Source organism: Lipophrys pholis (assembly GCF_963383615.2).
Source record: "Lipophrys pholis genome assembly, chromosome: 12".
NCBI lineage: Eukaryota > Metazoa > Chordata > Actinopteri > Blenniiformes > Blenniidae > Lipophrys > Lipophrys pholis.
This window is the reverse complement of record NC_137641.1, coordinates 18,502,974-18,791,331: the sequence shown is the minus strand read 5'-3', so window position 1 is coordinate 18,791,331 and position 288,358 is coordinate 18,502,974. Positions and strand designations below refer to the sequence as shown.

Here is a 288,358-nt window from a genome sequence, read left to right as displayed (position 1 = left end):
AACACTGCGCATATTATGTTTCTCCAAAGTGAAATCAAATTGATTTTTTTTAAAGATGTGTTGAAAGAACAAACATTTCTGAAGCAGTAGTTTATCAGCCAGCGCGCACACGCACGCACATGTACACACAGTTATTTTTGTATTGTTGTTTTTCACAGTGTTCAAAGACAACACAAGACAACATCTTGCTGTGTGAGTCTCAACAGCTCTGTAAGCTGCACTATGACTGTGTAGAAAACTGCTGACACACTAACCTGATGTTAACTCTGAGTTTGTTACTCATGATTATGATTATAGAAGAAAATGAAAAAATAAAATAAAATACAGATCCACAAATATCATGCTTGGGTCTGGTTAATAGTTATAATTGCAATCACCAAAGGTAAATGTGCTCAAATTTTACTTATTTACAATATTATATTTTAATTGCTGGGAATTGTACATATAAGCAAATACTCCCCTCATCAGGTCATTTCAAGAACAATTTTAAATTTGTTCTTGTTTGGTCTCGTCATAGTGTCTGTTAAAATCATTAGTTTTTTAACGGTTGAATGCGTCATGCCGTTATACCGCAGGGTTTCAGCATCTATGCGGTTCATCCATTCTGTCTGATGTGTGCTCTATGTTGTGGTCATCTCTTTATCTCTTTATCAAGTTTCACACTTGTTTATATCTTATTGAATATTAACATTTGATTCCGTTCATGTTAGTCTGATTCCTGCCCTGGAATAATTTTATTCTTCCCTGTCTGTTCATGTTGTGTCTCTTTTTATCAGGTGTTGCCTGTCGAGTCGAGTTCATGTTTCATGTTCTGACTTCTTGCGTTCTGTTTGCTAATTCTGGTGTCAGTCAAGGTCTTGCCCCGCCGTCTGTTCATCCGCCGTTCCTGACTCCCTGATTCTCATCATCTCCATGTCCTACGCCATATTCCTTCTGCGTGAATATGCAGTACGTTAGTTGTGTTCAGTGCTTGCCACGCCAGCTCATTTCTTTGTCGTGCATTCTGGCCCTTTCCTTGTACTATTGTTCACCTGTGTAGTGAACTTAGCTTTCTCACTAAGAATAAACTCTGTGAACTCAGAACTGCCTCAGAGTAATGTATGTGAGTGTGATGTCGCAGTGAATGAACAACTTTTCAAAAAAAATTAAAAGAAAACCTGTTTGAACCTCTTATAAACATTAGCTCACCAACACTGACTTGAATCAGTCCCCGTGCTTTTGGCTGAGATGTTGCACGGACAGGTTGGCAGCCTGCATGCTATTTAAAGCTTCCCAAAATTCTGATGAATTATTAGCTCACCGGGCTCTGGCGCCAGGGTTGTGGCACCAGGGCGAGCACACAAACTCTCACTGAAACTGTTACGCAACAGCTTATGCAAATGCATCACCTGCTATGGCTTACATGATGACAAATCCTCGAATGGCAGGAGAAAAAATGCAGCAAACAACAGTGGGGTTAGTTACACACGTGTAAACAAACCTCTGCTGTGGACAGAGTTTGAGCTTCAAGCCATGAAGGTACTAACTTTTATGAAATTACAATTAAAAAGTGGCAAAAGCAATACACCATTTCCATTACAAGCCGTTCATGTCCAATAAATAAGGAAAATTAATTTCCTGTAGAAATTCACAGTGTCTTTATCAAACTTTATGAAATAATTTGTCAACATTAGACAGTGAAGAACCATTAATGACACTGATTGTCAACCAGGTTTTTTTGTGTGTGTGGAGTTTGCATGTTCTCCCTTCTCTACAACAATCCAACACCTGGAAGGTGCAGCCTTTAGACCTGTGATGGGTCCTTCCCACCACTCTGGTCTGTATTAAAGGGTTGCAGAAAAGTTTCCAAAGTCTGGAAGGATGAGTCTTCCTTATATAGCTCATTTTTATTGTTTGTAAAAGCATATTCTGGTGCTCATTATTTGATGCTTTCAATGTAAAATATATGGATGGTATTTTTAAATCGTCAGCAAATGTCAAAACTGTTACTTTTATTATTTATCTAAGCATTTTAATCAATCTCCATTACACTTGAATTAACTATGCCCTCATTATGTTGTTGTTTTTTCCCCCCACCATCATTTCTGCTCAAAAATTCAATTCAAAACATCTTTGTGGAACAATGCCTCCTGTAGACCTCCAAACCTCTCATCCTGCTAAGTGCCCATTTAAGCTCTTTGCTGCCCCGCCCTACACTTTGATAACCAACATTGTTAAAAATGGATGGACTGATTTGACTAATTACCCATTAAAAATAAATGCTTGCTTTGCCTCGTGTGTTTGTCATCCGTTTAACACTCTGGTTCTCTTTCACCAAAATCCTGTTTACTGGAAGATGAAAGATGTAAAGCTTGAAGAAGAGGTGATACCCACTAATGCAATGGTGTCACTTAAAATGAAATAAAATGCAATTTGATACCTCAACTGACTGAAAATAGAGCAAATCATTCCACATTAGACTGACCCACACTGATCTTCAGATTTGAAAATGCCTTTAAACCAAAGTTACTTGATTGAACATAGAACCAATTAGTGCCAAATTGCAGTAACCAGTAAAATAAATACATTTCATTCAAACTAAAAAGAACTAATCTATAATTGCTAACTTTCAAAATTTGACACAACGGCAGTTGTTTATACAGTCACAAAGGTTTAAATAGAAAAATGTGACATTGAATGGCCTTTTTCTGTCTGACCTGAGTGGGTTGTTGATGGCTATGTAGCGATCCACAGCGATAGCCAGCAGACTGAAGATGGAGCTCTGAGTTAGTACAAGGACGAAGCAAGCGATGAACAAGCAGCCGTAGAAGTTTGCACAAAACCCAAAGCTGAAAAACAAAACCACCAAAGATTAAACAAAGCAGATGAAAGCTTAGCAAATCAACATTATTCTGTGTCATATATTGTCTATTTGGTTATATATAAAAAAGGTCATAGATAACAAAATGGAAGAAGTAATTATCATAATGAATACTTTTACTACTTTTTTGTCTATGGATCACAAATGCTGTAAACAATGGAGTCTTTTAAAATATATTAGAAAGTACAACATTCAAACTAAGAATTATTACGTAGATATTGCATTGTTGAACATTTGGGGACCCGCTAATTCAACTTTCATCAAACTCAGTCCAGATACGTTCTCATAGCAAATAGCAAAACAAACAGATACCTAATAGTGATAGCAAAGGGAATTGCCAGCAGCCCGACAGCAATATCAGCGACAGCCAGTGACACCACGAAGAAGTTGGTGATGTTCTGCAGGTTGGAATTGACACTGACAGACCAGCAGACCAGGATGTTTCCAGCCACGGCCAGGCAAGCAATCACCACCTCCAGGACAACGTAGACCAGCTGGTAAACCTCCAGCATGGTTGTTTTTTCCTCTTTGGGGCTTTCTTTGTGTTTTCATCCCACACACTCAGCTGCTTGACATGTTTTCAGGCAAAGTACTTGCCTGCCAAACTGCATGGTGCGACCTAAAAAAAAAAAAAAAATACAAATGTGATCGCTTCACAGGAGGACAGCCAAGACAGGAAGTTCCCACCACAAGAGTGATGTCTGACTACACTTGTACCTGTTACTGTCATCGCCACTATGTCAGTGTTTCACTTCCTCTTTGCCTGTTTTGTGTTCAGTTCAGTAAACTTTGTCGCGGACGGCGGTAGAATATTGAGGATGGAGCATCTGGGACGTTTGCCCGATGGCTGCCAAACTCAGTGGTCTGGAGAGAGAGAGAGAAAACAGAGTCTCAGTGGTTTTAGCCTGTATAAACAGATTGCAGGTGACCACTTGCATATACAACCAGGTCAGGAAAGCCATCTATCTCTGGAAGACAAGGGGCAGTTTGTTTACCTTGCAGGGCCAGCGCAGACAGTCCAACAATGGTTCTTTTATTTCAGGAAAAGTTTCCCAAAAGCCCTGCACACTAATCATTCCCGTCAGTGACGTGCTTTCCGACAAAATCAATGATAATTGCACAAAGTAAACCCTCCATAAATTTGACCACAATGGTACTATCGCTGGAACACTTAGTCTAATTTATCTCTGTTGTGGTCTTACAGGATATTTTTCTGAATTCCTCTGTAATGTAAGTGGATGAGGAGATCATATATCACCTTAAATAACCCTCAGAAATCAAGTTTCTGAAACGTAGGCCAGGTTACTGATTTTAGTCAGGTAAAATACCTCAGGGGAGTGGCACAGAGCAAACAGGCAGCAAGATACTCCAGTCTGAATGGTACATGATGTTTATTTTTACTCCAGCCGAATTGTTGAACTAGAACAAACGTGAAGTTGTTGTGGACATATACGTACAAGTTGATATCAGCGGAAGCAACGACGAGTGAATATGACCTCAATCCTGCCACGGTCTTTAAACCATGTACGACTTTAGGTTAAGTTAAACAAGATTTGATGCATTACGCACAAATCAATGAGTAATAAAGGGATATTTATTGACTTTTGTGTGTGTGCTTTACATCAGTGTAAAAGAGCTGATGGGAAATCTCCAATCCAATCATTTAAAGTGGTACAAATGCTCATCACTGACCCAGTTTTCATATATAAACCTTTGTTTTAAAAGCAGACTTGTCCAAGAAATTGAATTTTAGATATACAATACTCATTAAAAATGATTAAACTTGCTCCATGTGGCTTGTGCCCCAACAAGTTGATGACATACTACATAATTAAGCTAGGAGTCATATCTAACTATGGATTTCTCATTAAATTCATTGTTTAGACTGTAGTTAAATGTTTTAATGTATTTGGGTTATCAAATTTGATTAGGACAGAGCTTTATTTTTTTTTTTCTTCATTCCTTCTCTCTCAATGCATTTATTCCTCCGTCCATCTTCTTTGACACTTAAAGATTGCAAGGCACTTAAGTAGATCCCAGCTTGCAATGTGCAGGGAATTCCCTGGAAAAGTCACTCGTCCATCACAGGACAAACACAATAACACTGTCAGATAGAAACACTCACATTCACAGCCAGAGGTAAATTACAGGCAGCAATTGCTCTGACACTGGCCTCTGATCCTAATGAAGGAAGTAGTATAAAAGATGGATGGATGGATGTCCATGCCATGGCTTTGAAGTAATCAGTGCTATACAAATACAACTGAATTGAACTGAACGGATTAATGTCAGGAAAAAATATTGTAAGAAATTAGCAGTTTGTTAAAATACTTTTGTGTGAATGTGTAAAGAAATTCAGCTAAATAGGAAGTTACTTAGATTTCAGCCTTCCACATATTTCATAAAATGTTAGTAATTTTTCTGTTAGCCAAGCATGCTGGCAATAATCCCTATTGGCAGTACAATGGACCAAAGTCCTCCAGTACTGTGTCATTTAAACTTTCTCAAAGGGATTTGAAAACACTACTTATCTGGTAAGTTTGTAAAACTCCGGCTGGAGAACAGCTTGTGTAGGACTTGGAATGAAAAAAACGTCTTCAAATTGAACTTCTTTATTACATGATGAGGTTTCCTAACCCTCGTCATATTACCATGCCTATGCCCGTATACCACATGGCTATAGCAGCCCTGAAGGAAGTGATAAGGAGAGGCACATCCTGCTGGAGAGGATCTGTCACTGCCCTGTCAATCAATGTCCAGGATCGGCTCCAATAAAGTCAAAGAAAAACAACAAAAAGAAAGAGAGCTCAGTGAATGAAAAGCTTTCTATTGCTTTTGGCACGGGCACTGTGTGTCTAACTAATGAGGCCGGTCCCGTCATTAAATTGGGAACTCCTGATAGTTTGAACAAAGACAATCACATCTTAACATGTGTTTAATGGAAACTGACTTGAGCTCTGAACCAGTGCTTATTATTTACCACACCAACACACACACTTCTATAACTATAAGCTCCTGAAAGCTTATTTGTGAAACATTACTTTTTAATTGTTTTGGGAAAAGTCAACCTAAGCTACAAGACAACCAAGAGCATGTTTGCGTCATCCAGTGATACACAAAATCGGCATTCCTATAAAACTCGAAGTAGTGAAATAGCCCCAAATTACATAATTTTGATGAAATATGTTTAATTTCACTAAGAAACCAATGTCTTTAAAACAGATCCACAGTGACAAAAACTAAATGATTCAGTGTATTCTTACCTTATTCACGTAAGAGTAAAAACGTTCTTCCCATATAGTCCATGTGCTTCCATTATCACTCTGAAATAAAAGCGAATAAAACAAAACCACAGGAAGCGAGGATTCGATTAAAAAAGTAATATCAAAGCAAACGAGGTGTAAAGCTTCCTGAGTGTGGAGCGCTACTCGTGGTTGTCGGCTCCTCGGCAGCAGTTTGGATGTGCGCGCAGCGCTCAGCGCACAGCGCTCAGCGCAGCAGGAAGCGGCGCGGCCGCAGAGTAGAGGAGGGTCCCCACTCTATGTGTGTGTGTGTGTGTGTGTGTGTGTGTGTGTGTGTGTGTGTGTGTGTGTGTGTGTGTGTGTGTGTGTGTGTGTGTGTGTGTGTGTGTGTGTGTGTGTGTCTTTCCGTGTGTTACTCATGGTGCTTGTTTTATACGTCTGTTAATACCGTCACTTTGTGGGACCATTAACCTCAGGGTGTTAACATGGTATATATTTGGTTTGGATTATTTCCAGGGCTGTGCATAGGCATGGTGAAAGTCAAGTGATCAGGTCTTTACACCAGAACGAACAAACATAAAGGAGATGTTCAAAATGTCACAGAAAATTAACTAAAAAGTTTAATTTCAACATGTCACTCTCCCCAAATGGAAAAACAATTTAAAAAAACACGATTGCACATGTAAACATTAACTAAACAAATAAGGCGCAGTTTGCATGCTCTCCTAATGTAAGTGTGGCTTTCTGCTGGGTACTCATGGTTTCCTCCCAGAGCTAAAAAAAAAATAAAAACATGCATGTGAGGTTGGTTGGTGACCTTAAATTGGCCCGAGGTGTGCCTGTGAGTGTGTGGCTGTCTGTCTCTGTGCCATTGCCCTGTGGTGGTGCAGATGTGGGCTCCAGTGGTTAGCACTCTCGCCTCACAGCAAGAAGGTCGTGGGCTCAAGTTTCTCTGTGAGGAGTTTACATGTTCTCCGGGTACTCCGGCTTCCTCCCACAGTCCAAAAAAAAAGACAATTGGTGATGTTAAATTACCCCGAGGTGAGAATTGTTTGTCTGTTTATATGTGTTTGCCCTGTGACAGAATGGCGACCTTCCCAGGGTGTACCTGGAGTAGCCTGGAATCGGCTCCAGCTCGTCGAGACCCTGAACTGGATAAGCAGGATAGAATATGGATGGGGTACCCTGTCCTCACAAATGGGGCTTGATGCTCCAGTGCCATGCAGTCCTGCAATGGACAAAGAAGATGGATGGACAAAAAAGACAAAAAAGGGGCAGTGGAGAGATCAGGGAAGCAACACTCCATTATGAACACTTCATAATAGAACCCCGAACAAACAGAGTACTGATATACATATATATTGACCAGCAATGACAGACACACCAAAGCAGCTTGCAGCTGCATTAGCTTTCGTTTTATGCTGGGTACGTGGAACTCATGAACTGGCATCTCTTTATTAGAATTTTCTCTCAAACTGCTTTCAGATATCCATGATGATACAATTTATCCTCAATAACTTACACTGATGTTTGAATGAGTAAGGTTTATTTTTCAGAAGTGTATTTATATCCCACCCACAAGCAGCACACTCTTTACAGTTTCCCTTTATTTGGTTCACTGTGTCCTCGTGCATTTGTTTAATGCAAAGTTTTCGGCACAAAATTCAACCCACCGACAGTTTCTTCTACATTTACCAGCCATAATTAATGTAAATTTATCTGGCCACCTTAAAGATTGTTATCTAATAATGACATTTGGTGATATTTGTATTGCAAATTACCTGCACAAGTTTGGATTCTCCTTATCTATTTGGCGTCATTTGCGTGAAAACATGTAATTATTATTATACATTGTACATCCCTGTATTTGTTTTAAAGCCAAAGCACCTCGGGCTGGTGCCACTTTATCATTTTATTATAGCTATTTGTGACCACAACACAGATATCTTAGCGCTAATAAACAGTGCTTTAAAAACAAGCTTGCTTGATATTCTCTAATTTTCCATGTTCTGCTTCTTCATTCTCCTCAGTTGGATTGTTTTAGTAATCTATAAAGAAAAGGCCAAAGCAACACATCCAATGCGATTGACGCCTTTTCAGTGAGTCTCTAATGACATGTAAAAGAGGCGATTCATGAAAAGGAAAATGTAATTTTAGAGGAATAGGTATATTTTACAATTTACAGCTGCATATGTATGGAGATGGACAGGACACCTGAGCGAGACAAAACTGAAGTGGAGATGTTCTGGTGAAGAAAAGGTGTCCAGCGCTACACCACGATGTGGCTCCATATGTAAAGAAGCAAACTTGTTTGCGAGTTGAAGCTAAAACACAACGGATAGATTCTGCTCCAGTTTTTTTCCCGCTCATGTGGAGGATTTTGATCAACAATATGAATAACTACTGTGCTCTCAGTCATTAGGTCATGGCAGCTGAAGCTATATCACACATGTAATGCAAATCTGTTGTCAAAAACATGTAATGGTGGGACAAGTTACAGCTATAGCTGATGATGTACGGAGGATTAGTCAACCTTCTGTGTGCCAAATGAAACATCTTATAAACACCTAAAATGTACTGCATTAACAAAAAAAAAAAATGCATAAAAATGGCAGATTTTCTTAATTGACAAGAATTTCCCAAATTCCATACAAGGTCCACTTACCTTGCTTAAGATTGCTTCTTTGGGGAAAAAAACGTTTCCCATCTGATTTGTTTAATTCAGCTTTGTTTTAGTTTAAGTTTAAAACACTGGCGGATACTTGTCATTAGGTAATGTTGACGTCTACTTGCGTAGGGACCTCAGGACTTTGAGGCTGTTCAGACAGAAAGTTTTTACCTGCAGGATATTGGGACATTTCAAGATTTTATGTTGATTTAAATACTGGATCTTAGCACAATTTTTCAAATACATTTTTATACTCTTTATATATTCTTTTTGCTTAAGTGATACAAGAACATAGAAAGCAGCTCAAACAACACCCCCCCCCCCCCCCCCCCAAAAAAAAAGAAACAAAATTAAGCCAAACAAACAAACAAACAAACAACAACAGAAAGCACTCCGAACAAAGAAAAGGGGGGATAAATAATTATTTCTCAGTGTTTTTGGTCTGATCCCTTATCTGCTGAATTCAGTCCATCTTTTGACATGTGAGTTTTGTATGGATCCCAGCTTTAGTCCTCAGAGAACGAGTCAGTTTTTCCATGGAGTGGATCTCTTGTACAATGGCCTGCCATTGATCTGGATTCGGGGGAGCACTTTTCAACCAGTTCCTGGTAATTGCCTTTTTGCAGGCAAGTGTCATAATTTTGAGGAAATATATGTCTTTTGTTTGAATGCTGTTACCGGGTATCAAGCCCAGACGCACGATTTTGGGGTCCTTGGGGATCGTTTATCCGAATTCTGTCCCAAAATAGTTGCAGCTTTGTGCATGACCAGAATATATGGGAATGATTGCCATTAATGATTCCACATTGTCTCCAACACTGCTGATGTATTGCTGATTTATGTGAAGTGTGATAAAAAAACGAATTAAGTTCTTCACTTCTTCTCTACAAGTGTACAAATAACCGTCATTCCTTTATCCTCCATCTTGCAAATGTACCATCTGACTGTCCGGGTTTAAACCTGGGTGTTTGAGTGGAACACATCAAAAGTTTGTTAGAAGTTAATATATACGGAAAATGATGCACTACACTTCAACTTTTAAACCTCAAGTGGTGAGGATGAAATGTTTGTGTTCTTCCCACTAATTAATGTCGGCCGACATTATGACTTCTCCTCTCTAGATGCAGAACACGCCCTGCTGAGAGGTTCATTTTATCAGCAAATCTACATTACAGAGCCTCCTGTATGTCCTGAATGGTCGCCTGCAAAATACACACAAGAAAGTGAGGCGACATAAAGAGTGTTTGAATCTGGAGCGAGTCAGAGGGAAAGACACAAAATCCGAGGAAACAGAAGGAGGCCTTGTAATTTGCCTTTGCTTCGGTCTCAGTTTGGCTACAGGTCGTCCTGTTCTGATCTCAAAGGAGGCGACACCAGTGCATGTAGATACAGGAGATTTTATTTAACAGTTTTGTGTACAAACATCGGCTGCAAATGCCTTCCAAACATGTTTGCCCTCAGAATACAGTTTTCCTTTTTACAGTTCTACAAGCAGAACATTGAATATTCAACAGGAACAAGGGTCAAAAATCGAGGAATAAAAAGACGGAGTGTTTGTAAGTTGGTCAGCAAGTTTCATCCCCAGCTATACATTTTGTTATCTGCTGATCAGAACAAAACCGGAACATTTCCCAAAAAAGCGCAACTAAATGGGAACAAGGTGTCAGAGAAGAGGAAGCAGAGGGTCAATTGTAAAGTTTTGTATTGAAATGTGGTGATAAATACCAGAATCAAGTACAGTTGAATGCAAGAACTCTGCAACTGGTGACCATATTTTCAATCTACTCCAGAGAAGAATGACACTTTTTTTTCTTCTTGTCGGAGGGGCTGGGATTGATATTATGAAGGGAAATGTATTATGCAGGGTACATGCAGTTACAGTGACAATCAACGAGACCAAAACAATGCAGATTTAGAGTAATATAAGACTTATTTCTCCTCTACCACATACTGACAGCTCAGATTTCCAAAGAGACAAGAGGTGTACCAGCTTAATCCTTAACGATCATACGTCAGTGGATGCCACAATAAATAATGCAAGGGAAACCAAATTATGTATTCTCTAGTATAATACATATTATACAACCTTTGTGGAAAAGTTTGTGTTGTGCAAACTCACTGAATCTACCATTTAAATTGACATGAACCTGCACCGGCTATTCAGTTATCGAGATCAGATAAGCAATCACAGTGGCCAGTCTGTTGAACGACATAAACAGCTAGAGACGAGCCGAAGATGCAGGAATCAAGGATTTAAATTGTGTTTACAGCTCTACATAGTGGTTGTGTTTCCAGGACAAAATTGAGACGACTTGTTGCAACTTGAATAGGATTAAAAAAAAAAAAAAGGATAAACAAACCACAATGTAAGATTTTTCCAAATAAAGCACACAATATAAAGACCCTTTTCTCACACGAATTTAGCTTGTGATGACATATTATCATAAATAAATAAATCCAGCAGACCACCTTATACCAAACTCAGAAAGAGAATAAATTATTAAAAATAAAAGGCCTTAGAGGGGAAGGAACTTTAAGAGCTGAAACAAAGAAATGGCCAATAGTAAAGCAGATGGCAACGGACAGGCATGTACAGTATGAGCTAAGACCATGCTTAAGTTTAAGGTCCTGTCTTAGTCTAGAAGAGATAAAAAGGTGTGTGGCTGTCCTCAGCAAAGGCAACAGGAGAACCAAAAAAGTCTCCACAGTACCAACAGGCGCTAAAAAAAAAAAAGCTTAAGTGTCGAGGCACAACAGGATAGATCAGTGTAGGCAAACGGGACTTGTAATCAAGATGTATCAGTAAACAAATGAATTCTTCATCTGTTCAACAAATTCAGATTCAGAGGATGAAACAATGTGAACATGCTCGACCAAAATAGAAAAATGAAAACTACTGTTTGGAGAAAATAATCATGAGGCTATAACATCAATATTGTGTTTGATTTCAGACAATTGAGAAAACAAAAACTTATTTGAAGCATGGCAAGGACAAAGTCTATGTAAATATCGCAGTTAGATTGCTGATATGCATTCAAAAGTAAACTCATTTTGAAACGCTTTTTTGTAATTAACTACCTTCATGTACGCCTTTAAACACGATAGTAACGATAAACACAAACACACACGAGCCCTTTAAAGGTCAGATAAAGTGATGCCATGCTTTAATATGATGCCAATCTTGTAATGTGAACTGGATTGTGATATTCTGAATATAAACCCAATGTGACCCACAAGTTGTTTGGTGTATCGGCCTCATTGGCCAACATGGCCGCCATTCAGAGGATGCTGCTTCACTTTCAAAGGCGCTGCCCTCACATTCAACCAAAGATTAAGGAATGTGTAAATAGCATGACATTTTACTGTTCAAGTGATTAATATTGCAAACTAAGTAATATTGTGAAATATTTCATGGTCATAATCAGTGTCTCCTGACTTTTCACCTAAAGGGACTTTAGTCTCACACACTTTATTCTGGAGTGGGTGAGAGAAATCAACATGTGGACATAATGTCACTTCATATAAGAAGGAAGGTTTTTCTTGTTCCTACATGCAACGCTCCCTAACATGTTTCACAACTTGCTTTTAATAGGAAAGTTTAAAGTGTTTTGATATCCTAACGTGACAATTTGAAGGGATTTGGTTCATTTCGTGAACAACTTTCTGCAGAAGTGTAACACACATCAAGTAATTCACCTCTGATTTTACTTGTATATGCGCCAACTATGTCATCGCAAACTGCTTTTATATTGCAACATATTCAAATTTTAATAGATACCGCACCAGACTGCACAAAGATGCATTGTTCAGAAACATAAAATGAAAGAACAAGCTGCATCCTCAGGCTCCCAGCTTTCACCTCATGTAGGATATTTCAATGTGGCATCTATTGCTGACATTGTAGCACCATCTAAAGAGCTCCTGTTCCTCCCGTAGTAGACAGCGTGGATCCCCGGTGGGCCAAAAGAGATTCTTAAGAACTATCAAAATCCCGAAATCCAGAGCTGTGATCACACATTTGTGAACAAGACAGCAATGAGTTGATAAGAGGGAAAACAATACAACATGCCTGCATGTTAAATCAATGATACAGAAATTAAAATGAGAAATATGTCATTTGAGTATCAAGACAATATATTAAAAGCTTGTCTTAAACTTGGAAATTAAACTTCAGACGAAGCATATTGGGGCATTTTGTTGAAGTAAACTAATTAAAACCAACAGAGACTTTTTCACTGGACGTAGACGCTGCGTGCACAGGTCACTTCAACCTGTGCACAGTAGTTCTGACATTGCTTGAGTGCACTTTTGCAGCCACAGATTAAACAGTACAAAAAGAAGACAATATCAGATGGGTGCATGTTTTTTGTGTGTGTGTGTGTGTGTGTGTGTGTGTGTGTGTGTGTGTGTGTGTGTGTGTGTGTGTGTGTGTGTGTGTGTGTGTGTGTGTGTGTGTGTGTGTGTGTGTGCATGCTGTATCATGACATTGCATAATGTCTACACTAGACAGGAGATGGTCTCTGGGTGTGAGACGTTAAAGAGCTTGTGCCTTTTCCACAGCAGCAAATGGTATGATGTGTGTGGGTGTGAGGGTGTGTGTGTGTGTGTGTGTGTGTGTGTGCCTGTTATCTTCATAATAATATTAATATTGAAATTAATAATTGATGAGCTGGACAGAACAGCTGAGTAGCTTCTATTAGAACAAGGCTAAATCCTGCTTATTTCGAGCAAGACTTTAGGTCAAGGCTACAACCTACCACTTTCTTAAACAGAAAAAAAAAAAAAAGAGTTCACATCAGAAAAAACTAACTTTTTTCCCACCAGAGCCTCTCAAAATAAATTACAATAACAGCAACAATCATTATATTGTTAACCAAAAAGAAAAAAAATAGAACATTAAAATTATGTACATGTACAGTATAAGTAAATACAACCGCTTCCGTTTTTCCTAAACAAACAAACAAACAAACAAAATTTGGCAAGGTGTTACAATAAGGACATTTTGTCAGCAAAGATATGAACACAGACAACTCCTATGTTAGAAAATATATTGCTTCCTGGGTATTTAAGCTGAAGACTACCTTAAGACACAAACAACAAATAGAGAAATTGGACTTTTATGGTCACAAAAACCTGCAGGCAGCCGGACTGCAGCGTATTACTAAAACCACTGGCTTTTCCCTTCATCACTCTTCTTCAGTCTTCTTCAGTTCAGTTTGATTCTAACTGGGTTTGTTTACCTTGTAAACACTATAACATACAGGTGATGGCTTTCTGTGCTGTCTGTGACATAGAAAAAAACAAAAAACATAAGCCAAACACCAACAATGTCTGCTTATTGTCTGAAAGAATGCACCAAGATGACGTAAGACACGGTTGATGCGGAGCAATGTTTGAAATGCAAAGCACAGATTTTTGAAGCAGTTTCGATGTGATGATTGTCCTAAATAAACATGAATAGAGAGAAAAATTCTGATGTGTTGGCAAAGTCCAGGAATCAAGTGTTTTGTTCTTTGAGGTTTTGACTTTGGATCCATTTAACTTCTTGATTTCAAAATTAAGACCAACAAACAGCAAGGTGGGAATCTGTAGACAGCAGACGTCCACATAAAATCATGGGATGTATGAGCAATAGTGGGAACTATCAGGGAATAAGGGATATGAATGGCATGGATCTAGCATCCTCAGAGCTTCAGAGAGCAAGTGGCGCCCTCTTGTGTTCAAGCACAGCAGGCATTGCAAGAGACAATCCTGCCCAGCTGCAGGAGCTGAACTGGATCCAGTCAATTGGAAAATGTCCTACAACAGGCTCACTCTGAGCCAATGTCTGTCTGTTCTACCACACCTTCATGGTCAAAGCCTCAGGCAGCGAGCGAGTGAGAGAGTCAGTGTTAACTTTATACTTCAGTGGAGAAGAGGATGCTCTGTCGTTTACTATCTGGGGTGGGGATCGTCTCCAGCTGCAGGAAATAAAGCAACACCTGGACCTGGAAGAACGTAGAGAAAAGAACAGAGAAATTAAAAAAAAGAAAGAAAAAAAAAGAAAAGTGAATTCTTTACTATTACACCTGGTTCAATGACTTGCCAGATGGTCCAGACAGAGCGAGGCTCACCTGTGCCATGACTTCCAGGGACCAGCTGTCCCCCATGCTGATGGGCTGCGTGGGGTTCGCAGGAATCTTGCTGTCCTTTTCAGCAGGCCTGAGCAAAGTCGGGCCAAACACTGTTGCCAGATTATGCAGAGACATCTTGTTGATGCATTCCTTTTCTGCCACCCTAGGGAGAGCGAAGCAGACATAAGCATTAGCAGGACATGCAACGGGTATGTGATCTCCGTGTTCTTTGTGCAAATATTAAGAGGTGTGTTAGGAATCTTGATTAATAAACCTAAACATTGTTGCACAAAATAAAATCAGCCCGACTGATCTAAACCCTGCCTTGTTTGTTATCTACATAATATACAGGAAAAAGAATATAAACATTTTTTTTGGGGGGGGGGGGGGGGGCCTACAGTATGTCACTGCTGGCTGCACATCAAGTTGCTCTTCGAAGGAAAATAAAATTCACCTTGAATCTTGAACCAAATTTTTTTGGGTGTTATTAGTATGGTAATATTATTATTTTAACACAACTTTAACAATGTAATTCACAGGCCGCGTCTCATTTGGTTTTACTCGTGAAGCTTTGCATGTATTTACAGTTTTTCCCTTCTGTTTCTGAATTATCATCAGCTCCCGTCTCTGAATATGCAGTTATTGCTTTATATCATCCACAAAAAGGTGCCAAGTTCAAACCTGGACATGTTTTGAATGATTGGACGATGATATGTTCTTTTGAAAATGCTTTTAATAATAAAAATGTAATCCCAGAACCATGTTGCACAAGCTCATCTGCTGCTTTTTAAATAGATGCATTTGCATTGTTAGCTTGCTTACATAATGTAAAATCGCCATGGCAACAAAAAAGCCATTTGGCTTCAGCAGCTGAATGACAGCCCGCTGCACGAGTGCCTGATAATATAACAGAAGAAAACAAAACCCTCCATGTGAATGCTGGAATAGTAATGTGCCTGACGCACTGAAGTGACAGAGTCTTGTGTCTGTTAGTGTGCACCACAAAGCCACATTCTAATCTAAAATCAAATGGTTTAGTTCTTCACTTGCATGTGTGTGAGAGAGCACACCTGCGTGTGTCTCCAAGAACGGACATGCTTTATGTGATTTTACCTCTTCAAGTGATCCAAAAGGAAAAGGAATGTGACCAGGTTGGGTTCAGGCAGTGACAGCAGCAGGTTCAGCATGCAGCTCTCTTTGGCCACACTGTCAGAAAGAGCTTATAAAGAAGCAGAAGAAGACATCAATCACAAATCGTTCTCTTCACAGTTCATCTGAGCCACTTTAAGGCAGAGAAAGACAAAAACAAATTAACAAAAAAGCTCAGTGTTGAGACTTAAAGGTTAGTATCAATGCTATTTGATGGATCTAGAAGTGGATTTTGTGTTACTTTGTTCACCTTTCTTTTAGTGTCTTCATCTCAATTTATACATTTCTGTCTGCTGTCTGTATACAATACAATGTAGTACAATAAAATGTATTTCCTGCATTTAACTCAACCCGAAAGACCAATGAACAGCGCCTGAGATGCAGTCCAGGTTTAAGTGCCTTGTTTAGATAAGAGATAAGATAAGATCGGACCTTATTAATCCCACGAGGGGAACTTTAGTCATCACAGCAGCTCAACCTTGTACAGAGGTGTTCTATCAACAGTACGATTCAAATCCAGGTCTCTATCCAGTACACCTATTTGCCACCAGGACACTACGAACATTACAACTATGGTGACTGACATCTCAATTTCTTCGAAGCTCCAAGCCCTGCGTGGGGTAATATCAAGCGTCTTACTGATGCCTCCTGCGAAATTAGGGTAGAGCTCGTCGGTGAACAGCGGCTCCGGCAGCTCCCTGAAGTACAACTTCAAGGTCCCGGCGATGGCGTTGACGTCCATCTCGCTCATCATCACTGACACATCTTTGTTATCTGCAGGAGAGAGAGACGTGAACAGCGTGAAGGAGAGCGGTCTGCAGTCACAGAGAGAGAGACGGCGAGATGGGGAAATACCTGCAGCTGTCAGTAAGAACTGACAGAACTGTCAGTTTCTCATGAGAAATAAAACACATGCACATTTCACACACGATCAGACATTCATTATTGGCAATCACACGATATAACATGGCAATTAGAGGCAATGAATTTGTTGGGTAGTCTGGTTAATCTTTTCACAGGAGGGAGATCTTCATCACAAACTCAGTTACAGCGCAGAACGGTGTGAGCTTACAGAGCAAAAAGGAATTCCTGGTGGTGATAAACAATAAAGTGTCTTGCTTGGTTTTTTTTTAAAAGATGAATGACAGTTTTATCAAAATAACATTCAAAGAAAAATCTTAATACACATTGCGAATATTGTACAAATGCAAAAGAGTCATATCGAGTTATCACCATATTTTGTCTACGAAGGCTTGAGTCACTTTTAATATAAATTTAAACTTAAATTACAATCCTGCATGGCATATTTTCTCATAAATATAACTTCGGAACTACTTGTGATATCATGAAAATAAAGAGAAATAAATAAAAAACTGCCAGAAAACAGAGAAGTAAGAGTTGTGTGGACATAAGCTTGGTGGCTTTCACAGTAAAAGCGTCCAATAAGAGACTGTATTAAAAAAAAACTAATTTGGAAAAAGGAGCAAAAGACTCACTATAAGTCCCAGAAATCTTGTGACTCAAAGGTTGCAACTTTAAATCCTTACTTTAAAAACATAACTCATGACCTCATCGAAGCACATATCACACTCACTTGTGTCAAAGGCCGTCTTCAGGGCCTGAATGTCAGTGGCCACTCCTGATACTCGGTAGATGCCCACCTCCTCCATACCCCTCCTCTCAATCTCCTCCAGGCACTGCCGGACAATGTAGGGCACCTTGGAGCGCTCTCGTCTGGAAGAAGGCAAAATGCCTCAATGAGGACAAACGCTCTCATACCAAGGGAAAATGCGTTAAAGGCAAAACTGCAAAATAAAATGATGAGATTGAAATTTCTTTCTTCACGGCGATTAAAAACATGAAATAAGCAGCAACTGCATGGGCTGAAAATCCCCTGTGCCCCATTTAAACATTTGATCCACAATGCAAACTCATTTTTTCTGGTAAGTCGAGTAAACCCATTTGTTTTCTCGAATTCTCATCAACGTGTCCCACAATCGCCACACACGTCTGAAAGTTTATTCTCTCTCGGTCGCCTCTGAGGAATTAAAATAACTAAGTTCTCACAATAAATAAATACATAAGCATGAAGCCCTGTGGCCCAGTTTAAATGGTGTTCTACCAATTAAATGACTCTAGATGGCAATGTAATCCAACGACTTCGCTCCAGGGAACCATCTATATTACTGCCTGAAATACTGGTCAGGACTTGATACGCAGTTCTGTGCTTGACATGAGCATACAGAAGTACAGCAGAAGTACTCCACATACAGAGATTGACACAAAGACCGAAGCACATGGCAGTTTATTGGAAAACACCCCAGCACATGTAAATAGTTGTGCTAAAGGCTAATTCGTAGTTCAAATAAGTTTTCTAGGCAACTACGGTGAGTTTTTCCCCCTTATATTTCCGTGAGTCACAGGAAAGTGAAATGCAGGAATAACTTTATACACATAATATGGAAAGTGAGTAAATAAGCCAAAAACCTCAACCATGCCTGAAAAAAAAGAAGGCTAAAAAGCACTGAGGAATGTCACAGAACTAGAAAGGAACCAGAATCACTTGAATTTTCCGAGTCGGGGTGGGTTTTAGTTATTTACAAACGCTTTTCACTCGAGCGTCCACTCACTTTGTGACTGTGGAGATCTTTACTCCAAATACTCCCATGGGTTTCCGCGAGGGCATCCGTTTCAGGCTGAACTCTCTGCTGGTGAACTTCATGGACAGTTTGACCTCGATCTGACAGGAAAGAAGAGCTTCTAGTTCAATTCAGGTTTACACAGCGAGAAGACACTTCGCAAGCCCGAAATCCATCTGTGATATGTTTCCATGATCCTGAGGAAATCCTGTCACGTTTAAACCAGATGTAGCTCTGACAAGATCCAGGGAAAAATGTTCAGAATATCCCTCAACGTGCGTTACAGCATAAATGTTAATGAGTTAGAACAAGTCAGATGCCAGTATTGGGACACAAGGAGATGTTTGATAGATCAGTGTGGAACAAGAAATGTTGACGAAACAAATCCAGAAGTATGATATAGAATGTTTAGTGAGACTGAAGCAATGCACTCACCCCGTTCATGGGAATGACTGTTCTCTGCCAGTCTTTGCCTTGGAGACTCTGAGGGTCAAGCTGAGTGGAGAAACGGGAAAAAAAAAATAGATATAGATATATTGAAAAAAACATAGCAATGATACTTCTGTTATACTGAGAAAAATATTTAGATGAAAATCCTCCTCTGTACCAGCTGGAAAACAAAAAACTGTGATGAAACTAAGCTCATCTAATCCTTATTATTGTATTTCCGCTTTTTAAAATCGACTAAACAACACAAGGGGAAACATAGTTAATGTTATTTTACCACAAAGTTGCTGTCTTATTCAAACAAAACATATTTCTGAGGTTAAAGCTAATGGTTTCCACCTTTTCCGGCTTGTGACACTCACACTTGTTGTGATTCAGTAAATATTCGTTTGTCAACAAAAAACAGACAAAAATGTCTAACAGCACATTTGTGCAAGAGAACGATGAAGTGTATTCATTTCCATGTACAAATAATATTAATTTTAATTCCCTTCAAATTTGTCATCTCATCCTTGAGGAGCCCAAGTCAGTTCAGTTCTGACTACTTTATTAACATCTTTTCACCCGTTTCTTTGTTGCTTTCCTGTCAGACACACAATCATTTTAACAAATTACCAATTACTGTAGTTAGAATGATAAAAAGTTAATTATGAGCAAATTATCACGAGACATCAGCATTTGATCAGATCGCTCATGATCAATAGTTTACATGATTAGAATTGTGTAAAATCAAATTGTGAGTAAATAAAAGGCCAAGTTTATATGACCTTTTAAGCAATTTTCGCAGTAGTATCGTCCAAAAACACCATGACTACTTCATAATATTCTATTGTGTATTTGTTTTGTACGCACCGTCATCCCACTTCTGTGCTTTTCAGTAAAGTTAAAACGGCAGCGCGTCGAGTTGCGATCAACTGTGCAAATCGCCACTCAGCCGGAGCAGAACGCTTTCAAAGGTGTTGCTGATATGCTGCATCTTTTAAAGGTATTTTTAGAAACACGGCAAACAAATATAATTTATTTAGAGACTGAATTCACACCTAAATACACTCAGATCTCAAGAGTCACGCCATCTGGGGCAATAAAAGCTGAGTACACACACGCATATACACAGGCAACGTGACGAAACAAATATACACAGTATACTCTGTGTTGTATGTTTACCTAGTCTGAGCCCCATCTGGTAGCTTACATAGCTGGATCATGTTCCTCATAACTGAATCTCTCACTGCTGAGAGCGCTCTTTGGCTTGAGCCATTTATCCACCAAGAAATTACTTTCCACTAAAGGCAGCACAGCTATAAGAGCCTCTCCTGCTTCCTGTCAAAACTATTAAGTTTTTAAGCCAACAGATACTTTATATCCTCTGCCCTTTGGCTACTGAGGATTTAGCGGCAAATTCATGTATATTAAGATCCATTTATCTATCGTATATACCACTTTATTCAATTCGGGCACGCAGTGTGCTGGAGCCAGCAGAGTGAAGGCAGGGCGCACACTGGACAGGGGGTTAGTCCGTCACAGGGCAAACTCATATCCAGACTTATGGTCAATTTAGAGTCACCAAGTAGCCTCACGGGTTTAGACTGTGGGAGGAAGAGAGAAAACGCACGAATGCACAGGTACAACATGCAACCCCTTCACAAAAAAAAAAAAGGCTCCCAGTTGGACTGAAACTGTGGATGAAGTTAGAGAATAAACCTTCAACATGGAGCCCCTACATATTCCCAATATAGTATATAAAATATCTGTCCAACTTGTTAGAAATGCTTGTGTTGTTTAATATGGGCTTTGGAGTTCTTCTGTGCAGAGTTTGCATGTACTCACACCCCCCTGTTAAATACAGAGAAGAATGAGCTTTTTTCTGTCCTAAAGACGAAGCTGACAGTTAAAACATTCTAACAGGATTTAAAGCCAAGGGAGCAATCAGCCAAAGTGTTGAAGATAGGAGTGGCAGTTTCTTATCTCCGTTTTCGTGAAAATCCGGCTGAGCAACTTTCTCACCACCCTGTTTGTTTTCAATGACATCATCCTGCCAAAAAGCACTGGTGTTGTCTCAGGATTATCAGGGGAGCCACTAGGTGGAGCGTCTGACTGCAGCTCAGTTTGGCAAGACAAAAAGAAACAAGGAAAACTGATATTGTGTACTCCTCTGCTGCTACTTTCAGTTCAGAATAAACACGGCTACAATGGATTTAGTGTTTAGAGCATGGCACAACATGTGGAAAATGTTGCACCAGTGTTTTATTCAGCTGCAACAGGAATCTAATATTTATAGTCAATTTTATTTTTTTGCATGAATTTCAGAGAAATCTGGCCATTATATGAGCTTCTGACACAAAAGAGGAGGTTGGGGTCCTTTAACATGGATATGAAGTATAACAGTAACATGAGAGTCGAACACACATGCTCTCCTGCAAGTACACGGAAAAGATAAATAGTTTTATTTTTGAGAGTTGAGATAAAATGCTGATCCCTTCGTGTGATTTTCTGTATCTTTTTTTCTTTCTCTTCGCTGATCTCCTGAGTGACACTTGGCATTATCCTGCATCCCGCTGTTGTCTTGGCAACGTAATCACAGGCCATCTAAATCAGCCATCAACCAACAATCAGCCCGTCTCATGGCCCAGATCACTCAGAACGGTGGCCATGTTTTTAGCATTGTTATGGACCGAGCACTTCACAGTATTGATGTCAGTCCCACCTGTGCAGGCTTCTGATGAACGTTTTAAAGAGTTGAACCTGCCAGAACAATGATAGATCAATGGCGGCTAAATTACAGGTTTGTGTCATTCTATGAAGAAATACCGGGCTGTCTCACTTCAGCGTAGGACAAACACATCACCGTTAACTGATATGAGATCTGATCAGGCTTAACAACCTCAATTTCTATGCATTTAACCATCGGGGGAAAAAATTAAATTCATCACATATTCAGCTAATTGATCTAATCGGTACATCAAGCATAATCTCAGTCATCCCAATGAGCAATAAAATGGATTTCATGCTTTGTGGCAGTGATGGTGACATAACCGTCTATCAGTAATGAGTCATGATGGGACTGCTGAAAGGAAAAAGAAGGGGGTAGGGGGGTGTTCAAGTGACGTCATGTCATACCGGGATCTGTCCTTTCCCCATGATGCGGTCTGCGCTCTCTCCATCCTCTTTGTTCTGCTTGCTCTTATTGTAGCACTTCTCATAGCAGAGAAGCCTCAGGGTCTGAGAGCCCTCCAGCTCGATCTCAAACTCCTTCAGGACACACACACACACACACACACACACACACACACACACACACACACACACACACACACACACACACACACACACACACACACACACACACACACACACACACACACACACACACACACACACACACACACACACACACACACACACACACACACACACACACAACCTTAAAGATCTCAGCTTGAATAAAAAGGAAAAAACAAAAACAACCTCCTATAGAAGAAAAATGACAAATGATGAAATGATAATAATAATGAAATGTAGAGAATATACCTCCTAAACATTATCCTTCCATTATTATTCTAATTCATGTGTCATACCGTAATGCACAGCTGACCAACATTCCGTTGTTATGCAAGAGGACTCTGCATATGGTTTGCACATCGTTTTGAGGCCCATACTGTGTTGGTTCACTTAACTTCTGGACAGATGTGAGTCATCACCAGCAGATCCTCATTAGTTAACATTATTTCCACTTAGCTGACCAAATTCCTCAAAGAGTCTTTGGGTCTACTGTGGAAAACTGCTGGACCGCAGATGATCCCACACTCTGATTGGGTCTCAACTCTTCTTCCCTCGTCCAGCTGTGTCATTAATGTATTTGTGCTCGTGTATAGACAGTTATAGGCATGGGTCTGCTCGCATGCATGTGTGCGTTCACTATATGTTTGCAGGGGCTGCAGATGTTTACCAAAGGTTTCTGAAGACATCTTTTCATGTTTTGGAGTCGGACAGTTGAGTTGACAATTAAAACACCATATGTCCGAGACATGACAGACAGCACAGGAAGAAAATATGTGCTCTGGTTGAAGTTTTTTTGAAATGTGAAGGCCGAATAAATATAAGAATATACCGTTCAAGTCTCGTCTATTTTTGACCAAACGGTACCAACGATAAATCTGTGCAGTTTATGATGCCAGGAGCAGGATCAGTTGAGACACCAAAGTGCCAAAAAATACTGACATTTCTCATGGAAACACAAGGAACTGGTACTCTGTGTATTTTGCACAAATTCTGCACGAAGGCTGCAAGAAGTTCACATGCATGTTGCACAGCACTCGCTCTACATTTACACAATAATTACTCAAGATTCACATGACGTTCGCCTAATTAAATTGACAAATCTTTGGCGCTTGTGAATGACTTTCATCACATTTGTTGATTTTGTGAATCAGTTCTCGGATGCTTTGCTAAACAATTGCACACTCTTAACCATATCATTTTGAGTGTCATCAAACATGACAGTTAAGAGAAGTGCTGAAGGGTTCTTTTTTTTTTGCACTCTCTAATTTGCTAAACTGAGACGGAATTGAGACAACCTCCATCTATCCACAACGGCTGTGAGACCATTTTGTGGAAGAAACACCAAAAAATGGATGTGAATATGTTCAAAATTCAAGTCATGTGTTCACAATATTTTGGAAACTCCTTTGTGAATTCTGTGCGATAAGGGATTTATTTTTTATTTTTACCTCGTTCCATTTGGGCTCGGAGGTGTATCGATACACTCTCGTCTTGGCCTTATTTGAAAAGAAGCCGAAGGAGTCCACCTCCATTGTGCAGTAGAGATCTGGCAAGAGAGGAGAAAATTGAAAAGAAATTGGATTTACAAAGCCACATAAGGACTTGATTTCATTTTATTGAATTAACAAGAAGAACAGGCTGCATGGTTGTTGTCATCGTCACAAAACAGATGTAATCCAATTGACATAACTGGTGATATGTTAAATGGTATTAAGCAGTTAAAGTTATTACCACTGTGAAACATGAAAGTTTTAACCTGAAATAACACTGTAGCATTAAAGTCGAGCTTCCTAGTTGCTCACTCCGCCTGATTATGTGAATTTTCAGCGGGTTGAAGTTGTAGGTGAGTGACTCACTCAAGCTCTGTTTGAGGCCGGAGGCAGAGTGGACGATTACATTCAGGAACCCGTAGAGACCGGGGGATTCATCCTCTGGAAAAACAGTCAGTGAGAAGAGAGGGAGCGAGGGATTAGAAAAGCATGCAGATCTGTGTTTGCTTTGGAGCACAATCAGACATGGAAGGAAGAGATAAAACAGCACTGTACTGTGTGAGACATGTGGCTGAAATCCCAGGTCTACGCTTCCTCTCCCATTCAGCCCACAATTATCAATCATTATTACTCTATCCGAGGGCAGTTTCCTTCATGACATGTTATGGTTCGCGTGCAAGATAAAGACATCGACAAAGGCTAAAAATATAACTGCACTTCTATGCATAAAACCTCAAACGCCTTGTAAAGTTACGCCGCGGAATTTCTCCTACATCATTTAAAAACAATTTGAACGGTGACTTCAGAAAACATTGAATAATAGAACTTTATGAAGAAATACAAACAAAGAGGAGAAAACTGCTCTTACAGGCAAAAAGAAGTATCTTACCTTCTTTATTGATACTAAGTGGAATGTGGTGGACAGTTTGTAATTTGACACAAGAGCTGGTCAACGTTTGCAGCTCCATGGACGTCAGCGAGGACGTTTTCAAACCTTCAGGGAAGACAGTATAAATAGGCTGTAAATGATCTCGTACACCAAACGTTGTGGGTTGTCACCGCGATTTCAGGGGGAACAAAATGTGGCTTTCTTCTCTCAAGGTTAATGGGACTAGTGGTAGAAAATGCATGCAGGGCAAAGAATGCTATATGGAAAAAAAGTGGAAGCTCAGTCGGTGCAGGGCTCATCTGGGAGACTTACATTTCTTCTGCTGCTCCTTAATGATCTCCCTCCACTCTGCACGCTCATAGTCAGACGAAATCAGAAAACCATAACTCTGGAACACAAACACAGAGAAAGTGAGAAAGAAAGAAGCAGATTGAACATTTTGAAGGACAAATTCACACACTACATTTACTAGATTGTGGCTGTTTTACAGCTTTAACGAATCTGGGATATACAGCCGTAGTGATATAGAAAAGAATGAAGTCTGCTACAGTCTATGTGATTTTAACAAGTTAATTAAATGCCACAGTGTGACATGGATTTCACAGAGTTGGGTACGACAGTGAGTTTGTGCTTAAGATATTACTTTCTCTACTGAATCGGCGGTACCAACTGCTACAATAGAAAACAACGTCATCCATGTTCCAACAGCGCATTCAGGAGATGAATAAGCTCAGCTCACAAAGGATCCAGCTATTGTTCTTCTGTCATTCATGTACAGGGTATACAATCATGTAGAGAAGTAGAGCTAGTCTGTGGATGCAGTGAATTATATTACAATCTGCAAACTACTGTTTAGGTGCACCGTATGTGTATATTGCAGTGCCAGTGTTGCAGCAGCAGTCACATTGTGCAGTGTAGCGAGAGCAAATCACACCGCTTTATTCATATAAATAGATGAAATTAATAATTAACTAGTGTAACTAACTTAGAAAGCATATCTGCCATTGTTAAAAGATGATCAAAGGATATATTTCTTTAAACTATGAGGACCACGGCCATCTGAAAATCCTTCTCACTATGCGGCGTAGGACAACGTTTCCAGACAACGTTTAGAGAAACTGAAGCAGCAGATGTAGCCACCTTGCCGTTCTTGTTGTAGAGTCTGATGGGCATGCTCGGAGATGTTAACAGGAGCAGGGACTCCTGTTCAGACAACTTCTTCCGGAGACGGTCAATGACTTTTGAGCCCTTGTTGGCTCTCTGAAATCACAGAGGAGAAACAGTAAGTCGGAGTGGGTGCGCGGAGACCCGGAAATCTCAAACAAAGCGTTTTACAGCTTATTCTATGCAATTTAATCATTTCGGATGCAAAAAGTCACTTCAAGCTCTCACAATGTAAGAGGACAGCTGCAAAAACAAATGTGGCATTCTCGACTCCTTCAATCTGAAAGCCAAATCAAAGGTTTCCGTACACACATTAGGGAAACGAGGTATTCGACTGGAAGAAACATCTGCCCCTGAACATCTGTACGTGCGCTACCTTCTCTCTCTGGATCTCACTGCGGAGGTGTGAGATTTTGACCTTCATGGCATCCAGCTCTTCATCTGGAACTTGGGGGATGGTGAGAGGCTCAGCCTCTTCAGGCCCTTGGAAGGTCAGCTCCGTCAGGGGGATGTACCACTTACTGTCATACTGCTGGCTTTTCCTACAGCGGGGGGGGGGGGGTGATGGGAGCATTAGATAGGAGCAGAGGGTTAAAGCAAAGATAAAGAAGGTATGAAATAGAGTGATAAAAAGGATTGATGGAGAAGAAAGGGGGAGAGTGAAATAGAAAAAAAACTAATTAGAAGACCCCAGGAAAACAACAAAGGAAGACAATTCTTGGCTGTCAACTGATGACACTGAAAAGTGGGTCAACAATGTTTTTTAATGATGAACTCACATTAGAGACCTTCACAAGGAATTTACTTTAAATCATAATGACTTTTAACGAAATCATGTCTTCTGTAGATGTCGGATCAGTGGCGATGACTCATCCCAGCACCATCGAGACAGAGAGCTACAGAATATTTTTAGCAAGAATCAAAGTTGGTATAGAAAGACTATTGCTGCAGGATAAAACCTACTGACAAAGTCATTATGGGAGAGAAAAGTCACTTCGCTGCCTTAACTTAAAAGGGAAGAAATGTTAAATAACAAGAAATAGCTTTGTTGATGCAAAGTGCTGATAAAAGGGATTTTGTTCTATCGCGTGGCTTTATTGGTTATACATTATCTTTAAATGATGTACTATAAAGTCTGCTCGGACCGAGATATCTCACACAGAAGAGGGTCTCACGCGTGTGAGAATAAACTTTTATGGTTTTTTTCACAGATATCAATTAAACGGTATGACATATCAGTGTTTTAATGGCCTCAGTTCAGTTTGATTTGGCAGCGATGCCCTCCAAACAACCATAATCATATTGTTTTATGCGTCTGAACTGAATTTGGTTGATTGGTACTTGGCAGCAAACGTCTTCTCGGTGTCATCTACTAAGTGGGCCATCAATGACTTTCCGGATGACGACCCAGCCAATTTCAATTATCAAACGACTCCCGAGCATTGCTGGGCATCAGAATGGCAGCCTGGCCTCTTTGACCTGTCTCCAATTTCACCCACGAATGGTGCCTGCACAGTGTTGTAGTGCTGTCAGATGATTCTTACCCTCCGATCTGTTTCTTCAGCTTAGCGCACAGCAGCAGGTCAGTGAAGAGAAAGACGTGCCGCAGCTTCCTCGCTCCCTCAACCAGCTCCACCATGAAGCTATCCCTCAGCAGCTGCCGGTTCTGCGGCAAAAAAAACCAAAAAACGACAACATTCATGGGTCAGCAGCACAAAATGCTGGATGTCAGTAATTAAAGATAGCACTTAAAAACGTGCTCACAGTCTTATTTAATTTGCAGGAATGTGCATTCCGAAATGAATCAATGAAACGTAAACAAATTTACTAAATGTTAGCAAACAATCCTTTGTGGAGGGGTCATAGATAGTATGGTGATCCTCCAAAAGCATTTTCTTTCTGTGGTTTATCCCAAAATCCCACTTCTCTATGACCAATGTGGAACTTCAATATATAGCACATTTCTACTCTTCTTCAGCAGTCTCAAAGTGTTTTACAGTCACATTCATTCATACACGTATACACACAAATATTAAGAGCTGCCATGCAAGATGCTTGACATTGGGAACAATTTGGGGGTCAGCCTCTGGCCCAAGGACACTGTGACATATGGACAGAGCGAGATGGGGGATCAAACCCAGAAGATTGAGAATGCAATACTAAATAAGTTAAAGTAATATCTTAATCACTATGCTGCATCACACACGACCACACTAGAAATCAGTGAAGAATGTGGCAGCAGAGAGGCAGAAAGAGCTACACACTGAGGTTTGGACTCACTGATGTCAGACTATGTAATGAGGAGTGTAATGCTGCCATTTGACAAAAGGGGGCAGTCATGTCATTTTCTAAAGAAAGAAAGACATTACAGTACATTGATATAAAACAAAAGTGGAAGCAGACAAATGTCAAACCACAACTCAGCAGTAAAAGACTCACTTTTAAATACTTAAAACATTGGTTTGACTTGTGGTGTGAGGTATGAAAGCACATTGGCAGGAAAGCTTTACTGCAGAAATGAAAGACTGCAGAGAGAAGTGTAATTATTTCGTTCACACTCGCCTCACGAGTTGTGTTTTTAAATGTCTATTAATTTTATGGTTCCTCCCTTCACCCAGGATAGTCAGGTTAAATTAGATTAGATAGGAACATATTCAGGTTTTACAAAAATTGACGAGAACTTTTGAATCATCTTTATTTTTCACAATTATTTTCACGTATTTTATAAACCAGCTCAACAAAGATTTTTGGCTTCATGTTTAAAGGGGCTGTAAAAGTGTAGATGACACTTTTGTAGGTTGATGTATCATCCAGTCTGTCCTCAGTCCCGCTCTTTCTTTAAAAATCTTTTGTTCATTGTGGCTGAATTTCAGTTATTTATGTGTCAGTGTCAATCAGAGGACAGACTACTTGCTAATAGGACTCCCTGCAGCACAATACACAAGATATCCTAATATACCAGCACACCATCTCCAATCTCTTACAACTCCTCCTCAGCAGCAGAAACATGACATCACACTTGCCTGCACCAACCGCATCCCTGTCATTATCTTTGCCCCCCACCCCCCATCTTGAGCACAGAGCTGCTGTCACAGCCAGAAAATACTGAAGTGGAGCAGATGCGAATAAAAGAGAAGTTTACGTGCTTGCAAAAACAAAACAAAACAAAAAAAAAACCTCGACCATACGTCTGTTAGTGGAGTAGTAGAGGAGACTGGACCTGCGCTAGTCAGTCTTTATGCTTCTGGATGAGGGAGCAAGAGAAGGCAGCATGACAGAGATACAGAAAGATGGGAGTATGATGGAGGGAGAGGTGGAAGAAAGCATGAGAAGGAAAGCAGCAGTAATGTCTGAGAGAGCATAAATAAGAAAGATAGATGTCTGGGAGGGTAATAGAAAAGGAAAGGAGAAAGAGAGAGGGAGAGGAGCTCTTGATTTAACAGATGTCATACTGCAGGTTTTTTTTGAACACACAGAGAACAAACCATGTGACACATCACCAAAGCAGCTCCACTGCAGTGATCCGTTTCTTGTCAGGCATCTTTTTATTCGCTTCACTCATCGAGATCCCTCAGCACATAATGGCTTGATCTCTGAAACAAGGATCTAATAAAAATCTAATTTCCCACTGCTGAATGTAATTATTTATTACAGGCAACACAATGAGGACTGCGATGATGACGGCCTGTGATGAATAACTTCCGGATGACTTGCTTTCTGTCTGTCTGGGCTTGTTTCTCGCGGTGACTGTCACCTGCGACCGTCAATAGGTGTGTGAATAGATTTTCCCGATCAGACTTGTGTCGTAACACACGCTGAGTCTCTTGTAGGTAATTACTGCACATGCACGTCTCTCGGTTTCCTCGGTTTTGTTTGTTTTGTAAGGACTTTGATGTCATGGGAAAGGCACCTCACACATAATAAAATCCCCTGTGGATATTTTCCCACTAGAAGGCGAAACAAAGCTCTCTCTCGCCTTACTTCTGTCAATCTGCATGCTGTCAAGCCTGTCTATATTTAGTATTCTCATAGTATACTGCAGCTTGAACGAAACACAATTCACTGTCATGAAAGATGCTCAAACTTTATTGATAATACTACCAATGACTCACTTCAGATGGGCTTTCAGTTCAGACCTGAAACCCTAAATAAGACAAAGCAATATATAAGACAAATTGATGGATATATCCAACTCAGGTGAATGACATAGCAATTCCTCCACCTTTTTCATAAATGAAAGTATTTGGCCAATCGGCTGCTGATAAGTGTTTTTCCCCTCAATATTCTATTAACTAGGAGCAGATAAATGGTGAATGGACTTCACGTGCATAGCACATTCTGTGCTGGACACTGTGAGTCACATTTACACACATACGCACACCAACGGCGCCAGCTGCTGTGCAAGGTGCTCAACCTCCATCGGGAGCAATTTATGTCTTGCTCAAGGATTATTGACATATGAACTGGGTGCAAAGGGAGATCAACCAACCAACCACAGCCGTCCATCCAATGGAAGAGGTTTGGGGTTAATTTCAAGTGTGGCACAAATCTAAATCTGAATCTCAAAGAGCTGTCACTGTCAATAAACCCTCATTGGTCAGACAAATCCTAACTAGCCAACTGGACAGAGGGCAGGAACATCAAGTGTGACCAAAGTACCTGTTTGGCACATTCCTCAAAATTCTGCAATGCTGATCATGTAATTTAACCAATGACTTTGGATAAAAAAATGTGGTGAGCTGCTCTGACACTTACTTTTCAGTTTGTCTGAAGAAATACGTTGTAAATATCATGTGATGAGAGGTCATGCAAATGTTATGCATCTGTGCACTATAAGTACACATGAAAATCAAGTTTGATCGGCCAATTGTGAAAATAACTGAAGAGCAAATGTAACACAGTAAACATGTTTGCAACAAGCGACTGTAATGTGAGAAGATAATCCCAGCTGTAACATATTACAATACAAAATCGCAGAGAAATGTACGCACTTTCTTTACCAACTGTTATTTAACTAGTCAAGCAGACATTTGTAACTTCTCTGATAGCAAACAAGATTTCTTTAGTTTTGGGCTTTGCTTGATGATCTGTGGATATGAGACTACAGCAACGAGCAAATCATATATTATATATAAATAATAATTTCTGTTGTCACTGATAGGATCTAGCATATATAGTTATAGCTCTCAGACTGCTTATGGCAAATTTATTAGTCAACAGTAAACGTACACTGGATTTAAGTGGTACAACCTTGCCGCACGTTAGTAACATGAGCTTCTCAATACTGTGAAAAACAAGAAAGGTACAAGCACTCATTTATTGTACATTTGCAGCAATAAAATGAACAATAAATCCAGTCAATCTGATATTATAAGGGATTACATATCGTACGTTGTTGCTCTTGTGAAGCTGATGTAACTCAACAATAGTTCGTTGTTGATTGTTAGAAATTGGCAGCAAATGCTTAAAGTGAACTAGATTCCTGATTTGATTGCAAAAGAGTATATACTGAGGATTATTCTGAATTACTTCACTCCTGAACAACTTTTACTGACAAGTAAAAACACAGGAAAGCATTGTTTGTTTCACAAGGGACTCATTAGATTTCTGTGATGTAGGGGTAGTTAAACTGCACTTGAGATGACCGACAGTGTGATTACTTGGTTGTGGATTGTTGCTGTCCTGCAGGCTTTCCTGCTCCAAAACACATGGTTGAAATGAGTTTCTGACTCTCATCAGACTCTGCAAACCAAGTAAAAGATTAAACAGTATTGGCCCTGTGACCTTACTTGATGATGTAATACATCTACTGTACGTTTTTATATTCGATCAAATTGAAGTTAACCGTTTTATCATTGAACGCAAATAAAGTACAGTTACGACTCGGACGTGAATCTAATCTCATTTCAGACTTTCTATATGTTGGCACTTCCACCCTGTATAAAAGAAAGAATTTTACAAAATGGAAAATAACTGTTGTCAATCAGATGACATTCCATCACATCACACAGTTAAATGAATCTTATCTTTCTTTAAATCTCACAATAGCTGACCAGCACACAGGCATAATCGATGTGGAAGGAGAGCGGCACGAAGCAGAGCACACTGACTGCACTGAATGCAGATTAAATATTGACCACTGCTGAGAGCAAGTGTGCAGGTAATGGCATGAGGTTACAAAGAGCTTGTGGTTATTTTTAGAACACATGCTTTAAACCTCTGCAGATGTTTTTTTTTTTTTTTCAAATTCCTGCACATGTGGAAAGATCTCTGAGGCTCACAATATGAAGATGAATGTGTCCGCTGCTCCTCGCCACACTCACATCGGGAGCATATTTCTCCCAAAGGCAAACAAAGCAGAGCCGGAGCATGAGCGCCCTCATTTGCATTTTAATTAAGCAGTTTCTGTTTGTCCCCCTCCCCTCCTCTGACTGGAGACGGGGGCCTCTGGGGGCCACCTGTGCTGCTCTCTTCCTGCATGCCTTCACCGACCAAACAACAGGTTATTCAATAGCGTGTTCACGCGGAGGGTAACAATGACACTCCCCCAGTTGTTTCGATTTCAGGTAAAAGAAGATAAATCATCACTTTGGCCTCTTTTTGTCTGAGCAGTTCTATAGATTGTATTTACTTTTCTCATCCACAACTCAGTAATGGAAAAAGATGAGGTGATTTAAAAAAAATCTGCAGTGCAATGTTGCAAATGTGCTATTTATACTCATTATTAGTGTTTGGAACAACATTGTGACTGTTTATAGTATTGCCGGTATTTTGTAATTTTTCACTGTTTGAACAACTGCCATTGATCCTGCGTGCTGCCAAATGAGTATTCACTTCCCCCCAAAAAAAGAGTGCACAGCTAATATATTTTTGTACTAAATGTATAAACCTATCCTATACCACTTCATCTAACTCAGAATCGGTCAGAGGTCAGAGAGCCCCAGTCACATTTGAGCCAAAGGGACATTTTAAGACAAAAACCAAAGTATCGTCACAAATGTCATGCAGGCACATGAAGTTCACACAGAATGGCTCCTAAGAGTCTGACCTGATCTTAAACTGAGGATATTAATGCTATGATTTCATTTGAGAGTGAAAAAGTGAAAAAGGCCAGTGAATAGTGAGATGAGCTGCATGTCTGAGGTGAAATCTCAGACCGGGTGCTGGGGTAGATCTGTTCCAAATGAAGCACTTGGCTCCAGGCATTGCAGTACCTTTTACAATGCTGAGGCTAGTGTCAAATTACAAGCATTTAATGTTGCAAAATTCAGTAGTGATGAAAGAAGAGATGGAGAAAGAGGGCTTTTACACAGTGGGGCTTTAAGTGAAATGTTTCATATTTTGTAATAAAAAAAAAAGAAAATGACAGAGCTAAGAAAAGAAAAGAGTTATGACGTAATCTCTGGGCTGCCTCAGTCCAACAAGAAAACTGGTGGATTGAATAACAGAAGCTGACCTACTACTACATATAACCAACTAAAAACAAACCTCCAAAACTCTTACAGAGATTTAAAAAGGCTGAACCACAGTCACTGCCACATAATGCAAAAAGTGACCTTACTAAAAATGGACCTACTGCATCTTTAAAAAGGACAAAGGCTAGTTTATGACACAAGCTGGACTGAACTGTTGCATTAGAGCCAGCAAAATACTTTTAACTGCCAAAATGTAAATTCGGTCCACTTTCAGCTCTTTCATTCACCCAAAATGTAAAACATCAGCTTCCCAGCTTTTCCACATGATGAACGAGTGTTTTGATGGCAAAAACTTCTTACATGTTGGAGCTCCCGCTGTGAAATACAGACTAAAAGCACTCAGGTCTTCTCTGTCTGCGGCGAGGTACAATATAATGAGCCCTATTGATTTCCATGTGCTGCTTTCATGTAACCATGATAAATATTTGATGAGTGGTGTGGAGGTCTGGACAGACTGAGATGGAAACTGAGGCCTGCGGGGACAGTAAAAATATGTGTGTGTGTGTGTGTGTACAGAGAGGGCGCGGTAGTAATGACCCCCCCAGTGAGTAAGGGGAGGAGTCTGATCTACTTGCTCCCTCCCACCCTCTGTTTATGAATAATTAACTTGCGAGCTGCCTGTCAGTGCGGCCTGTTGGCTCATTACAAAGCATTATGTATGGCAGTGTCACGCGAGCTATCAATCAGGAGGCATCCGTTCATGTGCATCAACTCATCTCCAGAGATGGGAGCGACTGTGGGGGGACGGGCTGTGTGTGTGTCATTGCTGGAGAAGGGGGGGGGGGGGGGGGGCAATATTCACCCTCACCCAGGCAACCCGTGTGTGACCATATAAGGACATGCACTCTGCTTTAGGCTGCAGATTGGTGGCCCCTGTACACTCATTTGGCAGAGGCCTCAAGATCATTTGGAGGGCGGGGTCATGGCATCATCAAGGATAATAGCACAGTGAAAGTACTGTATGAAGAGCCCACATCCATTTAAATCAATAAAAAGTACCTTTTATATCTTTCAGGGGAGTATCTTTGTCACTGCTGGGCTTTAATTGAGCACGATATGAAATTTTATTCTATTATGATTAAGAGCCTAAATATGTACAGTTTGGGTGATTTAAAGCAAAATGCAACATGCAGCTGTGTTAACTTTTAACAATTGTTTTTACTATTCTATATTTTAGCATTCAGCTTGAAAGTTGCTGGGGCTGTTAGTAAGACCCTCAACCTCCAATCAATCTAGAAAATAAGTTCCCCAATGGGAGCAATAAGAAAGTCATTGAAATATATCATTTCTGCAACAACAAGGCCTCATTAAAAGATATGGGCATCAACATAACCTAAACCTCTAGACATCTATATATCTATTGATAAATTTGGGAGGTGGGTTGAAGAAACAGACAATAATTGGGTTTAGTTTGATGTGTGGCATCACTAACTTTTTACATGAAAGTAATGCGAACCCTTGTTTTTGAAGGGTTAACTAATAAACTGTGTTGAAATGTTGACACTGGTTTATTACCACCTTTAAAAATGGGTAATGGACTTTTAGAATACACAAATAGATTTTCAAAGGACAGTGGCACAGATTGACATTTCATAGTTAATAGCCTTGAGTTAGTCTATCTAGTTCAAATCAAACTTCTTTCACATTAAGAGCTGCACAGCTTTATCACGTCTTGTCACTCGCCAATACACTTTTTCTGGACTTCTCTGAGTTTGCACTAGTATCATATTTAAAGTTTGTAATGCCAGTATGATGACAGCCTGGTGCTACACCTTTAATTTCAGCTACATCACGCTGCCTCTCAGCTATTTGAGGAAAAGACCTCCCAAAAGATTCTGGAAGTGGAACACAGTGTTGCACATTCCTCCCATCAGCATGTTTTGGACAGTTTCTGCACACTCACCTCTCCCTTTTTGACAGTCATAGACTGTCTCCGGGGCGTCGACTCCTCGTTGATGCTGGACAGAAAGTTCTGGGAGATCCGCAGCGCGTCCTGCAGCAGCGGGTGGTCCGGGTGGCTGGTTGGGGTATGTTTGAGCAAATCCTGGCACAATACAAAGAAATATGTTGTAAAAACTCAAATGTAAAGATAAAAAAGCAAAACGAAGACACACAAAATGAGGAAATTTGTGTTTTGGCAATTAAGTTTTCTTTATTGTAACTGACAGTGACTGTTATACCATAACCAAAGCTTTTTACATTTACACCTGAAGTGACCAAGCATTTGTGGGATGAGTGAGTGGACTGACACCAAATATTTACTGCTAGTTCAGCTACAATCAAAAACAATGTTGTTTTTTGACAAACAGTTTTTTTTAATAATAGCCTGATTCCCAAAAGTAAATATTCTGTGTCTGAAGCATTTTAAAAAAACAACAACATTTCAATCCATTTTAAAGCTGCTCTATGTGATTATTCTTCAGTTTAAACCCAAAACAGAAGCTAAAAATCTTAAAGTGATTCTATCTATGTCAATGTGTTGTGCTCCAGGGACATTGACCAAAGTGAGCAATTTCATCCAGCATGTAATTCATCAATCAGAAAAATCACCAGAGGATGGATATCTTGGTAATTACTAACTAGAAAAAACAATCTGAACTAAAACTAAAACTACAGTGCCCCGGAGTGGCCATATAAAAAAAAAAAAAACAAACAAAACGCATGGGAACGAAAAAACAAGTAGTTCCCTCAAGTTAATAATGTGAGGGAACAAGATAATTTAATGACTTATTATCTCGTTCCCTTGCATTATATTTTTTCCGCCAATATCGCCTCCATCCCCGTCATATTTGCCGTTTTGGACGCTTTGAGATCGAATGATGCAGACCACATTAGATATTGGTATTTTCTAACTAAACCATGTATATTACAGACATGTAAAACTCATCTTGGTCAGAGGATCTAATTCTCAACAGCTCTGATTCCCCTCTTTACCACAAATGAATGAGCTTGGGGGCATTTTTTTCAACATTTCGGCATTACATTGTGAATTTCTGCTCCTTTCACTTTATTTCTGGATGTGTCTGAATCAAAAGCTTCACCATCGGGGAGGAATGGAGGTGTACAATGGTAGAACGCAGCTCTACAGCCGTTTCCAATGGCAACCTACATAAACACACGCCGATCGACAACAACAAAAGTTCTCTTTCACATGAAGCGCCATTAAAAGGCTCATTTTGTGGCTAAAAAAATCCAAGCTTTCATTTACAGTAGTATGGAGTTTGTTTTGTAGTTGCTGATGAACCAAAAGTATTGCTTTATCATAAAGAAGTTCAGTGGGTAGAAAAAATGCTTGTATCTAAATTTAAAAACTAAAACGTTTGCACAGAGTAGTGTACATACATTTTAAACAGACAAAAGTCCTGTTGCCTGCTTAATGTATAATTTGATAAACATCAGATTTCTAACTGTAAAGTGAACCTGTATGTTTCTTATGGCAATAACAATTAGTTGTATAATGGGAAATAAGGCAAACACAGTCCAGGTCATGTTTGGATCACCCATGCCATGTTGTTGGGTTAACAGCACCAATTTACACACAGAAAAATGCAATTGTGACAATATTGTGGAGCAAATCAGAGCTTTCGCTCCCACTTACGTGAAGGACCAAAGTGCTGCGTGTCACTCGGTCCACTGGCTTGTATAGTAAAGCTGTGAATGAAAAAAGATCACACTGAATTTTTTATACAACTGAATTAATATTGTATGCAATATGTAAATATTCCAATTTCTGATATGTTTTATTAGACCCAGTCTGAGATAACTGACCCTCTAGAGAGTTCTTGGCTGTCTCCTTACAGTCCTTCGGGCTCCTCACCTTCAGGTTCTGTTTGGATGCAAAAAAAAAACACATTCAGAAAAACGTATTTAAAATCACATTAAAGCAAGTTCAGGAGCACACGCCATCAAAACATGAAGGGGTTATAAGGTTTGCTGTGGCTGTGAGGTCATCCACTTCCAAATTAATTATGCCATCCTCAGCAGCTTTTTCTCCCCCACCATCTTGCTCAGAGTCATGCATCATTACTTAGACCATTAACAACCCTCAATGATGAATTCCCCATCCTGCATGTAGATACCCGCCTTAGCACTGACTGGTAGCCCTCATAAAACACAGACAAAGACTGATGGTGGATGAAAAACTGCAACATGCTTGAATAAAAGAGGAAAAAAACAGTAGAAGAGTTTCATGGCCAAATTGCTAAACATGTTTTATTTAGTGAGTTTATTAATTTTGATGTGTACCTTTGCTCTTTTTGATGTACTTACAACAGTTTAACTATGTTGCCCACATTTGGTCTTCAAAAAAAAAAAAAAGCTGAATCTGAGCCCACTACTGTGCTGCACAATCAGAAAAATGTATGTGGGAAGCTGTAATGCAATTCGAGTGCTCACAGTTCCTGTCCGTGTTAGATTGCCTGAATATAACGCCGCTGGGAATGTAGATTAGTTTAGACCTGGGTCAGCGTTGTTATATCTCCAAAACTAGATTCCAGGCGCGAGTATAAATGTCTAGTTTGTCCAAGATAAAAATATAACGTTCTGAGCCCATGAAGCAGTTGGAAACCTGCGTTCAGGCAGAAGATAAACGTTCAGATTAATTACGATGTCTTGGCTCTGTGTAGGTGAGCTCATACGTTGCCGGTTAGATTTAAGGATGAAACTGAGTAGAGGCCTCGAGTGACAACTATAGACTGTACCATCCACCGCCCTCTGCTTGTATCATGTAGATTATGTAAACACAACAATGAACCACGCACGGGCAAAATAAATTTACCCCCAGCGCATTTGTATAGAAATATTCAGCAGAACATTCAAATCTGAATGCAGAGAAATGATAAAAGCTGTGTGGGTGAATAATGGGAGTTTGTTTAGAGTGCGAAGTGCATCAGGGACAAAACATTCCTCCTAAACTGTTTCTCTTTTTACTAATAAAACATGATGTAACACTGCTGCAAATTAGTTATCCTCTTTGTCGTTCAGGCTCTGGGAGAAAGTTGTTCTCCATTAAAGTGTCCCACTGCAGCAGAGGAACCAAGGTGGAGATGTGTTTTATTAATGATGAGGTACAGAGCCACACACAGCCAGATCTGTTATAACAATATAACCCAGAAAAAAACAGTGTGGCATGTGCAATCCATGTACAAGATAATTTGTTGGAATAAATGCTCTTACCTCAGAGATTTCTGAAAACTGTGTGTTGGCCTGGCAGCACTTCTCCGCCGTCTCCACTGCCAGCTCGTAGTTGTCCACAAACGCCCGATAAACTCCAAGCTGGCTGGCCTGAAGGAGAGTAACGAGAAACGGGAGGCTTGTGAAGTTCGGCATTTAATCAACAGACGAGACATCAAAATGTCTGCTCAGACCTGCGCTGGGCAATTTGCTAAAAAATTACGACTTGAACGCGGCTCCTGGTCGCTGCTTTACAAAGCAGCGGCTTTATTATAGTAGATGTAAAAGTAACTTGTCTCTTCGAAAACTTTCTTTACTTTTAACTGTCTCTCTAAATTCAGGTCTTCATAGTGTATGCTGAGATGTGGGTCAGTTTGATGGCCGATTCACTGAAGTTACATAAGGTTGTAATTTGCAAATGCTGTTACAAACATGTTAGTTTGCATCAGTCTTGACAAAGGTTTGACCAAAATAAACTGCACACGAGGGAGATACAACAATAACTCAGCATGGCACCTGTGCTTTAAAGAAACAGATTAATAACAGTAGCATGTGACTTTATCATGCATCATTTCCAACACAGATTTTTAATACACTGATATTAAACTTTTCCAATGCTCACTGACTTCTCTGCAAGGAAAAAAAAAGTTACCTGGAATACTCACAGTAACTCATTTAAAACAGAGGGGAAACTGTTAAATGTGACTTTCAGCTAGAAGTTCTGGCGTATAAAGACAAACCATGTCCGAAACCCACCCCTGCACATCTTCTGAGATTTGATAAAATCACAAATATAATACTAGATATCCGCCAATCTGTAAAACAAACAATATAAAGTTCAGGCTTCAAAATACAAGACTGCATCATCTTTAACAGAAGCAGTTTGACTGTATCTGAGCGACACCACAAGCAGACAATCGAACTGAAACAACCAGCAAAGAGAAGAGACGGATCAGCGCGTAACCATGGTGGTCCTCATAGCTGGTTGTCACGGCAACCAACGGGACCTGCTCTGCACTGGGGTAAGTAATTAATGATTAGTGTAACAGAGGCTATGAAAGCACGTTTAGGAAGCTGGATGGCGGAATAAAACTCCAGCAAACGCTGCCTGCCAGCACTGCGATCCATCTCAGCGGAGAACAAAAGGACAATCAATTCCCAGGAACAAAAGCTGATGGAGGAGAGAGAGTACAGTGGAGATGGGCTTTGTGTTCATTGCCGAGAGCCGCACGTACACACTAACACGCCTACAACTCTTACGTATCGAATGCTGCACCGGAGTACCTCTCACCTGAGTGCTCTGAACACAAAATATCACCTTAAAAGCTCTTTTCTCCTGCCGTGTTGATATATTTCAGCCATTCTAGCCTCGCATGAGCTTAAATGGGGCAGATGTCCTTTTAGGAGTCTGGACTGAATTAGTTTAATAGTTCTGGTCATTGTATCAGTTATGATCACACTGCATTCATTTGTGAGCGCAGAATGAGTAATCAGATGATTAGACAAGCTGAAAACAAAGAACACAGTTTAGTCCATACTTCAACAACTTTATCTGAGGCGAAGACAAAAGTGAGTCATTCCAATTCCTTACCAACAGAAATACTGTGCACATATCATTAATAAGACCGAAAGTCAAATTTGAGTCAGGAAGCTGATAAACAATAATGATTCTAAAAAATATCTAAGAAATATTTGCCATTGTTAGCAGACCCCACGGTGGAGCAGTGGTTAGCCCTCTCACCTCATAGAAAGGAGTTTGAGTCCAGGTTAAACTCGGGGGTCTTTCTACCTGGTTCTCCCATTTTAGAAATGAACTAGTCACTCTAAATTTCCTGAGGTGTGAATGTGTGTGTGCGCATGTGCGTGTGTGTGTGTGTGTGATATTTTCCATCTCTCTGCGTTCGCTCTGTTATAAACGGGTAACTTGTCCTGCGTGGGAACCTGTTGGATTCAAACCAGCGTCCTTTGACTATAGTAGCAGGTTAGATCTCCACCACCACCATCATCTGTTCCCCATTTGGTTCAGAAGGTGAACCAAAACATATAATCAATAAGAGTTGTGAAACTTAACAGCTTATTTGACTATGTTAGAGTTATTCTGTTTGATTACAGATCAGTCAATAACAGCAAATGGCTAAAAATGAACAGCAGGCCTGAAGGCTCAAAACTGAACAGCACCACCCACAAAGTAAGTCAAATTTCACATCATAGACTTTAAAGTGGTGATAACGATGTTGCCATTACTGGTATAAATTTCAGAAAAAAATAAACCACAAACAAAACGGAACAATCATGTGAAATGAGGTCAAACTTGCCTTAAAATTAAAGCTCCCTGGTTTGAGCTGTGTATATCATTATTTCTCAAATCATTAATTTTGTGCCTGATGCAAAGCATGATAACTTCGTTTTCAACGTCAGATTTCTAACTTTAATCTGTAAGTGAGCGCATTCATCCTCCCAAATCCTGATTCCGCGGATCCTCGACTTGTGTCACCATGCACGTTCCAAACTGACCCCGTGATCTCCGTCACAGGTTGCGGGCGAATTGATTCGAGCAGGAATGCATCGCCACAAGTTGTCTAAACATTGTCGGCACTTAAGCTTGTTATCCCTGGCAGCTCCGATGTGTTGCCGTGCGACACGTCTCTCTTTGTGTTCACAGCTCTGCTTGTCATGTGCCTGAACATTTCCAGCCAACACGAGACTGAAATTAGAATTAGTGTTAAGAAACACGTGCTCTTCCTGTTTGGCGCTTGCTGAGGTTGCCGATGACTTGCCGTTGCAAAGCTGCGTCAAAAGCACATTTTGCACTTTCATATTGGACGCTAGAAAGAAGCAACGAGGAGGAAGGTGAGGAGAAAAAGAGTAGTTTTCTCAGTCCTACAATCCTGTGTCCTGCCTTGGGCCACACAATCTGCACCGCAGCGGAGACCATTCAGAGCGTGACAGTTTGACTGCGGCGAGAACAGAGAGCCCGAATGTCTGCCAGCCACACACAACGCCACCAAGGCTTACCCAGCGTGCGGACGCAGCTACAGTATCATGGCAGAAAATGGCTTTGGGTGATGAAAGAACTGCTTGGGTGTTTGGATTTCTCAGTTCAGGATTTGTCCTGTGTGAGAGTATGTGTGTAATCCACAGTGGAAAACAACATTAGCAAAACAGCCTCATGACAGACCATGGCCATTATATGGGAAGGCTGGATTTAGCTTTGGTTTGCAAGGCGTCTTCACACGCTCCGACTTTTCCTCACAAAGAGAAAACGCAGTGTTTAGTCTACGGTGATGTAATGACGCGAACAGACGTGATTAAAAAGCTCTCATTTAATTTACTGCTAAATGACAGAGTGTGGAGTCATGCTACAAGCTCCGAGTGGTCATATAGAGATGCTTTGAGCGCAGCGCCAAGAGAGGCGAACTAACAAGCTCACAAGGACAGCACTGATGTGTTACAGATAACAGTTTACCATGTTTACTTTTTCATATCGGACATATATTTCCATCCCATCGGTGCTGACGGCATTTGGCATGCACACTACTCCTAACCGTAACTTTTAGACCATTAACGTTATCTAGAAAATTGTCAGAAAATGAAGAAGTAGAGCCTTGTATCTATATATAGGTTATCGTGGTGGCCTCCAGGAATCCCACAGTACATCCATCCAATCAGAAATAAGATGTGTAACATATTTGTAACATCATGCAGACATAAGTCTGTTTATATGCTGCTGACTGAACAGTCGTGGCCACTAAAAGGCCAAGAATTCTGATTTTCAGGCACTGAACTCTTTAAAATTTGCATTCAAAGACCAGCTGTGTAGCAGTATGATTCGATCCCCCATCACACCCTGTCCATATGCCAAAGCGTCCATGTACCCAACAGTGCACGGCACATGTTACTGTTGGACTGTAATTGTGTGAGTGATTATTGACTGATTTTAAAGTCACTTTTTACAGCTAGCGGAGGCACTTGAAGGATACAACCCATGATTTGAGCTTATCCGTGTTAAAATCTGAAAAAGAAAAAAAGACTTGATGCGTGACTCGAAGCCACGCAATCCACAATGTGTCTTCTGATCTGCTTCATCCACTCATCCACAGCAATCACCAATAGATGCAATGTAAGGAAAAGGTGACTTGTTTTAATCTGATGCTGACATCTAACAAATGACGGTATAATGATCATGATAGTTTGTACTAAATTACTCAGCCTATAGTTTGAGCCTCAGCCCTGGGTAAACAGGATAATGTCTTATCAGGCTTTCTTAAAGATGAACATGTGAAAAACATTTTATCAGTTTGCCTATTTTCATCCTGTAAAGCCTTTCCTCTGCTCGTGTGTGAAGTCAGTGTTTTGTCGGAGCAGAAGAAAGAATGTGATTTTTGCCCTATTTACAGCCTTCAAACACTTCTCTCTGACACTCATGCTCATAACCCGTCAGTGACACTTTGCCTCTTCCTCTTTTCTCTCTTGTCTCTCGCCTTCCTTGTTCTGATGTCTCATGATTCCTAAGCCCGTCTCTCTGCACAGATTTCAGACTCATGGTGAGACAGCTCTATCACGAGCTGCAGCAGCCCAAATCTCACTTGCCTAGTCGACTCCTATCTTCTCTCGGCTCTCCCTCCTCACCCCCCTCAAGTCCTCGTCTATATCACCTCCTCTTACTCCCATCTAATCTCTCCCTCCCTCCGCCTCCTCCCCACGGAACGGCTGTCATGTAGCATTTTCTCTCTTTTTTTTGTTTTGCTTTCTGTAGGCTCAACGTCTTCTCGCCCTGACTTTTATTAACTACTGTCTGGTGAGCGGGAGGAAAGAAAGAGGGTGAGAATATGTTTGTACACCCCAGTGCCCAGTGAACAATATAAATCTGTGTATGTGGCAAAGAAAGCTGCTGTGGCTCTTTGATAGTAGAAAAGTGGAGAAAAAAAAAACCCTGTCGCTGCATGGATGACGTGATGTTCAGCCAGACAAAAGAAAATACCTGCTGGACATCTAAACACATTTTTCTTGAACTAAAGGCGTGCTTGTTCAGATTTCATCCATCTCTATACAATGCAGACCAGCATAACGGTCATCACACAACTGGTGTACGATTGCTTTTTAATACAATGTCCCACTACCAGACAAAGTATCCAGCGCTGCATTCATTAGCTGCCTTGCCTGCAACACAATGACGTCAATGTTTTTCAGAGCTGCTTGTAGAGCAAAAGACAAACAGTTTGGCAATTATTAACATTTGATGGAGAAAAAGGGATTTTACATGTGACTCTTTGACAGGAAATGATGCAAATTAAATCCCAATTTCTTAGCTGAGCCCCAAGGGGACCCTCCTGAGATTAGTTAATAAGTGTGTGTGTGTGTGTGTGTGTGTGTGTGTGTGTGTGTGTGTGTGTGTGTGTGTGTGTGTGTGTGCATGAGAGAGGGGGAGAGAGAGGGCGGGGGGGGGGGGGGGGGGGGGTCCTATTTATAGCAGCTTCTTCAAGACACAAAGCACACAGAGCTGTGATGGCCTCAGCTGCCTCAAGCAGAAAGGCGGCATTGTGAAACATGCCTGTACCTCCCTCTGAGAGAGTGTGTGTGTGTGTGTGTGTGTGTGTGTGTGTGTGTGTGTGTGTGTGTGTGTGTGTGTGTGTGTGTGTGTGTGTGTGTGTGTGTGTGTGTGTGTGTGTGTGTGTGTGTGTGTGTGTGTGTGTGTGTGTGTGTTTCGGCATAAGTGAGTTTGAGGGGGAGAGAGAGACAGAGCGAGAGCGAGAGCGAGAGAGAGAAAGAGAGCTCAAGTTAGGTAGACACCAGTGGGAGAGGAGCATTTTTTGGGGGGGGGGGGGGGTTGGGAGAGTTAACAAATGATTCTTTGTGGGTTAATTGACCCATTGTGGAAATGATTAAATAGATCCAGTGTACATTTGGCCCTGACAGCTTTGGCATAAACGACCGATGGACTGAAAGAAAGAGCGAGCGGCTGTTTCTGTGGAACCGAGAATGGGAAGATTTAGATTCAATTTGTTGTCATTCAAAATTATTTTAAAAAGAGCCCCTACCCCCCCATATAAATTTGATCTAATTTTCCAACTGGTTCATCAAATTCAGCTCCTGAAAGCTTCAGACTGAACAAACAAGATTATAATGAATAATGTGTCTTCAGAGCAGCGGCTTTGCTTTGAGTTCATGGGTCGGAAACGATGCCGTATAACCTCAAGTGTCCTTACTAATATTGTCAAGTTTTTTAGGCTCCCTGTCTTGTCACTTTGATTAGGAGAGATGTCAGGCAGCTGCAAGGGGGGAAGTTTATGCGTTCATAAAATAGACAAACACATACACAGCACCTTAAGTCCTTTCACTCATATCCTTCTTTAGCTGTGAACTGTGAAGGTGCTCCAAACGGTGAATAAAGCAGAGCCTCACTAGTTTCTGGAAGAGGTCTCCAACTCTCTGGTGGTGGCTCCACTGCTGGACGCGAGGCAAGAGTCCGTCGTAGAAGTCCTTGTGGATCTCGTAGAGCTCAGGCACTTTGAAGAAGATGGTTTCTATCTGAGCCACAGTGAGCACGGGCTGTGACGTCGTTGCAGCAGCCTTCAGAGGCTTCATGGGCTGAGGGGACAAGCACAGGACACCACAGGTGTAACCATGACTACGAGACCACTGATGACATCGACAAAATGCTGTACAGACTTCAATCAGAGACAAGATTCACCAGCAGGGCACAAATTTGTAACACAAGGATTTCTTTACCATGAAAAATGCACAGTGATATTGAAGAACCACAACATTATGACGACCTTATATTATATTTAAAAAGCAGCAAAGGCAGCATAAATAAGGAGATGAGCTATGGACACAGGGACATTATGGAGCACACACAACCAAAAAATGCTCAATAATCAACTTTGATCCTCTTAATACTGACTGTTTTATCAACACCTACTGGTATAAGTAAAGCAAGAATACAGGCCAACAATGGGCTGCTGACGTGAATGTTTTAATGTCTTGTGAGTTTAATACCTGCTACACAATTGCAACTTGAATCTTATAAACCAGGGAACATCAGTAAGTTTAACTTCACTTCCACTGGATCAGATGTCAAGGCTGCTACTTTAAAATGTAAGAATAAGTGTTAATCTGCAAATTATCTACGTATGCTGCTGGAGTTTGAAGGAAATAATTGATGAAGCTAAATGAACAGATTTTCTCGTAGCATTTGTGTGCATGTAAAAATAGTTTGGTATGACAATAGATGGAGAACATAGCATTTTAGGACCAGGAGTGCCTTACAGGCTGACAAGTGTGGTAAAACACAATTTTCATTCTTCTTCACTCAATACAATGCATAGATCATCTGCTATTGTGTGTGTGTGTGTGTGTGTGTGTGTGTGTGTGTGTGTGTGTGTGTGTGTGTGTGTGTGTGTGTGTGTGTGTGTGTGTGTGTGTGTGTGTGTGTGTGTGTGTGTGTGTGTGTGTGTGTGTGTGTGTGCTCTCACCAGCAGCAGAGCCTCCAGGTGACTGAGGTACATTTCCTCAGTGGCCAAGATCCCAGAAAGGACCCACTTCCTCATCTCCAATCCCTTTTCCAGGTCACATTCAGTCTGTAACAAACACAAGGACAAAGACAAATAAGATCTTTGAACAATGACCAGTTAGCAAATTCATGTTCTTCATCTTCTGCTTTCACATTCAATACGTCCTATTAAAAAAACAAAAAAACACCTCTGATATGACTTGCATCTGTTTTAAATTAAAGGGTTCCTGGATTTTAGCTGAGCATAAATATCTTCTTGACGTACAGTTTGTGAACACAGAAGCATCTTGGAAATCCAACCAGCAACAGATACACCTCCCAGCACACATCCCTGGTTGCCTCCACATTCCCCCTCAGCACAGTCAAAGCTCACCGAGGAGAGCAGAAGTGAAAGAAAACAGAGAGACGCAGATTCCTCGGGCTGTGTTGTTTACCCACTAAGTCTGAAATAACTCAAACAGGCAGAGTCTCCCATGGCAGGGAGGGGAAAAAAAAAGAAGTTGGGGGGGGGGGGGGGGGGGGGGGGTAAATATGTGGTTGCATGAGCAAATGTGTAAGTGTGAAGTGTATATGTGCACGTACACATCTAGTCCTTCTGGCAATGAGGAGACAGCAGAGAGGAAGAACAGAGGATGATAGAGGAAGAAGGGCAGGAGAGATGAGAGCATAAGGAGCATTACACAAATATGGAGCAATTACAAGTGGTGAATGTGGGAAGAAAAACAAAGAAAACAAATGGCATGATGAAAACAAAAGATAGAAAGAGGGTCTGTATCACCAGGAGCTGTCATATCATGCGTGTGGTAATTTTCCTGACAGTCCACACACTGACATGTATGTCTGCACATCGATCATATGGATTTGAGGTGTGAAAGGACCCGAGGAAAGGTCAAGACCGAGCACGAGAGGCACACGACGCTCACTAGTGAAACCACGTTCAGGTCCTGCTGCTGTGCTGCTGTCATCCATCGCATCTGATGAACCAAACTAATTCAGGAGGAGTCAGGGTGAAAGTTCGCTTACAGATGTGGACACACATGAAATGTTGTTATATTGTGAATTTATACTTCATGTTTCTTTTGTCCATCTCCAAATATTGCTGACCCGTTCACCCTTTTATTTTTTTAGTTGTGTATCGTTATAAGTTTTGAACCATGTTCACGACTACACCTGAGCCTCGGCGAAATTCAAATGATGAACATAACGCCCGAGAGCTGCATCGACATACATACATGAGGTGTGAGTACATGACCGTCTGTGGGCGTGCATACATTTATTTAAATGAAGGGGTAAATGAGTCTGAAAACTGTTACCATGGCCACTGCATGAGCAGATGTTGCAGTACAGATCTCTGGGGACCGCTGCAGCCTAGAGGATTACGAAACGCACCGGGATTATTAAGGACTTCATTACACCGGAGTCCATTACCGGCACGGTTTCTGCCGGGATGAATAGGCATTGGTTTTTGTCCACAGTGCTATTGATCCGCGAGCTAGATGAAAAATAAGCACATGCTTGATACCAGAACATTAAAGTGGATCTCAGCAACTTGACTAAATGGGCAACAAGTACAACTTTTAATTTTGTGCTATGAGTTTCGGGGGGGCGCTGAGGGGGATTTTGTGCAGCCAATACCTGCATGTGGTGACATGACCTAGAATAGAATATCATCAAATTGAATTTAATAGCATAACACTTTATTGATTGTGCTTGAGTTTGTCACTGGCCATTGTCAAGTCGTAATTCCAGTTATGATTTTAAAAACATTGACTTTACATAAAAATGTCATTTTGAAGAAGTATCTTCTTTAGTTTGATGCTTACAGCGATAACTTAAATCGCCTTGCCACTATTGGGGAATCTATGGCCCAGTTGTTTACCCCACCCCTGGCCCGGCTGTGACTTGCTATGTTCGTAAATGTTATCACAGCTCGGGCTACAAGCCAATTTTATATTAACTCTACTCTCGCTTTTACAAGCTAAAGTATAAAAATGTAAAGTAAATACCACTACGATCTCATATCAGGACTCCCTCCAAAGCAGGTGGACACGGGTTCATGTCTCATTTGCGTAAAACAATCCCTACAAACAATCTTTAGAATTAAATGTCTCAAAGAAATAAGTGATGTCATTTTGATTTATGAATGATCTTAAACCCAATCTAATGCACACAACTCAGTGTTCAATACCTTAAAATGCGGAAAGCACAGACCAGAAACTGAGGCCGTGGAATATTCGTGAATAATGAAAAATGAATGAAATCTGCTGAGCGACAAGTATTGACATGAGGCATGTGACTCTGCCCTCACAGAATAGGCCTGCCTGTAGGATAACACGAGAAGCATGAGGGTCCATTTGAAACATCCAAGACAAATCACAAGAAGGGAACTTTAACATCCAGTTGCTTTTTATTGAACTGGCAGAGGGAAGACGGCATGCGTAAAGTGTTTATTCATCGTTTCAGACCCCAGACGGCTCCCAGAGGAAGCTCCTACATTTGCAGACATATCATCTTTTATTCATCACTATTGCAACTAATGAGCCCGTCTCTGGGTTCAGACTAAAGGGGTGTCTGCCTACATTTTAGATAATCAAAAAAAGTAAAAAATAAAACACACTCTGCCTTGCTCGGGGTATATTTAGCTTCTCTTTTGACTGTGTATTCATGTCCAACAATGGCAACAAAAAGCTAGTATTTCACAGCTGAAGCCACACTTAACAGTTTCCAGCTTAGCAAGAGCTCAACTCAACATGATTCATGAATTCTGATTTGTTTATGGATGAATCATGTTTGCGGGAGATACATGAGATTCAGAACAGAAAGTGTTTGACGAGCACACAGATGAAGCTCTGGGCAATATTAACTTTATTCTCCGTCTCTCTTTGGCCTTATCATGGAGGAGATTGTCAGGTTATAGGGACACCCTGAAGGGCATGCTTTATTCTATACTTTATTAACCTTTTTCAATTTTCATGTTCTGATCTATTTAGCATCCTTCACTCTCTGAAATGCATCATGTGATTTGCTTCCTATCTCCACATCCACTTTCATTGCTCTCAGAATGATCCTGAGCTGCAGGAGAAGGATGTCTTTAAGATGGAGACATTACTTCTGGTTATTTAAAGTGCACATTCAGTCACATGTGAGAGGCGCTGACAGTTAGCTTCTGCGGGATTTGTTAAGTGCAATACATTTTAATTGCTGTATTCCATTTGGTGGAGGTTCATTACAGATACGATGCTTTTCAGCAACTGAGATTTATTGTTATTGAGCAAACCTTAACACTAACTGTTTCAGAAGGGACCCTGCAGCATAATGGATCATGAGGATCATGACAAGGATTTTTCCCATTTTTAATGGAGGGTGAAACTAATTTTTTATTGTATTAAAATACAAATTTAAAAAGTGTAATATGGGTTTGCATACCAGCTCCTGGGATCAGCATTTCTTAAGTGACAAATGTGAAAAGGTCTAGCATCCAACACAAAATGACCTGGAGAGACACAAAGCCTGTGCACAGTGAGAACTGGGTGGAGCTGAGAGGGTGGTGGGCTGGGCATGGTTCAATCTCTGTCTGGGAGGCTCATTCTCCAAAACAAAGCTTCTGGTCTAGAGCTTCATATCAATAATATATCCATTTTGGAATATTCCCCAACATAAGACCTAACCAGAAAAAAAAGGAAGAAAAATGAGAAAGAGAAATTGTTGCCTCATAACTAATTACTGATCAATTTAAGTGTTTTAACTACTTTGTACACTCTGCAGGACTCGGAATCACCCCTCAGAGTGTAATTACTCCGTTTAAGAAACACTGGTCTGGAGGTTTAGTGCTGATTGGGCAGAAAAACAAGATGATCTTGTGACCTTGTGAGTAGTGAAAATAGTGAGAATTTATGTCTTAATATATAGAGGTTTATGAGCAAGACTATTTCAGAATGTTTCAGTGGCCTGGGGGAGTTAAAAGAACAAACCATTAATGGCACCAGGCCTTTTAAATGTGCTGCCAAGGGCCTTTGAAATTTCACATTTTTTCTCTCTTGACTGTCAATTATGAAATTTTAGTAACAAAAGTGAAATTAGCACAGAAGGATGTCCTGGGTTGACTTACAAGCAGGTGTCACACCGGCGATAGGATTTCATGTGGATATAACAAAGACAGTATGACTAAAGACTATTACACAACAGTCCTAACAAGTCACTTCCACTCACTGACTGGCCTCTTTTCATTCCCCACTGCAGGAAAGTCAGATTACAGAAGAACGAGAGCCACTGTGGAAAATTAATTCAGCAGTACTGCTGATGGTGATGACTCATCACAGTGACTTCATGAATCCATCAGTTCCCTCTCAGCCAATAGGAGCTTGTCTGGGCTCTGACTCCTCAATTAGAGGAGCAGAACGGGATGATGTTTGGAGAGGAATTGTCCAAGGGCGAATCAAGGACGGTGGTGAAATCCAGTCTGATGGCAGTTTTTGAGAGCCTGTCTGGCTGTAGTGGCGATATCTTGATGGACAACTTCTATCGTGTTTCGTAATATATTTACCCGACCTCTGGCAGCCCTTAAGTAAGTAAGTAAGTAATTAAATTTTATTTCTATAGCGCTTTTCACAGACACAGAGTCACAAAGTGCTTCACAGTAAAAACAAATAAAAACAGATAAGAGAGCAAACTATCTTAAAAACACAACAATTGCCGAGAGTCGGTGGCAGCGTGGGTCGATTAGACTAGAATGCTTTAGCAAATAAATGTCTTTTTAGGCACTTGTTAAAGATGTCCGCTGAGTCTAGAGAGCGCCGGTCGAGTGGGAGTACTTTCCAAAGTCGGGGTGCGGCAGCTTTGAAATTTGAGAATGCCTAGTAAAAGCATTACATCAATGGTAAGGCCACACAAAGATAGCATTGTAAGTCTGTGCATGTATATGCGTGTGCATTTTTAAACAATCCCATTATGGGGCCCTGCTTTTATTGTAGAGACAAAAATTGTCTTCATCAGGAAAATGATCAGACTTTAGACTTTTGATTAAGATTAGGTTATGTTGTGATTTGCCAAGTGGTCGCTGAGTATAATGGATAGGATCAATAAATGTCAATTCAATAATGATGTGAGGTATACAAATGTGTGCGTGCACGTGTGCATGTGTGCACGTTGCTGTGTAGAATTAACATCCGTGAGCATTAAAGCTTGCGGGTCAAAGGCTGGATTCAGTCTCGGGACTCATCATTTAGTGGCAGGTTCGACGCATCAATCAGATTGACAGGTACTCACTCGCCAGTTCAGACTGAAGGAGGCAGAGGAACTGACACAGCGCTGTGGTCACTAATGCAATTACTTTGTATAAGGACCGAGGCAGCCCCCTTAAATGATCCAACTACACTCCACTATCAAGAATTGTGTGTAAAACATGCAAACTGAGACTATTGTTTTGACCATATACATAAATTCTGATGAAACAGAATAATAAACTGAAAAAAATATGATGCAAACTCCATAAACAAAATGTGATTGTAACAGCCACGTAATGCAGCGTTGTGTGAGTGTGCATGTACTGTACGTATACTCTCCATGATAACCTTTGAAGAGCACCAGACGTCATAGATCACTGCTTTGCTCTCCGCAGACAAGAAAGGAGGGTGAACTCGGGAGGGTAAGAGGATGAAGGCAGTGATGTGGTGATGAAGAGGAATAGGTAATTCTGCCTAATACCCCAGCAGAGAAAAAGCCAGACGTTCAAGGCGGATGGGATTCTTCACTGGATGACTGCTTCTGGGGTTATGAGGCAGGAGATATTGTCCTTTATCAATCCTCTCAAATGGCAGTATACCATTCCTCAATTGATGGCTATTTGACAGAACGGGATCGCTGTAAGAATAGATTAGCCCACTTCCGAGTCTGCATTGAGGTCAGAGTATGGAAGAATTGGCACAATTTCTCATTGAAGAGTGACTTTTGCACATAAACTCAATTACAGCTTTGGTTGGTTTTGGTTGGACTTTCAGTCTCACGTAAACAAAAAAAAAAAGACATGCAGATACTAAAGACATCAAGATCAAGGCCGAAAAAAGTGTAATATATTGCACAATTAAATATCCATCCTCCATACTGCAGAATGAGAAACTATATGAAGGACTTGGTGAAGCAACAATACAAAAAAAAAATAGAATTCCAGGCTTCTATATCATATTAATAGTCTTTGTCTACAAACCGATTTAGAGGACTCCAGGGATCCAGAGGAAAGCGTGTCCCGGCTGCTTCGGCTCTTTGAGCTCAGGTGTGGAGAAGACGATGGCGAGTCATCGATGTACGGCAGGATGTCATGGTGCCTCCGCTGCTCCTCCGCTCGGTCAGCATCGTAACCGTAACTTGGAGGAGTCCCAGTGTAATGACCATCTGGCAGAGAAGAGAACCAAAACTTGAGTTGGTATGTTGGCTAATATAAGTGGGTTGAAGCTGGCGTTTCTGTACTTTAAATGTTAGACACTCAACCAACACATTAAGCTGACTTAATACAGACACCCAGACATATTTTGACCTACATATCACAAAACCCAAAGCTCTGCGCTCACTCTTGAGACAGGTAGGGAGACAGACCTCCCGCACACCGAGTAGGATCATCCGTTACATTGGCTGATTGGCTTTGTGTTCACCAAAAGGTTGCCAAGTCTGGCTGAGTTAATTTCCAGCACTAATTAATGCAGCCCTGGAAACTGGGACACACAAAATGAATTTCCCCTGCCTCCTTGTTCATGCATTTGCACAAAAACATAAAGCTTGGAGAGGAAACACTTGAAAAGACCAACTTAAAAAAAAAAAAAAAAAAAGAAATGGGTCAAGGTTCAATAATTTGAACAGCATCTCTGGGGAAATTTTCAGCAACCTCCCTCTGACCTGCTTTTGTAGTGGGCGCTATCACTTCCTCTGTGTGAAAATAACAGCTCTGCCATCACAGTGTCTTTTCCCTTAGTGCTGCCACTTACAAAGAGAGGTGGAGAACACGGAAAGAACAAAGAAACACAGGTCATTGAGTTGGGTGTAAACAAACTATGCAAGTTCGAATGACTTCTTGTGCAAAGTCACACTCAAGGACAGGATGCACTTTATTGACATTATATCTCACAATAAACACGTTTCACTGAGTTAAAAAGGTTCTTCCTGGATGAGAGAGTACTGTCAGCGGCTCCGGAAATGTGATGCACCACAGCTGAGGGGAAGACATTGTGCGTCTCTGAATGTCACAGAGGACTTTTTGCTCATCTCCTCCCACTCCTGCACATTCATCGGAGCCTTGCTGCTGGGAGAGAGCCGCCTGGGCCTCCTCTGTGCTGACTCAGACTAAAAACATACAACGGCATGTCCAGAATCCAAGACACATTCACACAAACCACGTCTGTTAACAATCTTTGAATCAACTATGAACAGAGTCATTATTTGTGTTTTGCCTGAACCATTGTTGCTCTCCTCAGGCCAGTTTTATGAATCTTTGAATTAGCCGGAGATCATAGGCAGGACAGAATAACTGAGGTTGCCAAAGGCGTATTTGAACATGTTGTAAATAAACTAAAATAAGGAATTTCCTTTAGAGTAGACCTGCGAAACCGCCCAACAGTTTTATTTTAATGGCTAATGCATGTAGAAGGGAGTGGGTGTGTCTGCCAGCATGTTTTGGTAAAATTATAGTGGGGGATTTGCAGGCAATCTACAATGGCTCAAAGAAAAACAAAAGGTTAGGCCCCTGGTCCAAACCATACTGAATTTGCATTATAATCTCCTCGAGGTTCCTTTCTAATTAACCTGCATCAGATATGAAAGCCTTCAGGCATGCAGCATAGTGTCAACTGTAATTGTACACCTGCCTCAAAGTGTTCCCAGCACCTGCTTCAGATGATGACAAAGTGAAGCTTCATACTTCATCGCAGCAACGTTTAACATTACCATACCCTCTTCACTTTAAAATCTAATCTTATATTACCATTATATCAGTGAGAAAATAAAAGAGAAAAAAAAATAGAGTAAAAGATCATCTTCAAAGTCACAGATGAAGGAGTGAGGCGAGAAAGGGAGCAAAAATCAGAAAGTACAATCCCAATGTGTCCAAGGCTTGCCTGACCTTCAGCACGCCCACTGTTTGCGCCGAGTACTCACTGGTGCTTGTGGGTGGGTGTTTTTGCCCACTGTGCAACACTGTGTGTGTGTGTGTGTGTGTGTGTGTGTGTGTGTGTGTGTGTGTGTGTGTGTGTGTGTGTGTGTGTGTGTGTGTGTGTGTGTGTGTGTGTGTGTGTGTGTGTGTGTGTGTGTGTGTGTGTGTACATGTGAGCGATGCAAACAGTTTCCACGACAAAACCTTTTAGCAAACAAAACTTAGTAGGAGTCTCAAAGATTCCTTGTGATTGGATAAACTCAACATGAACTGTGGGTGTCATTGTTACCACTTGCACATAGGCAGTTTTGTATAAATCCTCTATTACTTCCATGCGTTCATGTTATTGGAATCAGTTTAAAATCATTAGCAGTTGGCAACTGCATTAAGTTTATTACTTCTTCAAAGCAAAAACGTCCATCGTGAGGAGAAAACGTTTTAAACAAGAGACCCGTTTCAAAAGGCGATTCATTATTTGTCTAAAAATACAGGGTGTGGATTTGAAAAACAAAAGAGTTGAAAATGAGCGCGTATCATCCCAGCATGTGTCTTCTTCATGTATTTTTTCTTTTTTTCAACTCCACCTCTGTTTATTCATGTTAGGAAGCATAACATCTCAGGCTGACGCTGAAACAAAGTCAGTCCTCAAGCTGTCTCACCAAACACTTTGAATAACTACAGGATCCTTTTTTCTGTTAAATCATAGCTGCTACAAAAATCACACCGAGACTGAATGCTTTTAAGCACCCACACGCAGCCTCGAGGCGCAATATGGCGAGCAACTAAACAAAAGTTTTTGGGCTAAAAACCATCTCTTGGTTGAAACGAGATGCAGTCACAGACATAAAAACATGGCTATGAATAATAATAACTGACTGTGGATGGAATAATTATACATGAAATGCCAAATTCCTCACCCCTGCTCTGACTACACAGAATGTCTTCTGGTTAATGTATTTCTTCAAAGGGCAAACACATAAAATGGCTACAAGATTAATCTCCATTGTGTATCTTCTGCAAATAAAGCAACACAACCATGTTGCCAAGATAAGTTGCCACATTGCTGTTTTACACAGTAAACCTGTTAATATGCGTGATTTGTTGGGGATAAAATTAAACTTGATGTTCATGTCGTCTTCAAAAATCCAAACATATTGTGTTACCTGTAATAGATTCCTGTAAAATTGTGTGTTTGCATGTGTGCGTGCATGACCTGCAGTTTCCAGTGGGGGAGGGACTGGGCTTTCCAGGCCTGTTAATGGGTCACTTTAGCCTGTGGTCGTCAAACAGTAGGTTTCAGTCTGTCCACGTCTGACCTCATCTCAGCCCAGACGCCGCTTCTAACGCCGCCTTGAGTCACTTTGTCTCTCCTGGCCTCTCACAGTCTTTGCTTTCTATTATGTTATATATCTCCCCCTTCATCTTTCTCCTCCTTTTCCTGCACAGATCGCTCGTATTTCCATTTATTTGCAGCCCTCACAGCTGGCCTGTTCATCCTCGTGACCCCTGCGCTGTCTTGCTTTCCACTCATCCCCTGCATCCTAAAACCATCCCCCCACAGTAAAAGAATGGAAGTGATGAAAAGCACCTAAAGAGCAGGGCAAACAGATGTATTGACAGAGCACTGCTTAATATTATTCTGTAAAACAAACCAAAAAAAAAAAAAACCAACGTATTGATTTATTCCTGGAGCTATTGGCAACAACCAAGCTCTGCTTCGAACCACAACTACCAAACACATGCACATCAGCACACACATTCCTGTAAAATGTTTACGTGGAAACTGCGTTTGGGAGGAGCGCAGGTCTTTTTCATGCTGCAGGTGGAAAACTACAGTCGCACTGGGAATTGCCGGTGCTCAGCTGCCATGGTAACACGAAGGGGGCTTTCCACAACAATACCACAGGCAGGGCAGCGGTATCAGGGTATCAGGGTATCAGGGGTGTCATGTGGCAGCTGATCTGCTGATGGGATGTCCTATATAACAGAACGCTATGCACGGGAGCGGCTGGTGAGTTATTCCAACTCACGTATGTGAGCAGTGAATGATGCGAAAGATGCTCTGGAGTCTGAACCATGTTCAGTGTGAGCAAAACAGAAGAAACACTGTTTTGAAGCAGACAAAAATAGACCTGAAGCAAACATAAACAAGCCTGTCAGTTACTGGAGGAACGCAGAAATATTTACTGACGATGGTTGGAGCCATAATGGATCTTCTTCAGGTCAACATTGTGTGGTAGAAACCAGCCAGGTAATGGGCTCAGTGATTCTACGTTTAAACGTTGAGCTGCCACCTCTGAGGCTAAAACAGACCTTTTCCTTTCCACTGTCGCTTATGCACGCTTATGTGGAATTGTTGGGTTTTTCACTGGAAAATTGCCTTGGAATGGTTGTGTTGTATTTGGTGCTGTATGAATAAAATTGAATTGAAACTGAATTGAAAGATGCGTTGATCCAGAGTGGATCCAAACATCAAAAAAAGGTGAATGAAACAATGGATAACGAAGGGCCAACCACCTTACAATGTCTTACAAATTTCCCCAGAATTCTGAGATTAAAGACCATCTGGAAAAAAATTGTGTTATTGTCCCACTTTGTATGAAATTTTTGAAGTTGGGAGACTTATGACACAAATATATTATAAATGCGTCTCATCAAATGTTAACTAATCTTTAAAGCAACAAACAGGGAAAAAAAGGAAATACACACTAAAAAAAACAACAACTGATGATTGTACCATAGTCACTGTGCGCAGTACAGCATGTTTGTCAGCTATTGACCAGTCATCATTTTGTTGCACAACTGAGAAGAAATAATCCTGAGATGATGTTGAATCAATTCATTTCAATGTCTCTTTGTCTCACTCAGCGTTTATCATTAAAGCTCTTCAAACTTACATTTTGTGTGCCTTATCATTTCTTCTTTTCTTGGTCTCAGCCCTGACATACATAACGTCAAAACATACCGATGCAATGCAAAAACCAGCAAATTTACCTAATTTACACACATACGATGTAAAAGTAGCTCGGCTGAGATTATGTGAGATAGAGAAAGCTGTGGCCAACAGACAAAGAAAGTAATTGTTGCCTGAAGCGCTGCAATATTTAAAGTGGTGTCAGAGTAAAAAGGAAAGGTGAACGCCAATATATATATATATATATATATATATATATATATATATATATATATATATATATATACACACATGAGACATAAATATTGTTTGAATTTACAGGAGAAAAAAAGGAAAAAAGATGAAAAACAATCAAGTGCGAGTACAGAGACAAAGCAACAGACAGAGCTATGAAATTAAAGAGAGAAGGGGAGCGACTCTCAAAGGAGGCATAAGATATCCTCGATAGTCATCCTTTCCATCCCCCATCACGGCTTCCACTCAGCATGGTCGTCATAAATCTGCCCCGGCTGCTCATGCCTTTATTGGACCTGGGGAAAGAGGCCTGTCATCCTAACATGGCCAATATAACCCCACCTCTCTCGCCCTCACACACACACACACACACACACACACACACACACACACACACACACACACACACACACACACACACACACACACACACACACACACACACACACACACACACACACACACACACACACACACACACACACACACACACACACACACACACACACACACACACACACACACACACACACACACACACACACACACACCTTTAAGCCCCACCCAGTCCCATGGGATGCTAATGTTCGACTACACACACACCACCCTTTCTTGATCCAGCTAGTTTACGAGGGGTGTAATCAGAGGTTGAAGGGTGTGTTTTAATACCTTCACTTCATCCTCACAATCCCAAACCTGATTCATTTGCAGCGTGCTCGCAGGGCAGAGCAGATTTAGAAGAGCTAAGCTCAACGGTTGTAGCCACATCTGAATACTGGAGATAAATATGATGCATTCCTGCCTCCTGAATGATGCCGTAATTTTCATTACTGCTCAACATATATATTGTGTGAATGCAGTGTTGCGAGACTGACAGGAAACACTGAGGGCGTCGGTTATCCTGATTTTCTCAATCCCTTAAATATCCAATTTAGAGACAATTTAGCACAGTAGAGTGGGGGCTGGTAGGCGAGTGAAAAGGGGAACGCTTTAGAAATGAAAGTGAAGCTGATCCGGCGTCGCCGGAGGGGACAGACAGGCCGTCAAATGAACTTGGGCCCACTGTAATCCTCCTGCGATTCCACAGCCACTTGCCAACAGTTAATTTGATAAATGTGGCAATTCTGTCATTAGAGGGCAGATGCAGTGGCATAAACTGCACATAGCTCTTTATTCTCAAACGACTGGACATCTTCAGTTGAGATCCAAGAATGTAGGAGTGCATAAGAAGAGCGGGCACTTTGCATTCCTCATGGAAACCATGGAGCGTGAGGCGCAAAAGACTCTCTGTAAGATAAATATGAATTCTAAGGTATTCTCCACAGAATTTCTCTCAAATACAGTGTGTATCTTGGTGACGCACACCCAGCTCAGTGGAGACAATGTTTCCCTGGAAGCTTGTTTCATTTCATGAATTTGTTTTTCAATCTGAGTCCTTCGAGAGTATACCAGAGGGGACCACACACTCCCCAACTCTCCTCGTGTCGTTTTTCAGTAAAAGTAAATTTCTTATGCATATAATTTAACCGATTGAACCAGCAATCACGGCCCACCGATGCCTATCTGCTAGGCAATTTCTTGTTTCCCGCTTATTAACATACTCGAATTCAGAAATGATAATAAACCAATTTGTTTGCTTGAGGTAATCTCTTTGCCTCAGCATTGATAATCTCTGTAGAAACAGCAGCAGCAGCAGCAGCAGGTTTCACTCATAATACCGGGGCAAATGCCAAATCAGAGACGCTGCTCCTTTAAAAACTAACAGCGCCCCCTGCAGTGACGTAATCATCTCTTTGTCTCAGAACAGAGAGATGGAAGAAAAAAACCTAACCCAATTTCACAGAACAAAAATCTAAAAAAAGGGAGGATAGAGATGATAAGCCAAGATATTTGTCAAGTAATATATTTGGTTACTGTGGAGCCCTGTGTACTTTGTGGCTTTACGACACCACACTGTGTCTATCAGCTTTAAATTGTACGGCCGTAAATGTCTCTGTGGTGACGAGGATTCTTCTAAACTACTCACGGGAACAGATGTAAACCACCAGTCCATGTTGTTTTCTTGCCATAAATCTCCACCACAGAAACAGATTGTCAGAAATGGCATCCAGACTGCTATTACACGTGAGTTATTCCACCTGCAGCACTGCCTGTGGCTGCATCATACGCAGCTCAGCCAAGAAAACAACTTAAGCACTAAAACAGACTGCAGGTAGATTCTCCTGGAATATCGAATGAAAGAAAAAAATACAATCAGTGCATCCAACTGAAAGTGAGTTTGTTTTTTTCTCTGTTTTTGACAAACATCGATCCTCTGTTCACACTGACATAGGTGATCTATTTGAATCAAACAAAGAAAAGTTGCCTTTCGGCAATCACTTATTGAACATAACGTCCATTTCCCCTTCATTTGGTTCAAATTCATTCAAGCTTTGAGCAGATGTTCTCACATTATGTTTAAGCTGTCATTCATTTAAAGATCTGCATTGGCTGTTATCAATGGTTCTGGCTGCTGCTGGTGACATAATGTTGAAGATCAAACTCATTCAAGTCAAGGAGCCACATACAGCATAAACCCATCTCGACTCTGCCGCATCAATACAATGGTACCTTAATAACATTTAATAACACTGTTTTTCTTTATCAGCTATAAATAGGAACCAAAATCCAAATATTATATATACTGAAGGCCACTTTTTCTGATTTCTATTAGTTTCAAGATTCAGTTTGCCATTAAAAAAACAAAAAAAAACCATTATTAAAGGGTATGAAGGGACAAATATTATTTTGATTAATGAACTATCAACGAAGACGCTCCAAAACCAACCAACCACCTCATCCATCATCCTTCCACCCATCCAGACATCCTATGAACTGGCTGATTTCATAACTTGCTAACATCTGAAGTCATTGTTTCATGAGCCTCATTCTTGCAGAATTTTGAAGAATCTGCTTCCAAGAGTTTCAGCGCCGTCACAAGTCTGATAGAAGAGAAAGTAGACCATCAGGGAGACATAACAGGAGGTGTTTTGATGAAGAGAAAAAGAGACATGAAAAGAGACGCTGACAGACAGTCAGGTATGGAGAGAGAATTGACCCAAGCACAGAAATAAACATAATTACAGTGGAAGTAACGACGTGAACGGAAAGATAATTATACAACCAGTCGCGAAGTCTGTCGCATCTTGGAGGTTTTGTCAGCTCCCCTCTGTGCTGTATGTTTTACAGCCTCCCCTGCACCCATCACTCCTCTCTCCCTCTCTGCACATCCTTTCATCACACCAGACTTTCGAGTAGGGCGCTCATTCGTCTCGGTGGACGCGCGCTCAGACCGCTCTTCCCTCATCCTGCCAGACAAACCTTTGATTCTCTAAGCGCCCGCCGTGTCGTCTCCGTCAACTGCTAAAGTCATTAGGAAAGAGGCTCATTACTTTGACCCCCGAAGCATTATGGGGGGAAATAAGCGTTCAAATTGCTGCAAAATCACACAGAGACACTGATTAATAATACAGAATGCTAAATTACCAGCTCCACTCTGAAATATGGACGGCGCTCATTAGAAAGTAGAGTTTCTACCAGCCCAGATACAAATGTGTGATGAAAAATAGAAGATGCTTGGTTTTAGGTTACAGGTGGTATGATATGGAGGCTCAGGTTTCTGATGTGATCATAAAAATCTATGCTGCAATAGCAGCACTGTTCGGCAGCTCAACGGCGTAAGAGAGCAGCGTCAGTTAAGTTTGGCTAAATTAAAATATTCAGTAGTGTCAAATCAGGGTTTTTCTTTCACTCTTGGTAAATAAATGGTGGGCCTGCACAGTAGTGTAGTGGTTAGCACTTTCAACCAGAGAAAGCAGCCGACTGGAGTCCGGGGTGGGCTAATGAGCCCCTCTGTGTGGAGTTTGCATGTTCTCTGTCTCTGTGCATGCCCCGTCAGCTGGGATCCACTCCAGCTCCCTGTGACCTTGAGTTGGATAAAGCAGTCTAGAGGATGGATGAATACACTGCGTTTTGCTGTCATTCAGCATGAGCAACAACGTAAGTCATTCAAGGACTAAATGGAGTGCAGAGTGTAGTGGCTTTTTTAAAAGAGGCATTCAAGGACACCTCAGAGTCATTTGGGCATTTGTCATTTTGAAGAGACGTTCACAGACATTCTTGAGTGTTAGTCATCGGAAATTCTGGAAAACATAATGTAACGCAGGGATACACAATATATTAGAAATTTATTGTGTGCGTGATAATGATATCCACAATACTAATACGCTGAAAAAGACTGACCGAAATCCTATTCATGGGTTCATAAGCTGCGCCGTCATGCGCTGCAGATTCCAAATGAAATCATATTAGATATGAAAGGAAAAAAGCTATTATTCTCAATAAATTCACAAGGACTGTGCGATTCATTAAATTAAAAGTATTGACAGAAAAAAATTATTTCATGAGTCAGAAGCACAAGAATCAAGGAAAAATGACCCAAGACAACAAAGTTTGGATTTATTGCAACCATATTCCATATCGCATGTTCACCTGAAATCTTGCAGATCTCATGTATTAATTGTACTTATGCATGTAAAACCAAAAAAAAAAAGAGAGATGCACAACCCAAAGAATGTGCTTCAGATTGTCACTTGGCTCATCTCTTCATAACACAGCAGGATAGTATATTCCTGCTCTGTAACCCTTTCATCCTCGAACACACATCTCGAGGCAGCATTCCTCGCCCTCTGTTGTGTCTGCCGGCCGTACTCTCATTTCCTGTCCGAGCTGGCCTTTGGCAGGAGCCAGTCTGCGATCTCACCGCAACAATAAATCTTGAGAGCCCTCTGACACTCTGTTTAATGCATCATGAGCACCGTGGTGATTGCGTGTGTTTCCGTGTGGGTGGAGAGCGGCCTCATTAATTTATCTACACTGAAGCTGGCACTTAAATCTCCACGGCTATCTGCAAAAACACTCTGTGGCCAATCACAAGTCACGTGTGGTTTTAATACGCGTTGAACCAGAAATAAACCCACTCTCTTTATCTTTGAATACACTAGTAAATTCTACAGAATTAGAACCAAGTGTGATTAAAGATGCTCAAGATGGTGAAAACTCTCAAGTAACCAAATACAGTAAAATAAAGTGTTTTGCAGAGGAATGTGTAACTGCACTATCTGAACAGATAATGAAGTCAGAGCTCAGACAATTAGTAGCCTTGCAGAGGTAATTTTTATCTCTATACAAGCTTCTGAGGTATTATGAGCTTTATTATTGAATGATAATTACCTGCGAGCACTGTCCACTGATGTTATTATTCCTGCAAAACTTAAACTTGACTGATGCTTTTTGCTGACAATGTGTCTTAATAATTAGGTTTTTAAGACTTTGCCATGAGTGAGTAAAATTCTTGGCGGGCTTTAACAAGGCAGACAAGTCAATATCTGGATTTCTATCGCACAAATTGACTTCAAACTATTTCTACTGGGATTGATGTGACCACATCCGTTATCTTTCAGTCTCTATCGGGGACGATCATTACTGGTGACAACACTGAGCTTCTAGCTACAGTCAAGACACCAGACAGCAGTCTGCGCAGGTTGAACTTTCACTCTTAAAGGCTGGATAAGTTGAGTTTTGTCTGGAATGCCACCAATAGGAATGTTCAGTGTTTTCTTTGCCATTCAAAGAGTCGTGTACTGTGCCTTCACTCCCCCCGGATCTGTGCTGTAATATTCTTCAGCTTCTGAGGGAGACCTTTGGGCACAAACAATCTGAACTGTGATGTGAGGATAATTGGGTGCTCCATCATGACATTGCACCTGCTCACTGTGCAGTGAAAACACCCAGGGTTTTTAGGCTGCTTTAACATGACTATTAACCCCCACCTGGTTGGGTCGGGCTCTATTTCACACCATCCTCAGCTGGAGGGATTCTTGTTATGATGTATGAAATTTAGAAATTACAGGAGGTTTTGTTTGTTCAATTCAGACAGAAGCAACAGCAGTCTGAAAGGCATTGTGTAATTATTTTACTTCCTCATACTATCAAGCTTGGACAGTTTGTATACAGTGGTAACATTTAGTTAAGTGGCAAGCTGCTAGTATAGCTATCAGAAAGACCATGAAATGAATGATCAGCTCAACAGAATGCTTATGCAATCAGGTGTTTCCACATGTTCGCCTGGATGTTGCCGTGAGCTGGAGGTATTTGAAGCGCAAAGCAGGGCAAAGGTTAGAGGTGAAAGGTTAATGCATTGGAGGAATAGACAGAAAGGTCACATGGGATTTGTGCTGCTCTGTCTTCATGTGTGTAAGACTGCAGCAGGGGGGCTGAAATCCAATTACCAAACAATATTTCTCCTTCAATCAATAAACCCACCAGCTAGAAAATTCTCCACAGCAGCTCTTATCTACTTTTGGAAACACAGAGCTCCTCTTAATAATACAATCAATTCATAAAATACTGACAGTATTAACTGGACGGAAAGTGAACAATTGACTGTCTCTCTTGAAATAGAAATGAAAAACTAGCAGTTAATAAAAATCTAGATTTTGAGGATAAAATGCGAGACAGGAAGTGTGGAAGCATATCCACAGTCAGATGAAGAGTCAGCTCCTTATACGAGTGGCATTTCATAAGTGGCCATCTTTAATTTTAGATGCACTAGCATTTTATAAAGCTCATCATTATTGATTTCACCCTGAAAGCTTTACATCAGGATAACTAATTCACATTTACTCCATCGTTTCACTTGAGCCTGTACGGACACAGGAAAATTTTTATATTTTTTCTCATGATTCATTACACGCACCGTGGGAAAAGAAAATGTCAATAATGTCAAAACATAGCATTTGATTTGATAGAAGAGACTTGTCTGACAGCTTGCAAAAAAATTTATTAACTATGATGTACTGTACGACAAGCAACAAATAAAGATGGCTTATCTGTCTGAAAGGCAGACATGCACGTGAGGTCTGATTTCTGTCCCAGAGATTTATATAAAATGAGAAATGCAATGACTACAATTAAAAAACAAACAAACATCTGGGTGGTTTCACTGTAAAATAACAGACCATGACTAAATATTTGCATGCTTTTGGTGATTTTCAAAGAGAAGTCTTTGAACAAGAGCTGCCATGTGCTGTGGTTTAGAGCGCATAATGGGATTATGGTATATACTGTTTATGTGACATGGAGCTGCCGCAAAAAGGAAATTCAGTCTGGCAGCACAGCAGACACCGAGGGAGCATCAACCGGCTGCAGGCTGCGTCCGCAAACTGTAAGAAGCTTGATAGTTCTCCAAATGTACAGCGAAAGAATGTAACAGAGAGTGGTGGTTTTCATTCGTGCACAAGTCACCCGTAAAGATGGAGGATGTGCAGCTGATTCTGTACCATGTAAAACAGTCTCCAGTCTTCTTTCGACTGTGCTTGAATCTGAATGCAAAAAATATTCATTTCATCTCCCATTGAATCACATCATCCCCATTAGGAATCCCAAGAGTCCCGTAACGCAGGTAATGGTCCCCTCCTGCTGCTGTTGCTGCTGAGATTGTCCCTAAGAAACGAAATGAAATGCTCCCAATCTACCAGACCTGCCTGCAAACAACTGCAACTCAGCTTTTCTCACACGCAGCCAAGACTTATAACTACTTGTGTTATAGTGTTGAAACACAAAACAATGAATGAATAATACCCCTTTCAGGTGAATGCAATTTCTTTCGAACAAACTCGAGACAGTTATGAAGGAAGCAGCATGAAACAGTGCTGCACAGTAGATCATTTCAGCATCATCAACACAATGAAACAGACATTTATTTGCCTCTTGATGAACAGACTCTCCAATTGTGATCCAGTTGCAATAAAATCCATTTCACAAAACTTTCTTGTGGTTTCTAACTTTGCAAATTAAATCAAGGGGAAAAAAAAAACATTTTTCTGATCATCAACTTAAAACAGAAATAAAAACACAAAAAGTAACCAACATCCTCAAACAATGAGACCGTTCGTTCGCAGTAACGACGATAGCTGTATCGTCTTATGATATTAATAATATCTGAACTTCAACCTGGCAGCAAACCCAAGAGGCTTCCTGCCAGTTCACGCTGCCCCCCCCCGTCCCTCAGCTCCTGAATCAGCCGTCATGGCCCATAGCGGCGCTTATCATCTGCAAACAGCAGAACGAGCACAAAAGACCTCGGTCTGCCTAATCTCTGGTCAAACACAAGCCGCGGCATCATCACTGCTCAGGGCAATAAACTGCTGCTTTATGCTGGAGCTGTTCAGGGGACACGCGTTAAGACTTTGCTGAACGGACCACAGAGATTTGCCAAAGCCAGTCTCCAGGGGAACCGTTGCCTGGGTTACCACAGCCCAACAGGAAGACAATTTCAGTTGTGATTAGGTAACCTGTCAGGATGCAGAGGAGGCGCTTTTTCATGCCACTAAGGAACTACACCTATAATCCAAAGCATTCAGAGATATGATAAAGACTCCACCTTTTGATGCCAAAACTACCCTGACCGGTCAAAACATGAACTCCACTTTATAGTACGTTGTGGTACCAAGATGTAAGCAGATTCTTTAAGTCCTGGAAGTTTCAAGAGTTACAAGTTTGCTCTATAGGTTGAACTAAGTTTGTCCTGCACATCCCACAGATGCACAGTTGGATTAAGAACTGAGGGAAAAGGAAGTCGAGGCAACATATTCAACTGGTTGTGCTCCTCAAACCTTTCCTGAACCGTTTTCACTTCATAGTAGAGCTCATTATCCTTCTGATAGAAGCTGCCGCCATCAGGGAATACTGTTCCTAAGAAATATGCACATGGGCTATAACAGTACTTGACGTAGGTGGTACGTGTCAAACTCACATTCACATAGATGGCCGGGCCCCAGGTCTCCAAGCAGAACACCGCCGCCACCAAGTTGTCTTCTTCCCACAATGTATCCTGGTATAATGTGTTTCCTGACACACACCTGGTCATCCATGTTAATGAGAAAAAACCTCATCCGACCACACCACCGTCTTGCATTCACATTGTTGGTGCTTTTGGCAATGGACAGGGATCAGCATGGGCACCCTGACTGGTCTGCATCAGAAGCAGCATGAACTTCTGCAGCAGTTTGAACAGCAGAAGCTGGAGCGGTGGATAAGAGCACTTCACTCCCAAGTCATCACGATTTGGCAAACATGTTGAAATCCAAATGCGTCTCCATTTTTCTATGATAACATATCCTACAAACATGTCACTTCACTGTCTGGTGTACAACCACAAGCATTCCATGTGAGTATCTAATGAATGGTGGATTGCTTAGTTTGACATAGCAAGAATTAAACACACACAGATCTGACTTGCACGAGCCAGCTTTATGATTCCTTTCTCGTCAAAGCAGCTGTGTAAAGAGCCATCCGTTATCATGCTTCCCCTCACAAGAAAATTAATCAGAAGACTGCATTCCTTCATAAGGATAGCTGTCATTTTGCATCCATTCACTACATTTGTCACACAATCTGGTTGCCATGGTATTTCCGTGGCCTGCTCTAATCTTCTCCTTATGCCCCCCCCCCAACCAACCCCCACCTTTTTACACTGGCACTGGGCCAAACTGACTGTCTGCCAGTGTCAGGCATCCCAGCATCAATTACCTGAATCCAGCTCTGACACATTCCCATGACGACTCTAAAACCATCAGGCACACTCACACACACAAAGACAAGTATTTCTAATTCCTTTCTATTTCAGCTAAAATCAATAAACAGTTGTATACCTTTTAATTATTGTTTATTATTCTTGTCTTGTATTGTGTTTTTGCTTGTTTTGTCTCATTTCCTACTTGTCATCCCACTGTAAAACACTTTGAGTCACATTAACATGTGAAAAAGGTTCTATATTAATAAAGTTAAACCGATGTGCTGATTGAAATACACACTCATGAGTTATTAGAGCACATACGCACTCTTCAGAGCCTACAGTAGATTTTAAGACTTTTCATGTGAATACACTCTCAAATTGAGGACACTGAATAATTAGGGAGATGAAAAAAAAAATAAAGAAAACTCCCACAGACAGCCATTTCAATTATCTCCATTCCTCTGGCTGTCTGGCTGCTGCGTACAATTGAATGTGAGGTATCCAGCGCAGGTATCCACAATGTAACAGGGGTCCTAGTTCTTTGGAACCAGTTTGCTATTTGATTGCTATCCACATCACAGTGGTTATTTAGTGCAAATGTGTAATGCAGTACAGTAGTCTTAACCGGTGACGTGTCTCAGTGGTGTATCAAAAAGGAATTAGGATGGATTCCAGTAGCTACTTGTGATGTACAGAACAGGAATGGCAAACCGCCCAGCCAACTGGACGTTTTTTTTTTTGCAGTTTTAGTACAGCTGCATTGGGATCTGATGAACGACCATGTTCAATTGAGGCACCGTCCCTCGCTCCCGCTCCTAAATCCTCCCAGGTGTTTGATGGATACGCGCTCTCTGGCAAGGGGACCGAGCTCAGGGACGCTGAAAGCGCTGGGTAGACCTGTGTTAGCGCACGGTGTGTGTGTGTGTGTGTGTGTGTGTGTGTGTGTGTGTGTGTATGTGTATGTTCTTTTCCAACTTCCCTCTGGGGAAAAAAACACAGGCACACTGTCCTCCCACAAGGACACAACTCATAATAAGCCAATGTCATACGGTTGCCACCTACACACAAATCCAAGCTATTACCGAGTGGCACTCAGTGTTTGCTTTATGCGCTCTGCAATAGGTCAGTAACAACAGCCGAGCACATCAATACACTTTAAACACCGAAGCAGTGCTTACACTATTATTTGTATTTTTACCTGCAGGTTTCTTTGACTAGTCGATGGATAATTTGGTCAAAAAATAAGAAAAAGCATCTCCTTGTGTAAAACAGGCAAATGTCCCCAAAAATTCTCAACTGAAAGGAAGTGAAACACATGTAGTTTAATGTGACACACACACACACACACACACAAATGCGCAGTATCTTTAAATAAACATGAGCATAACACAGTGCTGGAATAGTACAGTAGGTTATGTAATAAAGGAATTGATGCAAAAAGAAGCACAATCTGGAGATGGAAAAAAACTTAAAAATCACCCTATTTAGAGTTGAAAATGACTAATTAACATTACAGTTTGAGAATATTCAGAGAAGCATGACTGTCCTTCAGCTTATCCAAACAATTAGTGTATCTTAATTAGATGTAAATGTAAATGGAAATTTTTTTTTTTAGAGACAAAGTGTCCCATTGCAGTTGATTTCATAACCAATACCGCAGATTTTAATTAAAAAGAGGGGCCATCTCCAGCCAGTAAAAACACATGAGCTCATGGTAAGACAGGCATATCTACTATGAATCTAAAGGTTAGAAATTGGGGAAAGGGTTAAAAGTTTTCGTTGTGTTACTCATTATGTACTCGACATATGGGCAAGAGCTCAAATACGGTTTATGACACTCGAGATATTTCCTCACAAAGGATCAAGTGTTGCTCATGAGCTGACACGTGAACACAACTTCAGACAGAAAAGGCGACGAATGGGGGAAAAAAAAAAAAAAGTCACAGAGGTTGACAGAAAGTTGGTGAGTGAAAAACAGAGAAGGCAGAGATGAGAGGAGATAGCAGACTCTCAAAAGCATTAACTACTTAGAGAGAGACAGCGAGAGAGAGGGAGTATGAATTAAAGTCTTTCTTCACGGCGCCTTGAGGGAGGAATGATATATTCAATTTGGGTTAAAAGAATGTGTTTAGAAAGGAAACACTTTGATAGGCCCGGAGTGCATGTGAGACACGGATTGGAGGATTAATGCCTCGACTGTGTTCCTCCGCTGGATGGTAATTGAGAGATTCGAGAGAGGAGCTTTTACTGAGGCAGATCAAGGCTACAAGTTGTCAATGAAAACTTCAAACATGGCCATGAGGGCAGCCCACTGCCACTCCAAAAAAAAAAGTTTAAAAAAATGTTTTAAATACACAACTCAAGACCAAGACCACATCATTTCTTCATTTTCACGTCTGATTCTTCCTCTCAACTCCCTTTTTTCTTTCATTTAGCTCTTCAGTCACATCTCTGTAGTACTTCCTCTCGTGTCTTCAACTTTCTACTAATCATTTCATTGCCCCTGCCTCTCCTCTACTTTCATCCCTCCTCTCTCGTTCTCTCTGGGGTGATGACTGATATTGAGGTGCCAGTTACATGGTGCGCCGGGGTAACATTAGCCCGTTTATGTAACGAGACACTACAAGCAGAGGGAGAGAGAGTACGGCACCGCAGGTTGTAGAGCCTCATATGTATGCATGGGCGTACGCCCACGGGTGTCATTGGCCTTCAGCACATTGTGAGAGAGCAAAGGAGCATATAAGTGCTTTTAAAACATCGATTCCTAGAGGCCATCAGGAAGCTGAAGTTGGGTTTTGCACAACTATGGCAAATAATGATAAAAACGGTCATGAAAAGCTGAAACTTATGTGAATTTGTAGGATGAAAAAGAAGAAGAAAAAATGTATTTAATGAAGATAAAAAAAATGTATCTAATATAAATTATCTTTGGAGAAACATGTTGGAAAGACAAGATTATGGAATCTGTGCTATTATGTTTTAATAGAGAACGATGACTTTAATTCAAAAATGAGTTTGAGAAAAGCCAATACGTGGCACAAGGGCCTCAACAAAAAGTCCTCGTCATTAACCTTATAAATAACTTGGGGTGTGTTCACTTGTTACTTTTGGTCCACTTGAAGATTTCTTCGTTAGTTCATTTGTGGAAGTCTGAACGCTGCCGTCCACACCCACAACAATGGGAGAAAATCTTTTGTGAAAGTTTTGGTACGCTTAGCAACATACTCCAGTACAGTATGAATGCAACATGAACCAAAGAGTAAGTGGATCAAATACAGGTTGTGATAGACTCGAGATTGTTAGTATTGCGGTGCATAACAAAGGAATTCCTGCCTATATTTTGGTTCCATTATACTGTATATGAAGAAGGTAGCTGACGTCTTCTTCTCTCAGTAACACCCAAACACAATAACCCAACATGCATTGTGTGCATTTATCAAATTACAGGGCATTGTTGCAGAAGCTACATTGCAGGATCCACATTGCAACAGCTGTTAAACATTTCTTTTGGTCTAATCTTGAAAATATCAGAGTGACTGTTCTGTATCAAACCAGATCCACGTCTGAACATTCGTCTTTTTATCGACTTTGGTCCAAATGAAGGAACCACATACTAAAAGTCATAGTTTCTGCAACTCCATTTTCTCTTCAGCCATGAGAATCTAAAGCTTCATTTAGTTTCACAGAGATTCATTTATGCTTTAATTTGGCCTAAGATAGGGGACTTAACAAGCTAAACGTGAGCATGGAGCTAAGCCGAACCTTTTGATGAGTCGAAGACTCACTTTCTTGGTAGATATGAGCATGAAGCTCGAGAAGGAATGTTTTAGCTGACGAACCAAAAGCAAAGTCAGCAAGCATCACTTTGCATGTCATTAGTTGCATATTTCAGCAGACGACGCTGTACCACTACCTCGATCGATTGTTATACCAACTGCAATGCACATTAACATTAACTCCTTTTGCATTTTATGAGCAATACTATGCTGTCAGTTGGTGAAAAAGCCACCATAATAATCTCACTAAGACTTCTACCAGAGTGTGCAGCATGGTTTTGGAAGCCACAACAATCCTGACACATAATATACACCATAAACACTTCCGAGATGCCATGTGGTCACTTCTTTTGTTTGAAAAAAGAAAGAAAAGCTTCAATGAAAACCGCAATAAAATATCTTTGGGGGGGTTCTGCTTCAGTCAAGACTGGGAAAACCAGTCTGAAAAGCTGTGGAAATACAATAGGGAATCTGTTAGTTCTTCGGAAATGAATCCCTGGGAACAAAAACTGCAGGGATTTTCACGAATGTGACTAAACTGGGCAGAGAAATGAGAATTTTAAGCGTTTCCCACTGCTCCTTCACTGCAGGTTACTGAAGCTCTTGAGTAGGCAGGTACATCATTCTGATCACAGCCTATCAAATCAGTGATTGATTACACGGTGAGAAAAGGAGAAAGAGAAATCCTCAGGAGAACTATGGTAAATTCTTCAAGATGCTTGGAATAAAAATCTGGTGGTGGTGGTGGTTTGCTACAGACAAAAGTCAATCCCACCAAACCAGAATGGACACAGGACTTTCTGATGACTGCAGTATGTAAAATGTACATGGTATTATTCTTGACAGCATTCTCACTCTAGTTCTGCAGCCTGAAACCTTCATACAGCCGCCGGAGAGTAACACAGAGTGAGCCTGACGGAAGCGAAGCAGGTTCTTGGACTCATTCAGATGAAGGCAGATTTCCCCGTGGAGATTGAGCAACTCTGCAGAAACGACCTCCTTTGGTGTGTGTGTGTGTGTGTGTGTGTGTGTGTGTGTGTGTGTGTGTGTGTGTGTGTGTGTGTGTGTGTGCATGCGCACAAAGCGACAGAGAGGGCAGGGCAGGCGGGGGGTGGGGCAGCTGCGGGTGGAAATGGTGCACAGCAGTGCTGCATGGTCTCTCGACCACCAGACAGATGTGATCCAAGAGCCGCAATCCCACATGCTTATTGCATACCAAGGGCAAGGCAGGGGAGAAACAAGGACACATGGACGCCATTGAGCAACACGGGAACCTGCTAGCATGCAGCTGACCTCCGCACACATCAGGCCAGATGTACAGGCTCTCGATATCAACCCCGCAAAAATGTTGTCCTGATCAGCACATAGATGTAGAGAAACGTTAAATTTGTTGTGACCCAAAAAAGGAGGCAGACTGAGATGGAGTGTGTGTCTGAGAGAGAGAGCGAGAGGTAGAGAAGGAGAGAGGGATGTGGAAGTATAGAGGAGGAACAAAGGAGTCATTTATGCCATCATGGGTGGGAGGTGTGTGATACTGAATCAAGCATGTCTCATCTCTCCATGAATGTCTGTGAGATATGTGATGTGGAGCTGTGTCCTCTAAGCAAAGACACTTTTTCACTGAAGCCCCAAATGTCCACTGAGTTCGCTTGAAGAAATGCAAGAGCGTTTATAATGTGACCTCAGGGTGCGGGAAAGATATTTGAGCAGATAAGCTGCTAAATCCACACACGTGTCCATAGAGACATTTATTCCTGGTGTAAATGGGCTCAGAAGGTGTTCTGGAAAATCACATATAAACACTATCAGCACTGAAAGAATTACACTCATATCTCATGCCCCTCTCTCTGTGGATGCTGTGGTTGAAATCCCTAAAACAACAGGAGACTTTGGTTTATGGAGCCAGGATATATTATACTGTGTGTACAGGATGTGCATTGACATTGGGGATGAAACTGATCTAACGTTCACAGTGGTTGAAGCTGCTTCACCCACATGACCACACATGAATAGGGTCAAATAAATGTCTTTCAAAATCCAAGCAAAGCAAAGCTGAAGAGAAACTCACCAGCTAAACCCAAAATCATAATAACTTGCAACTTTTGTCTGAATGGCTTTAAAAAATTGACATAGGTCTTTCTGTGAAGCCCCAACTGTGGTTCTCTCACACTTGTGGTTTTGTACTCAAGGCTATTGAGTGACTGCAATTCGTATACAATATAGGTTTTTTTAAGTAAATAACACATTGGTTAACCTTTTATATCCCACAAATTACACAAATACAGCACGCAAGGAGAATATATCAAACCCTACCTTAGAGATTTCGCAGCAATCCCTCAATTCACACCTGATATAAATACCCGTGGTTTTGTGTATACATCTCATATATGTAGGAACACTGCTGTCCTGGAAAAATATCCTCTTCCTTATGTTAATACAACTCAATCTTTGAAATGTTTCCTTCAGTTTTCTGGGAGGAAATTGTGACTAAATGACAATAATACTGACTAAACTAAAGCGTGGCACAGAGGAAAACATGACAACAGCCAAATATTGACACAGGCAGATGCACAAAGGTAAACAAACAAGATCAGCAGACACACTGGGGACCTGAAAACAGTGTAGGAGAGAGGAGGACATGGCACCGTTTAAGAGTATTTTTAGCCTCTTCTGTGCACGCAAATGGAAGCAAACAAGATGAGTGCCTGCTTTGTCATTTGTATTGAGTCAAATGGAAAAAGTATGGTCAAAAAAAAAAAAATTGCAGAACAACAAACGTTTTGTTTTTACACGCATACATCTACTGATGCGCTGAGGCCGTCAAACAAGGACAATAAGGCTCTAAACGTACATACTTGTGCTGTTATTCCCAACTGTTAGTCGACTTATGACAATATTGTCTAAAGTGTTATGTCGACTATTATATCACACTATTGACTATCTCAGTGAACAGTGAAATTTACAGTAACAGTCCAATAACCACAGCCTCCATGAGAGGAATGAAACACAGAGTGTTTGGAGTGTCGACGATCGAAATACATCCAGAATTGGCTGTGACCTCAAGAATAAAAAAAAATAAAAAAATCAAATTAAAGCTGGTGTATCCCAAAGGTTTTAAACTCTGCTCTGCAGAGCTACAAATGCGGTGATTCCCCCGTGGCTGCTTCGCGCTCCAGTGATCTGCCCGGCAGAGCGGCTGTATGATGGGGAGGAGAGTTAGATGGAGGCAGAGGATGGTGGATGACAGGAGTGTGTGCATACATGTCTTCAGCTTGCTTCTACAGATTTGCGCAGCCACACATCTTTGTGAGTGTGACCGTGTGCGGGGATGAAGAATGTGTGTATGGATCTGTCTTCTGGATTACTCTGCCACGGTCGGCCCCGCTGCTCCAACAAACTGTCACATAAGCACACAACACACACACACACCGGGGGGGGGGGGGGGGGGGGGGGGGTCGCGACTGCAGGAAAAATCTGGAGGTCAGAGGAACGTCTTTTCCTCAGACATACTTCAAAGAAGAAACCATGATGTAAAAAGTTATTTGATGGTGAAACTAATAACTACTTTGATAAAATACTCCAGTTGTAAATGGAGGCTGACCACAGCATTCCACTCTCTTTTCATGGTTTCATTTCTTACCCTCAGGTCATCGGTTCAATTTAACAATGTGTTAATCAAACATACATAACTTTTTTTTTTCCTACAGCTAATGGTCTGCCTAAGAGCCATAATTACGCTTTGTATATGCCTGTGTTGTATACATGTTGCCTCTATTAATCATCTCTTGCTGGCTGTACCCTTAATTGCCCTTCAGGTATAATAAAGTTCACCCTGGCCTCATCCGAATGATAAAATAAGCTTTTGTGTAACACCAATACTGTAACAGCTATGACAGTCACATACCATATATAAAAACTTTCCAGATATTTCAAATCTGACAAGCAGAAGAAGAGTTCAGATTTTTAAATGATCTTTAGAAGAAAAATACGGCTGGGTGTGAAACCTTGTATGTGCAGCATGAAGTTTGACGCCTATATCGCTGGAATTTTGGATTTTTTATGGGTCTTTATATGTGGTTAATAAAAGCTTGGTTTATTTCCGGGTTGTATTCATTGACATCCCATGCATTGGTAAATATTTGTGGATAAGATTTTTTTTTTTTTTTTGAAATTGTTACTTTTTTTAACAAAATCTAAAAGAAATACGTTTTACCACAACAATCCAAGAAAGTGTGGAAAAGTCTCAATGGTTTTTTTTTTTGTTTTCCAATAACAAACTAGTCTGTTTTTACAGTGCACATTACATGTTTTCTTTTGCGCACACCATGCAAAATTCAAAGGAAATGTCTGACTTAACTGTAAGAATGAGACTAACTTGAACCCACTTACATGAAAAAAAAAAAAAAAGAGAGCGAGAGATATTTAAAAACTCTTTAAAAAAAAAACAAGCCATAAACAACCACTCCAGTCATTGGCTGGGTAAACCCTCTGCAGACACACACAATGAGTCATAAGATGCACTGTCTGAGTTAATGTTACTCCTACACCAACCCTCACGAAATCAGACAAACAGGAATCTGTCTGCTATGTGAGGATGATTATTTTAGAAGCTTTCAACTACTGTCTGTCTTAGTCTGAATGAATGAATTACAACTGTCACACACCTTTACAAAGCCATTAGATCACGGTGGCTGTTGTGTAATGACCAGTGGACGCTGCATCAGACAGAAAGAGGGACAATCACTTTAAATATTTTATGACGGGAAGAGTTTTGTGTTTAAAAAAAAAAGTATCAACGATGAGCCTAAAAAAAACGCCACATAATCTGTATTGAGTGAAACTCCAAACCGCCGACCTGCCAAACAAAGGAAACCTTCATACAGCACACCAGGAGACCTGTCTCACTGACAATAAGCAGAGACAGATAGCAAAGAGCTTCTGTTGGGATGTCAGTGGGATGCAGAGGGCAGGACCCCTTTAGGCTCTAACACACACACCCACGCATGTACACACATCCACACACTCACACATTGTGTGAGAGGAGGTGTGACCCAAATCCTGCACACACACAGTCATATGTGACTGGGAGGGCAGTGTGAGCTGTTTGCGCCATTAGACTCGTCAGACAACCTCCGCCAAGGACACATGAAGCAAAACACCGGTTCAGCAGAGTGCATGGAAACAATTAACCCAATTTAGTGACAGAAATGTGAGGACATGCAGTATTTATACTTGAGGTTTTGTGAGCAACACTTCCATCTTAAAGTGCAACAAAGAAGCGTTCAGCCCCCCACAGAAGGAGACGGGGGGGAAAAAGGAAAAAAGAAAAAGATCATAAGCATAACAACTCATCAAGCTGAGGCAGCTTTCATCAGAGCGGGTCCCTCAGCAGCCATCAGTTCTGCTGTTGAATGAAAAGTTAGACCAAGAAACAATGTAAATGTTTGTGTTAAAAGTCTTGCTAATCTGAATGAGTACTTTAAACACTTGGCAAGGCAGTGGTGCGTTCAGTGCAGACGCTTCGGCTACTGAGTCAAAAGAAGCCAAAGGAAAAAGCAAATAGACAGTATGAGATCATTTATGCATGAAACACACCGTTTTGAAACTATTTGCATTAACATCTAAACCTTTTCATTTCATTCACTCATTTTGACTAAGTCCTCAATTGCCCCTTTGACTCTTTCCCGTTTCAATGATCTAATTTTATATATGAAGAATGACTAAAGAACTGAGTTGGACACATGAAGAAACATGCAATCATGTCACAACTACTTCTAAATGTAGAAAGGCACAAATATTGCCTGGAGACTTAATGGGTTAATAAAGCATAACTAAACATAGGGCTGGGCTGAGAATGTTCCATCCATCCATCCATCCAGCCAATTGTTCTAAGAAATGTTAATAAATATGACATCAACTGTGCTTCTGTCCTGTCCATTTTTTATTTATTTCTTTATCCTCTAACCCAGCTGGAACAGCAGCAAGCCTCTGAGGCTGGTTCTGCAGGTTTCTTCTTGTAAAAACGGATTTTCCTATTGCTTCTGTGGAACAGCTAGGTTCTCTCTGTCAAAGTGTCTTGAAATGCCGCCTTTTCAAAACCCCACAGAGCCGTTAAAACGTAGCGTTGAACTTTAGAGTATTACAACATTTATTCTACTATTCAGGCCAAATTGCATAACATTATCCTCTATTGTGGCGCAGGGTGATATTAACAATATCAAACATTATTGTGCTCATATTTATGGCACAATCATATATTATTTACACAATAACAAGAACACATCAGTAATGTAGATATAATAAGTGAGAAAGTAAACACAGAGGAGAAACCGTGGGGCCTGGTAAGCTTACATAAGAACATTACATAACTTTAGTCTAAAATATACTGAACAAGCAGGGGAGAGGACAACACAACTGTACTGCTCCATCACAATAATATAGCCAAATCAACAAGGATAATGTGGTTTAAAATAATAGTGCAATGTCACTACTATTGACAATAACTGGGTACTCTCATGGAATTAATAGCACAGTTACAACTAGGGAAGTTTCTGTGAGTCTGTCTTTAATTGATTAAGACATTGAAAGGAGATTAATGCTGTTGGACACACACGGAATAAAATACCTTCTCTTTATGTTTAAATACCAGCTACATGACAGGGATACACAGAGCCTGGACTTGACTGTGCAAATTTTTAAGCTGTCAGTTATCAACAATGTCCATCACCTGTCGCTGGATTGTGAAGATGGGATCCTTCACTTTTTTCAAGCCTATTTCTATGAAAAAAGCCCATCAGACCAATATTGTATTAAGATCATGATTTTGAACTTGTATGACTTAATTAACAGGAATAAATGACATTAAAACTGCACTCAAGTATCTCATCCTATGGAAATGCACAATATTTAAAGAAAACGTGAAATACAAACAGTAAAATATAGTAGCTGATGTCATAATAATTTCATAAAAAGATGGTGTCTTTGTGTTTTGAGATTTGACTTTCCTCTTTTTCTCGCCCCTGATTATATTTATTTTTATCCTTCTTACTTCTGCCGGGCGGGCGCCAGGTATGAAATAATTTGGGTTCTGTATTTAAAGACATGTAGCAAACTATTATCAAATTTATGTGAATTTATCGTGATTAATCACATTTCTTTTATATTTAAAATTTCATAATTTTGTTTCTCCACAGCACAAATGCACAGTGCATAAAAGATCATAGTTCAGTCTTTTGCGATGTGTATGTTGAGCACACTGATATTGCTATAACACTATAATAAGTACTAATATATTGTCTAACTCTACTCACCGAAAACGTGGATCTAACTGATGTTACTTTTTATATTCATTAAAAAAAAAATCCCGTATAAGTGGATAAATGCATTGAGGTAAAAAGTGAACATTTTGGAGTAAATGGAGTGAATAAAAGCTTTTATTAAACACTTCATGGATGCAGAATCGTTAACTGATGCGGCTTTTATGTGCCGCTACCATTTGCAGGATATGACGCCGTCTTAAGTTGCACTTGCCAAAGTGAGTAATAAATAGCATGGAGCACTTGGCAGTGAGCCGGAGGCAGTTCTGGGTCAACCAGTGGTTGACTGAAGGATGGAGCGAGACAGAGGCAAAGAGGTGGAGAGTGAGAAAGAAAGGGGGTGGGGGCATTATCCATTGAAAAGTGAGACAAAGGACAGCGGGGCCTCACCACACTCGAATGAGAACAAATAATAGCCAAGCGATTGGACAAGACCCTGGAGTGACCCACTTTTTACCTTTAACTATCCAGCGATACCTCGAATGCACAAATGATCAGCAAGTCACCCTTAGCTGTGTGCGTGTGCGTGTGCGTGTGCGTGTGTGTGTGAAAGAGAGAGAAAGAAGGGGGAGACTGGTGTGTGAGATAGTGAGGGGCGTGGGAAAGCTGCATGTGCTTCAGTTCTCCACCTCTTCGACGCTCCACTGGCAATGGCACATACAGGGCGAAATGTGGTTGTTTTAATGTTGTTTTTGTGTGTGAAATAAGTATAACAATTATTCAGGTAATTAGTAAAAACACTTTCAAAAAGATAACGCTAGCTCTTTGCACCTTTTTCTTCCAGTGGTCAAAATAATTTTACTTCATCAGCAACATTTGGCATTTATCTGCAGACACACAGCGACCTGAGAGCAATACTGCCCCTGAGAAAACACCGGTGTGAGGAAACAACAAGCAGATAAAGCAAGGGGCAGGTGCCTTTGTCAGGAGACACATTATCTTACTGAAGTCTTCTACTCTTTGATAACAGCTGGCAGACGACAAGGCTATCAGCTGAGGCTAACTCTCGGTAGCAGAAAACTATGTGGCATTGAACGCATTTTTTTCTGGCGACTCACGTCTTTGTCATTACATCATTCGTCTGCGTTCATACGAGTTTGAGACTCATTGCCTGTTTGATACAACATATACTGGACCTAAATGAGTGCAAACTTCAAACAGTACAATGTACTACGTAGTTGTTTTTTTTAAGTTGACCTACACAGGTAATTTTAGTTTATTATGCCTTTAGTTTGTTCGTAGGTATTTTGAAGTCTTCTTTTACGTCGTCATCAGGAACATGAAATAAGGTTTCCGATGAAGATGGAAGAACACCGTCGAAACAACGTCAAAGCTATGTTGTAAAACCGACTTGCCTGAAAAGAAGAAAGCAAAATACTTGGACACTTTTACACAAACTCGCTCAAGTGGCCAGTTATCTCACATAACAAAGGGAAGTCAGAAGGTATTGCGCTGCTGCAACAACCACCAATTATACCAAGCCTCTTTTAACCATCCGATGTATAGAAAAATGCATTGCTATCTTTTAAGTCAGTGCTAGTTTTCGATTGCACTCCACAGTTATTAACTTCCCACTTCACTACGGTCCTGTTTACACACAATCGTTTCGATTGAAAAAGCATATTCTTTGCGTTTTCGTTGTTTTGGTCCACGAAATATCGATTGTTTGTAAGAAATATAATGTGTCTCCACGTGTGATCCAGATGACGTTGAAGTAATAAATGTGCACTCTATTAGAGAAGTGCTGTTAAATTCAAGAGTGAAGAGAGCAGATGGCTTTCCCATCTCACGAGTGGGAAGAAACATTCATACAATCATAATACCCATGCGCCGTATCAGCGTTTCAGAAAAGTTGCGCCTTCGCAATTTACAAGGAGGCCGAGCATTTTTAAAAGGTTTCATCTTGGAAGCCATTTTTTTTAAAAAAGTTCTGTTTTTCAGTGACTCCGAAGACGGTTGTTTTAAAGTGAAAATCGAACACTTTCGTTACATTTTGAGGGTCTGTTTAAACAACAGTGTCATGTAAACTTAGCCAAAGTCTGACTAAGAATACTGTAATCAACATTTACTCAGGCAAAATACAATGTACACTTTTATGACTAATCCCAATAGATTTCGGACACCACACTAGCTTTCAACACTAACAATAGTCACAAGACCTCCCAGACCAGAGCTGCGAGGAAAGAGCAAGGTTATTCTTTTCTCTCAGTCATTGCAAAGAGATACTCATTTCTCTGCCCTTGCGGCGAATGAATAGACCTTAAAGCCCAGTGACATCTGAACTTGTAAGATTTAAATGGGCAAATTGAACACGCAGCATTTTAAAAGGAAGAGGTCAGCCGTTCATTATTAGAAAGGACATGAAAATGCACAACGGTATACTCCAACAGATGAGACCAAGATCCAAATTACTACCTGCATTATCCAGATTGCTTCTTTAACAACCATATGGGACCCGGGCTTGTTTTGCCTGAGTCACCGAATGGCACATGTTTTGAATGTGCTCTAACAGGCTTCGCCTCCAGAGCCAAATTAATTGTGCTTATGTTGTTGTCCTAGTCTGAAAATACTTCATAGCAGTCATTCTCGTGGCCGTCGCTCTTATGGCTGCAAGGCTTTTTATGGCCTTTTTCTTCATTACTCATCCGGAGAGTTTATTTTAAAAATCTGTTCTGCACATTTTATCCTTATTTTCCGCCATGTTTTCCGCCTCAAAACTATGTTAGCAGACTTCAAGTAGATTTGTTCAGTTGAAGAAAAACCTAATAAAGACTTGCAAACACATTTACACGCAATATAATATGCGAGGTCTCCTCCCTGCTGTTCCCCTCCGCGCCGAGATCCAGAAGTCAGCCTCACGAAGTGTCGGTGACATCAGTGTCAGAATATAGCAGCGCTGCCTACATACGCTTTAGGAGCATTGGCAGAAACGCTCCAGCTTTGACCACAAACACACCCTTTTAACAAATATCCAGAGAAATACAGCGACACCAGCCAGACAACTGTCCTCAAAGACAGACACTGTTACCTCCACCAGAATCTTGTTAAATTCTCTCAGTTCAAACGTATGGTCAGAGTTTTTGTGTTCCCCTTTACTTTCCGGGAGGTAAGAGATTAACATGTCCCTCTGTGGTTCAAAATAAAGTCCCCACAAGATGCTAAAAGCAGTGACTAAGAGGCCATGTGGCCTTTTTCAACCTGAGTCTTTTTTTTCTTACGCGTGTGGCTGCTCTGGCTGGTGAGCCTTACAGTTGCTATGTCTGTTATAAAGATTCAGGACACAAGAATTGCACAAGCTGTGACTGAAAACCACAGCCTAAGAAAGATTTCACAGAATCAGTCAGAATACAGCTATTCTTACTTCTTTCTTGGCAAAATAAATGACGTTTGACACCCATTTCCACAAAGGGCTTTAGCATATTTTTAGGCCTGTTTTGAGTTTAGAGCTCGTCGTTTCAATGTTTTGTTTCACTTTCATGATTAAATCATCTTGAGCCACACTGTGTGGCATGAAGTGTTTTCAGCTAAAGACTGTTATTAAAAAGCTGTCTCTATACTCACTGCTTAGAGGAAAACTGGCAGAGAAACAGTTCGCAGCTCAACGGTGAGCGTGGCGGAGCATTAAGCTCTATTTTCCAAACTGTGAGTAGAAACCACAAACTATGCTAAATAGAGCATAAATGCTGCACTGTAAAGTAGCCGGAAACACTTTCCCTTCATCCAACTTCTACACTGGTTCCAAGTCACTAAACGGTCAAAGAAGATCCTGTACAAAAATATAGACGCAGAGAAAAAGACAATGACATCATGAACAGGAGTATTCTAGAGAAGCTTTTTCGTTAAATAGGAGCAGGTACATTAGAGCAATCTGCCATGAACAATGGTGTCCTTTCCTTGTTCATTTGTCCCAAAAAAGCACAGAATGAACCAATGGAGGTGGATGTGTTGGTGGAGGATAATATGGAGGACATAGGAGCGTTAAAGAAAGTAAATCTAAATTGGGCAAAAACAAAAGCATAAGAAGACATTAAGAAAAGACGTAAATGGGGATCAACCACAGCAACTATATGCAGGTCGTTGGGAGCCAGCAGAGGAAAAGCCTCTCATCAAAATAACTATCCTTTATGAGCTTTCAAAATCGGACATAATCGTGAACAACACTGCAAATTGTAAATCACAGTGCATGTTTTACATGAATCCATTGGCATAAACTGCTCCCAGTATTTTTTTGCAGGATCGAGAAAACATGCCCGATATTTCACATTCTCCACATGAGCAGTGTGTGTTGGTTTGCATGCGTGTTAGATAGGAGACCAGATACATGTTCATGCAATATCGAGTTTGCAAAACCATTTTCATTTGCAAAATAATGTAGTAAATCAAGTTCTTAGCGTCGCATGAGACTGGACCCAAGAAGGAAGAGTTCTCACTATAGTGAATTTAAAGATCGTTAAATACAGTCCCAGAAAAAGCCACAGTCGATACCAGAACGTGAGACCTACAAGCTTGAAACGAGTCCGTTTAGAATCAGTTTCACCTCTGATGTTGTAGAAATACGTTGAGTGTGATGAACCGATACTTTCAGCAGTGTCATTAACGGTAATGTGCTCCGTCCTTCAGACTTCCTGCGACGCCTTTAATGTACAGGATCTCTGTGCGTCTTCGGAGAGGGCCGCAGACATGCAAGACTGAATTACGGGACCAGTGAGTGAGCTCAGGGAATCAGAGGGATGACATTACTGTTTGCTCAGTGCAGCACAGACCTTATAAAGTGACTTGGAGAGGTAATTGTAGTCTAAGAAGGGGCGCGGGGCCAGTATATCATCGTGAGTAACGGCTTACAGCACACATTGTTATCCTTAAGAAGTCGTTTATATCCAAACACCGAACTTTTAGCACTCACATCGAGGTGTGAATGTTATTACAGCAAATGAACTACAAAATCAAAATACTCTATAACTCTTCAAGTCATTCTTTTTTTACTGCAGCCTTGTAAAAAGAGCTGCATCAGCTTATTTTCAACGGTGAGTTCAACTAAAAAGCTGGAAAGCGATTCAAGGATTTAGGAAAGTGTCATTATTTCTTTACAAAGCTCAATTGCACATGGAAGGGCAAATAATTCCAGTTTCTTAGAATGTATATTTCAACAGTGATTGATATTGTCAGGCCATTATTCCTCTAATGAGCATTGTGTGTGCTCGCCGGATTGGTCACCAGTCAACAGCATGCACTCTGAGCACAACAACAACAGGAGGAGCAACGCTTTGACGTTTAGACGATACAATTAGCAGCATTTGCTCAACTATCAGTGATATTTTCCTCGGATATGTGCCAGTAAGCATTTAGTAGATCTGCAGTGAAACAGTATCGATCGTGAGTTTAGCCGTTTTAGTTTCTACCAGTTAAACTGAAGAAGCTTTGGATCAGCCTTGGATCGTATATGACAGTTGAGGACAGCCCATAACGAAGGCGACAGGACGTTTATATTGGAGCAAGCAGAAGCAATAAAAGTCACCCAGGCTTACAAATTGAACTTAAATTTGATGTTTGAATTTTACACTGAGCAGAAAGAGTGGTAACAAATCCCAGCTGGTCTCTGATCGTCACCACAGCTCATCAAAAATAAAAGGCTACACTCCTAGTTAATTCACTTACATAAGAGCATCAACCGAGACATGAATTTAAGAGCAGAGCCGCAGAGAAATACGAAGAATAAACACAGAGAAGCAACCAGGCAAGGGAAGGGGGAAGGAAAAAAGAAAAAAAAAGAAAAGCCCATTATCCTCTGTTACGAGCTTGTGCATTTTAAATCACCAGAAACCTACAGTGCATTAATATGATATAAAACATAAACTACAGGGAGTGTATTCTAAAATACACTCCCTGCTTATCATGTTTTATTTTAAATTCCACTGGATTTCTCGGACTCCCTCTGAAGATCTCTCCCACAAATCATCTTGCAGGCAGTCTTGAGTACACGTGCATACAAACAGGCAGACACTCGCACGCTGGAGATTCAGTGACTGCGATCAACAGTCCAGACGACAGGCAAGAACAAGGGACGTAATTCTGCAGTATTTCTGGAAATGTGCCACTCCGACACGGAGTCAGACTTCCTCTTTGCGTGAACGATTGTTTCCGACGCGCACAGTTTCTCCGTCTGCTTTGGTCCGAACGGCACCTAGAAAACTACAATATCTCTCCAGAAATCAGTCTCCACGTGTGACTGACAGCCAATTCACTCCTGCTGCTTTTCGCTGACCAGCCTATTACCAGACTGAGTGACAGGCCAATCGACAGCGGGGCAAACAGTATCGACTGGAGGCTCAGAGATGCTAATCAAACTGAACAACAGCCCTTCGCCCGACGTGCACAGAGACATACCAGGACAGACTTGTTTGCTTCACCGCATGTTCAATCTCTCATATGAAACGTGTTTCTTTTCATCCAACTAACTACAAAATCTTCAAAACAAATGGCTTTAATCAGGACAAAGCTCATAATAGATAAGTTCACTTTACACATAAACAGGCTGGTTTAAGACCACGGTCTACTTTACAATGTGTATTTAAGGTAACAGTGACCAGCAGCTGTGAGTGGCAATTTTACAATCATCAGACAAAAGACTTAATCCTTTTTTTTGTTTTTTTTTATCCACAACATGTTGGTATTTGGTAATATCTAGTGATTTATGGGATTCGCCACAGTTTTCCTATTTTTGCCATTTTCCTCTTATAGTGGATTTATATTTATGGAGGTGGGAGCCCTTGACTTTATAAGCTGGAAATTCCCAGTTTGGAGATGGGTGCATTCACATGACTAGAACATGACTAGAAAATATGCAGTTAAATGACAAACAGTAATATTATGCCTGTGACTTTACAGACGGGACTTTACAGAATTTAGAAGTAAGAAATACAATTTCTAATGTAGAAACACAAACATTCTCATGTAGACACACAAACGTTGCAATATTGAGTAAACTTAACTTTGAAGGGAGGTCTCAAACTTCAGTCAATGTAGTTCTAGTTTCACATCTAAAGGATTTTTTCTCACTCCCCATTGACTTGTGAACACACAATCAACATGTTCATGTGACGCAAAGAGTTTGAAGTCTGAAAATCTGAAGATAAAAGCAAAAAAAAAATGACAACACATAAACGTGGTATGATTAAATTCTCATAAAAAGAGCATAATACATTGATACTATTGGTAGATTGACTCCAAAGAAGACAATAAAAACTCAACTTTCAGTTTAAATCCTGCTGCAAGACGTTTGGGAAAACCAGACCTTATATGGAGGAAAAGTTTACAAAGAGCTCTCCCAGAACATTTCATTAGCTCTGCATCCACAACATCAAACAGCTTCCCATTGCTAAGCTTTTCCGTTTCCCCTTAACACCCTGACTGATGCTCTGAAAATCACATTTACTTAGTTTAAGCTTCGTGTTACGGTTTCTGCTGTCTACAGCTGTTTTTAGATATACGCTACACACCTCCGGTTTATGATCATGGCGGGTTTATCTTTCGGGGTAGGAGGAGAACATTTGGTGAATCTGTCATTACGTCCTCTTACTCTCTTCACACAAAAAAAACCAAAGAGAAAATAAAAGAGAAATTTAAGAGACTTTTGTGGCCAATGCCCAGAGGAGGACGTTTATGGATAGAGCTCCATATGCAGCAATGAGAGACGTTCAGTGTTTGGAGGGTCCCATTGTCTTTGAAAGACACTCATGCACACACATATAAACGTTATGATGCAAACTTTTGCCTGAGCACCCGCTCAAGTGAACACACGCCATAAAAAAAACCCCAAAAAAACAAACTAACACATCTGTTTCCTCTCAATGGAACAACAGAGGCCTTGAAGCGAGATACCACATCGTGTTCGCCAGAGGTGAATCTCCCTCAATCTGTGCTCTATTTTTCACCGAAGCCATCACTACCTTGGCAGGATAATTCAATTCATTACCGCTAATTGTGTCAGCGAACAACTGGAAGTTTCCACTGTGCGAGGCGTCGAGTTCTCACACAGTTCAGCCATCTGCTGGAAGATTTCTCTCTCCACAAACTAAAGTGAAGACGACAAGCACCTCTGTGTTTTTCATGTGTTTTGAAATGACCGCTGACTTTGAGCTGGGTAGATATAAAAATGATCTTTATTCTGTTGTGGAGTCAGTTTCTTGTAGATCTCAAAATGGATCCTGCTTTAGATCACAGTGAGATGAAAGAAGGACTCATCCAATCATCAGTACGTTCATTGCTTTGAACCCCAGTGCCAACAGATCTTCACTCTGGGCCCTTTGGCAAGGCTCTTAACCCCTAAAAGCCTGGGTTGTGTCAGGAACCATCAGGAGTGACATTTGTCCATTTACAAATATATTAAAGGCTTAAACTTTTAATTAATTCGTTACAGAAAAGAAAAAACAACAACAATGTGTTAGAACTATTAACACATTTAATCCTGCTTCACCTTTACACTCCAACACAGAATGTTGGTCAGCTGAGGAAGTTCCTTCAGTGTTGTACACTGCGAGAGGTGAGTGGAGTCAGAGAGCGAGAGCTGGGAGTTAACAGCGAGGTCGCCTTGTTTTGTTTCAGCATGGTTACAGCTGACAGGTAGCGTTTTTAATTTTTTTTTTTTTAGTTTAATAAAATGGCAGTTTTCAAGACAGGAGAATTACTCCTTTTGCTTTCTGACACATACTGACCGACACTACAATACCGACAACAAACCTGTTCGTAGAAAGTGGCTACGGACATCACAGGCTAACAGATGTGATGGGAGGGTAATGCTTGGCCTGCTGGATGGAAAGTTTGAGTTAAAAACAAGTGGGATGGAAACATGGATGAAGGAACAGCTGAATGCAAAATATGCTTTGGTTTCACCTCAATGCTAAACATCTAGCCATCTGACACGTGGTTCAACGTGGGGAAACATTTGTGTTCATTCATTCACTCATCCTTCAAAATCAGTTTGAATAGAAAAGAATTAATGTTATTACTGAGATGTGATCAAAGTGCCTTTAACTATGAGCATCAATTACCCTTAATTATTTAGATTGATCTTTTTAAGTTGAGTCCCACCACTAATTTTTAAAATGTAGTAGTGCTTTTTTTGTTGCTTGCTGTTCACATGTGTTCATCTGCAGCTCTGCAGTAATGCAACTATGAGAGAAGACTTCAGCAAGGTGAAAGCCTTTCAGAATAAAGGACAGCCTCAGTCACCTCGGCGACCGAACTGCTACCGATTCATAGCGAGGTCGCCGTGGTCCGACTGTTCAGCTATTCTCTGCTGAAAGATTCACAAAGGTCACCCAATGGGCGCCCTCTCTGTGGATTGACTTAAGTAATCGATGAGAGTTATGAATATATCTTGGCTTGGTAGGACAGTAATAAAATTATTCCACTTTCCTCTGGCCCAGGGAGCAGACTGTGGGCTCCACACGTCCTCGTATGGATCACTTTTCCTTGAATACAAAGTCATGCTCCAGGCCAGCCGCCAAAGAGCACACACTCGTGTACGCCGACACACACCAAATACAAGAACATATTTGTGCCCACACACACACACACACACACACACACACACACACACACACACACACACACACACACACACACACACACACACACACACACCCACACCCACACCCACACCCACACCCACACCCACACCCACACCCACACCCACACCCACACACACACACACACACACACACACACACACACACACACACACACACACACACACACACACACACACACACACACACTGCAGGGAGCGTCGTCCCTCTGTGGCCAATAACACAGCGAACATGAGAAAAGAAGCTTTTAAAGAACCAAAAACATCAGTTCCACTGTGTGAAGATCCAGTGATAAGGCCCACAGCGCAAGGTGGTGTGTGTGTTTCTAGAGTAAACAGTGCTGGGTGTGAGGATTTCTCTTTGTGTGTGTGTGTGTGTGTGTGTGTGTGTGTGTGTGTGTGTGTGTGTGTCTCCGGTGACACAGGGATTCCTTGAGACACCTTGCCCTCTGGCCAGCGTCCAATCCACTGCAGAGAGGGGGTGGAGACAGCGTCAATCATTTAAGACGACACTGCGGCTTCTCTTTATCGCTCGCGGTGCGTTCACACAGTCACTGTGGCGACTCCGTGGACGTCTGAACCGAAGCCGTGTGGGTGTTCAAACTGCATCAAACAAAGTGGATCGAACTCGGCCAACCTAATAACCTCCCCACCAAGTAAAACGTTACGAAAGCAACATGATCGGAAACCTGTACAAAGCAGTGTTCTTGTTTTAAGCACTTAGGTATGTTCCTCTAATTCATACGGCAAGCGAGGAACCTCAACTTCATCTGACAGACTGAACCTGTGACCAAATTTACGGGCTGGCCTGATGTCGAGCTGCATGTTTACACCGCTGTATGAGTGAGTGCTCACAGGGCAGGAGCCGTAAACTACTAGAGTCATTACAGATATTCAACTGATGACCACATCTACGGTATGTAGCATTTTCAGTGCCGGTCAAAGAGAGAGAATAAAGGTTTGAAAGAAGTCACATGAAAGCACATTCACAACGTGGTCAGACTCGGACCACAGCCGCACTCGGTTGATGATTATGTGAGTCACGGCAGTAATGGCAGTCATAGCAGTCATAGCAGCCAATGCTCACCTGCTTGTTTCTCTTGATCTCCAGCAGGAAATGCCACATTGTTAAAATACCAGTGGGAAAACAGGATTCCCTGTACATTCTGTAAACTAGTTATTTCATGCCCTATAAACAACATAAATTGTAGAGGTAAGATTGTTGCATGCACACACTGTGACATCATTGACCACATCTGCTGGTTGCTTGATACCCCTTATTTTGGGCTCTTGACCATTCAAGGTTTACCTTTATAAGTGGTTAAACGCTCAGTTGTGCTGTAAGAATTGCAGCGGAAAACACACAGAAAATGGACTGTTGTAAAAAACATTGCGAGTACGAGATAACCAGTATTACCGGGGAAACTATTATCTCTGACTTATCTCTGCTCTGGAAACCTGGATTATTTTAAGATCCACTGTGGGTTAAGTGGTTAATGACTCACCTCTCGGCGAAATCACACCAAACTTGAGTCCAGGCTGCAGGAAACTTCCTCCACAGAGTTTGCATTTTCACAATTTGTTTGTTTGGGTTTTGTCCATGAGCCAAGCAGACGCATTTATGGTCAAATTGTTACTCTGAAAAGCGGACACGGCCGATCTCGATTACCACTGGGAGTTTGGATGAAGCAGTATAGAAGACAGATGGACTGTTTCATGTTGGAACGTCTGATAAAACTATGTGTGTCTATCTATCCACCATGCATCTTTTGTTAATGCGTAATCCTGAGTGGGATGAGGACGCCTGTTCCAGCTCACGCAGGATGCACCCGGCACAGGTTGAGCCATCACAAGGCTAACACAGACACACAAACAACCATATACACATTCCAAACTATGACTAATTTGTAGTCATCAGTTCAGTTTAAGTTCTCAAAGTGATTTGAGCAAGAACAAAGTTAGTGGTGGCAAGGAAAAGTGCCGAAATTCTAGGAGGAGATTCAAAAAAGAAAAGAAAAGAAAAAAAGGTAATTGGAGTTGGCATGTTTGCTTTACTGCATTAACCACACTTGTAATTTCTGGTCAATCACACACTGGTTGTCAGCCACCACACACACACACACACATATACACACACACCCACACACACACATGCAGATGATGATGTGAGAACAAGCTGCTGAGAAAAATGAATGGCGTCATTCTGTTCCTTCAGCCCTGGGGGAGAAAACAAATGTCCCTATTCTGGCAAAGTATGTATACGGCTTTACTGTAACAAGAATGTCTCTGGGGTGTGGGAGGATCCCAAGAAAAACACATTCATGCCCTAGAAAAACATGCAAACTCACACCTCGAAGATATTACTGGGATCCATACGTCTACTAACAGAGGACGACTGTTAACCCTAACTCGCATCCTGCTGCTGTGGTTGACAACTCCGGAGGAGGACAACATTTCAAAATTTTCATTACACTGTTTATACAAATTATGCCCAAGTATGTAAATATCAGAATGTTCCTTTGTGTGAATGGAGGCGTTTATTCATTGTAAACTGGCTGGTGGGGAGGGACCCAGTAATGGGACTCTGTGCAACGGAAGAGTTTCTAGTTTTGCAACAATTGGGCTCCACCATCAATAATGAATGACAGAGAAAAGGATGAGGGCGGGAGGCAGAGCGGAGATGTGCAAACACACTTTTATCAGGATTTAGCAGTCAATTAGTGAGTAGGCAGCGCTCTGCAAGGGCATGAGACAGTAAGTTTGTTCCTGAATGTCTGTGTCTGTTTGCTTCTGTAATGAAGTGGTAATGGCGCAGAGAAACACTGAATGCACATAGATTTCCTTGGAGGGGGGGGGGGGGGGGGGGGGGGGGGGTATAACACAGGATCCTGCAAGAATCTGTTGTACAGCTGGAGAATTTGTATTTTTTTGTTTAACTTGTTTCAAAGTCAGTTTTTATGTAAAGGTCTGATTGTCTTAAAATAAATACAGTATTGTTCCCAATAGATGCGCAGTGCACGAGTGCAAGCCTTGGGGTGCGCGTCTTTTGGGAACATGTGAGCGCAGGTTCAAGCATTCCATAAAATACGGTAATTACATGTGCCTTTGCTGACACGGAAGTAGTTCTGCACTTGTGCATATCCAGATTAAGACGTTCCCCGTGCCGAACCGACGGCGGACAACCCCCCCGCAGAAAACCACACGCGGAGGCGAACAGAAGAGTATTGGGAACAGATCAGTAACTTAACTGCATCGGATGTTTTAGAGAGGTAGAGCTTCCCACAAGTGAAAATGGGCAGAATCTTAAAACAGTTTTAGAAAGCCATACAGTGTAAAAGTGCTCAGGTCTCTGTGCATGGTGTGTTAGAATTCCAAAATTCTTACTTTCTCTTTTTCACACATCATTCCAACGTTTTCTGAATTGCGATTCAAATAGATAAGATGATCAAAAAAGATCATAGCGAGTTAAAGAGTTTCAAGTGGCAGAGGCATGAGTTGCTTGCAATTTATAATGTTATCGTACTACTATCACATAACTTTTGTTCAATATTGTACAAACTGTATTTTCAACAACCCAAAGCCCGTTGGAAAAAGCCCATTTGATTTTTGTCAAGGTTGATGCTAAATTTGTGGTTTGGCCCACAAAACTGTGTCACTGCTTCTGGAACTCTGACAGTATATACAGTAAGCTGCTCATTTCAGCTGTGCAGAGAGTAGGCAAAAAAAAAAAAGAAAAAAAAAGTGCTCCAAATTCAACTTGAAAAGCGATTGTACATCTTTCCTACAGATGCAGCCGAGAAAAGACTTCTTGGGCTGTCACTTCAAGCCATTCGCAGCTACTTTGCCCAGAGCAGGCTCTGCCATTTATAGGTCTATAAAGTGGGCCAAATGAGGGAGAAGAAGCAGTGACGACGACAAAAGGATGAAAACTGGACAGAAACATTCAGAGCAAGAAAAAAAAAGAAAAGAAAAAAAAACAAAGGAAAATTCTTGACAAAGAATGAGAGGAAAAAAATGCCCAAAAAATAAACTAAAAAGCTTAAAATGACTGTAGGACCATGTGGACGCCATGTGGACGCCATGTGGACGCTGCAGATGAAGCTTTGAATCCCAAAACAGAGCTGCACATGTGGAATCACTTCACATCATCTTCCGACATTCATACAAGGCTCTGTCACTCGATTATCTTCTCTTAAATAAAGAAAAGAGTGCCTATGTGAACATGTTGTCTACATTGTATACACCACGGTGACTGTGTTTTTGTTTTGTTTTTTCTTCCCCTGCTGCTTCTGGTCTCATTTCTGATGCGTTAATAACACAAACATGCCCTGGAAGACAAAGTATCAGTCCGGAGCAAACATCACACGGCTTCAGGATGCCCTTGTTATCTCGCAGTCGGGGTTTATTTGCACAATGTTTCTGTTGAAGACTTTACAGACTCCAGATCAGACCAGAGAATTGCTCTCACACAAACCAACCCGGAGAGGCCATTAAGCCCTTTCTTTTTTCTTTTTTTTCCCAGCCCCAGCAACATTGAAAATTTGAAGTGCTTTTACTAAGGGGCGCACAGGTTGAGCTGGGAGAGCTCGAAAGTGGGAGTTCTCATCTCCATTTTGCCCCCGCGTAGGTACGTAGGAGGAGAAGCTGCTGGCTTGGATTCTGCCGCCTGTCAGAAGAAAAGAGCACTAACAATAGGCTGGACTGGAAAGACAGAAAGGCACAAAGCAGTGGCTGATAAAAGGATTTTAAAATTCTGTCTGACTGTGAAAAGACTCCACATCACACATTTAATGACAGATTTCTGCAGATAAATGATTTCTATTCACATTTCCTGCCCGGGCTCACACTCGGTATTATGCAGAACTCTTTTTTTTTCTTTTTTATAATGGGACACATTTGATATTATCGTGATTGCACTGAAAAGAAACGAAGAAAAACCCTAAAAATAACGACTGTAAATGCTGCCGGGTCCTGTATCTTTGCAGACGAGTGCTGTCGCTCCACAAACTTCAAAATCAGTTGTCATGGCCAAATTGGGCTTATAATCAGCATTTATACTGTGGAGTGCGCTTCAGGCTGAGAAGAGAGAGAGAGAGAGAGAGAGAGAATGTGCAGGGGGATAGCGAGGAGGATATTAAGTGACATAAAAGAGATTTCACAGAAGGAGCGATGTTACCGAGGGGCATTCGGGGAAGGGATGGAGGAGGGGGGGGGCAGATCGCAACATGAAATCTGATCTTCCCCCGGAGCCGACGGTTATTCAGTCCCTCTGCAACTAGCTGCTCAACAAATAACGAGACAATAAAAACGGGAGCCAGGGCCAGAGGAGGAAGGATGGAAATCAAACACCTCCTCACAACTACTGAAATGTTTTTCTTTTCCCCTCCCATGTTTTTTGACATTTACAAATGTCTGTTCAAACCAGACAGATTTTGATCTCCCTCCAAATCGATTGAGCCGCGGCTCAGGCAGTTTGGGAGACTTTTCCTCCCGTCCCTCCATCTGTGCAGCCATCCTTCAAACAACATCCACAGCGCTTCTGCTGAATCCATCAATATCCAGAAAAATGAGCTAAATGACTTCCAAGTTTTTCTCTTAAAGTTACTTGTGGCAAATGTGGTGACCCCAAACACCATTGTTCACCAGGCACCTTCATTATCGTCTTTCTTCATTTGGGCTGTTCGGTAAATGAGCTTACGCTCCCAGCTGGGAATGCCAGTCCATTACAGGGCAAACAACTCCCCTATAGGGGCAATTTAGGGTCACCAATTAATACACAGGGAGAGAAGCCAGCTGGTATTCGAACTCAGACCTTCTAACTGCAAGACGAGCACGCTAACCACTGCGCCACCGTGCCACTTCACCATTTAATGCACATATAATATTAAAAAAGTGTTTTTCTTAATAAAACAAAGAGAGTAAACACAAATCACATGCCATCCTCGAGGATCTTCCAACATATCTGCATTTCTGACTGCATTACAACGCAGCTTCTCACAGAAACTGTTCAAACGTGCTGACTCATCCACCGAGGAGTGTCCAACGACGAGCCGTGACCCACCAAACAAACAGAAAATGTTGGTTCATTAATTTATGTACTGTGGTTTTACTCTGGCGTACTCGCTGCACTCAGCAGACGGACGCAGCCAGCTGATCCACAGCCAACGCCGCTTCACTCATTAGCCTGATAATGGGGTATTTTTACAGCATCGCTTGCTGGTGTTGCAATCGCTGCACTTCTTACTCACACAGCAGGTTGGAAACCCTGAAATCTAAAGCACGCACACACACATACCTCTAATAGCCCGGGCAACCCTCAACAACTGAGCAAAGTCATCCAGCCACCCTGGGCAAACACGGGTCCAATGACAAAGAGCCTGAGGGACGCAGAAAGGACACAAACTCTGAGAAAGACCAAGTGAGCGAAAGGAGAGCTGACAGACTCAGAGGTGGCAGAAGGCCTATGAAGTAACAGCACAAGCACTGTGTGCCAGGTAATGAGTCCTCGGTCTTGTTGTATGCGTTCAAGTCAGCTGGTTCCATCTTGGACCCGTTCCAAACTGCTAAAAAAACTAAACTAAATTCATTTAGTGAAAGAAATTAAAATCCCAAGGTTTTCCTCTAGTGTATTACAGGCCTGGTGGAGTGTGTTGACTCCCATCAGGCTGAAGCAGCAGGGAGTTTTTGTTAAGTTATTTCAAGACGCTTCAGAACTACAATCCCAACGAGGCAACTCAGCCGGAAACACGTAAAGCCGTTGGAAACCTCTGATATCCGTCCCCAATAAATGTGGTTCCACCAAGCCAATAACTCCAACCAAGGATTCGTTAACGCGGTCGTCTGTAGCAGAGATGGAGCAGGAGTATAAATCACATTTAGATTGCTTCAATCAGAGGTCGATGGGTATAATCCAGAATTCAACCCAAATTATAAGAAATGCCCTCAAAAGTCAGAATGTGGTCAACCAACATGTTTTGGGCTGTTCTTTTTCCAGAAAAATGGAGAAATTGCTTTTCTGAGGGAAACATTGAATCCTCAATAAAATATTTGCATGACCTCAATTCCTGCAACCCATATTTGGACGAAACAAGAATAAAACACAGATGGATGGATTATCGCTCAGTTATTCTGTTAACTAGAAAAAAATACTCAAAGGTTTGAATGAGAGTGCCTCTCAGTTTTACTTAATGTGTATTGTTGCTTTTACTAGTTAAACCTCTTCGAGGTTCGACTTCATTCATTCTGATTTGACGCCTGTAGAGATGTCAAAGAATTATACAATCGGTGAATTATTCTGTCCTTGATTTTAAATTAAAGCCAAATGGTGCCACATTTATGAGTAATATGCATTTGTGGGATGAGCAGCGGAGCTGTTGCTTGTGCACAGTGAAGATGCAATGGGGGGAAAAAAAACCTAATATTGTCTGGTACGCCAAGCAAGTTGAAGTTAAAGAACACAATGTTAACTGGAAAAATCCATGGGAAAACATATCAAGGCATGTTGTAATTGCTTGCGTCTGTAGTTGAGGTTTTGTAAGATAAAAATGGGATAGAAACAAAGCAAATCTGAAACAGATCAAAATATATCTGTAGAAATGGAAGGGGGGAAAAAAATAAATAAAAATCAGCAAGCTTCTTGTCGTCACATGAATCTCAACTTGGATCTATCTTGTTATATTGCAGAATTAAAGAAAAACTACAAGAAGCGCCCTCGGTTGAAGGTGTTGGTGCATGATAAACAGACTGAGCAAATTAACACAGACACGTAGACGGGATCATAGCAGGAGGAGGAGACACAAAGAAAAAAGAAAAGTGATGTTCTTTTGAATCAGCTGTGCTGGAGCTGGAGGGGGAGCCTCAGCAGTCCATACCGCTCTGTAACAAGGACGCCTGCTGCTGACAGTTGGCATTGATTGGGTTGTTTTATAGGTATTCGTCAGGTAAACCCCTCTACAGCAATTACAGAGAGAGGCCTGCTTTCTCCTGCAGAGGGGGGAGTGGCTTTGATCTTTCCCTGCTTTTTCCTCTTTTTGGGTGAAAATCCCAGGAAAAAACAAAGTCAGAGAGGTGATGCTCTCCTAACTGGCTCCAAGCGAAAAGCAACTGGCAGCAGCTGTTTAAAAGGAGCAGATAAAGAAAGAGAAGAAATTGGCATGATGTGAAGGGAAAGAAGGAGATGCGGGAGGAGTTTTAAGGAACAAAAGAGAAGAAAAAAAAAAGAGCTTGATTTAATAAAGCTTTTCTTTAAATCTGAATTCTCTTTACTGGTAACCCCGATTCAATAACACATGATTCAGCGTAGAAACATCACCACTGGGTCAGTGCCGAAAAAACCTTGTTCTTTGTGAGGCGGCTATCCTTGCCGTTAAACACGCGTTCACACCAGAGCTGCTTTGTAAGCAATGATAATCCTGACTGCAATATATGGGACAGGATGCATTAGTGTTGTAATGAGCGCAGTGTTGTGAGAGGGGAGGAAAGAAAATAATGGAAATCTGATGGTCACTGGGTTATAAATCCCAAAGTAAAAAGCCGAGATTAAAGCTTAGTTGTTTGCATGACGAGACAGGTTTCTGTTACCCTTTAATCCACAGGAGAGCATCAGCCGGCTCTCAGTTATACACACATGACCTGTGTGTGTCACACAGCGACAGATGCAGATGGACAAATACAATTTCAAAATAACCAATTTACCATCGAACATTCACTGAGCTCAAATTAATCTCTGCTTCTGTGTCTGTGTTATCTGCATTGTACATCTACAGCTCCACCATCACCGCACTATTAAAGTACTTGTGTTTATTTTTCAAGGGTGGAAAATTATTTACTCAAATCTTTGTAGCTCTTGTGAGTTACGTCATAAATAACATCATAAAACTACAGTTTTAAATGTGAGTTTGCCCTGTTTTAGTAAACAATAACAGACATCACTGAGATCTAAGCTGAGAGATTTGTGACGCATCGACTACATTTAAGTAGCATTAGCGTTAAAACGTCAAGGGTGGATTTGTGAAAACAGGGACAATCAATGCTGCAAAATGTAATTTTATATTCAAATAAATGAAGTCACTCTTTAAAGAATATGCGATCATCTTACTGGTCAGGCTAACCTTATTACTCAGATCGGGTTGAACGTGGCTCACTAACTAAAATGAGTTGGATCCTTATAACCTAAACTATTTAGTACAACTTTAAAGGTTATTTTCACTTTATTCATTTATAAGCACTGAGTGAGAGTTATCGATAGGACAAGCAGCCTCAGACAACCATAAAGCCTCCTAATTATAATCGATAGATATAAAAAATAAAAAAAAAAAGTTGAATAAACTTCAAAATCTGAATTTTATTATTTACTATTATTTGACCTTTAGAGGCCAGTGGCGGCCGATAAGGGAAGCAAGCTAGTAAACAGACGCTTCCTGGTTGAATCTCACTGCTGTTGGGTCAGGAAGGGCACCAGGTGTAAAATACCTACCAGGTCAAACAAGCACATCACATGATCCACTGAGCAGAACCGAGGACAGAGCAACCAGAAAGCAAGCTCAGAAATATGTGACTTTTGCCTTCAGAAGAAGGTTTCCTCAGGTGGACCTTCTGTGGGTTTTAAAACAAGTTCAAACACGGAGACAAGGACACATGAGAAGTAAATTAGCCCTTAATTCCAAATAGGCTGGGACGAATCATCGTCTGATGCACTGACGACATTCCGTTGTGAGTGAAATCATTTATAAATGTAATTGTAAAGCATTAAATTTTGTTTTTAATGACACTTTACAAATTTTTCAGTCATTTTCTGGAACTGGTTTTTCTAAAATTGGCCGAGGGCTCCTTTAACGTCTAAATCGGAACCAGTAGTGTGGACAAATAGAGCCAGCTCTGGACAGGGTTGGCAGCCTTGTGGCTCATTGCGTTATTAATCTTTATAGAAGCCATATTGCTTTGTGGTTTTTAACCAGTAACCATAAGCCAGGTCTTTTCTTTTCTTTTTTTTTTCCCCTCCATTCGACCCTCAGCCGGGTCCCTCAGAGAGCGAGCTGTGATTAATAACCCATGCAGCTAACCTAGGTAATGCGTAAACACACACAGGCAGACAGAGCGAGGACTTCTTGGAAAGCCAAAGGCCTGTGGTAAGCGGTTAGCGGTGGACACTAACTAGCAGTGATTTCCTGCACTGTGGCCGGTCCAGATGACAAGCTGAGTGACTGCAACAACACGGGCCATGTCGCACAGAGCCAAGATGGCTGACATTCAGAAAGAGAAGACCGTTTTAAACAGGGAGAGCCAGTCAACAAAATCTATGTCTGGGATTTTGCTTCTTTTTTTTTTTTTTTAAACGCTGTCAATTCCCAGAGGAAAGACTGCAGTTGGGTGCTTGGCATAAGAAATATATAAGCACACACAAAAAAGGAGAAAAACAGAAGTAGAGAAGAAGGAGCATGTGTTTAGGTTTGTTTATAAGTTGATCTGTATCATTATGATTGAACCATCTTTCACCCTGAACGTTGAGGAAGTAAAGGACAGAACACACACCTATCCTCAAAGCCATTGTTTGCGTTTAGATAAAACACACACACACACACACAGTAGAGGTCGAGAGCAGGGCTCACCTCCCTGCTCCGGCCTCACAAAGCAGCAGCAGTTTTTCTGTCACTGGGGAGTCACTGGAGCTGCTCCACCCTGCCATCCACTGCCAGCCCGGCAACGGCAACGCCAGGCCAGCCTCAGAGCCAGGCTGGACTCCCACTGCAGGAACATGCAACACAACACTGCCAGGCGACATTTCAGACATATGAACACTACAAACGAAATCCTCTTCTATTCACATGACATTTATGTATTGAGCTGCAGGTCTATCTAAGTTAGCAGGTTTTAACCAACTTGCCTCAAATTTAGAAGATTGTGTCTTGAGTCATATTTAGCATTAACTCTGGCCTCGATCCAACTCAACAGAACCAGCCACACACACACACACACACTAATGGGAATGGCTGCCATGCAAACTGATCGACTCAGTGATTCTTTCAGTTTTGCACGACGACACAATGTGTGGAGAGGAATCAAACCACCAACCGTGGTATTGGAAAATACCTCCTTCTACCAACTGATCCTCAGTCCCCACAATGACAATGACATGCAGCATGTGATAAATACTGCCGAGTTTCAATACACACTTGAGTGTGTGATGTTAATGCTGTCAGATGTGTTCCAGATTTCTTCTTCCATATAACAGTGCTCTCTCTCTTTCCCTTGACTTGCTCCGACTGTGACAGGGCCTTCCTTTTTTAAATTACATTTTTTTCTGTTTTGCTTTTTTTGTATCAATAGCATGATTAACCACACTCAAAATCGTGTTTTTTCACAATACATACATTGTGCATGAAACAATTCCTCAAAGTTTAGTCAGTTTTTTGTGATATAAGTATGATGTCATGATAAGATTGTGAGATATTAAGCGTCCCTATTCTGTAATCTACTGAATAAGAAGCAATACTCCAAGACATAGAAAGCAGACTGGATGCTAACTGTAACAATAAATTAATCTTTACATGCTTGTCACATATGTACCGTCTTTTTATTGTCCTACGTAGAGGACACATACTTTAAAAAGTGGTGGTTAAAAAAAAAAAAAAAGTGTTTCAGTAACACATATCCATTTTGTTCGCTACTTGTGTGACAGAAAAGGGTTGATTAGATAAATAAACATAATTTCTTGGAAAATAAAGAGGCTTAGAAAACATGTTTTCTTCTTCCATCGCCCTCGAAAGAGGACCACGGGATAGTTGTGTGTCTGCAGAATTGGTCTGAGCAGGTTGTACCAGCTGAACGAAAGCTCAGGTCGAGCACCCAGCTGGTGAAAAGAAAAAAAGGCCGATCAGCTCAAAAATCCCACCAACTCCCCCTTCTTCCCTCATCCCCCATCTGTCTCTCCGCCCCTTTTCCCCTCTAAGGGTCCGACTGTAAGCCTGCAGCTCCTTCGAGCCGGCTGAGGTAACCCAGCCTTTCACTGAACTGCTCTCACACATCTAGTGAACAAGGCTTTTTAAGAGCTCCAGTCGCTCCCCACCCTGTGTGGAAATGGGGGTCAGTGTGCCGCACCAGACGGCTGTAAAGCATTTCTTTTCATCCCCCCCCCCCCTCCCCCCCCCTCCCTGCTCGTATGTAGAAATATATGATGAATCACGTGATAAAAAGGACAAGAACTGCGCGCACACACACACACACACACACACACACACACACACACACACACACACACACACACACACACACACACACACACACACACACACACACACACACACACACACACACACACACACACACACGTTCAGAGAAGACTCAAAACTTTGCTGGGAACAGGCCGTTATCTCCACACGTCGGACGCTTGTTACAGGATTTACAAGGTGTCAAGGAATCCCAAACACACAAACCGAAGCCGAGGGGGACATATGTATTTCGAAAATTACCCAGCAGATCAAATTTTCAGCTAAAACGTTGATTTCTTCTTTATTTATACATCTGTTTATCTACATACATTTTAGTGTAAATGATGGTAAATCATTTCAAAAACATATGAACCAGGGTTTCATTTTTTTTCATTCTACATTTTAGATGTGCATATAACAAGCCAGATGTCATCATTATGATTACTAAAACAGCATATACATGCCACAACAGAAATAAGAAACCTTTGGAATAAGCTGAAGTCCCTAGTATGGGTTCCAAAAATCTATGTGAAGAAAAGTCGTGTGTTTAATTTCATCTCATTTTTGAAACCTTTGAAGAGAAGAGGTCTTAAAATATACTTCGAGGTTAAGTGTTACAGGAAAGGTGATGAGGATTTGCATGTATTTGCTGGACCATAAGAGCAAAATAGAAATAGAATAGAAACACAGTCGCGGGCAGGATCCAGCTGACTGACTGGGAAGCAAGTGGACAATAAAGCCATTGAGTCTGTCCAGCTTTAGTATCCCCGCCGTTAGACACACAAACCCACAGGTATTCACTGGCTTCAGGGCCGATTTTTCCTCACATGAACTAATGGAAACAACGTATGGGGAGACTTTTCTGGTCACCACACATTTCATTACAGAGCGCCGTGAAAGCCGCTTTTCTTCAATGAAGTGACCTCATGAAAACTTGCTGAACTTGTGCTCTGTACTGAGGCGACTCGTACAAAATGGGAACTCTTGTTTGTAAAACTTAAGTCTACCGTGACTCAGACCTCAACGTGGGTCTGCCTCCCTGAGGGTAACTAACTGTTTTTCACTGCTTCCGTCATTAACTTTCACTTTTTCATGTGACTTGTGGCGGTTTTCCAGCGAGTGATCATTTTCTTCACTGCCGCGGGAAGACGTGAAAGATTGGAGTCGCAGCGATGATAAAACTCTGCTCTGCTCATGTTTGTTCAATCAGTTCACAAATTAAATGTTAAAGCTTTCCCGCTGTTTTCTTTTGATAGTGTTTCCTGGCCTGGCGTTCATTTTCCAAAAGTTCAACCTTTTCCAACACATGATATTAGGTGAACGTGCAATAATGTTGTTTACGACGGTAGGATTTGCGATGGATACAGGCACAGGTCTTTTGTGTAGTGAGACGTGTTCAAATAACAGCTCTTTTTAAGAATTATTTGTGATTAATAATATTTAATTTTCATATTAAAAATTCTGAAAACATCCCCCCCCCCCAAAAAACTACTATTTTGCAGTTTAGTCATTCTTATGAATTATGTGGGAAGTTGATATTGTTACAACAATACATTTTTTGCTTGGTTTGTCCTTTTGTTTCTTGCTGGTTCACAGAAGATGAATTCATACTCATCCTTGCTTGCAGTTGCCCCAATGACCCCATATTATATCAATGAAACACACACCATTAGGTGATAACTGATGCCATTCGAGAAGGAGAGGAGAGGAGAGGAATCTTGCGCTCTTCTTTGACCTAGTCTGAAAACGATCTCAGGCTACAACGTGGGAATGCATCCTGTACACCTGCCGCTGACGGCAAAGTCGCCTAAAGGTATAAGAGTAAACATCAAGTGTTAGTGTCTTTGTGTGTGAGCTTCAGTGTGTGCGCGCGCGTGTGTTTCTGTTACACAACAGGAGAGTTCTTCCCATCTGCGCCTCTTCGCAGCCCCCGCATCCCTGACCAATGAAGCGAGAAACGACAGCTCTGCCTTGCACTCTGCCTCCCTCAGTCTTCCTCACAACACCGTCCCACACTTCATTATTATCATCGGCCGCCCACCACCGACAACACGCTCTCTGCTCCTCTCTCGTCGCCCTTACTATCCTCTCTCCGCTCCGCTATCTCACACATACATTTCACGTTACAAGTGAATACACCGGCAGTGGATGGGTGATGCAACAGTCATTGTTTTCATCCACCGAGCTGTCAACATCACGCCTGTCTGCCCTCAGCTTAAAAAAAAACAAACCCCAGAGCTCTCTGCAGGGTGTCCAACCAACATTTTGACTTCTTATGACTCAAATTCCAGATTATCCTTCTAAATGCATCACCGTCTGCGACCCCTGCTCCTCCCCTCCACTATCTCCATCCCTGCGCTTCCGGGCTTGCCTAACTTCCCACAGGGCTCATTGTTGTGGAAAAGATTGGTAAAACAAAAGAGGGCAGACAGTGCAGTGATAATCCTAAACATAGCAGCTGGAGAATCAGATAGCTATTAGCTGAGGACCTGCTATGTGGGCACAGTGAACTTTGCTCTTCACGCCACTAATTCAGCCTTCACTTGATTAAAAGTAATGTGGAATGTTAATTAAAAGAAGAAAAAAAAAAAACGTTCACTTTCCCCAAATGTATTTCTGAGATGGGTTTCCAAACAGGATGCAATCATGTCTGGAAAAACCATTTTAGCCGAATCCATCAGGGCCGCTGTGTCAGTGCTTCACCTCAGATAAATGAATTATAGATGCACAGAGACCTGTTCACCACTCAGAACATTTAGGCAGGGAGAAGGATCAGGTTGCAGCTGCCATGAGTGACAGTAATATGCTCAAAACTGGATCACGTATTGAAACAACAGCGATGTCGAGCATTTGTGTAAATAAAGCAGTAAATCTTGTCTGAAGGCACCAGGAGACAACTTTCTGCGTCCGTCAGGAGTCCGTATTCCCTCTCATCCGATACTGTCCGCGTTTCCCTCCCTCCCACCATCTATCCATCTACCTCCTCCCCTCCTTCCAGCTCATCCTGGCACCCAGAGCGAGTGAGTGATGCCAGCGTCCTGCTGCCCATCTAGTCAAGCAGGGCACCAGTCCCAACTCTGTTACAATACAGTGAACGCTAAAAGGCTAAAAGGCCACTAACGTGTACAGCAGGACAGCTGTTGAGAGACAACTCACCAAAATGTGCATGACTGCTGCCAACCACACCACGATAAACAACAATCCATGTCTGACAATTATGTCAAGTATTTGAACTACCCAAGCAGTGCTTGGATTTTTTTTTTTCCCCCTTGTGACCTGGCACTGCTTTCACAATGGAAACTTCACTGAGCAATTGCGGCTAAAGCTTCCCAATGTGATTTTCTCCAAGCAACACAATGATGTGCTTCCAGCACGACAGGATCAGTTAACCACTGCCAATGACTTCAGCTCTGGGCAGCACATCTATCTGTTGACCGTTCATTACCGGTGCCACGGCTCACAGGGCTGCTCTTTAGTGGTTCAGTATACAACAGATAATTGTTTGGAGAGATAAGGCTGGATTTCTTTTGTTCTGGTAAAAGCTGATGGAGAGTTTCATCTTGTGGTTCCGGGGAGAGTTTTGTCTATTGTCGCGTTTCAGACGGACAAAAAGAAACAAAGACGGGCAGAAACGACACCTGCACTGAATAACTCCACACTGCAGGAGTCGTCTGAGAAAGGGGAGACCTGTAGGTTCAGCCCAGACTGACCACATTTATTGTTCACCCACCCGGCTGACATTCCAGGAATAAGCAGAGGTGGATCTTTCATCTGTCTCCCACGCAAGGCCATCCAGAGGACACCCAGTCCTGTGTGTGTGCATGCACACACACACACACACTCATACTATCAATCGCTAGAACATTTGGCTGCTTTGTGGTATTAAAAGAAAATTCTGAATACGTGAAGAAGGGCTTAAAAACACAATAATGCCAATGCCAACATAATTTTGGCATGACCAAATGATGACTGTGGAATCATTCACTGTGGAATTCAGGATTTCCTTCCTCCACATATTAGCAGACAGTTATTCTGGGCAGATTTTACAAATATGTGTTGAGCTCTAGCCCACCTGCCCTCCATCACAACGTGGATTAGACACAATAGCTTCCACTCACCTAGGTGGTCTCCATGGTAACTGTTGTCATGGGATGTTCTGCCATGGGGCATGAGGTCATGGTGGGCAGCAGGTGGCCAGATTTGCCCAGTCTTGCGAACACTCACAATAGTGGCCTCAGACATAACCACATGGCCTCCCTGCTGCCGGTGGTGACGCTTCTGGGACTGCGGCGTTGGCGGACTGCTGCTGTCGAAGGAGTGCTGGGAGTTCTGGGAGTTCTGGGATGGCGATCGGCTCTTTTCCCTAAAGGGACGGCGAAAGGCCGTGGTGGGGCTGGGTGAGACATGGCTGGACTGGCCGGAGGAGAAGTCCTCTTCGCTGGATGTCAGGTTTTCATTAGAGCTGCAGTCCGGCGTGTACCCACCGCCGCCGCCAACATCTTCGAAGCTGCCCGGGGAGTAGGAGCGGCGTGGCCAGGTCAGGAGGTGGTCATCACCCGCGCCGTGGTCTCTCATTGTGACTCCACTGCTGCTTCCTCCACCACCTCTCCCATCCCCGCTGCCTCCTTCACCCATCATCACCCCACCAACATAAACACTGGAGTAAGCCTGGAACTCAGAGGGCTGCCAAGGAGGGGGTGGAGGCTTTCCCCCATTGGCTCTCCCTGAATGTCGCTGGTTGGGCTCTCCATCTTCGTATTCTGCATCATAGCCACAGGTGCTCTCAGTGGACCGCCCTCTGTACACTGGCCTGGCCCGGAGCTCCCCTGCCACCGTGGCCAGATTACCCGGGAGGGAGTGTAGAGATCTCTTCCGCTCCATTTGCATGGCCTGGCTGCCCAGGGAGCTGATCTTGTCAGAGACATCACGGTCGTTGACCCTGACCAAGCCCCTCTCGTGGTGGAACTCCATGTTTGTGTAGAAGGGCGGTGGCGGCGGCGGCAGCTGCTTGTCCTGGCCTTTCGCTACGTCACCCGCAGAGTGAGAGTTAGCCCGTTTAATCCGTTCAAAGTTGGATCTCAGAGCTGCTACTCCAAGTCCCATTCCCAGCTTGTCCTTGGGGTCAGAGGGCAGCTCCTTGTCCGGGGGTGGTAGAGTAGGCCTGCGAGGCGACAATGCAACGCCGGATCTCTGCTTGGACGGTGAGAGGCCGTCTAGGTTGTCACAGGAAGTCGTCTCAGCTTGCTGGGGTATCTCAAAGGCCGATTCCAGGCCATCACCGTGGGAGGCCGACTTCCTGGCCGGCGGAGGTCTGGGTTTGGACCTGCCAGTCGCATCTCCGAGGGGCTGGAAGCGGCTCCTGTCCCCTCCACTGCCACAGTACCCCACTCCGCCTCCTACTCCACCAGTCTCCTGCATGTGGGGCTGCTGGGATGGGGACTCTGCGCCCTGCGTGGCAGCAGGGTCCACCCCCTCGTTCAGCGGCGTCTTCCTGAAGCCCCAGCGCTGCTTGTCGTAGCTCTTCCTCTCCTTGGCCAGCAGAGTCTGCAGGTAGATCATGCGGAAGCGCTCCTTGTTCACCTCCTGCTCCAGGCGCCTGATGGACGCTTTACACTTCTCGAGCTCCTGCTCGATGCCTCCGACAGATCGCAACTCCATCTTTGGGGGTTCAGACTCCGGAAACTGCGCTTTCCACGCCTCGATGAACCCCACCGGCTCCACCATATTGTGCCTGACTTGTTTCAGTGAGCGACCCCGGTTCACACACAGAGGGCCGACGACAGTGCTCCCACTCCCCCTTTATTTATTTCTTCTATATGACGTCCACTTTGTCAGACTCCTGGTCAACAATGGCCACCTCCGGTGAGAAAGCGGAGAGTTTATAAGAGACCTTGAGGTAACCCGCTCACAGACGCACAGTCTAATTGCTGACACTTGTCGTCGGTTGCGCAGCCGCAACAATACATCCCATTCTGAAGGAGAGGAGCCGGCGGATCACTGGCAGGGGAAACATGCGACATCAAAACGCTCTTATAAAGCGCATCTTCCTCCGGCATTATTCCACAAAAGGATCTGAAAGTGTAAGAGAAAAAAAAAATCCCCCCCAACACAATGACAGTGTGTCTTCGCGGGGTGACACGGGTGTTCTTGTTCCCAGAGAGGAGGAGGAGGAGGAGGAGGGGGGTCGGCTTGAAGAAAGTGATTTAATCCTGGCGGGTTTACTCACTGTCTGTGTTAAACATCCCCGGCTCGTCCGGTCCCACTCACTCGTGTCCATTCACAGAGCTGTAATCCCAGAGGCTGCTGCTCCTTTGTACCAGCAGCGCTCGAGGAGAATGGATAAAACGCGCACAACGTGAGCGCAGACAACATCGGAGTTCCTCCAAAAAAAAAAAAAAGAAAAGAAAAAAAAAAAAAAAGGACTGGGAAATAAACTAGCTAACTCGTTATCCCATTTTTTTTTTTCTTTCCTTCAAGCGGCTCCTGTGCGTTGTTATTGTTATTCTTTGTGATCTTGCCTTCCAGATTTCTCCTGTTTCTGCGGCCGTGATGGTGCTGCTGTGTGCGCTCCCAGCGCTGGAGGGGCTGCAAGAAAGGGAGGGACCAACAGTGACAGAGAGTCTGCTGGTTAAAGAGACAGAGCGACGCATGCCCGGCCCTGCATGCGCTCACCTCCTCACCTGGATGGAAGCCAGGCTTTAGTTTTTTGTTTTTTTTTACAAGGATTAAATGTAAGTGTTGAAACTTTTTTTTTTTTTTTTTTTTTGTTGCGTAAAGTCTTACAGTAATCTCGTTGGAGTTTTGCCATATTCCACACTCGTATCCTTTATAATCCTATAAACGCGTCAGCAAACACATCGTTTATATTTCTCCACTGTTATTTGGCTGCGAGTACAATTAGATAGAGGATATAAAGAGAAATACGACTCGTTAGTGTCTGCAGGCTTCTGTCAAATCCCGCAAACTGACCGTGGAGGTGTGCAGTGATTATTTGTAGCAACACTGCCACCCAGTGGAGAAAATATAGAAGGTTTCATGCGCGCTCATTTTTCCTGAACACCTTTTAAACTAAATCTTTTTACACAACAAATGTTACGATCTCATGCATTTAATCCCTAAAACATCGTTTGATTAATGGAAAATCTTCTTGAAAGTGACTTTTCTTTTTCATTTTTTTCCTCTCAATGGGACTTTCCTGGTTTATCAAAGGTTGCAAATAAATATGAGATGAGAACTTTTGTTTTTTACTTCTTGGTCACAATTGTCAACAGGTAGTGTACAGTGGTTAGGACTCTTGCTCAACAGTGAGTGTATCCCCTGTTCGAGTCTAGGATTGTGGGACATTCTGTGTGGAGTTTGCATGTTCTCCCTGTGTGTGTGATATTGGCTTTCTTTGCTCATCAGACAATTCACACATCTGTCCACTTTGTCTTTTCATGATTGCAGACTGGAATCTGCTCCAACCTGAGGAGTTGGATAAAGCGGAATAGAAGATGGACGAACAGTCAATATTTTTCTTCTTTTGTCCAAAATATGCAACTTGTGCTCACAGAAAGTTGTGACGTTCCATAAATAATGACATGCAAATCATTGAAACTACATTATGTTGTATATGACATATTAATGGGGGGGAGGTGTAATATCTAAAGTAATTATACTGAGAAATTTTACTATGACACACTTCTTTTGACAACAAGATTGGCTTTTAGAGAAGTGGGACAGAATCTTATTCACGAGTGTTGAAGCGTCCATAATTCTTAAATTTACACTTTACTGGATTGAACTTGCCCAAAAGCATTAAAAGTTCTGCCAAAACTAATGTAAAATAGTTTGTTTTGACCAAATTCTCACGAGATAAAAAAAATAAACTACAAAATTTCAGGATGTTCCCTCTCTTGCGTTTGTAAAAACTCTATGGGGCATCTCTGTGTAAAAAGCCACACTGAAATAGAGATTAACAGCCTGAATTAACAATGAAATGATCCCCTGGTTTGAAATTTGGCTTGGGGGCTTTTCTGTGTGGAGTTTGTGTGTTCGTGGATTTTCTTCTGGAGCAGAAAACCTGCAGAGGGGTTATCTTGCATTTCAAACGTTGCAGGCTGGAATGGGCTCTTGTAGTCCTGGGTCAAAGAAAGCCTTGAAGATTCAAACTCTACGGCTTTAATGGCTAACCGTTTCAAACCTGATGAATAAGTTACCTCATTTTATTTCAATATCTTCTCAGAAAGGTGTTGAAAACAATAAACATTTTTATCACTATTGATTACATTTTCCAAAACAAAACATTTGTGGTCGATTGCAGGTGAAAAGTTTTGTGAAAAAGATTTTAAAATCATGTCGTCGTAAGAAAGCACTGTAATTATACAACACTTAATGTTAATTGTAGCTGTGAATAATTCCAGTTTACTAGTGGGGAATGGTGCATTTCTGTATGGAGTTTGCATGTTCTCCCTGAGCCGCATTTGTTGTTTCTAGTTTCTCTCCATCCAAAAACATTTGAGGTTAGTAACTGAAGAGCCTGTAGATTGTCTGTCTGTCCTGTGATGGACTGGTGTCCCCCTCCAGGGTGCAGACTGCCTTTCCGCCCCTCCACAAAGTGACAATTCCATTTCCCACCTCACTTGGCGCAATGAAACGAGACGACACAAATCAAATACTATATTATTTTATTTACCTGAAACCACAACCTCAGTAATGAATGTACAATCATTATTAGTCTTCAATAATGATCCTCTTATTCTACATATGGTAACTATTGTTCTTCCACCGGGTCTCACTGAGGAGACCGTATGAATCCCCCCACATTAGATCACAGTTTTACAGCAGTTGATAAATATGACTATGATAAAGCAGAGGCAATCAGAGAAGAGAACACTTGTATTGCAGGATTACCAATGAATCAGTGTCAGTCTGTCGTACTCCGAGGACTAAAGTCATGAAAGGAAAGGGATTGCTGAATAATCTACAACTACTAACCGTTTAAGGGAAAGGTTGAAAAAATTAAAAACAAGAACCTCAAGTAGAGCACAGTCATGTTCAGCATGAGTCATTAATCCATGTCTAAAATTGTGCAAATTACCCAAACCGTTACAATAAAAACAGTGATTACCCAATATCTGATATATCCATCTGAAAACCATCTTAATGTCATTTAGGTATTATACATTAGAATCTATAAATACAAATCGCAAAGCCTACGTACAGCTGAAACGCATGCATGGATGTAATTGTACATTGATGTACAGCTAAGACCATTCAAACCCAGTGTTTCTAAAAATCTGGTGACAAGCTACCATGAAAGTCGGAAACAAGTTCTTCATGCAAGAAGGATCACCGAGGGCATTTAAACTCCCCTGCACACAAAAAACTTCAAAAAAGAAAAAAGAAAAAAAAAGAATTTAACATCTGCACACGGAGGTATAAGTGTGTAAAGAAGTGTGTATGTGTGGTCATGTGCTCCACCTTTTATATGTGTATATATTTTCTGAGTATACCCTCACATGTTTGGTCTACATGTCCATTCTGCCTGTGCGAGGGTACGTACTGCTGGTCATCATGGCCTCTGAAGTGTGGTGAAGTCAGAGTGAGTGGACTCGCTGGACGGTCGAGACGAGCCCAAACTTTGTTTTTTTTGTTTTGTTTTTTTAAGGCCGCCCCCAAGCAAATTATCTGAAGCTTTTTAAGAGAGCCAACCTGGAAAATAGAAGAAAGGGGAGAGAGAATGAGAGTTAGTTGACCAATAAAGAAATCCACAGGAATTTGTCTACAAGAGCCGGTGTGGTGAAAATAGCAAAGTGTCAGCGGGGTGAAAAGAACAGCACACTGTGACATTCACAATAGTGACATGTGGTCAACCCATTGTCGCTCACTTTCATAAAAAAAAATATTCATTTTTACTCAAATGACGAGACTATTGAATGTCTCGGGCTCGTCTGTTTTTACGGGATTCTGTGTTGACGTGTTGGATAAGAGTATGCAGGACGAGTGGATACTCACTGTAGTGACAGGGGAGCCAGTGGAAGGCATTGAAGAAGAAAAGCACACAGTTGTTATGTGGAACACAAAACACAGTGTGACCAAACGCAGGCTTCGGCTCCCAAACAGACATGCTTCGGATGAGAGAAGGGTTTCTCACACACAAAATGATGTTTTGAGATTAGTGCCGTTTTGACCATTTCAGGCTCCCGAGTCCCACGTGACGGCCGCAAAAGTAGGACGTTCACGCGGCGACACAAAGCCCGCGAGAGTCAAAACAACCAACACGGATCGGTTTCTGTTAATAGCTCCCGCCTCGCCAGGTTGTGCCAAGAAAACCGAAGCGTTCGTACGTCTGAAATGATCTGTATTCAAGTATTATATGCACATACAAAACAACACTGGATATGAAGAATGTCGGGCTTCAGTTGTATTAAATAAAGACAGAAAACACTTGATTCAAAGGTTTCATGGGTGTATTTTTCCTTGAAGTAAAAAAAAAAAAAACCAAACAAATTTTTTTTATTATTATTTTTTTTTATGTTCGATCCATTTGGAGTTCTCGCTGCATTAGTAGTTCTTAAAGATTTGAATATTAGGTTTCCTTTGAATCAAACGTCATGGAGATGGTAATCGGCATACAGCATCCCCAGCCAGTTCCGCCTCCAAAGCACAAATAAAGTTATGTATGTCACAGATCAGCACAAACGAAATATATTCTTAAAAAGGTTAAAGAGGGAATGAAAAGAATTTGATCTTTGTTTTCTGAACAAGCAAATAGGGGCACACCTCAGATGTTGCACTTTAGCTAGACTGTGGAGGAAAAGCATCTAGAGATGAGCAAAAACAAAACTTTTTTTTTATCATATTGAGGTAGCTGTGCTCTGCCCAGTGCAGACATAACTGACTTATTCTCAATCATTAAGATTAAAAAAAAAAAAAAAGAAAAACATCCATGAAGTTAATTTACGCTCTAACATGGGGGACATACACAATTAAATTAGAAATGAGAAACCACATACAGTTCATGCTTGGTCACAGGACATGCGGCATTTGTTTTTCAGGGATTCTTCTTTTTTTTTGTTTCTTTTTCTTTTTAGCTGAGCATTCACAACATTTCACTCGGAGTCCCAAACCTTTACCCCCACCCCCCCCCCCATCCTTTTCTGCCACATGGAGCTTGTCCTCTCTGAAAGAGTTCTGAATATATACTGAAGACACAATGGTAAACATTTAAAAAACCAAACAAAAATAATAAATCAAGGCGGTATGTCTAAGCCACGCTGGTCAAACAATTTACAAAGCCATAAAAAAAAAGTTGCATAAAATAGTGTTCAATCTCTGCACAGATCATATGATTTCTAATGTCTTACATTTCCTTTTTATCAAGAGGGGAACTAAATGAAACAATTTGCTGTTACTGTAGTGACATAGGACATATGCGATTCCTAACATCATTAAAAATAGTAACCTTAAAGGCATTATCAACTTTAACCAAAGGATTTAAAAAAAAAAAAAAAAAAGAAAACGAAAAACTGGCAACAGTATATTTTCATTCGAACCAGCAACAATGTCCACGGCTATGGGAGTGACGCTCTTCTAACACTCACGATTAAAGCCTCGCCCGCTCACAAATCCTACCCAAACTCAGAACTTATCTAATGTTAACATTTTGATAGTATTTGTTACGTTTCGTGAGTTAAAAGTTGGTCCTTCTCGTACACACGCACAAGCGCACACACGCTAACTCTACAAACTCGCGCACACACTCTAGCTATGCACATTTACGAAGGCAGAGGGAGAGAGAGGGAGGAGGGAGGAGGAGGAGAGGAAAGAAGGAGGTGATGGCAGTGGGTGAGGGTGAGGGGGAGGAATGGAAAAGAGTCGAGGTTGTGCTCAAGTCAGTCAGGACCAGAACATGTCGGCCATGTTAGTGTCGGAGCTGTAGATCCAGAGGACCAGGGGCAGGGAGACGGCCACGAAGGACCAGGAGATTCCCTCCAAACATGCAGACAGGGCGCAGCCTTTGGAGCTGCCGGGCTTCTCCAGCTCTTTACCGGGCTCCAGGTAGTTCCTGGCAGCGAACTTGAGCATTTCGTCCAGGAGAATGACGGGCAGCGAGATCTTGAGCACCATGAGCCACTGCGTCAGATTCAGAGGAGTGATCTGGAATATAATCTGGAAGCAAAGGCAAGATTAGTCAGGCTGCGGTTCAGTGGTGCTCATTGGCTGCACTGGCTGGGGTTTGTTTTTTTCCCCCACTTCCTGTTGTCCTTTGACCATTTGTTGTTACAATCTACTAGTGAAGAGTTAAAATAAATGATTCAGATCTTATGGTAAAGCTCTTACTGGAAGAGGCTCCACGTAAAGAATGAGGAAGTGCAGAGACATGGAGAGGCAGATCGCTCCCAGCAGCCATACGTTCTCCCAGGGAGGCATCCGCAGCAGAGACTGGTTCTCTGACACACTGAGAAACGAAAAAGACAAATGCATATTCGTTAAAAGCCATCGAGTCAAGAAAGTAAGGCATAACCTAACTTTGTATTAACTGGTACCAACAGTGTTGAAACGAACCTGTTTAGAGCATTGCACATCTCAATGGTGACCAGCACTGACAAGGCCATGGTCATGGGGTAAGGAGACGCAAAGATCTTACAGTCCAGATTCTCAAACTCTGGGTTTTCTGGACCACACTGGAGGAAATGGCTCTAGAACAGGTGAAAGAAAAACAGATTAGCACAAACGGGGAAAAACGCTGATGGCATTATGTGTGGATGTATGTTGAACAACAACGAGGGCAGATGTTGTTGTCCTACCAGCTGGTAAAAGGTGATCCTCGGTCCATCCTCAGCAGCAACAAACCACCAGGCAGCAGCGCCAACAGTAGCAGCACCAACGTAACCTTGTGACACAAGCCAACAGTTATTCACAAACAACAGCTGGCTGCTTTCAGAGACAATATCGCTGCTCCTGCACTGAATGGAAAGGAGAGTCCGGATGTGCAGCGAGAAAACCACGGATAGAAAACAACGGGTCAATTTCCTCCACAATAATTCTCACTGAACTTACATCCAATGGTGAGATATCTGAAGAAGAGCCACTTGGAGATGAGGGGCTCACGAGCATTGCGTGGCGGCTTGTTCATGATGTCCAAGTCTGGTGGATTGAACCCGAGAGCGGTGGCCGGCAAGCCGTCCGTCACCAGGTTGACCCAGAGCAGCTGAACAGGGATGAGAGCTTCAGGGAAGCCCAGCGCTGCAGTCAGGAAGATGCTATGGAAGCAATTAGCATGCTGATTAGTACGACGGGACAAAAAACAAAACAAACAAGAAAAATGAAAGATTTCCTTTTAATAATGTCTCATCCCTACCAGACAACTTCGCCAACATTTGAAGAGATGAGGTATCTGATGAACTGCTTCATGTTGTTATAAATAGCTCTGCCTTCCTCGACTGCAGCGACAATGGTGGAAAAGTTGTCGTCGGCGAGCACCATCTCCGAGGCGGTCTTGGCCACAGCTGTGCCGGAGCCCATGGCGATGCCGATCTCAGCCTTTTTAAGAGCAGGGGCATCGTTCACGCCATCACCAGTCTGGAGGAGGACGAAAAGCAGCACAAGACACAAGAAATCAGTCTTTTATTATCAATGAAGGACTACACACTAAAAGAGTATAAACTCCTTCCTTTTAAAAGATCCAGATTTTTCAGATGTACACATGATTTTAGAAAGTTCATGTTAGGCACAGCAGCATGAATGAGACTGGGGTTAAATTACAAGCAATTGATGCTGTGTTGGTTGGTTTTGCATCACTGAAAAGAAAAATAAGTCCGTTGAACTTGGAACTGAGAAAGTATGTAAATTGGAAGTCATATCAATTTGGTGTATTAGGTGGCTGTAGCAAGTCATTGTAGCTCCCACTATGACCAGCACTTTCATTTCTATCGTTTTTGGCAGTTGCCTTTACTGTGTTTACACGTCCACTCTGCCATTTTCTGATTGGACCGAAAACAGACGCTGTAGGATTTAGAAGAGTGGACAAGCCGGGGTCACCTAATTAGCTCCCTTATACCAGGACCTAAACCTCCAGCACAACACAAGACTACGCAATAATTGAGTAAAAACATATTTTTTTCTTACCATGGCTGTAATCTCATTGTAGGACTGCAGAAACTCAACAATTTTGGATTTATGTGAAGGCTCAACACGGGCAAAGCAGCGGGCCTTGATCACAGCGTCTCTCTGCGCAGCAGGTGACAGATCATCAAACTCTCGGCCAGTGTAAGCCATGTTGGAAACGTTGTCGTCCTCATCGAAAATACCAATCCGCCTGCAGATAGCCACTGCCGTACCTGGAGGATAAATCGGGAGTAATTACTGCTTCAAGCTCCCATATACACCATGACCAGCAGCAGACATTTTTATTTTAAATGATCTCAGATGTGACTCTTTGCAGACCTTTGTTGTCGCCTGTGATCATAATTACTCGGATGCCTGCAAGACGACAGAGCCTGATGGAGGCTGCCACCTCTGCCCTGGGAGGATCCAGCATGCCCACACAGCCCACAAAGGTCAGATCAGTCTAGATGAAGGAAAAAAAATCCAGATTAATGTGGCAAAACGGTGCAGAATTCAACATGTTTAACCGTGTGTCCAGTCTCTCACCTCGTACTCAATAAAGCGATTCGAGTCCTCCAACACCAGCTCATCTTTGCTCTTGGGGTTATCGCGAGTGGCTAGAGCCAGACAGCGCAGGGTGTCCTTGCCAGTTCCATACTCTCTAATAACAGACATCAGCTTCTCCTTGATGCCAGGAGTCAGAGGGACTTTGTTTCCTCCTACACGGATGTGTGTGCACCTGTCAATCACTCCCTCTGGTGCGCCCTAGAGTCAGAAACAGACCGGAGGATCAACTAGTAGGAAACGGGACATTTTACAGCCAAAAAGTCTACAGTGATATTCATTGTCAGCAATTCTTACCTTTACAAACATCTTTCCAACAGAGGAGCGTGCTTTATTAGGAGTGCAATACACAGACATGGACTTTCTCTCTCGAGAAAATTCCAAAGTTAACTCTTTCTTCATCAGCTGCTTGATCACCTAAATATACAAGATCCAACTGCAATGAGTATTCCATGTATTTTATCAACAAGAAACTATTCAAATCAAGAGTAGAACAGCATATTTATAAGGAATTGACTTTGAAGAGCAAAAGGTTACGTACAGAATTACAGGCATTGGCTCGCTCGATCTTAGACAGGCCTTTCACATCTGTATCAAACACGTTCATCTTCTCCACCAGACAGGTGAGGGCCGTCTCTGTAGCCTCACCCACCTTCTCATACACACCTTTGGTCTACGAACATAAACACAGACAGATCAGATCGGTTGTTATCAAATGATGCCACACACATGTTGAGCATTGTAACATGAGAACCACTTGACTTTACCAACCTCATTATAGTCCAAAGAGGAGTCATTGCAGAGGGCACAGATAGAGGCCAGCTCCACCAACCCATCATACTGGGAACATCTGGCTGGCTTTCCATCTTGGTACCTGAACAAAGCATTTCATAGAACAGGATAAATGAACACATTTTTTTTACAATACATTACCTACACAGATGCATCTAAATAATTTTAAAACTTGTAGAAAACAGGCCATGGCGACTTAATACTCACACTTCTCCATCTGGGGCATATGTAGATCCAGTCACAGTAAATTCCTTCAAGGAACAGTGGTCGCCCTCAGCCCGATCAATGATAAACATCTGGAAACAAAAAAAATAAAGAAACAATTATTGCATTATTACTGCATATACACACATGCACATCCTTTATTGTTCATGGGAGAATACCTGGAATACGACTGATTAACATATACACAGGTATATTCATATATGTTTTGATGAAGTTGACCCAGGACCTGCTGGACAGACTACACAGAAAAGCTGGAGGAAGTTTCAAAGGACAGGGATGTCTGACATTCTTTGTTGTCTATATTGCCTCCATGACCTTGTGTAGACTAAGGGGGGGGGGGGGGGGGGGGGGGGGGGACAATACTTTTGTTGTATTGTGGGGATTTAATTGCAGAATCTGAGAAGCAGATGTAAGGTTTGTCCACCAGGTGGCAGTAGACCATAATCTACATGGGGAAAAAAAACAAGACTACCAGAGAGAGAACAGAATACACTAATAAAATGGTCATAAAATGCTGAGCAAAAGCAGACACATATTACAGCGGTGGGGAGGGTTCATTGATGTCTTGTTGCAGTGTGCAGAGTTCATGTGAGTTATACCACATAAAAACAGTGAAAGTAAAAGTGAAATATTGAGGTGGAAATGCGCAAGGATTTTTTTTAAAAACTGGATTACATTTACATACAATCTAATGCTTCTGTGCCTTGATAAAACAAGAACGATGCATCCCGATTATAAATCAGCATTTATATCTTCACAAGACTAAAAACCGAGCCACTACATTCACTAGCAGGGAAGAGATGCTCTATAGATTTCAGATAAAAATATGAGAATGCCATTTTGCACAGTGAGGTTTTCAGGCAGCTGCTTCCAGAAACCAGGGATTTCAGTCACGGTATAATCCAAAACATCCAAGACACTGAATTGTAAGCTTCAGTCACTCAGGGAGCCAATTACAGTAGTACCATATTTGGACAGAGATATCATTGGCAGTACTATATCTGTCAAAAACGCATCAAGCAGGCATGAAATGACACCATGATCCCACTGGAACTCACTTAGGAGGATTTGAAATTGCTCAGCATAGGATTGATTCGCAGAAATTCTGCAGGATGAGGGTGGGAAGAAGATATCCGGAGACAGAAGGAGACACAAGGTCAGTTATGCAACTCTACTGGTTTTGCTGCAAGTGACTAACTACTGCATACTGATCAGCATGCTGCTTCGACAGGGGGTGGGGGCTGAAGGAAAAGCAGTGTGGAGAACGATGAAAGGATGGAAGAAGAGCAAGAACTACACTCTGACCACAATAGAGTCCACAGTAAACAGAGAGGGCATCCAGTGATTTGTGCTCCTCAGGGATTGGAAAACATGCACACAACATACTTCTGAACCTCATTTCATCTCTGCCTGTTTACAAGCTAATCTTCTCCATCCACTCAGCCTGGGTAGTGTTTAGACCCACTAAATTACCTCTCAGTGTGCTGTTGACCTGGGGATGCTGCGCAAAGTCATAAATTAGCATTGCCACATATGGTGCTGGCATGCGGAACTCTGTGTTCACCAATTGCTAGATTTATTTTGATTGATTCCAGATAATGTTAAGAAATTGTATTAAGAGGTACCCGTCGTCCCTTCAATGAAACCATACAAAAGAACTGTGAGGTCTGCAGTTATCTCCATTATAATGCAAATTGACTCAAAGCATCTCTACCTAAATCCAGTAGACACATCAGTGTATGCATAAATGTGTTTATATACTGGTTTTCCACATGACCAATACCTATTTTTAGACTTTGTAGTTGATCATAGCAGATTCCAATACTCTTGTAATAGCACCTGTAATTTAAGACATCAGAAATCATGGTAATGAATAAAACTGAAAAACATACGTCTGTGTGAATTGCACCCAATTGAGACACGTCACAAAAAAGTCCCTCGACCTTTATACATGAAGATCAAATGTTAAACCAGGTTTTAGGACTCAAAGTGAGAAGATGTGCTTTTGAACGTTTCAGCTTGTTTGGCTGTGATTGGCATATTCAGTAAACAATGTCGGAGCCTTATAGTGTCACAAGAAAACCAGCGTGAATGTGAATGTGAATGAAAACCAGAATTGAATGATGCAGCTGAAGCGTATTTACTTCTAAAGCAATATCAGATAATAGGATGAGATAGATACGGTTCCAGCTGGCACTGGAAGATCACAAGTTGTCTGAATTAAGGGTGAAAACTTGCATAGGAATTGTTACAATCGCTCTCTTACCCTGCACACGGACATCTGATTGGTTGTCAGCGTGCCAGTCTTGTCAGAGCAGATGACAGATGTGCAGCCGAGGGTCTCCACAGAGGGCAAACTGCGGACAATAGCATTTTTCTTGGCCATGCGGCGTGTTCCCAAAGCCAGGCAGGTAGTGATGACAGCAGGCAGACCTGCACAGCAGAATCAAGGAAACCACAGGGGAAAAAAATGAATATGAGAAAGATGATGACAAAGACATTTAGATTTAAAACAGAATACAAATACTTCGTTAATCCTAGAGGGAAATTGCTTGAAGCATTGCTCCACACAGTATAGAATACACAGAATAAATAAGCTGTGTTTGTGTGACTCTCCTGCTTACCTTCAGGGATTGCAGCCACTGCCAGGGCGACAGCAATCTTGAAGTAATAAACGGCTCCTCGGACCCAGGAGCCTCCGTGGACAGGATCATTGAAATGTCCAATATTGATGATCCACACAGCAAGGCAGATCACTGAAATGACCTGAAAGTACACAGTCGTATCATTTATAAGTGTCAATTTTGGATCCGTTTTTTGATAAAAATGATACTCAAAAATATCACATGAGTTTAAAGACCTTTGACAATTGCTGGCCAAACTCGTCCAGCTTCTGCTGCAGGGGTGTGCGCTCTTGTTCGGTTGAAGCCATCTCATCTCGGATTTTGCCAATCTCAGTGTTGCTGGCGGTGGCTACCACGACGCCAATGGCCTTACCAGCTGCGATGTTGGTGCCCTGTGGAAATGGAGCAGTGGAAAAAGTTACTCAACACTTGATACACTATGCCTCTGGGCAAAAAGGAGTGAAACTAGTTTTACAACTATTCTGAGACAGGTCGAAGACAAACAGAAATGATTTGACATGTGGCAAGAGTCAACATGCATCACAAGTCTTTCCATCACTGTCTGAGAAGTTTAAGGAACAAAAGACAGAACAAAAATAAAATGACAGCAAAATGATCCATAAATAATTGTTAGAAACAGCTAATGATTATTGTGACTCATTCATGCAGGAAATGTTTTGTTTTTTTTCCAAAATCAGGTAAAAACTGAAACATAGTTAGGAAAAAGGAAAACAAGAAAACCTGACAAAATAGGTCCCGAATGAATTGTGCGAGTTTTCTGCTTTTGTCGATGTCACTTTTTTTTTTTTTTTTTAAAGAAGAAAATTAAAGCAGCTGAATAAGCTGATTTAATGTCATCAAAAGTTAATTGTTGGTGAAGGACACACACAACAGAGAGGCCAGTATCCAACTAAAGGTGTACATTTAAGCAAACAATTATACATGATAAACTAGAAGTCCCACGGAGGGCTGAGGTATGACTTTATTCATTTCTGCTCAATATAAATATATCTGCAGTTCGTAAGCCGTTTTTCATGGTTTTGATAAGCTGCTGTTCCTGCTCTGCATCCATTCAGCTTGTTACGGACACCTGGCGTTGACTGGCTCAGTCAGGTGTCCACCAATTACAACAGGCCTGTTCTTGTCATTTAGGCCCCTGTGCTTTTTTTCAAGTAGAACTCAGCCAAACACCAGGAGCTGACATATCTTTTTGTTCTTACAGCAATTTTCCAAAATAGTCTGTCTTATGTTTGCATTTGACATGGTGCTCCCGAGCCGGTATCATAAAACAAAATTGTTGTAATTGCGTAACAGAACAGGAGCAGATAAAGAGAAGAACATATGGTGTTCTTCCAACAAAAGGAAGACTGAGAAAGCAGCAGCTTACTATTGAGTTTACAAGTGAAGACAGGCACACAAAATATAAGGGGGCCAGACAGACACACACACACAGACACAGACACACAAAAAAAAGTGTAAAATAACACTAAGGAGCCTAAAATATCTCACAGAAAAGAGCATGTTCTTCTTGTCCTGGTTGACAGCACGTGGGTCAGGCACCGGGTCTGTGTGCTTGATCACTGACACTGACTCTCCTGCAGGGAGAGAAAACAAAAAGAAGAAAGAATTGGAAAGCAGACGGGGAGTTTCGACACAGCTGAGCATATAGTTGCAGCTGAGACGGTTGGCTGACACTTTGGGCAGATGTGTGTGGGAGAGGCTTTTTCAGCTGACTGGGCAGGCCTGACAATTATCAAATACTGCCTTGCCATTGCCTTTCAAACCCTCTCATCTAATGTGTGCTCACAACGTGTGTCTGTGTGTGTAATCAGCTGTATGGAGTCTGCACACTTCTGAAAGCAGGGAGCCTTTGACATGCAGCATGGCCATGAATGGGGAAGGGGAGAGAGGAGGAAAATAGCTCAAACACTAAAATATCCCGTGGAATTTGCTACCAATTAAGGCAGCAGAGCAAGACAAGGGATTTAAGGACTTGATTCACATGAAGTTCGTCTCTCCGACATTCACCATCTGTCAATAAACCCCCCCCCCCATTTTTTTACTCTTTTCCATGAATTTCATTGTCTAATTATTCATCCAAGACGTATCTATTTTCCTTTCACCCATATTTTCTTTTCATTATAGTAGTGAGTGACCACCTATGACTTTTGAGTGTGATAAAAGTATGTGCATAAAAGGAGGCGATAAGATTCTTTTCAAGTACCGAAGTTTAAGAGGGGGTAGCAAAGCAAAGCAAGAAAATGCCAAAACAAAAGAAAAACACAATATACAAATGTGGAAGATATCCAGGAACACTGAAAAATGACACAATGAAAGTGAAATCATATCGACGGTGCAAGTGAGCTCCAAGAGATAGAAAATGACTTTACCCGTCAAGATTGATTGGTCTACCCTCAGCGTTGTTGACTTGATAGAGCACAGCCTGATATCTGCAGGCACTTTATCACCGACTGTGGAGGGAAGCAACAAAAAACAGAAGACACTTAAATACCGCTTAACAATTTAAATGCATCTAAGTGGAGCAGACAACAGGTAGAAGGATGCTTTAAACACAAGCAGATGAATAGTGATTCGACTAACAGTCGAATCGTATAAATAGATACTCCTTTTACTGGAATTATTTCAGCATTCAAAAAGTGCAAATATTTGAATAAATAAGCAATTAAATAAGCACAAATCACCAGGCACACATGTTTAACTCTTAGGCACAAAATTACCCACTGTGTTAATCCAGCTCATGCTCATTGGGAGTAATGAAATAATCAAACGAGTTATTTGCTGGAAAGGCTGGGAGAAAGTCATGCATTCAAAAATGATTAATGTTCCACTCATCAGCTGCACTGGACATAAATAGATCACCACTCATTCTTTCCACTAACACAAAGTCTTCGCAATCCCCAGTAAAACCAATGCAAAATGTAAATACACACCACATATCAGGCAAGTGTTTTTTTTGTCTAAAGCCAGTAAGTACTATTAAAGCCAAACACATTTATTAGCTTCACTCGCAAAGGAAGTAGTCCAACTACTTTTTACCTGTAGTTTGGTCTGATCTGCACAGATAAAGTGCTGGTAAATGAGCCTCTCACTTTTATGGTCTGGTTAAAAGGAAGAAAAGGTTTCATGTTGAAGTGTGTTCTGCAAACAGACGTATCTGCTCCAAAGTCTGATTCTACGCAGTTGTTTTTTCTCTCCCACAAAAGAAACCAAAAAGATTTCACAGTTGTTCTCAGTCCCATTGGAAGAATGGCTGTAAAATTGTGAATTATACTGAGACTGAGGACACAGGTTTGGAGCTTTAAAAAGCCCCGACCAATCGGATGTTAATACTTGATGGTGGACCAGCTGCCTGTGTATTTCACCCGTCCCGTTAGTCTTCTTTCTTGACTGTATAAATTGAAATGAATCCAAAAAGCTGGGACGCGAGATGAAAGAATCTCAAATTTATGATCTTAAATCTGTTGCGTTTGCCTAAGAAATGAGCTAGAACTTTTCACCCCAAATTTAAATCACCGGCCGTATCAATTTGGATTTGTTCGCAGCTTATTTCATGTAATTCTAATTAACAGGCAGGCGTTTATATGTATTTATAACTTGGACTGAACCAGACGGTAAAGTTTGGATTTACACCTGGTTTAAATGTGTTTAAGTCGCTATCCAGCTACCATTACCAGTAAATCCAATAAATTATTCATATTTAGATATTGTCCCACAGATATGGGGACACAGACTGCATGTGACCTGCAGGTCCCCAGTTGTTCACATCTGGGTTAAAGGCTTAATAATATTGGATGGAACAACAATAACATAACACAATAAAACACCAAGGCAGTTAGGGGTTCTGATTGGATCCAAAATGGATAGTTGACATTTGAATGACAATCCAGACGGGGGAAACACATTGTGACAAAGGAATATTACTGAGAGTTTATAGTAAGACATTACAGAGACTGAAAGGGTGAAGGTAAAAGCGATGACCCAGAAGCTCTTAAAGAGTTCCTTCTGTGGACAGAGCAGAGTGCTGACAGCCCCTGGGCCTCAACACGGCCCTTTTGAGTGGAGAGGAAGGAAAATAAAAAAAAAGGGGGGGGGAGAGAATAAGGAAGAGGGAATAGATTAGTGCTCTAAAACACGCATCCAAAAATGGGAAAACTATTTTGATCATTCATGCTGCTTGATTTGGGGGGGGGGGGTAGGATGGTGAAGAAAAAAAAAAAAAAAAAGCATTTATTTTTTTTTGCAGGGAGAACCCATACAACGTCACATCAGCTAAAATACAAAGTGTGCGTCGAAGTGTGAAGATAGTTCATTCATACTGGTCACTCTTAGAAAGTTTCTGACAGCTTATTACTAATAATATAGAGATTGAAGCGAGGAAACTCCACTCGATGACGACGTAACAAATTAAACTGCCGTTTGTTAGAGATCTTTCATAAGCTACGCAGCTTACTTCTAAAGCACGTTGTTCTGTGTGTTGAGTTCATGCTGTACGACCAAATTTGGTACTGCAGTTGACTACACACTGTCAAAACCACTTCATCATCACCTGCCTGCTTTCAGACTAGATCCCCACTTAACTGACAGTAGATAGCCATGGAGATGTGCGAGCATACCACGAGGGAGGACACACAAAGGAATGGAAGAACCGCAGACACTGGAAATATATTAAGACCCAAAGCCCTGTGGGAAGGTTCCCACAAAAAGTCACTAATTAGAAAACCTCCTTCCTGCCTTGGAGTAGTGGCAAAACACCCATTGGTGCATATTGGGAGTGAGGTCACATCAAGCAGACTAACCCACTTTCACCGACAATGGGGTTACACCGGGGACAGAAAGACATTATGGAACCAATTTAGTGGTACAATTAATGAGTGCATTGATTATACTCTTAGTAGTGATAAATTGACATTTTGGGAATCTTAGCTCTCAAACATATTCAGTAATAAATCAAAGATGCAATATTTAAAAAAAAAAAAAAAAAAAAAAAAGAAGAAGTGAAACATGCAACAGTATAAAGTGGTTTTTCTACCGATCCAGCAAACGACCCATCTAAACCCTCTTGGTTTTTGCAGGTTGAGTGTGAACGTGTTTAATCAGCATGGGAGTGGGTTAAGATGAACCATTAATCTTACAGAATTGGTAATAGGTTGCACTCCAGAGTGACATGATTGTGTCTTCAAAACATTATAATGACCCACGACCCCGCCCAAGAAGGAGTACATTATTTTGAAAATCAAGCAAAAATGGTGCTGATGAATAACAATTGTGATGACATGACACGAATGAGCAGGGAAGTAATGCAGCGAGCCTTTTTTACTTTCATACGAATGTATAAGACTCGTTGGAAAAATCAATATACAAGTTACTTTCTGTGAGAAAAAGGTATAAGATAAGCATAAACTGTTGTCAGTGCATCAGATACAGTTACTCTTCATTAGTGAAGCTGCATTGATCACAAGTATTTTGAACTTGTATAAAGAAAGTTGATGTAACATGATGAACCCGAAACATGCAGCTGTTTGAACTCCAACTGACTATCTTTCCTTTATCTTCCACAACAGGCTCTGCGTAGCTCTCACACTGTCCTCTGGGATAGAGATTAATCCTTCTCCCCTGTGAACACAAACTTCATCTGTTGTATCTGTTTTTTTAAGAGGGACGGATGTCACACTGTTTATCCATAGAGATAACGCTTCTATCAATTTGTACAGCCTGCACCTGATTTCATACACCATTTATGGAATGTATCTGCATCTTTTTAATCGCTGTCCTTATCACAATGCAAACCCTCACACGATGTGTGTAAATGTACAACCTTTGACTCTTGTGGATGCAAATGATGCCAAATCTGTTTGAAATCAGCATCCCATGACAAAATGAAGTATACTGCATCGCATAAATTGATTTGAATTACAATGCAGGGTATCTCGCACTAAACTACTCATCATGGGGGGTCCAGAGAAACTTCAGAGTCTTTAGGGGGTTGTATATTTTCTCTCTTCATGACCGAGGCTCCCTAATCCACTAGCACGTAGGCTTCCAGCCTTTAGAGACCGACCAAGAGTTCCAACAGACCTCCAGGGACTCTTTTTTTCACAAATGGAAAAGAAGGGCACAAGACAAACCTCGAACAGACACAAACGCACTTGAGATTATATAATGAAAAAAACTTTGTGTCTTATAACAATGGCTCAATAACGACAACATCTGAAAGACAAAAATGAAGCAAGCGGTACACACTGAGACAAATAGCTTTGGTGATGACGATAGACAGACTCTTAAGCACAAGCAAAGATATCTGGCTATGTAGCCATCTGGAGCCCAACTTATTCATCAAATTGAATCCATATCCTTTCAACTTGTTACATCCTGCCTGGCTGTCTTCTCCCGAAGGGTCGTGAACAACATTAATGATAAGCCTCAGGCAGGGGGTAAAAGTATCAGACACAAAAATAAAAGCGAGGTGAGAAATCTCACCTCTGTGGTCCAAAGAGAAAATGCAAGGTGAAACAAAAATAAGCCAGAAGAAAGAACTCAGTGAAGGACGACTGATTAACTCACCAGGCAACGGCAAGGTATGATGAACAATAAAGTGAAATGCAGTCAAATTAAAGTGAATTTCTTTGTCATGGTTCTATAAAATTGATTATATTCCAGCTCTTCGCTTACAGGGTTGGTGCAGCAGTCCAGATGTGCATCCTGACGCAATACTCAATTTGAACTTTGGCATCACAAGCTCACCGTTTTAAACACTTATATTAAATAAATGAAAATGACAGTCAAGTTTTGCAGATAACCTCAGATTATGAAAAGGGTTATGATGAAACCTGTCAGTCATAGATTCTAATAGATGTGTCAGGTGACATAGCCCTTTCCTCCAACATTAGCGCTTTGACAGAACAAAAGCACATGGCAGGACATTTTTTGTACTGACAAGGAGCATGTGAAAGGAGATCTTTTACACTCATTTCACAAACACAATTATTAAGTTACCTGTATATTAAATATTAAACATTTTAGGCATGTTTACTATGATTTACCTATATCATGATGGGGAAACGGGTAAAGATTTATAAATGCATAACAGGCCATGTCCCCTTTTAGTAAATTGATTTTTTTTTTAAGTTAATTTGATGTTTTTCCATCAAGCTGAAAGCTGGAAGTCATGTCACCGACAGAAAAGTAGGCAGTTGTCCCACTTCAGAGACAACTGTGGTTAATGAAAGCAGTCACTCTTTAAAATGAACTGATGAAAACTGTCACTCTGAAACTTGACGAGCAAGCTAATCCAGAAGGAAACATTTTGCTTGGAGTGAGTGGAGAGTCGGCTTGAACATTACAGCTCAAAAGGAGTCGGATAGTCGGCGAACAGGAATTGGCATTACCCTCACTCTGTAATCCAAAAAACTCAATACAGCTTACAGCGCAAGATGCATATCCTCTGTGCATTGCACCCTCAGCACAGACAAGTCGAACGGCCACTTCTGTGCAATTCCTTTGACAAGCCACCTCGGACTGTGAAGGAAAGCACTACAATGATATAAACCATGTACCTGCTAGCCTATTTAATCCTCCTACATCATTATCCTGCTTCACCAGGAAAGAAATTAAAATCTATTTGAAGTTCAGCAGCTAAACTTGAGGACTTACAAGAAGGACGACAGTGATATTTACTTACTCCAGATCTATATGTAGTCCCTTAAATCTTTTGAATCATGCTAATACACTTACTGAATAGTCTCCTGCAACAGATGCCACACAAATGACATGGCTACAACTCTTAACATCTCATGACCTCATGATTAAAAAAAAGACTGAAAAACCTGTATGTATCTGAACATGGCATCGTAGTCGAAGCACTGCACCAAATAGTTTCAGAGAGATTCATTATCATGAGGAAATGTCTGAAGCATTACCATATATGTCAAATACATTTCATGTGGAGGATTACGGTCAGATAGAAACAAGAAAACCAGAGACAGAATATCTGAAGAACCACATGGTTGACGAGAGTTAGGCTGGACACTACTCAATCACTTTTTATTTTGATTATTATAGTTTTTCAGTACCAGGTTCAGATTGAGACTGCAAACTGTCATATGCGATTAAACAGCTGATATTAAACAGATATTAAACATTATCCAACATTAGTATTCAGTTTTACATGTCTACCATCAATAAGTCTAAGGATATAAATAGTTGAAATTACGTTGAGGAATGCAAAATGATTCAAGTTCAAGTATCTTTTCTTAAATCTTCTGAAAACAATGTAAATACTGTGTAACACTTTACTCTGGTCATAGTCCAATGTGTTCAATGCAAATCCTACACAGGAAGCTTCATTATTAACATAAATGGGAATGATTAAAAGCAGGCAAAGAAAAGAAAGATATAAATAGGCAAAATAAAGTCCCAGTAAGAAAACCGAGAAAATAACAAGCAGTGACGTAAAAGGAATAAACATATGTGGCCCTCTCCAAGTTGAGGTTAGCCAAGAAATGTTGAGGAACATACTGGACCTCTGCTCTTCTATTGCATAACGACTTCACTCACTTTGTACTACAATCATAAGACAATTGTCAAGGGAGATGAACAGGATGAGGGATCAGCCATTTGCTTCAAACTTTGTAAAGAGTAACACAACGCTATGGATCATTGTTACAAAACAGCTTCAGTTCCTTATCACATTTTTTTTGATTTTCAGATAACCGACACCAGTTTATAAATTGGTCATGTGAAAGGAAAATCACAACTTCAGAGGAGAAGACAGTCGATCCTCCTTTTTCTCATAATTTTCTAGTCTTGATAGTCCCTTTTTTCTTCCTAATTTGTTAAATAAAAAGTATTCCACAGTATGATATTAGCTGTGTCAATGTCGCAGCTGATTTAGTTGCTTTGACTGGATTTAGAGTAGAAAAATAAAATTCATCATAATAAATCTTAACCTGTTTTTTAGGAGTGCAATTCAGGAAACTAAAGTGTCATTTTGCATAAAAGGTGACACAAAACTGCCAATTTGATATCCAACACTTGTCATCTTACCAGCAACCTCCACAATGTCCCCTGGCACGATGTCCCTGGCCTTGATTCTCTGAACACTCTTCCTGTCCTGGCGGTACACCTTCCCCATCTCCGGCTCATATTCTTTGAGCGCTTCAATGGCATTTTCGGCATTCCGTTCCTGCAACGGAAAAACACGTCAAATTACAGCAATTTTCACAAAAAACATGAAGCACTTTACTTAATCTAGGTACAAATAAAGGAAGTTACTCGTCAGGTGTTCAATTTACTCACATTCACAACTAACAGATTAAGGAGCGGAAAGTGATCCTTGTATAAACAAAGCGAGGAATACAAATATAAAGTGCCTGTGACAGGTGAACTAGGATGTGCAGTGGAGTGGAATTATGCAAACAATGGGATGTGTTGTAAAAGACTGAAATAGTCATCACGAGGTGCTCTTTTCAAAGAGGCTAACAGGATCTAACTTTTCAGTTGCAGCTCCAATCCTTATAGTGGGACGGCCGCACTTAATACACACGGCAAGACCGGGAACAAAAGAAACAGGAAATTAAGGTCTTTAAGTAAGATAAGGCAGCATGGACACCGATATTAAAGGTGGCTAAGATCACAGAAAAGCTTGGACATGGCAAAAAAGCTACGAATAGATATGAAGAAAAATCCACAATCTACAGGTGAAACCACCATAACAGCAGTGGAAGAGATGATAGAGCACTCCTCCCCTTCTACCACATCCATCGAGGGTTTCTTTGTAAAGACAAGGGCAAACAGCCACTTAACAATTCCTCGTCTCCACAAGCCTCAGCAGGACCTTCAAAGAGCCTTTCATACAAACCCATCCAGCTGAGAGCCTGCCAGCTTTTTAGGCGTCTTCCACGACTAAACATACAGGGCGATTTACAAGTACGAGAATCATTCAAAGCAAGCATTGCCTCAATATTAATCATCAGGTGGCTTTCACAGACAAACGTGCTAATGCGGCAGACGCAGGATAACCGAAGCAGGAATATTTTGGAGACTGCCTCATTGTTTAACCCTGAACCAAGAGTTCATTAATTTTATCGACAAGGGCTTTCTCCACTTGTCCACTAGATAAACATGAAAGCAGTGAAACTTCAAGTCTGTAAAGACACGCCCTCATCTAATTCAGTAATAATCTGCAACTATAAACTGAACGCCAGAAACAATTCTTTGATGCCTGTGAGCTAGTTTACATCATTAATTATTGGTTTCATAGAAATCCCTTTTGAAGAGCAAAAACTCCTTTATTACAGAATTAATAACAGTTAGATTGTCAGTAGCTATAATAGTAATATTTCCCTGTGGTCAAAATACTGTGTTGGAATCTGGTCCGCCAAGAGTGACGATGGCATTTTTAAAGCCTTGTCCATCCCTTATATAAACTAGCAGATACTAACAGGGGGTTTTCAAGGTTAAAGGAGTAGAATGATTTGCATAAGGTATAATGAGAAGGATCCTGGATGTGTCAGACTGCACAGTGAACTTGTGAAGGAAAAACAGGAAACGGCACACAAACGGATCACTTTAAATTAAATGGAGCCAAGCACTTATTAATGGAGACTGTTGATCTAATAATCAATCAACACAATGCTACAGCATCCTGGTGTCCTCTTTCAGCAAGTCTACCACAAGCTATACAAGGTATTATACTTTCCCAGCAGCCATTTAATAACACCAGAACAAATGAGTCACATCCCTTGTTAGGATTTTTATTTGAATTTCATTCAACACTGACACATTCTAGGTGTGGAGTGAGCACTTTGTTGTTCAAAGCTCAACAACAGGTCACTGCTGTGAGTTCCTCAGCGACCCTCAACTATTCAGGTAGCATGACAAAGAGCATCCGGGTTAAGACTTCCGCTTAATCAAAGAGGCCCTTCAAATGACCCACTGTGACTTCCTGGGAGTGGTCAAACGCATTCTCATTGAGTTTAAGGGTAAGACAATTACTTCACATTTGTGACACGCGATTGTCTTTCCAAGAACTACTCAGTTCCAATTAACTAATTGGTTTTTTGCCAAATGTGGGCGTGCACACAAGTGTTATAATTGTCAGGAATGTATAAACATGTCCCAACTCCACCAGTTAAATCATGCACTGACACTTTGAACTGATGTTTACAAGACAATTGTTGACATTATTGTACCAAAAAAAGTCCAGGCAGTTGACTCATCCAGTTGAAAATATACTCAAGCAAACTACCTGCCCCACCCAGGTTGCTATAAATCAACACATTAAAGATTAAGATTCTGATACGAAGGTTTTATCTCAATAAAATTAACGACTTTCCATTTTACAGTTGTAGACACTTTATGGACATTTTAGAGACCATTATTAAGAGTGAAACCTGCAATGCGTGCTTACCTGCCAGACTCCAACAATAGCATTAGCTATAAGAATTAGAAGGATAACAAAAGGCTCCACGAAGGCTGTAACGGTTTCTTCTCCCTCTTCAAACCAGGCCAGCACCTGTGAGCAAAACAAACAGGAAGAAATTAGAGTGAATCAAAACATGTGCATTACAATTTCATTCATGTTATGTTAATTATTTGGGATTCGCATTGCATAGCAAAACACTCTGCTTTTCAGTATAAACAAGATCAATTCTGAAATCAGGATCACAAAGTTGAATGCAACCTGACTTTTGCACAAATAAATGACAAAACAAAGGGCTTTCAAAATCCACACAAAAATCAGCAATCAATGTTGCACGCCACTTTACGTCATCCACAGGAATGGGACAAACAAAAGGCAGAAAGGTCAAAGCTATTTTCAGCTGATTGTCTTGTTGCCTCAGCAAACTTACTCCTGTAGTCGACTTTGTCTCCAGCCAAGAGTCGTATCATACTCCACAACTCATTCATATCAAATATTACCCAATGATTCAAATCCAGTAAATGTGGTGCACCAGAAAATGAACAGACACCACTCAGTTCATATTCATCATTTTATGGTAAACTGTGACTTTAATGTGGATTTATTGTGATTAGTTCACAGAATACCACTTAACACAGCGAGCAAGAATAGCAAGGTCATGAGGTTTTATTTCACAGCTTTTAGCTATATAATATTATAATAAGGGTTTGTTTTAGAATCTCTTCTCCACTGGCTTTAGTAGTCTCTGTAAATGTGCCAGACGTCCACGTCGACTTACACTTATTTGGCATAAAGATTTCAACTATTAGCAAGCAGTTAATCATCATGATAAAATATCAAGCCAACCTCTGCCAGAGATGTAAACTGGGCCAAGTGTGTTAAAGGAAGCAGAGAGTAGTAACCCCTTTCTCCTCTTTTAGAATCTGTGCCAGGACTGAAGTGTGTCGAAAGAGACTCCAACTGCACCTCCTCATCTATTTCACTCGAACCTATTTAGGCAACTCCAATCAGAAAACCGCTTCGATTCATTGCCAAAGAACCTTACCATTCTTAAATTCCTTAATTGAAAATATGCTTGTACATAACTTTTTGGTCACACTGAAATAACAGCATATGCTGTGATATGGAACATACTGTACTACAGCTTGTGATTCAAAAGCAAAGCTGGCTTTTCTTGTGATGTGATTGATGATATTCCCATCAAGTGGACCAATGGCTAATTGAAAAGCAGAACTCAAGTGCTTGGGTAGTGAATGTACCACAGTGGCAGACAATTATTGTGTGATAATTATTGTGTGATAAAGACAAGTATCATAAATGTCATCTAAATACCAAACAAGTAGTTGGTATGCTTGTAATGGACCCACTGCAACTGTGTTGTGCCATTTTATCACTAGAGACATTATGTCTTATCTGGAATGTGCCGCTAGTGGTATACTGCTTATACTAGCAACACCATGGCACATAATCAAACCAATCAAAGTGGGAATATTTTCTCTGAGCACATTACCTTCACTTCAGTGCATATATATATATATATATATATATATATATATATATATATAGTGACAATTAATTGGTTACCACAGTCTGATAATTGCTATCGTGTTCCAGGAAACTGCCATGTTTGATGATCGGCGCCAAGAGCAAAACCATGTTTGCTTATTTAAAACAGAACGATACATAAAAAACCGGAAAGAAGGTAGAAAAGATCCCCTGGACCTGGATTGTGTCACCCGTCTGGAAGCCTTCCTCTTTCACTTACTATAGCTTTTTAGCCAAGCTGTGATCTGCACAATGACAGAGTTAATCCAAAAATGTCTGTATGTAAACTAAGGGCTGACAGACAGTTAAGGCTGTAAGACTGTAAGAAAAAAACCAACATGGCACGGATACACTCATAATGTCCAACTGGCAGAAAGCCAAGCTTTACAACTTTATCCAGAGTACTCAATCTTTGAGGGAAATGAACCAGTCTCATGTATTTAAGATTTCAAAGTAAACAGCTCCCTCATTAAAGTCCTATCCCCACTCATTTGTTATCTTGACTGAAGGATTGAAAACAAGTTAACCAAGTGTCTACCTACAATCTTGATAACAGCAGGGCAAACAGACAATGAGGCTTTGCTCTCCGGAAGTGCTACAGTCAGATATGAACTACTGAACTCATTTCACTCAGTCTACTTTCTTGTGTATTGGTTGAACACTGGACCAACCACATGCATAGCTGAAAAAAAACACAGGTCCAACACTTACAAATGATATGCAGGCCGCAAGTAGAAGGATCCTGACAAGCAAGTCCTCAAATTGTTCAACCACCAGCTCCCACAAGGATTTGCCTAAAACACAAGATTTTATTTAAACAAAACCATATCAATACATTGCAAAAGCGAATGGGAAAATATCAAACATAGAAAAGTTGACTCACCCTCCTCAGCCGGCAGCTCTGCAGATCATCCCGTCCAGGCACAGAAAGAAAAGGTGGACAAGCGGTTAATATCGGTGTACAACGTGCAGCGTGTTGCTGCAGTAGCATTTACACTTCAGAATAGGACGATCGTGTTGATTCCTGGTTGAGGAGCAGAAGTGATGCCTGTCTGTATTTCGACACACGCCGCGTGACGTCAACAACCTTCCTCTCCGCGTTATAGCCCGATCCAGCGGAGCCATTGGCCATACATGACACCGGGATATTAGCAACGACCAACACACGCACACGGCGCACTCACCGTTCGGTCCATATCGCTCTCGTTGTTTCTTCACCTCCTCCAAGCTGAGACCCGTGCTCTCGTTCACGTTAAAAAAGCTGTAAACTTCCTCCACCGTCTTCGTGTGTGCGTTGTCCATGTTGAACGGCCACTTGAGGACAGCGCTCTGTCCGCTGGTCCCGACCTCAACCTGTCACGGTGCTCCCCTCCTTTCACGAGAATTAATTTAAAATAAAATTAAATAAAATACTGTAAAATACAATGAGCCAAAGTCCGCGGTGCTGACGATGGCTGCCCGGTTACTTTGAGACGAGGCAGCGCCGGTGGACGAATATGTATTAGCAACTCCGAAGCTAACGGGAAGCTAACAGGCTACCGCTAGCTCGCTGTGCGGGCTCCGCTTCAATTCACCGGCTGCGCTGCGCGAGCTTTTCTGCCGACACCGTGCGGGGAGACGGTCATATCAACACTGCGGCTTCGTCTATAACGTTGTCTCCTTCTCTATTAAAGCAGCGAACCCCGGAATGACCTGTCCGGAGGGATGATTTAAACATGTGTTTAAGTTGCAGCTCGGCTCCGTGTGACCGTGTGTTGCGGAATCGACAGCGTCTTCATCGGCACCAATCGCGACCCTTCGTCGAATGCGGTGTTCAGTGTCCGCATGTGGAACCCGCTCATTGGTCGGAGGCAAACGGAAGTGCGCGCGCTCTCGCTCGCTCGCGCTCTCGCTCGCTCGCTCTCTCTCTCTCTCTCTCGCTCACTCTCTCTCTCTCTCTCTCGCTTGCTCTCTCACTCTCTCTCAGTTCAGAGAGTGGGAGCGCCTGAAAATGTCCTTTTTTAAAGAAAAAAATAAGTAATAATAGTGTGATCTGATCAGTACATACTGTACACAGTATCAAACTGTTTTAAATGAGGCCAGGCAGGTTTATTTATAGAGCACCATTCTGACACAAGGCAGTGAGCAGGTCTTTTTTTTTTTTACATGGAACATGAAAATACAGTGAGGCACAAAAAGGAGAAAAGATAAACTCAAAAGCTTTCTTGAATTAAAGGTAATAAAATAAGTCACGTCTATTGTTCAATAGAAAATAATCGACCTGTTTTTAAAATGAGAGTTTTAAGCACTACCTCCCATGTTTCCTCGTTATAAAGTGAAGACGGCTTTTCCTCAAAGGAAGTGAGAGATTATTGGTTGTGGGGGTTTTAGTAGTATGTCTTTTTATAAGTAAAGTATTTTATGCAACAATGTTTTCTTGTATGAAAGGCAGAAATAAAGTTTGATTGATGGATACTTCTGACAATTTGTTCAAAATTGTACTCAGTCATTTTACCTAAAACATACTGCTCTTTCACTTTATAGTAAATGTTTTACTGAATCAATTAATATTTCGTAGGCTCTGGATAGATTTTGGGATTAACGGTCCGTACGGTCGGCCTGAAAGGAAATCACAATCTTCTGCTGCAAAAATATTCGCTCATGAGTTATTTGGCCAATTTAGTAATGAAGTTCTGAAAATGTACTTTTTTTTTTTTTTTGTTATAGAGTTTGCATATTTCCTTCCACAGTCCAAAAACATGCATTACAGGTTAACTGGTCATTCTGCCCAAGGTGTACCCTGTGACTGGCCCCAGCACACTGTAAATTTGCAGCAAAGAAGATCAAATAATGTTACATCATTGCTGTATTACAGCATGGCAGTCAATATAATCCAAACCTAATAAGTATAATATTTTTAATGCTTAAGATTTCAGCTGGCAAAATGAACTGTTAAGAAAATAGTTTGGTGGTTCAGTGGTGGCCAGATCCATAAACATACAAACATTTAAATAACACAAGCAAATGAGTCATAGCTAAATACATGTGTATACACACGCTCAGAAATACCATCGAATAGGAGATGCTGTTAGAATTCATTTGCTCCCACCCTTTTTGCGTTAGTCATTTGCGAACACCCACCTTACTTCATATTTCTTATAATATCTTCTGCAGCTTACATATTCAGCTTACTTCATCCCAGTGATTATTTATAGGGGCATACCACAGTCTTGAACTAATTGTCAATCTTTTTTTTTGTTTCATCCATCCATCTTCTATACAGCTTTACCCTGTTCAGGGCGCTGGAACTGATCCCAGCTAAATAAGGGCAAACATAGAGACAGACAACCACACACACTCAGATTCATACCGAGGGGTGATTTAGGGTCACATGCTTGTTTAGGGACTGTGAGAGATAACCGAGTACCTGTATTGTACCGATACTGGAACCCATGACAGTCTCGCTGTGAGATAAGCGCACTAACCACTGTTCCACTGTTCCACTGTTCCACTGTTCGGCCATCATTTTTCTCAAGTTTGGAAAAAAATAAAATGAAAATACTGAAGCTAAGATAGAGTATTTGATAATATTCTCTTGTGATTTAGGCCAAATAAAATAGTTGAAAATCACACAGTTGACACAGGCTGTTATTCAGTGGGATTAAAATAACAGGATCTGTTCAACTATAAGTTATATTACCAGCATTGTCCAGCTTCATCAAGAGTTTGCCTGGATTAAAAAATTTAACATTGACATACAATATTTATATATATCCATAAGGGACACATACATTATAAGTCATTTGAGTGAGCTCCTTATTTTACACACCACATTAAACATTTTGTGTTTCATCAAAAAAATTATACGAATGAATATTTCAACCTTCTTCAACAGCCTTTTTATCTTTCCAGAGCCTTCCAGTGGTGTTCACTTTACAGTACTTCTATGGTCTTACTTTTGTCAGTGTCACTAGAGCTGTCTGAGAGGAATCACAGTCTCTGTCACCGTGACAGAGCAGCCTCCGCAGTGATATAACGGAATCCGTTTTATCTTTGCTCTCTGCCCCGCAGTCGCTGTGCCAGAGAATCTATCTGCTACAGTCGTGCTATAAATAGTCTTTAAAATGACACCTCAGTGGTCAGTGATACGTCTGGCAGTTTTTGCTGAGTAACATCGCTGGTCAAGGTTTTAAAAGACAACAAAAAGCAGCTGTGAAAAGCATCCTTTTGTGGAACAAAAGGAATCCTTCTTGCAAGCGGAACTAAAAATTCCCAAAGATGTCGCGACTGTGCCTGTGTGAAACGGCTGGCAGGCCTGCGGCGTCTGCCGTTTATCTGAAAGACAAGTTATTTTCAGACTCTGGGATTAATGTGTGCTGTCGCAGTGAGACATCGCTTCATTGAGACGGAGAGACAAACTCAGCAGATAGCAGAAAAGGTCTGACAAAAAGAAAGAGGAGGACCATAAAAAGCTTCTGTCAGCCCACGACTCGACACCTGAGATAAACATGAATGAGGTGCAGTGAGGCGGTTCTACGCTGTCACAGAGGTGTTTTACTGTCATTTTGGATTATTACTGGCAGTTGAGCAGAACTTATGTAAACTATTTAAACTATCAATTTGCTCTAGCGTTTTGTCCAATTTAGGTAATTGAGGTGCGGGAGTCAATCCCAGCTGACAATGGCTGAAGGGCAGGGCACCGCCGAGACATGTCACCAGTGAGTATGGACAATTTAAAGTCCCCAGTTAACTTCAAATGAATGTTTTTAGACTATGGGAGGAATCCAGAAGACTTAAAGAGAAAAACATGCAAGCTCTGATAAAAATGTGTAAAAATTTGTTATAACAGGCGTTTTTGACATTCTAATTGAAATAGTTATGGCCTTAGATTAAAGAAAAAACCCCAAAACAAAACAAACATAAAAGCTTGTAAATAGTTTATGTCCTCTCTGATTTGGGTGACTCATCAGCTAAATTTCAAAATAACACAAAAAAAGTTTGGAATATTTCAGTTTATATGTAAACTGAATGGTGAATAAGCACTGTATTTCACTATATTGATTAAATTGAGGGGAAAGTAAACTTTTTTCAGTCGATCACTTGTGGGACGCACCCGCATGCGACTACATCATCAGTGTGAGACTGTGGGACACAGCAGAAATGCCACGTGTTTAAAGTTTGGTGTCAGCGTTAAATAAACAGTGTTGGTGTTGCTTTAACATCACACAGCTATAGAATAACATTGCTGGTGTTATTTCAAACATTTTCATGTTCATGGAATAGAATAGAATAGAATAGAATAGAATAGAATAGAATAGAATAGAATAGAATAGAATACAATAGTTATTTATTGTCAGTCTGAAATTAAAGTGTTGCACAGTAGAGCAGTGGTTAGTGCTCTTGACTCACATTGAAAAATGATAAGTTCAAATACCATTTGACGTTGGTATTAATACCCGTCAGTGTCACAGTTATTAACTTTTCCAACACCATATCTTTTCAGGATAACACAATGCTGGTGTCATTTCTACCCCAGTGTAATGTTAATGTGACACCCAGTAGCGTTGGATATTAACAATAGCGGGTGTTAAGTCAACAAAAAATGGGTGTCAGTCTTTTACCACTTTAGGAAATGTTACTTTAACACCGGCTGGTGTGTGTGGACACATACAGACACTTCTGTGGTGTTTAAATGAGATGAATGCAGGTATTTTTACTGTGTGGTTATCTGTGAAGCAAAAAAAAAACCACAGTGTTATCTGTGAAATACAAAATCTTTTGCTGATAAAAGGTTAATTTACAGGTTCGATCTGATCAGCGACTGCCAATGTTGTTTCAAAACTTATTTCTGTATCTCAGAAATACTAGAGGGCTGGACAGTTTTCAATTAAAGGACTGCATTGCATCGCTAATTCCCATGTGATATGAAAAAAAAACTTTGACAAATATGTGATGTGTCATTTAATCAACAACTTATATAACTCAGCTGGCAGGGGAACAGCTGTGGATTTTCTTTACGGACGACCAGGATGTTGTTTCCAATTATATTTATTATACGTAGGCGTCGGTGGGTTTTAGTCTGATCTGATGAAAGCGTTGCAGAGACAGTTATTTTTTTTTTTTTTAATAAGCACTGATCAGTGTGACCAGCTCGCACTGTGGAGGAGTGCAGGTGAGCCTGGGTTCTGCAACAACAACAACAACAACAACAACAACAACAACAACAACAACAACAACAACAACAACAACAACAACAACAACAACAACAACAACAACAACAACAACAACAACAACAACAACAACAACAACAACAACAACAAAAACCCAGACACAAAACAGATTTAACCATGTGACCAAGGCAGACTTTCTGAGAAAACTGAAAAGTCATTTCTCCTTTCGTCTTTCAGCAGTTGGACTCGGACTAACAGGACAAATACATGGTGTTGTTTATGTCTGAGCTCAGGGGAAGAACAAACATCACTGTCGGTTCCCAAAAGATGGAACATGTTGTGTAATGTCTGTTGCATCATCAACAACATAAATGCTGGTTTTGTTAAAGTCTGATTTTGTAGTTTGTTTCTGAACATCTGAAGGGGATTTCACACATCTAATAATACTTCTTATGAATTGAACACTTTAAAAAGAAGGCTGGGTTAGGTTATGATAATTCAACCGAAAGTACCTGCGACTCGTCGCTGTCAGATCCACCAACACTGTATCAGTTGGCATCACCAATCTGGAATCACTGTTTCACTACTCGAGCCTCATATGCATTAAGTAGGCTCTGCATTTTCACACAATATTGGTGCATACCTTATGTGATATGGGATTGTGGCAACCAAGGCCCCGTTCCCATAGCATGCCTATGTTTGGCATTGGAGTTTCCACAGAAAACTTACCGACCACCTTATAAGGTGCTATGAAATAAGTGCATTTGACAGAGGACTTCCCAAGATGAGGGGCTTAATAGTTTGGCCTCCCTGGCAACCAGCGTGAGTCCATGTTGTGTTGTCCTTGAGGGGGATATAAACAACACTGTGCTCGCTGTTAATCTTTCAACAGATGACATCATAATTTCACTTTAAGTTTTACCCACAGACTTTAATATGACTGCTACTTGAGACATGGAACATGTAAAATAAGACGAGAACATAGTCTAATTTTCATGTTGGTAGAATGTCTGTCAGTGCCTTCAGTTGAGTTTGTGTTTACTGTCAACCTGTTAAAAACTGCATGAAGAGTTCCTGAGAAGTTCTTTTCAGGAAATAAGCAGCCAATTTGAAGGTTCTGGGTGTGCTTTGACACAATAGACTGCAATTTACTCATGGTAGACAATACAACATTGTATTTTGAATGAAATCTCCTTGCTGAAGGCAAACACTGAAGAAACAACGAATTATCTGTTTATGTTTACACTGCCGACACACTTGAAAAAAGAAAATTAAATTACAGAAGCTTTACAAAATTAACCACACACACACACACACACACACACACACACACACACACACACACACACACACACACACACACACACACACACACACACACGCACACACACACACACACACACACACACACACACACACACACACACACACACACACACACACACACACACACACACACACACAAATAAATAAATCCATATACCAAAACCAGGGGCTTTAAACAGATGACTGGTGAGCCTATGAAGCCAATAAAGTAGCATTTACAGTAAAGCCATAATACAAAGGTGAATTTGTCAAAACATGTTGAATAATACAAACAGAGAAATCCTTTTTTTGGGGGTTTTCTCTAGATTCCACAGTCCTTTGCACCAGGAAGCATTGTAAAAGAAGAGAGAAGGATGAGAGTGCTCTTATTTTTTAAGATTTTAATCATTTTTTTGTGGTCATGTTAATAAAAGATTTTGCTCTAAATGCCTAAAATTCGCATACCTCTTTGCACTAAAACGACCATGGTACATTGAGTTGCCGAACAAACTGTAAATAAATATTATTGCTCTGCTGTTTTACAATTCTGGCCAACCCAAGGTCGAATGGAGCTGCATGTAACCTCTGGCTGAAATGAATTCGACGCCACTGATTTTTAGACGGTTGGAGACGTTGATTAATGTTTCTCAATGTGGGATTCTGCTGCCCTCAAGTGGACAAAAATATTACTACACATGGCGTCACCCTCGCATCCATACAACAAGACTTCATTGGAGAATTCATTGAAAAGCAACATTGCTAATGTTGAGTTTTAAGGCTTCATATGGATTTTTTCACCTCCTAAATTTAGTATGTTGATATAGAAAACGGAAAAAGACAAACGTGTAAACTGTATTTTGTTTTGAAGCATTATTTTTCTTCTTTCTTTCTATAAGATTAGCCTGCATATTAAAAGGCAAAATGAGGCCAAAAACACAACAAAAAAAACTTTATTTATAATGACACATTGTCAGCAGGACAACTGTACAAAGTGCATGTAGTGAACATAATCTATGACAATTTATTAAGAACACGACAAGGAGGAAAATGATAAAATAAACAAAGAGATTAAGGAGAAAGGAGAAAGAAAGAAAAAAGTTACATCTCATGCTAGATGACTTGGGTTTACATAAATACATCCAGTAAAAAACTGATTTCTACTGCTTTAGTCACATTTAGTTTGTCAGTGTTTATTTGAGAAATTGTCATGCTTGTTGTGAAAAGCAATAAAACACGTTTTTTTTTATCCAGTGTATTCATTCAAAACAGTGAATGTGATACGTTTACATCAAGAGTAAAATATCTATTTATTTATATAAGTCAGTAAAAAGTGTTTTTTGTACATCAACATTGATGTAATTGAAAAAAACACAAACTTGGCACATGTTCATAGTCAACAATAATACAAGCACGAAGGAATTCTTTGCATTTACTTTCTCAATAAACAAAACAAAGCTGGGGGAGAAGTAAAAGCGCACTCTGACTATTAACATTCATGAAGATTTCAAAAAGCAATTTAAGTTTGTTTACTAAATATTTATATAAATGGTGTTTTCGTGTACAAAGGGGACTGATCCATTTGGAATGTTTCAAATATTTTGTATAATTGCTGCGCTAGAATAGTTTTGATCATTGTTAGCGAGTTTTTGTGAGAATTTGTTAAAACAAATAGAAAGTTGGGGATTCTTATGAATGAAAAACTTCAACTTCTACCACAGAATTACATCACTGTCCAATTCATCATTTTCATTCTGCAATACTAGTCCAAAAGTTATCATATTTTCGGTGATAAGACTCAGAAATGAATACAATCAAACCAAAATTGTTGTCTTTTAGAGCAGGGGAAGAATATATGGTGTGTTGTCTCCTCATCAATTAAATCTGTGTCCAGTTAAAAGGCCGTGTGCACCATGATGTGCACTGCATAGACACGACGCGTACAGAAACGAGATGTGAGCAAGTCTCGCGAGACTTGCGTCAGAGGTCAAAGTTGGTGGTGGCCATGTGTTTAATTCCTCATCTCCGGCATAACACCACACAGACAAGCTGCTCCGTTCAATTAACAATTTCAATTCAGTCGTACATATTGATTTGACCGGAGGATCATCTTACCTGATCGCCATTACTTCGCTCTCCGTAGCGTTCGCTTCCTCGGTTCAGTTGTTGTGTCGTTTCGCATGTAGCTGCCGGGTTTTGTCATCATGATTTAACTTATGTTTGAAATCCGACCGCTGTTTGGTGTCTTGGTTAACTGTAGGTGGACGCTAAAGACACACGGTGAGAATGAAAAACAACGGGACGTCACCGGACACACGAGTCATTTACTGTGTTGTTTGTTTTACGATCATTTTTTTAAAAACTCTACGTCTGTGTAATAACGATTTGCTCATTGTCATCTATTACACATACTCACGTTACTGTAACTACGTATATAAAGGATGCTTTAATTAGTATTTATCAATTATGTCATTTCATTCATACTTAAGTACACGTTACACAATGTATTCTACTCCACTACTGTTGGTTACAATTTAAATTTTGTCGTCTGAACTTGTGATCTGTATGCTTGGTTCAAGTAAGTTTACCCTGCAGTATATCTACACCTGTTTCTCATTTTTGTAGACTGTATGTATAAGACGTCTGCTTTGAAAACAGATATTTTATCCAAGTGCATTGAATGTCCTTTAAAAAGTGGTATTCATTGTTTCTTATGTATAATCAAGTATAATTTCAGCATTTTCTTAACTTTTACTTATGCCTGAATATAATTCAAGCAATATAACAATATTTATTACTATTTGAGTCGAGTAATTCAGTGCTCTTAAGACTTACAATGTTTTTCAATGCGTTCCTTCCAGGTGGCCTCAGCAAGGTGTTGAGAATGAGTGAAGGATCTCCAGATCAGCAGACAGCTAAGCTGTTGAAACGAAGCAAAGAAGAAAATGAGGACTCCGGTGAGAGGCTGCAGGCCACGAAAAAAATCAAAACCGATGAAAACGCCGAAGATGAAAAGAGATATCCAAAAAAGAAAGTTGTCCTCCTTATGGCGTACTCTGGGAAGGGGTACTACGGCATGCAGGTATACCTCACAAATGAATTTGGTCTCTGATTTTGTAAACACCGTTGTTTGATGTTAATTTACAGGCATGCGTTTGTTTTGCTTCAGAGAAACTCGGGAAACTCCCAGTTCAGGACCATCGAGGATGATCTGGTGACTGCTCTGGTTAAATCTGGCTGTATTCCAGAGAACCATGGTGATGACATGAAGAAGATGTCTTTCCAAAGATGTGCCAGAACAGATAAGGTATACGGCTTGTTTGTAGGTGAATGACCTTCTTTTTATCGTGTGACTCAGTGATTTTTATTTACATTTAGTTACATTCTGTCAAAACAGCTTTATAGGAGATCTTATGTAATCACAGTAGCAGTTCATAGCCCATTTCTTCAGTAATGCAGGACTGATGGACACGTCCATTGAAACCATGGAATGTTTGACTTCATCGCCGTTAACTCGAAAAGGATTGTTTCTTCAAATTTGTTCAGGGTGTGTCTGCGGCTGGCCAAGTGGTGTCACTAAAGGTGCGATTGATTGAAGACATCGTTGAAAAGATCAATGAGCATCTGCCAGCGCAGATCAGAGTGCTCGGTGAGACCTTAGTTTGAGATTTCTCTAAGAATAATGACTCATCAATGTATTTTAATGATGAATCCTGCAGAGAAACACTCTGTCTTTAACCTTTTTAAATGTCTTTCTTTGTGCTGGCAGGACTGAAACGGGTGACTCAAGGTTTCAACTCGAAAAACAACTGCGACGCTCGTACATACTCGTACATGCTCCCAACAGTGGCCTTTTCCCACAAAGACTATGACACGACGAAAATAGCAGCCTTTCGCCTGGAAGCGGAGACGCTTCAGAGGGCGAACCGTCTCTTCTCCCTCTATAAAGGCACTCATAACTTTCACAACTTCACCTCCCAGAAGGCTCCAAGTGACCCCAGTGCCCGCCGCTACATCACAGAGATGGCCTGCGGGGAGCCTTTCATCTGCAGCGGCTGCGAGTTCGCGGTGATCACGGTGCGAGGCCAGAGCTTCATGCTCCACCAAATCCGCAAAATGATCGGCCTGGTAATCGCCGTGATCAGGTGCTACGCGAAGGAGGACGTGATAGAGCGGAGCTGGGGACAGGAGAAGGTGGATGTTCCCAAAGCCCCGGGGCTGGGGCTGGTCCTGGAGAGGGTCCACTTTGACCGCTACAACAAGCGCTTCGGAGGGGACGGGCTGCACGAGCGCCTGGAGTGGGATCGCGAGGAGGAGGCGATCAAGGCTTTTAAGGAGGCCCACATATACCCCACCATCGTCGAGACGGAGTGTCAAGAGGGCTCCATGGTCAGCTGGATGGCCACACTTCCCATCCATGACTTTGAAACCACCGCCGGAGAAACGCGGGAAAACAAGGATCAAAAACAGGTTTTTTTGGGGGGGTGGAATATTAAGCATCAAATTGCAAAGATTGAGAATTGATTTTGTAATTATATGCTCATTCATTGTTGCTCTTTTTTTCTTTTTCAGGACAATGCAGATGAAGGAAATGAATCTGATTAGTTCAATGGCTCGACAGAAAGCAGCGTTTTCCCACCCAGACATTCTTTCTTTTCATGGAAATTAGCTTTTATTTACAATATGAGAGTGTTGGCATCTGTTTTTTTTTAATGGAGATGAATGGCTGTCTCTCATTTACACACGTTTATACCAAATAAGAAAATAATAAAAGAAGCATCTGTTGTTCTGTCTTGAAACATCCTTGTCTTATTTTCATGCCAAAATACACATGAATACTTGGTTTCTCATGTTTCTTCAGTGATACCAACATAAAGAGTAGGTCCTCATTCTTACCATCAGTCATGTTGGAAAAATAAACCGAGACTGTTCCTGAATTTCACAACTGCTGTGGATTCATAAGTGTGCTTTAAGTAGTCAAAGTATATAAATTACAATCTTGGGGCTACGTGTTGCATTATTTTTTCCAGACATTAAATTTCTTTGTCACATAAGTCTATTATGTAAATGTAAAGACTAATGTGTCATTTCTGCATTTTCTAAATATGCTTGTGTATGTCATTTGAGGCCAGGATGACTATAGTGCTTTTGCATGGCATGCTTATGTTAAAAGGTTCTTGAGTATGTTCAAGTTGGTCTTGAACTGAGACGTAAACTCACTAGAAAGCATCTATTGAAACTCAGACTTCCAGCCACCAGGGGGCGAAACTTACTCTAACGTGGAGGACTAATGTCGCATTCAGGAACTCGCGGGTTGAAAAAGAAAAAAATAGAAATGAACCTTTCCATTAAACTCTGCTTCAGAAATGAAACATTTTTGTTTCACACATGCATTGTCATACGTAATAATTTGTATACAATCTGGTCAAATTTTTACAACTACGGTAAACAAAACGGACAATCGCGTATAGTGTTTTTGGCGTTGTATTCATGATCGTTGATTTTCCTACGCTCTCGAGTGGTTACCCAAATGCACCACCAGTCAACATGGCGCCGGCCAGAAAGCGCATCGTGAGTTCAGAGAAAACATCAAACCAAAGTGTAAAAAAGGCTAAAATCGACCTCGGCAGGAGCGTTGAACGCATACTAGAAAACAGAAAACACGCCAATGACGTTTTTGACATTCTCGAGGTCCTTCAGGTAAAATTTAATTGCATTTCTCTTAGTTTCCTGCCAAGGTTGGATTAGTGAACTTTAATTTGCATCATTGTGACTGAGGAAATGTTGTACTGATTTGTTTTAATGAAACATTTGTGTGTATTCACAATTGTGTGTTTGCAGTCAGAAAAAGAAAAGGATGTCATCAGCGCCGTTGAGGCATGCAACACGTTGTTTTGTACGTTGTTGGAAAGAAACGATCTATTCATGGGAAAACTCCCCGGAGAAGAGGAGGCGTTGAGTGGTGAGTATAGATTAATAATGCCTGTAAATGACTAGTTATGAAGTGGAGGCAAACTATCAAGGTTAAAGGAGCTACACTTCATCCTATGTTGGACTCTCAGCTGTCTTGTGTTTGATCCTGGCTGCACAGTAGGTATGAATGTTTCTGAAAATGTGTTTTTCCATGGTTAAAGGAGGGTACTCTGCCGAGGAGAAGTACCGCATCTTTATGCGACATCGTTATAAAAGTAGCGTGGAGATACTTCTTGATCACCTCAGTCATGAGCTTCATGCCATCAAGGTGAGGCCGTCCGTTTCTCATTACAAATCTTTCAATTCGGACCACAGGGATTACGTTTTATTCCACACACTTTATGAATAGAGACTTAACATTGTTCCTGTATAATTGTTCTAATCTAATTAAGTGTGATCAGATACTTCAGCCAAACACAGGTTGCACTGCCTGAAAAGTGGATTGTAGAGGGGACATAGAGACACAAACAGTAACACACTGTTATTTATGTCTTAATACATGTGTTTGGATGCAAAAGTGCTCGCAGAAATGGGAAAAACATGCAGAGGCTGAACATGCACGCCCTTTAAAGTAAGCTGGAATTGAAGTTGGAAGCTTGTAGTGAGATGACAATGCTAACTATTACATCTTTATGCAGCATATGAACAAACATGATCAAAAGACATGTACTATAAGTCATTAAATAATAACAGGTCACAGCACAAATTAACATGATATATTCCACACAATAGAAAGAAAACAAACATTTGACCAGTGATAAAGATGTTGGATTAATTTTCTCCAACGGAGCCATCCAGAGTACCAAGAAAACATCAATATAACCATTGGTCACTTTTGCACCTTCCAGAGCTTATAATGCCAAGGGAAGAACTCTGAGCCCAGCAGAAAGTCACATAGTCAATGTTGAATCATGACATTATGAAGAATCCTTCATGGCCTCAAAACAACCGCTCAGTTGTTCATGTCACCTCTATCTGCAAGGATTGCAGACGTAGAGACATCTGTGCTTGCAACATTTCCAGACTCTTTTTCATTATTCACATTATCTTCCCACTTTAGCTTTGGATGCAAAAGAGTTTAAACTCTTCAGTCTCAGTCGGGGCAGCAGTACACTGGTTTATACATCATGCTCAGTGTTTGACACAAGCATTATTTAGAATTTCTAATAGTCTTATGTCAGGGGCTTCCATGTTGATTTACAGTATTGCTCACTTAAGTCAGTATTACAGCAGTTTGGGTAAAATGATGTTCATTCTGCGTTTATCTTAGTCCTGTTCCACACTATCTTTTCAATTGGAAATTTTATTTTTTATTTAATCTTAAGGTAAATCCCAATGTTAAACTATGAATACTTGCTTGAACACAGGAGAGTGTCCTCTGCTGCCTGATGAAGTTTGCTACAGCAGAAGGACAGCATCCTCTTGAGGACTTGGACTGGAGCGAACATTACAGCTTCCCAAGGGAACTGATACAGGTGGGATTATGTCACCATCGGTGGTAAAAATAAAAAAAATCACTGCTTTAGTTGTCTGTTAAGCACTTTGATTTGCATTAACATACACGAACAGACTGAAGACTTGAAGTTGAATATTAAGCTTTTGTCATGAGTAACTCGATGAACCTTCTGATGTGTCTGCTGTTGTCAGGTGGTGGTGGACAACCTTTTGTCTCAAACTGCAGACAACTCCCTGCTGATCTCCAGGTTTCACCAGTTCCTGGATATGGAGGACCTGCGCTATTATGTGATGAGCTCCATCCGGGACAACATAGGCAGAGTGATGGAGAAAAACAAGGTGGTAGGGAAACGCATCACATGATGAAGGAACGTCGTCTTCTGTGTTGTAAAATATCATTTTCATGTGCTAAATAATGTTTGCATGCTCCCCCGCAGACTGTGATGGCCATATATCAAAACAACGTGTTCACCCTCATGTCCAACATCAGCATGCCGAGCAAAGAGTCCGAGCTCACCAACTTTATGGTCAAACAGGAAGGTAAGTTTTGAATGTGCTAAATGCCTCACTAGGGGTTTCTGCTTTGGGGTGATGCTGAAGTGCGTCTGTGTGATTCACATAGCTGTAAATCACTAAATAAATGCTTTTATCTCTAGCCAAGCATGAGGACTGGAAAGCTGCAAAACTGAATGTAAGAACAATATTTTGAGTCAAATCTGCAGGTTTCTGCCAGGAATTAAAATGTTTTATTGAATGAACTGCAAAATGTTTTTCTTCGTCTCAGGAACACAAACGAGCATTTGAGAGGATGTGGCTTGGCTTTCTCAAGTATAAGGTAAATATCTAGATTTTACTAGGTTGTAACTGTTCTCTACATATCTGGAGCACGGCATCATCCACATTGTGTTTAATCCCACTGGCTTGTTGATTTCTGTGTTGTAGTTGCCAAGCAGCATGTATAAACAGGTCTTGGTGATCCTCCATGACTCCATTTTGCCTCACATGAGCAAACCCGCTCTGATGATTGACTTTTTGACTGCTGCCTATGATGTTGGTAAGCTGGTTTTCTTTCAAATCACTTTGCGTTTTTTTTTTTTTTAAGAATTATTATTGTCAGCAATTGTTCTACTAGTCACACTTTTGCACTATTAAATAGCTTTACTTTGTCATTTATGCCCCACTGGCACCCACATCACTGATTTAAAAGTACAGCTGTCAAGTAATATATTATACACAACATTCACTATAGTGCAGATGACATAAGTGGGTGTTTAGATTTATACAATATTAATCTCCAGACTGATTTAAGAAACAGCAAACAAATAACTAACGCAGTGGTTAGGTACGTAAGACGGACATTTAAATAACATGTTAGGGTCATTAAAGAAATATTTTATTTCTCAATTGTTTATAAAATCTGAAAACCACTGTATTAGTTTTCAGTTAAAAGAGAAAAAAAGAGTCAAGGGCAAGATAATTACTTTCTGTTCAACTATGTCACAAATGTAAGAGAGCAGTAGCTCTCTAGTCATTTCGTATGTGAAGGTAAAACTATGACTGAGCCTATGGGCGGTCAACACACCAGTTCACCTGATCATACAAGTCACAGCAGTGTGAAGACCTAAGAACCCCAGAGAAGAAATATCGGCATGATAGGTATCATATTGACCGGTTCCTTCTAACATGCAGCCCAAACTGCCATGTAATGTTAGTTACCATTGTAACTGACCTGACCTTCCTGTCACTATAATTTCTTTTGCTAAAAATTCAGTTGTTTGTAGCAGTTCAGTGTTTTTGAGCTGTGATTCCCAGGTTTGTGGGTTGATAGTTGTACTTTACAGACAGCATACAAACGTGCAGACGTGGGGATACACAAACAAAATGGATTTATCAGGAAAGAGTTAACTAGTCTCTGAAGACTGAAGACGTGCTGCAGAAATGCTTCTCTGGGATTAACGTTGATAACAAACTTCCACTGACGTTCAAACCTCAAGATAAATGTGGAACTGATTTGATTGAACAGGTGGAGCGATCAGCCTGCTGGCTCTCAATGGCCTCTTTGTTCTCATTCATCAGCACAACCTGTGAGTATTATCAGAAGAGCATCCTTTGCATTGAATTGCCACATGACTTTCAATAACTGTCTTCTCTTGACTCTGAAGATGACTTTTGAATGAAATACATTAAATACGCTGTGTGCGTTTGCAGGGAGTATCCTGATTTCTACAAGAAGCTCTATAATCTTCTCGAGCCCTCCATTTTCCACGTCAAATACCGAGCACGCTTTTTTCATCTGGCCAACCTCTTTCTTAGCTCCAGGTAAGATTTTTTTCAGCCTCAACAGCTGAAAGTATTGTCATAGTATTTTATAGCCAACAGTTACTTGCTATTCAAAACGTCCACCACAACTCAATTAAAGCACCTCTTCTGTGTGTACTCTGTCCCGTGTGCGCTCGTCTACAGTCACTTGCCTGTGTACTTGGTGGCTGCCTTTGCCAAGCGCCTGGCGCGCCTGGCTCTGAGCGCACCACCCACAGCCCTTCTCATACTGCTGCCCTTCATCTACAACCTGATCCGCCGCCACCCGTCCTGCAGAGTCCTTATTCATAAGCCAAACACAGAAAAAGGTGAGCGTCAGCCAGATTTCTGTTGATACCAAAATTCCTGCTCAGACGATGGGAGTTGATTTAAAAAAAATAAAAAATAAAAATCTGTACATGATGCACAAATGTCATTTGAAATAGACGATGTATGTTTGCATTCATAACGACAGAGGCTGTTGAGGATCCGTATTTAATGGAAGAAGAGGATCCTGCTCAGTGTCGTGCCTTAGACAGCAGCTTGTGGGAAATTAAGGTGCGTTTCATCTGCAAGGCGATCATCTGTGGATCTCTTTTGCGTTTTTGTTTTTGTGAAAGGAAATTGAAGTGTCATAGAAGATGTTTATTTTTTTTTGTTTTTCCTCCAGACACTTCAGAGGCACTATCATCCAGATGTGGCCAAAGCCGCCATGTTGATCAACACGCCGCTGTCGGATCAAGAGGACGACATCAGCGGGGTGCTGGAGATCACGGCACACGAGGCAAGATTATTTTCCTCCGTTTCCTTTCCTCCTAATAAAATTTCATCCATACGCGTCGTAGACTCGCCCGAGCAGCAAGAATAATGTGTTTTCATGCTCTCTTTCACAGCTGATGGAGAAAGACCTGAAGCAGTCCCAGATTAAGAGCGTCCCACTGGAGTTTGAAACCGCGACACACTTACTAAAAGGGGGTGGAGAAGTGCTGGGACAGCATTTTTGTCTGGTTTAGGATGTGTGTTTTATTTTTTGTAAAGTACAACTTCAAATTCTTTTTATTCCTAAGGGACGGCACAACCGACTGATCCCACAAGTTGTTTGCACATGTTTTTGAGACTTGCAGAAGGAAGAATACAAACAAAATCATGTCGTTAAGTGTAATCGTGACCAATGTACATCAATAAAATCTTTTTCAAAGTTTATGCTTGGGGGGGACTCAGTTTTCTATTTTTTCTTTTATTTTTAAGTGATCCATTATCTTCTGTTCCACCACTTTTGAACACAGTTCATGAATTTGGAGAGTTATCTGGTTATAAAGTAAACTTTGTGTAATCTCTGGCTCTGCCAATGGGGAAAATGGAATATTCTCAATTAACTAAATCAATGGCCTTTAGGCTATCGACCAAAGGATTTAAATATCTGGGTTTTTACACTTCACCCAGAACTGATGAATTAATTGAAATGAATCTGACCTCAGTCGTGAAAAAAATTTTAAATAATTTACAAAGATGGACCCCTTTGCCATTATCATTGATCGGTAGAGTGGCCGTCATTAAAATGAATATTACCCAACCATGTTCCAGATATTTTCTCCAGGCCAATATAGTACCTAAAAAAACCATTTCTTTGGAGAGGTCGACGTCTGCAAATGAAACTGGAAAAATTGCCAAATATTAAATACTATTTCTGGGCTGAATACGTTTTGAGAATTCAACTTTTTGTTGCCCGCTATACCATCTTGCAAAGATAGTTAGATGAAGAACCACCACATCTTCGGGAGTGGCGCGAACATGTCTTCTCAGTAATGCCTTTAGAAAGGCTGTCCTTTGTACTTAGAGGGTCTTTGAATTCCTTTCAAAAAAATTGGTCTCCCAGCGCTTTATACTTTTTTTTTTTTTTTTATTAGGTTTTTCGACAGACAAACAGTAGGCATCACAACAGCAAAAAAAGAACATTTACAGTTGGTGCAGAACTAGTTCACAGGAATTGAGGTAGAAAGGGTACATAGATATGAGCAGAACGTGGCAGCCTGACACAATGTCTATAAAATAAGGTAAAGTGTCTGTAGTTTAATCCCCCTAAGCCCCAACCCTCCACCCCCCTCCCCACCCATTATTAGCCACCAGAACACAGCACGTCACACATTCGCACGGACGCACACACATAAAAAAATAAAATAGAATAAAAAAATAAATTAAATAAATTAAAATAAGATGAAAAAATAAAATAAATTAATAAATAAAATAAATAAAAATAAAATGGAAAAATAAAAATAAATAAAAATAAAATAAATTAAGAAATAATAATAATAAAAAAAAAAAATAATAATAATAATAGTAAAAGAACACAAATAAAAGGAGAGAAAGACAGAAGAAATAATAACAATGATAGTAATGGTAAACAGAGCGGAGAGAGACACCTCAAGGGGTTACATCACTAACTTCAAGGGTTAGGTCAATATTTTTCACATGACTCAGCAGGGGATTCCAGATCTCCCGAAAGGTTCCGAGAGATCCCTTCAAAGAATACCGCAGTTTCTCCAGACGGACACAGGCTAGGACCTCCTGGATCCATCTATTGTGTGATGGAGGGGTGGCTTGCTTCCATTTAAGAAGAATGGCACGTCTGGCCAGGAGAGTGGTAAAGGCTACAAGGCGTTTTGCTGCAGAGGACAAGCCATGACCCTGTGACAGGCCAAAAAGTGCAGTCAGTGGGTCCGGGGGGACAGGGGTAGTGAGAATTTGGCTGAGGGTTTCAAATATGTCAGACCAGAACTTGGTGAGCCGGGGACAGGTCCAAAACATGTGTACGTGATTGGCTGGGGATTGGTTGCATCTATTGCATGCACCGCTTTTACCCGGGAATATCTTAGCCAGCTTCTCATTGGTGTAGTGTGCTTTGTGAAGGACCTTACATTGTAATAAGCCATGTCCGGCACAGATAGACGAGGAGTGTGTTAGTTGGAGAATCTTGTTCCACTGCTCAGCTAAAATGGAAATACCCAGGTCGTTCTCCCAGGACTCTTTAAGAGAGACTACGGGTGAAGGGTTCAGCGAGTTAATTCTGCCTGAGATGACCGAGATGATTCGCTTGTGGTTTGGTGAAAGTAGAAGAAACTGGTCAATTTCAGATTCGGGGGGTCGATTGGGGAAATGGGGGAACAACCCCTGTACGAAATGTCTAATTTGGAAATAACGAAAAAGGTGGCTGTTGGGTAAGCTAAATTTAGAGGCGAGTGAAGAGAAGGAAAGGAAGATCCCATCTTCATACAAATCATCGAGGGTTACAAGGCCTTTAGTTGACCAAACACGGTAAACAGAGTCTGTAAGAGATGGGGGAAATGAAGAGTTATTCAGAATAGGTATATGCAACGAGGCTCTGTGTAGGCCATAGTGCTTACGAAATTGGAGCTAAATCTTAATGGTGTGTAAGGCCACTGGATTGTCAGCAGTGTTAGAGGTCGGGGTGGGTAATTGTGAGCAGACCACTGAGGCGGGAGAGCACCTGAATGAAGAAGCTTCCATTTGGGCCCATGCTGGGGAATCAGGAGCGGAGTGACAGCTTAAACAAATTGGCAGTTTCATAATATTGCAGGCCCAGTAAAATGTACGAAAATTTGGCAGGGCAAAGCCTCCTTCTAATTTAGCTAACTGAAGCGTCGATTTCTTAATACGAGCAGGCCCACCACCCCAAATAAAGGCACCAAGTATTTTATCCAGTTTAGTAAAGAAGGCTTTGTTAATTAGTACAGGAACATGTTGAAAGAGATACAGAAATTTGGGCAACACTACCATTTTAATTAGATTGATGCGACCAGCGACTGACAAAGGGAGTGAAGCCCACCGGGAGATATCTAGTTTGCACCTTTCTAGTTGTGGTGGGAAATTCTTAATAAAAAGGCTTTTAAAGGAAGTGGAAATAAATATCCCTAAGTATTTAAAGCCGTCCACGGCTATTTTAAAGGGGAAGGCTGTTAGTAAGAGGGCTCTGGCTGAAGCATTCACAGGGAGTAGTTCACTCTTTTGTAAATTAAGTTTATAGCCAGATAGCCGGCCAAAACTGTTTAAAATGTCAAGTATTGCGCGAAGGGAAGAGAGAGGGTTGGAGACATATAAAAGGAGGTCGTCTGCGTACAGTGACACTTTGTGTGTCAAGCCATGTCTGATAACACCTTCAAATTTGTCATTGCCACAAAGCCAAATGGCTAAAGGCTCTATGGCTAAGTTAAATAACAGGGGAGCAGCGCTTTATACTTTAAGGAAAATGGAAAAAAGTCATTTGTACCGGGCTCTCAGATAAAACAGAATACGAGATTATAGGAATTTATTCATTTTCATCTTTGGTGAGTACATTGACTAAAAAATTTTATTTTATTCATTTTGATTCCTAATATAAACATGCCATTTACCACCTTTGTAAACGGGAAGGCTTGACTTTGTTTTTGAATGGTTCTTATTATTGACTGATTAATTAATTTATTCTTTATTTCTTTATTTTTTTTATGAGTGTTTTGATTTGTCTTGTTATGTTCTGTATATGTTCACTTTGCGGTGCTGTATTATGAAATAATAAAAAATGATTGATTAAAAAAAAAAAAAGTTACATCATTGATGAAGTTCTTTGTTAAGCTTTGAGCTTCCCAACTCTTTAAATTCGAACTGTCAATGAACCTTACTGATCATAAATTGTTGCCACAACTAGATAAAACACACTTTATTTTATTGGGTATTGGACCTTTGGCCTTTCAGCCCCCCAGAGATTATTCAGCTTACTGGTCAGTTCAGGAAGCCCAGAGCGGTTTCATGGCGTTTCTCTGATGCTCTGCAGGGACCTTCCCGTAAGGCCTTCCTGTAAATACCTCAAACCAGATGTTCAGTTGTGTTTTTAGAAAGAGAATGTGTATTTACACACAGTAATACAGTTATTTTATAGCCAATATGAGGAAATGATGGGTGAATATCAGAGAGCAGATGATATTGTGTTTTGCTTTTCATTTTAGGGTCCAATGGTTCAATCGAGGCTGTGATCGGTCCTGTGCTGCTCTTACTTTCATCACAACCTTTTCTTCCGCAACATCGAGGTCCATTTGCACACATGTTGTGCAAAGAAATATTACATGGATTTTGTTTCATACTATGGTCAACATGCACACTCAATCCAACTATCTGGAGAAGTTTGGGGTCAAATGTCTTGCTCAAGGGCACCCCAGCATATAAAGAGGGAGGGATGGGAGTGAACCTTCAACCTTGCATTTGTAAGAGAAATTGTTCTTCTACTTTCATCGTCCTCCATAAATACTTACGGTACACACTGTATGATCTGTACTGGGTCTGTTAAAAGGGAATCTTGGTATTTCGGAGGCTCTTAACAATCGATACTAAATGAAGTCATGGTTGCTTTGAATAAGGTGCCATCAGCTAGATTGAGCCATCAGGTGATATGAGCCACTTAGCAACTTCCCACTAGAGGGACTAACAGAGGTTTATCTATTCTTTATCTTTAATGATTTTTTAAATACAACAAAAATGTTCATCAACCTGCACAAACACTCAGCAGCCAGTTGATGGCAGAGTTTGCCCAGAATTGTGCATTTGTTCTTTTGGTCTGGAACAGCAACAAAACAGAGCTTAAATACATTCTAATATCCAATTTTTGATGTTTCCTTAATACACTCCAGTACAATGTGTTCTTTGCATACGCCATTCTTTTACAGAAGTTTTTGAGACAATAAATCCATCTAATTAACTGCTGAAATAGTTTCTAAAGTTGTGAGTCACCTGTCATTTAAAAGGAATGATGCATTGTTGCATTCAAAGACATCATCAAATTGTAGGAGAGAATATTAATTTACTGCCTCGTGTATTGCTTCACCTATCAGTGGTTATAATGTCATGGCTGGTCAGTGTTTGTCCCAACGCAGAGTCATTTGGTCACCTAAAGCATTGAGCATGATTGAAAAATTCAAGCCAGTACAACATCACATTATAAAGGATTTATTGCAGGCAAACGTTACATTAAATAATATATCAACACACATGGGGTCAATGAAATGCTGGTAAAACAGTCGGTCAGTCTGAAAAACCCTGACCAGCTGCAGCAGCAGGGACTCTGCCCCAGTCATTGGACCTGAACTCCATCAGTTCCAGAAGGATCTCTTTCACGTCTCTGAGGAGAAAATAAAGCCAGACATTCAATTTGTGACCAACCTGCTGATTTTTATGACCATTTTCAGTGTCTTTATTAAATAGCATCTTAATTTCTATTTAAACTCTTTGATATATATTATGATGCTTTTTGAGGATAAACGGTGATCAAAAGATGTTTTTACCATCATGTCTCATATTGACTTATTGTGAAGACAATATAAAAGATTAATGATGAGCTTCGGCATACAATCCACACAGATGACCATAGTGACATACACACCTGCTACAATCAGCATCCAGTCTGACATTTTTTTTCTTTGTTGTAGCCCAGGGTATAGGCCATGAACATGTCTTTATTCTCCAAAAACTTCAATAATAATAATAATAATAATAATTACTTCCCATAAATTCATGTGAATATGCTTTTCTTTGTATAGGTGAGTGGTCGGCCTTCAGTACTCTTTTCCCAGCTCATCTCCACATTTCTTGCTCTTGTTAAGCGTGCCATATGGTCACACAGCCGGCAGCCCCGGGTACAAGAACACCATGAGATAAAATTCTGAATCATAACCGACTTCTGTTTCGAAAGAGCAAGTCATATCACTGGGAAGCAACATACCTACCGACAGCAACGCCTGTTGACAGCATCAAAATATATCTGAAGTCATGGAAGCTACCGGATGGGCTGTATATCCATGTCATGGAAGCTTGATGTGTCTTTGTTTTTCTCTAACTTTGCTTGGCACACAGGACAAGAGTGAGAAGCCATCCCTAAGAAGAGGATGAGAGAGGCACAAGTCCGTTTATTGAATGGGTGAGTTCAGTGATTTTTAGATTTTTTCCAATAACTGAAACTACAGCTGCATCTCAGAAATGTGTTCATTTGTGCCATTATTTGACAGTCATATTACACTTAAATAATTTTTTTCCTATTTTGGCAATCACTATAACACTATAATATGCTAATCAAAATTTAAAAAAAGAATGCTTATATCTTTGTGGTATAGATGTTGTACGTATAGAAATTATTGAGAAAAGCATTGACTTTTCATGATATTTGATAATTTCATTCATGTATTTATGTTCAATTAGGCTGAATCATGGCTTCAAAGCCATTCACAGAAATAGTTTGATACATTTTTCAAATAATGCAATAAATACCCTTTTATAAAACTTTTTCCAGCAACTGTCTGGACAATTTTGTGAAAACTGAAGGGGAAAAACATTAAACAAACTAGAAAATGACAGTGGAATCTTGTCTGGAGGAATACAATGCTTCATAATATAACAGTGATATTATGAAGTTAATCAAAGTGATGGGTAGATTAGTTGATGTGTTTTGTGTGTGTGTGTGTGTGTGTGTGTGTGTGTGTGTGTGTGTGTGTGTGTGTGTGTGTGTGTGTGTGTGTGTGTGTGTGTGTGTGTGTGTGTGTGTGTGTGTGTGTGTGTGTGGGAGTGTGTGTGTTGTTGTTGTGTCTGGCCTCCGCCTCCACAATCCCTGTGAGGAAATAGAAGCTGTCCAAGGTGAGTCAGCGCAGTGACTCTGTTTGAACATTTGGCCGAGGCTTTAAGACAGACAAATGAAGAGAGACATTTTTAAAAGATGTTTTCTCTCATGAACAACAGCCCCATGGTGGCGTAGTAGTTAGGCCTCTTGTATCACAGCAAGAACAACTTTTTTTTGGGTGTAGTTTGCGTGTGTTCCTGGGTTCTCTGGTTTCCTCCCGCAGTCCAGAAACATGCACGTCAGATGAACCGCGCACTCTAAATGTGAATGTGAGTGTTTTTGCCCTGTGATGGAACAGTGACCTGTTCATGGTGTATCCAGAGTAAGCTGGGATTGCCCCCCCCCCCCCCCCCCCCCCCCCCCCCCAGCCCCCCCGTGACCCCCAGTTGGATAAAGTGCTGTACAAGATGGACGAATTGCATCAGTTTAAAACTCTGTGAACAGATGACACAAAGCAGAGGTGGGCACTTCTCATGATGAAGCAGCAGCAGCAGCAGCAGCAGCAGGATGATAAACCTGCTGAGGTACAAGCAGCTTTAACCTTCTCCTCCTTGCCCTGTGTCACCGCCATGTATTGTGTTCACTGTGAATACTCCCGTGTGCCAGGAAGTGTGTGTTGGCACAAAGTTACAAAGCAGACCGGCATGGACGAGGATTTAGCGCCAACTTATGAAAGCTTATGGTTTTTTTTTCCAACTCCGCCCTGATATTGTGCTGCTGTCAGACAGTAATCCTCTCTTATGTAAGAGAGTGTAGCTTCCTCTCTCTCACCAACACACACACACACACACACACACACACACACACACACACACACACACACACACACACACACACACACACACACACACACACACACACACACACACACACACACACACACACACACACACCAGTCAGCACCCACAGATACATGGAGACGAACTGATGTGGAGGCGACAGTGTCAGACAGGAAGGGTAATTTTACTATCATTTTGTGTCTGATTTATTTGTCAGGGTATGATTATGTGGTTTTTAAACTGACAGTAACAAGCAGGTTTTAAGTGATTTCTTTTAAGAAGATGAAATGATTGTACAGTAAGTGCCACCAGCTTTTTAATAAATTAATGTTCTGTTTATTTTTGTGTTTATTTATGGGTTACAATAACCATTGTTCATATTTCTTTGTATGGTTATTTTAGCAATATCAGAATTCCATGCTGGATTTTATTTCATTTGCTCTATTTAAAAAAAAAAAAATAATCTGTAATAAAGACTGACATGTATTGTTTTCGAAGTATGGTATAAAAAAAAAGTAAAACTGGCAATAAATGTTACTAAAATTGACAGAATATTCAGTATAATCACTGTATGCATGCTCTTCTGTATCTGGTATTGCTGCATTTACTGTGTTGAATTTTACATCTAGTGTTTGTATGGACGTGTGAAGACAATGGAAGAATTTTGTTGTCGATTTAGTCTGTCCTCTCTGGTTGTTTGTTTACAGAAGACAATGCGGGACCAGAAGTCCAGCACTGACTTGGAGGATCTGCTGAGGCAGTCCCAGATGGAGTTACAGTGGATCCAGAAACAGTTGGCCATGATCACTGCCAGAAACCTGCACCACCATCACCTGCACCCCAAGGGCAAGGTAATGCTCTGTCCGCTGTAGGCCTGTGTATCTAGTGTGGGGATTTCTAAAGCTACATCACTGTAACACCACGAGCATTGTCAGTAACACTCTAGTAAATGATCAATACTGTTAAATTGGTTCACTACAATACACTATTAAGACATCCTCAATAGGCGCCAAGATTTAAAGTAATGTTAAAGATTCTTCTATTTGTATGTAGTTGTGTTTTGTTTAAGTAACTAGTTAAGTAAGTACAGTTCATATCAAAGAAGAAACTCACTCCCACCCATGACACTGGCTTTTAGATCGCATAAGCCGAATAGCTGCGAGGGCAGTGACTGTGGCGGGATCGAGCCCCCACCAGCCCTGAAGCTCTGCCCCTCACTATCACATCATACTACTTACTGTTTTAGCCAAGATCAAACTGACTGAGGGGAGATTAATCTTAGCTTAATCTTTATCCGGATATCAAGTTTAAAGATCCAATTGACATTGGATTGGCTTGAAGTTAAGTCTCAGTGGATCTGCGGTTACTGACCAAACTGCTGTTATCACTAAAGGCTGAATGTGTGTCACGTCTACAGGGATGAAGAGGTTTTATAAATCTTATTAGTATATCTGGACCAGAATCATTGTAGTGATTTGTTCCGCCTCGATTTGTTTTCTCTGAGTGGATGAATCAGAGAGGTTGAGCAGCTCTGAGGGATAAACACAGTGTAACACCTGCGGCCAGTTGTGAAGGTTTAGTTGTTAATTGTTTAGTTTGTTTAAATTTTGAGTTTGGAGTAGGTCCTTTCCTGTGATTTTAATCTCTTTTGATTCTCTGTTTGCTTAAGCGATATTTACTTTGAAAAGCAACGCCAAAGTTATTGAACTGTAGTATTCAATGTACTTATGTGCACATTTAGAAAGTATTAACGGGAAATAATTACATAATAGGGAGTTCTAGTTGTGTGTATATATGGTGTTCATACATATGCAAACAGAGCAAATGTGATTTGAGAATAGAAAGGCTTGTTCTCTTTTTTAACATTTTCTTTCTTTTCCTTGTTAAGCGACAATCAGCCACATACCTTTTCATTCATTTTTCAAATACATATAGTTACTGGCACTTTCTTGCTCACATTTGGTGACTGACAGCTACTGACAACAATTGGCTTTATTAAAAAAAAATTTTTTTTACTGAAACACACATTAAAGGGACAATGTTTGTAGAACATTTAAATATTTTATAAAGCATTCCCTGATTTGTTGAGCACAACAGCAGAAGGGAAATTCATTTTGTATTTTTAAAACCCATGCAATGAAAAAAAAAAAGTAATTCCAGCTTTCATGTTTGTTGTGCAGCCTAATCACCACTTTTATTCAGTTCATTTTATCACTAAAAGTTTTTTTAATCTGAGCCCCGCTGTGGATTTACATGGTCTTTTCAGTTATTACTCTGAGAGATTTGTGTTTCTGACCAAAAATGAGTTTTTTTTTCCATGTATTTATTCTTATCGTCATCTATCTTGACCCGAACAAAAGTAATCCTGTCTGCTGTTGTTTTTAAACTTATGCGAGGAAGTTTTCAGGAGCGCTGACAGAAACTGGCATGTCTGACTCAGATTAGCTGTGTGAGGCTCAAATTTTAATCCTCCTTTGATAAAAGGGAACAACAGATTATCCATCACCATCCATCAGCTACGGCAGGGGGCTTACAAAGTGTGGAAGGAGCCTTCTCTCCACAGAGCTTCAACCATGTTGCTTACCCTCCCTCAGCACCCGACTCCCACTTTATTAATTATGTTGAGATGATACTGAAGGCTGTTGCTCCCTATTTGCATTAAAACATACTTTTTTCATGCTCGTTATCTGCATTCAATTTGAATTCTCTTTTACTTGTCTTGATATATTTTTATAAATGTCATAAAGTTTTGACTTTAAGCCGATTTCAAATTTTAATTGGCTACAATAGAGTCTGTTCTCAAAATGTATGTTTTGATAGAAATGATCATTTTAAGCTTCGTTTTTCCATTCTGAATGGATAAAGGAATAAAAAGGCTGTGAAAAGGCCTCTTGATCCCAAGATTTTCTCCTGCTGCCCCTCTGTGACTCTGTGGCCTGTCCCACACTTTGAAATACCACTTAGCTATGTGAGTTAACCTTCAGAGTTGAGTGAGCTAACAGACATGTCCAGAGGAGGACAGCACACGTCTGCAATTAAAGTCCACTACGTTGAGGCCGATCCCAGGCAGTTTCGTGGTCTAAAGTTAGAAGCTTGTTTAAGTGGTTAAAAGACCATCTGCCTCCAGCTATTTGCATATTTAAAAAGGAATTTGCATGTTTCTGCCCAATCTGATTTCCATCTGTCCCTGAACCCCTGTCTCACAGGGGTTTATGTCAAGCCTGCAGAGCAATTTACAGCGAGAACCATGCATCTACGATAAAGATGGGAATAGACAGTGAGGTTGCTAGGCAACAGAGTGGATCAGCACGTATGTTGTGCTTTCTCCTCTCACTCACGCTCACTTAGTGTCCCTTTCATTTTGTCCTCTCCTCTGTCCTATATTAATATATGGTTAACTTTCATAACAACCTTGCATACTCCTACTATAATATTAAATCCATATCAGAGGTTTCTCATGCCATAAGGAGTGTTTCCTTTTATTTTTGCTGCAATCTGGAACATCTGATACTACGTTGACTGATTTCAGGGTACAATCAATGAGTGTATGTGTTACTATGATAGCTCTGTGATGGACAGTGGACTTGTCCAATGTTGTAATACATTAACAAATTACTGTATTATGTTACAATTGCTGATGTTTCTGCTTTTGTCGTACGCAAAAACACTTGCTGAGTTGCAGAGCTGTTGTCTCACAGTCCTGCTTACTGAGCTGACTGTTGGTATTAATGGTGAAGCTGTTGCCAAATTCAATTTTACTGAACTAAAATCCTGAATGAACTCTGTCTTCCGAAAAAAACCTCACAGGCGTTGTAAAGGAAAGTCACTATATCTCTAAGCTCAGAGGCACAGGCTCAGCTATGTCATCAAATGTCATATCATAGGCATAAAAAAAACCCTTACAGGCTAGTTAGAACCTCTTTGAAAAGTAGCCAAGGTAGGTGGGTCAGTAATTCCTAATCCTCTTCTGTATGCAACAACAACAACAACAACAACAACAACAACAACAACAACAACAACAACAACAACAACAACAACAACAACAACAACAACAACAACAACAACAACAACAACACTACTAACAACAATAACAACAACACATTTCGTTGTACTTTTTAGGACACTCAAGGCCACAGCACAGGGTAAAAAGAAAAATATAAATAAAAACATTAGGAAAGATATGAACTTGCAATAGCTAATGTTGTTCACGATACCTTTAATCATTTTACAATGGTTATATTTACATCTATATTTAGATCCCATTCCGTTTTGAAATTTGTCTTTTATAAATGTTTTACACGCAACATTTATAAATATACTTCGAAGATACACAATGATCAATTTTGTCTTTGGATTATTTAGAGTATTGTGAGAGTAGGACTGATTACCAACATTTATTTATTTATTTTTTTCTGTTTGTAATATATACTTTACTTCTGTTGTTTGAGGTGATAAAATCACTGCATGCTAAACTCAGCCACGCTGCCGCGCGTGTGACGCGTGCTTTAGTCCATTGAGCAAAACGTGCACGTGTTCCTGGATGGAGACGGGAGGGAGGGAGGGGGTGTAGTACGGCCAGTCGAAGCACCATTCACACGCTGAGTGATGGGAATGAGGGAGCGACAGAGCCGGATAGGTGGCTGTTTTTAGCCTCATGCTTGCCAGCAGCCCAGCAGCGACAGCGCGGACGCACACGTGCACCCACGCGGACGTGTCGCCTCCGCTTTCCCCGCCGGTGTGCGATGTGACGTGAACGGCGGCGAGTCATTTTGGGACAAAAGGGGGGAACTTGCCTGCAAGGTAGGCACATTGTCATTACGGTCTGCAAATGCCTGCACAATAATGTCACACTCTTTACTCCTTTTTTATTTAATATGTGCTGGTGGTTATCTTTATATTTAAATGTAAAAAATAAAATAAAAATACGCCCGCAGGTGATGCAGTTCTCAGTGTTTATACGTTTTCATTAAAACAGCCTATCGCTATAGGTGCAATTATTAAATTCTGATTTTATCTACGTAGAAATCCACACCCACCAGCTATTTAAAAAAAAAAAAGACACAAGTATGAGTAATGTGTCTGATGGTTGCAAACTTGATGTCCTTCCAAAGATTGAACATACATTTCAGGCAATCTGTTTCTTGGTAAGTTCGCTGTCCACTCGCTGCAAGTGTTTCTTTCACACACCAGATGGCGATATGAGTATTTACTTCAACCGTCCATCTCTCTCTTCTATAGCCAATTCTGCTGGAGCCCATCCCAGCTGACAGTGGGAGAAGGCGGATTAAAACCCTGGACAGGTCACTAGTCCATCACAGGGCAGAGACAGAGACAGACGACCAAACATACCCTCACGTTCACATCTATGGCCAATTTCGAGTCACAAATTAACCCCATGTTTTTGGACTGTGGGGAAGAAATCAGAGTACCGGGAGAAATATCACACATGCACAGGGGGATCATGCAAACTCTACAGCTCTGTGCAGCCCGGACTACTAGTTAAAAATAAGCACACGACACATTTTCACAGTGGCCTCGTTCAAATCTACTTTCCTAATCCAATCTACTACATCCTTTTGACGTAAATCAGCCAACACTGCAGAAATTCCAAGAAAAGAATTCCAGATATTTCTTTTTTAATGAAGTAAACTGTTGAATGACTAGACACAACATTTATCTTCTTCATGCTGAATTAAAACCAGTAGCTATTAATTACGGAAAAGGGGAGGGAAGCCTGGCTGTGCGGGCAATAAAGTTGTAAAAAGCTCCTATTACATAATTATATGCTGTAACATCTTAATAGCTACCCACATTATCTGCTTTGGTTAATAAACAGTTCCTCCAGCCCCCAGTCATTTGGCAGTTTTAAAGAGATAATCCATTCAGTGTGCAGCCATCATTTCTGTCTGCAGCTTTGTGCAGGCCAGACAGTTTTTGCAGAAAGTTATTTTTGCCTATTTTTTTTTATTTTTTAGTAGACCATGTCTTTCAACAGCTGGCTTTGATTTCATAATATTAGAAAATGTGTTCTGCTAGTATTATTCCAGGGATTGAATGAAAGCTTGCTTAGTGTGTTGTTCCGAAAGTCTTTCCCATCAGAAATACTGTTTTGGTGTTTTTTCGGGTGGTGTGGTCGGGGAATTAGCAGGAGAGACATCAGTATTTGCCTTCAGAGCAGAGTTTTGTTTTTCACGCCCCTGTTGTACAAAGATTCTGAAGACGCTTGCATGGATGTTGTTTATTAGCATCTCAGAGGCCTAACTCCAGGCCTTTGGATGCAGATCCTTCTGTCGCTTCATATAAACCCACAGAAATGTGATTGTGTTGAGATCATCACTCTGTGAGGGCCACCAACACTTCTAGGACCCCTTGTTCTCTTAATAAACACTGGCTGCATGTTTCAGGTTATTTTTCTCTGCTGCAGAATGAATGGTAGTACATGATGGATGAGATATATTATAACATCCCAATGCTTTGCCAATTACTGCATTTCTTAAGTACTTTTGGAGTAATTTGCATGTTTTACTGTCTAGCCTTCAAGAAATGCACCAGCCTCTGGTACTTCTTTTGTTTTTCTTGGCTTTTATGATCTTGTTTGCTGCCTAAAACCTAAATAAAAACAGATTTATTGGGGGAAAAAAAGTAATATTCTTTTATATTTAATTGTTTTGTCATACAAATGAAAATATTTCCCGGATATTTTTTCACAATTCATTATTTATAAATATTACCTTCAGCTAATAAAGCTGATAAAACCTTCTCAAATATTGCAGCATTTTGTTTATTTGATCTTCGTTCCGTACAGGGAAAAATGTATAAAGAAAAAAACTAAAATAGACTTGAAACTTTTCAATTTCTGTATAATGAATCCAAATAAAATGGTAAATGGAAATGGTGTCTTAATTTGTTGGTCACTTAAATGAACTAATGTTCATTTATCAAATAATAAACCAACGACTGCTGTTCAAACCAGCCAAGTAGAATCAAACACAAGCGTCGCCTTTACCAGCTGTTGTCAGTAACTTCGTCCTGAATCATGTGGTTCGACTTAAATCAATATCTTTTTGAGACGACAATATTGCTCCGTTCCTAAATATTGTTGTGCAGGTCTCATCATGCTTTGGTCGGATAGAGGAGAAATAGGACAGACTGACACTGCTCCTGTTATATAATAATGGAATAAACAAGCCATTTTTACTACGCGGTTAGATGACACTGGATCAGAGCAACCTATGCCATATAAAATACAGATAAACGCTTGGGAGTGACTGCGCTGTTTTATTTGGATGCGCTCAACATGTCGTGATGGATTTAGAAGAAAAAAAAGATACAACCACACAAAAGAAAACCCTTAGATGGTAAGTCTGTCAAGGTGACAGCTTTAGGGCTTTTCCTCTCAAATTGCCTTGTATGCAGTATTTCTGAAGTAATTATTTCCTTCTGTTCTGCTGCCATCCTTACACATTTTCAAACTGCTGATTTATACAGTATCTTTGACATATTATGTCCACAAAACCTCAACCGACTTTGCATGTTGTTGCAAGAACCTGCTCCGACTCTTCCCTCCTGGCTCATCTTTACAAAGACAAATTGTCAATATTTCTTGTTTATGAAAGTGTTATGATTGTCGGAGTGGCTGTGGCAGCTTCTTACTTGACGTCTCCGTCGTTGACAGACAGCGCATTTCGGCTCCTGTCCCACGCGAAGGTGGTCTCAATCACTCTTTGTCTGTCCCACCACATCTCAGCCATCGCTCGTCTCATCCAACTGATTAACCGACGTAACCTATTGTATCTTATTTGCTACAGATCAGAGTAGTTGATTCAACTAAACAATAGGGGAACTTGGATATTTAGATTTGTTTTGTCTGAAGAGAAATTTGCCTTAAAAGCATTCAGGATGAATTCCATCCATATGTATTAACAAGGTACCAACAACATGGCCTGTTTTTCTGACGTCTTCATGAGAAGGTAAGAAAGTGTGAGGCTTCGGAGAGTCCCGAGAAGCAGATCCGATGACACCACAGCAGTTTTAGTATAAAAGTCAGGAAACACTTTTTGTTCAATTGAATCTGTCTTCATTTTGCTAAATGGTGGTAGGCATAAGTTACAACACTCCCTCTCACCACTTCTGTGAAACACGCCCACTCTTTGTAACTGTAAAGCTTCATATCAATAGTTTTAACTGTTGTTAGATGTGTTAACTGCAAAGTAATGGCGGCGCTGCAAATGAGCAAAAATGGAGTGTGAAAATAAATTGTGCCTCCTGAGCGTCGTTTCATCCCCCTCTTAGTTGGCGTTCATGATGATGAGCTTGTTTGAACAGCAATAAAGCACCACTTCCAGAGGCCATGTTCCTTTTTTAGTTCCTATTGTGTGATCGCTGTAACGCGGGAAATGGAACCTTCCAAACTGGTATCTGTCCCAGTTCCCAGCCGCATGACTGCAACATTATTTATTATCTTTATACATTGAACTTGTGTTTTCTGGTCTTGAGTGTCTCATAAATCAGCTCTCACTGGGTTGTCCATATGGCTCAATATCTTGCTCTAAATAGGCCGACTGAATGTGTTAGTCTGTCTGTCTGTTTGGTAAACCAACAGCACTGGTTGGCAGGTCCATCTATCTCTCTGTCTGTTCTTGGAAACTCCACCGTATTACACTGGTGGGTCTATCTGTAGGCTTGTCTGCTTGGCAGGTCTGCTGTATTAGCAGGTGGATCTGGCCGTCTTTCTGTCGGCTTGGCAGGCCCGTCATACTGGCTTTGGTTGGCTTTCGCTGCCTGGCTAAACTGCCATCTTGTCTGCAACTTTGTTTTTAGTATTTGTTTTGTGGTGAGTGATCAACTGGCGCACGATCAAGGAGATCCAGTTATCGTTTGCATGCGTGTGTGAATTATTTCTTCTGCCAGATACCAACTGTTCTGGTAACATGCTAATTGATATATTAGGATAACGTAAACTGATGTTAGAGCCATCTGTTGGTTGGTCTGTCGGAAACAACAATGGACTTTCACCTCTTCCTTAATTTGCCTCCGAATATAAATGTTGATCTGGAAATGTTGAAGTTGAGCAGCGATAGGCAGTGGAAAGATAAAAGTGAATAGACTTCAGACGTATGATGCAGCAAAGGGTTTCTTTTGTCTCGGGCGATAATGTTTTCCTTTTATAGCTGTAGTAATGTCGGAGAGGCTGGGCTCGCTCGGAGTGCTTTTTCAGGAGGCAAATAAGAAGACGACGCCCCATTTGGGATTTCAGATTGCAGCTCTCCAACGTGTTTCCATTTCAAACATTTGTTTTGTTATCTCTCAACGTAAATAGACTGGAGAGCAACATCAAATCTGTTTTTAGATTAACATACAGGGAAGAATCCTATCTCCTGACAAACACCAGAGCAAATTGCGTCTCCCTATCCTGAGAGTCTGTTTCATTTCAGGAGGACCAGACTGAGTTTACATCCTCTTCCTCTAAATCAGCTTCCTTCTTACCTCGTCCCAACAGCTGCTTAATTCCCCTATGATTTGCAACCCCTCTCCTCGCTGCAAAGTCTTCACTTTTTTCGTTTTTTTTTTTCAAAACTACCAGATTGACAGCACAGCAGTTCTGCTCCAGAGGAGGACAACAAGGAACTTAAAAGTGTCACCAAGTGGTGCAAATTGACAACTTTTCTGGAGGAGGACTAACTGAGCAACACAACAGACTATCCACAGCTGTCAAGTGAGGCTTGGAGCCTGCTCGTTACAGATATGCAAGTACATTTCCACGGAGAGTATTAAGAGAGCTATAATTTGGTTTAAAAGACTATAGCAGCCATCACGAAAAATAGCAATGTAGAAAAGGAGAAAATAAAACACTGTTAAATCCTCAGACAGTGATTTTATTTGCCTCACCATCATACTGTAACTAAAGACTCTTGGTACTTTCATGTTAGTTTTCACAGTTTCACTGTCGTGTTGTAAAGGACTTGGCAGTGATTTTCACAGTAGTTAATGCAGAGTACTTATTGGATTGTTGAAACTTATCTTAGTAAAATAAAAATGATAAATGGGCTTCACTTATATAGTGCCTTACAGTTGTGTGAGCAGCCCCAAAGTGCTTTACATAGTTCATTGCATTCACCCATTTACTCACACATTCACACACCAATGGAGGCTGCAGCCATGCAAGACGCTGTCACTCCAATGGGAGCAGTTGGCATGTAGACAGGTGGAGATGGGAATCGAACCCTACCAGCTGGGCCATGCCGCCCACAAACAACCCTCTGACAACCCCATTTGTATTTTCCTCTTACCTTTAAGTGTTGCAACACAAATCCATATTTCTGAATCTTGATTTTAGACATCCTTAATGTTAAACAAAGTTGATTGTCTCTTCTGCTTGAATCAATATAATATATCTTGCATACAAACAGCTGGAAAGCTGTTAGGTAGCTTTTATAATGCAATTTTAGCCATCGATATGATGCCTGAAATATGTGCTGTTCAGTCTGTAGACAAATGCTCATGTTAGTGAGTATTTAATATCACCTAATGTTAGTGAGCTGATGTACAAATATGGTCTGTCGTTAAAATAGCAACTGGTCATAAAAAAAAACCCAAAACAAAGCATTATTACACATGCTCTGAGGTCACATGGTGCTGTAGTGGTTGGCACTCTTGTCTCACAGCAAGTCTATTTCCGGTTCAAGTGTGTGTGTGTGTATGTGTGTGTGTGTGTGTGTGTGTGTGTGTGTGTGTGTGTGTGTGTGTGTGTGTGTGTGTTTGCCTTGTGATGGACTGTCCAGGGTGCACCTGGGATCAGCTTCAGTCTCCCCAGGACCCTGGATTTAATAGGCAGTATAGAAGATGGATTGTTTCAGTTGTCCTCACAGTGTTTCACCTGGTTGGTGTGTATACACGTGTCTGGGTACGTGCCCCATGCAGCTGATGTAATGGATTTTCTTTATTAGCATCCAAAATGTAGAAATCAAGATATTGAAACAATGAGTGGATCACATCTGTATTACTACCTAATTTTTGGAGGGAGGGTGGGGGATTGTGGTGATCTCGTCTTAAATGTACCCACTAATAACTCGATAACACTACAGATGTCCAAGCTTGATAATATATGTATATTTTTTGTCTTTCAGTCAAAATATGACATTTTATCCCAGCAAACAACTGGACACTCTACAGTTCACAATGTGAACCGCTTTCGACTGCTGGAGGAGAGAAACGGCGCTCTGAAGCTTGAAGTAGCCACTCTCCGCCAAGAGAAACAGCAGTACAGGAAACTGGTATGCCCACTTATCTCTTCACCCTACTTTAGTCATTTTATTTCCACATATACAGTACATACTCCATATACGTGTTGTTTTTCTTGATCAGTCTTCCGTGATAACACACCTGTAATTGAGATGTTCATTTCCTATGAAATGGAGTCTTCTTTTTGGCTTATGCTCAGATTAAATACCTTTGTATTTTCGAGTTTCGCCTTTCATTTGTTGTGTGTGGCTTTAGTTGAGTTGACTCTTCAGAAATCTGGCAAGTAGGTTGATGAAATGATGTTCAATGGATTGTCAGTATTACATAGTTAATTTGGTTGTTGTTGAAGTTATATCTAGCAGAGACTCTCCTGGTTAATATGATGTGTAACATTAAAAAGAGGCAACTGTGGCTCAATTAGAAGAGCGTGTCGTCTCTCAATCGGAAGTTTTCAGGTTTGATCCCATAGCTCTCTTCACTGCAGTGTGTGTGTGTGTGTGTGTGTGTGTGTGTGTGTGTGTGTGTGTGTGTGTGTGTGTGTGTGTGTGTGTGTGTGTGTGTGTGTGTGTGAATGTGATTCATAATGTAAAGCACTTTGTGGGTTGATAAAGCGGTGGAAATATTGTTGGAATCCATTCACAATTTAGTGTCTTTCTGCATCATTAATGCCGTTTGTGGCAGAGCCCCCTCATGCTCCACTCATTTGGGGAGCCCCTAAATATACATACAGTGACTTCACTGAGTGCTCATTGCACTCACTGTTACTGTTGCAGTTTTTATTCTTTAAGGGAGCTGTTGATTCAAGGTGGATGGCATGGTATTTCCCACACATACTATGCTCCCTTTTGCTTGGTCCTAATTATGCAGACATGTGGGTGTGCACAATCTGGTGTTAAACAGAAATGTTTTATGCAGTTAGGGGAGTGTTGTGTACGGGGGTCTGTTCACAGCACCATTCGTATTTTCCAGTGCATAGTATGTTCATGTATTTATGTATTTAGTCAATTTGTCCTTTGGGGGGGCTTCTCCAGGTGGTCTCAGATGGCAAGGTGTGTGAGTCGTTGTCTTGGCAACACGCCCATATGCAGTAGCGTGGACATGCTGGCAGAGGGGAACTGACAGAGCATAATGGCTGGCTTCTGTTGTAAGCCTCAATGGCTTGAAATGAGTTCCAGTAACATTGAGCGAAATCCGCACGCTGTGCTGTGTGTTCCCAAAACTGATAATAACACTAACCCATAATTTGAAAAAAATAAATAAATAAAAATGTTATCCCAGTGTTTAGTGTTATGTTTAAGGATTCCTTGTTCATTTATCTCTTGATGTCTGACAAATAATTGACAAAATGTTATTATTGGAACATTTATCCAACAGATTTCCTCCTTTTATCTTGTAAAATGTTGTTTTCCTCCTCTTGTGGGCATTTTCTAAGTGTGCATCCAATAGAAATACAGCTACTTGTCCCCTTGCATAAACAGCAACACCGATGTTTGATCTCGACTCAAACTCTCAATCACATATGGATCACGCTAATTATACGTTTTTTCCGTTGCAAATGTACAAATATTCCAAAATTGAGGGGCCACATGGTGGCGTAGTGCCTTAAATGAGAATATCCCCGGTTCAATTCCAGGCTTGGGGTCCTTTCAGTGGGGAGCCTGCATGTTCTCCCTGTGCATGCTCCCTCTCTGACTTCATCCCACAGTTCAGAAACCTGCATGTTAGATGGCATTGTGTCCTGGACTCACAGTAGTCTGTCTCTCTACAGTCTACATACATATAAAACAGATTGTAACATACTGTAGATTCAAATGAGAAAAAGACCAGAACAACACAAACAACTAAAAGCAACATTTCATTTTGAACATTTGTTGCTTTTATCCATTGAAACTATATGGAGGAAACAAAAAAGATCATTGATAATGTAACTACTCTGCATTCACCATTTTTGTGTGTAGAGCTTATGGATGAACTGCTAATGCAGTTTCATCTCAGTGTATGAGATAAGAAAGACATTTACCCTCTTTATCAGGGCATACAAACATCTCTCTTAGAAATGTTTGGATTCAGGGTAGCCTGGGAGATTTTAAGGGAATTATCTGTCACAGCAGCACAAATCACGAGATTGTGTAATTATGCCTGTGTCTGTTCATATGTGCTGCTTTTCTTTGTTTTCATATTGGAGAGTTCCTGTTTTTTAGGCAGTTCAGCAGGCTGCCTGAGAGTCTTTTCGCTGCTTTTCGACAGCTTCACTCACACAGGCTGCATCATGGTCACTCATGCAAAGACAGACTCAGCTATGGATCAGTTAATCTGAGAGCGGCTCAGTTATGAGGGCTGGTTCATTCTTACATATTTGCTTAAGCAGATATACTATGCACTTACACTGTTAGTGTATTTAAAGTGAAAAAGAGACATTATTTTTGTTCATCCCTTCCATCTGTATTAATTTGGTCTTAAATGTAATTTAAAAAAAAAATCTGGTGAAGACAAATATGCTAAAATAGATCCCATGTTTTAAAGCCTGATATTTGATTTGAGGTCAATTGGTGGCTATACTTTGACTGTAGGTGTGAATGTGAGCATGTGTGTGAGTGCACTGTCTTTCTGTGTTTGCCTTCTAATGGACTGACAATATGTACTGAGAGCTTTGGACCGCAGATTGTGAATTAATATTTTGGACAAAACCTACAGGGGTACACTTGCTGAGTTTTTAACAGGAAAAAATTTTTTCAAACCACAAATGTAAGATTCCAAATGGCTGACATTGCTAATCCTGGCTGCATGGTGGTGTAAACCTCGTTTCTCAGAGAGAGAATATCCTGGGGTTGATTTCCTGGGAGGCCTTTCTGTGAAAAGTTTGCATGTCTGTGCCTTTGTTTTCACTCTGGTTTATTCCCATAGTTCAAAAACATGTGTTTTCGGTTCATACATAACTCATTCACCCAAAAGTCTGAATGTGTGTGTATGATGGCTTTCATCTGTGTTTGCCCTTTGATGAAATGTTGTCTTATCCAGAATGCACCCTGCCTTTTACCCACAGTCCACTGGGATCAGCTCCACCCAGCCTCGTGGGTACAGTATTGCAGATGGGTGGATATATAAGTAATCTCAAACATATGACATAGAGTACTGAATTCATATCTGCTCTGTTATCAGTAGCCTGAGCTACTGTTGATCTTACATTAGGATCTTCTGGGTCCTCTCAAGAACATCCGGCTTATTTTAGTGACAATATTTGTATTGTGTTGTAGGGAAGCATTTTCATGGTGGTGTTATGTTATGGGAATAAGTGAGATGCGTTTTTGAACAACAGGGTGTAGAAAGAGAAACGCATGCGAGACTGGTCATGTCTTTTTCACCTAGTTTCCTTCTTCTATAGGTGGTCTCAGCTAAATGTCTAAACTCCACTGTTGTGTTCTGATTTCCATACTTGTGTCACTGAAAAGAATCTTCATAGGCTACCTCAACCAGACTGTAATATCTTTGTCATTCTCTTCTGTTTTGTTGTTTTTCTACCTAAATGGCAAGAAAACAGACGGAGAAGGTGGACTGTTTTCCAGGAAAATGAAGAAAATAGAATGAAAAAACAAAACAAAACAAAACTCTTTGGACGAGTTGCCTGGAAACAATCTCTGATGGACAGTCGGAGAATGGTACCCTCGGTGAGGAGTGACCTTCTGTGTGGCGTGTAGCTGCTGCTAAAAGGCCACAGCTGTCTCCCTAGACACCGTCCCTATGGCAACAATTGTGTATTACTAGCAGCTGGTCCATTCAGATGATAGAGGCCGTTCCAGTGCAAAGGGGACCAATGGCTAATCAATAATCACTAATAGCTGTGTTGTCTCAGCGCACCCTGCAATGTCCATCTGAAGTTCCTCTAATCAGATGCACAGACAACTCCGGGGTTAATAGTAGTTCAGCATAATGTGAGTCGATTCACAGTTCAGCTGGAATAACACTGCCACCACCGACAGGATGCTTAAAAAAAATGTAAAAAAATATAGTTTTGACTCACAGAGATGTTGTAGCAGCAGATATTACCAGGAGTGTATTCTGGCAGAGGATTTCATTCTTCACTTAATTCAATTTACATCAGAGAGCGTTCTTTCAGATGTTCCCATTTAATTACGTTACCCCCCCCCCCCCCCCCCCCCCACCCCGTTCAATTCTCCAGTCCATCTTTTCTGTTGTTTCTGAAGAAATAAACCGAAGTACAACGAAGAAGACACTATAATCAGAGTTCTTGAACACCAGAACTGAGATGGACCACTTCAATCAGTAGATTAATTGTAAAATCATTTAAACTCAGGAGATTTATTTTCCTGCAGAGTTACTCTCAACTCCGCCTTACCTGCTCCTTGCCCAATCTTAGCCTGGACTGGGTTGTGCTTGTAGCGACTGATCTGTCTGTCAATTAAACACAATGTCAATTAAGACTAGTCGACAGGTCTAAAATAGAAAAACACACACGAAAACCCCCCCATCCAATTTTAGCATTTTGTAATCAGGCTCAACGTATTCCATTAACTTGCTGAAGCCTTCACCATCAACAAAGCTGAATGGAAGCATATCTTGTAAGCTCATTGTCATGATGAGATGCATTATCCTCTCAGAGTGGGTGGCATCACAGTGTCTCTGGGTGGAAATGGTAAAATTACCTTGAGTCTGGTGAGTGCCGCTAACAGCAGCTCTGTGCAGGTTAGTATCCAAACGTCGAGTGTGGTTGCTCCAGTGCAGTGCTTATATGTCTTTTTTTTTTTCTGAAACGGCATACATGCTGTCTTGTTTTCAATTGTATGGATGAAAGTATAATGACAAGCTGCGCTGGTTTTTCAAGAAGTCATCGCTCCAAATTCTCACCATGCTGTCGACGCAACATGTGACATGACAGCTGAACAACCACCTAACCTTAATCTTTGTTATCGCATAAAAAAATCTTATAATTTTCCTTTTTGTGAATTGATTTCTAAGAAAGAAGACAGTTCAATCAAATATGTAAATAGATTTAGGTACCCAGAGTAATAAACACACATGCACCTCATTGGTGTCCACACCAAGATGAAGAGGTTGCCTGAGGACACCGGCCTGGCCTGTGCAGCTTCATGCTGGCAGTAATCAAAGCAGATATGATGTATATCAGGTTGGGCCGTGCCTGTTCATGATCGAATTTGAGATGTTTTCTGGGAATTCATTTTAGGCACAAATGTTAAAACAGGATGCGTGCTTCCTCGTGTTTTGTATCACGCAGCACAGCGTCATTTGAGGTTTTCTATTGGTCATACCTTACAATCAGAACGTGCCACTTTTATTGTTTACTTTAGTGTCCATGAAAACAACATAGAAATGATGAAAACTAAACAAAACAATGCTTTACAATAGCAATTAAACTGCAACAAACACAAGCACCTAAGCATCAATGCAGCCTTCAGAAATGTGCAAATGCAGCAGTCTTTGCAGCAGACACCCCTACAGTGCAAACAAACATCCACTAAGCACACTGGACCCGCGCACAGAAATCTTCTCCTCTCTGGGGTAACAAAAATTTAAGACATAGAGGCAACTTATTGTCCCAATGGCTTTTGGGAAAAAAGCCAACACATGGTTTGGCAAAAACCTGCAAACACAACATTTCCTAGTGGCATGCAGGGCGTTCCTTCACAGTCCCAAATGATCCACTTTGTTGTGAAGTGAACACACAATGCCAGCAGGATTAATGATCTAGCCAATTTGTGAGGGCCAGCGTTGAGTTCTGGAGGAATGCAGGCTGAGCTGAGATTTCCAGCACCGGTCAGCACTGAACAGCTCAAATCTTGAATCCTCAGCTGGGATACTTGTGCCAATACATAGAAACTAACACGAAAATGTACATTTACTGGCGAATACAATCAAACAGTACAACAGAAGCTTTTTCAACCTGGTGTATCATCAACTTGCTTCTGAAGTTTCTCTCACTAATACTAATATAACAGATTTAATCTAGTGTAGTCTAAAATACAAACTGTTTGTCATGAGGACCATTTTGTCTGAAATCCTGCAAAGGTCTGGATGTTTTGTCATGTTAGACTTGATTGGCAGTTGCTAAATACCCTTATGAGTAAATATAAAATGTGAGTCACGTTACTTGCTAAAAGATAAACCTTTATTTGAGCCCTTTTTCAGTTCAGCCTTGAGAAACAGGAGACTTCAATAATAACAGAATGGGTGTTCACATGTGAGGTACAGAGCAGCGTAGTTATGTAAATGCTGAACACTGGCTGGATTTAAGAACACACAGTGACATAAATCCAAACCACATTTGTGGTCCATCGTACACTTAAAAAAAACGTAAAACAAATTCTGGTGCATTTGTAGGAAAATGTGCTAGAAATATGTCATAGAATGTAGGGCCCTCCTGGATTAATTGAAAATCCCTTTAGCCGGATTAAGTCATTTCAGGGGCTAACTGTGGCGTACCCACACTCACACACACTTGCATGGACATGCATGAGTCCCCACACATAAGCTGATGTCAATATGATATAATTAGTCATTGTGACAAGGCAGTGTAGGCAGTGTGATAGCAAGTGTGTGCTGTGTTGTGGTTAAGGGCTAAAAGCTGTGAAACTGTGAGGATTACACTTGGAACCGACAGGAAATGGAATAATGGGTCATATCGGGACAAAATGTAGCCTCATGTTTTGTACAATATATTTAACACATAAAGTGACTATTACAATGACATCCCAGCTGTGAAAAAAAAAGCTCAATATTGAAGTGATTAGCACTATCGCCTCATAACGAGATGTTACCTGGTTCTTGTTCAGCCTCTCTGTATGGAGTTTCACCTTCATCTGGACTGAAAGATCAGCGGTTGGATACACAGTATTTTTCGTGGCATTTTGTGCAGATATTCTTGGTTCCTAGGAGATAAATCTATCCTTTTCTACTAGTGCCAGCGTGATGACTCAAATTTTCCCATGTTGTTTCACTAAAACAGCCACCACCTCTTAGTCAGCTCACAAGAATCTGATCAAACAGAATTATGATTTTACACCTTATTTTAAAATTGGGTGTAAGCTGCAGCCTTTGTCTCATTTGCCACCTCAACACCCCCTCTGGCATGGTTATTCCTCCTCTTTATGTAATATTTCCTGTTCTCCACTTCGCTGTTGTCACAATCACTACCAATGCAAACCTTAAATCTTACACCTTGGACAAATCCATGTAACTGACTAATTGGCTGTACTTTATGTTAGCATAAAGTATGCATGTAGATACAACTATTTTGGTAGACCATTTGAATCCACACATCCGTCTTTTATACTGCTTTATAAAGCTCAGGGTCCTACGGGTTGGAGACTCCAATGTGGAGTTTATCTCAGCTAACTATGGGTTTTTTCATTCTTGGAGATTAAAAAAAAAAAAAGAAGTCCACTTAACCAGCATAAAATCCCAACCTTCATGTTCTTTCTTTACAGAGCACCACAACAAACTGAAAGCCTGTTTACTTATTACATTTAGTATTGCAGCTAATGCAGTATGCCACAAATGTACAACAGTTGAAATGTGCCAGCATGGAATAAAATAGACTTAATTTGTGAGTCACTCCCTACTCGCCAACAGTGCACTATAAAGCATAATTACTTAGGCAAATAACATCAGACCCCAAATGCAGTGGCATAACTTGCTACCGTGAATGAAAGTGCAAGGGAAAGATTCAAAGCAGCAGAGAGACTCAGATCCTCGTAGAATAGGCAGTAAAAATGGGCATTGATGTTAAATATAGGCTTTTTGCACAGGGACGATTTGCCAGCTGAGGTGCTCATCATTACTGGGGATGTTCGTGAAAGATCAAAAGTAGCATCAGTCAAGCAACGTCAAGGATAAAGACACTGAGGAGCAGAAGCGAAGAGGGCGGGTCTATCTGGCAGCAGCCTTCCTATAAAGCGTCCCTATTGTGGAGTCTTCCAGATGTCTATTTCATCTCATTGCCAGTGATACCTTTCCTCCCAAAAGTGTCCCAATGATGTAGCTGATGGTTGTGGCGGTGGAGCGAGCTGATTAATTCAACAGAGTGGATTTCTGCAGCTCACTGCACACTCGTACAGGCCGAGAGAGGAAGGGGAGAAATTGAGCAGAGGAAGGGAGAGAAAGGAGGAGAGACAGAGCGCGTGGAAGAGAAAAGGAGAAAATGATGGAGGAAGGGTGTTAAGGAGGAGGGTCTTCGGGGGTGGGGAGAGAGTGAGAGGAAAGGGAAAGAGAGCATGTACAGAGGGGGCGGAGGAATGAGCGAGGGAGAGAGGGAGAAAGAGAGAGAGACATACACACGAGCCCTGGAGCTGCTGGTGATGCTGCTGCTGCTGCTGCTGCAGCCGTTTGACTATTCCCCACCCATAGAGAGGAGAAGGGAGGAGATCAGAGCAAGGAGGAAGAAGGAGTAAGCGACACCTTAGTAAAGATGCTCCTGTGCTAGCTGGCACACACGGTAAATACAAATCCTTTATCGCCACCCGGCTCGCTTGTCACCGCTGCTCTTTGTCTGCGTCTCTGCACCATTGGCTCGAGTGTGTTTGTGTTTGATTTAGCTCTGTTGAGTCCTATATATAGTGCACAGGGTTAGCATAGCCAAGCAGCTGGGGAAAACCTGTCTGTGCAGTTGCTGCAGAAGGAGACAGATGTGCACAGTGAGGTGGAAAGGAGTGGGGTATTAGTACATTTTGTCTCCTCTGGGATTTAACGAGGAGAAAGCAACATCCAGGGTTCACTGTTTCTTGACTGAGGCAAAGCCACCTGTTTGGAGATGTCCGTGCGTGCATGTGTGTGTGTGTGTGTGTGTGTGCGTGTGTGTGTGTGTGTGTGTGTATCAGTGTGAGGGGTGGGGTTACAGCGTACGGTCTAATGGTGTGTTTAATGCTCAGTGAGAATAATGTGTGCATGTGAGAATAGGTGTGTGTCAAAGTGGAAGGTAGCGCTGCCTTTTCACTGCTGTCAAACTATGAATAATGAATAATCTTTCTATACTATGTATACGCAAGAATTATGTGTGAAACACCATCTGTGGGCACATGATCACTTAGAGACTCAAGAAGAGAGACAAGCATGCGATGCTTTGTCAAACAAATTGATTTAGTGTGTGTTTGTGTGCGCTTCAATGTGCGTGTGTGTGTGTGTGTGTGTGTGTGTGTGTGTGTGTGTGTGTGTGTGTATGTGTGTGTGTGTGTGTGTGTGCTTTGACGTTATCGGCTCCGGTAACCTGAGCGTTTCCTGATTCCTGCCTGCTGAGGGGTTGCCAGGTGTTGCTGATGAATATTAACCCACTCATGGCTGATTATTTCTTGTGCTATCCTTATGAGTGAAAGTCACTCACTGGGCGTGTTTGTCTGAATTGTTGTTATATGTTATACTCTGAGAAGCATTATATTTCTGATTGCGCTGAGATATGTGTGACTTTTACTGTGGCTATCCATTTTCTCTGTGTGAGCACAAACCTGATATGAAAAAGTCATAATCACAATTTCTATCTTGTTTCAGTACTCACCACCACAAGTGAGTTTAGGAGGTGGTTTACGGTTGTTGTGCTCACTGTCCCTGTGTATTCTCATTGGCTATTCCAGATCAGATATGTTGTACAAATATAGCACAACGACGCGCCAGGACAAACTCTGGTCCGTCACTGAACAGAGCTGATTTGCGGATAAGGAAAGTTTGCTTTTTCTCACAAGAGCTGACTTCTGGAGTACTAATTAAAACAGACACATGGATGTAACAGCGGCTTTGCGGACATTGACGGTGGAAATTAAAACAACTAGTGGCTACATGTTGCTTTTCTGTGCTGCATTATTTTTTTTATTTGATGTGTTATAGAAGGTCTGTTCAGCACTTTGTGGTTATAAAACACATGTTAAAAAACAAAAAACAAACAGATCGTGAGGTAGAAGCTAGGGTACCTGGAGCAAACCAGGAGCAATCCTTGATCCAGATTTGAAATGGAAACGTTCAGATGTGAGATGACCATGGTAACCACTGCTTCACTGTGCCATCCGATTCCACCTAACAATGAGTGAACGGGAGTAAACATCCTGAACAGGCTGCCAGCCTGTGTGTACTGTTGTGATTCTCTGAATTTATTCTATCCATTTCTGGAACTACTAAAGCAAAACAAAACATTGAACCATTTTTTACCGATGCCCTCTCCATGTTTTAACCCCCCGAATTGTTGTGGCATGCTGCACCTACTAACAGTATTCATATATTGTCATGAAGCCCAGTCTTTATGTTTATTATTTACTTTTTCTGCCTAATAATATATTTTTGAGAAATACAGCTTTTAACCCCTCTATCGGATCACTTTGCAAGATGGCTAAAATAAAAGACTGTAAACACCTGATGTTTTCAGGTCTGGTGTCAGTAAACATTTGATTTTGTACATAAAGTTTAAGAGGAATACCAGTTTCTCCAGGTGAGCACCAGAAATGGGTTAAAAATAATTCAGATGTGAGTGACAGTCCAGTGCTTTTTATCACGTCCCGCTGTAATCCTTTCATTGTGAATCAACTCAAAGTTCCTGTTTCCTGCACAGAGCAGAAACGTACAGAGCTGAGCGCCTGCTGTGCCCTGATGAGTAGAGCGGATGTTGCTTTTCATCACGTTAGTTGTTGGAACGAGAAGGAAATTAAAGCTATCATGACACAGCTAATCACTCAGCAGCTTCTTTAACTCATCTGTTGGATGCGTGTGAGTTGTTGCACATGCTTAAAAAAAGCCTTTGCGTGCGCGCAGGTGAGATTATTCAGGGTTTGTGTGTGTCCACCGTGCATATGCTCGAATGTATGGCTGTGTGGGTAGGTGAGACACCGAAGGAGAAAATACTGTGTGGCGGAGGAACAGGAAAAGGAGAGAACCCGTGCACAAATGACTCTACTTAAATCTCATTTTGCAGCATTTTGCTCTCCACAAGTGGCATGTCTTCATTTGTCTGTCTGCAATATTTAGTCAGTTCCCTTCAGTGTTCCTTTGAAAGATGCAAAGCCAGGTTGCAGGAGGGCAAGTCTTAAGTTTGCACCATCTTTCTTCCTCTCCCGCTTCTTCATCTCCATGCGGCAGACTGGTCGGCTCTGCCAGCTGACGTTCATTTGAATGCCAGAGGGCAAAAAAGGGAGAGAGATAGAGGAGAGTAGATACGGGGAAATGAAACATGTGTTTTCGGTCTCATGACTGATTTCTCTCCTGCTCCTCTCTTGAGATTATCAGTGAGTCTGGCAGCCAAAGACAGCCTCCTCAACTAATCAAAATGTTCCTATACGGACACGGAGGCGCCGCGCACATCCCCACAGTGACAGCCTCAGAGGGCTGTGGAGCCACCCATCACTACACACACACACACGCACACACTGCGTTTGCACACATGTGCTGTCATGTGGAGGCAGAGTAAGTCAACAGATTCAAAAATACATCCACAGAGTCGTACATCAGCAGACCGTTGTGTATTTCATGTGGACGGAGACACACATTTCCATATTTATTCCGGATTACATGCCTTCATACACACTCACCCACATTTTCACTCTATTATTAATAGCATGGCTCGATGTGTGCTTACACTTTGTGTACTCAGAAGGTCCGTTGCACATCCGCATCAAACAGCCCATCTCCAGTATGTTGTCTATGTGCATGTGGATATTATATTATACGTCAGTTTTAAAGTGTGCCAGTGTGCCTCTTCAGTATAGTAACGCTTCATTTAACTGGCAGCTTTATAAACAGCAAATAAATGAGACGGCTTTTATTTGCCATACATGCTCACAATTACACTGTCAAAGGGCATCAGATATGTTTCATGTGATAGTTCATTGCTACTTTCTTTTTTTTTTTTATCATCCTGACGCACTACACCTGAAAGAGAGCTGTTTCTATAGCAACCCTGTCACCCCTCCCCTCACCCCTACTCCTGCCATGTGTGTGGTGCACGCAACTTGCGCAGCTCGACACGTGAACGCATGCCAGAATGTGAGGGAGCGCCGTATTGATTGTGAGCGTACACACCATAAGTGTTGTCACTTAGCCAGTTGGGGGGGGGGTTGCAGAGATAGAAACAATAAAGGAACATTTCCTCCTCACATTTCCTGGCAGCTTTTCAATATACACAGAAGTTATATTAAAGGAAAGACACAGAGTGCTGCAGAGGGAGAAGGAGGATGGGTGGGGCGAGGAAGGAGTATCTGTAGAAAATAGATGTCTGACTGAAGGATAAGTAGCGTTCAAATTATGTTGTCATGCAGGTTGTGTATTTGCTTTTCAAATGATCTCCTATCTTCTGGAATAATCGGTAGTTTGAAGGTAGCTTTGGTGAGTCACAGCTCAAATGATGGACTCGGTATCATTGTGCCTACTCTGTTTGATTATACTGAGAATATTTAAAAAACAAATGTACTGAGTATCATTTCAGGACAAGTCGAGAGTGTCCCCTGCATGACATGGCTGCAAGTCACTTTGACCCAGAAGCAGGTTATATGATGCTGTTTATATTTTTGGCTCAAAGTGCACTCTCAAAACTTAATTCTGTGGCCTATTTGTATTGCTACATAGTCCCAGCATGACTCTGCCAGACTAGGTGAGCCCTTTGGCAAAGAAACATGCTGATAAAAGCCTGTTAATTCCACATCACTAACAGTCTCCCACTGTCCTCTGTAATTAAAAAAAAAGAAAAAAAGATCTTTTTAAGTTGTCTTCATTGTTTTACACCCAGTTTTCTATTTCTTTAGGCGCCCTTCTCTCCTGATTAGACTTTTCTCTCTCACACCCAGTTCTCTCTGTTCCTCTAAATAACATCTTGATTACCTTCTCTTACCTAAATTGTCCCTGTCTTGTACCTCTATCATTTGCTACATCTTCCTTCGCTCAGCCCTCTTCTCTCTCATTTAGTCCCCAGTGTTTTGTGTCTGGACGGGCTTGAATGATTAAATATAGGGCAGAAGCCTTCAGCGGACCGAACACCAAGGGCAACTAGATGGAGAGAGGAAGAAGAGGAGTAGGAGGAGGAGGAGGAGGAGGAGGAGGGCAGGGTTAGAGGAGCACACAATGTCACAGAGGCAAGCCTGTTCGTATACAGATGACATGACAAGACCTGTGCTCCGGTAACTGTCACCTATTGCACCGTGCCACTGAGTCCTGCTCTGGGGAGACCCTGGACTCGCTCATACTTCCCGTATACTGTTACAGTTTCCCGACTACGGTTTTTCACGTTTATGTCATTGAGTCTTAAACAGAAATTTAAGAACAATGAACAATTAGAACAGATTTAATCAGTAAGATTACAGCCCCACTGAGTTGGTTTTTGTACTCAAATATTTTTTTCCCTTTATATATTTCAAGTGATGGGACATTTTCCTTCCAACTGTAGGGAGATTAAAGTCTATGAAAGTTTAAGGCACTGTTGTCCACGATTTGTTAAAAAGGCTGAATATAAGCAGAAAACCAATGTTGATTAATTTTTCAAAATGTTGCACTGCTCACAAAATAGGCCATCTGGTACCTTGTATGAAGCAAAAGTAAGACGTGTTCATGCAGGGTGAAGAGATATTTGTTTTGGTCCCCTGAAACAAGCTGAAGGAAAGCAAACAAAGACAATCACAATACATATCATATAAGGCAGCTGATCAATAAAGAAAAGTATTGAAAAGTTTGATTTAGAATATCTAGTCTGATCTGGTCGCTTTGTTTCAAAACCAAGTCTTGGTATTTCTGGTAAACTATTGTTTTCCTGCACGAGAGACTTTCAGTCTTCAGATTTTTCAGTTTCCTCTTATGTGGAGACAACAGTTGAGCTTCGCTGTGTAGAGCTAAAAACAAAACTATGTTAATGAATCCTGCGCCCTCCTGGTAGTGGAAAGTGGCCAGCACTAGCGTAACACTCCCGAATGCTTGTTGTCTTTATCAGAAGGGGGTCTGCAGCACTTCGAGGCATCTGCTGATCATGAAGAAAAACTTTTTGCTGTTTATCTCCGCATAGGCTGGATTTTTTAGTTTTTCTCCCTGTTACAACACAACCTGATTGCAATGGGGGATTCATTACTGGGCTGTCGTAGGAGTTCTGTGATGACATAATTATTACGTTCAGGTTTGCAGAAGCAGAGAGACATTTAAAACACGCAGCAGAGGGGATTTCCGGAACCCGGGTTGGACAGTGACGAGGAACAGTCGTTGAGGAATCCTCTGTTAAGGCTCGGTTTAGTGCGTTTAGAGCATATAGCGTACATTTTAGCAACTATGCAATGGGGTCAGATGTAAATTATTTAGCACTTATGCGGTGTGTGTTTTCCTCCAAATCGGGGCCATGTGAGTGTGTATCAGTGGGTATTATGTGTACACATGGAGGCATGCGCGTCCCTGACTCTCTGCGTTTGCCCGTGTTTGTGCATGTGTGTATTAGTCAATGAATATGTGTGCACTTGAGGATTTATAGGCTGACTTGTCTGTGTGTGTTTGTGCATTTACTTGTTTTGAACGCGAAGGTTCAGCCAAGCATTATGTGAGCATGAAGGTCCATCCAAGCACATGTAATCCTTAACCAGCTCCTGGGCTCCTCATTAGCATTACACTGATCATCCTCAGAACTTATTTTCCATCCCTCCGATAGTCTCCGTGGCTGGAGGGAACACAATAGGTCCTGTTCACATCAAATGTGTTATGTCATCAGTGCGACTTTAATCTTTGCTGCCCATGTCAATTGGAGCACAATTTCACCATCACTGCATACAGCGAGTGCACAAGGCACGCATGCACACATTTCAGTATGTACACTCCCATGCCCTAATATTTCCCGCCGGGAATGTGTATTCTTCAGGGAAGGCAGTGTTTTCCCTGAAGGGCCGTCAGTATACGGTCCAGCTGGATCAGCTAGGCCTCTCGCATATAGACAGTCAAGGTTTTCACACATTGACTTTCTCTCTGTCCCTGGCCTTGTTCAGGCTGCTTCCAAATAGCAGTGGGGGAGATAATGCAAATCATATTCAGCATTAGTTTGTGCACCTAAATTGTATATAGTTAGTGCACATTGCACAAACTTACATACCAACAATGATATGTTAAAAACAATGCATGCTTCATTGGGAAGAATTGAGGTGCAGGGTTTTTCCCAAGAACTCTAGGGCATATGAACATGATAGAAATGAGAGTTGAACCACCATCCTCGGGGTTTGAGAACAACTTCACTTCTTCTTTTTTTTTTTTTTCCTCCGGAATTGCAGGAGATTGTGAAAGCTAATGTTTTTCATTCACAGATTTTGAGTTTTGGCCACCTTGTCTGAAGGTTTTAGTAATGTAAATATGTAATATTTTAATTTATGTCAATGTTGTTCTATCCTACATCCATATAAAAAAAATAGTGGCATGTTATACAGAGCGATTGTAGCCCCTCCACCAATCAACAGTGCAACACCATAGCCACCATAGCCCTTTCTTTCATGGCAAAACCCTGTACCTCGCCAGAATCAGATCTTTATGTTTTCTCCTAAGCTGTATTAAGGTTTTGCATTGTTTAATCTCTATACATAATTCCATAATGCTTGCACGTGAAGGCAGAACGTCATCAGGTGATGGTGCCGGGAGGTCAGGCAGGTAATTCAGAGGTGCAGTAAATCAGGTGATGCATTGGTAATGGGAAGATCTCATGATTTTTACCACACATATCCACATGGAGCCCTTATTGGCTTATTGTTTGTATCATGATTCTTTATCTTTGCTGTCAGAGTTCTCTACATAAGTGGGAACATCACTGGATTGTTACTAGTGCTGGACAAAAACACAATATCCGACAGAGTTGCTGTAAAAGTCGGTGAAGAACTTTATGTTTTAAATCATGTTTTAGTTATAGGTATTTTCTAGCCCTATCCATGCCACTTTAATCCACTTAGGGTCACCTGGGGCTAGTGTCACACACACACTCACACTCACGCTCACATTCACACCTGCAGGCAATTTAGACTCACTATTAAACTACAAACGCGTGTTGTTCATCTGTGGGAGTAAATCAGAGTACCGCTAACCTACAAAGCTTGTTACACTCCTTTGTAAATAATCTCTCAGTACATGTGGACACAAGTAAGTGTGTATTGTTTCATGACCAGTGTAGTGACAATGACTAGCTCTGTGTCGGGATAGCTACAGAAAGTAAGCATATCATGACTCACACCAAATGTTGCTCTGAAGTCCAACTTCTAATGTTTTTTTATTAGAACGAAAAGGAGAGAAATGTGTTTAACATGTGGCTATCTACACTACTTTGTTCCTGAATCAACCACAGACACTACAAAAGTACACGACAGACGTCCAGCCACCATTGGGATGGTTCAAAGCTGTCTAAAATGTGTATAATGGTCATCACTACTGGTCACTTTTTATCGCCAAAACATATCAAATTATCGGCTCGAGTACACAACGAGCAACCAACTTCCTTTTGAATTATGCCCAGTAACGAGCGACGTGATTGGTCATTTGATACCACGTAGTATTTACCTTTTGAAAGGCGGCCTCTGATTTGTCCATAATTCTCTCGTTCATCTTTATGCCATCAAATACTGAAGCAGAGAGGAGTTCATCCAGAATCGAATCAAGACACGGCTGCGTTGCCGCTTGTCTATAGCGCGACTGGACCAATCCCTTTGGAGGATGCTGAGGTATTACATATGCACAATCCACACAGGTGATCTTGATTATAGGGACCTATGATCTATCAAATTTTTCATTTTCAAAATGTTAACACATATTTGGATATATTTGGAAAATGAAATATTCTTTGCTGTGAAAATGTTGTTGATTTTGATATAAGTATTGACAATCATGCTTGTTCCCTCACCAATTCAGTTGTGTGACTGTGACATACTAAGGTCTTGGGACTTCGCTATAGGTGGCTTGTAGAGAACAAATATGCATCCAATATTCAATTAAAAACTAAAAAGAGGATAATAGAAACTATTTCAGAGTTAAAAGTCTCCAGGTGCATAGTTTAGGGGTGCAGATAGAAGCAATGTACCAACTACAGGAGGTTTAAACAAGCGCATGCAGTGAAGTTTGGAGTGAGGTGAGTCATGTACAGGTGCATTTGGAAACCATCAACAATGAAAAGAAACAATTACCTAAAAAGAAAATAGACAACATTTAAACAAAGCAAGGAAGGATATAGGACGCATTAGCAAAGATGTCAGGCGGAAAAGGAAATATACTTCTGTTAAGAAGCAAAATCTAATCACATGTCACAATGTAGTACTTAGTCATCCAGAATGCATAAGAATGCCCCCTGGAACCCCCTGGTGCTGGTTGCCGCCCAAATATATTTTGGACACCCGGATTCTTTGGATGGAGACCCAAAACACCAATTTCTGACTAAAACCATGAGCTGAAACCGTGAGCTGTAAAGCTAAAGAGAAGAGGAGCACAGGAGGTTGAACGGTGACATGAATGAGGATGTGTGCTGCGTGGAGGAGAAGTTAATCCCTCCTGACGGTAGCGCTGGCCTCTCCCTGCCTCTCCTCCGCCTTCTCCCTCATACGACTCTGCGTTGCCTCCTGGTCTGTCACAGGCAGGCAGACGAGTTCACATGTGTGCTCACACGGACACGCATACAAACAAGATGCAGGAAAACCAGGGTGTTTGAACAAAACTTTAGCTTTTTGCCTGAGAAGTGAACAAATCTTCAATCTACATGTCTCAGAAGGCTCTTTATTTGCACACAGATTTGAGTCTTTGCACACTACATTCTGGATAAAATCCTGAGTATGTGCTTTTACTTAGCAGAAAAGACTGTACAGCGATTCCTACTCTGTAAGAAGATTTTGTATGCGCATAACATTTTGGCTGCTACAATATCCTGACGTAGACATTTTGGGCTCGAGACTCCATTAATATTAAACGTTAGTGACTGCGTAGGTAGGGTTTCCTTTCAAGCTCGACTTCTTCCACATTATTAAATCTGCTGGATTGAGTCATCCGTTTCATATTCAGACTTTTTTTTTTTTCCCCCAAAGCTTTGTTTACATATCCACAACAACATGGTGGTTCCCTCAACCTATTTATGGTCTGTTGCAAGAATTAACCTGGATTAGTGTATGTGTTGATTGTGTGAGGTAGCATGGATATTCGCTGGAAGAGATTTGGAATGCTTTGGATTCAGATGAAATGTCTGGAACATGCTGTGGGTGCAGACGAGCTTAAAGCTAATATATGCCTGGAGATGTTAGTTATGCAACTCATTCAGGCTTGCACGCACACATACCAAGACGGACTTCAAGTCATGCGTCACTGTATTGGTAGTACCCACTGCCATCTGCGTCCGCAGTCTACACAGAGCGTAAATGGTCTCATAGCTTGCACAAATGTGACTTACTCACATCTGCACGCACATAATGATGTAGATCTCCAACTATAAAACTAGATTCACCCGTGTTTTATGTGTGGACCTATCAGTTCTAATGATTCTAAACTTTATTTATGAAGCACATTTTAAAGTAAAGAGTAGCGTGTGAAAGCAAAGGTGTAATCAATAAGGTAAATACAATAGCAATTTAAAACACTAGAAATAGAAATTGAATGATAGACAGAAAAGTGTTTACTTAATTTAAATAGGTTTGTTTTTCCAAGAGATTTTAAGATATAAAAAAAATACAACACGAGGCTGAAATGATTTCCTTCATGGATTGTTCCAGAGTGGCAGGGCCCTCATAGCAAAGGTGTTTGGTTTATTGTGGAGTTCGAGGAATCACTGCCGTGGCAGCCAGTGAAGTGAAGCTCTAGTTGTGATGCTGTTTGTGAGGCCTAGCAGCTGTGTTCTGGGTTAACTTGAGTTTGGATAGTTTGGTTAAACACGGAGTGTAGAGAAACACAAAGCTAAACAGGTTGTAATGAAGGCATAACCCAGAGGGAGGAGGAAAAAAAGTCCCGTGCAAAGGGCATCATATCAACAGCATGTTGATGCATAAGCCAAGGTTGACATTTTGGTAACAGGTACCATGAACTCATCATAAGCACAGAGAAAAATGGTGAGTTGTGCAAAAGGTTGCCGTCTTTGCCTGAAGGGTAGATATTCAAAATGAATTGACACACATGAACAGGACTTGGCTTAAAGGTTACAGCAAATCGCTGCTTTTAAGTGTACTGCTCAGCTTTTGTAAAGCGGTTGCTTTAGTGCCATGCCTGTGTTGTAAACTAAAGGTAATGCACAGTATTAGGAACATTATAAATGATTTATCTTGAAATGCTCTCCAGACGTAGCACAGTCTGCCAAGGAAGCTCATGTTTGGCTGAAGATCAAGTGGGATTCAAGTCGCACTTTCTCTCGTGAAAAGGCAAACACCTACAAAGCCCTTCAGGGGACAAACCCTCCGTGTGTTATGCATCGTCTTTTTTATTCTGCGGCAGTGTAGACCTCACTAATGCGCACAATAAATCCTCCAAAATGTCCCTCCTTTCCATAACCAATTCCTTAAGTGGGGACATACAGCATTAATATACACAAGTCTCAAAGTTATAGTCAACCTTGAAAGTGAGTTCTCTCTGCAAAACATCAAGCTACTGCTAAGTGGTTTGTAATCTGCAGAGTAGGATCATATCACAGCCTCAATTTGTATTTGAAGGAGATTCTCCTTTTCTTTTGTAATTTGTTGCAAATACATTTGTAACTAATTCAGCATGCACCGACTGAGCTGAAACTCTTCACTCACACCCATCAATGAAATGCAACATTTACAGGGAGCTTGTTGAAAATGAAAACGTTATACTCTGAGGTGTTATTAAAAGATAAATATAACGATGGAAGGATATATGGAGGATATAAATGTTTGAAATTTGTAAAATCTAATTTAAATCTAACGACAGAAGCACAAAATACTATAAATGTTTTTTTTTACTTTAGTTGTGATAAGGGAACTACTAGTTCTTGCCTAACTGTCTGTGATTGTGTGTGTAGTTTGCATGTTCGCATTGTCAGTGCTTGGACTCTTTTCTGGTCCATCAACTTCCTCCCACAAAAGCCATGCTTGTTTGGCTAATTGGTGAGTCTATATATAGTGATTGGCCATCTCCCTCTGTTAGCCTGAGTGATGGACTGGTAACCTGTCCAGCTTGTATCTTGTCCTTCACCCAGTGTTAATGGGACATGCTCCAGCTCCCGACACCTGAACTTAGACAAAGGAGGTATTGATATTTAGACCTATGGATCATTGGAGTTTCTTTTGCCAACAAATATAACCATCTAGTAAATAACAGGAGGCTGCTCTGAAGCACGTAAATGTCTACAATTGATCATGTGATGTGCACTGGTGTTTTTTATGTTCGTTAAAAAATGATTTGTGGATGTGAGCAGAAATTATGAAGCCCAGTGTGTACTTTTTAGGTCTAACCTTCGAGGCACATTTTTAAAAAGGATTTTCATGTAAACATAATCAAGGGGTGTTCCTGAATATTTTATATCCAGCTTTGTTTTCATCACACTGTAGAGGTAACCTGTCTGAGCAGTGAGCATGCTCTTTCTTTTTTTTTGGACATAACAGCTACCAACTGTTTATAAGTGGACTCATGCAAAATCTGGATCATGAGCTTGAGTCATTTTTTTTAACCTGCCTGCACATGCAAATGTGGAGTTTGCGCTGGTGAAACCATTGCGTCATAGCTTTAGATATAACACTGGATAGTGTGAAATTAATATAACTAAACCCTGCTTGCATTGAAAGTGAGAAAGGAACACAACACAGTACACAATAGTTTGATGTAGAAGAACATTGTAGAACTGTGACTATGATGGAGGGGGACATTGGCTGTTTTGAAGTTTCTAAGGGTCTGTTCACTCAGATTATGAAAAAAGTTATTAGCTGCTGAGAGTCCTCGGTGGAGGAGCTGTCCGTGGTGCTGACAGCTCCACACATTAAACAGACTTTCCCTGCAGCAGCTGTTGGTGGTGATACTGCAGCCGTGGCTCCGACCCCATTTGTCCGCTCTGAAACCACAAGTGCAGAACAATCTCTCTCTCTCTCTCTCTCTCTCTCTCTCTCTCTCTCTCTCTCTCTCTCTCTCTCTCTCTCTCTCTCTCTCTCTCTCTCTCTCTCTCTCTCTCTCACACACAAACACACACACACACACACAGCTTTTAAACCACTCAATTCAAAGTGTAGTGGAGACTAATCTGTTTATAGTATCACAATATTTGAATAAGATCAAAATAATCTGATGCAACTTGTTTTGTTGAACCACTCTCAGCTTTATTTTTTTTTATCATTTTCAAAGGGGAAATGTAGGGGTTGAAAAGTACACCATTAACATTTTTAGACAATTTTAGACATAAACTTCAGGTTAACTGACATCTTCGTAATCCTGTCTCTACCTCCAGCATTTGGCATGTGGACTCTTGGACCATTTATGATGCTTCAAAAATTCTAGATCTACCAGAAATCATAGAAATACAGTTTTGGCCAACGTACTCTTTGCTATGAATGGCCCCCTGACTGCTGGATTATGTCCATTCACACATACAATTCACCCGTGTTCACCCAATTCCATGAATGAATTACAAACTTATCTTGGAAAAGGGAAAGAAGCACATTGTATATTTTGTGACAAACCTGAAGCCACAGGAACAAAATGAATCCAGATGTGCTAACTTGAGTGTTCTCACTCAATCTTTGCTTTTTTTTCTTCTTCCGTACAGTAGTTAAGTTTGCACTTTCCATGTGAAGAGCCTCCTCAATAATTATCTGCACCAAGCAGATGGTACATCTTTGTGACTCTACTTGTGCTGAGGCTTGAGACAGCAGACGTTGTATCTGTCCTCCCACAGCTAAGTGGGACAAAGTGTTTCCTACGTGACACCTAATTAGTAACAACCCCCCCACCCATAAGAATCGCATTAGCCATCCTGCAAAACTCTGCATTCAAGATTTCATTTTTCAGCAGCTCAAAATTATGACCGCATGAGCAACAGGCTTATTTGGTTAAATATAACAATGCCATGTTTCATATTGCTATTATTATCCCAAACCTTTTGAACTGGGGAGAAGTCAGATCCTCTCCATGTAATCCTCTTTTGGTGAGCAAAGGAAAACATTTGAATGCTGCAATTAATTTTCATTAATGGCTTTTTTTAATTCGTGTTCGACAAACTCGGAGGTTGACGGAATTAACGATCCTTAAATAAAATTTAATTAAAATAACATCTGTGAAATCCCGCCTATTTCGAATGAAATCTTTAGCTGTGCGCAGGAACGCGAACAGGGTTTTTATTGGCATTAGATGAAACCAAACTGTTCTGTCAGCAATTACGTTCAGATTTTTTCATTTATATTTAACCCAGTTTAGTTCAGTTTGAAGATGTTTCCCAAGTATGTGCATTCAATTAAATTATTTTCAATTGCATGCTGATTGGGGCTGTAACAGTTTTGAAGTGAACCGGAAAACTGCGTGTCAAAGGAAATTGGCCCATCCCCCACATCCCCCAATTGCATCCAATCACATACCTTCATGGCACACGTGTGGAAACTTTTATTTTTTTCAGTTGCCGGTTAACATACAAGGACAACAGGAGTCGTGACATGACTGAGCCGCATGGTGTTCAAAGATATCACCCAGACCCAGCGGTCACTCAGCTCAATGGAACAGTTAGCAGGGAAGAAAATCCCCCCTCTGGTCGACACATCCCCTCTTCTCACTCAATCGATCTCCCTGTAACAGTGATTTGAGCTACTTCACCAGCAGACCAGACAAACTACCCCATATAAATGTATTATAAAATCCACTTGAAGCATCTCTCGCTTACTGAGAGAGAAGCTCTTGGCTCTAAGACCACATGCCGCCAGTCTCAGCTTGAGGAGCAAAGTTTGGTAGATGTTGAGATCCGTAAGGAATAAAATAACATAATAAGAGGCTGAACACTGAAAGTTGTTCAGCAGAGATTTGTTTTGTCATTTTGAGTTTTATGAATTCCTTTTACAGTCATCTTGTAATAACATAAATATTGGTTATGAAATCCACTTGTTTCTTTTTTTCCTTTTTTTTATAAGTGTGATCTGTAAAAATCGACCACATTTTTTGGAAGGATGCTGTAAAACAATCCAGACACTGTTAAAACAATCCTCTGTTTTATATTGTTTTCCAAAAGAAATGTTTCATAAAGGCACTAGGGTACTGTATAAAAACGAAAGTGTTAAGTGGTTCATTCATGGCTAAAGTTTGGAAATCTCTGCACTAATACAGTCACTTTGATTGGAGCTGAGACGTGAGTGACTCATAAGGATGCACAGACTGATCTGACTTTGAATGCGTGGTGGGACACTGACTGACCACAGCGAGCAGAGAGGGGCCAGCAGCTAAATTAGCAGGTTTGGGAAGAGAATGATAATCACGGTGGTGATGGAAGGGAAAGAGAAAGAGTGTGTGTGTGTGTGTGTGTGTGTGTGTGTGTGTGTGTGTGTGTGTGTGTGTGTGTGAACATGGAGATAAAACATAGAGGAAAGAAGTTAGAGTGAATTAGTCATTAGGGGCATTAAGGTCTCCTCCCCGTCCTGCCCACCCCACTTTGCATGCACATATGGACCTCAAATTTCACACATATGCATGGATTCACACATGAACACATGCATGTCTCATTTTCACTGTAACGCACATCTTTGCACAGATGTCCCCGATTGCTGTTGATTCCCCGTTCGTGTTGTTTATCCTTAAGAGAGGGTCCAATTATCATCTCCCTTTTTTTATCCGAAGACCAGATTTGTCTGTTGACTTGTGCATATTGAAGATTTAAATTGGCACAGTAACGTGTGTGTCCCTTGGCTTCACAGCATAGCACTGTGTTTACAAGATGTTGTGGAGTGTTAAGTCGAGCTGTGAATGTGTGATTCACTGGAAGTGGGAGGAAGTAGAGAGGCAGACATCATTCCCGAGGCCCTTAAAACGAAGCCCATAAAAGGTCATCCCTTCCCTTTCTCCGTTTCTTTGTTTTTCCTATTTTTGTTTTCATGCTTCAACCGTCTCAAATGCTCTGCAAAGTGTTTCTTGTTTTTTTTTTTTTTTTTGCCTAAAAGAAAAAAACAAACAGAGTGAGTGAAATAAAGTTTGATTAGTGGCTGTCAGAGCCCTGATTGACCTCTGAGGTGCCTCGGACCATCAATTTTCTTTCCATCACATCTCTGTTTCTTGTTTACCTTCGCATCCCTTCCATCCCCCTGCCCTGCACTCACATGGCGTAAACCGATTTGTCCCGAGGTGCCGTCGCAGAGGACGACTGCATCTGACACCTCATGATGTGCCTCGTCCGCTTAATTAGCAGACGACGTCGGTTTTGTGGCTGTCGCGAGGTGTGGTTCAGAAAATCTCTGGTCTGCAGGGGGTGATGTTTTGTGACGACAGAGTTACACAATAAAAGCGGCGAGTGAACTTGCTCACCAGCCTCTGCGTCTTCCTGTCCTTGTCTGTTCTGTATCTCTGTCTTGGTTTGATAGCGTCTCGCTGCGACATCCCTGGCTGTGCACACAAAGGGATGAATGAATCTGGCTGCCCCCCTCCCTCACTTCGTCTGGTTCTCTCTCTTCTCCACTCAGGCCAGGGTTTATTGACTTCCTCGATGTGGGCTGATAAATTTAATCATAAACCCCTGGGCTGCACAATCTTGTCTTGTGCAGATGGTGACATACAAAGCTCAGACTTTTTTTTTTTGCTTTCTTTTTTTTATTTTTTTTGCTTGAGTATACAACAGTCAGGTTCAAGAACTCATATTGCATTTATTATCTCTGAGTTATAACTGTTTACAGAGCGCAGCTCTTCTCAGTCCAGTGAAAACAAGAATCATGTTTTTCTCCTCAGAATGTGTTTCTCTCTCTGGACTCTTGGTTTGTTGCTTTTATAGTACACTGCATTCAACGTGGACCCCATTTTAGACCAGATGAATTATTTCTTGGAGAATTTGTTTATCACATTTTATTCATTGAATGTATTTTTTGCTATTTTGGCAGGTTCCCTTTTTTCTTTTTTAAACATTTATTGATCCATTCTTTTCTTTTTTTTTTTTTTTTTGTGGCTCTGGGAAAACAAATCTATTGCTTATTTGAGATGAATAAACGATCTGACCTGAATTGGACTGAAGAAAAGAAATTATTTAGTAAAAGTGCTGAAATTCAATCAAAATTCAAATGGTCTTAAAGCAACAAGGTGCATAAAAACAGTCATCAAAAAAAAAGCAGAGATCTCTATCAGAAGCCACACAGTGTAAACAAATCATAAAGGTGCAGCACATGCGCGGACACATTCTATTCAACTTTGCTTCAGTTTCGATATCACTGATTATTATTTTGATCAAATATCCCGTGAAACCAAAGCTGGCCTCACAGTTACCAGTTTAGTACCGATGCTTTGCATGAAAGTTTCAAAATATCTGTATAAAATGACAATAACGTACAAATTACAACTTGGGGCTTCAGGACGCTATCCTGAGATCACAGGAGGGGTCTGAGGAAAAACTAGATTTGCTCATGTCCAAGAAAACTAGAAGAGATGTGAGAAACTGCCCTTTACTTTTAGTTTTACTCCTGTTTACTTAAGCTTGTGAGAGAAGGAGACTGTCTTCCAGTGTGTAGCTTCACGGTGATGTTTTAGCAAAACAGGGATCGAAGAGGGAAGAGGGGGTCCGCAACCTTTCATAGAGGCAATCTGAGGACATGACGGAGACAATGGAGAGCATACTACTGCCTCAGTGCGCCTGTAGGAGGCATTTATTCAGCTGTGGTTCAGATTACTGTGACATGTGTTGAAACAGATGAATGACTGGTTAATAGAGTAATAACTACGTTCTGTGATGATAGAAAAATCACATCATTACCTAAAATTAGTACACACAGAGTAAACATTGATGTCTTAACATGACAGTCTGTTCTGCAAAGAGACATTTAGTACCTGAAGTATCTTTATTTTTACATGTAGCCCACAAGACCTTTGAAGAGTTTGCTGTTCCCTTTAGTTTCCAGTCCAGTCAGAAGCTAATCCAATAGTTTTGTGAGCACATCTAATTAACTCAAACTTATTCCAACTTTTGTAAATTAAGAACGAGCTGGCAAAAGTCCATTCGGCCCAGATTTACCTCTGTATGTAACCTGTATCTTTGACAATAGCAGTAATTAGAAAGCAATTATAGAGAAAGGAGGGCTTTTTGTTTTTATTGTAGGCAATATTATTACATCAGTAATATATAGGTTCACTTGGCGGATTTATCCTGCTTTTCTTACCATGACCATAAAAACAGTAATTCTGGTTTCCTTTTTATTTAAAGACAGAGCTGATTAAACTAAGGAGCTGACTCCTATTATAAGTGACTTATCCGCATTTTACCGGCGCCATGCTGAGAATGACAATCAACAGCCTGAGCTCAGCACACCAGCATGAAGTGGTATTATGTGCCAGGATATGACCAGTCGCAGTAAAATCACTCTTGAATGCTCAGAGCCGCGATAGGAGGAGAGCATTGGCCTAGTTTGAGTCTGGCGTAATTATGTAATGCTTGAGTACCTGCAGCACCAGCGGCATGACAACTTCTGAATGTGAATCTGGACTGTGGAGTGAACAGACAGGGGCTGCACACCTCTCCTCAATCCTTTTACATGCTCTGCAACTTAATCGCATCTTTAGCTGATGACGTTTGCTCGGTGTTTCACGGATGTTTCTCAAATTTCTGGTTTGTTTTTTTATTTTTGGGGATTCCTCCCTAAAATCCTTCTTCCCTTCCTGTTTATCTTTCCCGCCATCCCAGTTTTTCTTCCTCGTCGCCTCTAATCCACCCATCCCTTCATCTCTGCCTTCTTGTGCTCCTGTCTTTTTCAGCTTCACCCCCTCCCTATCGTTTCCAAATGCCACATACCAAATGGAGGGTGACAGTATGCAGCTGTGGGTTTTGTCCCCAGACAGCATCTTGGAGAAAAGCTTATCCACACACACACACACACACACACACACCCACACACACACACACATTAATGCAGATAAAGGGAGGGACTGCCACTAACTCCAGTCTTTCATCTCTCGTTTATATAATAGTTACGGATGGAGTCAACATGTGAGGCTCACATACATGTTGAAGACAATGCACGGCAGAACTATCTCAACAAGACATTAAACGGGGTTTTTTTTCTCTCTTGTTTCTATCTCTTCAGAAAACAAAGCTCCATGCTGCCCTGCAGGAGAAAAATCGCCTGAACCTTGAGCTCATCAACCACCACCTGAAGGCATCCAAGTATGACCAGGTAGGGCAGCCACACATGTCGCAGTATACACACGGTATATTGCAAGGACACCCAGGTGATGATGATCAATGCTTTACCAGGTGTTGGTGCATGGTAAAATCTATTTCACTTTGTAGTATCAGTTGTGCAGGAGCAGCACTAAATCTTATAAATGGGTCAACCATATGTATGAGTTTGTGATCCATCTCTCCACAGATCAATATGCATGCAGTGACGATGATAGTATGCTACTTCTTATTAATAACCGCATATAGTGAGATATCGGATCTATGTGGCAATAAAATCAAACCTTCTATTTTACATACACACAATACACATTGCTCTGATATTTCATCCTCTGATTGTGTGTTTTTTGGGGGGATTTGCCAAACTTTCACAAGTTGCATACATGAATATGAACACACACATTCAAACACATGCCCAGAAGGAGAGACAGTGACCGTCTGTGATGGTAGGCCATTAGCTGCTCTGGCGCTAATAGTGGCTTTCACAGAGGGGGCAGATTTGACATGTGTCCAGGGACTGTGCTGGGAGCTTTTGCTGCATCGTGCCACAAAAAAAAATAAAAAGACGCCATCTGTGCAGTGACAAGGTGGGCACAGAGATGAAAAAAAAAGTGGGGCAAGATAATGTCCAGTGGTGCCAAATATACAGTATGAATGAATGGGACTGGCTTGTAAGGGCAATCATGGCAAAGGCCCCGGCAGAGTGTTCTTGACGGTGAATAGAGAGCGAATGAGCAAATATGAAAGAGAAACAACAGAAGCTGACAGAGAGTGAGAAACAAAGGGATGAGAAACATGACAGTGGTGAAATAATTAGGGAAGTAATCAGAGAAAATAAATTGCACTCATATGACCAAAGCTCCACTTTGCTGATCATAATGAGTAAATGCTTACTTTTAAAGGAGAAATTAAAACACTAACATGTTTTAATTCAGTATTTGTCAGGTTTAATTTATATCCCTTGGCTTTCGCCTGATGAGTCCGTCCTCACAGATAAAGCTCGGGAAAAAGATGCCCAACCATCCTTCTTCGTTGACTTGATTACTCTGTTAATTTCCAGGAGGGGGGTCATCATGATGTTGTTGTATTTGAGCCAAGTAGTAGTTATATGAACACAATGTTTTGACTACATCAAACATAATAAAAAGGTTAACACATCCTCATGTAAAAAGGACAATTTCTCTCTCTCTCTCTCTCTCTCTCTCTCTCCCTCTCTCTCTCTTTCTCGCTCTCTGTACATTTACTTTACGGTCACACCCATGTAATTACTATTTTTACTTATTTAATGACTGTAAGGAATGAAGGAATGCTTTTAAATATTTGGGATTACTGTGATTTAAGTATTTCTATTCTATTCTATTCTAATCAAAATGACTATGCGATCACAATATTTCCTATAAAATGATTGATAACTTTTATCTCCTATCCAGAGTTGATCTTGATTCTCATCCAAATGTGGAGTTTCTTGCTCTGTTTAGCTGACATAATACATATTAGCAGCTTTTTTTTTTTTATGTGATAGAGACACTATAGCACAAATATTATGGTTTTAATTCTAAAGAATGCATCTATACATGCATGGTTATCACTTGAGGTCGAGCTGGATTTCTACATTTATGACTCTCTTACGTTTCTTTAAAACTGTTCGGTCTCTAAATGAACCAACTAACTAAATCACACATATTCATTGTATTTGACATTAATAAAATGGCTTTTTCATCAAATACAAAACATGTTTGCTTTTTATTCACAAGGTCTCCCTTGATGCAGTCCTTGCATGAAACTATTGCGACAACTTACAAATAAGATGATATTATCAGAATTTGCTTGACTTATAGAATATAATTAAATTAAGCACAAAATGCGTTGTTTTGGTTCATAATTTCCTTCTTGATATGTTGCTTTCTAGCAATAAATCCTCCCTTCATGAAAAGCCATCTTATCTCTGTTTTGTCCAGTAAGCGAGTTGTGCTTATGCAATATTTTGCCAAATCTTCTGAGTGCCAAAAACAACGGTTGCTCTTGTTGTTCAAGGACCCCCAGGTGCTGATGATGTGGTTAGCCTATTGCCACCTGGTTGTAAGAACATGTGAGCTTTGGCCTTGCTACAGTATTCAAAAGATGTCTGTTCCAAGAATCAGAAGGTCGTGTTTGACCGATGTGGAAACAGCAGGTCAGATCATGGAATTGGGCAACTGAATCAGCCTGGGTACTACCTACAAACCGAGGGCCAACTGAAGTGGATCCCGTGAAGATGACAGTCTAGAAAAGGGTTTTCTATTCTGTCAGCATTTAGGAGAAAGGTTTGCAAGATGATATGAGCGATGCCTCTCTGCCTATATGATTCAGAACAAACCGCACAAAGCCAGTCTCATGGGGCGACAAGGACGCTTGACGTGGTTTCCCTTCACCTCCGGGTCGGTTTGCACGGGTGTTGGCAACATCTGCACTTCAACCTTAGCGTGTGGAGGAAAGTGATGAAGTCCAGATTTACCCTCTGGTAGCTGATGAAAAGGTTAAAGTGTGGTGACCACACAGAAGACACTGTTGAAAAATAGTGGCCAATGAGGAAATCTTAATGGAGAGAGATGTCAAGTATTGCCTGCTCGTTCGAAAAATGCATGTTCCTTATAAATGTAAGAGGCTTTCCAATGTATCCAGGTTTCCACACTCAAGAAACATTATTACAACAAAGAAAAAAATCAAACAAACACATATTTTTGCAGTTTAATATGATTCATCTTTCTTCCACATGATAGTGTTGATACATCAGGTTGTACAAACAGTCCTGACTTCAGCTCCAGACATGAATTCCAAATAATAAATCTTCTCATTTTCTATTGCGGCTAGGGGTGTTTTCTGTGCACTTTGAGAGCGAGCGCGCTTATCTATCTGTTTGGCTAATTAATGAGACGACGGGCGTACGACTGAAGGATGGTCGGGCACGCTCCTTTGAGGCCTCCTTCAGAGGAACCAGCTTAGCTCAAGGCCTCTGACTGATGAAGGAACGAGAGGCAGAATGCTCCAGTCAGCAGGCCTGTCCCATCACGGCTAAATGGAAATGTGCTGATAAATTTATCTCCTCAGATTGTGAATTCTCAATCAACCCTCCAAGTGAAAGAAAAAGAAAAAAAGAAATAGCTTCTGTTCATAAATGTAAAAAAACAACAACAAAAAACTAGGTCTTCGGCGAGAACAAAGCTCATAAAAATTGCATGCTTGTTTTTCTTGAAAAAAAAATGTTGTGAGAAGCTTCGCGTAAAACAAAGAGGAAATTAAAATGTTCTCCAACTTTGTTGTTCTTTTTGCCCCCGTTTCTAAAGACTTGCCTTAACAAAACCTATTTAAACTTTTGTCATCGGTCTACGTAACTTTTCTTTTCCTCCACTTTTTTGTCCCTTATATCTGGACTGGATGCAGGTGAGATCTGACTATGACCAGCTGAGACAGACCTTTGCTGTAGTGTGCCAGGAGAGAGACGTGGCCCGGCAGCAGAGACAGAGACTGCAAGGCAAAGTTGATGGCCTGGAACAGGTTCTGAAGGTGGGTTTTACGCACGCGAGCTACTTATAAATATGCACACATCACTTTAACGTCTGGGGTTCACACCTCTAGTCTTGCCTGGTTGAGCTGAGCACCTCCGTGTGCTTGTTCTGTCAGTTAACAGTGTGTTGTAACGTCATACATTCATTCACTGAACAGCACAGCTACGATCAGGACGACTGAAGAAAGTTACAGACCAACAAGACCTCGAGTGTGATATTGCTTTTATACAACTGTGTAGCATAATTTATTGATTATTCTACTTTTTTCAGTTTTTATAAAACTGTATTTCTATTTAACTGGTGTTCTGTAGTACTGTATTTCTTGTCATTTAGAGAGATAGCCCGGATATATACTGTTCTGCTTGAGGCCTTGCATGAATTAAATGTCACATAATCAGACTGAGAAACATAAAAACATAGATTAACACTGCGAAGACACTAGATGATAGAACGGTGGTGAACGGTTATGTCCACAGTCCTGCATGATCTTAAAGTGTCTCCGTCCCAACACACAGTGATTGTAATGAGTGGCTAGTTAACAGGCTTTCTGCAGAGCGTCGTGATGAGTTGAAACAGGAAGGCACTGATAAAGTGCAGGAACCGTGGTGCTCTGCGCCACAGAGTGGGATTTTGGTTTAGCGAGATAACTTCACAGTTAGCTCTGTTTTTAGTATTAGGACTGCGGATATCTTTGTATTCAGGCATGTTGCCATAGTAACCTTTGCTTTAAGTCGAGTATAATAATATCCTTTTACCCACAATGGCCGTTTGGCATGTCTGCAAATGCAAACTTCATCACTGTTTATAATTCATGTACATTTCAAGCTTGTACATATATTTCCATTTCTCGTGCAAACAGAGAAAACAGAAGCATTTATGTCTTTATTGTTATACTAGGATGGATGTCATTAAAAATGACTGTTTAAAACAGCTGTGAGACATAGTGATACATGTGTACTGGTGCTTGTTGAATATTTGTTGTCCACTCAGATTCCTCTGTCAGTATTGTTGACTTGGTTGAATAGATATTTTCAGCAGTACTTTCACTTTTCCAGTTAAACTAATGTCACAAATCAATTTGAAGTTTAGATCAAATAAATCCAGTGAGTACAGGTCCAGTGATGGATTTCCACCAAATAACAGTCTTGGAAGACTTAGGATTTGAATATCTGCATTGATAGACGACATCGTCAGCTTGATTCCACCACTGAGTGTCTGTATGGTGGTCCTGAACTCATGTTGCAAATCTGCACAGATGAAGCAGAAAATTAGGGAGATTCAAGATCAAACCATTCATTACTTCCCTAACATCATCATTAAGTCCATCTGTCAGCCTTTTCGCTGGCTACTTCCATGCTTGTCTCCCATATTTCCGTCTTCGCTCTTATTATTTCATCACTTCAGTGGTCTTTTTTGGCTCACACTTTTCAGAACATTTGGAAATCTTTCAGAATCAGCTTTCTTATTTGGAAACATTCCCGTCCCTCCATGTGTTTGTTTTTCCGAGAAGAGTTTAGAAGGAAACTGACGCAACATATGAAGTGGAGTTTCACTGGTTTCATAGAGAAGCTCTTTTTTTTTTTACCCCCTTTATCGTGTTCTTGTCTGCCAATAGTAATCAGACCCAGTCTCACTGCACTGCGAGAGGCACTCTCATTACAAATCCTCGCCTCCCCGCATCTCCTATTGATTGTCTGTTTGTCAGGATATTCGAAAGAGAAATGTACCCTCATGAGAAAAACTGACCCGTTCCCCAATACAGCAGAGGAAGGTTTGTCACTGTCTTATTGTGCATTGATTACAGAGACAAAGAGACTATTTAGAGAAAATTACATGGGGCAATGTGGGTGGAGAACACAGTGATGGTGGAGACACAACATGCAGAGAAAAAAAAAGAAGACTCTTTTTTAACTGGATTATTCAGTTAAAACTAATGAGATTCTCTGCTGCCAGTCTGGTTTTAAAGTTATAGAGTCCGATTACAAAGAATTTTATTGAACTTAATTTGGAGCTATTCCCATTGACAAATCTTTCATATGTGTCTAAAATGAGCATCATCTGAAAAATCCTACCAAAACTGCATTAGTGTAACGAAATGATCTCACAACCCAACAGGTAGGTGGGCGGTGGGGATTCCCAGTGCAAAGCATTGTGCATATACTGTTTCAGTCTGATGAATTTATTCAAAAAGCTGTGGTTCTTCAATAAAATAGAATTGATGGAGCTCGCCGAAGAAGTGACCATGTAAATGTAGGGACTGTTTGAGTGAAAGACACAACATAGCGCTGACACAGAGAGCGATGCAGCGATGGAAGATATCGACTTAAATGTGAGCAAAATAGCGTGAGCATCAAAATCATGAAATGAGTTTGAGATTTTAAAAGGTTTCAGATTACACTTTTGAAAAAGAAGAAGAAGATGTTCTGAATGGATTTACTTCTCATGTGAAAATGTCCCTAATGTCCTCATACATTAGCCCACTGGAGAAGCATTTAAATTTGTTCATATTTCCAGGTTATCGTTGCAAGGATTTTATTCATCCGGCCCAATCGAAGATCAAACACTTTGGTTACTCCTCATGCCCATAGTCTAGTAGCAAAGGTATTCCTCTTCAACAGGAACCATGCACCATGCAGTTGTTTGCGCTACTTGTGTCTGCTTATGTAGTTTTAAAAGATTTTAGAAATCACACATTGACTCAAAAAGTATCAGGTCACGGTTTGAGGCCTTGACTGGAATTACCAGTCAAGTCTAAAAAAGATTGAATAAGAAGATTAAAAGTCAGCGTGCTTCAGGCGTCAAATGTTGTCAAATGTTTAATCTCATTAAATAAGACTTCAATGGAGTCACAGGTCAGTCAGGTAAAGACACGCAGGAGGAGTCACATCCCAGTCATATTTCAAATCCACAATTTATGTGTGACCTCAGTTGCCCTTTTCCCACTTGCCCTTTCCTTCCCAATTCATGTTTCACCTCTTCCTGTTTTGAAGTAAAGGTTAGTAGAAGAACGAGGGCTTCAACCTGTAAAACAGTCAAATCAGTGAGCCAAGCACGTGATTTTAAGATGGTCCCGTTCGAACGTGACATCCCAGAATGCAAGAAATATAGTTGCGACCATCACTTGTAACGCGTAAGGGTTAAATAAAAAGTAGTTTTCAGTGTGAGGCTGTAGTGACAGCCTCTCTGCCGCCTCACTCCTCTGCAGCTTAGAGCTTCTCCCTAATTATGCAAAGCAGCGGCTGCCTGCTCAGGACACTTCCAAGCCACTCCAGGAGGTAAAGAAGCTTTTCTCTTTTCCCCCCTCCATGGAGGAACAACACAGGAAAAAAAAAAAGAATGTCAGAGATTTCCTTCTAAGTGCTATTTTCTTCTTAAAGTCTCAGAAAGATGTTGTCGCCTTGTTTTTTTTTTTTTTTTTTCTTGAGGAAGTGGCACCTGGTGACTTTTGTGGATGGATACTGTATAGTCGTGACTCGGCTAATTTGGCCGATCACGGTGTGTGACAGCTTGAGTGAGATGGATGCTCCAGATATAGACCGCAAACAGTAAAAAGCCAGTCCTACTTAATGCCTTTTATTTGTGTAGTCATGCTTTTGTTGCACAACAAATGAAGTGTGAAATGTGATCTTAAAAAAAAAAAAAAAAAAAAAAAAAAAGATTTAACGTGTCATTTACTGATCTTTTTGGTTGTTAATGGGAAGATTTTCACACTGGTGTTCACAGTCAAGCCAGCTGTTTTATCGGACTTCCAGCAATCACAATTAAGAAAATAGCTGCTTTATGTTGCGTTGTACAAAGTCCACAGGCATTCAAGTGCTATTATTGACCTCATCCAGCCCCATGCAAACCCTCACTTTCATGCTTTGCTTTAATATTTGACTCTGAAGTGATACTTTGCTGCAGAGGAGTCAGATGTGTGATCAGACGTCCACAGCAGGATAAGTGGAAATATTTGAAATGATATCACATGTTAATAATATTATTGGTTTAAAGTGTAAAACACAACCACATGCTGCACTGAAAGATTGTCAAGTGAAATGTTTCAATGAACCCGTCCTATAGTGCAGTGGTTCCCAACAAAGGGTTTTCCTTGTTTGAGGTTGTCAAAAATAGATTTGAACATGCTTAAAAAAATATACAAATAAATTAGGACACTTTGTACCAACTACAGCAGATCTGGTGATCCCTCAATTGCTTTTGAAGATTACTACTTTTTTATATTGGTGAAAGTAGACGCGTCCAATTTATCTTCATAATTTTTTGCAAATCAGAGATCAGAAAAGCTCTTCAGCCTTTGTTATTGGAAATAGAGGGGAATCCAGAAAAAAAAAAAAAAAAGCTTGGGCCTGGGACCTCCTTGGTGAAGCACCAGAGGTTTCAAAGTCTTTTTATTTACACATTTTATAGAAACTTGATTGGGTGGGTAGACCAGTGTTGAACTTCTTGGTAATGGTTTGGCAGAGAGGGAGTCCATAGCCTTTATTAGATACAAAGGTTGGGAATCTCTCCTGTAGCACCACAGAAGATCCTGTAATTAGTTCCAGCCTTCCTGGTTCTGATAACTAATTAGACAGAAATAGAGTGGGTCAGTAATTCTTTTGAATTTTGGTTTTAAAATCCATCTGGTTTTAATTTCCTCCTGTCTGTCTTTGCCTCTCTCTGATTCTTCCCAGCATATGCATGAGGCTGTAGAGCTGAAGCAGCAGTTGCAGACAGAGCATGAGCACGCCTTGGCGGCCCTTCACACCAAGCAGAAAGAGATCAATCAACTACAAAAGGTATGGTCACACAGCGTGTACATAAAAACATAAATTATTGTTGTTCTAGGAATATATACAGAAATACACAGAGTGTTGACTTATTGTCCTCAAACCATTGATTTGGTGCACTGATTTGATGCCAAAGCCTCTTGGTCACTTATTGATGTGTCAGTGGACGGTTTGTGCTGAATCACTGTCATCGAATCACTGCGACTGTATGAGAAAATATAAAGACTTCAAAGGGCTGTTCAAAAATCAGCACATTTCTATTAGAAATGCAGATTCAGCCTCACTGCCTTTGATCGCATGATGATGAGCCCTCTGCTGAAAATGCTGTCTTTTTAGTTGTTGACGAAATTTTACATCGGGCAAACATCTTGCATAATGCACAGTCATGACTTTTTCCTCTCCGATAAGTCTGATGACCTTTAGATCTATTATAATTTGAAAAGAGTAAAAAAAAAAAAATTACCACAAATAAAACTATTACAAAGTTGGATTTAATTGTTTTGAATAGTATTGAATGGGTTTAAAGGCCTGCTGTCCTTTTTACTTTACCGTGGGCATATTTGTCGCTTCATTTAACTTGTAAACTTTGTTTTTTTGGGGGTTTGGTTTGTTTTATTTGCTACATTTTCTCCCAAACATACTCAATTAGCCTGATGACCCACAGTGGTGCAATTCTCTGGCTGTTTGTTCACTTTCTAGCCATGAATATATATTATTATTATTATTATTATTATTATTATTATTATTATTATTATCATTATTATTATTATTATTATTATTATTATTATTATTATTATTATTATCTTTAACTGTTAATTTTGCCCAATTGCTGAATTAATTCTGTAACCCTCTTAAAAATTATCAAGCCTTTTTGAGATATTTTCTGTATCACCAGCGGCTTCTTTTGAATGTGAAGATACACACAACACAAGAAATATAACTTTAAAGCTTAAGATAAACTCACAAAAGGATTGGATCTCTAATAACTAACTCCTGTCTGCATGTTAGTTATTTTATTGCAGCTTCTTTCGCAGTTGTTCTTGTGGCCACATTTTTTAAAGGAAAGTGCAAACCCCTGGTGGGAGCGCAGTTGAAAAGAACATACTCTATACTTTATAGTGATTTGATTCCTTCAAATAGACAAACACAAGAGGTGTGCAACACAGTTTGATTTCCAGCTAACTAAAGTAACTTTAGATTAATTTAATGAGCTGAACTCTTGAGAAGTAACCAGTAACTGTAACCAAGTAGTAATTTTCAGAAACTTACATACTCGTCATATCTTAAAAAATATGCATGTATGCACCGACTACTTTGGATGTGAATCATATCTATTAGTGAATGTTTCTGAAGTATTCACACATGTGACAGTCCAAAAGTAAGAGCGTTTTTGCTGTTTCTCTATTTAATGTGCTCAGCTCTATAAAAAGTCATTGTCGTTGTGTCCTTGGGCAAGGCACTTTTCCCACATTGCCTCGTATGAATGGGTATGAATGGTGCATGAATGTTGGTGGTGGTCGGAGGGGCCGTTGGTGCAAAATGGCAGCCACGCCTCTGTCAGCATGCCCCAGGGCAGCTGTGGCTACAACAGAGCTTACCACCACTGGTGGGATTGGTGTGAATGAATAATGGTCTCTGTACGCGCTTTGAGTCAGCGTGAAAAAAGCACTATATAAATCCAAGCCATTATTATTATTATTATTATTATTATTATTATTATTATTATTATTATTATTATTATTATTATTATTATTATTATTATTATTATTATTGTTATTGTATTACAAGAACTGCACAGCAATGGCTTCTATGAAGGACTAAATTTCAGTGAAATGATCAGGCTATGTGAGTGTGAGACTGTAGTGCTTTTTATGATCACAAACTCCCCCCATAAATGCTTAACTATCTACTTTCTTTAGCACATGAAGGACCTTTTGTAATGCCTTCATGACAAAGTAGTTTTAGATTATATTGTAAAGCTGGGAGGACAATTAGTACAAAAAAGTCATGGAAATTTTCTAATACTTTAATGGCAGGTGGTTGAACTACTTACTAACTAGTAAATATGTAGATTGGCGGCTCTTTGACATCTAAATATTACAGTTCAATCAAAACTCAAATATGAGGTTTTAATGCTGTATTATAATTAATGATCAGTTCCAGAAAGGCGATGATAATGCCGATGACAGCACTTTCACTTCCTGTAGCAGCTGCTGCTTGAACACTAACTTACCCTAAAATAAGTCGGTCTCTGTTTGTTGTTGTTTGTAGCTGTGCCATCAGGAGTAAGCATCTCTTGAAGTACCAGTGCCATGATGAACCAGTGAGCCTCTGGCAGGGCATTGCGTTGACAGTGTGTCAGCTGTGCGCTGTCTGTTCTACCTCGTGGACTGTGATCACAGTGTCAGCTGTCACTGCCTGTTTCTCTGTGTTCTGTGCAGGCCTGGGTTCAAATTGACCAAGAGCATGAGGAAGCAGTGCACCTGTTAGAGGTACAGTAACATGAACACTGATGTTCACTCAGCTTTACCTCAGAGGTCTGTTCTAATAAATACGGCTTAGCTCTGTGGTTCAGGTAGGCGCATTAAAAAAACAAGGTGGTACAGGACTATAAGAGCTGGGTCAGTTCCTAACAATGTAACATAGATAAAAAGAAAATTATCTTCTTTTTTCTTATGGCAAGTTTTGATTTGTTGATATTAGTTAAACATGCTGACATTTACTAAGTAACAGAGTGTGATTTTTATGATAAAAGAAGACGAAGGATAATTTAACTATGAAGAGGCCAATAACGTAATACAATTAAATAATTTTGGCCATTTTCAATGTAATGAGGCTCATAATGTAATAACTTGGTAATAGTGTATTAAGTTATGTGATCCATCTTTATAATATGTCATAGTGACTACATGATTCAAGAAGTTTTAAAAAAAAAAAAAAGGATGTATTAACTGTACCCAATAATGGAAATAAATAAAAAGTTTTGTTTGCACGTTTTGTGCCATTTGCTTATTAAAATAGGTCTAGTGTTTAAGATAGATGTCATATTCATACTTGGGAGATTCAACACTCAACCATGGCTGTAAAAACAAATCTATTTTATTACATTATTAGCATGTTTATTCTATACAGAACAGACAATATCATTAAATTGTTGGTTGCTGAAAGGGGGGAAATGTATGTGAGTTATTTCACTACCAAAATACAGTTTTAAAACAAAGCTTGACACATCATAACTTCATGTTTTTAGGTCAGTTGCACATATCTATCTATATATCTATCTATCTAACTATCTATCTATCTATCTATCTATCTATCTATCTATCTATCTATCTATCTATCTATCTATCTATCTGTCCGTCCGTCCGTCCGTCCGTCCGTCCGTCCGTCCTCCCTATCAAGACGACTGAAATAGGCACAAAACTAAAAGGCAAAGCTGTGAATTTCTGAGCTTTTACACAGAAATCTGTGCCATGCCTACTCGTATAATTTTATTTCCCCCCATCAAAGTTTGCCTGCAGTGGATTGCCTAATCATTTGTAAACTGCAGTTTATTTCATCAATAAAGACATATTTGTTAGCTCATTTTTTTATCAGGAGTATCCAGACACAATGGACCCTGAGGATGTGGCTTTCGTTGTGATAAGAAACTGTCTACTAATGCAGAACAACAAAACAAATATCAAAGTTGTTGGGTTTTTTTTTGCATCAAACAACTTTTTCCTCAAAGAACATTTGTTTTTATTTTCCTTATGCGTCTGCACTAATTTATATATATTTTTCTTTTACCTTTTCACCTTTATTAATGTTTTATTAATGTTAGCATCCCTTTAAAGCAAATTGTCAATCAATTATATTGTCTGTGGTTGTTAGTAGTACCGGTACTTATAATTCAGCCTGGGTCAAAGTAGTTCACGGAACAACATCCATTGATCGATGCTGAACTAAAAAAAAAGATAATTATTGGGATAATTTGAACAGTTAAAGTGCATCCAGAACACCCACGCATGTTTCCAACAACCACAGCTTGTTGCGCCTCTTTTTAGTGTAAACTTGGCAGAGCTGTTGAGGGAAATTACTTGAAGCATTTTCCAGTGAGATGATACGTGTGAGGAGTCCCGTCCTCATTGGTGTAATAAAGCTAACAAGAGATTTGAGAACGTCAAAAAAAAAAGCAGTCTGCACACTCCCACGCACAGGAAGTCTAATAAAAAGCTGCGTGCGGGGAGATCCATGAACCAGTTGTGGCTTAAAACCTGAATTTGTTTTTTTTCTTCCAAGATTAAAGAAGCAGGTTTCTCAATTTAAGTATGTAATTACAATTCTCCCTCTTCTATCTCTGGTAGGCCCTTTCCAAGTGGTGCTCTGTTACATGTTACTCCAAATTCTCCTGTTTCCAGACTCACACATCCCATTCATGCTGAACTCGGGCTGACCTCTCCTCTGTGATCAAACTGCTGACCTGCTGCGTTTCATCACAGCCTTTAAGATGCTTGTCAGCAGCTCATCTACCCCAAATTATTTTTCTCATTTTACTCTAAATCCTCCGGTCTGGACAATAGGTTGCCGACTCCTTTGAGAGCAGTTCATTCGAGGTCGTGTTATTATCCATTGGGGGCACTTTAATGCGATTTTACAGAGTTTGGCTGAGACGAACAGTTCGGTCAGAAAAATGTAAACTCAAAGACTTAGTTCTCTTATGAAACATCTTTTGAATGAGTTGTTAGTCTCAGATACCGATCCTGTTCTCCTACTCTAATGGGAAAGTCCACATGAAGCCTGTAGAAGTAAACAAACGTTTTCAGCTTTTCCATCTTCCATGTTTTGTTGCATGTCGTACCTTTTGTATTTGATATCTTTATTTTTGAACTCACTTTGTTGTGTTTTTGAACTTGTTTTGTATACATGCATGTTTTTTATTGATTTTCATTTCATATTTGGTTCATTTTTAACTTTGTTTTCTCTTTAATTTTTTTTTTTCTTCCCTGTTTATGACTTTTGTCTGAACAGAAGAATAAGGACATAATGTTTCAGGTACTTATTTCCCCTCTTGTTTAGTTTAGTCTCCCTCCCTTTCCCCTCTTGATTTTTCTTCAAACCACCAAAGCGTAGAAAGCTTTTCAGCAGCTATTTTGTGCAACATGAGAGTCCATATGAACACTGAACAGGAATGAATGTAGTGGTTGAACACCATGTAGAGGGCTATGATATGACGGCTTAACTCCTTGCAGCAGGCTTTCTTATCAGCATTTAACAGTGTTGTATGTCAGCAGATGACTCTTCCCATCCACATGCTTAGATTAGACTGCTGGAGGTTTCACACTGCTAAAGCTGGGAAATGCTCTTTAGGGATTTGCTTCTAATTAGGTCTGTGTTTGATGAGCCTTAATAGATAAAACAGCATTTCTTTAGGAGACTCGTATCTGCACTATTACATGTGATGAATTCTCACTCCTCCCCTCCGGGGCTTACTTTTTTCATCTTCTTCTCCTCTTGTTATCTGTGGAAGGTCAAGGTTCATGACCTGGAGCAGAAATGCAGGACTCACAGTGAACACTTCCACCTGCTGTCCACAGAGCTGCTCAACTTCCGTTTGCAGTTGGAACCTGCTGATATCCTGAAAATTGATCCCACTCCCACTTCCCAGATCCCACTACAACCGGAGAAGAAACTCCCACTACTCAGCGTTGCATTGGAAACCAAGTTAGAGACAGGTGAGTCCTTTATCTTATGTCCAAGTCAGATAAACGTATAGATGGATGGATTGAATTGAAAGAAATTCAAGTTCTCTGCTGCTTACAGTGAATATAAGATAAAATATACAAGTACAACCATCTATTAACCACAGATTAAATAAAGTACACTTGTTAATGTGACTATACTGAATACCCCCCAAAAATTTATTCAGATTCAGACACTGTTATTTATCCCAGAAGAGGCACATTATTTATAGTTTCCCATTGTGTACATTTACATGCATGCATTCAGTCATCAGTCTGTCCGGAATTAGCATGTGACATAAAGAAATGTCAGAACAGAAAAAAACTGATAAGACAAGCACAAAGCAAGGCAGTATTAACAAAAAAAACTAGTAAAACGGTAAAAACGGTAACAAAAACAATAAATAGGACAAGGACAAACATTCCACCTCTATACATTGACAGATACCAGATGAAAAGCTATGAAAAGATAAAAAAAGAGCAAAAGAAGAAGCAGAGAACCAATTATGTGTTTGTGTTTATATTGTATTCAGTGATGGTTTTCATCATTTTATGACCTCCTTAATTATTAAGTAAAAGTAATGAATTCAATTTATTCTCTTGAAAATTCAGTACTCAGTTGTGTTAGTATACTTTTAAGTCAAATAGTATTGGAAATCTAAAATCTTAAAGAGTATTGTAGATACTTAGAAGATACATAGGTGCAATTATTTTCACTGGTATTATTGAAGCCCCTTTCTTGGAGGCGTTTACTAAATTTAGCATATGCATCAGTGTTTCCATGAGTTGTTGATAGCTGTGTATCAATGAAGTCTTGAGATAAAATCAGAATTTGATAGTGAATTGAGTTTGGCTCCAAGTTTGGCTGCGATTTTTGACATTATCCCTCACCACCTGGTGGATCATGTGTGATATTTGGTAAGTGATACACTCACTGAACATGCACCAATGCATTGGACTATGGGAGCCTTTTTGAACAGAACATTTTGGAGTGCCAGGCAGTGTCCTTCTCACAACACTCAACACCAGCATATGAGTGGCGGCGCTATGAAAACACCTTTTCAGGCCAGTGTTCATTTGCATCAATGCAACTGTCGTATACACAACATCCCTGCCGCACTGCACATGAGCCCCGAAACATGACTGCGTAGCCCCAAAGAACAGTGTGTGAAATAGATTATGTACTACCAGTGGGGTCCGCCTATTGTAAAAGATTACTGCACTTTACACACCCCTGATAAAAGCATCTGCCACATTACATATGACCAAAAGGCTTATAATCAGATAAAAAAAATGAGGGGGAGTGTGATCCAATCCCCCAGACAGCTGTATCAGCTCACTTTTGACACAGAGGTGGGAACCATTAATTGCGGTAGTGCTTATTCATGATCAATACATTTCCTAATTGATCACAGGCCTGATGTATGACACGAATGTGATTTAACACATTAGTATTCCATCGACACATAGTGCAACCTGCACAGCCAGCAGATACAGCTGTATCAGGGATGTAGATTTATACAGTCTGGCACAGACCAAAGGTCTTTGAAGTGCTGGAAACCCTGTTTTATCTCTCTCTTCACTTGAAACGGAGCTCACTGTTGCTTTTGTGGTCGTGCATAATATTAATCATTCGCAAACCATAAGAGCCCAGAGACGCAGCGGATCCGTGTTGTTGACTTATTTTAATTTCCTCAAGGAATTTAGCCATTTGTGCTCTTATTTTTTGTATATTCTGCATTTTTCAAGAGTTTTTTTTTTTTCCTTTTGAGGACTGATGTTTCGAGACACATGTAGAAAAAGGGCAGGGCTGATGATGGGGGAAGAACAGTCTTTGCCTTGAGGGGTGTAGGCTGCACCATCACTTCAACAGGAGATCAATACCAAGGAATGACAGTTGCTCTTTATTTGCTATGGAAATCAATGTCTCCAGGTGATGAGAGTGTGGCTAACACGCCGCTACTGATCTCCCACTTCTTGTTGAGCACGCCTCAGACTGGAGACAGAGAACGACCAGAACCGCAGCCTGTCAAATCCAGCACCGTGACGACGGACCACCCCAACAGCCCTCCACAGCTTACCCCTTCAGAGGTGAGCCTGACTGAGTCCAGACTGCTGAATGTAATCTGAATAACTTGATTGAGATAAGTGAGACCATGTCACTGGTTTGTTGTTATCCTCTAACTTCTTCTTCAGTCACTAGTTCATTTTGTTATTGACTGTCCAAACAGTACTTCTCTTTCTCACTGATCTGTAGATGGAGGATGAGGCCAGCCCATCACCCAGGTCCAAACCTCGCTACACAGGCCAGGTCCGCCTTTGCACTGCCCGTTACAGGTGAAGGAGACACACGTTTGTATTGATATTTCTGTGCGTTGTCTTTAAATGTATCAACACATATCTTTTTGATGCAATGAAAACGACTGTCTTCATCTTTCCTCCTTTAAGTTACAACCCTTATGATGGACCAAATGAGCATCCTGAAGCAGAGCTCCCCCTTGTGGCTGGGAAGTATCTGTATGTGTATGGCAACATGGATGACGATGGCTTTTATGAAGGTGAGAAGTAAAATGAGAGGACACAATTGCTACGTTTCAGTTTGTAAAATAACACCGGCACTGAACGGCAAGTAATGCTAATCCTGGCACTTATACTGAGCATGTAAATTATAGAGCATGAAGAAGAAAGGGCTCATGTGCAGGAGGAGCGGCCCTTTGTTGCTCTTCAAGTCTGTGATTTTTTTTTCTCTGCGTCTTGTCTGCTGTTGCTGACAATGCTTGACAGTCCAAACAAGTGTGTGCATCATTATGTGTTGTCTCCAAAACGACACAAAACTGCCAAGAAGTGTGTGTCAGCTCACATTTATCCTTCATTGAAGTTGTTCTATTTACAGTCTTGTCTTGCTGTGTTCGCACAGCCTTTATTATCATGTCGAAGAGCACCGACTGTGGTAACATTTATACTTCACATTGCATTTTATATGTATGGTTGTTATGTGACATATATTACAAGTTGCCTGTGATGCAGGATGGGCTCTTACGTGTCACTTTAAAGGCATAGTAAAGTAGCACAATCAAACGTTAATTTGAAAGAACAAGCTTGCTGATGCAATCGTCTCTCTAAACGGTGCTAGAAAGATGCCTCTTGTGTGCTTCCAAGACTGTTTGCATCATTTGTGACTCTCGTACTGACTGCGTCCGTCATATACCCACCGGCGACACTCATCCTGTGACCTCCTTGTCAAAGCAGCGTGTCACCAAGAAAACTTGGTGTATACTTTTTCATAACTGGTGATTGGAATGATTCTCTGTTTAATCTCTTTAGAATTATGAAGGCTTCTCCATCAGAGGCAATCCTAATCCCCCCTGCTAGCAATCCTGCAGCCAGCACATCCTGTCATAGATGCAGTTGTACTCAGCTGCAGTGATTCATTAGCTGTAGGCGGTCAGATTGCATGGCATTGTGGAGGAGTCTTGTATACCACACAGGAGGGAGACGGTCCTCAGACCAAGCTGTTGTCAAGATGGGACCTTGGTCGCTTTTAGTTTGATGACTAATCCAGCAGGGCTCAGCTTAATCATCGGCACACACACAAACACAAACAGGCACGCACATACACTCATATGCATAAGCAGAGACATACACAGATGGTCTTAAGGTCTCTGAGGCCTCTGTGTAAAAACATGATTGAAAGACAAGATCATAGCAAGCTTTGTTAAAGTTTTTGCCTTTGGGAAGATTAAAAAGAAAAGAAAAGAAAAGAAAACTTTCCTGAAAATCTAAGCTGCCTCTTTTCCATTCCATGAACGTCACATCCACATGCTCTGGGGTGTTCCTCGAAATGTTGAAAAGCAACAAACTAAGCTCGAAGTTCCTAGAAATGTTGAAAAGAGTTGTTTCATATCTAATAGGTCATCTATAAAAGATAGTGTCAGAAAAACTGTGGTAAACTTTTGTCTAAGCGAGAGATACGTACCGTATGTTTGCGTTTCTTCCACCTCTCACTCTGTGACTCATTTCCTCCTCTCAAAGAAAAAGGCTTCTACTGATGACGGTGTGTGTTTGCCTTGTAAGGAGCCATTTGAGAAGCCTAACTTTAACAGCTGCGGGAGGCATCATTAGTTTTGTTGCAATTTTCCGGAGAGGCTTTTGTTCCAGGGTGATATTTTCAGGTAGCTGATGTTCTATTAACCATTTTAACATTACATTTCTTTCTACGCCTGTGTATCACCTTTGCAGGGGAGCTGCTCGATGGCCAAAGAGGACTTGTTCCCTCCAACTTTGTGGAATTTGTCCAAGACAAGGAAAAACCAGCCATTCTGGCTTTGGAGGGAGGGGAAGACCTGGCTCCACTGGACCATGCACCCTTGGCCTTGACTGCAGGGGATGGAGGTGCCTCCCAGGACAGCTTCTTGGGCCCATCTAACGCCTTGGTTCCCTATAGCAATGGGACAGGGGGGCCCTTGGATCCCGAGGACCTTGCTGAAGACGTTGTGCCTTACCCACGAAAGATCACTTTGATCAAGCAGCTGGCACGCAGCGTCATCGTGGCCTGGGAGCCTCCGATAGTGCCTTTGGGCTGGGGGAACATCTCTGGCTACAACGTGTTAGTAGACGGGGAGCTTCGGGCTAGTTTACCGTACAGCGGCCGGACCAAGTGTTTGCTGGAGAAGCTGGACCTGGACGGCTGCGTTCACCGTGTTTGCGTGCAGAGCGTCACCGACCGGGGGCTGTCGGACGAGCTGCGCTGCACCCTGCTGGTGGGAGCCAACGTGGTGGTCGCTCCATGCGGCCTCCGAGTGGATGACATCCAGCGTGACACTGCTGAGCTCTCTTGGTTGCCAAGCAACAGTAACTATGGTCACACTGTGTTCCTAGACGGGGCAGAGCACGCGGTGATAAAGCCGGGGAGGTACCGTCTACGCTTCCTCAACCTGAAGCCGCTGACCGTGTACAAAGTGACGGTGCTGGCACAGCCACACCAGGTGCCCTGGCAGCTTCCGCTGGAGCAGAGAGAGAGGAAAGAAGCCGGAGTGGAGTTCTGCACTCAGGCTGCAGGTCAGAAACACTCATATTATAAGTCATAAATTCACAGCTTTCAAAGCTGATGATTGCTTTTGAACAATATTACTGGTATTTAGGATGGCTGAAGTCTACCAGCTGCTGCTAGTTTGTGTATTTTAGTTTGTTGTAATGTCAAATCTAATGAACATCATTTAATGTCTTTTTTTCCCTTCTCTATGCTGTAGAATAGTATGGTTCTCTCTTTCCTTACCGTGCCATTGTTGTGTATTGTATTTTGTCTAGGTCCAACACCATTTTGCAGAACAGGTCAGAACAAAATACCAGTGATGGGCTGGGTTTCCCATATGCATTAAAATAACTTAAGTTTAGTTTAGTTCTGAAAGTGAGAATGTTTATCTTTTTTTTTTTTTTTTTTACCGGCAATCATTTCAGAGCTCTGAGCAAAATGGCATTTGGTTAAAAATTTAGTTTTTGCTTATTCTAAAACATTAACTCATTCACTGTGTTGTTTAATTGGAAATCAAATTCAGATGCAGTTTTGCCTAATTTGGCTGCACACAGCACATCACTAATTAGAGAATAACCAAACATCATCAAGATATGATCAGTTATTACTCTGATGACTCATTTCCTCAGCCTATAGCCTACCCTGGAGTAACTATATAAAGCAGTTCTATATAAAGCAGTGCCCCTCCACTACTTACTGAAATTACCATTTTGTATCAGTGCATTTACTTCTGCCCAAATGCAGTTGTGCATGCTTTATCCAGTGATCCAGGAGAGTGAAACACAACGAATGAGCTGCAGACACGCTCTTGATTGTGTCCTGCATCTAAGAACTGTAGCCTTTCTAATTGGTGAACAGAAAAAAAAAAATAAATCAAATTCTTTTCTTTAGTATTAACATTTTTTTTTTTAAACAAGAGGAATGTCGACATATAGTTGAAAATTGTGAATACATCAGACGCATGTCTCATCTTTCCTCTCAGTGTGACTGTGGAGCATTTATGATTGGTAAATGTTAGTGTTGGGCCATAATAACTTTAGCATATGCGCAAAAGACACTGTTAACACACAGCACACAAAGTCCTCCACCAACAATATCAACTTTTTGCATGAACTACCTAAAGACAATGAGGATGTTGTATGATTATATAAAAAATATTAATATTCAAGGGCAATGAAAATAAGGGATTTCTTTTCCTGAATCCTCCCACATCCTCTGTACCCCTTCCTTACGTAAGCATTTCTCTGCATGGTTGTGTATGTCCCCATTTGTGCATCTGAGGAATGCGTCACCTTTCTCTTTTGCTTGTATTCCAGTGACATTATAACAGCAATTCAATGGCTTCTCTTTCTCTTACACCTGTTGTCTTGCCACTGCAGGTCCTCCCATGCCTCCCCAGGACGTCCAGGTGCTCTGCGGGCAGGCCCCAGGGGTCCTGCAAGTGCACTGGAAGCCCCCCACCATGTCTCCCACAGGCACATCGAATGGGGCAAATGTCATCGGTTATGCCGTCTGCACTAAAGGGCAGAGGGTGAGATAGTATCTCCTGGTATTGTTGACTTGTTCTAACTTTATCTCACATTGTGAAAAGAAGACAAAGGAGCAGTCTGTTAGGAAGTGTCAATCATGTGGGATCTGTATTTCAAAGGACCACATGCAATGCACAGATTGAATATTAAGTATTGAAAACACAATTAGTCCAGTTAAAAAATGAGAACATACACTGCAGATGGGATGTTTTCTGTTAGTTATATATAGCATTATGTCATCACTGTCCTCAGTTTACCCAGCAGTGCCCCCTGCCTGTCATTAGTAGGCAGCACAGGTCTGTCAGTCGGGGACCTGTGTGTATCTAATAAAGGTCTCTCACTCCCTCTGGTGACTTACAGAGTAAACTGAAGCAGTATAACTGAAGGGGTGAATAAACACAGTGACCCACAACAGGCAGGATCCTGCACTAGGATGGACAGAGTAGTTTTCCCCAGCCTTCAAGAGCCACATTATGGAAGTTATGATGAAATTTGAGCAGAAGACACCTGCAATGCAGTTACTGGTGGAAGGCAGAAGTGATACAGGTTCTGTAGCATCCCTGTGGCATCAGATGGGGTTATTAAATTGGTAATGATGGCTTGCTTAGTGCTTTAGTTTATGTTTTGTTGATTGTTTTATTTGACTCATTAATCATAACCTGGGGTCAGAAACGGCTGCCTCTTTCTCATGCAGCACTGAGATGGAGACTCACAACACCATCTTGTGGCACAATTTAAGTAATCACAGGCTTATCTGGATTCATCAGGGTTTCCTGACATAGTTTTGATTGCATGTTGTTTGTGAAAACTTCAAACAAATGACATACATTTTAGGCTCACATACAAACTTCACAGAAAATAAGTGAAATCTGTGAGGTGCATTTGCTCAAAACAAAGAGATAGTGTTGGCTTATTCAACAACAGGAGTTTGAAAGTGTATATATTTGAACCATTGACCTATGGATGATGCAGTACCAAGGCAGTGATGATGAATTTATGTGATTTCAACTTGTAACACAGTTACTGTTGTTGCTGACGGTTTATTTCCTTTATTTAAATGCAGATAGCGGAGGTCTTGTTCCCAATGGCAGACTATGTTGCTGTTGAGCTAACAAGGATTCAATGCCTGGAGGCCAGGGAGGTCATCGTGAGGACGCTGTCAGTACAGGGAGAATCCCAGGACTCCCAAGTCGCCGTCATTCCAAACAACCTGCTCGTGCCTCTACCTCCGATTCCCCTGCCGCCTCCGATGCACCCTCACCCAGGCCCTCCTCCCCACCCCCACGCTCAGCCCCACCTCCAGTCTCCTCACCTTCCTCATCCCACACCCCAACTCCCTGCCCCGCCACCCCACGGACAACCACTTCCACCCCATCCTCCCCACCCACAAACCCACCCCAGAATGCCCCATCCCGGTGGCCCTCCGCAACCCCAGCTGCGGCCCCCACATCCCCAACAACCCCAACCCTTACACCTTCAGCCACGCGCACCCCACCAGGGTCCCAGGCCACAGCACCAACTGCCTCTGCTGCCCCACCCCCACCCCCACCCCCACCCTATACCTCAGAGACCAGTAAGTGCCAGAGACCTGGATTCCAAAGAGCACACGGCCCACCACGGGGGAGCTCTTCCACCCGGCCAGCCCGGCTGGGACCACACGCGCTCCCCCTCTCAGCCCCCTGTGCCCATGCAAGGCCACACCCTCGAGGCCCCTCCCTCTGCCAATCCACGCTCTCCCTCCCCGCAGAGGATTCTCCCTCAGCCCCGGGGCACGCTCATCCCGGACACAGTGGCCAAAGCCATTGCTCGGGAAGCAGCACAAAGGGTGGCTGCTGAAAGTGTCAAGGTGGGAGCTGGTGTTTCAACACAACATGAGACTTACTGAATGAATAATGTCAATGGAATAATACATTTTAACGTCACCAAGTGTTCACTCCTATGTTTATGTTGTGACTAATTATCCACAAAAACATTTTAGGATTCTGCCAGTCTTTTTTAAAAAGTAAAAAAAAACTCATACGAAAGTAATAACTGCAGAAGTGAAAGTAATCATTTACTGTTACTGTGACTCACTTGTCCAATTTTTCATGCATGTCAGGGAGACAGGAGGCAGGGCAGATATGGAGAGCAGGGTCATACATTTCACCAGCATCACTCTGATGAGGAAGAGGAAGATGAAGAAGGGTTTGCACGCAGCCGTCGGAGAGGACCCTCTGTCGATGAGTTCCTCAGAGGCTCCGAGCTGGGGAGGCCGGTAAGAGTAAGACTGGGATGAGCCATCAATCCTTTTTCTTCTTTTGAATTGCAGCACCGATGCGTTCTCCATTGGAAAACTTCTCACATGCGGGTGTACGTCTGGAAGTGTGTGCATGTGCGTCTGGGTGTTTGCATGCATACACTTTTTTAGCCTTTGTCTCTTTGTGTGCGTGTGTGTGTGCGCGCGCGTGTGTGTGTGTGTGTGTTTGTGCGTTTTTGCACATCCATGTATGTTTGGTGTGTGCACGTACGTACGTATGTATGTATACATGTTTGTTTGGGGACTTAAACAACTGCGTCTGTGTGTTTGTGTTTGTGTGCGTAACTACCAAAAGCCTCACTATAGTCACAATGAAGAATATCACAGCGAAAGCAGCCGGGGCTCTGACCTGTCTGACATCATGGAAGAGGATGAGGAGGAGCTGTACTCTGAGATGCAGCTGGAAGAGGGACGTCGACGCAACTCGCACAACACACCCAAGGTGCAGTTCTTTGCACTTATTATAAAACCCCAAGAGTCATCCTTCCAAATTTATGATTACGTAGTGAACTGCACAGGCACAGATACTTCAACTGAGACTGATGCCTTGACTTGCATTTAGTATGTGTTGTAAGTGTGTGTGCTGAGTTTTAATTCAAATTTATAGAGGAAAAAAAAACCCAAAAAAACAAAAAGGGAAGCAGGGGTTGCTTCAGCCCAAAGATTTGGAGAGCAGCGGCAGGTTATGGTAGCATGGAAAACAGAAAACAGAAAAAGAAAAAAGACCAGGGGTGTTTCTGCATCACTCCATCTTTCAAGGATGCTACACCATCACCATCCGCCAAAGGACAGAGTCCCTCCTTCAGAGAAATTTCAAGGATCCTTCAAAACCCCTCATCCTTATGCACACATTGAAGGCTTTAAGCCACACAACAGACCTGCCTACCATACATTGATCACATTTTGTCAAAATCGGAACAAAAGCGTCGTTCAACTTTATTTAGGTTTATTTTTTATTTTTTTATTCAATATCGTAAAACGTTTATTTTTTATTTTTTATTTGTGCTTTTGTTTTTTTTCGGGGTTCTTCCGGGTTCACCGCAGCAAATCATGTGATTCACATGTTGGATTTGGATCAAGTTTTACACCAGATGCCCCTTCTGATGAACAGTTGGGGCTTTAAGGCCTTTCTCAGGGACCCCGCAGAAGTGGCCTGTGTTGGCGCCAGCCAACTTCCAGTGAGACGTTCACTTCACTGACCTCGAGGCCACCAGTGCCCCGCAAATAAAATGTCCAATTTACCGACTGTCTGGTTTGGATTTTTAATGCAGAAAGATTGCCAAAGCAAGTAAGGAACTTGGTATGTTTGGTAGATAATTTCTTGTAACAGTGCGTCTTCGCAATAAATTGTATACCACCGGAACGCCTGATTATTTCCCTTTTACGTTGCGCCACAGTTGAAAGCTAAATGCATTTGTGGGATGGAGCATTTTCCAAATCTTTGCTGTTGACTCTTGTTTTGACTTTCTTTGACAGCTGTCAAAGCAGAGAGATATCGAGATTAAACTCTGCAAACAGTGACAATCCCATAGTACCACAGTCTGATACCGAACTGTCGTCCAAGATGATAATGGTCACCCCACAGAGTGAGGTTTATTAGAAACTGCCTTCAGAATGTGGGACGGGAGAGATGGAGTGACCTGCCAGCCGACTTGACCTCAAACCTGTTGAACACATATAGGATCAGCTCTGACGAGCTGTTCCTGCCAGGCTGATCAACACAACCACGTTGGCCGACCTTCGACAATCGCTGGTTGAAGAATAGCATGCCAACATGGAGCAGTGTGTGAGCAGGCTGGTGACCACCGCAAGGAGGAGGTACCAGGTTGTTTTAGCTGGGTATGGTTCTTCAACACATTACAGAGGCTCCTGTTTGTTCAACCAGTAAATAGTCTATTGCCAGTATGTCTTCTTTCTTCACCTTTCAATCATTTAATCCATCAAACATCACAAATAAGGATCAACAGCAAAGGAAATATTTTTGGCTTTGGCAGAGTGGATTTGTCCATATTCAGCTCTGCTGTTCATCCCACAAATGTTCCATATCATGCATCATCTAAAGTGAAACAAATAGAATTTTCTGTGGTGTAACACTTATTTCCAAGGAGTAGTGTTACAACAAAGAAATAATCTAGCAAACAAACATGTCCATACTTAATGTGGGTAGTTTATTAAGATCTCAGATAATCCCAAAGACAAAAAAGGAGCATATTTGTTAAATCTTTACTTCTTGTGTAATTCATGCCCATTTGAGAGTTTCCTGGATGATAGGAAGGACTCTTGCCTTTGTGAAATCCAGCATAGATGGTTCCTTCCCACAAACTGTGCATCCTTGCAATCATGTTACGGCAAAATTTGTTTTTAACTATTTTAGTTGCTGCTCTTGCAAATAGGAACTGTTGATGATTGAACTCACTCAAAGTGTGATCACAGCGTACTGTGTTGTAAACAGGAGCTGAATTCACCTTTGCCGTGTTAGTTTAAATGATATCCATCATCACCAGTGAGCAAGTGTTTTGGTGTAGCGATGGGTATGTGGAGTTTGATCGGGTTGTGTTTGAGGGTAACAAAGATAGATTGAGCTGGTTTGCTGTAGACTTGTCTGGAGAAACAGGAGGGGAGAGAAAGGCTGGGCTGAACAGTTTGAGTGGTATTACTCAAAGCATGCTTAGTGGCATCTTTGCATTAGTTAAAGTATTTATTTTGTAGTTTGCTACCAGTAATTGCTTAGTTCCTCAGTGGTTGAATCTTCCAATGGGCTTGTGTGTGTTTGAATGTGTGTCTCCTCGTCTATGTTTCAGTGCCTGCCTGCATGATTATGTTTACAGTTTGTATGTTTGGCGTGCATTTTCTCACATGCTGCTTTATGAGTTTGTGTGCGTGTCTTTGTGCAAATACGAGCTTAATGTCTGTGACCGCTTCCTGTGTTTGCATATATTCCAGACAAACTCCTCGGCTGGAGGCCGTCATGATCGAGACACAGGGAGACGGATTCATCACGGCGGGCCCCAGCCTCACAGACGACCTCTAATGGTCCCATCTATCGGTCGGTATCAGCGAACGCATAGAAAGAAGTAGAAATTTCATGTTTCCTGTGACATGGTACAGCAGTGTTTGTATCTTTTAAAGCCTTCATTAGCTTCTTTGTGTCACCAGATCACCTCTTTGTCTATGAACCATGCTCATACCTTCTACCTGACTTTGGTTTTACAGACATTACTTAACTGTCTCTGACTCAGATAATGAAGAGATTTACCTTTGTAGAACATGTTGCTTTTCCTGGCTATATTTGTGACGATCTTATACCAACAAAGTTCCAAAAAAGATGGGATGTTGTGCAAAATGAAGAAAAAATAAAACAGTGAAGTGATGTGAAAATCATTTAAACTCCTTCAGCTTAAAATCCAATTTAGTGTTTCGGTCAAGACGTTTGGGAAGAGAGCTCGTGACCTGAAGTTTGCTGATTCAAATCCCACTGTGGTGGCTCTCAAAAGATACTGCCTGTCGTTTAGTTTGTTTATCATTGAAATAAATTGGTGTATTATAAATGAATACAGTTTTATAAATCAAGCACAAATGGATAAACAGCTGTCGTTATTTTATCAATGGGAAAAATAGGAATTTATACAAAACTCAAGTCGTCCAAAAAACACATGAAGTGCAACAAGGTATGAACATTTTGGTCAAAATCATGTTGGACAGATATTATCCCAATCGATGGGATGGATTTTGTCCACAAATAAAGTGAAAATAGGGTCTGAATCAATGGTTTATAATATGTGCAGTGACTGCCTGTTATTTCCTATGGACCCCGACAGCCAGCACACAATCATATTTTAGGATGTGAAAAACTTTAGGAAGTCTGATTTTCAGACAAAAATGACTACTTGTTGTAATACAAAGCACATGCAGCGTGAACATTGGGGGAACTGGGATTCTCAATGTGACTGAAGTTTGATAAGGTCGGTCTCACTCTTCCATCGTTAGAAAAACACCTTGTCTAAATGATTTACACATTATTACAATCTGTTCCTATTAAATCTTTCACAGTTTGCCAACTTTTTTGGAAGAGGTATTTTAAATTTTACGAGGCAACGCAGTTTGTCAATGTTAAATTCTTTAAGGGCTAAACTTGAGCTTTGCTTTGTAATCCCGCCACCTTCTAACTGGTGTTTCCCATAGAGGTAACCTCTGAGAATAACAGTGAGGGAAACCTCTCCCCCATCACCGAGGATGTTTACTATGGCAGAGTAGCTCGGCACAGGACGTGGTCATCCCGCAGGCACATGGGCGGCACCAGGTCACCCCATGGTATGTGCCGGCAGGCCTCTTTTTCCCACCACAGCATGGCAGCAGAAAGGCCACCAGCACCTGGCAACTTGGCAAGAAGTAGCTGTGGACACTTGCAAGCGCCTGTTTCTTTTGTCCTGTTAAGATTCAAGTTATTTTTATGCTTCCAGTTGAACAGCATGACTGCCTTGCACTGAAATGGTGGACCTACTGGCAAGCCAGGCCCTTGGTCCAGGATGAAGCTTTCCACAGCTGCAGATGACCAATGATTTACTTTAAAATTTCAGGGAATGCTTCACACTCTGCACTAAACTATAAATGCCTGCTGACACCCCCCCCCCCCCCCCCCTCCTTTTTTGTAGCACCACCACACCTGCTAGACGTAGAATGGGACTATATGTGCATGACTGAAGAGATAACAGATGGACATTTAACAATGCCTACATTGTTGCTGTTGCTTCTTCTTGTTTGAATTTCTTGGAAAGTTTATTTAAATGTTTGAAAGATTTCAAGACAGTCCTTTCTTATGGTTATCTCTGATCTTATCACAAAACTGATAGTCAAGCCATGGAATCACTGCAACAGCTATATATTGGCCCAGAGCAAGAAATATCTTCTACACATTTTCCCTAAGATTACATTGCTTAGTGGCTTCCTCTGCAGGACTGCCACCTCTTCTTAGCACCTCTTCTTGCAGTGAGGGGAATTTATAAAAAAAAAAAAAAAGCTGTATCTCTTGTCTCAAGTGGATTTTGTAGTCTTTTTCTAGCCGGCATGTCACAGTCTTGGTCTGTTGACGACGTTGTGTCATGTCCATAGATCACATTTTGTCTGCGTGTTGCGCCATAGTTTGTCTCACTGCTCATTTGTCTCTCAAAACATATTGAAAATATATTTTAAAAAAATACACACCTGTGTGTCTTTCTGTGTTTTGAATGCATGCGTGTATGCTACAGGGAATATATCAAAGTGATCACAGGTTCCTTTCTGCATGTTGAGAGTCACAAATACAAGATGAGAAAATCAAATCGGTCACACAGCATTGCACGATCAAATCAATAAGATATGAGGAGGACACATCTTTTGATTGAAGCATGGCGACTACCAACACAATCTCCCAATGTAATGGTTCACTCTACAAATGGCAGCAAATGATTTTCATAGTTTTGTTGGCGAGCTCTGATATTTGCTCCATCTGTTACCAAACACCATAAACACAGGCGGCATAAACAAGAACTTTTGAATTCAGTGTTCATAATCACTAAGCAATGCCTGTTGTGTATGTCGGGCCACATTTATCACTTTCTCGTCCAGTAATTCTGGATGATGGGATTTTGTTTTGGTATTTTGTGTCTTTAAGATGGCTACAGGGATCGAGATCGCCGCTCCCCCACGTACTACGACGAATCAGAGCCTGAGGAGTCCTTTCGGATCTTTGTGGCCCTTTTCGACTACGATCCTCTGTCCATGTCCCCTAACCCAGATGCAGCTGACGAGGAGCTGCCCTTCAAAGAGGGGCAAATCATTAGGGTGGGCTTTCAGACTCAGTCGCAAAGACAGTCAATGAGAACGTACCTCAAGTAACAGTGGCAGGAGTTGTCAACGTTCCTCTTTCCCTCACTTCTTTACCAGATATATGGTGACAAAGATACAGATGGGTTTTACAGAGGAGAAGTGAGGGGCCGGATGGGGCTGATCCCTTGTAACATGGTGTCGGAGATACGAGCCGATGACGAGGAGACTATGGACCAGCTCATCAAACAGGGCTTTCTCCCCCTCAGCACCCCTGTGGACAGAATAGGTACCACACAAGCACATGCAGGCCCATGCACAAGTAAATACCTGATTCAAAGTTTTTCAATTACAATATGCAGTGACAAACACGGGTAAAATATCTGTATTACTGTTTACAGAGCAGAACAGAAGAGCTCAGCGTCGGGATCAGGCCTCCAGGAGGATGGTGGCTTTATACGACTACGACCCCAGAGAGAGCTCACCTAATGTTGATGTTGAGGTATCACCTACTGCTCAATGTACAAATACTCAAAGGTTGGATTGACTGATTAAAACTACTCAGATTATCTTAACCCAAGTAGTATTTTCGAGTTCTTTATATGAAATCTTCTCATACAATTAATGAGAACACAAATGATTGAGGTTGATATTCAAACACCTTAAAATGGCATTTTTAATCAGTTAATCTATTGAACAAATGAAAATCCACCTTTCAATCCAGTTTAGTTTATTTAATTATGTGCCATTTGTTAATCTTTGTCTTCCTTTAGTTGTCTCAAGGTTGTGCTTTGAATATCATTTGCTATTGGTAAATTCAATCAAATGTCTCATCTGTTCCATGCTGTTTAATGTAGGTTAACTAGTGGTGTTGAAGACATGTATTTTGTATTTTTACTGTTTCCCGTAATTAAGTGCGATATAGCTATTGTCCTTAAGTGCAAATTTTCTGTATTCGTTCCCTCCGTCACCTGTACTGAGATTAAAGGTGATGTGTGTAAAAGTTGAGTTACTTATGTGCATTAGGTGGTGTTTTTTGAATTTTAATTTCAGGTTATTATTACGGATGGCTTTAACAGTTGTTGTGTGTACTATTAAATTTGACATTTTTTAAATTATTCCATCGAGGACAGAGTAGGTTTTGGCGTTTTAAGATGGGACAGGTTGGGGGTCGCCGGTTAGCTTCCTAACTTCAATAGCCGTACATAAAACACAACACACAGACGTCAACAGAAAGATATTATGGCTATTGTTTCCTTTAATAGCTTATATTTAAAGGTGTCTAAACTGCACCTTTAATTGTGTATCACCTTTTGAAAATGTTTTAAACACCTGTATGAAATGTGATTTTGGATTTTCTCTCAAAATATAGTCATAGAATTACATAGTAATAGTAATAGTAATGAAAGAAGTTACTTTTTAGATATATGTTTAATAGCACTCCTCTTGGATGTCACTCCCTTCTTTGTGTCTCTAATAGGCGGAGCTGACCTTCTGTGCAGGCGACATCCTCGCTGTGTTTGGAGATATCGATGAGGATGGGTTTTATTATGTGAGTTTGTGTAGAGTTTGAATAAACAAGCACATTTGGAATAAACTTTGCTCGCCCACTGTTGGCTGCAGCTTGTTTTCTACTCACCCCCACTACGCCCTCCCCTTGTTTCCATCCACAGGGTGAAATGAATGGCCACCGTGGTCTGGTCCCCTCAAACTTCCTGGAAGAAGTGCCTGATGACGTGGAGGTGTATCTGACCGATACGCCGTCCCACTACCCCCAGGAAGAGCCTGCCAGCCGGCCCCCTACCAATTCTGCTGCCGCCTCCGTCTCAGAGGGCAAACGGGTACATCATCATCGCCGCTCTCAGCGCTAGGCCCTGTGTTCATCCATCCTCCGTCCTCTCTCTTGATTTCCGTCTCTTGCTTCCTCCTCCACTTGCCGTCTGTGTGCTGTTCATTGTGTGTGTTTGTCCATGTGGTGACAGTGGTGACTCTATACAGACTAACAACTTCCCTCCCTCCACCTCTCACCCTTTGGAGAAAAAAGAAAAAGAAAGGGGACAAAAACAAAGTCCAGTGTTGACACCTTTCTGAGTCTCAGAGAAAGGAAGACGCAAAGCCTGACATGGACAGAGAGAGAGGATAGACTGTGGGAGCCCGGCGGGTGGTTTGTTTTTGCATGTAGCACTGGTTAAGGAGGACTTGAAAAAGGCTCAACTCATTCCTTACACAAGACAATTTGGTACCTCTTTGCACTGAAACACAAAATCAGTTGTGGTTATTGTGTATAATTATAGTATTATTAAGTGCTTTATTACCACATAACAACTTGCTACCCAATGACACTAAAGGAAAATATTTGAAAAAGAGAGAAAAGCATGCCTTTTTCAAACTTGATACATTTTATAATAACTTTCTTGGCTTGAATGCTGTGTTTCCTTAGAGAGGCTTTGTTTCTTTATGTATCTTGCACACACATCAGATCTATTTTTCAGCCCTGTCGACAGTGGATATGCCATGTTTGCTCTGAGCTCGAGAGACTAAACTAACTGCAGCACTGAGACATCCATACTGTATTGTTACAATGAAACAATAAAAAGACAAAAATTGGATATTAAAAACATTCTTGTTTGCGCTCTGTGTTCATGTGTGTTGGTGTCGTTGTTGTTGTTGTTGTTGTTGTTGTTGTTGTTGTTGTTTTCTTCTGTTGTCATAGTGGTGTGGGTTTTACCGACAGTGACAGTGCTGCCACATCTGATTTCTTTTTTGTTTTTCCTCACCCGCTTGGCAAAACAAAAACAAACAGAGGAAGATTGTTCATTTCACACCATAACTGGCTCTGTCTGCCTTGTACAGTAAGTTGGCAACTTGAGATACCAGACTGGCGGCTCTAATGCACACAGCTTGTGGCCGCAGCGAAAGTCTGTGAGGCGTCATGCTGATATTACACAAACAATTTCTGAAGCCTTCCTAAGATACTAAGATAGTTTCTGTCTTTTTTTTTTTTTAAACATTAGAATGCATATCTACTGTCAGGAGTTTTTAATTTGCGCATATAGGAGATTGTGCAGCCATTTACAACTTGTGCAAAACCATACATGTGACAGTCGGAGTCTATACATAAAGACTTACCAAATATTCCAACTCATCTGTTTTGGATCATCACTCACATTTTGATCTATTTAAATAAGAAATCTTAACTTTGTTGTCTTTGAATCCAAAAAAGTAAATCAAATTGTGCAACTCCACCCTGTGTTCCCCAGCTGCTGCATTAGATGAAGCCTGGTATCTACAGTTGTGTCCCTGGGTGTTGTCCCGTATTCGACTGTAACTGTACGCTCCCTCATGGCCTCCCGGTGGTGGACTTCTTCTCTTCGGCTCTGTGGTGTGCTGATTTTGTGTTCAACATTTAATGGCTTCTTCCTCGGTGTTTCTCCTCTTTGTTCAATGTGTGAGTGAAAATAACAGAACTCTACTATCTTTTACATTTTGTGTAACAGGCAGACAGAGAATACTTCATACTACCACTAAGAGTGTTTTTTTAAAGCAATGTTTTAATATGTATGTAGTAAGATCTATGAACCCTAGTTAAATGATTTATACGGAAGAAAACTGATCCTCTGAACCTGCTTTCGCAAACATCTCATCCTTCATGAAATTTTACTGCATCAAGCTACTAATATCAAAGAAATCTTACTTCAGCATTTCTGGCAGACAACCACATGTTAAATGTGCTGTCTGGCAATACTGAAAGTGTCAAAAGCTTACTTCCTCCCATGATTGATTGGATCCAACATAAACTAATCACCCTCTGCCACTTTCAATTATTGTAGTTTTTTTTTCTTTCTCTGAGCTGTATTGATTCATTCAAATCAATCAATGCTACAGCTGAAAGATACATGACTGGGATTCACCAAGTATTTAAATTCTATGTGATAATTTCAGCCAGTTTCTTTTGTCATAAATATTCAACACGTTCTTGATGCAGTTTTATCGTGAATCACTTTTTAATAGACAATTACAATGTTTTGTTAAAAATATTTTTTTTTCTTCTGCTAAAATCTCCCATCACATAGAACACAATTTCTGAATATAAATGACTTTAGGTGGGTTTCAGAGATTGATGCAGTCTTGCGTTTGAAACGTGTTACTTCATTTGTAATGCGTTGCCCCATGCCTCCATACCTCCCCATCACTTCTCTCCCCAGGCGACCACAGAAACCACCGACACGGTCACCAATGACACCACGCCCATGCGAGCGCCGTCCCCCATCGTTCGCCCCCTCCTCCCTGGCACCATGAGACCCCTCAGCCCAACGAGGGGTCCCCACCTCCCGCTGGACCCCAGGGACCCGCAGGACCTGGCAAACAAGAAGAAGAAAGGACTGCTCTCAAAGGGAAAGAAACTGCTGAAGAGGCTCTCACCAGTGAAATAAATCAAAAAAAACAAAAAATGAAGGCGTACATGTACAATATGTGCACATGCTGGGCTCTGTATATTGCATCCATACAATCAGCTCTGGTCTGCCACGATGGTAAGGATGTGTGAGCTTTGTCTGCCGGACTGTGCGAGCCTTTCTGCAGTATAAGAAGTGATACAAGTTATTCATGTTCAGTGATGGAAGCAAATCCAATTATGTATAGTGCAGTGCCAAAATCGGGTCACCTGCAGACACAAACACATATAACTGTGATGTATTTTAAATCAAGGGATGATTAAAAAAAAAGAAGAAAAAAAAAGCAGAGAAAATATAACTAGGATTTTCATGACATCTATTTTTCCCCTCCTCTTTCACCCTTATTAGGCAAAAGAAACTTTACTTTTGTTTATAAGCAGGGTAGCTGTGAGAAAGCAGCATCTGGTTACTTGAAAGTATCCACAAGGCTTTTCTCAGCAAGAGAAAAAACACAAGATGTTGGTGAGCATTTGGTGTCATAACAAGGCAACAGGCACCAAACTGCTGTTAGAGAATCTCAAAAAGACTACACTGTTATCGAGGCATTCTGTGAAGTAATGCTGGCTGCTAACACAAGTTCTTTATTCTGTGCAATATCATAGAGAGGAGGTAGCATCTTTTTGCAAAGAAGAGAGACATTTCCACTTTGTACCTGTGATTCAGCTGAGGGGACGTTTGTGTCCTGAGAGGCGCTTAAAGGAAGGAATAAGACGGGCTACAGGGCATTAGCATCAGACACAAGGGCTGAGCTCGGCTGTCTCAGTGGCCTTCACCAAACCAATATGAGCGCGACATTCCCGCTTCGATTACAAGGGTGATTTAATTAATATCTTTTGACCTGCTTTATGGTGGGTTGCTTGTGGCTTTGTCCTTTTCCGAGATTCGAACACAAGGAGCAGCGATGTTCGCAGTGTGTCGTTGTCAAACTGTCATGAAACGCCTAGTTGGATGCTAAATTCTATGTCTCTCCCTATTGCACAAAGGTGGGTGTTTTTGTCTGACGACCGGTAGAAGACATTCTTGTGTGCCTGTGTGTGTATGTGCAGCAGTATGTGATGCATTCAAGTTTTGCAAACTACATATTTCTTGTTATATTTCTTTACTTTTTTTTTTTTTTTCCTGAAGGAGAGGCCATGGAGTTATTGATCCTGTGGTCAAGTGATGTGCTGCTACCTTCACTGCCCGTGACCCTTTAGTTTGGTTCTCTCATGTTGACATACAATTAGAGGGACACATGGTACATACATGTCAAGATGTGCATTATCTACTTTTGTCATATCATCTTGATGTCTGTGGAGAGAAATATTACATTCACTAAACATAACAGTTTTTTGTTGTAGTTTACTGATTCTATTCCACAGAGTCTGGTGCCGGCATTTTTCTCTGGGAAGTGGGAAAGTTTCCATTTTTGCGTGGGAAAAATACATATGAGCACAATCAAACTCTGCGCGTCCCACTGGGATATCAGGAAGATTTTGGAGAGCTGTGAGAGGTTAACATCACTAAACGGCCACATTTGTAAACAAATATTGAGGACCGATGATGCACACAAAGTCAGCTACCTATAAGAAGCAGCAGTTTTTCTACTTGTGTAGAAGCAACGTCTGCAGTCAATATTATCTTTACAAGCATCACTTCAACTGTGTGTTGGTTTCTGACAACATGAGTTGTTATTTATCTGCAGTTTTACTTTGGAAATGGGACTTTTCCCAACTCACCCACTTCCCAGATGCAAGAAGGCAAGAGTATACAAAAATCTATATATTTAAGAAGAATCTGGTACAAAACATATTTTAACTTTAACTCTTGGAAGATTAAACAAACATGTGCAACAAGAGAATTAAATCAAAGTTTCTTGATATATAAATATCAATGCTGTCTTGTTGCATTTATGTGTATTTTCACTAAAAGATTTTTGCACCACAGAGAATTGTCAGATCCATAGATCAGAGTCAACACTGCAGATTGTCGCCCTGTTATTTTAATCACATCCTCAGGTTTATTTTCAGCTTTATTTCTGTGTAAAATGATAAAATAAGACACGGGAAGCGAGAAGATATGATCGGACCGTTCTGTGTGATCAACTAATTTGTACACAGACATTTAATTTCCAACTTTTCTTTGTAAAAATGTATTTTCACAATCAAAAGTATATAAGATTTAAGAAGAGACAGATGTGTAGGGAGGTGGCAGTGACTCTGCTGTAGCATTCAGTCTGCCCTCAGCTCTAGTAATATGCATTTCTACTTGTAGCTGTTAAAAGCTTCAGCTTTGGTTGTGTTTACCTTTTCACCTACCAGTGTTTACACCTGCTGCTGCTTCCTCTGTTATTGGACTGAGGATGGACTGGATGCTAAAGATATTCACTACACCATCTGTGCTATAAAGTGGATTATAATGTGTTACCGTTTCGGAAACTAAAAGAAATTCTTTATCAGCTCTAGTTGGATGTGGAAAATAAATATAAATTTAAGTATAGAGATAATATGTGTGATGCAAGTGAGAAGTGAGGTGGTTAGGGTTTTGGAGGAATCCTTTGAGTTACTTTTTTTAATGCACTTGTTGAAGTTGTAAGAAGTTTGGATCTTCCATCCCAGGGGGAAAGCAGGGAGAATTTGTGATGTCCAGAGTGGTTGGAGTCTTAAAATACAGTTGGTCTCGTTTTCTTGTGGATCACTTTAAATGTCTCTGAGGGTAGGGAGTTGGTCTGTGCATGATGTGCTCCACACAGTGCAGCAGCAGGTCAGGAGGCTCCCTGGTGGGCCGAAGCTAAAACCTCCCATCATGCTGATATCATTAAAATGGCACATCAATGAGGAAACGTTTTCAGTGACATGAGCACAACTGAACCTGCCGTTTTGTTTTGGACTCTTGTATGAATACGAACTCAACAAGAGGGCTCGCACATCGCACCAAACATCTCATGTGCTGTGGAAATAATTGGAAGTGCTCAGAAGCTAACCCTGCAACCTGGAGAGACATCTCATAGCTTTAAAGACCCTGTGAAATAAAAAAAAATACATGTTCCCAGTTTTAACCTCGTGTCTCTGGGCTGATTGTCAATTTATGTTATGATCTGTGCCAAATAAAGGTCAAGGAAGTTATTTATGAGGTATTTTCATATCCTTCCTTTTCATCTTCTGTAAAAAAAAAAAAGGGGGGGGGGGGGTGTCAAATGTCTGATGACCGATCTTGCATTCAAGGACGTGCCGTATTTGCATTCGATGAAAATACGGTATATAAAGCAACTTTAAAGGCTGTTTTACACTTTCAAAACAGCAGAGCCAGCTTCAACTCAAACTGCCGTGGGCGTCTGACATACATTCAGCAAAATTTGCTCCGGCAGATGTCAATCAAATCTGGAGCACAACTTTTCTGGTGTTAAATGATTTGAAAACATTTACTGATTCTGACCTATTTTTCTCATGTAAAACTTAACATATGAATCAAATATGAGCTTACTGAGATAAAACAGGGTTGCCCTCATCATTCCTCAAGCAGCAACAAGTGAGATTAACTTATACTGAATGTAGGAAAAGGTTGTCTGCCAGTAGATTTATATTATTGTTTTTCTCTCCCAGAGCTCTTTATGTATCGATTCTTTTTTCTATCGGTTGCAAGCTTGGAATAATATGGTGTTTCCAATACCAAAACATTCACTTGTGACTGGGTGTAGTGTCTCTGAACGCTGTAGCTCTTTTGTACTTGGATCCATTTGTAGACAATTTGTAAATGTTTCTACTTCATTTTACGACAGCCTTTTTTCCTTTTTTTTTTTTTTTTTTTCCAGTGCGCTGAGATTTCCTTTCCCTGTAACAGACTGAAAGCGTTCTCCATAGTGTCCTTTGAAACCAGACGTATCAGTCTACCGTATGTGCTTGCTTTGTGAATCGAGGTCAAAAAAAGAAAAAGGGAAAAAAAAAAGAAGAAAAAAAAAAAGAAATCACTGGACAGTATTTATGATGACTAATTACTTCTGGGTGTGCATGTGAAAAAAAAAAATACAACTTTTATAACCAAAATAAATTTGATATTTTTTAGAAAATGGCTTCTCTACGTTAATCTGTGTGATCGTGTTGGATTTACTGCATGCAACAGGTTCTGTTATGAATGTGGCTGTGTTGTCACGTATTTATGACATTAATGTAACACACCTCGCAAATTACACACGTTCTCTCAGTGGACAGACACGTTACAGGAGGTTGATTCAGTTTGTGAGAACATTCGGGATCTATTGACATTCCTTTCAGCAGGTTACTGTCTGCTAACATGAGAACTGCACTCTGATCTCTGCGGGGGGTCTCAGCTAAAAATGAATGCAGTGCAGTTTTATTTTGGACAATTTAGTGGAAAGGAGAAGAGAGCACCGTCTTACTCACAGCAAGAATCTTGACTGGAACAATTCTCTGTGGAGTTGGCATGTTCTGCCTGAGGTTTTCCAGCTGCTTAGGTTTTCTCCCATAACTCAGAGACACACTTGTTATAAGTTTAGTGGTAAAACTCCACCGATCAGGCAAAATGTGCAGTATGTTTTCTCCCGGTACTCCAGTTTCCTGGAATAGTCCAAACCAAAATAGTGTGTGAGATTGTTTTTTATGTGTCTGCCCTGGAACGAAGTGGCAACCTTTCCAGGTTTTAACCTTCCCTTACCCACAGTGAGCTCTATATGCTCCATCTCCTCTGCAAACTTGCGTTAATAGACACCTTTCAAGTACTCGAGAACTGACGACATTTGTCCTCATCTTCTATTTAGGGTGGTTTTCTGCATCATTTCGTTGAAATTACCCCCAGAACAGAGGTAGGAAATAATAGTCCCAGATACATTTTTACTGAAGCATATTGTAATGGTTTGTGCTTAACGGTCAATAGCAGACACCATTACCGAGGTGTCCGAAAACAACACGCTCACTTTGCCGGCCGAATTTGGCTGCCTTTAATAGCTGCACAAAGCAAAGCTGCTCACAGCCTGGTGCAGAGCAATATGCTTAGGCTTTTCTCAAATGAATGAACTGAGGGACTTGGTTGACTAATATCGGTTCTTACTGTAAGCAGGCTTTTCAATAGACACTCTGTCCTAATGGATGCAGTCCAGTGTAATCCAAGGGGTTGTCTTGGAAATGCAATACATTAGCACACTCTTTATTGCTTTGCTGTGTGGCGCCCAAATATGGATCAGGCTTTTGGGAAGCTTCGGGGAGTGCATAGTGGCAAAAGCAGACGCAGCATGCGACCAACATAACAAGGAAGCGGCACATCCACTGCCGCAGTTAATCATGACCCCTGGTTGTAATCAGCTGCTACACGTGGTTGTTTGGACGAAATGTCCCTAAATCAGCTTAGGACAGTTCCCTCTAAAGCTTGATGCCCCCTAACAGAAGACAGCCATGAGTACAAGTGGCACAGAGCGTACATTTTTTGGTAGTGAATGAAATCACACTGTTAGCGGGGCAATAAAAACAGGCTGTGTGCAATGGCCTTTCAGATTGAGAAAAACAAGGACAAGTTCAGTTTGTTTTGGCACATGTACACAGTAAAAGTGGGTCTTTTGTATCTAAGCCATTCTGAAAAAGCAGTGAGCAGCCACTGGAACAAGGATTTTGCTGCCTTGCTCAAGGGAGTTGAGAGGTGGTGGCTTTCACCCTTAAAGAAATGTTTTTTTTCCAGTCCAGTGACCTTCTAGTTTCAAGTTCACTTCAATAACATAGAGAGCACAACCACCTAGAAAAAGACACAGTTGTAAGGAGACCAACGGGTTTCAGAAAAAGCTTGAATACAATATCCCAGAGACATACGGAAGAGTATTAGGGCCACAGGAGAAAAACTAAATTCATAGGCTTAAAAAAAAGAATGAAAAAAAAAAACCCCTCATGCGCCTCAGAAAAAGTTAAAAATCAAAGTGAAGATTTTGTTTGGGGAGGGTCAGGGTTAGTGGGAAGCATCTTTCTGGGATGAAACCCTCCCGTTGTTTTGAAGGACATTCTAGTCAAGCTGAGGGGGGAAAACTGGGAGGCGACAGGAAATCGAGCCCACACACTTTCTGTTTGGCACTCTCTCACATATAAAATCTATTTTGTTTTCACTATTTCAACAGGACACGCATCCGTTCACTGTTCATATTGTGAAAATACTCCATCACTATATTATCTGATAAAAGCCACCTGGTTTTGATATATTTCTTTTGGCATGGATTTTTTCATCGTCACTAACTTTGAGCTGGATTCTTCCTCTAACAACACATTTAAAACCACCTTGAGTCAACCACTGACCTATTGTAATAGTCAATACACGTGAAGGTAAGTTCCTCTCATGGATTCAATATGTCTGCATATAAAAAAATAAATAAAAGACAATAATAATAATAATAATAATAATAATGATAATAATAATAACAATAATAACAATGCATTTTATTTATAATGCACTTTACATTTAAACAATCTCAAACTGCTACAGTAAAAAAAGAATTAAAAGGTAGGTCAATGAAAGAAAAAGCTATTAAAGTTTAAAAAGAAACACGTAAAACACAATTAAGAGAAGTTTTTTTTTTAAAAGGTAGGTTTTTAGTTTTAGTTAATATGTCCATGTAGATCCCAGTTAGGTAACAGAAGGAGAAAAATAAAGCTTTCTACCTCCTGGAAAATATTTAAAATGACACACTTAATGGTTTCATATTTCCACAATTAAACATTCACAATTTATTCTTCATGTAGCCGGCTACTTGAACCCCTAAACTCCAACTTTTCTAACTTCCTCTCATGTTTTGGTGTGACTGCATGACTATGACAGTGTTCACATAAGATAACTGAATGCTTCACTATTGTGGAATTTTCTCCTGCAAACAACACTTTTGACCGTTGGTTGAAGTATTTGTTTATTTTTAAAATGTCACAGCTTCTCCTCAGCGGTGTTACAAAACAACATTGTCAGGGTGACTGTTGATAACGTCACATACGAATGCAAAAACATCCCAATGTTTACTGAAGGGACAGCGTTGCTTTTACCTTTTGTCCTGATTCCCCTTGATGCTTATCAGCTGTGCCTCGTTAGGCCCATTGTCTGTACACGTGTGGCCCTTCTGCTTATCAAACTTACTTCATCTGTTCATTTCACCCAGTTTAACGCTGCTGTTTCACTTGGATTGTTACTCCTGCGAGAATCTCTCCAACTCCTGTTTCAGGTCTGTATTTCTGCTCGTTTAATTAGTTTGGACATCTTTTGGGGAGAAACTTCTGTTTGTAGTAAACATGATTAAAAGTCACTTTTTCTTCCAAGATCCACATCTGGGTCCTCCAAACACAACACACAACAGATGTTGTTGAAACAAAAGAATGTAGACAATGACTTAATGCTCCAGTGGGAGTAATTCTTTGAGCACATCAAATTGTTGAGCTTAAAAAACATTCTGTATTTACCTCATGGAGGTAGACCCCTTCGCAAGAAATGAAAACAATTTAGGTTAGTAGAATAACTTCATTATTTTGAACATGTAGTTTATTCAACGTTGGCATTAAAATTGCCTAATTAGTTCTCCATTTCAACTTCAAAAGTCTTATCCTGATATGTTGAAGCATTACTATGAGGAGTCATTCGACAATGAAATATCCAGTGACCACAGCACGGTGAAATGATAACACTCGGGTCACATAAGTCCACTCCGTAGATCCAAAAAGTCCTCTGTTCAGAATATAGGTCATCTGTCTGATTTTTTTATTTTTTAAACCTTTTTTAGGTTTCAGCACAAAAACAACTCGGGATTTGGATTAAAATAGAGCCATCACATTTGCATTAATAAACAGCCGGTCATGATTCTAACAGCCACTAGATGGTGCACTGGAGGCATCATCCCAGTGCTCGTCCCATCATTATGGGACGAGCTTCCTGCCAGTGTTTTTTTTTTTTTTTTTTTTTTTAATTTATGGGAGAACATTCACAGCAGTCTATTAAAAACTGATTTGAGGGAAAAGAGCAGACTTTCAGCCGTGATCACCACAGAGGGGCAGACAAGGTCTCAGTGCTGGCTGGAGTGCTGCTGTGTGGGACTGAGAGTGTAACAGATGGAGAACTGTTTGGCTCTCATCTACGTTGGTTTATCGCTGACTGGAGCGAGTCGGTGTCTGTGAGTGTCAACAAATAAATCTGCTCCAAATTAGAAGTAACAATCTGAGTTTCTAAAGTTTCAGGGAAGAAGCATGCAAACCATATATGTTTCAATGAAGGCATCTGTTGTAAGAAGAAGAAAAAAAAAAAAGACAGCTGACAAATGAGTAGCTTAGTTGAACAGCCCAGAAAATCTGTGTTCATTGGAGCCTTCAAGATTTACCTAATACACATTGCAGTTATTGCCATAGGAGTTTGCTCCTTTGATGAATTACCATAAAACACTGATTATGCCCACAATATTGCTCTTGGCTATAAAAGTATTTAGATGTCCTCATTTACAATTCAGAGCAGATGTATCACTCCCGGCCTTGTTGTTTGTTCAAGCATGATTATATTTTCCTTTCCTCGCACTCCAAAGTGTTCATAAAGAAGAAGTAAAGTCATTATACTTTTTGTGAGAGCTCTCCCCTTTGCTATGCACACAGTTGGAGAGCGAGTAGAACAGGTTAAAGCCGTGGGTGAATTTTAACGCAGCCATCAAACGCCACATGAAATAATGGGGGTGAATCTAGGAGATATAGAGAGTTGAAGTTAGGGGGGAGGGTACCTAAAAGTGAAAGTGTGAGTTCTGACTCCAACTTTTGTTTAATTTCCAGATTGGGTCGGTGAAAATGACCATTTTTGATTGATCACTTAGTCTATTTCTTTCTTTCTCTTGCTTTATTATGGCGAAATTAATTGTTTCTCTTTTTTCAAAGTCTGACCTCTTGATGTTCACTCAATATTAAAGGTGCAAGATGTAATTTTGTTTTAGATTTAAGAGCCATATAATGACACACACCAACTAATCCAATGTGCAGAGATACTGAATGGTAAGACTGCTGCTCTAGGGACAGAGGCCTTGTAAAACCGCTGGACATGACATACTGAGAGGCTCAATTCTTGGCCTGATTGGAGCATCAGAAGTTAGAGCAAGACAAGAAGAAAAAGAAGAAATGTTACATTTATGCAATATACCAACTTTAAACAAGGTGTTGCTTGTCTGCCTAATGGCATGCCATTAGATAGATGTATAGTATTTATCACACTAGCTTGATGAAATGATGCACTCTTAGACTTACCTCAACACTTGAAGAACTTTGAACAGTCCACACTTTATATTCTGGTAATAATTACAAAGTGGACTATTATATATGGAAACCTGCACATTCAGACTGTTTGCGCTTGTTGTTGATGTTGTTATTCGGGTTAGGGAAGTGGAGTCACATGATTAGAAGTGGACTTGTGTTAATGCAACAGCTCTTTAGTAATATGCACCACCTATAAGTTTGACAAAGTGCCCCTTCAAATATGAGGTTGGACACGTTCCCTCGGTACAGTTCAGTTTCATTTACGTAGCAACAGTTACAACGTACTCTTGTCATTGCAGGGAAAATCCCACATTGGTGACAGGAGAGAGGAAGAATATGCCTGGACAAAACCTCCAGTCGATCCAGACTCAGAGGTTCATTTGGGATTAGTGGATTGTATGTGACAAAGAGCAACAAAGAAAACGTCAAGCACACTGCCACAACCACACACTTTCAGCAGGAAGGTACAGAACGTGACAGGTAAGGTAGACCTGTGGTTGTATGTGGAGTGAGAAAAGAGTGAATGAAAAATGGAGCAAATGCAACCACCGACCCTAGTGAAATACCCAAATCTGTTCATTATTTTCTTTCTTTCTGTCTTTTCACATGTTACCAATAGGATATGTGCGCGCATAACAGATAGAGCTGGTGGTGCTGTGCCACTGCAGGCCTCATGAGGGCAGCAGTGATTTCTCCAGGAGCTCTGACAGCAGACACAGGCCCCCCAGTTTAGCGATGAATTAAATCACATTTGCAGTGACAAACATAAAGGCCTCCGCAGTGTATTTCATTTGATGTCACAGACAGACGCCACATATACAAAAAAAATCCAAAAGGGCTGAACTTGAGAATAAGTCCTTCAGCCGCCTCCTCTTTCATTTTGTTTTTTTTTGGGTAAACTCCTCTGCATGCATATTTGTTTTTTTTCTATTTCCCTGAACCGAGTGTTGATTCAAACAGGGGGAGAAGCTGAAAGCCTGAGGAGCACAGTGGGAAAACACTGCGGTTACTTAGCAAGGTTATGATGAGACACTCCCTCTGTTCTTGGGGAGGGAAGAAAGAAGGGAGGCTGAATTTGTGAATCAATGAATCTTTGTTTTGTTCCTTCTGATATATTTGCCTTTTCCTGCCCATAATCTCTTCTGGCTTCTTCACAGTCTCAGCCCTCCTTCGCTTGTTTCCTCGCTGTTCACATCCTCTCCTCTCCTCTCCTCTCCTCTCCTCTCCTCTCCGCTCCTTCTCTTTTGCTCAGTCTTGCCCTTATTTTCCCTCGCTATCCAACAGATCTATATTGAGCTGTAACTCTCTGAAGTCCCCCAGGGCCATTGGATGTTTAAAATTCTTGTGTGTTGTAACCTCTCTATCACTCCCTTTCTTCCTCCCTGCCACCCCACCAGAGGGGGGCACGATGAGACATCCATCTTCCACCAGACTCTCTGAATTCTTCGCAAAACCTCAGATATCCACTTAAACAGTCCACGTCCATTTGAACCCCCTTACCCCTCAAATCACAGCAGGGATCGCTCTGGTAAAATATTTTAATTCGACTTTGATATACCGAGGGACCTTTTGTCGTGCGGAGAGTGAAAGATTTCCTTTGAAGTTGGTGGGCTTGACCTGAAGTTTACTGGGATTGTTGTAAGCAAAGGAGCTGTATACTTTGATAGCAAGTCCAGTGTGGGTGCATCCCAGGGGTTGAAACAACAAATACAAGTTCTAAATGTTCAGTTTACGCAACACTCAAGTTGTATTTTGGGGGTATTTTATGACTAATTTCACTCATATGCATAGTTTACACCATTTAATTGCTCATAAATGCATTTTGAACAAAGATGATATTACCAATGGCAAATGTAGATACTTTGAATAGTTTTTACAGGTAAAACAAACAGACTGCTTCTGACTATCCAAATGTGATTTAACCTTTGTGGCCTACTTTCATTTCTAATTGAATACAATTCATGTAATGCAGCATTATTATACTTGAATACACATTTTTGCATATGTTTTCCATCTCTGGTGCATACAACCGAACTTTGAGACCAAAGGGAAAACCTTGATCAAATGTGAAACATTATTTCATGCTTTTACAAATGCTATTACCCGCTAACATAAGCGAGAAAAGCTCTCTGATCCCTCAGAAGGGACTCATTAAAAACCTGCAAATGGACAATTTCATCACTCGTGTGTTGTTCCAGAGTAAAGCTCGAATAAGTCCTGTTTTTGTGTGACTTTGTACAGCCAATCTTAAAAGCACAATTAAATGTTACGTATGTAATAAAGGTACGTTGGAAAGTGTAAAACTGACCAAAATGACACTGTATTTCACTATTTTCGTTGTACAAAAGGAAACCTATACAGAGGCTAAAATTACCACTGTGGTCACAATCTGGTTTTCTCATCTAAATCACCACATGAACTAGTGTCCTGCAAAAAATGTGACGTTTTTTGTAGTTATGACCATACATCCCTTAGAAATACTGTAGTTTGAAGTCACCGTATATTATTACTTGTCCCATTAAGAGCAAACCAATTTTTTGGGGAGGTCTACAAATTGATCACAAATTGTGTGTATTATAAGTGCTTTCAGCTTGTAAGATCAGGTAGTTTAAAATGATGTAGTTTCTGTAAATATTTTGTTTGGTGTTGATTATTCCTTTATCCACGTAAGATGGGGCCCAGACCCCAAAACCCCTACATTAGTTTACACCTATGCTCATGTCTTTAGACACATTTTAGATTTGGTGGTCTTCTAAGCAGTAACTCGCATGAAAGAAAGCCCTTTTAAATGCAGGAAAAAAAATCAAAGCTTGAAGTATAAAAATTTAAATCCTGGGTTCTCAAAGTTAGGTAAAAATGCATGAATCACCTCAAGGCTTTCTTAACGGTTGCATATGTACAATAATTGCCAAACAAACAACCAATTAATCAAATTATCAAAAAATAATTGCCACACAGTGAACTTGCAGCCTTTAGGCCCTCAGAGGGTTTGGAGCCCCGAGGCAGCGGTTTGATTTGCAAGCAATAATTCAGTCTTGCAAATACATAATAATGATTAAAAAAAAAGAAAGGAAAAAAAACCCAGTTTGCATGAAATCTCAAAACAAAGTACCTGAAGAAAAATTCTCAATTGCCAAGTCACATTGTTTGCAATCCACATGGCCTGATGTGAAGATGTAACTTAGAACTGATCACACTGTCAGAAATGTGAGTAGCGAGGATCAGTCTGTTAATTAACATCTGGGGAATAATTATTTGACCAGAAAGTGACCGTTCTCGCTGAAAGTAAAATAATCTCTTCCTGAGAAATACAAGAAACATGTAACAGCAGCTTGAAGTTTTTGTTTTGTGTTATAGTTGATGAATGTATGTTTTTTTTTTTTGTGTGTGTGCCAGTAATGCGAACAGGACGTTTTGGACGAGATTACTAAGACCTTTTCTGTTATACAAAATAAAAAATCTAGCATTATTCTATTCTATATGACAACTAATAATATATTATCTGGATTATTTAAAATGTTTATTACAACTTTGTGGCCTGTCCAGGGTGTCCAGTCCTCATCCTCAGTAAGCTGGGTTCGGCTCCAGCGCCCCACGACCCTCAACAGGAAAAGCGGGATAGAAGTTGGATGGATTTAAACTTTGTAGTATAAATACTAAAGAGCACCGCCTTCGTCTTCATAAATTGGATGCCCCTCAAGTTTAATATGTGCACCCCACCCAAAAAAGTCATCTGGATCTGCTGCTGCATGAAAGGTTGGTCTGCTTGGTTTGTTCATTCTGGACAAAGTTAGAAACATGGCGGTGCACCGTCTGGCTCTGGGGCTCACTCCTCATGTAGAAAAGATCAAAAACCCAACATGTTGCTTCAATTCCTTCTGGTCCAGGAGAACAAAGTTAGGACATATTAAAAAAACTTGCCAACTCAAGCTGGGAATAATAGCTTACCGCAGTTTGTGCCAGTCATAATAATGCTCTCAGGTGACCAGCAAACAATCAGGAAAGAAGCTATTATCCATCTTCGATATATTGTTCAGGGTCACGTGATGCTGGAGCTGATCTCAGCTGGGCTAAAGCAGGGGACACCGTCATGCAGCTTCATTGATATTATATATATATAAATAATGTGTGTGTGTTTTTGCTGATCTTTAGTCCTCTAATGAATTACATGCAAACTGAAACACACATCTGAATAAATATATCACTTTTATACAACAAAGTTCCAACGTATCCAATTCTAAAGGCACTCTCAAGGCGTTGGAATTCTAACAGCACAAAATATTTGTAGTCCATCACAACGCATCTTAATTTACGATACATGCACAGCCAGTTTGACTCATTTTCAGTCAAGAGCATTTGTCAACAAACAAGCTTGATCACATTGAATAGTTCATTTGTGCGTCCGTCCATCTCCTCCCACATTCGTGTGCTCTCCAACAGGCCGTTTGGGGTTGAGGCTTTTACCATCCCCACTGCACTCTGAAGGAAACGAGTTGATGAGAGGATTGACGACCAGGCTGGCAGCCCACTGAAGGCATCTCGCCGGGCTGGAAGGTGTTCGTGGTGGCCATGTTCCGAAGAAGAACATTCGATTTGTTATTAGCAGAAGAGTGCAGCTTATGTCAGTGAAGGGAAGAAGCCAGGGACCAGAGCCTCGCCTTGGGGATTCATTTTTGGCTGCTCGGAGTGGGAGACGTCTTGGCTGAAGTGCTCTCTGAGCTCCGGCGCCACAAGTGTTGAAATGATTGGCTGCTCTCTGGCTGGCTGTAGTGCTAAGTGTTATTACGCAGGTGTAACGACAGCTTTATGCTTAGAAACTACACTCCAGCACTCCCTGAAGATTCGAGCGGAAGCAGTTTGCAAACGATTTCCACTCAGATTATTTCATCACGGCAAACGACTTGGGTGTTATCGAGCTACTTTCTCTGTTATCATTCTGTTCATGTGATTCCTGCCATGTGAGGTCGTGTCAACACGATGAGGCTGATGTCACCCTCATTTGATGGACTGATGAAAATTAATTTGATCACCATTTGGCTAATGGGGAGTAATATGAGGTATTAAGGAATTATCAAGATGGAACATGGCCATATTTCAGGATCCATCCCTGAGCTGGATTACTGTCAGCAAAGGTTAATAGAGCCACTCATCAAGTGATGACCTCAGGTGGCACCGCCGTTTCGCAAGCTGGTCATAGTTGATTTGCATGTCAGGTGAAAGGTCGTTGAGGTTGTCTGTGATGCAGACTGTCCCAGTTCAGTGCTTCCTCTGAACGGCCTTGAAACAGAGTCACATTCGTTTGCATGGTCGGTCGGTAGTCTCTTGCAGGTTAACAAAAAGGATAAATGTCCATTCTCGACAGGAGATAAAACAAATTGTACCGCTCCCTGTGGGAAATCTGTCTTTGGCATAGTTTTACATTACTTCACAGAGCAGGATGTAACCACCATTACACGATGAAAACATTACCACATCAACAGTTTTTCATAAAACAGTTACAAAGATATTCAGGCCTCAAAGTCCAACAAAAAGTGTCCTCGTGTTCAAGGTTTCTCTGGCAACTGTCGCACAAGTCTAGGTCTCTACAGAGAATCATCACCAGATGTTAAGTTCTGACCTTTCAAGTAAAGTCAAGTGTTTTTAATTTGGATATAAATCCTCAGCAAATCTATCATAGGCACTTTACACAAATGGGAAAAAATCTGTATAGGCCTCAAAGTACAACTTGTTTTAAGTTGGTTGTGCAGTGTATCGTTTAAGACAAATGACTCTGGTCCAGAAAAGTGATTGATTAGGCAGGGGCTCAATGCTCACTGAAGGCATCCCTTCACTTTTTGTTTTGCCTATTGAAACAAATGGGAAAACCCCGGAGACCCCCTATTATACATTCAGTACAAAGCCTCTTGAACTGCTCTGGAGAGAAGCTGTCAAGATGACTGACATATGATTATTAAAGTGATAGGGGTTCAATTCCCATTCAAGCTCTGGTTTTTCTGCTGGATGGGTACGTAGTCTAATGGTTAGGATGACAAACTTTTAACAATGCTGTGTTAACAAAAACTGCTTTTGTCAACACGACATTGCGCAAAAATAAAGTAATTGAATGTTTTACATCTTTTGTATTGCACCTTGGTCTGTATTGGACCTGTTTTGTAGTGCAGCTCACTCTATGAATACCACTACAATAGACAGAATTCATAGGATGACTGTTTTTAGTTTAAGAAAGAAGATAATTGGTTGTCTACATTGCTGAGGTTCTCAAAATCTGGCCTTGGTCATTTCATATGACATTTATTACATATTGATCCAGAATGCACAAATTTGCTTTTTCTTCAACTTTACTGCAGTCACAACAAGTAGAACACACACACACACACACACACACACACACACACACACACACACACACACACACACACACACACACACACACACACACACACACACACACACACACACACACACACACACACACACACAGTATTCCTCTTTCTAATAAGAAACATGAATAGGCCCCTATGGCCTGGATTAGTGCAAATCTCCACTGTTTAATTACTGGATCCTATCACATTGTCAAAAGCATGCATTTGAGTGAATTTATTTGTATAGAATACTCAAAGCACACTTTTTAGACAAGCAATAAACTACATAACAGTCATAAGTAAGTATGAAGTAGAAACTATATTTGCAATAAAAGTGTTTTGAAAAATGGACATACTCTGTGGCAACTTGGGATTTCAAAATCAAAAGAACAAATTAAATGCCCATTTAACTTAAAAAAAATTTTTTTTAATTAATTAAAAATGGCCTAAAAACACCAGTCTCCTTTATTAGGTCTGCATTGAAAGTGCCATTTGGTTCCTCATTTGTTCAATCACCTTCATTAAAAAGGCGTCATAGCCAAACCAGCGATCTCTGACCTCGTGTGCATTTAATTTGCTCGCGGCTCCGAGCCCGCCGGCGATTACGCCCACGTGGGTCCTCTTAATCTGACCCACTGCACGTGTTTACTGATTTCTGTCATGGGAAGAGCGCTGCTGTCTGCCCCAGCCAGTCTTCCAGAGGGGGAGATAAAAACAGCTGTCATCTTTAAGAGCAAAAAGACACCACATTTAAAAACTACTCCAGAATAACGTTTATGTGGATAAGGACCTGATCAAAAAAAAATTTTGTTTGTATTTTACATATTTATTTTTGGAACCTTCTACAGTGAGAGGAGGGCACTTCACCGTGCAGGAAACAATGTGTTGATTTGTTTTGCTGCGCTTGTTGCTCCACATGCGTGCGTAAAAGTCTCCTGGGTGCGCGGACTGGACGGACACTTTCTGCAACTGTGCGAACATGAAGATCAACTTTCCGTTTCGTGTGCTGCTTGCTGCTGTGGCAGCTGTAAAAGGTGAGACGTGTGGCTGCTTTTGATGGGCGATGAACAGCTTCTGCTGTTGGTCTGATGAGTTTCCTCTGTTGGAGCAGACTCTAAACGAAAACCTTTTTATGTGTAAGGCAACTAGGCTGGAAGTGGCTCAAAGGCTTCAGCTGTGTTTACATAAGAACATCAAATGAGATGAAATGAATATAGTCTGCATCCTTTTATATACGCTTTGATGATGTAAACACACACAAACTGCATATGCATTTTCTGCTTGCCTCTTGTTGCACGATTCTTCTTTGTTTTATTTGAAGAGACAGATGGTATATTGTTGTTACAGCAATAGTATTAACTTTATTAAGGTCACGTTACATTGCGTTGATGTTTAAAGAGCCATAAATAAATATGTTTTGGACAATGTCAACAGAATCTTCCTCGGATATAATTTTTATTATTTGGAAGATTTATCATATAGGAATGTGTTTTTATTGTAAGGGTTTAGTGGTTAGTACCCATGGCCTCAACCCCATTTGGTTATTCCTCTGTCTGATGAATGAAAGTGACAGCACGCTCTCCTGTGTGCATCAGGAGGCTTCATCTGTGGGATTAAAGAGGCCTGCAGCTGAGGCTGCACAGCTGTTTCTCTGGTTGTTTAAAGATAACCTGCATTGGGACCTATGAAGTCGCAGTAAGCAGCCTGTCTCCCTGTGATACCGATATCATGCAAAAGACTACTCTCTGAGATTGCCTGGGCTTATATCTACAAATGATATCTCTGTGGACATTTTTCATCATGCACGTGTGTGGCTATAATGTAGGTCCGCCAGTGCAGGCAGGACCCAGCTGGGTTCTGCATGCGTGTCTAAGTGATGGAGTCCTGCCTTTGATATCGTCTCTCATTGGGAATTATGCATATGCATGTGAGTCTTATCTGTCAGTCCAGTCACAGATGTGCTAATGTGTCTGAATCAGTTAGAAATACTTCCTACTGTCTCTCTAAATGACACACAGGTACGTTTCCTTGTAATTTCATTGTTTAGGATGCTTCAGTTCAATGTCTTAGACTTTTGCACATGTGCAGCAGTGAACTAGGTCTGAGGTTGAAATAGTAGTGACAACATGAAATGCAAAGCGTTACACTCTTTTGTTGTTTTTCACTCATTTTAAAGACTTTAACTTCAAGTACATGCTGATTTTTGGGCCATATTTCCATTTTCAGACTAATAACCAAAGTTCAGTGATATCACTCAGACTGTTTGGTGTAGAATAATGTTTGATAAAAACAAACCAGATGGCACTTAGGTTAGAGAGCACAAACATCTGGAGGCCAGGAATAATTCTGTTAAGTTAACATTTAATAAGCTTTTCAGTTTTGCTGTTTTCTGTCCTTTATACATTTTATTAGGAAATGGAATCTTGTTTCATGGTTATGAAGGATGGTTTCATTTTCGACAACTGGTCTTGGATCATCACCAGTATAGGTGAACTTCAATATCCTGTCTGTGCAGTTTCATAATAATTTCATACGTAGAATCAATTTACAAGCAACTATTTTGGATCATTTACTCTGTTTTACACATATTTGAATACAAACATCTCACATCGTAATTTATACATGTACACAGTACATAACTGAAAATATAAAAAGACATTATGGGTCCCTTTTTAGAAGATGATGTAAAAGAAAATTGTTAATAAAAAAGAGCTTTTTTATTAACAATTTTTCACATGTCAGCTCTTGCTGAGAGTCACTGACTCCTCTCAGACATGGTCTAGTGTCACAGCAATGTCCCTTTACAAAGAAATCATATTAAATTGTGATGAAAAGGTACCAACTTAGAACACTAGAAAGAATGAAAGGAGAAAAAAAACCCTCAAAGCCAAAGTAGATTAGAGTGTTATCTAGTCTTTAGAAGAGATTATGAATTTGCAGAATATCCCTCTACTGTCAGATATTAAGCGAAGACAGATCCTCTCCAAGCACAGGCTCAGCGACCACATATTAGAAAATTGGACAAGAAGTCTTGGCTGCCAAATAAAAACTGAGAATTCAAACACTGCTTATCATATTGGTTTGCATCCTCCTGCTGTGTGAAGGCTTCAAACAAGTTTCAAACATTTACTCCAACACTTTTTATTCAGACTTCAGAGTTTACCACACTCTCGCAATTACGAATGACCTTTACAGGCAGAAATGGGGATGATCCTCCTTCTCAAAAAAAAAGAGACTTGCAAGCATTCAGACTAAAAAGCCTAATTAGGTAACTTATATACTGTATTTAGAGTGTTTGTCAATCTCTATTAATTCACATTACTGTCTTTCTCTATTGCATGATAGGATGGACAGACACGGCATAATGGAAGAATAAGAGTAACCACAAACATGTAGGAGGTGTCTGGTAGATTGAAGGTGATCTGTCATCAAGAATTAGTATTTGTCACGTAAATAAATCCCAAAAGTTTGATTGTGGCTTTTAAAGATATTGTTGTCAAAGTACATGTGACCACAGTCAGGTCAAGGTTGCAGAGATTTAATTTGTGTGGGATTCATGCCAAGAAAGAGTTAACCCCAACCCGTAAGTAATGCTACTTTTATGTATTAAGTGGCATTAGTGATTCCCCAGTAATATGTTTATTTTTAAATTAGTTTTATGCAAGAGTTCAAGCCGCCATCGTATTCAAGCTGCACATTTCTTAATGAACTGAGGAAGGACTACATGCTTTACCAAACTCAAACTAACTAGTGGGGTTATTGGGTTTATTTTATTAGCCTTTTTTATTTATTTATTTATTTATTTTGCTTTAAAAAAAAAATACACTACAAGTGCATCTTCTTCACATATGGTAATATCAATAATCTACAATGAGAACATGCTTGTGAAGAATGTAAAATGTATTGCTAGGATGTCTTGCTATGACAAAGAAATTATATACTTTTTATTATGTTGGTCAATAATTATCACCAGTATTTTGGCCTTTTAGGTAAAATTCTCTCCAATAAACTGACGTCTTCACTTTGCATGAAGAAAACTTCTGTACATTCACGGTTTGAACAGACTGAAACATCACTCCTCAAAACTTTTGGGGAAAAGGGAAGAGGTTTTGTTTTGGTGAAGGTTTTTGCCTTCAGAAAAGACATTTTTGTGAAAGGGAAAGTCATATGCGCTCATTAATTATAGAGCACTTCAACATGGAGGAAGGCAAATTACCGCATGTCTTTGACAGTGAGGAGTAGGATCTGTCACATAGAGACTCCTAAAGCATCCAGCAGTCACTGTGGAAGTGACTTGTTACCTCTCAAATGTTGCAGGTGGTATTTACTTCACGGCGACGCAGATATTGTATGTGGAAAATGGAGAACAGAGTTTCTGTGGTGAACTACAACAGAGACTGAGGTGATCAGAATACCATGTATGGAATATTTACAAACTACTTCTGAGTTTTAGTGCTAGGCATGGTATTGATGAATGATTGCTGTAATTGAATCATTTAGCCATGATTGCTGCCATCTGGATATAAGGTGTGCAGTAGAAATTACGCTATACTGTCTATTTTGCACTATTCTATAATGACAGCCATCGCTGTTAAATATAGTGGTACGCTTTGAGAAATGTGAATAGACACTTGAGAGAGGCAAAAATAGCAAAGGTTTTTAATTGTTTGACAGCAGCTTGCATGATAATGCATGGAGGATATGTTTGCTCCTGACAAATTCAACTCTTTTTGTCCTTTCCTCTGTTCAACACAGGAACTACTCTTGGAAATATACGATATTTCCTTTATAAGCTCTGCCTTCACCTTGATACTCACTCCTCTTGGTTCCCTGAGACGACAAAATACCCTGATCAGCTTTTTGATCCTGACTCAATCCTCCTGGCTCCCAGTTCAACCCTCAGTCATCAGCTCTTTGGTTTGTCTCCCCAGCCAAAAACTCTTTTGTCCTTACTGCATCCTCCTACAATCCTCACCTAATGTTCCCAGCTGTAGTTGCTCACTGACTCAGTAAATTACAACTGTGAGTAGCAAAATGGCTGATATGATATCCAACATTGAAATGTTAAGTTATAGCAGTGGTATAAGTCAATGGCCCTAATCTTTTTCTTGTTACAATTCTTTTTCTTTCAGTTGCTGAGAGCCAGAAAGTGTCTGACGATACTGTGACAGCCCAGGCTCCAATTCCAGTTTATCCCAACGTCAACTTCCAAGTCCTCAATGTGGACCACGTATTTTTGAGACAGGGCAGTATAGAGCAGATGGGGAACTCTAGTCAGAAGCCACAAACTCAGACTTTTCTCATCACTGGACCTGGCGGCGGGCTCCTCCAGCCGGCAGTCAATGCCTCATATGGCCCCCTTACTGTGGATGCTCCTATTTCTCCAGATCTTCTCCTCAGTGGGCGCAAGATCCTGCCAGTCATTTTGGCTCGCCAGGTTCGTTCCTCATCCCCCACAGTCAAGATTCTCTTCCACATGCCCACGGGCAACAACATCACTCTTGGGCAACAGACAGTGTTGTCTAAAGACGATATTGGGAGGAAAAATGGTGATGCTAAGGCCAAGGATGGAGCTCACTGTGTGACGGCTTACGCCTTTTGGGAGACAAGGGAAGTCCGTGGAGCTTGCTTGGTGTCTCCCGGCGGATTCTGTGTCGCACAGTTGAAGCTGGAGCCGACGTGGTTCAGCTCAGCCAGCAGATCAGGAAGCTCCAGCAGGGAAACAGACAGAACAGAGGGAATTAAAGGGATTCGGGGGAACCTTGTTGAGGTTTACTTCCAGAGTCGGTGGGACCGGACAGGCCAGTGCGCTCCGCAGGATAGCCTGCAACGAGTGGGAGTGGGGAGAGGAAGGGTCTCTGGGGGATCCGGGACACCAATGAAACGAATAGGAAGTGTCAATCTTGTCAGGGCTCCACCAGGGAACCCCACCTTTCTTCGACTCAGGCTCGGAGGCGCTGTGGTGATTCAGACTTCTTCTAAACCCCTCAAGACCACCGATGTAGCAACATTCTACGTCTTTCTTGCAAGCACGTCTACCATGGAGACTTTCACCCTCAGGTAAGAGTGAACAGACTTGGCAACATTGTTACTCTCAAATGTCCATCTGTAAGTTGATGACAGCCATTTGGGAAATTAGCTGATCTTTTAGTGACTAAATACTGCGAGAAGCTCCTGTTGTGTTTTACAACTTGTTTGGCACAGTATCTAGAAACCACCTGCATGATGTGTTTAATTTGACATTATCAAAGAAAACATTATGAAAACTACAAATAATATAAGCACTGCTCGTATCCAGCTGGTGCAAGATATGACTAAATCATATTTAGGTATTATAATACATATTTAGGTATCGGGGTGGCTTTCAATTAGAGATGCACCGATCTACATTTTTTCACTTCTAATCTGATCCCGATACACGAATTTGGATATCTGCTGATACCAATACTATTCTGATACCAGAGCTCCGTTTGCTCTTAAAATTGTTATTATCATTATTGTTGATTTTATATGAGGCTGTGAGAAACTCCTCTCTACAGGCAAGTATGAAATGTATGAATGTATGCATGTATGCTCCCAAAAGGCAACTTGTGGTTAGTCTAAAGTCAGAAAAGGAAACAGTACAAACAATTTTTGTTAAATTTGGACAATGTTGGGGTCTGCGTGACGTTATCATCTCATAATAAGCTTTTTATACCTTTCAAACCTCGGAATAACTTCAGTAATCGCTGGGGAAATTCTTTAGCCACGCAGCAAAAACAGCAGTGTTTCCAGCACTAACGCAACACAAAGATGATAGGACTATTTTCACAGAGTTTCGTATGGACAAGGACGCAGCTTTACAGAGGTGTGAATCGCCTGCTGACAGCATGGAGGAACAAGCTTTTCATTGTTTTGATGCTGCTGTCAGTGCCATTCTCTTCGGCGAGCTGACGTTTTAAAACGGTGACGCCTGGCTGCAGAGCGGCCACCTCGCTGTACAACGGCTTTGCAAACATCCACATTTCTGTGTTGCTTTGTGGTGTTTTGAGCATAAAATACGTCCAAACAGCGACATGTTGTCATGAAACGTTGGATAGTGCGACTACCTTAGCCTGCTCGCTGGCTCAAAACTGTGGAATGGATTTCCTGCCTCATCACTCATTACTACCACTGGATCGCAAATCTCTGCAGGTTAGATTGGAAATTTCCGATCAGTGAATCACATTGGTATCGGAATACCGATACTGATCCCTACATTCAAACGGAATGTTACATGTTTGATTGCCCATAGCCACCTGTCTACATGTTGAAATGTCCTTGAGCAAGACACTACACCAAACACTTAACCCAAATAGCTCCCAATGGATGGACTGAGCGACATGGCAGCCGTCTCCATTGATGTGTGACGAGCTGAATGTGATTAACAGTGTAAAGTGCTTTGGGGGCTGCTTAAAAGTTAAAATCTGTTTACCATTTACTATTTTACTTGATTGTAAAAAGTACATTAATAGGAGGACACTATCCCCCAGGAGAGTGAGGACTACTGAGGGGTAGGACTACTCAGATATATTTTAAGCCTAAAATGGAAGAAATATTTGTCATTTTGGTCAGTTCAATGTTTTATTCACATTCTATTCAATATAATGCACACATGAGGGTGGTTCAAACCCAATTTTCACACTGGAAATTAAAAATTTGAATTTAGAGAAGCTAAGATTTTTATCGTCATTGCACATTACCGGGACATTTTATTTGAAAACGTTCTTTTGTGCAGATGCATATGATGAAAACAGTAGTATATGTAAAGAAGCGGCATCAATTTGCACTATTTCAACACATACTTTTTAATGGTAAAAAGTTCTCATCTGCACCTTTTCTTATCCTTCATTCTCTAGTATTGGGGTTAGGGTTAACCGTAGCTACTTTCCCCAAATCTGCCAGAAATGCCTGTTGTGTAGACCCTTGCATCACAAAATACTGTAGCAAATACCGACTCAACCTTTAATCTGTCAGTCCGTCCATTTGTCCGCGATATTGTTCTAAAACGTTTAGGGTCCAGGCCACATCTCCTGTGATTTAAGATAAGTGTTGGTAATCTCTACAATGAGTCAGTGCAGTTGTGAAGTCAAGTCTCAGGTCCTCGAGGAGAGGCAGTACACAGGAAACACAGCAGATTAAATCTAGAAGTTTCTTTGAGTTGGCAAATGCTGCCAATTAAATCAAATTTTCTTTTTTTCTTTTTAAACATTTTTCATTGAGGGTCTTACCAATCATTCTTTTATTTAACTGAGATCATCATTGGATTTTTATAATGAAATATTCAAGGGATTTGGTCGAGAGGGGTCTTTTTATTTTCCTAGTTTTGAATTTGGGTACGTCGTGCACAAGAAGTTTAAAGCATCATTTCCAACAACAGTTGCTTCATTATGTCATGAATGAGGTTGAAAACAAGCATCTTGGGGGTATTGTGTAAGAATTGTTAGTAAAACCCGTAAAGCATAAAAAGACACCGAGTTGAACTGCCACGAGATACAGTATAGTTCAGTATATGCACCGAGGATATGCTTCATGCATTTAAACGGTTACTTAAGACACTTGAATACTGATCAAGGCCCACCATCAAGGCCGTGCAGTCAAACGCACGAGTGCCAGCGTGACTTGTGACGTCTGCCACTTTTACCAGCTTCATAAATCACTTGACATCCTATATTTTGTCTGCTTCTTCTTTATAATTATCAGAGAAGATTGGTGAAGCACTTTTCCATAAATATGGGAATAATTGGCAATTATTTCATTACAACAGGTCCCTCTGGTTGTTCTGCTTCATAAAAAACATGCTTATTTGCTGGGCCAAGACAACAAACACCTTGCTTGTACCCTTTGGGTAAATGTGAATTTAATACAGAGCAGTCTTGTCACGTTGAAAAGCACTGCTCAATCTTTTCTAAAACTTTCTCATAGTTGCCATTTGGAGCACATGACTGGGTGCAGTGTGACACTTTTTATCAGTGCCCCCGAGATCAGTAGGATGTAAAGCCTTTGCGGTTAGGCTTCTGTTTCCAGTCTTTGCACTACTTAATGGTTTTGTTAGAAAAGCAAGACAAATTTCTCGTTAATCCCATGATTTAGTGATATCATGCTGCAAACATACCAAGCCCGCTGTAATCTGCTGCAGGATGCGGGCGAATGGAGAAGAATGTTAAGATGTGCGATTAATCCACAGGGCATGCGGTAGCTGTGCGTCAGTCAAACCCCAGGGCTGTTCTCTAATACGAGACTTACCATTCACAGACACAAACATGCCTGCAGACGCACACAGTCCCACTGACCTGAATGCAGCTGTGCCCGCATTGTTGAAATGATGTGGATAAGATTTGGTGGAGAGACGCTGACCCTTTTAGCATCTGCGCTTGTTTGGACTATTTGTAAGGATTTGCAGCCTCTTCACCTGAAATGCCCCAAATTCAGAGCGGCTGCCTGTAACCGATGAAGTTCCTGCAGTTAGGCCGTTGATTTTTTGGTCCATGTATTTTTGACCCACTGCCACATCCAGAATGAGATTGGACAAGAAGAGGGGGACTGAGCGCAGCCGCTAAGTCCAAGTGAAGGCTAGCTCTGAGGAGCTTGGCAAAGTGATTGATTCCTCCTGGGAGAAATCCCTGCTCCACTTCCCTCTTTGGCCAAAGATTGAGTCCACTCCAGCAGGGTTAGGCCAGATAATCTGTGGCCCTGATTGAAAATGAATCAAGAGGTTAACTCTTTAGGGTAGGAGATGATCTGGGCTGACTGCAGGGATTAACCATGTCGATCTATGTAAGAGTGTTTGTGTGAGGTTCCGCCACACCCACCTGTTAAGCACATACGTACTTTGTCAACAACTATTATTAAATGTTAAAAAAAGAAAAGAAAAGAAAAAAAGCCCTGGCCACACACTGCATGCAAGCAAAAAAGGCTCATTTCCTTTTGCATGGGGGTTAATGGCACAAACAAGCAAAGAAAGTTGTTGAAAGTCTTTAACATTTCAGTTTTAAACAGACTTACAGGTTTTAGTTAACACCAATGAAGAGTTGTTCAGTCTGAAATATCTATTCGGCTCCCCACCTGTGGTCATGAACTCTTGGTAGTAAGTGACAGAGACAAAAGAGGGAGGATAGAAGTGGCCACAATGAGGTTTCTCTGCAGGGAGGCACTTGTCTGCTTGTGGACAAGAAGCTCAGTGATCCAGCAAGATCCTGGCATTGAGTTACTGCTTCTCCACACTCAATAGGAGCCAGTTGAAGTGGTTTGTACCCCGGGGAGGGATGCTCATCAGGTGCTGTTGTCAGTCTAATACTGAACTGGACAAGCAGCAGGGAAATGATTTATTGAACGTGGCAACAAAAATACATTTCAAACTTTGGGAAAACAATAATCATCTCCGCTTACAACTTTCCTTGGTTTTAAGTCGGTCTGTGATTGCTGTGACAAATGATCACCTGTTGAAAACAGATGTCTGGATATGAGATTTAAGAAATGAACACACCTTATTCTGTAACAGGCCTTGGGTTTTTGATTTGTATTCTGATCTGGTAGCTTTAATCAATCTTTATGTCACAAAAACTCATTAAAATTGTTATTGTAGAGGTTTTTTTTTGTCTGTGCTGTAAGAACCTTGACCTGGAAAATGACCTTCACAGAAGTACTTCTTTATATTGCTTTGGTTGAATAGTCAGCTCACTTCTGTGACCAGTAGCTTTGTGTGTGTATATGTGTGCATCTCTCTAAATTCTTGGATACTGTATTTTAGCTTTGCCCTAATCCTGGCCTCTGCCTCAGTGGTTATTGATCAGTCTCGCTGCTCTTGAATTACAAATCAGTATTTCCAAATGCCTGTATTTGGATGTAACGGCATGTGTACTACCGCTGACCCATTTTTCTGGCATGAATGGATTTTGTATTCATGTATCTTTTCGTCTGTCTGTCAAAAAGTTCTACAGCTAGTCAAGGTGCTGTTTGGCGGCAGAAACCACAAACAGCAGGTTGTTAAACACGAACAGATTGTTTGCTGTCACATCGCAGGCTGCCTCCCGCTCTCATGTGTTTGAGGACACACATGCAGGAATACTCACACCTATTGTGTAGGCTATTTAATACAAGAATACAATCAGCTGAGTGACGAATGTGAGTTTTATCATTTGGACTGATTGTTTAGGAAGAACATTGTTGGCAAAAGAAAAATCTGCCAGTGAGGCAGTTGTGCAGGTTAATTAGCAAATGAAAAGAACATTTACATATTGGCTCAAGCTAAACTGTGACTTTTGCCCCTGCTGTGTATAGAAATAGTAGCAAAGTGAAGTTTAACGCCAAGGTGAAAACTGAAATCTTCTGGTTTTGCAAGAATAAAAGCACGTGTGACATGTGGGGATGAGTTTAGAGTCGAATGCATGTCTGTGCTAGGATTGCTGGGTTTGTCTGTGAAAGTGCCATTAGATGGTTATGTTGTAATTAATTTTCTGTGTAATTAATGTTCACCACTAAATATGGGCACAGATATGTCTAAAATGAATCACCAAGTACACTAAACTGATTTGTTTAATAATTTCTCATTGACATTAGATGACATAAAGAAAAGCCATGTGAGGCCTCCAAACTGCACAATGCACCTGGACTCTCAGTCTGCCACATGTCACTTCAATCTGCTGGTTTTTACACTTGCAAATCTAATATGACACTTTGAGTGTTTAGTGTTTTTTTTCTTCTTTGTTTGACAAAAATATTCTCAGCATGAATATCCTGCTGACAAATCAGCTGGAGCCGAGTGATACTCTCAAGCCACCACCGGCTGAATTCCCTCTGGAACGATCTCGGCACCTTGTTGAATCCTTGCCATGAGGAAATGGTCCTGTTTTGGAAACTCGCTGTGCTTCCACCCTGTAGCGAGGTGTCTGCATGAGTGCAGATAAGTGAATCACTGCAAGTTAAACTTGGGTCAGAAGCATTTCATACCTCTTGTATCGTTTTACCAGCCTCTAACCCAAATGGCTGCTCTTTGAAAGTTATCATGTGATGACTCGATGGAACAGTTTACCCAAGGGACGGGGGGGGGGGGGGGGAGCAGACCTCTTGGTAATTGTTAGATATGTAGGCCTGCGTGGTTCTTTCATGTTTTTTTTTATAACTAATGATCCATCTCTCTGCAGAGTCATGAGTGTGCTTGAATCAGACATCTGATTAACTGATTCCCAGCTCCTCTCTGGCCTAATGGGAATTAAGTACCTCTGCTAATTCTCACTCTGCAAGCAACCTGACACATCAGTTTGTCTGTGACTCACCTTGTTAGTCAGAGCATGAAGGAACGCACATAAGAACCAAGATAAAACACACATATGTAACCACAGAAAATGTATGGCACACAAAGTTGAAAGCCCACCTGCATATTGATACAAGTCACTGAACAGAAACGGATACAAATATGTGGAGCTTCTCTTACGAAATGTCAGATTTATTTTTGTGCTGGTGTAGACATTAACACTGATGCAACACTTCCAAAAGGTTACACTCAGTGTAAGAGGCTTTCTATTTCTGCTTAGTTGTGTTATCTGTACAGCACATATTGTTCTGGATATATGACCCAACATCACGTCCCAGTGTCTGTGAAATTGCCAAAAATAAGGAATTAAGAAACTTGAAACCATCAAAATGAACTGAAACAGATTAAAAACTGCAAAAAGACCAGTGAAGCTAATGGAACAATTTTACCCATCTGATGTCAGTCCGACACTGTCAAATCATAGATTATTTATAAAGTACATAAACATACAAAAATGATTAGATTTGACTTATATTAACATCAAATCATATGACTACTCAACTGCCCGTATCATCACTCGTACTCCCTGCATTCACCACATCACTCCCGTCCTCCAACAGCTCCGCAGGCTGCCGGTTCAGTTCTGCATCCAATTCAAAATCCTCCTCACATTCAAGGCCATTCACAACTTCACCACCCCCCACATCTGTCCGATGTCCATGTTTTCACTCCCTCCTGTTCCCTCAGACCCTCTGCCTCCATTCACCTGCCTGTCCCCTCCGCCTGTCCCACCACCATGGGGAGCAGAGCTTTCAGCTGCTCTGCTCCTCGTCTCTGGAACTCATTACATCTACAACTGAGAAATCTGGACTAATTAATCCACTTCAAATATGTTTTCAACTATGTTTTCATAACCTCGGGTTCAGATGCTGCATCAGCCCTGGGCTTGTCAAAGTGACATTTGTGCATGTCAGGGAAAACCATAGGACTCCCTTTAGACCCCAAAAAGTGCAGTTTGTTTCTTTTGTAAATAAAATTTTCGATATATTATCCATTGTAAAAATGGTGAATGGATTTCACATGTAGCACTTTTGAACTGCTTGAGCAGTCCAACGTGCTTTACGCTGTTATTCGCACATTCACACACTGATTTAAGCCAGTTTTGAAATTTTTTCACTATTCACATTTCTTTGGGGCTGATTTTCCAATTTCTTTAGCCCATTCATTCATTCATTCATATATTTATTTTGAAATTGATGCTGTTGTGTAAATAAAACAGAAAAATATTTCTACGCTTAAGTCAAAGCTTGTGAAGACCCATATGCAGGTCCAGTGCGGCGGGTTGCAGATCCGACCTCCGGTTTAAGGAAAGGTCCAGCACATGGTCACAAACACAAAAGTGCCACTTCACATGCTGAGTAGTCCTCTGTGGTCAGATGTAATCCACTATGTAGTGGGGCAAATGCACAGCCGCCAGTCTGTAAAGGTCAGATTTGATCTTTTTGGCCAGCATGAACACCTTCATGCTGGCTGTTCCTCTGGCCTCTTCCACACTATTAACTGCACTTCCTTGTTGCTGCTATGAAATGCATGTATTAACACATGTCCTTGTGCAGGCTGGGAAACCAGTGTCTCTGTAGCAAAAACCCTCGTGACCTCATCTGATGCAATCATGGTCACGTAGATGATACGCAAAGTAAAGCAAAACTTGTAATCACGTACACGTCGACTGGGCTTGTGACCATATTTAACAGACTTCTGATTCAAACTCGGGTAACTTTTTTTTAAAATAAATGAATAAATCACTGACCTAGACGCACATCCTATGAAGGTTTCTTACTTTGTGATTTGCATGTTTTTTTCCACCCCAAAGCAAACCTGCTTGTGGTAACTGTTCTGTGTATGTCTTTCTGCTACAGGGCAGCTGTTAAAACGAGCCTGTCCTTCAGCGCAGCTCGGCCCAGTGACTCCGCTCTGTGGGACATCGTTGTTGAGCCGGGCAGAGGAGCAAATCCGAACACCGTCTCTGTTATCTGCCAAAGGAAGGTGGCTGTCACAGCAAAGAGGTCAGTCTTCTGCCTGTGTGCTACGTTTGTGTGTGTGTCCGCACCAAACCTCGTCAAAGCCGTTCTTTGCTTGGAAAAGGAGTCGATCTGCTCCTTATTGTTTGTGATTATTTCCTTTTTTTCATGGCCTTTCAAAAGTCCTTGCTGCTGTCATAAGAATAAGTGATCAGGTGTCGTGAAAAAAAGATCTCGCACTATGTTACATTCGCTCCACAGAGCACGAGTGAATCGAAAACGAATGGGGATTTTTCATCGAAAATGTAATTATTAATGGCCTTGTGCTCAGTGGTGCGCACACTGTAAGCAGCCGAGCACCAACAATATTGTTTTAATCTGTATACAGTGTTGCGCTATGCATTTATATGGAGTACACTTCAATTTTTCTGAGTAGAGGTTGGAAAGTATCAAAGTAAATTCAAAAACCTTGAGATTTTTAATTTTTTTGGTCAATTATTCCCTTTCATGAAAAATAGACATGATTAAAGAACACACTGATTATTTCTGCAGCTATCGGCTCCTTATTTTCTAAGTCAGCATGAGTTCGGACCAGAGCCGGCCCTATCCAGTGTGGGAAGTTTTTTTATGCCCCCCCCCCCCCCCCCCCCCCCCCCCGCCACTGGCGTTTTACATACAAGAAATTAAATGGCATAGTTTTTAAAATAGTGTTTAATCTATAAGATAACATGTCACCCAATTTACATGCTTAACAAATTACAAATCAATACCCCAAAAAATCTGAAATACAATATAAATACCCTTACCACAAAATAAAAATCCTGGAAATAAATGAATAAATGAGAATAATAGTAATAGATTATAAATATAACAATCAACATCAAGTAATTTAAATAACCAGACTCTGGGTCGGCTCTGAGTCTGACAGCCACAGAATATTTGACTGGTTGTGTTGACTGGAAGATATTTGGCACATCAGGTTTATACACTCATTCCTGGGGCAGGATGGCTCGGTTGGTAGAGCGGTCGTCTCCCAATCGGAAGGTTGCAGGTTTGATTCCCATCTCTTCCTGCTTGCATGCCGAAGTGTCCTTGGGCAAGACCCTGAATCCCAAACTGCCCGGGTGAATGCAGTGTGAGAGTGAGTTGTTGGTGGTGCAGATAGCTGCCTCGCTTCCATCAGTCTGCCCCAGGGCAGCTGCGGCTACATATGTAGTTTACCACCGTCAAGTATGGAGTGAATGAATAATACAATGTAAGGCGTCTTTGAGTGTCCTGAAAAGCGCTACATAAAACCATACATTATTATTATTTCTGAATCTTGAATGTTATAAAACAAATAACTTAATTTTATGGAGTGAAATAAGCTATGATTTATAAATTAATCTATTCCACCTTCCTCACATAAAGGAATATTGCCATCCATGGTAATGACATGTCTTATTTTACACATGGTGTTTGCACAATATAAGTACAATTTAATTTCACATAAACAACATACTCGCACGTTCGACTGAAACATACATGCAAGTGTGCATAGATATATGCAGTGGTAAACAAATTGACTGGATTAATCTTATTTAACTGGCTTACATTAAAGGCTTTACAGATGATTTAAATGTTGCTTTTCACATGGTTAGCTTATGGAAGAGATGACAACTTAGACCGACAATATTATCATGACAAAAAAGAAACCATGAGAGAAATAAAATGAAAATGTACACCATAGAGACATAACATTGTGACCACAATAATGGTCTTATTGGGGTCTTTTCTGACAGCTGCATGGTATTTGTATTGGTCCTTTCTTTAAATGAACATGTCACCATTTCTGACGTGAATCTATCTTTATTGTGTCATCAGAGATTGTTTCTCTTTCAGAAGAATCAAGAGTTCCATTTTCCAAGCTTTCATCACCTAATTTCTTTTGATAGATCCCTTTAAATGAGACATTGAGAACGAGAAATGAATGTACTCCCATCCATCCATCCATCCATCCATCCATCTCACTTATCCAGTTCAGGGTTGCGGATGGATGGATGGATGGATGGATGGATGGATGGATGGATGGATGGATACCCTCATTCAGTTTATTCATAATTATTCGAGTCTATGTGGTCTTTGGTATATTTGATGCAGACCAGTTGATTATATCTGTCCTGCCTGATGCAGATGTTGGCGGCAGCCGCCTCTGCCCAGCAACCTCCCGCCCACACAAACACACACCACCCGGCATCCGTCCGACCCACATATCCGTAATCATCCATAATCACGGCTACGTTATCCAGGCTTAAGCGCTTGCACGGTCACAAATGGAGATGTCACAAGTGGAGATTAGGAAGCGGAGATATTCCAAGTCGTGTCCAGTGTGCCGAGCCGGGAGCGCACACACACACCACGAACATGGTGGCACACTCATCCACGCCCACAACTGTGGCTTGGTGTGGTGATACATCCCAGGGTTTAAAGTCCCTCCTCAAAGATAGATTTCTAGGAACTACAGACTTCAACCTCTTCTGTCTGACGATCCCGTTCACTCCGTTGGCTGTGAATCGTTTCAATCCCTTTAAAATCTGTCTGAGTTTATCTTATTTACAGGACGATTCTGAAAGACAAAAACGTATCAAAGACATGAATTTTTGAATGACGTTTTTGTAATATATGAGACAGACACTGTATGTTTCTTTAAATTGGTTGTATATATGAAGCATTCATGTGTATCTCAGAAAATAAGCTTATCATTTACAGATTAACAGTTTTACCAGTTATTTTTATACTCCTATAGCAATACGTTGAGGGCACAGGTGAAGGGGTGGGATTTAATACGTCTGCATATCTTCTCACTCCTTTTTCAACATGGATATGTAGTTTTTTGTTCTTGATTTTCTCTTGTTATCATTTCAATTTAATATCTATGGCTTCTGGATAAATCTATCTGATCTCATTGCAATATTTTGAGATTCAGTGTTTTTGATTTTCTGGACCAATAATGTAAAATTATAAAGAATAAAACATTTTTTCTTTATGTGTCATAAATGTGAAATATTGGGAAATCATGTTGCTGCATTTAGCCCACCCTATTCACGGTTAAGCTTGGCAACACATCCCATGCACAGTGGGTTGCTGCAGTGTGGAGCCTTGCTCAGTGGTAAACTGTCAGCAGTGAGATTCAAACCTTGGAGCCTCCAAACACAAGCTTGCTTTTCTAAACTCTTGGCCAAAACTCCCTCCCTCATTTTACAGTTTTGATTGAATTATAGGAAAGATTGATTTGAATTTGAGATACACTTGAGTCACTTAAAAAATTAATTTAATTTAGTGGAGCTGCATTCATGCAGGCTTCTCTAATTTTGAATTGGTGCTTTTCAGAACAGCCTTCTTTGCCACAGCAGCAGAGATGTACGAGTTTGTACTCAGCTCAGTGCTAGAAAACCTCTATTTCATTTTTGGACATGGGAGTCTTTCTGTGTAGAGTTTGCTTGTTCTCCATCTTCATGCATGGATTATCCCCAGGTACTCTGGTTTCGTCCCACAGTACACAGACGCTTGTTAAATCAGCTGAGTTTAACTCGAACCTCCCGTCACCGTAAGTGGCTGTACTAGATAGTTGATATATGTACAGAATATCTGGCACATGTTCTTTAATGTTAAATTCATATGATCAGCGAACATGGGCAATAAATCATTTAGTAACTTCTCTCTGGTAAATTGATTTGATCTGCAACTCTCTGCTTTCAATTTAAATACTAGTTGGCTGTTTTTCTCTGTGGAGCTTTTAGTATCATTGATCCTCTTTGCTTCATGTTGCAGAAAAATATCGCCCTCAGAAATTAGAAACAGATGTACATTTCATAAGCTCCCTAAATAGTCCAAAATGAACTCACTGAATTGTGATTGTGTTGCTTCAAGCACCAGCTGCGTAATGCTCGGACTGTCTGTGGTCAGTGCTCGTGCACTCCAGGTTTTCCAGAATTTGTTGATGTACACAAACACAAAAAGAGAGGTGAAAAAAAAGAATATGTTTTGCCATTTTCATGTGTTCATTTTATTTTTTGTCACAGAGTGGCACACATAATTTTTTTTTTTTTATAAAAGCCTCATTTTCACGACTTTCTCCATTCAATTCTGCACGGCATTCAGTCCTTGGGTTTCTTTTGATAGAGCATGTTCACACAGGTACACTGCATACAGAGAGCTTTCAGGTCCTCTGGCTTCATTCAACATTGTAGGTTGGGGTTGAATGCTGAAATCATTTCAATTTATTTTCCATTTCTCGACCTCCACTCCATACCTCATAATGGTAAAGTGAAAAGAGCTTTGGATGTTTGAATACTTGAGTCAAGATGAGGTTTTTGTTTATGATAGATTTCCAGAGTTTTTGCTCCGACACTTGAGATTTACCTCGGGTGCACCTGATCTCTCTTTTACCATAGTCTAGTTGTGATGAATTTAATTGATTGGACATGATCTGTAAAGGCTCACCCCTGTCTATGTAAAGCTGCAATGACAAAGAAAGAAGCCACATTGTTGAAGGACTCTTGCCTGCAGAGTTCTGAGATACCCTACTAAAAATGCACATATCTGGGGAGGAGTAAAAAAAAAAAAAAAATCTTGCTGCAGGGAAGTTTTCCTCAATAGAACAAGCAGGACTTCAGCTGGCTGTCTGAGCAAACTGAACAATGTGGGGCAAAAGGGTTTCAATTGAAAAGAGGTGACCAAAAACCCAAATGTCATTTTGACTGAGGGAAAGAGACGCATTATATCCTCTGATCTGAGCTTGAGCCTCTTCACAGTGGTAGACAAGTGGAAATCTACCTCCAGTTGCTCAGAGGAAATCACTACCAGACTGTTAGATAAAATATTCCCTGCTTATGTAAGCCCAGACCTAAACTGTTGGCCATGATTGTAAGCATTATCGCTGAAGAGCAGTGCTCATTGCCTCTGCAAGATAAACTAATCGTCAAAGCATCATGTTGTGTGGTGTTTTTTCAGCAGCAAGGACAGGGACACAGGGTCATACTGAGGCGGAGCTAAAAGAAAGAAATTGTAAAGACATCCGGAAACTACCTTAAACTGTAATTTGGGGTTTAGATGCAGAGGCAATGAACGAATGATACAAGTCTAAAATGAATAACTGTCTTAATTCACTTCAACTGCTGTAATTTCAAAGAATATGGTAAATGAAATAGCTGACAGAAAACAAATCAGGAAAAGAGAAGAAAAAAATTGAGTCTCCTCTGAATTGAGTGTCTAACAGCACACAGTCAGCACTGACCAGCAACACAGAAAGCGTCATTGCCCGAGGGAAAGGTGGCTACCATGTACCGTCTCATGAAGTTTAAACTAGTGTCCGGCCGATCGAGATTTTTGGGGGGCTGATGCCGATTCCGATATTAGGGAATTAAAACAATTCTGATAACTAATATACTGGCCTGTTACATTTTTTTAGTGCTGGGTTGACATGCCAACGTAAATCCTGTGATTAGTAAATGACATGCGTCGATGCGTCACATCAAAGATGGCGACCGTCCGTGACACAACGAGGCCCGTCAGGAGAAATGGGCATCTTATTGACTTGTTTATTTCACAAACTAGTTTTAACTTACTACTGAGGTAAACCACTGGGTTATGTAAATGTGCTGTTTGCTTTTCACTCTTCACTACTTCACTCTGCTGTGCGGTGACTGGAACATGGAGGGTCCTCTACTGGATACGTGACACAAGGAGATCAGAAAAACACCACATTCCCTGCATTTTATTAGTGGAAACCTTTTGCCGTTGAAAATTAATATGGAACAAAAAGTATCGCGCACGCACCCAAAAGTGAAACCCCGCTGAAATACTTTCACTATGTTTGCCTTTTCTTGCCACTGATTTCAACATTTTGGACCATTTGTCAGTGCACGTTTCAGCCATGTAGAGATTTATTGTTTTGTTTTATGCAAAGTTTTGCTGCACTTCAAAGTGCCGCAGCCCCGTTCACACCCTGCTCTATTTCCCCCTTTGATCCGCTCCTACTGACAGGTGTGCCTACACACTCTCCTGCATCAAAAACCATCACTTGCCATTTTCCTTGACAATCCTTTGACCAGAATACTTGGCTGAAGTCTCTGCCAGCTCACTTAATCTCCTCTCCACATTCTCACCTTATTCTTCCAGCCCCTGATGGAAATGAGCCCTCTTGAGTATTGTCTTTGTTATTCTTCAAATTCTTCAGGCGCTATTTCTCAAATTTCAGAGTAATTTCATACCTTTTTATATTTGTAAGCCGCATCTTTCTGCATTAATATATATTCTTCAGAAAGCTCTTAAGACCAGGCACCTTACATACCCTCTTTTGCAATAATATGTTGACCTACCATTCATTACAAAAGCCGTATTCTCTCAGTTCAAGCCAACATAAGATACATTAGAAATGCAGATGGATGTAGTTGCTGCAAACATATGATGCATGTTACAGTTGTCAGACCATTCAATGGCTCGCTTTGATCGATACAACCATCTTTTATACTTCTTCATCCAATAACATTTGACTATGGGCAAAAGCAGGATACACCCAGGGTATGTCAACAGTACATCACAAGGAAAACAGAGAGACAGACCCACACACTCACATTCACATCTGATAATTTTATAGTCCCCAAATAGCTTGAAATGCATTCCTATGGACTTTGGAGGAAAACGGGAGTATCCAGACCAGAGTACCTTGAGAAAACACAAGGAATGTGTATAGTAAGAGTCCCGTGTTAACCAATACCTAAACTTTGCTGAACTGTTCTTTCACGTCACAAGTGTGTGCTTTGCTTTGGACACGCTTTGGACGAACAATCCTCAACGATACAGTCTGTTACCCTAGTCAAATAAAATTCCCAAACGTACACATAATACAACTTTGTTGGAGCGGCCAACATAACACAAAGTATTGACTCAGAGGTTATGAACACTTTTGCATGCCAGACTTTTCAGTGTTTTTATTTGTAAAACAACATCTGAAAAACATGTATCATTTTCCTTCCACTTCACAATTACGCTGCACATTCTGTTGCTCTATCAAATATAGTCCCAATAAAATACATCCACATTGCTGGTTGTAAAGTGACAGAGTGGAAAATTTCAAGAGGTATGAATAATGTTTCAAGACACTGTATGTTCAATAGAAATATGAACACATGTACTGAAGCACTGCCGTGTGCTGCTCACACACGTTCCAGATCACTAACGACTGCATCAGTCATATTTTAATCATGTTGAGCATGTAGCCTTGCGACTGTGTGAGCCCCGAAGCTCATTAACATGTAGCATGTAGCACAGACAGATTTTACATGATGCCCCTGAATGCATCACTCAGGGCTGTCGGCTCCTGCAGTTGAAACCTGCGCTTAAAACCGGAATAACGTCGCAGCCCGAACTGAAACAGTTCAGCGAAATGGATTTCTGAAAACATTTAAAGCGAGAAATAAGCTGTGCAGTTGAAAAGTTAAAACCCCGATTCACAGAAGTGTGCCAGTTGTGAGGGAGTGTGGCCTTTTCGGTGTATACAATGGCCTGCAGGACAGTGGTGCCGCCAGCCGGAATCCTGTACTCACTGTGTGTACAATTGTTTTGAAGGTGTGAAAAAGATAAATATTTTAAAAGGGGACCTAAATGCGGGTTCAAATGCATCAAATTCCCACATTCAGTTTGTGCTCTGGCAGCTGTCCAGGGTGCTGAACCAGGTGACAGAAACTTTCTGATTGTGAACAGCCGCGTCCAGCTCCTGCTGAAGCTCCTCCGCTCGTGTTACTGAGAGGAGCATCTGCAAGTCATTAAAAGACCGCAATGTTGTGTAGCTCGCCGACGTTTCAATAAAACCAGTTAACAAAACAACCAATGAGCGCAAAGCGGCGTATTCATCTTCATTCTAACTGCAGCTTTTAATACCTCAAATGCCCCTACAAGAAAAGCTCTCATGTCTTTTTCATGAATACATATTTAATGCTCTCCATATCCTGTGACATGTCTCTGATTTATGTTGTATTCTCTATTACCATACACAACGCTGTGTTTTTGATCCGAGCGGCACCAGTTGTCGGTGCATCAGTTTTCGTTGTAGTTACAAGCAATGAATTTATGTTCTCTGGGTTTCACATTTTGTATTAATGTGGGTATATCAATCTTATCTTACCTTTTGATAAACAATGTGATAATTTAAGTATATTTTTTGCAAACAGGGGTCTTCTGGAGGTTTTACAACTGGACTTTCTACCGAAAGACGTTTCGGACCAGGTTGCGAGCCAGACCATCTCCTGGCGTCTGGAATTACCAGGAAATGTGAAAGATGTGGGCCTAATGCGAATCTACACTACCCGCAGGGACTATGTGGGATTGGCCCCTCTGGTGATGGTAAGAACCAAACCTGTGTACGTTTATGAAGTGTGACACAATATACATTTATTTAGCCATTTGCAGCACAATTATGCAATAACAATCTGCTACATTCAGTTTTCATTCTTAGTGTCTTTATGCAACTGCTTTTTGACGACTGTGGTGGGCCACATGAATCATGTTAATGGGTTATCTTCTACACTCAAATACCGCCCACTCATTCAAATGTGAAATTGCAAGAACACAATTGAGGAATTACTGCATCGCCTGGAAAGTTTACATTTTCTGCTTTGCTACATTTCCTTAACTGTGTTTATTAAACATGTCATATGTGTCTTGGCAGAAATTATTGTCTTTACTAGTTGGTTGTGGTACACAGTCACAATGTGCCAATGCTTCTTTATGGTTATTTAAAATGCTGCATCCCTGACATGGTTTGCAATAAATGGCTTATTCTATCCTTTATGCTCGCTTTATTCCTGATCTGGACATAAAAGGGCATTCTGTTAACTCACAAAATAAACCACCTGGGAGTTTGCACAATGAATAAGCACTTGTTAAAGTGTCACAAAATATTTTACTTGTGGCTAAAGAAATGAGAGAATGAAGCATGTTTGAATATTTATCCATTTTTCTGCCATCTGAGAGTTTTCAAAGTATGACACTTGTATCCTCATTAACGAAAACTACATTATTTGGAAGCTTGTGTTTATAGTAATTAGCATTTTAATTAGTGTCAATATATCATTCTGTAATTATATAAAAGGGCAAAAGTCTTAAAAAAAAGCTGTTTACCCAAACAGAAAAAAAAGAAATCCCATAATATATGCTATGTTTTCTGTCAGTATTTTTCCCCTTACCCCAGACACTGTATTACTATTTATAAAGTGGGTAACTGCACACAGTAATACACACAAATTGTGTCCTCCATGATGCTGGTATGTACTTGTCTGAAAAGACTGAGAAAACACACCGAGGAAATTATAAAGTGATATCAGTCCTTTCACTTGCCTATTTTATGGTACAATAGTCATCATGAATCAAACAACCATTTGAGAGAAAATATGTTTCATCTCAGTCACTGGTGTGATTCACATGAGGAAAACACTTTTTTTTTTTTCTCCTGTAATGGTTAAATGAGCAAAACTTTTTCACGACACGTCTCTCGCTCCCTTTGAAAAGAGCAACAGGTCTGACCATTTGTGAATCCATTGCCACAGACGGAAAACTTTGCACAGTACAGTGATTATTTTCGGAAAGTATAACGACACTGCGGGACAGCAATCAAGGTGGTGATGCAAAGTTAGATTCAGCAAAGATGTCAAGTTCAAACGCAAGTGGACTTTTAAAGGGTAAACGTGTGAACAACACGAGAAGAGAAGGAGGGTGAATGTCGAGGACTCAAAACAGGAAGGCGATCGCTGGGAAAGTTGACCCTTAGTTTGAACGGATTCTGAAGGACTCAGTAGGTCATTCCGCAATGAGAATACTGGAAATCTTAAAGGATGTCATCGTCATTGTCTTGATTATATGTTTTGCTATTATTCATTTACATACTTCTTATATATTGTTAGTATTTGTTTCTTTGCTACTCTTCTAGTTATTTACTGTCCATTTGCTGTTGTAATGACACAATTTCCCCATTGTAGGACAAATAAAGGAAAAACTTACCTTAATATAGTAAGCACACATACTTTCCTACAGTACATTACATTACATTACTCTGTACAACATGAGGCTCAACTTCCCACACTTTGCCCGCCCCCCCCCCCCTCTTTTTTCTTTCTTCTTTTTTTTATAAAGCAATGAACAAACAATACTGAGGTTTACCAAACTATTTTTCAGAAAAGAGACCGATTTAAACCTAAGTCTCAACTATTTGGGCTGTGCTTGATCACCATAAACCAGATTACTGCGGAGCTTGCGGCAACGCGGGATGTTAAGATCTCTCAGTGTGACACTGGCGTCACTGCAGAGCGCTGCCTTTGCTTTCTGATTTTCTGCTACTCCTGATCCAGTGGCTTATGTTCGGGTCAGAGTTACAGTCTGAACTGGAGCATGTCCTTTTGGAATTGCGGTCAGCAGCTGTCAAGCCGACTGAGTTCAAAATGCGGAGCTGCTGGGAAACATCTGCCCTGCGCTGGCTGGTACTTTAGTCCGCAAGTATCAAAAGGAAAAAACACTGATCACCCAAAGCTTCTTATACGCACACTCCTGCTACCTTGGAAAAAAAAAAAAAACATTTTCCCAGATCTTATTAAGTGGAAAGTGGTTGTGAATCCATGTTGAAGGAGTAGTTTAGAGTGTAAAATTAAAGCGACATGAGGTTTAATGGCAAGTTACTGGGTTTAAAGCGTAAGAGCTAAGCCGCTGCCCAGCAGTGACGCCAGTGATAACCAGTACAGTGTGAGAAAAGGGATGGAAGATTACAAATCTAATCAGGTTTAGGTGTTAGTTTGGTGAGATGTGTTGATTTCTGTTCTGCAGGACTCATTTTCATCCAGGTGTGCCAATGAAAAACATTTCTTATTGCTGCAGAGATTACATTTGGTGTTGTAGCATATCTGTCGTGTAGTCGGTAGGATTTAAAAAAAAATCTAATTTGTCAGCCTCTATTTCTTTGTTTCAATCAGTGATATTCTCACTTACACCGTTGTCTGCTGTTGTCTTCTCACACACAGATGCAATGTGATAACACAGACTTTTGAGGCCATGCAAGCTTTTTTATCAGCAAATACAAAATGTGTTAGCATTTTTCTTTGTTTCTTTTCTTAGCTTTGCTTCTTGATGCCAATTAGGACATAACCATAAAGCAGTTTGAAACATTTTTTAAATTGTGTTTTTTTATCGTTTGTTTTTATGATTTTTTTTTTTTAAATTTTTTTAAAGGTGATATTATGTCATCTACTACTGTTATCTTTGGCGCATTGTAGGTGAACGTACAAAAAAAATGAATTATGAGATCATAGTTTATCTAGTGCAGGGGTGGCCCACCAGTCAGAAACCAAGAGCCACATCATAAACATATGGGCTTACAAACAAAGTGACAAATCATGAAAATACATACATTTCCATATGGAATTCCAAAAGTTAGACAACAGTTGGCAATGCATGGATTTCTAGCATTTCCAGGAAGGACTTTACCCCCACAGCACAAACAAAAGTGTCGTTGGATCACTTTACAAACTGCAAAAATGCTGCAACTGCAAAGACGGATACTACAAACCATATATCCACCAATTAACTCTTAACTTTTTCACCTCCCTGGCCCATGTTGGCATCTCTAAAGTGTCTTTGTAAATGTATTTGAGCTTTTGTTTACTTGCCATTGTTCACCCTTAACTACCCTGGCCGTGCCAAACTTAATTTTTAAGTTTAGTGTAGTTATATCTAATAGTTCTGTATTTCTGTCAATTCATCATAATCTCTTATTGTTGTGGTTGATCACATCCCTCTGTGCTGCGGGATGCATTTGCGTACAAACCGAATACATCCTCGCTCTGTTTTCCACAGCTCAGTTTCTTCCATTGCCATTGTTACATTCGCTTGGCCCAATAAATGGTGGCGGTCGTTACATGAAAACTATCTATAAGTGGAACAGCCACACGCTGATGGTTTCAATTAATGGATCGAAGAGCCATGATGGGCAAAGAGCCGCATTCTCTATATCAGGCCACCCCTGATCTAGTTCATAGACTGGTTGGTTGTATTCAAGTAAACTCAAGCTATTAGGATGTAGAGACAGATGTCGGTTCATGTTGCTACTTTAAGGCTTTGAAATGTTTTTTTTCTGTAAAACCTTCCAAGCATGTCTATTTGTTGAACGACGATGAGTTTTTTGAGTTTTAACTAAAGCAAAGAGAGAAATTGTAACCATTGCGTACCTTTTCTATGTCTTTGGAGCATAGTATTGTAGAAAGTAGTGTCTACATGTGATTCACAGGTGGTGACCTTTTGTTGAATACAGTCATACCGTTTTGTTTCTGGTCTCAGCGTCTAAATAGTGACCTTCAAAATAAGAGTGTGATTCTCAAAAGAAAATTATTATAATAAAGGTTTCAGGTGCAAAATTACTGCTGTAATTAATCCTCTATGTGCAGCAGTTTTGCAGAACAAGAAGCGGATGAGTTAATAAGAACATATCTAGAGAAAATCTCGTCTTCAAAGAAATCTCTTTTTGTTTTTCCTTCCCACATGCAGGCCTTCCATCAAACTGAGCTAATCTCAGAAAAGAAGTTTATTTTTACCAAATCTTGTGTCTGTGGCTTTTCAGCCCACACCACTAACCCTGACCCGTTTGTGTTTGTACACAGACCACAGACATCCTGAATACCGCCGGGCTGACGGGGAAAACCGTTTCCGTGCAAGTGAAAACTTTGGCTGTTGAGGCCAATGGCTCAGTCACTGACGTGACGAACTACACCAGCTGCAGGTCCACGCAGGAGGATGTACTTAAGGTAAGTCTCAAAAACCCCAGGGTTACAACCTGGACTGAAATGGAGATCTTTACCACATTGGTGTTAAATCTGTGTGCTTGCTGCCTGAGTTTCACTCTGAAAAAGTATTGTGCGGGCTGCAAGGCTCTACACTGACAGTCATGACAGAATAACACTGATTTGCTCTTTGTCATGGCACCTTTTTAGTGGGTTATAGGAGGCCTGTACCAGATACCACAACACACTTTCAGAGACCAAAAGATTAGCTCACAATGTTACGGCTGATTGGTGTAGACTCCACAATGGGTGCTGTCAAACACACAGAGCGGTGGGCTAAACCTACTTGGTAGAGGGTTGAATGCAGCCTGTGGGGTGTTACCGAAAAAACCAAAACTGTCAGACATATTAACTGCTAAAAAAAAAAAAAAAAAAAAAAAGCCGTTTTCCCTGTTTGTGCACTTTTGGGCTCTCTGTTCTAATAAGATTAGAATACATAAAACAGCAGAAAAGTAAAGCGGATTGCAGCCAGATGCTGCAGTGAAAAGTAACTACCTTTTTGTTAGCTGAATTACGTTAGAAGCAACACCATACAGTGATGGCGAGTTTGGCGAAAAATGCTGAAATCTTGTGCGCAAACTTCATTAAATTAAGCCAGATAAAATCTTTCAGGTAAAATCTGATAATGTGAAATGTTCATTAAATTAGCACATTTTCAGAAACACAAACATTTAATTAGTTAGATTTATCGGTATTGTGCTGTATCTTCACTGACGTGACCTTATTAAGATCAAACAGGGCTGTACAAGGCCTCAGAACTCACATGACTTTGATTGTCACTGTTTAAATGACTTATAATTCCTTGATGTGTTTTTAACAAGTCGAAAACAACCTCTCTGCAGTGTTGGAATCATTTTCTGGTTCATGTTTATTTAATGCCAGTTTAATCTGAATTTAGGCCTCATTTGCACATGGAGTTTGTTGGACGATTGATGGTGATTAAACAGAATCTGGAAATGTAAAAACAAAATCACAGTCATGCTTCAGCCTGGTGCCTGCCAGAGAGTCTGTCCTGTCACTCTGCCATGACACTCAACAGGTCCCGCTGCGTGTGCATGTGTGTGTGCGTGAGCGCGTGCATGCATGTGCTACACAGCATTGTGGATAAAAGCAGCCACTTCCAATATGGCATTAGAGACTGAGCCCATGATCCCACCACTCAGTCTGTAAGCACAGTGATTTGACCTTTGTATGATGGATCCATGTTACGAGGATGGCAAGGGCAGAAAAAGAGAGGGGGCAGCAGAGAAAGAGAACCACAAAAGAAGAAAGGGAATTATATTATTTTCCATTAAACGGCCCCTCAGCCACGGTGGTGTTTAAATGTGTGAGCTTAAGACGGTGCGAAAAGAGCCGGGGAAAGGCAGACAGTGTTTGTAAAGATTTTCTGTATCAGTGCAGGAACTTAATCCACTTCTTATTGTGTGTGTGTGTGTGTGTGTGTGTGTGTGTGTGTGTGTGTGTGTGTGTGTGTGTGTGTGTGTGTGTGTGTGTGTGTGTGTGTGTGTGTGTGTGTGTGTGTGTGTGTGTGTGTGTGTGTGTGTGTGTGTGTGTGTGTGTGTGTGTGTGTGTGTGTGTGTGTGTGTGTGTGTGTGTGTGTGTGTGTGTGTGTGTGTGTGTGTGTGTGTGTGTGTGTGTGTGTGTGTGTGTGTGTCCTTCACACTTCAGGCGGTCACTGACCCCTCTTAGAGCAATGCCACCAACTAGATGAAGTTAAACCTTGAAACCATAGATCCTTTTTATCTTTTATACCGCAAACGCTATAGGCCGAATCTTTACGAGGGATTTATTTGCGTGCAGTTCACAACCTCTTGGATTAGACTGTATGCTCACATATATCTTCCAGTGTACGCACGGAAAGAATATATTAAAAAAAACTGTTTATTCAGTACAGATTCATTAAGTTGTGCAAAACGTGTCAACGTAACACTGTCAATCATGCAAAGTTGATTTTTTTTGTCTCTTGTTGCATATAGGGGCTACATTCACTCTAGCTTAGCTCAATTTTGGTCGTCCCGACCTCAGGGGGAATATGTAGCTCTTCAGCCACTAAATGCTCCACTATACAGTATGCTCACCATCTGGTAGCCAACTAATCTTTTGTTTTCTTTTAGTGCGAGATAATCTCCAAATCAAATCCAAACAGACTATGAAAATCCTTAGCATGGTGTGCTGCAAAGTTACCAAACTATTTCAAAAATAATCTAAGTATACGCCATGTGTATTCAACATTTTTAAGACCTGAAATATGAAAATATTTTAACATCCTATTTAGTGAAAGATAAATATTTAAAAGAGCACTTGGTATTGACAATGGAACATTATTCAGAGAATAATGGAGCATAATATTTGAATTCAAACTAGTCCAAGGTCGAAAATGTGTGTCTGTGACTTTGTCGTCATTAATGTGAGAGCAGGTTCTGTGATTAACACAAGAGATCCCCTCACAGGAAGCTTGGTTTTTACATCCTGTGCAGCACCAGACCCACTTCACATGTCTCAGGGTCGGCTACTGAGAAGACAAATAGATACGTATGAGTCACACTCACCAAGGCCTAACCTGACAGAGCTATAACTAGTTAAGAGATGTGCTAATGGATCAGGATACAGATTTATTATTATTACACATGCACAAGTACAGAGTAATGAAAGGTTGTTGTCTTATTTAACAGCCTGAAGAAAATAATACAAAAGATACTCTTAAATGTCCTTCCCTCCTTGTACTTGGTGCGTTCGGCCAGTCAGGACTTCGCTACGGCACAGCCCTATTTACATACCAAATTGGCAGGGAGAAACACACACACACACACACACACACACACACACACACACACACACACACACACACACACACACACACACACACACACACACACACACACACACACACACACACACACACACACACACACACACACAAATACGACTGCAGTCGTAACGACAACGTCTATAGAAGTATGTACACATCATACAATGAAGGTTTGAATGGGTTAATCCATTCATCTCTCTTATCTTGTTGTCCAAGTCAGGGTTGCATTGCCTGCAGAACCAATCCAACAAAACTCAGGTGAAAGATCGAGGACACACTTGACAAGTCAACAGTGCACCGCAGGGCTGACACACACAGACGGCCAATAACAGCTGCCCTGTGACACAAACAGGTTATAAGCAATTTAAGCTTAAAGCTAAAAGGTCTCAGGATCTTATTGATTATTTTTTTGAATATGCAGCCATTACCCTCACTGCCCTTAAATTCATGCTAATAGCATTCAATACTCCTTATTTTCTATGGATTTAATCTTTTATTTGAAGATTTTTCTGACATTAGAAAAACATTTAGCACCTTGTAGTTTTTCTTTCTTTTTTTAACAATTTAAAGCTACTGTTATGTGTATGTGAACTGTGTTGTGACTGTTGGTACTTAATTATCTTGAACATTAAAATACAACCGTTTTTCCTGTTGTATTTTGTGACAATGCAACTTTTATAATGGTCTACACAGGTGTGATGCTCCTGGGCCTCACAATTCCAACACATTTTAGTAGTCAAGAGGTTTTTATGCTGAGCAGAAATGGATGAAGACCAGCAGAAGCTAAAATACTAGATGAAGAGTCAACGTGTGACAGGTGGAAACATGGAACTTTAAAAGTGAACACTTTAAATGTGTGAATGTTCCTGCCACTTGGACACGTGGACTAGTCTAAAATCAAGTCTAATTTGACTCCAATGTATTGTAAAGTATTTTTAAACTTGGTTCCCACATATTGTGTTTTAACCCTTTATTGGGCCACATTTGATTATAATAAACATTATTAACATAGACCGAGTGCAGATGACAGTATTTCAGTTTTGAATGAATCTACTGCCTTTGTTGCAAATACTACATTATATAAAAATAAAGTAATATGAAAAACAAGCGCTCAAAAGTGTGTAAGATATGGCATGAACATCATGCTATATGTCATTAACAAAACTGTGAGATTTTTTAATTCAAAGAAATGTTGAAGGCAAATACTGAGTAAGAAATGTGGGTTTGGTAGCTTCACATATTTCTTTTAAAAACATGTTCTGATACCTATTCATGACATATAATGGTGTTTATTTGTACAGTCTTTACTGAGTTACAAAAGTTGAAAAAAAAAGTTGAAGTCTCACCCATGAATGGGTTGAAATTTAAGTATTTCAAAAAATGCTTTTATAAAGCCTTTAAGCACAATTATCAACAATTTTGGAATGTAAATGCTGCTGTAATTGAGGCACTTTGTGTGGAGCAGTACTCTGCAGTGTATTATCAGACTCAACTTATTCCATTAACATTCAGAAGCCTTGATTTTAAAGTTAGGTGGAAGACGATCTTGTGAAACCTTGTGGCGATGAACCTGGGTGAACCTTGTACTGGGATAAAACACTAACTGACTAATATTTCTGGTGTCGAGGGTACGGATGTTTAATTGTTTTGGTGATGAGTGGCATACATTCCTGTTTGAACGTATGTTGAAAGACAGATATTGCAGTGTAAAAAAGAATAAATTACCCTGCAAAGAATTCCTTTTAAAACATGTAACTGTCTTGAGAAACTGTGTGATCACTTTGAAAAATATAGTGCTTAACAAGGTTATTTTTTTAAAGGTTACTGACCTTTATGGCAAATGTCATTGCTTTGGAAAGCAGTTTAAGACATGAGAGACTCTGCCGTGGACCAGGCAGTCTGATAGGAAATGGGAAAAAAAGGTCTTTAAAGACCGACTTCCATCAACATTTCCATGGGAGTTCAACTTGACTTACCTCAGAAGTCATTCCACCCCCTGCTTTTGCCTCACTTTTCTGTCCGCCTCCCCCTCTTCACCTCCCTCTCTCCAGTGCGACGCTTTATTCTCCAGTCTAGTGCTCTCCAATTACCTCTGTGGAGCCACTGGTTTGTTAAGATAAGTGAGGCGGTGCTGGAGATAGGCCTCCAATCTTAAATAAAACACACCAACTGCTGTGTCTCACCTCATTGCTCCCGCTGGTGGGGACTGCAACGATCCCACCTACAGTACAGCCCTACAGGAACGGTGGCACGGCAGAGCTCATTTACATTCAGTAACGGTCTCAAAGAGACCACAGTCGTGAATTTACATGACGTAAACACAAACACGCTGCGATTCCCTGGCCAGACTTCGAAAGTAGTGTGAAATTATTAAACTGCGTGTGTGTGTGTGGCCTATTTGAATTGGTGCCTCTGTCCCGCATCCGCCTCATCCACCAGTCCCCACTCATCCATACAGAAACTTTCTTTTTCAGTTCGTCTGGACTTTTCGCTGGAAAAAAATCTCCAATTGTAGAAATATGAGTCCAAATAAAGAAAAACAAATACATTTTGTGATTTTACCAAAACTACTCACTTTCTTGCATAATATCATATGTTTTATACACAAACTGAGACATTTTTCAGCCCATCCACATCCAGTGCTGTGCAAATGACTGAAAACTAGAACTTTATTACAGCCAGCGGTCGCCCATTTAAATCAGTCCTAAAAAGTAAGTAGTTACTGGGAAAAGTGACTCCTGCATTTATTCCGTCACCCTCAATACCAGTATTTGTAATGTGATAATGTTTAATGTGTATATAGCAAAACTACATATGGCTCCAACTTTATGAGCCGCGTTTCCTCATTTTAATGGTATGTATTTTGCAATGCAAATGGAATTTTAGTCAACTGTGGCTAAAAATGGCTCTTTTGGTCTTAAATGTTGCAGACCCCTGGTTCATGAATGGGTTCCATCATATTACAATTGATATTGACCAGTATCAGAACTCTTGGGCCCTGTACCCGCTCAGAGCCCAATACTATTGCCTGTCTCGATTACCCTGTATGTCTCTTTATTTAAGCTGTCAGCACTTTGTGGGTCAAAATAAGTGATTCACTCATTAAGTTCAGCAGAAGTTACATCAGTTACTGGAAGGAAGATGTCGCATGATTGGGATATTAGTGGTTCTTGAAAGAAATTCATACTCAAATGAGCATGAAAAAGTGAAGAAGCTGTTACTGACTGCAGTGAGAGTCCTGACAAGAACCAGCATCAGAGATCGCATCACTCCAATATTAGCTTCTCTTCATTGACTCCCTGTTAAGTCTAGAATAGAATTTAAAATCCTCCTTCTAACTTATAAAGCTCTTAACAACCAGGCCCCATCATATCTTAAAGAACTGTTAGTCCCATATCTCCCCAGAAGTGCACTTCGTTCTCAGAGTGCTGGCTTACTGGAGGTTCCTAGGTTTTCTAAAAGTAGAGTGGGAGGCAGAGCTTTTAGCTTTCAGGCTCCTCTTATGTGGAACCAGATCCCAGTTTCAGTTGGGGAGGCTGAAACAGTCTCTACTTTTAAGGCTAGACTCAAGATTTTTCTGTTTACTCTTTCTGCCCACCCAAACCAAGTTTTGTATCCCCCTCCATTCTATCTCTCTGTCTACTCTATCCTTTCCTCTCTTCTATCCTCTCTTCCCCCGCCTCTCTCTCTACCTCTCTCTTTACCTCCCTTTACCAGAACCAGGGTCTGTTTCTTGTAGACTACCCAAATCAAGGTTTACTTCTGGGATATGAAACCTCCAGACCCCTAGGTCCAGGTTTACTGAGTGTTAGTAAGGTGAAGCAGCTTGATTCGTACGCTCCTTCCCTGTGGAACAAACCTCCTGAATACCTGAAACCTGCTCAGGTGTTCTTATTATCTTCTCATGTTTCATAATAAACAAGAGATTTTACTGAATTAATTTAATTTTAATTAGAGCTTTTACTTTATTTGTTCTCCCTTCTTATGCTTTTCCTATTTGCTTTTGTAATGTATTTTTCTTTCTATCTGTACTGCTGCATGATGTGCCTTGTAAAGCACTGTGAATTACCTTGTTCCTGATTAGTGCTATAGCAATAAACTCACCTTGCCGATATGAGCTAAACTGAAGTTTGATTATTGTCATTGAATGTAATCAGTTGATGGCTTGTTGATGCCAGAAGTAGTTACATCACATTAATTTGTTATTTGAGAAGTAATTATTCCTGTAACTGCTTGTACTGTGTTCCATTTTCTTCTGCTTTCTGTTTTATCTGTGTCAGGTGTCAGAGCGCTGCGACTACGTGTATGTGAATGGAAAAGAGACGAGAGGGAGGATCGGCGTGATGCTCAACTTTACGTACGGTTTCCTCAGCGCCCAGCTAGAGATGAGTGTATGGATGCCCCGCATGCCCTTGTCCATCGACGTGGCCGACCCCGAGCTCAGCCAGATAAAAGGCTGGAGAGTTCCTGTCACTACTGGCAACAGGAGGTAAGAGCCTGCCAGCTGCTTTACATCTGCTCTCGCTTCAGGTGCTGTTGTGTATCTTGATCGTGGGGTAAAAATCAGAAGTGGCAAATGATTAATAAAAAAATTAAAAACAACAACAAAGAAATGTGAAAACAGTTCAGTATTTGTACCTGTCAAGTTTACTGAGAAAACTGATTTCACCGTTCAGATATATTTTGATTTGGTATGTTTTTGCTGATCATCTTCAAATGCTGTCATCTGAATTCAATTTAGTATACCTCGCACCAACATTAGGATTGACTCTTATCCAGCATTAAGATTAATATTCAGTTTCATTTGGCGTTCTTTGAAGATGTCGGTCATCAAACCCCAATGACTCTAAAGTCATGTGAGTTGTGAGTCATGTGACCTGCTTCTGATAAGTTGATATACTGAAGTTCTGTACATTTGCAATAAATGTAAAGATAAGTTTTTATGTGCACATTCCTCTCTATTATAAAAATCAACACAATAGCTCTTTTAGTAGTTATATGTGGTATTATCAAGCGGTTTCATAGTCATTAAACTGACTGGTCTTTGATGCAGAGCTGAAAGAACATTTAGAAAATTTTGAAAGACCAAGCAGGTTGTGTTAAGAGCATCAGGCTAATCTGGAACCATTGGAAGGATTGGTTTAGTGTTTCACCGGGGCTGTGACCCAAGGCAATAAATGAATCATTAAAAAGGATAAAGCTTGGTTGTTGGTCGACCTACATCCAACTGGAAACATTTGGAGGGAGCTGAAAACAACTCTTGTTACATTAAGGTTTAAACACATCGCAGCAGGAATGATTCAGAAAGTGGCATCAGAATGGTGCATGAGGCTTTGACATGGATGCATGAGACGTTTTGAGGCTACCAATAAATACCGCTCCTATACCGCTTTATCACGGGGCACTGGAGCCGCTCCCAGCTCGCTGTGAATGCTGGTTACACCCTGGATAGATCGCCAGTCCAACACAGGATGAACATACACACATCTACAGGCACATCTGAGTGTCAATTAACCTTACATGCAGGTTTTCATAACTGTACAGATACTAAAGCTGTTGTCAACCTGCTCAACACGTGCATGCTATTGTTAGGTGTGTTTGTAGCATTCGCCTCTATACTGTAAAGTGAGTCACAACGCCACTATGTCTGCTGCATTGTTCGTACTCCTCAGCTGAGGCAATAGATTTGCCCCGGATAGAAAGGTTAGTGGGTTTTTACTCAATACTTACAGTAAAGCCATTATTTTCATGCTCAATACTAATAATGATGGCCGGCTGATGGACTGTCGCTTCCCGAAACATTCAATATCCAGCTCCTGCCTCAAACAGTTACTGGGTCAGAGGTGATGTTGTACAGATGAGTCTCATCTCGGCATGAAAACGAGATTCGTGGATCTGTGTGTGTTTAGTAGTATGTCTGTTTTGTGCATAAAAAAATTTTGAATTCACAAAAACCCCTTCGTTTGTCACTGAAATCAGATGGAAATAAACCCTTCCACCCAGTTAACATAAAATTATATACACACTCTCTGTATAATGCTGCTTCTCTCATGCTAATTAGCAGCCTGGCAACCCCGTGCGCGGCGACATGTCTCGAGGGTTATTGACAAACTTTTTAAAAAAGTATCGGTACCGTGGCAAAGGAAATCAACAGAGGAGCACTAAACTTGAAGTGTGTGAGGAAATCGGTAAATCGGATTTTGAGACACAACAAAACACTTCATCAATTGATGATGAACGTTGACATTTTAAAGAGTCTTTAATTAAAGAAAGAACAAACAGAGTCTGAAATTGAAACTTTTCATTTGATTCAGATGGAAAGCAGGCTTAATAGTAATAACTCGCACAGGTTTAACAAATGGAGGACTCACTTTGCTGTCTGACGCTGAGTCACTCTGATTTAATTCGAGCCGCATTCCCATCACATGTTAAGCTCTGACTTTAGGCTATGTAATAATGATGTTTATGTGGACTGTAGCTCCTGACAGGAGCTTTCTGCCTCGAGTGTAAAAGCATATCCGCCGACTCTCCTGCACACCTGTGGTCTGCTGTGGGCCTGTGTGTGTGTTGTGTAGCAGACTAGCTGGGTGTATGATAATTATATGATCATTGCTGAGGGGTTTGAGGAGAGTTCACAGCTTAACCTCCATCGTCCGCAAACAAACCACTCAGCCGTGGGATCTTGGTTAAATCAACTTGAATTCATTTAGGAGAAAAGGTCACTCAGCATGTGCTGTGCCTCGGTAGCAGTGACGGGCACACTGCTGGTCTTCATTATTTTTCGTCGGCTGGCCAACAGCTCACGTCGCAGATTAACAGCACGTTGTTGTTGTGCCATTGTATGCAAAATACTAGAGGCAGGGGGAGATAGCCAGCCAGCCAGCCAGCCTACACCTGTCCAAAGACCGAGGAAGGAAAAAAAACAAACGACCCCAAACAGGTTATGCACTCGACTGTATCCAGGAGTGATTGTTTGGACAAGAAATAATACAGCAAAAAAAACCACAGCAAATGTAATTTTCTCCACTTTGGTTATTTCACTGATTGAACAAGACAGTGTGTATCACTTGCCCAACTTTACAACTAAATGTAATAAAAAAATAAATAAAATAAAAAATAAAATGTTGCAAAACCATAAATGTAATTGCATGTATACAGAGTTGCATTACAACTTAGGGTCCAATCCACAATCATTTATCACGTATTAAGATATTTAGGAATGTGGAGAATTCAGGAAAGAAAGAAAATATGGTGTATTCCTGCAGATCCTCTTTGGGGCTGGTGGAAGGTGTATCTACATCCCTATCCAGGTCCACAGTGAACCCACAGACAGTGGCGGATTTTGCTATGGGCGAAGTGGGCAACGGCCCAGGGCCAAACTCAACAGGGGCGCACCGGGCAGATATCCTGCCAAGTCCGCCACTGCCCATAGGCTTTGCTTTGAAGCACCATTAAAAAGATCACCCACTTGTTTTCACATCCATAATGTTTCATTCACTTAATCAGCAACAGTGTACTGCATTTGGCTAATCGCCAGCTGGGGTCACTTCTTATCCAGCATGCAGGCTAAAAATGTATATCAATCTGTCAGCAAAAAAAACCCAACAAAATATGTAACTCACTGAGGTTTATTGACTTTGTGTTTAAGGTCTACATGGGACAGCGAGGAAGAGGAGGACATGAGGAAAGGCAGAGGGTGCATGCTGCAATACCAGCACTCAACACTGAGGGTGCTCACTCCTTTTGTAGCCCAGCCAGGTGCTGACGTGCCGCCAGATCCGCTAACGGGGGAAGAGCCTGTTGTGTACTTCCTTGGTTCCGATTGGCAGGTGAGAACATTTCAACAATGCAGGTTCCTTTTGCTGATGTCATTTTGGCATAGTTACAAATGTATTCTTTTTATCTTGTAAAATTCTTCAATGTTAATTTAATAAAATAAAAATAATTGTTTTTATTGCAATTGTTTCTTTCATGTCACTTCACCTTTTTTCTGATTTTGATTGACAGGTGGATGTTACCAATCTGGTGCGTTATTCCCTGAAAACGGTAGATCCCGATGTAGCCAGGGTGCAGGATGGGGTGGTGCTGCAGGGCCGAGCCGTCGGCACGACTACTGTACAGGTAAGACATGAGCTGCATGAGCATTTGTACGTTTGTCTGTTTCCAGATTTACAGTTTGAATGTTGATGTACTTGCTGCAGGTCCTGTCCCCTCTGACGATGTCTGTCCTGGCTGAGCGTAGTGTACGAGTGGTGGATGATAAAGTGAGCGTGACGGAGTTGGGGGTACAGCTGGTTTCTGGACTCTCCCTGTCCCTGCGAGTCAGCCCCGGGAGCAACAGGGCCACTGTTGCCACGGGAACCACTCGAGAGATGATCACACAGCTCAAGCAGGTAAGTAACTGGAAAATTGTTGCACACAAAGCATAAAAGTGACGGGCACAGCTGAGTTGTTCGTAATGGTACTTGTTCCTCTTCATACCTGTTAGTTTTCATTCCCAGCACATAACCTTTGAGGCGTACCATTCACTTTATTCACATTTTAAAGCCAAAGCTTGACTTATGTTTTTATATTGTGGCATTGAATGTTTGCAGCTCTGTTAAGAAACTGTAAAGTAGGGTTGTACAAAATATGTTACAATGCATTTTTTTATTTTTATTTTTTTCACAATTATTCCTCGAGGTATAAACACACTAAATAACACCCATGTTTTTATAGTAGTAACTCCAGAAATTCTCTTTCTAACGCACATCTTCAGCATCTCTGATGTGCTGTCAAGGGAACACCTGTCACTGTCGTCCCTGTAGATGGCTTTTTTTTTTTTTTTAAATAAAAGTCCTTACCTAAGAAAACAAACACAAAAGCAGAATTCGCTTGACTTTGAATGAATCCCAAGGAGGGGAGGCACAATCAGACTTTCTCTGCCTTTTTATTTTCACATCTTTGCAAAGTGGTAAAACATTCTTTTGTCATTGCGGGTGTGGGCATTTAGCAATTAACCCTCTTCCAGATATTACAGACATTTTATGTCATATTTTCCACAGTACGGTAATTATTTCTTTTTATTCTTATTTCTTCCTGAGATAAAGCTTCTCAAGGTTTCCCCTCACTGCTGTGCCTCCCTCAAAGATCTTTGCTTTCCGTCAGGGGAAAAACCACAGATCTACTGTACATTGACCTCTTTAAGTTCAAATACATCTTTTTACTGTAAGCATATCAGAAAAAAAAGTCAGTAAGTGGGTAAAGCGTAAATGAGTATATTGAACTTACGGTATCATAGTTGGAGTTAAGCCAAATAAACTGAACATGTGTTTAATGTATTCAAATTAACTGCAAATGTGGCCTCCTTTTGTTAAGAGGATTCAATGTGGCTAATTCACATTTAATTCAAATTGATCCTGTTATGCTCTCATCATATGTGTAGCCATGGAAAGTAACAACTTGCCTACTTCTTTTGAGTTATCAAGTGTTTTCCAGAATAGCTGAGAATTTCTATATTTATAAGCAAAGCAAGTCATCATCCACAGATTCACAAGGCTCTGAATAGAAAGGAGAAAAGATCATTTTCCCTGTCGTCTCGAGAGATGTCAGGAGAGAATTGCATACATAGAATTATGGTGAAGCACAGGGAGTATTGTCTGGACGGAGGCCAAGGGAAAGAGACAATTTTAGTTTTTTGAAAGAAATTGAATAGTTCGGGATTGAAATAGGCTCTGATATCTGTTGACCAATCTTGTGACGAGTCCTCACTTGAAAGGCACAATGTCTTGAGAAAAAATAAAATGGGACCTCTGAATTTTCTAAAACAGAATCTGCTTTATACCTTCTTCTTTTTTTAACCTGTTTTTTGACATTTATTGGCAAGGTATTCTGCCGCATTGTCTCTGGCATGTAAAAGGTTTTTAGTTGGATTTCAAGAGTCAAAAGCGGCAAGAGAGAAATTATTGTAAAAATTACCGAGTGTTTCCGAGGTGACTTTCAGTCGCTTGAGCCAAGGCAATATATGGACAAAAGGATTCAAAGCAACTTTACAGTCAACTCCATGTGAGAGGAATAGGAAATTATACTACAGACTCACCTTGATAATGTAGTGCGTTATTAAATGCTCATTTGAAAAGAAAGGCACAAATGTTTCCATGGAAAACGATTTGAATTGTGAGAATTGCCTCAGTGAAGCAGATCCACGCAACACAGACCTTAGGGGTGTAATGATATTTGTGTTTTCTCTTTGCCTTTCTGGCTGCGAGCTCATTGTGTTCACAGCCCTGACTATCATCTGAAGTCGCCATGCTGAGCGAGAGAGCGCGAGCGACACAGACAGCGTGCACAGATGATCATTTTAAAGAGCTCACTCACACATTTAGCTGTGGCAGCGTGCCCATTTCAAAGCAGCTCCCCATCCGAGGCGCGGATGCAGCAATTAGGTAGTCCATAGCTACTGGAACAACGGCTCACTTCACCTCCAGTGCACTGTCGCTGTTGCCAGTCTGTCCCCGTCAATAACAAACTATTAGAACCGTGCCAGTGCAGATGACCAGCCAATTGTGTCTGTGATGGCAAGCTGTTAATGTTCTGCTCAAGGCGATTCATAATGTACTCAAATCCACAATATAGGTTTGCGCGGTGGCAACCCAGTAATTCACATCAGCAACAGGAAATGGGTCATTGTGTATTAATGCAATTTGATTGGCTAATTCTGTTGTTAATGTGACCCCCGTTGCTGTATATTAGATTTGTTTTGAAGGACTTCTATTATACTCCCTTAATCTCTTTATAACATTCTTATTGTGTGATCTATAATTTAGCCAAAGTGGATGGAGATAGATTTACTATTATATGCTGTAAAAAGATTAGCATAGGCCATTTAGTGTTATTAACAATCAGTGAAGCCTGTAGTGAAGTCAGGGGGGAGATATTGATTTTCTGTATTTGTTCTGACCTGCTTTTTCACTCATGAACTCTTTCTTTCTTTCTTTCTTTCTTTCTTTCTTTCACAGGAGGCAGTAGTCAGCTGCTGGGTTCAGTTCAGCGACGGGGCAGTTGTTCCCCTCGAGCTGTTTGACCGCAGCATCTACTCCCTGACGGTCTCCACCCCAGACGAGGGCGTGGCCACGGTGCGTCGCACCCCTCAGTCAACGTTTGTGGTAGCACAGGGTGAAAGCGATGGCCAGGGGGCGCTAGTGAGGGTGGAGCTGAGGATCTGTGAGGAATGCCAGAAGTCTAAGAGGAAGAGCAAGTTGGCTGTGGGCTCAGGACTCCTGAAGATCAACTTATCCAGCACTAGCAGGGCTGCAGCAGGACAAGCGGGGGGTAATAAAGACTTAGATGGTGGGGCATCAGAATTGGTAGGACAGATTAAAACAACAATGACATCTCGGAGTGTTGTCACTAATATGGACAAAAGGTTATTACGAAGCAAAATGGCAAATGGAAAAGAGTCTACACAGATGGAAACTACGACCTCAAACATGCAGTCACGTGTTATGTGGATTGGAACAACAACAAAAGCTTCAAAAGGTATGGTTTATGCAAGCATGACAACAGCCTCCACTCCAGCTGTGAGCAAGCCAATATCAAATACGCAACAGAACACAGCTATGGCTATAGCAACTACAGTTGACATTTCAAGCAAAGGAGAAGGACAGAAAAGAACTTTTGGAAACATGCTTGACAATAACAATAATTCACCTCCCAACGAAGAAATCCCGAAAGCCGATATAACAACCAAGAACGAGCCTCCAAAATCTAAAACCCCAAAAGTCATAGAAAGCGACCTCATTAGAACGTTCAAAGCAATGTCAGACTTAGAAATTGGCATGTATGCCTTGGTAGGGGTCTCCTGTGTAGCTATCTTGGCCTTTCTGCTCAACTGTGTTTCATATAATCTCTGTTTCCGGAATCACAAGACCCCCATACATTCAGCCCCCCCTCCCACTGCAGACCCAAAGGATCACAAGCATGACTGGGTGTGGCTGGGAAGCAGCAACCATGGCGTCCCCCCGCCAGGTGCCCCGCCTCAAGTATCCACGTTAAAGCGTGAGCCTCACCGCCCTCTGGAACCTCGTCACTCCATAGATTCAATGGGACACCGTGGCCTGGAGACCCCCCTGCCCACAGTGAGCGCCCCTGCTGTCCCGGAGAGGACTGCTACCCTGGGCCGCAGCAGGACCAACTCCCAACAGCAGTTTCAAACGAAGGCCATCGACCCTCTGGCAAACCGCTCAGCCACACTGCTGGCGAGGCCGCACCGCAGCGAGCCTCTCCACTCGCCCACCAGCAAAAGGAATCAGGTCCAGTTCACCACCTTCACGACGCTGGACATCAAGCACTTGGCAGCGCTCAAGAAGAATGGCGTGGACTTAAACTGGGCCAGTCAGCAGAAGCAGCAGCAGCAGCAGCTCCTCACCGAGCCCCAGACACCACTACCTGACATGCCGTGGCCTGTGGTCAAACCTTTAGGAGAGCCCCAGTGAGTTTTGTCAGGTCATACTGAGGTCAGTAGGAGAGGGAGGAAGCAACACAACAGCTTCAGGTGCAGAATGTTTATAAAGGAAAAATACTTTGCTTTCATTTTTTGATAAAAGATTTATCAGGATGTATTTCTTGAGATTACATAATGGACATTTTATATTTAAAAGATATATGCTCAGTGCAATCCTGTAAATACAGTGTGAAATGATGTACCCATAAAAACTGACATTAACTACAGTATATTCTTTTTTTGAATGACTAAATGTGAATGATTTTATCCTGTGCAGTTCCTCTATTAAAACAAATACAAGTAGATATGTTCCAAAGAACCCATTGTGTAAATACAAATATATTTATATTTCACTTTTTCTACATTTCTATGTCGAAATAAATTTCCGCTCATTTTTGTACAGTTCCAAGTTTCCTTGTAGCTCCAGTTATTGCTAGTTGTCAGGGTAAATGCAGTATTGGAGGAATGATTTCTTGTTAGTAATTCTATTCTTTTTTAGCCCTTTGTCGGTATTTCTTTTCTCAAGAATTCCTCTGGAGAATACCTGAGAAGTTGGTGCAATTTGTCAGTGAATGTGGAACATTTCTCAAGTTATTTTGAGCAACCTGCCACCACAGACTTGGCCAGATATTTATTCAAATCAAATGCATGCTATGCAAATACAGTCTTTGCAGAATTTGAGATGGACATTGTTTCTGAATTTTTTAACCAAGTTACCTTGGGCTTCAGGCTGCTCCTGAGGGCCAGCTTCTACACGGTGTAAAATTGTTTAATCTGGGTCCCTTGACACAGTGCAATACATATTCAGACAATTTTTCATGTGTGGATGAAAAATGACAATGCCTTTTCTATGTAATGCCCTCTCATTTTTAAAAACTAAATGTGATGTGTATTTCCTATGAGATTCTACTAATAAAGAACAAATCAATATGTTTGTTAGTGTTAAATTAATTTAATTCAGATATCGTTATGAAGTAGTGCTTCAGAGGAGAGCACAGTGAAAGAAGAGCTGGGATTATAGGCTGAAGCTTTGCTATGAATCAGTGGGATTTGATAATGTTTAATCACTATTGAATGTGACTTAAGGCTGATGTCATCACTCAACAAAATGCGTCCGGCCATACCGACAGCTGTGTATTTGATGCGCCTGCCAGTGCTGCAATTTTGTCCCGTTCTACAAAACAACCTCCTGAACTAGGAGTGAGAGGAGGCTCAGCCGAACGAAGGTGAATCTCATTTTGTGTCTCTTGACTCCGTCCCCAATGAATTACAGGTATTTTATCAATGCTGGAAGCACGTTCCCTCCATCCTTTTCCCCTTCGTCCTCCTCCCTGTGTCTCTGAGGTGATTGTAGCTACCCTTCTCAAAATTACATTCTACGAGCTGCGGCGCATAAACTGCGTCTCCCAGCTTAAAGAAGCCCGGATAATCTGATGCCACGCACCTCAGGAATTGGCAGCTGTAGATATGACGGCACACATCGTTGCTCCCTGATGCACAACAGCGCCGGGTGGATTTAGAGTGCAGATAAAAGCAATTTTAATAACTTTTCCCCCAAATTCTCTACCCACTGGCCTCTCGTTTTTGTATGTTTATAAACTCTCTTCCCCTCTGTGGTCGATTTATCTGTCCAGCAACGGTAGCGAAAGTAAACAAACTCGTCTCGGAGATAAGCATTTGATTCAAAGCTGTCTCTGTGGTACATCGTGTCTCCGCATCTTTGATGATGGACTTGCTATATTGTACGGGACAGAGGATTCAGAGCTGGGCAGTTCAGACACAGACCTGATTAAGATATAAAGGCGGTGCTGTTAGTATGGCGACAATGCTCTTGCATAACATGTCTCACTGCATTTCCATTGTGTTGACAGAGCTTTTTCCATATATTGGTGCTGCCGGGTTCATCTTTCAGTCTC

At 40.9% G+C, this 288,358-nt stretch overlaps 7 protein-coding genes across 9 annotated transcripts in view; 4 read left to right on the top strand and 3 right to left on the bottom strand.

Moving 5' to 3' along the window:
• The window catches only part of adora2ab (adenosine A2a receptor b), an 8,444-nt gene extending 2,118 nt beyond the window's left edge, over positions 1-6,326 (bottom strand). Inside the window, exons 1-4 of one of the 2 annotated variants that reach the window (XM_080476951.1) lie at positions 6,124-6,326; positions 3,578-3,724; positions 3,173-3,479; positions 2,697-2,828 (exon numbers count right to left, since the gene is read on the bottom strand). In XM_080476951.1, coding sequence (XP_080333077.1) covers positions 2,697-2,828; positions 3,173-3,372 — 332 coding nt within the window. In that variant the 5' untranslated portion in view covers positions 3,373-3,479; positions 3,578-3,724; positions 6,124-6,326. The remainder of the gene's footprint in view (positions 1-2,696; positions 2,829-3,172; positions 3,480-3,577; positions 3,725-6,123) is intronic. The other variant, XM_080476952.1, reaches the window with a different exon arrangement.
• An 8,102-nt stretch (positions 6,327-14,428) lies between these two features.
• Positions 14,429-105,606, bottom strand: bcr (BCR activator of RhoGEF and GTPase; the record flags this gene model as incomplete). Its single annotated transcript, XM_080476677.1, has 23 exons — positions 14,429-14,757; positions 14,884-15,046; positions 15,997-16,102; positions 16,672-16,806; positions 17,627-17,766; positions 18,663-18,772; positions 19,107-19,166; positions 22,236-22,367; positions 23,846-23,943; positions 24,254-24,328; positions 24,777-24,881; positions 25,089-25,164; positions 25,917-26,036; positions 26,317-26,482; positions 27,485-27,606; positions 35,319-35,459; positions 37,014-37,066; positions 37,184-37,241; positions 38,591-38,698; positions 44,990-45,175; positions 46,063-46,167; positions 52,303-52,487; positions 104,001-105,606. The coding sequence occupies 23 exons, from the start codon at positions 105,604-105,606 to the stop codon at positions 14,668-14,670; spliced, it is 4,140 nt and encodes a 1,379-aa protein (XP_080332803.1). The 3' UTR covers positions 14,429-14,667.
• A 4,602-nt stretch (positions 105,607-110,208) lies between these two features.
• atp2a2b (ATPase sarcoplasmic/endoplasmic reticulum Ca2+ transporting 2b) lies at positions 110,209-132,989 on the bottom strand. 2 transcript variants are annotated; one of them, XM_080477185.1, is made up of 23 exons: positions 132,348-132,597; positions 132,047-132,064; positions 131,875-131,957; positions 129,607-129,711; positions 127,242-127,380; positions 120,569-120,649; positions 119,688-119,773; positions 118,415-118,570; positions 118,179-118,320; positions 117,821-117,987; positions 115,537-115,625; positions 115,309-115,411; positions 115,079-115,210; positions 114,835-114,954; positions 114,520-114,738; positions 114,313-114,436; positions 113,995-114,206; positions 113,228-113,448; positions 112,927-113,129; positions 112,674-112,759; positions 112,432-112,565; positions 112,207-112,324; positions 110,209-112,035 (listed from the first exon to the last, which is right to left on the bottom strand). In XM_080477185.1, exons 1-23 carry the CDS (start codon positions 132,463-132,465, stop codon positions 111,763-111,765), a joined length of 3,129 nt encoding a protein of 1,042 aa, XP_080333311.1. In that variant the 5' UTR covers positions 132,466-132,597; the 3' UTR covers positions 110,209-111,762. The 2 variants fall into 2 exon arrangements, with proteins under 2 accessions (XP_080333311.1, XP_080333312.1); XM_080477186.1 differs by lacking the exon at positions 132,047-132,064 and having other exon boundaries at positions 132,329-132,989.
• A 7,607-nt stretch (positions 132,990-140,596) lies between these two features.
• On the top strand, positions 140,597-143,410 carry pus1 (pseudouridine synthase 1). The gene is made up of 6 exons (XM_080476433.1): positions 140,597-140,894; positions 141,476-141,696; positions 141,784-141,921; positions 142,161-142,263; positions 142,384-143,084; positions 143,187-143,410. The coding sequence occupies exons 1-6, from the start codon at positions 140,831-140,833 to the stop codon at positions 143,217-143,219; spliced, it is 1,260 nt and encodes a 419-aa protein (XP_080332559.1). The 5' UTR covers positions 140,597-140,830; the 3' UTR covers positions 143,220-143,410.
• Positions 143,411-144,140: 730 nt separating this feature from the next.
• noc4l (nucleolar complex associated 4 homolog) lies at positions 144,141-149,541 on the top strand. Its single transcript, XM_080476233.1, has 15 exons — positions 144,141-144,314; positions 144,456-144,576; positions 144,749-144,855; positions 145,955-146,062; positions 146,235-146,381; positions 146,480-146,582; positions 146,699-146,733; positions 146,827-146,877; positions 146,985-147,096; positions 148,066-148,126; positions 148,251-148,361; positions 148,506-148,669; positions 148,816-148,898; positions 149,011-149,124; positions 149,234-149,541. Exons 1-15 carry the CDS (start codon positions 144,162-144,164, stop codon positions 149,351-149,353), a joined length of 1,590 nt encoding a protein of 529 aa, XP_080332359.1. The 5' UTR covers positions 144,141-144,161; the 3' UTR covers positions 149,354-149,541.
• Positions 149,542-156,899: 7,358 nt separating this feature from the next.
• rimbp2a (RIMS binding protein 2a) lies at positions 156,900-228,390 on the top strand (the record flags this gene model as incomplete). The annotated part of the gene is made up of 25 exons (XM_080477307.1): positions 156,900-157,071; positions 157,481-157,624; positions 167,900-168,046; positions 195,170-195,259; positions 198,685-198,807; positions 203,483-203,587; positions 206,020-206,070; positions 209,088-209,292; positions 211,232-211,389; positions 211,556-211,635; positions 211,747-211,856; positions 213,538-214,356; positions 214,606-214,629; positions 215,710-215,861; positions 216,923-217,705; positions 217,958-218,113; positions 218,451-218,597; positions 221,099-221,201; positions 222,338-222,466; positions 223,806-223,975; positions 224,078-224,246; positions 224,359-224,459; positions 225,438-225,509; positions 225,631-225,798; positions 228,163-228,390. The coding sequence occupies exons 2-25, from the start codon at positions 157,487-157,489 to the stop codon at positions 228,388-228,390; spliced, it is 4,428 nt and encodes a 1,475-aa protein (XP_080333433.1). The 5' UTR covers positions 156,900-157,071; positions 157,481-157,486.
• Positions 228,391-244,982: 16,592 nt separating this feature from the next.
• Positions 244,983-287,375, top strand: LOC308118269 (transmembrane protein 132D; the record flags this gene model as incomplete). The annotated part of the gene is made up of 10 exons (XM_080477619.1): positions 244,983-245,037; positions 249,136-250,063; positions 258,194-258,340; positions 266,506-266,677; positions 270,973-271,116; positions 278,242-278,450; positions 281,610-281,790; positions 281,969-282,082; positions 282,163-282,354; positions 284,959-287,375. 10 exons carry the CDS (start codon positions 244,983-244,985, stop codon positions 286,432-286,434), a joined length of 3,618 nt encoding a protein of 1,205 aa, XP_080333745.1. The 3' UTR covers positions 286,435-287,375.
• Between the last annotated feature and the right edge of the window lie 983 nt (positions 287,376-288,358).

Coding starts and splice junctions, on each gene's coding strand:
- atp2a2b (XM_080477185.1), bottom strand. CDS start 132,465: ATGGACAACGCACACACGAAGACGGTGGAGGAAGTTTACAGCTTTTTT. Junction 112,760..112,926: donor CAGATATCTCACCATTGGAT/GTAAGTTCAGTG, acceptor TTGTGTCACAAG/GTTACGTTGGTGCTGCTACT. Junction 112,566..112,673: donor GGATCACCTTTTACCAGCTG/GTAGGACAACAA, acceptor CACCTGTTCTAG/AGCCATTTCCTCCAGTGTGG.
- noc4l (XM_080476233.1), top strand. CDS start 144,162: ATGGCGCCGGCCAGAAAGCGCATCGTGAGTTCAGAGAAAACATCAAAC. Junction 144,577..144,748: donor AGAAGAGGAGGCGTTGAGTG/GTGAGTATAGAT, acceptor CCATGGTTAAAG/GAGGGTACTCTGCCGAGGAG. Junction 148,899..149,010: donor GCAGCTTGTGGGAAATTAAG/GTGCGTTTCATC, acceptor TTTTTCCTCCAG/ACACTTCAGAGGCACTATCA.
- pus1 (XM_080476433.1), top strand. CDS start 140,831: ATGTTTGAAATCCGACCGCTGTTTGGTGTCTTGGTTAACTGTAGGTGG. Junction 141,922..142,160: donor GATGTGCCAGAACAGATAAG/GTATACGGCTTG, acceptor AAATTTGTTCAG/GGTGTGTCTGCGGCTGGCCA. Junction 143,085..143,186: donor AAAACAAGGATCAAAAACAG/GTTTTTTTGGGG, acceptor TTTCTTTTTCAG/GACAATGCAGATGAAGGAAA.